Here is a 288,358-nt window from a genome sequence, read left to right as displayed (position 1 = left end):
AAAACATGGGTTCATTTCACTGTGTGTAAATGATATCATATTGAAGCTGATTAAAAAATCACCGGTAAAAGATGAAAAAATGAGTAAAAGAAGAGGGAGTAACTCATTGCCCAGAATGGCTAAGGAAGATTAGACAAAGGAAGCAAATAATCTAACTGGGTTTTGAAGGATGAATAGGAGGTTACCAAGAGGGAAGGAGCGAGAGTGGGAAAATGCAATGGTACTTTTATGTAAGTCTGCTGCCTTCATTAGACATGAAAAGGAACAGGAAGTTGGCGAGCCTGGACTAAAGCATCCTGAGAGGACCCGATAGTGGTAAAGAGGACTTACCTTTAAATAGAGCTATTTGGAGAAACTCCAATTCAGTATGTGCCCTCTGGTAAACCACATCACCCCTCTGGGCCTTGGGTCTCTTTTTAGAAAAAACTGAAGGGCTGGAAAATAAACTAACAAACCAAGGGGCTGGACTAAACAATCTCTAACGTAGTATTTCCAACCATGAATGCCAAGCAATATTAATGTGATGGGGACAGCTTTATGGGTAAGCTGATAGTCATCTGGTTGCCCCAGAGCAGTCATGCTGGTGTCCAGTGTGCATTCCAATTGGTCAATGCCTGCACAGTAATGGTGGTTAACAGTGTGAAGATCACCTCTGGTTATGCATCTGCTGGAACCCCGATGTCTGCTACTTGCAGCCACAAATCTCCTGATCCATTTTTCTTGGTGTACAGTCTATACGCCAGTGTCCATGAGAAACACTAGAAGAGATTAAGATCCCTTTCAGAACTAACATTCTGTGAATCTGTGAGAGTAGCATTTGCATTTTCCCAAGGGAGAGATTCCACAACCCCCCGCCCCCAAAGAATATGTATAGGAAGCCATGAAAAAGAAAAATTAGTTTTCTTTCTTTTTTTAAAAGATTTTGTACATATTTATTTATTTATGAGAGACAGGAGAGAGAGAGAGAGGCAGAGGCAGAGGAAGAAGCAGTCTCCCCGCTGAGCAGGGAGCCCAATGCAGGGCTCAATTCCGGGACCCCAGGATCCCAGGATCATGACCTGAGCCAAAGGCAGACACTTAGCTGCTTAGCCACCCAGGAGTCTACAAATTGGTTTTCTTTGGGGAATCTCAGAAAGACAGGAAAGGTGTTCATAGCAAAGGTAGAGAATTTGCAGGTAGGTGTAAGAAGAGTTGGCCTTTGGAGACACATTAATATTTTCTGCACCTGAATAATAATGATAAAAATGAAAAGTGCCTCATATGGATCTGGCATAAAAATATGCTTAGTATAAGATGAATGAATATGACCTTTACTATATGGCCACGGGGTACTAGGATTATACGTATAACCCCATAGTTCCGTGGGTAGGTCTTAAATTAGCCATTTATATATATCTGTTGCCTCCACTAGACTCTGAGGGCCTCTTCAGCAAGTAAAATTTGTTTTACAACACTTCGAAAAGTGCTTTGAATATACTACCACTCAATGCTAATTTGCTGAGTTTAATTTAATTTAGAGATATCAGTTTGGAGCACTTCCTGCTTTTAAAAAATTTGCAATGCATTGGACAGGACAACTGGCTAATCAACTTTAATAACTATACACATTGATTAACATGATAAATTATGTTTATTAATATGAAAATTATAAGAATGCTTAATAGTGAACTGTACACCCAATTCAGTCTTACCTTCATTAAATGCACTTTCCTCTTTACCTTTCATAGCTCTCCCTTATGACCTGAAATTGATTTATTTTTCCTATTTGATGGGAGAATTCTACTCTCCTTTTCAGAACTGCGGTCTTCCTCTTGCTTTCTCCTCAGCTAGCTCCTTTGCAGGCTTCTGGGTTCAACTGGGTTCCAGAGAAACCTCTCCAGGGCAGAGACTGAGATAAGTACTTAGGAAGGGATTCTTGGACACAGCAGTGAGGAACAGAGAGGAGAGAATCAGGAAAGGAGGAAAACCGAACCCAAAAGTGGCTGGTTATGGCTAGGGGCAACTGAAGTTTCCCTCAAACCCCACCCCAGGAACCCTCTATGAGCCACATAGAGCTACAGAATTGTCCTTAAAGGATTCAAGGCGAGGGCTTTTAACCACCAACTTGTCTCCTCTCTTGTCTAAGGGTTGCTCCTGGGGCACACTTCCAGTTTGCCCTGTTATGTGGTACCCAAAGCTACCAAGAAAGCTCTGAGGCAGAATTGCAGGTGGGGTGCTGTCCACACACAGGGTATCTGATCCCTGGAGGAACAGTGAGAGGTGAGTTAAGCCCTGCAGAGGCTCTGTGAAAGCAAGGAGCCCTTCCATCATCTTGGGTAACAAATATAGATCATCTTTTACTTACTGATGTAAGTACATTATTGTTGCTCTTTGTTTATGAACAGCTAATGCTTTGGGAAATTCTTTCCCTCTGGGAACGCCTCCTTTGCTACTTACTCTCCTAACCCGCACTTCGAAGACGTCTTCGCCCCTGGTTCTAACAATGGGCAGGAGGATCCTGCGGGCCAATGGGAGCATCTCATTCCCCATCAGCCAGTGAGAAATAATGAGATGTCTCCTGGGACTTGCTCTTCCCCAAACCGTGGCTATATCTTTGCCCATCTAGGGGCGAGCTTGTTTAAGCGTGGAGCCCATACACAGAAAGCAGAACCAGAAGCCCTAGAGAAAGAGAGCTTGGGTTCTGCAACATAACTTGAGGTCCTAGCTAACACTTCATAAGAACCAAGCTCTATTTCTGGATTTATTTTTTTATGAGCAAAAAATTATCCTTTTTCCATAAACCAGTTTGGGTTCAGCTTTTCCATCGCTTGCAACTCTATGGATCTTGTTATATTGACTTACTCCCTCAGTAGACGGTGTGTCCCAAGAGGGCAGAGACCTTCTCTGACTCATTCACTGTTTTATAAGCAGATATTTGCACAGTGCCCAGCAGGTAGTTAGGTGCTCCATGTTTGTTGGCTTAATTCAACCTTACCTTTGAGCAGGGTAAAATAAAATAACGAAGAAAATTCTACTGTTGAAAGTAGAATGTAAGTAAAGTAGAGATCTGGCAGGAAATTAGGCTCAGATATCTCAACTGAGGAGGCTTTAAGGAATAGACTATTTAATGAAGGGATTATTGGTCCTTCATGCAAGACCAAGCAAGAGATGTTGGTGCATGTAGAGCATGCAGCAGTGGGAATCCATTACTATGCCAGGGCTAAAAGAACAAGGGGAGAAAACAATGTCTTCAGAGCTTGGGGAGAAGGAATCATCCTGGGAGAGCTGCAGCTATGGAAGGAAGCTACCAGTGTTAAAACCACATTCCCCCAGGAGGTAGGAAATGGTGAAATTAATACACTGACCTCTACCTTCTCCCCACAACCCTGGCAAAACCCAACCACCAGAAATCAATCAGTCTATAAAGGAGCCTGGATGACACAATCCCTAGAGATGGCCTCCAGGAAGGAGGCAAAGAAAGGCAAGAAAGTGGATCATGGGTGGTCAAATGAAGAACAACTGCCACAAGTATAAAAGAAGATTTTCTTGAGATAGTAAAGAAAATAGACCACGTAAATGAGGAAGGAAGTCCAATATGGCAGAAACCTTCACATCAAGTGTCAATGCTACTGCAGTTTACTCTCATATTTTTTCTCCTTGTAGTAGGTATATTTGTCTTTATTTTTTCCAGTTGAGCCTAATTATTGGCCTTATCTTCCTAAACATTGTTTTTATATATCAAAATTTTAACTATTACAGAAATTCTCAAGCATCTATGAAAGGAGAGAGAATAATATAATATACCACTATACCACCCAGCTTCAACAATTAAAACTCTTGGGCAGGGGCACCTGGCTGTCTCAGTCAAAATTGTGTGCAACCCGTGGTCTTGGGGTAATGAGTTTGAGCCCCTCATTGGTGTAGAGATTACTTAAATAAATAAAACTTTTAAAAAATGCCATGGGCAATCTTTCCTCCTCTATAATACCAACCATTACCCATACCCAAATTATTTTAAAGCAAATCCCAGACATCATACATACATATTTCAGGTATATCATTAAAGACAAGGATTCTTTAAAACATAAGTACAATATCATTATCACACCTAAAAAATTAGCCTTAGTTAGCATCTAAATACCAGCAAATACACAATCAGATTTCACAGTTCCCTGATTGCCTTACAAAAATTTATTATACTTTGTTTTTTGGATAAGAATCACAGTAAGATCTTGGTTCATTTGAGCTGCTGTAACAAAAATACCATAGACTGGGTGGCCTAAACAACAAACATGTATTGTTCACAGTTCTGGAGGCTGGGAAGTCCATGGTCAAAGCAGATTCAGTGTCTGTTGAGGATGGACTTTCTGATTCATAGGGAGCCATCTTCTTGCTGTGTCCTCCTATGGAGGAAGTGGGAAAGGATCTCTCTGGGATGTTTTTTATAAGGGCACTAATGCCTTTGATGAGCACCTATCCCTGAGATCTGATCACATCGTAAAGGCCCTGTTCTCCAAATACCATCACACTAGGGGCTAGGGTTCAACATATGAATTTTGAGGGGACACATTCAGTTTATACACTGCAATAATTTGATGTCGTCTCTTGATCTATGGGGTTCTTCTATTGTTTTAATACCTTGCAACTTTTTGTTAAAGATAAAAAAAAAGGTTAGTTATTTCCCACAAGGCTAGATTTTCTGATTTTGTCCCTAAGGGGTGTCATTTAAAACATTCCTCTGACCTAGTCTACACTGATGCTTCAATTTAGAGTGTTGACCACATTCAGGTTTGATATTTGGGGTGGGGAGGGCAAGACAATTTCACAGGTAGTGCTATATTATTCCCTTAGGAAGTCCATGCTGGCTAGTTATCTTTGACTGTGAGTGTGTGTGTGTGTGTGTGTGTGTGTGTGTGTGTGCGTGTATTAGCAGTTGATGATGACAGTTGGCTAGATTCCTAATTTACTAGGAACTGAAAAATGGAGATACTCTATTTCTATTATTATTCTTGACTGTTGCCTAGTATATTTATTTTTCAAGATTTTGTTTATTTATTTGAGAGAGAGAGAGAGAGAAAGAGCACAAGCAGGGAGGGGGCAGAGGGAGAGAGAGAAGCAGGCTCCCTGCTTAGCTGGGAGCCTGAAGTAGGGCTCATTCCCAGGCCCCTGGGATCATGACCTGAGCCAAAGGCAGACGCTTAACCCACTGAGCCACCCAGACACCACTAACTGGTGTACTTCTATAAGAAGAAGTTTTCCATTTTTCAATTATTGGATTACTTTGTGGTACAACTAATATAGGAAAAACAAAGTAAATGCTTGATTCTTTGTTCTTAACATTGTTTTTAAAATAATGAGTTAGGGGATCCCTGGGTGGCACAGCGGTTTGGCGCCTGCCTTTGGCCCAGGGCGCAATCCTGGAGACCCGGGATCGAATCCCACGTCAGGCTCCCGGTGCATGGAGCCTGCTTCTCCTTCTGCCTGTGTCTCTGCCTCTCTCTATATCTCTCTGTGACTATCATAAATAAATAAAAATTAAAAAAAAATAATAATGAGTTAGTTCCCTGTCATCCTCCAAAGATGACCAATGATATTTTTTTCTTTAGTGTCATTATGAACTCACAAATTTTGAACATATTTGAAGTTTTTTAATATCTTGTAGTTATTATTATACTTATTAATGCTCAAATTTCTCCATCTTCAGCCAATGGAAAATATGCAAGTTGGTTCCAAGTCCTCCTCCTCTTTTTTTTACTAGGTGCAGTGTTTCATAATATAGTATATATCCTTATATGTATTGCGAGGTGTTTTTTTTATTAAGGTAAAATTGACATGCAACATTATATGTGTGCAGGTGTGCAACATAATGATTCAATATTGTATATCTTGCAAAATAGTCACCAAACCAGTTTAGTCAATATCCATCACTATTCATAATTATAGAATGTTTTTCCTGTAACAAGTTTAAGATGGCAGCTTTCAATATGCAATAAATATTATTAACTATAGTCACCATACTATACATTACATCTCCATGACTTATTTATTTTATAACTGGAAGTTTATACCTTTTGACAATCTTCACCCATTTTGCCCACTCCCCACCTCCTGCCTCTGGCAACCATGAATCTCTTCTCTGCACCTATGAGCTTTTTGTTTTGTTTTTGGTTGTTTAGATTTTACACATAAGTGGAATCATATGGTATTTGTCATTGTCTGACTTATTGCACTTAGCATAACGCCCTCAAGGTCCATACATGTTTTTGTAATGCAAAGATTTCATTCTTTTTCACGGCTGAATAATATTCCATTATAAGCATCTCACATCTTCTTTATCCATTCATTTGTCAATGATGGACACTTATGTTGTTTCCATATTCCAAGTCCCTTTCATACAAACCTTTCTAGTCCTGGTAGTTTTCTTATTGTCTGGTATTATAAGATACTTCAGCCTGACCTTTTATTTTGCTTGCTCCAGAACTGGAATCAGCCATTTCTCCAAAGAGTTCTGGTGCTCATTCCAACTCATTTGAACATAAACAACTGGATAGCAAGGAGTACCTGTAGTGACCAGATTATGACCTCAAAATAAATAAAATCTTTAAAAAAATAAAATTAAAAAAATAAAAAATAAAGATAAAGTATATCATGAGTTCACATTAATAACATGTTAAAATCCAACTCTACGGAGTTTTACATAGGCCTTGATCTTTACTTAAACTCCTTTCTCCTACTGTAAAAATTCTGATTTTTTAAAAAATATTTACTTATTTACTCATGAAGACACAGGGAGAGAGAAAGGCAGAGACATAGGCAGAGGGAGAAGCAGGCTCCTAGCAAGATGCCTGATGCGGGACTCGATCCCCAACACTGGGATCACAACCAGTGCCAAAGGCGATGCTCAACTGCTGAGCCACCCAGGTGTCCTCAAAAATTCTGATTTTAAACAAACTGGACATGATTACTCATTTGTTTTATCTCAAACTACACATATAAAAGTTGCAGATTAATAGTACAAATACTACCTCTGTCACAGGTTGGGTTTTCTGGAAGCAGACATTGAGATAGAGTTAGGATACAACATGAGAAGGGTGAGGCTGTGGAGCAGAATTAGGCAGACTCCACCCATGTTTACCATGAACTTCATTAATATGGTTATTGAAAGATAGTTGAAGATTATTTTTTTTTTTTATTTGAGAGAACGAGAGTGAGAGCACAAGTGGTGGGGAAGAGCAGAGCAGGGAGCCTGATGCAGGGCTCCACCCCAGGATCCTGGGATCATGACCTGAGCTGAAGGCAGATGCTTAACCGACTGAGCCACCCAGGTGCCCCAGTTGAAGATTATTTTTATGATTCTTAGTTTTTTGGGTATACACCTCTAGTTATATGCAATCGAATTACTATATTTCAGAGACATTTAGACTAATGTCTCTCTCTGTAGTTATGATACCAACAGGATTTTTTTTTAAGTTCCTTTGATTATATTTTAATTTTACATCTATTTTATATTATGATTAGGTGAAACATATACATGGTTCCAAAATCAAATATATGAAAAAAATATATTTGAAGAAATCTGTTCCCTCATTCTCTCCCTCCCTATAGGCAACTTAATTTTTAAATGTAATGGTTTGTCCTTCCATTATATATATATATATTTTTTTAAAGATTTATTTATTTATTAGAGAGAGACAGAGAGAACGAGAGAGAGGGGATGGGCTGAGGGAGAAAGGAACTTTAGCAGACTCCTCACTGAGCTCGGAGCCCAATGTGGGGCTTGATCTTACGACCCTGAGATCACGACCTGAGCTGAAACCAAGAGTCAGATGCTCAACCAACTGAGCCACCCAGGGGCCCCCTTTCATTTTTTTATTAATTTTAATCACATTACTACATACTTTTAAATAAACAAACTACTTTGGTGATTAGAATAATTTTGTTAAGCCTTACATTTGTCTAGAACATCACAGTTTACAGAAGTCTTCTTTAATCCACGATTGCATTGTGTAAGAGGAAAAAGTACCACTAATCCTCTTGACAGACCTAATCTCAAGTGAAGTCTGATTTTAAAGACACACATTCTCTGCTCTTTAAAATGAAAAAGGTATATTGCCAATCTGTGCTTTTTACATCCAAGTCATCACACTGGGGTATGCATACCAGTGTATTAAAGAGTCTTTTTGAAGAATGAAGGACGTGCCATAGGTTAACTAATGCTTTCTTCTGGCTGTTGGCTCAGGCTTCTCTATTCTTTTTTGGTTCCACTCCAACAGCTAAATTAAATGAATAAGAATTTATAATTCACTTTCACAGTGCAGCACATATGATTTGAAACATGGTTGCTAGGTGCTGTGGAGGATAGAATAAAAGGCAAGACCCAGTGCTTGACTCCAGAAGCTAGGAATCAAGTGGATTTTTAAAACCATTTCAACAACCTCCCAGCATTTTTGTCATTGAAAACAGTCCTACTTCACCTAGAATTTATATTATCTAGGAAGCATCACCAAGCATAAGACTTCGAACCAGAGTTTAGAAATAAATTAAGTAGCTTCTGCTTCGTTTTTCTTGCGAGATTGATTATGGAACAACTGCCTTGTGACTTCAGGGTCAAACCCGTGGTTCTGTAAAACCATACTCCTGGGTCTTCAACATTTCTGTGTGGGGTGCTAGCAGTTTTAAAGATTTTATTTATTTATTTGAGATGGAGCAAGAGAGAGTATAAGCTGGGAGAGGAGCAGAGGGAGAAGAAGAAGCAGACTCCCCGCTGAGCAGGGACACCTCCCCAACCCCCACAACACGGGGCTCAATCCCAGGACCCCAAGATCATGACCTGAGCTACAGACAGTTAATCGACTGAGCCAGCCGGGTGCCCCTCTCTCTAAGGTTTTGAACTAGAACCCCCAGAACTGATTGAAACAGTATCGTGAAGGATCTACAAACAAATGTATAGACTGAATAATTTTTTACTTATCTTATTTCTAAAAACCTCATATTTAGGAAAGAAAGTAAAAAAAAAGGCAAAATGATTTTGAATTTTTTTCTGATGTTGTCAACCTTTTTAACTTCCTTTAGGAAGTTAGAAGTGCAAAGGTCTATCATTATAAAGCTTGGGGTCTGCGGATAGGAAGGTATTGTTTCGCTGCTTTTATTTTATTTTATTTGCTGTTTTTAAATTACAAAGATACAACTGAAATTATAAATCCAAATCTTATGATCTTGTACATATTCACTTTCTAGCTGCTACAGTTATGAATGAAATAGGTGATAATACTAATGCTATTACTATACTACTGAATAGCTTTTGAATTTAGTGAATACTTACCTAGTATTAGACCGGGGATCAACAAAGTATGGTTGGTAGGCTAACTCCAGCCCACTGTCTGGATTTAGGATCCTAAAAAATCCTACCTTCATTTCTATTTCAGCTTCTTCTTAATGTGCTAATTTCTTTTTTCTTTTCTTTCCTTTCTTTCTTTCTTTTTTTTTTTTTAATAATTGAAAGAGCTTGACTTTCTGGCTAGCTAACTTTGATGTATGGGGTCCAGAGTGAGCTTTAGTTCCTGCCTAAGAGTGATTTTGCATTTTGAAATGGTTGGGGAAAAAATATCAAAGGAAGAGTAATGTTTCCTGGCACATGAAAATTATATATGCAATTTAAATTTCAGCATCCATAAATAAAGTTTAAGTGGCATCTTAACATGCCCATTCATTTACATATTGTCTAAGTCTGCTTCTTCTCTCACTACAGAACTGAGATGGTGTAACAGAGACCATATAGTTCATAAGGCTTATTTTCTATTTGGCTTTTTATATATAAAGTTTACCGACCCCTGTACCAAGTAGACCAGGGGGGAAGGGTACACTAATCACTGATGAATCATAAAAGACAAGCTTCCTTGCCCCATGGAACTTACCATCAAGACACTGTCTCATTTAAACCTCACAAATCTAAGAAAGGAGGTATAATATTATTATCTCCATTAAGTGTCTGAGACATGTTGTTATTCTGCTCACAAGGCAACTGAGGTGCAGAGAGTTAAGAATCTTGTCAAAATCCACATGGATCCATGAGGGAGGAGGACTCTGCAGCTCACTCTAGACCCCAGGACATGTCTTCCCATCCAAGTGGGCTGGCGACTACGTTATAATCTTTAAATTGAAAAAAACAAACAAACAAAAAAAAAACAACCTGGAACACCTGGGTGGCTCAGTGGTTGAGGACCTGCCTTCAGCCCAGGGTATGATCCTGGAGTCCCGGGATAGAGCCCTGCATCGAGCTCCCTGCAGGGAGCCTCCTTCTCTCCCTCTGCCTCTCTCTGTATGTCTCTTATGAGTAAACAGATAAAATCTTTAAAAAAAATCCCAAACAAAAAAATAAAAAATAAATAAAATAAATTTAAAAATCCCAAACAACTGACTATGAAGACAGTAGAATAGTAATGAAGATATTATCCTATCAATGGACTTGTTTTTGGACTATTCTAGATTCACAGAAAAATTGAACCTATACTATAGACAGTATCAAAATACTGCCCCGGGCAGCTCGTGTGGCTCAGCGGTTTAGCGCTGCCTTTGGCCCAGGGTGTGATCCTGGAGACCCAGAATCGAGTCCCATGTCGGGTTCCCATCATGGAGACTGCCTGTTTCTCTGCCTCTTTCTCTCTCTCTCTCTCTCTCTCTCTCTCTCTCTGTACCTCTCATGAATAAATAAATAAAATCTTTAAAAAAACAAAATACTGCCCCACCTAGGCACACTGTTGCCCTATTAGTAACCTTTTACATTAATGTGCTACATTTGTTATGATTAATGAGCCAATATTGATGTATTATTAACTATAGTTCACACTTTATTCACATTTCCTTACTTTTTCCCTTATGTCCATGTTTTGCCCAGCATCCCATCCAGGATGTCACATTACATCCAGTTGTCAATGCCTCTTTAGGGTCCTCTTAGTTATGACAGTTTCTCAAACTTTCCTTGGTTTTGATGACTGTTTTGAGGAGTATTGGTGAAGTGTTTTGTGGAATCTGCCTCAGTTTCAATTTGCCTGTTCTTTTTGTAATGGTAACTAGGATTATGGGTTTGGGCAGGGAAAACCACAAAGGTAAGTGTCATTTCCATCACATAAAAGATCTAGACTATCAAGGTGATTTTTAGCTGTTGGTGTTGACTTTCATCACCTGGCTGAAAGTAGTATTTGTCAGGTTTCTTCACTGTAAAGTTATCCCTCCCTCCCTCACCACCTTTCCATACTTTGAGGGAAGTCATTATGCACAGCCCCTACTTAAGGGATAAGGAGTCATGCTCTCCTTTAGAATGGAGTATCTACATAAACTATTTGGAATTCTTTACAGGATATTTGTCTCTTCTCTTTAATGATTTACTCAATCATTTATTTATATCAGTATGGACTCTTGGATATTTATTTTAAACTTTGGGTCATAATCCAACACTACTGTATTTATTTTTTTGGTCAAATTTTTCCGATTTTGGCCATAGAACTCTTTCAGTTGAATCCTGTATCCCTTTAAAACACTCTCATAAATGTGTTTTGTTGTTGCTGTTGAAAACTTTCTTAGTTTCTAGCTCTACAAAATATTGTATAGCTCGTGTCCCAGTCCTAAAATCAGCTGTTGTACCAGGATCTTTGGTTTCTTCTACTGGATAGTAGTATTAGAAACCAACATCTGGGCAATGGATGTAATGCCCAAGGTGTTGTAATGACCAAGGTGTTGTTTCTCTTAGGCACTCTAAGCTGCCAAGACAAGAAATATTTGTGTATATTAATCTGTGTGTGGTGAGCCAAAAATGTGCCTCCTCCTCCCTCTTCAAAACAAGATATCTACTTCAAATCCCTGGCTTCTTTCACTTTCATTGAAATGCAACATGCATTTCGGGTTCCTCCATGTCTTGCTGTGGCTAAGTAGCCCATTTCTTTTTATTCCTGAATAACATTTCATTATATGGATATGGTATGGTTGTGTTGTGACCTCATTGATTTTTAACACAAACAGTTAAATACCTAGCAGTGCAATTACTGAATCGTTTGATAAAATTAGATTTAGTTTGAGGATAGCAAGGATATTTAAAGACACTTATTCTAGAAAACAAGCATTTCAGGGATATCTTTACTCTTTTTTTAAAAAAAGGTTTGATTGATTGATTGGTGGGGCAGTAGAGGAGGGAGGAGCAGAGGGAGAGGGACAAGCAGACTCCACGCTGAGCACAGAGCCTGATTCAGGAGTTGAACTCAGGACCCTGAGATCACAACCTGAGCCAAAATCAGGAGTCAGATGCCCGACTGACTGAGCCAACCAGGTGCCCCAGCCTTAGTCTTTTAGATGAGAGAATCCATTATGTTTTAGCATCTGATTGTCTTTTCTATGTCCTTATTCTCCATGTCATTTATTGAAAAACTATGAATTAGATAATTTTTAAAAATAATTTTACTACTGGGGTGCTTGGGTGGCACAGTTCGTTCAGGGTTCGACTGTTGGTTTTGGTTTGGGTCATGATCAGGGTCATGAGATCAAGTCCCACATCAGGTTCCACACTCAGTGCAGAGTCTGCTTGAGATTATCTCTCCTCCTCCATCGGTTCCCCTCCCACACACTAAAATAAACAAATAAATTTTTTAAAAATATAATTTTACTACCTTCATATATTTAAAGTTAGGAAATCAAGGTCAAGTTTGCACTGATTAATAAAGTTCTCATTTACTAATAAAGAAAAAGTTTTTCACTAACAGATAAGAATTATCAAATGTAGTTCAATATACATAACTAGATTTGAAAATTGTATGAAAGCAATTTGTTCACTAATATCTCCCTGACATTCTTTACACTTTTATTAGGATAATAAGCTTGCCCCTTCTCTCCCCTACCACCCATAAGGTAACCTGTGTACCTATAGTCTACTTCCATTATTTTTCTTACACATAACTTATGTTCAATATTTCCCCCAATTTCCTTGAAGCAGGGACTATACTCTTTTCAAAGCTAATTCTTAGCCCAAAGTCTTATATATACTGGCCACTCAGCAAATGTTCATTAGGAGGAGTCATGGATGCTCTTGAAGTTAGAAAGAACTTTCGTTGTAGTTAGGGCATCTTTTAGACAAATAACCATCATCCCAGACCTTGTCTGGACTACCACATATTTTAAATCAGTGGAGTTTGAATTAATAAGCTAACTACCAAAGCATTTGTGCTTCCCTATTCAGTACCTTTCACATTTTACTTCCACTCAGTATTTATTATTTATTATGAACTCAGCAATGTACAGTCAAACACAGCCTGTACATCTTGCCCCCTACCCCAGTCAGCACTGTACCTGTGGTAATTAACTACCATCAGATAGATGTCTGGACTCACGAGATCCCATAAAGACTAAGCAAGCCAAAAAGTTTTTGAGAAAAAATGGAGGAAATTTCAAAAAGCCGAGAAATGTGAGATTAGTAAAGAGAAAGAGTGGGATCCCTGGGTGGCGCAGCGGTTTGGCGCCTGCCTTTGGCCTAGGGCGCGATCCTGGAGACCCGGGATCGAATCCCACGTCGGGCTCCCGGTGCATGGAGCCTGCTTTTCCCTCTGCCTGTGTCTCTGCCTCTCTCTCTATCTCTCTGTGACTATCATAAATAAATAAAAATTTAAAAAAAAAAAAAAATAAATAAACATTAGCTTTAAAAAAAAAAAAAAGTAAAGAGAAAGAGTGAGATGTGGAAGATTCTCAAAGGTCTTGCAGCCAGGACAAAAAAAAGCCACCATACAGGAGGGAAGGTAAGACCAGAGATGAGATGGACACAAGCTTTCATTATAACTGAAGCTAGCCACAGTGGAGGGCTCAGCCCTCTGAGAGGCAGACTGGTTGGCAACCTACAGCAGATTCAGCAATAAAATTTTCTAGTATTAGGCAGAAATGAAAAGCTGAAATATAAATCAAGTTCAGTTTTTGGAAAATTTTAGGAAAATTAAAAAGGTACATTTTTATACACCTGATGCTATGAGAAATCCAGCCTTACTACCACTATTATCCTTCAGTATGCACTTCAAATACACTCTCCTCTCTGAAGTCTTTCCAGATTATTTCTCAGGTTGGAATTAACTAGTCTTGAGAACCCAACACTCATGTGTTATAGACTGAATATTTACATCCTCCTCAAATCCACATGTTGAAATGTGAAGTGATGGTTTGGGAGATGGGCCTCTAGGAGACAACTTATAAAGGTAGAGCCCTCAATAATGGGATTAGTGCCCTGATAAGAAGAGGATAAAGAGACAGCTCACTTCTTTATCAGCCATGTAAAGACATAATGAAAAGTCAGCATATGATCCTCATCAGAACTCAAACATGCTGGTACCCTAATCTGGGCCTTTCAACCTCCTGAGCTATAAGAAATAAATTCTTGTTGTTGAGAAGCCACCAAGTTTATGATATTTTGTTATAGCAACCCAAAATAAGATACCATGCGACTTGTAAAACTCATTTTAGCATATATCCCACATACTTCATGCATCACAGTTATTTACAAAAAGACAAGAGTGTCATTATCTCCTCTTTTTTCTCCCATATACAGTGATTCATAGGAAAGTACTTGGTGATTACTCTTTGAATTGAAAATATTGGTTTAAAATAGACTGGCAGTAGAATGAGAATAGCATCTCAGGAATTAAATACATCATAAAATCAAGCACTTAATTAAAAAGCATTTGAGGGCGACTGGGTGGCTCACTCAGTTAAGCATCTGCTCTTGAGTTTGACTCAGGTCATGATCTCAGGGTTGTGGGATTGAGCTCCATGTCGGGCTCCCCAATCAGCAGGGAGTCTGCTTGAGATGCTCCCTGTCTGCGTCTCCCTGAGCTTGCAGTCTTTATCTCTTTCTAAAATGAATACAAAAAATATTAAAAATAAAAAAGCATTTGAAAAGACAAAAATGAGAACAGTGACTGTTGGATGGGAACTTCTCAAAGCAACAGAAATTGGGGGAATAAGGATAATGTAGGTGAAATAAGCCCACGGGATTTTAGGGGATTAAGTGTTTATTTACTCTCTAAGACAGCTAAAAGTCTTGCACAACCTAATTTTAGATTTACTGAAGATCAAAGATCAACAGGATGTGGAGGAAAACGAGCCCTTATGCACTGTTGGTGGGAATGTAAATAGATGCAGCCACCAGAAAGCAGTATGGAGGATCCTAAAAATGTTAAAAAATAGAACTACCATATGATCCAGTAATTCTACTTCTGGGTATTTATCCAATGAAAATGAAAACACTAACTTAAAAAGATATATGCAACCCCCTTTTCATCACAGCATTATTTACAACAGCCAAGGTATGGAAACAACCCAAGTGTCCATCAACAACCGAATGGATAAAGAAAATGTGCCATATTTTGGCTGGGGTGCCTGGGTGGTTCAGCTGGTTAGTCAACTCTTGGTTTCAGCTCAGGTCATGATCTCAGGGTCATGAGATCAAGCCCTGTGTCGGACTTTGCGCTCAGTGGGGAGTCTGCTTCTCTGCCTCTGCTACCCTCTGCCCTTCCTGCCACTGTACACTCTCTCTCTCAAATAAATAAAAACATCTTTTTTAAAAGGAATATTATTTGGCCATAAAAAGCAATGAAATCTTGCTATTTGCAACAAAATGAGTGAAACCGGAGGGCATTATGCTAAGTGAAATAAGCCAGACAGAGGATAAATACCATATGATCTCACTTATATGTAGAAACTGAAAAAATAAAATAAAATAAAACCTAAGACCATAGATACAGAGGACAGATTGGTGGTTGCCAATGGGGCAGGGGGGTGGGCAAAAATGGGTGGAAGGTGTCAAAAGGCACAATTTCCAGTTATAAAATAAATAAGTCAAGGTAATGTAATGTGCAGCATGGTGAGTATAGTTAATAATACTGTATTCCATATGTGAAAGTTGCTAAGAGAGTAAATCTTAAAAATTCTTACCACAAGAAAAAAATTAAAACTATGCACAAAGATAGGTGTTAACTAGACTTATGATGGTCACTTAACAATATATGCAAATATCGAATCATTGTGTTGTATACTTGAAACTAACATAATGTTATGTGTTGATTATACCTCAATAAAAATGTTTTCAAATAAAATAAAATTACATTGTAAAGACAGTAGAGTTAATAATAGTTATCACATGCAAACTTTAAAAAATATTATCAAAGTTAGCTTATACCAGACAGAAAGCTGCCAAGATTCATTTTCTTTTGGTAGTGGCATTAAAAAAAAATAGATGCAGTAGAATTATTTCATACATGGATGTTAGGTTCTAATCTAAGACAAAAATTGAGTTACTCAACAGTCCTCCTTAAAATTCCTCAAAACACAGAAAAAATAGAGTGCATATATTAGTGATCCGTTTTCTTGTCAAGTACATGTGGTTGAATCCATATAATTTTAAAGTCATGAGATATGCTAGACCTCCACTATATAGCACTGGGCAAATAAGAATGCTAAAAATACATTTCATTAGTATCTATACATAATTTATTCTGGTTTTGTTCGATTTGCAGATAGCTGTTATTCGTTTGGTAAGTAAATCTAGCATACACAACAAAGAAGAAAAGGTCCTCTGGGTTAGAGAAACATGCCTCCATTTCCTGAGATTAAGATCGTGTGCACTGGGGCAGGAATTAGGAAGGCCTCAAGGGATCTGAGTTCACAGTAATGTTGTACACGTATACATGCTCTCACATAGGAGGGCGGAAGACACAAGCTATGAAATGATCACTGAAAACCTGGAACCTGCTTTCTTGACCATGAAATCCTGCCATAATTATCACACTCCTTATAAAAAAGATGAAATATACATTTCATGGCTTAATATAGCCGTATCAAAGTCAAGAATGAAATTCTTTTCTGCCTTTAGGATTTCATGTTGTCCAGGCGTGAGCTTTTGGAAATGTTATGTGGCCTGCAACTGTTACTGAATGGCTGCACCTATTAGATCACAGCCTAGAGACTGGATAGAGTGATCTGATTTTGAATGGTTAGTAAAACCAGTTTTACTTGGCTTTAGAGTATATGAAGGTGTGTAGCTGACATAATCGAGTCAAACGCTTACCTCTGAGATACTGAGTTTACTGAAAAGAGAAAGAGGCTTTCTTCCACTAGAACAATGTCAGCTCCAACTTTTTAATACTACTCTCAGAGGCTTTCTAAAATATCCCTGATTACTTTCATGACCGGTGGTTTTGTCTTGTTTCTCTTTCCCACAGGTCTTAAAATAGCTATTCCTTTTAGTGGCACTCGAAGTCTTTGAGCACTAGAAACATCTGTACACTTTTTAAAAAATTCCTCTCTTTCCACCCCCAAAACTAGAAGTAGAAATGATTTCATCTTTGTTCTTTAGTGACTGCTTTATTATAGTTATTAGCTTTGGCATTTGGCATTAGCTTTTGCCAGACAATTATGAGTCACTCAGAAACATACATACTTTGTTGGTATTGACTATTCTCATATTTAATAATTTCCAAACCAATTCTTAGAACCTATCACTAATTAGTGTGCTAAAGTTACTTGTGCATATGTCTAATTTCTTCTGTGTTAGATTATAGGCAAACTGAGAGGTAGGGTCCTATACTATGCCTTATAATAAATGCATGAATGTTCTTTTTTTTCTTATAAAAAATATACATTGTAGAATATTCTTTGACAATTTTTGGGAATCACCCTTATAAAATTGAGGGCATACAATGCAGAAACATAAGTTTTATAATTTTTTGAAACAAATATTATGCATACCTTGGAAACAAGTATTAACTAAATTTTAAAATAAATATTACTTTATAAAGAGAGATTTAAGTCAATGTCTGAATTTACTCAAGATTTGAAATATCCAGGGCAGCCCGGGTGGCTCAGCGGTTTAGTGCCGCCTTGGGCCTGGGATATGATCCTGGGGACCAGGATCAAGTCCCACATCGGGCTCCCTGCATGGAGCCTGCTTCTCCCTCTGCTTGGGTCTCTGCCTCTTTCTCTGTGCCTTTCATGGATAAATAAATAAAATCTAAAAAAAAAAAAAAAAAAAAAGATTTGAAATATCCAAGGGGTGCTTGTGTGGCTCAGTAGGTTAAGTGGCTGACTTCGGTTCAGTCATGATCCTGGGATCTAGTGCCCCACCCTCAGGCTCTAAGCTCAGTGGAGAGTGGTTTCTCCCTCTCCCTCTGCTCCTCCCCCTTCTCATGCTCGCTCTCTCTCAAATAAATAAATAAAATCTTTTAAAAAATGATTTGAGGGGATCCCTGGGTGGCGCAGCGGTTTGGCGCCTGCCTTTGGCCCAGGGCGCGATCCTGGACACCCGGGATTGAATCCCACGTCGGGCTCCCGGTGCATGGAGCCTGCTTCTCCCTCTGCCTGTGTCTCTGCCTCTCTCTCTCTCTCTGTGACTATCATAAATAAATAAAAAAATTTAAAAAAATATTTAAAAAATGATTTGAAATGTCCAATAGATATCCATATTGATTACATTTTCATCTGCAGACAAAAAATTCAGAAATGTCAATTTTAACATCATCTGCAGAATGATGTTATTTGAATGATGTTATGATGCAGAATATTTTATCAAGTATAGTGTTAGGGTAGCTTAAACTGCTATAACAAGGAAACCAAGAGGGGCACCTGGGTGGCTCAGTCTCATGAACAGCCATCTCTTGATTTTGGCTCAGATGGTGATCTCAGGGTCCTGGGATGGAGCCCTGTATGGGGCTCTGCACTCAATGGGGAGACTGCTTCAGGATTCTCTCTCTCCCTATCCCTCTGCCCCGCGCCCTGCCTTCTCTCTATCTCAAATACAAACATGACTCGAAAGAAGGAAAGAAAGAAGGAAGAAAGAAAGAAAGAAAGAAAGAAAGAAAGAAAGAAAGAAAGAAAGAGAATAAAGAAAAAGAAGCCAAGAAATGTAATGGTTCAAATATAAAAGAACCAGGCTTCGCACTTGGATAACCCTCTTGGTCAGTGGGATCCAGCATCTGTTCTCCAGGAGATGTCTCAGGAACCCAGACTTCTTTCATCTTGGGGCTCTAGTTTTCAGTCTCATCCCCAACCACACGGTAGGACAGGAAAAAGGGCTCAGAAGGCATATACTAGTTTCTGTAAAGTCACTTCCATTATAAGCCATCAGCTAAACTTAGTGAGGTAATCACATTTAACTGCCAGGAAAGGCTGGGAAAGGTAGCCTAGCTGTACCATTAGGAAGTGGAAACGCATTATCTATGAACCCCCGGCCACTCCTGCCACATGAGGTCTGACAGCTATGCATGATTATGGTTATTTGGGAAGCTATTTTCTAGGTTTGCTAGTTGTTCAGGTTAGAATTTAATTTGTAAGATTTGAGTTTGGAAGGGTAGTTTACTTCCAGTCTTGGTGAACCAGGGGATTTATCATAGAGAGACACCTCAATGCAAAACCAGAGCTGACAAGATTATCTTTCTTCAATAACAGGGACTGCTGCTGCCTGGAGGGTAAAGACCAGAGAGAAAATCCCGTTCCTGGGAAGCTCCCAACATCCCTGGGAATACATTCTCTCTCCCTTCTTAAAATTTCATCTGCAGGTAGAATGGTACATTGGCACAAAGACTTTTCCTTCCTAAACTCTACCCAAGCATCTCTGTTTTTCACCCTCAGAAAAAAATAGATATATTTCTTTTTTATGATTTTATTTACTTATTCATGAGAGACACAGAGAAAGAGAGGCAGAGACATAGGCAGAAGGAGAAATAGATAGTCTCCCTGTGGGGAGCCTGATGCAGGACTTGACCCCAGGATCACAACTTGAGCCAAAGGCAGACGCTCAACCACTGAACTACCCAAATGCCCCCCAAAATAGATATATTTCATAGAAATATAAGGATGAGTCAAGTCGACCTGTGGGGAAAAGCTCTGAGTGTTAGTAGTAAGGCTTTGCTGTGGAGTTTTGAGATCATTGCATTGAGACCTGGCTCTCTCACAATTTAATTGGTTAAATTTTTCTTTCTTTAAATACATAATGAAATAGGAAGAAACAACTTCTGCTGTGTAAGAATGCCCAAAGTCAGAGATCTTTTTTTTTTTTTAAGATATTATTTATTTGACAGAGAGAGAGAGAGAGAGAGAGCATACAAGCAGGGGGAGCAGCAGAGGGAGAGGGAGAAGCAGGCTCCCCACTGAGCAGGGAGCCTGATGCCAGATGCCGATGCCTGGATCCCAGGGTCCTGGGATCATGACCTGAGCCAAAGGCAGACGTTTAACTGACTGAGCCCCCCAGGCAGCCCAAAGTCAAAGATCTTTAACTGGACAAGGATCCAGCTGATGTGCAGCTCTTATATCCTGTCAGGGCATCCATCAGAACTTTCAGGAACCTCCTATATCCACAGTCAAACATTTTTAATATCATCCTGTTAAGATCTCCACCCAAGAATCATTCTGCCAGACTTAGAGATAGGGACTCCTGACCTCAAAGGAGGGCCTCATTCAAGTCAGATTTTGATAGGATGCCTCATAGGATGTAAGTACATGTTGTTTCCCAGTTGGGTAGGCAGCCTGTTCCTTCAAAGCTGGCATGGTTACACCGTTTCTGGTAAAGGACACACTTCCCTTGGAAGCTACCCTTGAACAAGGAGGATGGCCCACCTCCATAGAGAATTAGCAAATAAAATTCCAAAGTCCCAAACTCAATGGTGCTTCTATTTTGATTGATTTGTAGACATTACCAAGGACTCACACAAATCTAAAATAACAAGTGTCAAAGATTTCCAGGGAAAAAAGAAAGAAAAAAAAAAGAAGTGAAATAAAACCTTTAAGGCTTTATAAGAGCTATGCTCCCTGAGAAAAATCTTTCCAGGATGGAAGAAATAAAAGTGTGAACTTTATGAAACTGCCAAGCAGTATGATATATTCTATAACATGTACAAATACTTTAAAATAGATTAAAGAGATCAGTCTTTAAGCAACTAAATCTTATAATGGTTTTCTACCTGGAGAAGATCCTTGTTCTATTCCAAGTAAAAATCAATTACTCAATTGAGTTATGAGACCATTGCTTAAGGGTAAATATCTCTACCAGATGAAAATATAACTTTGGCTTATTAAAGTATTCTTTATGATCTTTGCTTCTGAATCATAAGATTAGGACCTAACAGACATGCATTGGCACTGTTGGCATTGGGCCAACAACTAGTAATTGTAAGATATCTAAGGATTTTTTCTAAGATATTTTACTAAGGTTTTTAGAGGGTTTTAATACTAGAACATAAAATTAATTTGAAGAATTCTATTTTAAGCATTAGCTAAGTTTACTTAATACTTATAATGCTGAAAAATCCTTAACTTTATTTTATGAATTGGAGTTAAAGGATAGTTGCAAGTCTTCTCTTTGATTTATAACACAGTACAAAAATTAAGTGCAAACATGAATCTGTCAATTGTGCCAAATTTGAATTTGTTTTTTTGGCAAAAAGTTTAATTAACTGTGACCTCCTAAATTTGTTAGCCTCATTCCTTATACCGTTATTTAAAAGCATACAGAAGGAAATGGATTTCATTAAATTGAATTTTTAAAACTATTGTTATATAATTGGCTTTTGTAAATTTCTGACATTACTAAAGATTGTGTGGACTTGCAGAGATTCTCCAATTACACTATCCTAGGATGTTTTATTTTTCTGATGCCTTCTTATTATTAACAGTGACTTAATGATTTAGTGTCAACTACAGTTAAATGTTCTAAGAGATTTTGACACCTTGGAATAATTAATAAAGAATCATAGGTTGTCAGGAAATCTAAAGAAGTTCACATTTTGAAAGATAGAAGATAAATTGTATATGTGTGTATGTTAATAAAAATTTTATTATTTTTGGATATTGACCAGGATATTGATGTTGATATAGTCAAGATATAGGGCAGTTCCATCACCATGTTGTACCTTTTATTATTTTTTTAAAAGATTTTATTTATTCATGAGAGACACAGAGAGAGGCAGAGACATAGGTAGAGGGAGAAGTAGGCTCCCTGTGGGGAGCCCAGTGTGGGACCCTGGGATCATGACCCAAACCAAAGGTAGATGCTCAACCACTGAGCCACCCAGGTGCCCCCATGTTGTACCTTTTAGTCCATCAGCTTCCCCCCAGCCCCACTCTGTCCTTATCCCCAAGCAACCACTACTCTGTTCTCCCTTTTGATAATTTTGTCATCTCAAGGTTGTTACAAAATTGGAGCCATACAGCATGTAACCTTTCTGGATTGGCTTTTTCATTCAGCACAATTCTCTAGAGCTTCATCCAGGTTAATATATGTATCAACATTTCGTTCCTTTTTATTGCTGAGTAGTATCCCGTGGTCTAGATGTACCACAGTTTGTTTAACCATTCACTGGTTGAAGGGCCTCTGAGTTGTTTTTAGTTCAAGGCTATTATGAATATAGCTACTATAAGTAGTCCCATACACGTTTATGTGTGAACATAAGTTTTCATTTCTATGGAACAGATGCCCAAGAGTGTAAATGCTAAGTCGTAGGCAAGTTGCATGTTACATTTTAAGAAACTGCCAGTTTCCCAGAGTGGCTGTACCATTTCACATTCCCACCAGTAATATGTGAATGATCCAGTTTCTCGCATCCTCAACAGCATTTGGTGTTGTTACTATTTTTTATTTTAACCATTCTCGTAGATATGTGGTGAAATCTCATTGTGGTTTTAATTTTCATTTTCCTAATAGGTAATGACGTTGAACAGTTAAGAACTGTTTATTTTCTTCTGTATATCTTCTTCAGTGCATTGTCTTTATACTTTTCCCCCATATTTTATTTGGACTGTTCACTTTTCTATTGCTGAGTTTAGGGAGTTGTTTTATACTCTGAATACTATTCTTTTTAGTTTTGTAGTTCACAAGTGTTTTTTCCCAGTGTATAACTTGTTTTTCATCCTCTTCTCAGACTCTTCCACACAGCAAAAGTTTTTAATTTTGGTGAAGGGCAATTTATTGATTTTTCCCTTTTTGGATCATGCTTTTAGCATTGCCTAAGAATTCTTGGCCTAGCCATAGATCCCAAAGATTTTTCTGCCATGCTTTTTTCTAAAAGCTTTATAATCTTACATTTCATGTGTAAGTCTGCAATCCACTTAAGATCATGTTTATGTATAGGGTGTGAGACTGAAGTCAAAGTTCATTTTTTTGCTAGTGGGTGTCCAACTGCTCCAGAATCATTTATCAAAAAGGCTATTGTTCCTACATTGAATTGCTTTTGTACTTTTGTCAAAAATCACTTGAATATTTTTTTTGTGGGTCTATTACTGAGTCCTCTGTTCTCTTCTGTTGATCTATGTGTCTATCCCTTCCCAGTATCATACATAGTCTTTATTACTGTACCTCTACAATAAGTTTTGAAACTAAGTAGATTGATTCCTCCCATTTTATTCCTCTTTTTTTCAAAATTGTTTTAGCTAGTTCACTTCCTTTATCTTTCTATATACATTTGAAAATAATTTGCCTATATACACAAACAATTTTTGCTTGGCTCTTCATAAAAATCAGATCAAACCCATATCAGTTTAGGAAGAGTTCGTATATTTACTAGGTTGACTCTTCCAAGCCATGACCAAAGTATGTCTCTCAATTTATCCAGATCACTTTTGATTTCTTTCATTATATCATTTTCAGCATCCAAATCCTGTACATTTTTGTTAGATTAACACCTAAACATTTCTCCCTTTTTTGAGCAATTGTAAATGATATATTTTAAATTTTGGTGTCTATATCTATTATTAACATATAGAAACACAGTTGATTTTTGTATGTTTATCTTGTATCCTATGACCTTAACTTAGCAGTTTTAGGAGCACTTTTGTATATCCTTTAGGATTTTCTATATGGACAGTCTTGTGGCAGAAGAGGACAGTTTATTACTCTTCATACTTAATAAATCACAACCCTGGACATCTCCAAGTCATTATGAAGGACTTGGAGATGCAATTTGATCACTATTTTTTAGGAATGTCTCTGTATTCCTAAAGTATAAAGACTTGTCAATTTTCTTTATCAACACCGAAGAGGATCATTGCAAGCTTGACTCTGCTGGCACATAATTTGAGAATCTGTCTTAATTTAGCATCAGAGTGATAATTTAGAGAGATTTTCATTGGAAACTTACATGAATTTTATGCAATAATAAGTTTTATATCTATATTTTATATTATCTTTTAAATACCACTGTAGAAAATAAACTAAATAATATAAAGCAATTGCTCTTAAACACTAATCTGTACACTTCTCCTTCCAGATAATCAAATTTTCACTGATCCACGAAAGAAGAAAAAAATAACAAGGTAGCAAGCTTTACATAACACTAATTTATCCAATTTTGAAGGGTGATATTTTATGAGATTATGTCCTGATGATTTTTTGGCATTAAAATTCTCTTTCTTTTGTGAAATAATGATGATGGTTGATGTAAATTTTTATTATTTTGAATGTACTTGGCAAAATCAAAATTTTGAACTTTATGTCTACACTGAAAATTTAAATTAAAATGGAATTTTTTAAGGTCTTAGAAATTAAGAAGTCTAAGTACCCTATTATCATCATAAAGTACACTTATTGCCATCTTATTATTCATGAAACTTTTAACATAGCATGTATATATCCTATAGATAGATCAATAGGCTGTTGCTCTATCAACCAAAATACCTCCAAGTTAAAATACTAAATAAAAATATTGATTTTAGTCCAGAAGTGAAGATGTTCAGTGCATCCCTAGGCCAGACATAGAATTCTTCTGCTTGGCCAATACTGTCACTGATAATGATCAGAAAAGCTAGATAAAATATAGAAAGCATCTACTTGAAAGCATCAGAAAGCTAACAATGTGGAGAAGAATTGCTAAAATCCAAGAGAAGACAGAAATCTTGGCATCTGGGGTTATTTCCCTTTGGGACATTTGTCAGCTAAAAGACAAAGTGGTGCTTTTTGACAGCTTTGATTTGAGAGGGGGACAAGTGTTGGAGTCCAGGCCCCATTAAGGGAGAGGTCCTGATAAACCCCCACTTTGGGACAGTACACTAAGGGATGATTCCCTAGGAATAAGGGGAAACCAAAGTACAGCAGCCTTTATTCAAACTGCAACCCCATTCCCAGTTACCTAGGTAGCCCATGAAAACCTTAGTCTCTGAAATTGACTAAGGTGATCCAAGATGGTAGTGCTCAGAGACGCCTGATCAAAACAAATGCAAATCTTTTCTAGGGAAAGAACATCCTAGGACCTGCTCAAATAAAATGTCCAGCACACACTCATAGATAACCAGGTACATCAAGAGATAAGACAACATGAATGAAAACCAGTTAGAAATCATAAGCAATAAGATTAGATCTGTAGAGATTCTGGATATTGGAACTAATAGATATACTCACTATAAGCAAATAAATAAAATTTAGGATAGAAAATTCAGCAGAGGGGCAACTGGGTGGCTTGGTTGGTTGAGCATCTGCCTTCAGCTCTAGTCATGATCCCAGGATCCTGGGATTGAACCCGGATTCAGGCTCCCTGCTCAGCGGGGAGCCTGCTTCTCACTCTCTCTCGGCTTCTTCCCCCTCAACTTGTGTGTTCATGGGTTCTCTCTTTTTCTCAAATAAATAAATAAATAAAATCTTTTTAAAAATTCAGCAGAAAACTTAAAACTATACAGAAATGACACAGGAGATTTTTAAAAGAAGTATCCAGAAATTTTAGAAATGAAAAAGTACAGTAACTGAAATTAAGAATTCAGTGGGTTGGGATCCCTGGGTGGCGCAGCGGTTTAGCACCTGCCTTTGGCCCGGGGCGCGATCCTGGAGACCCGGGATCGAATCCCACATCAGGCTCCCGGTGCATGGAGCCTGCATCTCCCTCTGACTGTGTCTCTGCCCCTCTCTCTCTCTCACTGTGTGCCTATCATAAATAAATAAAAATTAAAAAAAAAAAAGAATTCAGTGGGTTTAACATCAGATTTGACAAAGCCAAAGAGATAATTACTGTTCAGATAGAAGAAAATATCCAGAGTGAAGCAGGGAGAGAAAAGTTGATAAAAATTACAGAAGAGAGGATAAAAACCAGAGGACTTGGTAGAAAAAAAAAATCTAACATGCATTTCATTGAATTTCCAGAAGAAGAGGAAAAAGGAAGTGGGTCAAGAAGTATATAGGGATTATGACCGAGAATTTTCGAAGCTGATTGAAGACATTGGCATAGCCCAGATCACTTAGACAACAGAGCCTGCATATAAGCAACTGTTATTCCAGCAATCTGGTTAGGAGGAGAAAGGGAAAGAAAATTATCCACCAGTTTTCCTCTTGCATTGGATAAAGTCCCTCACTCAGGTGAAAACTCCTGAACTTTAGGGTTATGTCTGTGTGAGGGCCACGTGAATACCATGGTATCTCATGCCTCAGCCACACTAGGGAGCCCCAGGGCAGGAGATGAAAGGACATAGGGAGTGCATGTGCTGGACGCTGGCAGACTGTGCTCAAGGGTCACAAAGGGCTGGGAATGGTCACTACAGAGGGCAGGGATGCAGATGGGACTTGGGGCTCTGACCTGAATCTGTGGAAATGTTAGTGCATGGATCAGAGTGACACAATAACTCTTGTACAGACATCAGCCAACCAATTCTAGAAGTCCTGAGAAGCCCAAGCAGGATTATAAAAGGAAAGAAAAAGAAAGACCACCTAGGCATATTGGAGTAAAACTGCCATAACCATGAAAAAGAGAAAATCTTAAAAACAGTCAGAAAAAGAAGGCAGATCATCTGAAAAAATGAACAACTAAAATGATAGTCTACTTTTCAATAGACATAATGAAGATGGAAGGCAATGACATGGCACCTTCAACTTACTGAAAGAAAATAACTGTATACCCAGCAATTGCACTACTAGCTATTTACCCAAAGGATACAAAAATCCTAATTCAAAGGGATACATGCACCCCAATGCTTTTAGCAGCATTATCTACAATGGCCAAATGATGGAAACAGCCCAGTTGTCCATGATGGATGGATGGATAAAGAAGATGTGGCATATGTATACAATGGAATATTACTTAGCCACAACAAAGAATAAAATCATACCATTTGCAATGACACAGATGGAGGTAGAGTATATAATACTAAGTGAAATGAGTCAGTCAGAGAAATACAAATACTATATGATTTCACTCTTATGTGGAGTTTAAGAAATAAATGAGCAAAGGGAAAAAGAGAGAGGCAAACCAAGAAACAGACTGTCAGGGTATCTGGGTGGCTCAGCCAGTTAAACATCTGACTTTATTTTGGCTCGGGTCATGATCTTAGGGTTGTGATGGAGCCCTGCCTTGGGTTCCATGCTTGGTGCAGTGTCTGCTTGAGATTCTCTCTCTCTGCCCTTCTCCCCTCCCCCACCACTCACATGCACTCTCTGAATACATAAATAAATATCTTTAAAAAAATAAACAGCTGTTAACTCTAGAGAACAAACTGATGGTTACTAAGGGGGGGGGGGGTTGGGTGAAACAGGTGATAGGGATTAAGGAGGGCACGTGTCCTGATAGCATTGGGTATTGTAGGGAACTACACCTGAGACTAATATTACACTGTATGTTGACCAACTGGAATTTAAATAAAATTCTAAAAAAAAAAAAGGAATTAACTGCCATAGCTACTTAGTAAAATCTATCATTAGTGAAAATGCTCTTTTGAAATGAAATAGAAATGAAGACATTCTCAAGAAAAAAAAATTAAGTGAAAGGTCATTGCCAGCAAGCCTGTACTATGAGTATTAAAGGGTGCACCTCGGGCAAAAAAAGAGTCAATGTAGAAGGTCAGAGATACAAAAAGAAATGAGAATTAATAAAAATAATGGTATTAGTAAATCTAAATGTGTATTTATGATATAAAACAAAAAATAATAATGTCTTATTCAGCTTAACATATTTATAGAGTTAAATATAAAACCATGATGGTACATGATTTGGGACAGAAGTATATATGAGTTTTCAGAAACCTCCCATTTTACTGGGAATGACTAAAAGTGCCATTACTATTAAAATTTGACAAGATTAAAACTGCATATTCTAATTCTTAAGGCAACCCCCAAAAGAACAGTGAAATGTATAACTTCTCAGTGAATAGAGATTAAAAGTAGAATTAAAAAAAAAAAATCAGTCAGTCCGAAAGAGGTCAAAATAGAGAGAAAAAGGAACAGAGAGTAGAGCAAATATAAATCATGTAGTAATCACAAATATATAATCACATAATCAGATATATCATTGATTACAGTCAATACAAAGCAATGAAATGCTCCAATTCAAACACTAAAAATGACAGGTTAATTTAAAAGATAAACCCCAGGGAAGAGAGCTTAGAATTCCTCTTCTCCAAATTATCTATGACATGAAACCAACTGCATATAGCCACTCAGGTTTGGTTTGAACTTTTAAACTGTAGGAACCTCACTAAATTTCTATGTCCTCCTCAAGACCATTCTTTTCTAATACAGATCCTTTGCCTCCAATATTAGAGTTCTTTCCTTATTGAGCCAGGAAGTTCATGCTAGTTGTACTTTATGGAGTTAATAGACATCTGTCTCTAATTCCACATGACAATCCTCGAAATATATAAATACGGCTACCTCCTTTTTTCCTTTTACATATTCCAAGTTCTTTTCAGCAATGTTTTATATGATCTTGACCATCTTTTTCTATTATTTATGAAAAAAAAGCCTTCTTTAGATTTGACTCATTGATTTGGCTTGTGAAATTATTTTGGGGTCCTGCTGTTGGTACCCATCATATTGACACTTTCTTCAATTTTTTATCATTGGGAGATGATCCAGAAACACGCTTTTTGTCTTTTCATTTTGTTCACTGAGAAAAATATTGGGAAAAAAAATACTGAGCAGAGCACATCTGATGATAGTGCTTCAAAGCAGGTACTGGAGAACTTTCTTGAAGTTGACCTTGATCCATTAATCAGCATCCTGAAGGTCTGAGCATTTAAACATTAATGACAAATATAAATCAATAGTAACAATAACAAGTATAAATCGATAGCGAGCTCACATTTGTCCAATTTGTGTACAAGCATGAACATCTTGTGGAGCTTCAGACACCCTGGGTCTTATCAGACTAGAGCTAACAATCTCAGTGGTGATAGTAAATACCATTTATATTTGTTTATACAAGAGGCAACCATAAAATGTAAACCTACAGATTTAGGTTATTTTAGTGCAATAACCCAGCCCCTCATCCTTCTACAGGCACTGAAACTGCTGAGCACTACTTTTCTAAGAAGATGCCTCATTGGAATGTACTGGATCTTTTACCTCTGGAGAATCCCAAGTGGTTTCAAAAGCATGCACAATAAATGGATAAAACTGGTGTTAGTCTTCAGAGACCTTCCAAGGCCATTGAGAAGAATGTCAAGCTAGACAAAATTCTTCTAGACTCCAGAAAGTTAAAAAAAAAAAAGGTCTATCTGAGGCTCAGAGCACTGGTCTCAGAATCTAGGTGAAGAAGCTCGCTGGGGCATTTGATTTATAATGATACCCAAACTCTGAGGTCCTTCTTAGTGAATTGGAATCACAGCAATGGACTCCTTTCATAGGGGATCTGTGTTCTGCTGTACATAACAAAAATCCTGACTCAAGCTGGCTTAAACAATAAAGAGATTCTTTATTTCACTAAACCAAACTCCAAAACGCACAGCAGCCTTAAGAGCCAGTGGATTCCTGTCATCGGCAATCCAAGAATATTTTCATCACTCCATTTTGGAAGAGAAATAGAATTACTATGATTGACTAGATTATTACTTATCTGAAGTTAAATGTATGTGGGTGAATCAGCCAGTGTCCATCACAGGGTTTTTGAATCTTTTTTTTTTTTCTATATTCCCTCTGCTGTAACTTTCTTTTCTTTCTTTCTTTCTTTCTTTCTTTCTTTCTTTCTTTCTTTCTTTCTTTCTTCTTTCTTTCAGATTTTATTTATTTGAGAGAGAGAGAGAGAGAGCACAAGTAGTGGGGAAGGAGCAGCAGAGAGAGAGAGGGACAAGCAGGGAGTCCAACATGGGACTTAATCAGAGAACCCCAAGATCATGACCTGAGCCAAAGTCAGATGCTCAACTGACCAAGGTGCCCCTATGCTATGCCTTTCATACCTGTGACTTATTCATTCCTTAACTAGATAGAAGCCTGTATCTCCCACTCACCTTCACCCCTTTTTGCCCATCCCCTACCTATTAACTTCTGAATGGAGACTAGAACTTCTAGTTCTAAGTCAAAATCTCCTGACTTTTAAATTACAACAATAACATTGAAATTAAGGGTGAAAATTGGCTGACCTGAAAACATCTAACAGGACGTAATTTTACCTCAGCTACATGCCTACATACAATCCTACAGAGATTCTCCAACACAACAATAACACAGTTCTTGAATTCTAACAGAGACCTGGGGTAAGGTGTGGTGGGAGAGCACCACAGATATGATGTTTGAGAAGAAGCCTTTCGTTTCTTTTGGAAGCTAGTGGTGGAGAATCTACCAGAAGAGAAGGATGCTTTGGCTAATTTTAATCAACCTAGCCTACTTTTAACAAATGGTAAAACATAATAAGCCTTTGATTCGATATTTTTTTGGTCATTTAGTAATAGATTTAGTGAAGATAATCTGGGACTAATGAATAAACTAAGAAATGGGGTGTTGATTTCATTAATGTGTGCTATCCTTGCATTTAATCATGAATATATAAGAGCTAACTACATAATATGGGCAACAATATTTTCCTTGATTTATTTCTTACCTATTTTGGTGGTTTTTTTAAACAGGGAAATATTTTTGATAATCCAACTTATACATACTAAAATTTACAATGTACAGAAGAAAGAGAAATTATTAGATGAATTACTGAAAATGACCCGATGTCACCATGGAATGATTTCAACATTTATCTCAGTCATGTGGATTGCTCTTTCAAAGAGAAGAGGATTGAAAAAAAAGAAATTCATTTCTAGAGTAAGATATGTGTGTAACTTCTGTTGACTAAGAATAAAAACTGTCTTGAATTAAAGCAAACCTTATTCAAGACACATATTTTCTGTCTAGTTCTACCTTTGGGTAGAATATAAATTTCTAAGAAATAGACAGAGTGCCAGATTTGCATATAAATTTAGCTATCCAATGCAGGAAAGCTATCTCAGAAGCTGACAAAACATATTTGAATAATGGAAGCCTGAAAACTTCAAAGCTTAAAAAGACCATGTATCTGATGCTTGCAAATAATTGCAAGTCAATTTTTTGCATATTAATATTTTAATGTGAATATTTCAATGAAACTTTGAGACTTACTCAGCCTGTGTATAAATTTAGCTGACTAACCCTTTGCAACTTCATAATCCATAAATTAGTTCAACATATTTGATATGTGCCAAATAACACTGCTCTAGGCACTGAGGATATAGCAAATAAGATGGGTACAGTCCTTGACCTTGAGGAGATTACATTCATGGGGGGAGGTAGGCCATAGCTAAGAAGATGAATGAGCAAGATAATTTCAAATAGTAATAAGAAAATGGGACAGGATGATAAGAGAGTGATGTAGGAATATAACATGAGCAGGTCAGACATAGCCTTTGCAGAGGTGATCTTTGAGCTGAGACAGAAATGGTCCAAGAGTCTTCCATGTGCACAAAGTCTTTATTCATCCAATATGAACAAGATAAAGGAGTACTGCCACATTCTCACCATGCCTTATTCCTTACCACTGAGTAGGTACTCAAAAACTTGTTTCATTGAAAAACTGTCACATTTCTAATAATACAATTGTAGATATTGATTTATTAAGCAAAACATGAATGAGTTTAGCGCATGCCTCAAGATGCTGTAGTCTGTCTGATGTCTGGACTGGGAGTCACTGAGGACCAAAGGAAGGAGTATAACCTGCTAGCTTCTTTTTTTTTAAATTTTTATTTATTTATGATAGCCACACAGAGAGAGAGGCAGAGACACAGGCAGAGGGAGAAGCAGGCTCCCTGCACCAGGAGCCCGATATGGGATTCGATCCCGGGTCTCCAGAATCACACCCTGGGCCAAAGGCAGGCGCCAAACCGCTGCGCCACCCAGGGATCCCAACCTGCTAGCCTCTATTGCCAGTTTTACCTCAGTTTCAATTACTCTACCCTCATGAAATGTTCTTAGTGTAAACGTATCTTTGGCTGCTTTCTTGTGATTTGATTTTAAGTTGGGATATAAGGGGATGCCTGGGTGGCTCAGCGGTAGGGTGTCTGCCTTTGGCTCAGGGCATGATCTTGGAGCCCTGGGATCAAGTCCCACATTGGGCTCCCTGTGTGGAGCCTGCTTCTCCCTCTCCCGAGCCTCTGCCTCTCTCTCTGTGTCTCTCATGAATAAATAAAAACAAAATCTTAGAAAGAAAAGTTGGAATATAGGTTATTTAACAACACAAAAAAGTGGACGGTTGCTTTCACAGGCCTGACACACATCTTCCTTAAATCTGTCTATGTGTCCTCACTGAAACAGTAAAATGGTTATATATATATATATATATATATATATATATATATATATATATATATATAGTCAAACACAGAAGTGCAACATGCTGTTGTCCAAAATATGGCAGTTGGTAACCTTTCACAAACATGTATATGCCAAGGGGCACCTGGGTGGCTCAATGGGTTAGGCGTCCAACTTTTGATTACAGCTCAGGTCATGACCTCAGGATTCTGGGATTGAGCCGTGCTACCTGGCTCTGCACTCAGTGGGGAGTCTATTGAGGATTTCTCTCCCTTTCCCACTGTCCCTTCTCCCACTGGTGCTCTCTCTCAGATAAATAAATAAATCTTTAAAAAATATGTATACACCAAGATGCATTCCTGCTCCTAAACCTTTCTCTAATATCACCTTAAATCAAAACCTTAAAGGAATTTCAGGAAATAGCATGTTTTTATGAATGTTTATAATGTTTCAAAAAAGCATGAAATAGCTAATTTTCAATACAACATTATATCACTTCAAAAGATGAGAGTTATTCTAAGAGGATTTTGTTTTCTGAAAGTTCATGACTTAACTCTTGCACCTACAAGATTGTAAAGGGAAGCAAAATTCACATAAAAGAGAGAAAATACGGGGCACCTGGGTGGCTCAGTCAGTTAAGCATCTGCCTTCAGTTCAGGTCATGATCTCCTGGAACCCTGCATTGGGCTCCCTGCTCAGCAGGGAGTTTGCTTGTCTCTCTCCCTCCGCCCCTCCCCTTTCTTATGTGCTCTCTCTCTCTCTCAAATAAATAAATAAAAATCTAAATCTAAAAGAGAGAGAGAGAGAGAGAGAGAGAGAGAGGAAATATGTCTTTTATCTAGGACAGTTAATAAAGGAAGGGAAAATATTAATGAGGATGATTTGGACATGAGAGGCACTTCAAAAGAGAATAGGTTAACCATCAAATGATCAGGAAAGACCTCATGAAAATCTGATTACACCCTTAAATATTTTTGCAAAAATACTCAGGCTGTGAAAGTCCAGTATGAAGAATGGTATCTCCACTATCCTATAAAAATCAATGCTAGATGGGATCCCTGGGTGGCGCAGCGGCTTGGCGCCTGCCTTTGGCCCAGGGCGCGATCCTGGAGACCCGGGATCGAATCCCACGTCGGGCTCCCGGTGCATGGAGCCTGCTTCTCCCTCCGCCTGTGTCTCTGCCTCTCTCTCTCTCTGTGTGACTATCATAAATAAATAAAAATTAAAAATTAACAAAAAAAAAAAAAAAAATCAATGCTAGAATCCTTCTTCTTCATCCCATTATTCAATGCTTAGCTGAAATTATAATCTAAATTTGTTCAACGTAAGATAAAATTTTTACACTGTTTATTTTTATGTTTCAGGATAAATTTCCAACTAAGCTTTTTTTTTTCATGATTTCTATGAAATTTTCCCCCATTCAAACTTATCTCACTTTAGAGACCTTTTTCTAATACTAGTTATCCTTGATTACTGAATACCTATGCTTCTTACAAAGAATCTGACACCATAACCAAGTTCTCATTCAGACCTGCAGCCTTGGTTCTGTCCTATTAGAAAGTAACTAACAGATCTGTCACATAAAGCTGTCATTCTTTATGTTCTGTTACATCCTAATAAATTTCAACACAGCCACTGTCTCCCAATGATTGCCCGTGGTGTCAGGGGCTGGCCCCCACATATCAGAAGGGGAATTTGTGCATTAACCTTAGGAAAGTGCCCTTTCCCTGTCTTTAAGGTGAGCATCTCTGTTTCATAGGTTTAGATGGAGGATAAGAAACACAACTTCTTCCCGTATTGTTAATTTCCTTGTTATCTTTTGTTTTCTCCTAATTTAACAAACACATGTAACACTAGCCACATACTTACTTTGACTCATTTAATCCTCAAAACTGCCAAATAGAGTAGGTACTCTTGTTATTACCTGCACTTTTTAGGTGTAGAAACATCTACAGACCAAGTTAATGGCATAGTTAGAATTTGAACTCAGAGTTCAGACTCCAGAGCCTTTGCTCTTAACTTCTAATCTCTACTTTCTTCTGATTATCCTGCCTCTAATTAGACATTCTTGGGTAAATAGTTGGCATATTTGTTTCTTTAAAGATTTTATTTATTTATTTGTTTTTATTTACTTACTTATTTGACAGAGAATGAGAGAGAGAGCATGAACAGGTGGAGTGGCAGGCAGAAGGAAGAGAGAAGTGGGTTCCCCACTGAGCAAAAAGCCTGACTTGGGGCTTGATCCCAGGATACTGGGATCATGACCTGAGACAACCGTAGACACTTAACTGCCTGAGCCACACAGGTGCCTCTAGATGGTGTATTTGTATACCTACAGAAGAGCAGGACTGAACCAACCCTAACTCAGGCCTATTGCTTTATATAAAAGACAAACCTTCACCAAAGAAGATAAATAATAATCAAGATCACAATGCTTTGTGTTCACTGTGTTTACTCTTATCAAGGTAACATAAACCACTCTCCTGAAGCCATCACTGTCAATCACTGAAGTAGCTACAGATATTGTTAATGCCAATCTACATTCCTCTAAAGATGTTAAATATTGAGCAAACAAATATCAGAAAAACAATTTGTATTTTTAGGTTTCTTTTATTAAGAAGATGTTAAAGTTCCTGTTCTATAAATATTTATTGAATGCTTTTACTTGCTACATAATTGGAGAATTTTAGGGCACTTAATAAATAACATACTTTCCAGGCTCCAGCATTCCACGTCAATTAAGAAATAGATAGGCTATATATTAATTTGCTAGGGCTGTGCTATAATTATAAGACATAAAGAAGCAGGACATATTTATAGCAGCATTTTTTATAATACCCAAATTATGGAATCAGCCCAAGTATTCATCGGTAGATGAACAGATAAAGAAGATGTGGTATACATATAATGGAATATTACTCAGTCATAAAAAAAAAATGAATGAAATCTTGCCATTTGCAACAACATGGCCGGAGCTAAAGAGTATAATGCTAAGCAAAATAAATCAGTCAAAGGAGGACAAATATCATATAATTTGACTCATATGTGGAATTTAAGAAATGAAGAAGCAAAAGGAAAAAGAGAGAGAGGCAAACCAAGAAACAGACTCTTAACTACAGAGAACAAACTGACGGTTAACAGTGGGGAATGGGTTAAATAGGTGATGGGGATGAAGGAGGGCACTTGTCATGTGAGCACCTTGTGCTGTATAGAATTGTTGACTCACCATACTGTATATCTGAAACTAGTATAACACTGCATGTTAATTATACGGGAACTAAAACAGAAACTTAATTTATTCTTTTTATTTTTAAATTTAAAAAGAAGATTTTATTTATTTATTCATGAGAGACACACAGAGAGAGGCAGAGACATAGGCAGAGGAAGAACCAGGCTCCATGCAGGGAGCCTGATGTAGGACTCTATCCCAGGTCCCTGGGATCACACCCTGAGCCAAAGACAGAGGCTCGACCACTGAGCCACCCAGGTGCCGCTAGAAACTTAATTTTTAAAAAAATTTTAAATAAAATATCTTTATTTTAAATAGAAAGAAAAGATTTTTAATGAAAAAAAGCAGGAAATAAAAGTAACAGTCAATCGGGATGCCTGGGTGGCTCAGCAGTTGAGCGTCTGCCTTTAGCTCAGGTCATGATCCCAGAGTCCTGGAATCAAGTTCCGCATCAGGCTCCCTGCATGGAGCCTGCTTCTCCCTCTGCCTGTGTCCCTGCATCTCACTCTCTGTCTCTCATGAGCAAATAAATAAAATCTTTTAAAAAAAAGTGACAGTCGATAAAAGCAGACTCACAAATGGACACAGTGTTAGAATGAGGAGACAAGAAATTTAAAATAAGAGACATATATGCTAAAGGATTGGCTGGAAAAGATGGATGTGGGCATCCATGGAATTCCATGTGGGCAGGGAATTCCACCTCAGAATTGGAAACTATAGAAAAGATGCAAAACGCAATGTGAGGACCAAAAGACAATATTAGAAACAAAGATTTCATTAGATGGGCTTCATGGCAGACTTGACAGAGCAGAGGTAAGATCAGTGAATAGGAATACAAATTTATCCAAACTGAAAAGTACTGATAAAAACCAGTGTAAACACTGAGCAAATCCTCTGAGACCTGTGAGTCATAATCAAATCATCTAATACACGTGTAATTGAAGTCCAAGAGTAAGACAGGAACAATGGAGCAGAATAAATATGTGAAGAGATGGCCAAGACTCTCACAAATTGGTGGGGGTTGGGGAGCAATTCACAGATTCAGAATCTTGAATAGGGGGATAAAGACCAGAACTCTTGCTGACTTCTCAGAAGGAATGGAAGCTGGAAGACAATAAAACAATATCTTTGAAATTGTCTTAAAAGAGGGATGCCTGGTTTGCTCAGCGCTTGAGCCTCTTCCTTCATTTGGCTCAAGATGTGATACCAGGGTTCCAGCCACATTGGGCTCCGTGCATGAGCCTGCTTCTCCCTCTGCCTGTGTCTCTGCCTCTCTTTCTGTGTCTCTCATGAATAAATAAATAAAATCTTAAAAAAAAAAAAAAGAATTTGTGTCCAGCCAGTGCTATAAGAAATACTAGAAGTAATTTAAGCGTGAAGGGATATGACACCAGAGGGAAGCTCAAATCTGGAGGAAGAAATGAAGAGTATCAGAAAGAGTAAATGTGTAATTTAAATAAAAATGTAAAAAAAAGAAAAGGAAAGAAAGAATAAACGTGTATAAACATTTAAAAATACTTTTTATCAGGATCCCTGGGTGGCGCAGCAGTTTAGCGCCTGCCTTTGGCCCAGGGTGCGATCCTGGAGACCCGGGATCGAATCCCACGTTGGGTTCCCGGTGCATGGAGCCTGCTTCTCCCTCTGCCTGTGTCTCTGCCCCTCTCTCTCTCTCTCTGTGACTATCATAAATAAATAAAAAATACCTTTATCTATTTATTTGCAGCAGTTTAGCGCCTGCCTTTGGCCCAGGGTGCGATCCTGGAGACCCGGGATCGAATCCCACGTTGGGTTCCCGGTGCATGGAGCCTGCTTCTCCCTCTGCCTGTGTCTCTGCCCCTCTCTCTCTCTCTCTCTGTGACTATCATAAATAAATAAAAAATACCTTTATCTATTTATTTGTGTCACATATTTGTTAATTTCTAGAAAATACTACTGATGTTTACAGCAAAAATAATAACAATGTATTATAGGATTTATAGCATTATTATAATACATAATAAGAGGATAAGAAGCTATAGGGTAAGAGGGAGTGAATTGGATTATACATTGTATGATTCTTATTCTTATATTGTGAAGCTGTTTGATGTGAGAAGGTAGACATATTAAAGGTAAGTGTTACAATTTCTAGGACAACAGAGAAATAACTCAAATAAAGTAGAATTCTAAACAAGAAAACCAAATTTGATTAACCCAAAACAAGGCAGGAAAGGGGTGCCTGGCTGGCTCAGTCAGAAGAGCATATGACACTTGGTCTCAGGGTCATGAGTTCAAGCCCCACCCTGGGCATAGAGATTGCTTAAGTAAATAAATAAATAAATAAACTTTTAAAAAAGGCAGGAAAAAAGAAAACATGGGAAACAAACAGAAATAGAAAACCAACCACAATAGTTATATTGTGATTATTGGCACTGAATGTGAAACATAAGTATTCCAATTAAAAAGTAAAGATGAACATAGCAGATTTTCAAAAATGCACCAGAACTATTACTAGACCATATTTTCATAAATACATCAATCCCATTCTTAGGTATTTATTTAAGAGAAATGAAAAATGTATGTCTGCAAATAAATGTATGCTGTAATGTTTGTAGTAACCTTATTCACAATAGCAAAAACTAGAAACAACCCAGATGTTCACCAACAAGAGAGAGGATCAAGACCTAGTGGTGGGGCCATACATTGAATACCACTAATAAGAAAGGATTGAGAACTGCTGGTTCTCATACATGCAGCAACATGGATCCATGTCAAAGACAAACACAAAAAAGTACATATTATATGATTTCTTTGATACAAAGTTCTAGCGGCAGCTAATGTTATCTATTGTGATGGAAATCAAGATCTTTGACTCCTGGGGTTGAGTAGGAATCAACTGAGAGGGGCACAAGAAAACCCCCTGCTGGGATAGAAATGTTCTGAGTCCTATGGTGTGGGTTGCACAGGAGGTTATACACGCATACGCATTGGTCAAATGATAGAGGAGACAGTTTGACATGAGCTGGAAGCAAGGATGGTGATAAATAGGTTACATATTAGAAGCCCAGGAGCACAACATCCCACATTAGAAGCCTGAGGGCACAACATCCTGACTTAGTATGCTTCCAAGACCCTTTAACATCCTGGCCTTCTGGCTGCCAGGACCCTCTGGCTAATAGACCGAGAGCCACAGGTGCAGAACATGGGCTATCTTCTTCTACTTCTGCCCTAGGGTAACCCCTAGGCTCATTATAATCCATTTGCATTGTGGTTTCAGCCTCCACCCCCATGGGGGTAGGCTGCCATGATGTCTGGTGGAAAACATCCCCTCCCAACCTGTGAGGAGTCCCCCAAAGGATTGGAAGCAGCCTCCATTAGAGACCACTCCATCCATGACCCAGGCAAAATATAAATTATAACTAATATATATCAAGTTTTTAAGGAAAAATATTTAAATAAAACTGAACTTTTTATTTAATTTAAAAAATCAGTGCCTGAGCTTTTATGTCAGGGCAGAGGAGCTGGAGATTTTTTTGTTTTTGTTTTCTTTCTTCCTTTCTTTTCTTTTCTTTCCTTCTCTTTTTAACTATCACTGCCTTTTTAAAAACTAGTATGGGTATATTGGTTTTTGGTATGCTTTGATTTTTATTTCTGAAATTTGGAAATTTGCATTTTCTAGAAAAACTATTCATCAAAGGAAAAACAGTATTTACTGCTTTAAAATCACAAAGCTAAATAAAATAAATCACAAAGCAGCCACTTCATTCTCTATCTTTAAGTGGGGGAAGGGTCCTCAGAGTAAATCAACTGTCCTTAATTCTATTATTATTTCAGAACCAAGTAGGAAATAGTAGACGATCTAATATCAGATTCATGGTATCCCTGGGTGGCGCAGCGGTTTTAGTGCCTGCCTTTGGCCCAGGGCACGATCCTGGAGACCTGAGATCGAATCCCACGTCGGGCTCCCGGTGAATGGAGACTGCTTCTCCCTCTGCCTATGTCTCTGCCTCTCTCTCTCTGTGACTATCATAAATAAATTTTAAAAAATTAATATCGGATTCATGTTGTTCTCAATATGCTCAAGAGTTGGTCCCACCACTAGATAATTTCTGGTAAATCACATATAGGCTGACCATTATGTCAGTTCATCTCCGTCAGTCCTACTAATTTTCACCTATGGTCCTACAATAGTTATTATTAGAGTTATTATTAGAGTTATTATTAGAGTTATTGTGACTGAATGACTCTCCCAGAAAGTATGAGGGTTCCATTTTCCTACATTCTCACCAGCATTTGGTGTTATCAGATATTCCAAGCTTTTCCCCTCTGATGGGTTAAAAGTAACATAACCATACATTGAATAAGCTGGACTTGATTCAAGGAAAGTAATTAGGAAACACTTTCCTATCTTTCTCTCTTTTTCCTTTTCAGCCTCTTGGGTCAGCATTTCAGGGAAATCGGGACAATTTTATATTTTGCTTATGTGACTATTAATTTTGCTTGTGTGACTATTAATGCTTATATGACTATTAACTATAATATTGTGTGACTATTATATATATCACTGATATGACTATTAATATTAATCTAAGGATATATTCAAACTGTAGTCTCTGTTTTGGTTTTTCTTTAAGGGGTTTACAACTTGATGTTTTGATATATATACACATTGTGAAATGATCACCCCAATCAAGCTAATGCACATATCCATCACCTCACATAGTAACCATTTTATCTCTTTTGTTCTTTTTTCTCTTTTCTTTCTTTCTTTTTTATTTTTGCTGACAAGAGCACTTAAGACCTACTCTCTTCAGAGTGCAAGGACTCAGTACAGTACAGTGGATCCTTGAACAACACAGGTTTTGAACTGCGTGGATTTTTTCTGATAGAGACAGTACAGTATCATAAATGTCTTTCCATGATTTTCTTGATAACATTTTTTCCCTAGTTTGCTTTATTATAAGAATAGGGTATACAAAACATATAGCATACAAAATATGTGTTAAATGACAGTTTACGTTATCGGTAGGGCTAACAGTCAACAGTAGACTATAGTTAAGTTTTGGGGAAGTCAAAAATTATACATGGATTTTCGACTGCTGGGGAGGGTCAGCTATTCAAGGGTCAACTGTATTGTTAACTGTAGTCATTACACATGAAATCCCCAGATTTTATAAAATGTCCCCATTTTATAAGTGAAAGTTTGTACCCTTTGCCCAGCAGCTCCCTGTTTTCCCCCTTCCCCCTCCCTCCAACTCCTGGTAAGCACCATTCTACTCTGTTGCTATGAGATCAGCTTTTTTGGTCTTTTGTTTTTATTTGTTTTGTGTTTAGATTTATTTATTTATTTGAGAGAGAGAGAGAGAGCAAGAGCACTCACATTGTGAGCGGGAAGTGAGGCGGCAGGCAGAGAGAGGGAGAGAGAGAATTTGAAGCTGATTCGGCACTCAGTGCAGAGCCTGACGGGGGCTGGATCCCACAACTGCAAGATCATGACCTGAGCCCAAACCAAGAGTTGGTCACTTTTTTTTTTTTTTAAGAGTTGGTCACTTAACTAGCTGAGCCAACCAGGTGCCCCTGAATTCAGCATTTTGAAGGTTCTTTTTTATGTAGTGCTTTTTTAAGTCAGGTATTTCCTTATTGACTTTCTGTCTGGATATTCTATCCATTATTGAAAGTATCAGGCAGCCCGGGTGGCTCAGCGGTTTAGCGCCACCTTTGGCTCAGGGCCTGATCCTGGAGACCTGGGATCCAGTCCCACGTTGGGCTCCCTGCATGGAGCCTGCTTCGCTCTCTGCCGCTCTCTCGCGCATGTGCTCTCTCTCTCTCTCTCTCTGTGTCTCTTGTTAATAAATAAATAAAACTAAAAAAAAAAAAAAAAAAAAGAAAGTGGGGGTATTGACTCCCACTATTATTATATTGCTGTAAATTTCTCCCTTCAGATCTGTCAATGTTTGCCTTGTATATTTAGGTTCTCTGATGTTGGGTGTGTATATATTCCCAATTGTCAAATCTTCCTCCTGAATTGGCCCTCTTATCATAGAATAACCTTCTTTGTCTCTAGAGCCAATTTTAATAACTGTTTTGAGATTTATGCCTTCCTATTTTTTTAAAAGATTTTATTCATTTATTCACGAGAAACACACAGAGAGAGAAAGAGGCAGAGACATAGGCAGAGAGAGAGGCAGGCTCCTCACAGGGAGCTCGATTTATGACCTGATCCCCAGGATTCCGGGATCACGCCTTGAGCCAAAGGCAGATGCTCAACCGCTGAGCCACCCAGGTGTCCCAATGCCTTCCTATTTTTTAGCATGTTTTCTTTTCTTTTCTTTTCTTTTCTTTTCTTTTCTTTTCTTTTCTTTTTTTTTCTGCCTCTTCCTCCTGTTTAGCATGTTTTCAATTCAAGTTGAAGAACTCCCTTAAGCATTTATCATAAGGGAGGTCTAATGATGTCAAACTCCCTTAGTTTTTGTCTGGGAAAGCTTATCTCTACATTATTTCTAAAGGATTCTTTTGCCAGACATAGTATTCTTGGTTGGCAATTTTCTTCCATTTAGTTGAACAGAAGAACATATCATATTCATTGAATATATCTTTGACTATATCATCCCAGTCTCTTCTGGCCTGCAAGGTTTCTGCTGAGAAATCCACTGATGGCCTCATAGGGGAAATCCCTTCCATGTGACAAGTCACTCTTCTCTATTTTCAAAATTCCCTCTTTGGCTTGTCCTTTGGTAATTTAATTAAGTGTTTCTATGTGGACCTCTTTATATTCAGCCTATTTGGGGTTCTTTGAGCTACCTGGATGTGGATGTCTATTTCCTTCCCCAGTTTTAGGAAGTTTTCGGACATTATTTGTTTAAATAATCTCTCTGCCCACCCCTTCTCTTCTCTTTCTTCTCGGACTCCCACAAGATTTACTCCATGGTGTCCTATTATCCTGTAGGCTTCTTCACTGTGTTTCTTTTTTTTTTCCTTTTTCTCCTTCAACTGGATATTTTCCAATGATATGTGTTTGAGTTTGCTCATTCTCTTTTCTGCTAGATCAGGTCTGTTGTCAAAGCTCTCTGTTGCATTTTTTTTAATTTTTTTTAATTATTATTTATGATAGTCACACATAGAGAGAGAGAGGCAGAGACACAGGCAGAGGGAGAAGCAGGCTCCACGCACCGGGAGCCCGACGTGGGATTCGATCCCGGGTCTCTAGGATCGCACCCTGGGCCAAAGGCAGGCACTAAACCGCTGCGCCACCCAGGGATCCCTCTGTTGCATTTTTTAAATTTCATTCATTATATTCTTCAGCTCCAGAATTTCTGTTTGGTGCATTTTTAATGACTTCTGTCTCTTTGTTGAGCTTGTTGTTTTGTTCATGTTTTGCTTTCTTGATTTTGTTGAGTTGTCTACCTGAGCTCAACTGAGCTCACGGAGCTTCTTTAAAACAATTATTTTAAAATTCTTTGTCAGGTAATTTATAGGTATCCATTTCTTTGGGGCTAGTGACTGGAAATTAGTTGTGTTCCATTGGTGGTGTCATATTTGCCTGATTTTTTTGTGTGTGTGTTCCTTGTACCCTTGTGTTTCTACCAGCAGACTTGAAGAAGCAGTCACCTCTTTCAGACTTTAAGAACTGCCATCAGTAGGGAGAGACTTTCATCTATAGGTGGGCACAAAGGGGCCAGCTGGGCGTGTATGTGGTGGTGTTAGGTCTGGCGCTGCTTCTAGGGACACATGATGATGCCCATTCTGTGAATACTTTCTGAGTTCCAATGAGTCCATGGGGTCACTTCACTGGGTCTGGTGGGTATATAGCACCTCCAGACCTTGACTGGGTGGGTGTGTGAATGGTGGTAACAGGGCTGTGGAAGGGAGATGGGCTATAGTGGGGCTTCAAGGGCAAGGAGTACATTGCTTGGGCTCCCAGTTTCCTGAAGTCTCCATTGGCTAAGACTGTTCAGGTCTTCAGTGGGGAAGGCTGTAGGGATCCAAGAAAGCAGTGTGGACTGCTGGAGTCCTTAATAGTAAAAGCTGCTGGGGTCCTTTTGCTCTCCTTATCCTCCTTAGAGGAACTCACAGTGTAGGGGACTCCTCTTAGTGGGGGATGGGGAACAGGGGGCAGGTAAAATGATTCCTACCTTCTCTGTGCGGCCATCCTTGGTTTTTATGTTCCATGAGTTGCTGTAGCTTCTTAATTATAATCTGGAACATTCCCAGGTTATTTTCATTCATGGATAGTTGTTATTGTTTTGTTAATTTAAAAAATTTTGGTATAGTTAACATGCAGTATTATATTAGTTTCATATATACAATAAGTGATTCATGTTAGCTTATTTTCTGGGGGCTTTTTTAGGGGAGTCAGGGCTGGGGGTTGAGCCTTCTAATATGCCATTTTGCTGAAATCTTTTTTGACTTCCATTCTCCCCTTAAATTATTCAGTGGGAAGTTATTTTCCCTGCTTCTATTTGAAACTGTAGGCATGTCCATGACATTTCTCTTACTTTTAGGAAATAAAAAAAGAAAGATATAAATTAAAATATAGAATAGAAGGATGAAGCCTTGTGAGATCAGCTGTCTGTATTAGTCTATTTTCCCTTTAAATGAACTCAGCAGGCCAGCTCTTTGCTGATCTACTGAAAGGATAGAGGGAATGAACCTTCAAGACCATGCAAATTTGTACCTCCTGAGCAGTCTGCTTAGGCATGCTTTGTCCTGACAAAACACATTACCTTTCAACATTGGAGCAATTAGCAAGTCTCTCTGCCTTTAAATTTTTCCAGTGGTCAGGTACCAGGCCACTCTGTTTCCTTAGCTATATTGAATGAATAGAAAACTTTTAAGCAATCCTGATGAACCCCCTCTTTCTTAGCCAAGGTGAAGAGGAAGGCACCCCTTATGCTTCCACCCTGAAGATTGACATTACAGAACAATGCTCTCCCAATAAACCTTCCTAATAAATTCTCTTTTGATCTTTTGTAGCCTTAATCAGTTTTGACACTTAGAAATTCTTGCATATTGGATGGATAAAATCTTTTATGTTTCATAATTGAGCATAGAAGAGTCATGAAGACTTTGAGAATTATTCTCAATCTTGGCTGGATGTTGGAGTCAATAGAGAAGACTTTAAATATCCTTGTGCCCTGGCTAAACCCTGACCACTTATGTCAGAGTATCTGGAGGTGAGATCCAAACATCAGTAGTTTTGTAAGCTCTCTAGGTGATTCCAATATGCAATCAAAGCTTAGAACCACTACTTCTGTATAAACAGAGGCTTTGAAACAGGAAGCAGAATTACTTTGGCTGATTCAACATAATTTCCACCAGCTTCCTATTGACCTAGGATTTATTCAGTTCATCAGGCACATGCCTTTTAAGGCAGGCAATCCAGTTCCATTCCATGCTGCAGTTAGTACAGAAGGATAGACAGACTGCAGTCAATGCTGTTTCTGGGAGTTTCCCAGAGTATGTGTTTTGCTTTCTTTTGATTGTTTTATTCCTTCTGTCTGCTTAATTTTGTTGCTGAATTTTTAAGATGTGCTCCCTGCCACTTGGTTTGGAGAAACTTTTATACCCTGTTTGAAACAGGGTATAAAACAGTTGGTTTCTCATCAACTGCCTACTATGGACATTAGTGAGTGCCCCCACAGCCTCAGGTGAATGACTCCTGCTCCCCTTTGCTTGGCTGACTCTTCAAAATCTCACCATTGGCTATGGCTTCTCACTTCCTCTTTCCTATACAAACACCTCTAAGGACCAAGACATAGACATCTACTATGTACCAGTAATTGCTGAAAAATTCTTTACAGCCAATGCTTTCCATGTATGATCTTTTTTAATCTTCTCAATCATGTTACGAAGCAAATACTACTATTATTATCACTATGTTGGGGGAACTTTCTCTTTAATAAATTTAAAGTTTATGAAACAAAATATTTTCTTTTTGCTCCTACAAGACTATGAACCTATTGAAAACAGATTGAAAACAATCTATTTAAATTCTTGAGGCACAGATCTGTCCTTCAGTGCAGTGCTAAGGTGTGGTTGAAAGACCAGTAACTTGGTATTGCCTGGAAACTTTTTGGAAATGTAGTCATGGGCCTCACCCTAGACTGTGGAGGCTGAAAGAGGTAAGACCTCTGGCTACCATCTTAAGCCCCTTGATAAGTTAAAGTAAACAGCTGTGGCCTGTAGCCCAAGTCAGTTCCAAGAAAGACCGCATAACGTCCTTGACAGAAAGTCCCATATCAGAATGAAAACAGAGCTTAAGAAACTCCCCCACCCTTTCCCCCATTTTGGAATGAAAAAAAAAAATTCCTTCACCCCTTCTGGAAATCCCCTAGATCAGTCCATAAAAACCCAGCTGTAACCCGCCTCGGGGTCCAAGTCCCTGCTCTGCTGTGTCAGGTATACTTGGACCCAAGCTCGAGCTTGCTAATAAACCCTTGTGTGTTTGCATCGGTGTGGGTTCCTTGGTGGTTTCTCGGATTCGCAATCTTGGGCACAATAAGACCAACTGAATCAGGATCTCTGGGAGAAGGACTAGGACTCCTCATGCTGACAAGCTTCCTCTCTCCACCACTCACCCCAGGGAGTTCTGATAGACTCTTGGGTTTGAAAAGCTCTGCTTCAGAGGCTTTCAGTCTGGTAGACTAATGTGAAAATCATGTAAAAACAAATACTCAGAATCAAAACCTGCTGAAAGCCATATTAATGTTTCCTGTTAGAATAAAAGAGGTATTGGTTCACCTCACAACTTTGATTTTTCTCCTTCTCTTGCTTCGTGCCTCTTCATCCCTTCCCTTTTCTTGAGTGTGCTTTCAGAAGTCCAGGTAGGAGTCAACTGATGTTTTGCTCATTTGCGTGCAACACTGAGCCCACAGACAGGAATAGGAAACTGTCTTTCCCACCTAATGGGTTGGAAGAAAAAGGAACATTCATTTGCAGAGGTGTCAGTATAGCCCTGAGGAAGCAAAGTATGCTTTCATTAGCGTGAAACTTCCCAAAGATAGGCAATCAGCCTCACCTGGAAGGCTTGTTAAAACAGATTGCTGGGCTCCACTCCCAGAGTTTTCAATTGAGTAGGTCTGGGGTGGTGTCTGGGAACTTGTGTTTCTAACAAGTTCCCAGATGAGGCTCAGGCTTCTGGTCTGGGAAGCACACTCTGAGAATCACTGATGATACACTTAGATAAGAGGCAGGAGTTGGGTGGAGGGGTGAGAGAGCGCCTCCTAGAGGAGAAGTGCATGAACTTATGGATACTTAGGGCAATTGTTTTTCTTTTAGGTCTGGACATTAATATGCAACATTGGCTTTTTTTTTTTTCTTCTTCTTCTTCTTCCCTCTTGTGATAGCTTCTCCACCACCACCCTTTACCTCCCATTAGCCTATTTCTGGCTCTGTTCTAGCAAATAATCAGGCTTCAGCCAACTTTGGCTTTCTCTGAGAAAATTGAGCTTTCAAAGGGTGGGTTTCACTTCCAAATGGTAGAAGTTTGAGAAAACTGAAAGTGCAGAGGAAGCTTCTATTTCACAAGTAGAGTTTAGCATGTAGAGTGAGGAGTAAGCTCCAGTGACACAGGTGGATTATATAGGAAGGAAAAAAAATTAATACAAAACTTTAGGAAGATAAGCAAAGTGTGTGTGTATGTGTATGAATTATCTAGTGGTGGAGATTATTAAGGAGCCCTAATGCTTTGGGTAAAATAGAATATTTAAGACTGCTGTGTCTCAGTAATGTTTAAAATATTGAGTGAACTTCTCTAGGCCAAGAAAGAGAACTCATTTATGTTTTGCCTGTGACTTGTTTACTCCTTTCAATGACCCAAGTGTTTGCAAAGGAAACAGAATTGGGTGTAGCAGTTCTTGAAGCCATTGCTATTAAATAACCTAGAAACATGGATATGGAAGTAAATAGCATAACAATTTGTTAATTTCTCATTCTTTCCCATAAATTGCCAAGAGACTATACTGTAGACAGCCAGACAACTGTCTCCAAGTTTCCTTACTCCTGCTCCTGGGTGCCTTTTGGTGTTTCCTAAAGGAAAAGCAGATGGAACTTAAGGATCAAATATCACTATGATCACTAATTTTATGTGTCAGCTTGGCCACAAGGTGCCCAGACATTTGATCAAACATTATCCTGGTGTGTTTGTGAGAGTATTTTTGGATAAGATTAACATTTGAATCAGTAGACTGAATAAAGGGGATTTCCTTCCCAAATGTGGGTGGGTGTCATCCAACCAGGTGAAGGAATAGAACAAAAAGGCTGACCCCCTACACATAAGGGGAAACTCTTTCCACCTGACTGCCTTCTAGCTGGAATATCAATTTCATTGCCTTCGGACTCTAATTGAAATATTGGCTCTTCCTGAATCTCAGAGCTGATGGGATGACACCATTGGCTCTCCTGGGTCTCCACTGGTCAATTGCAGGTGTTGGAACTGTTAGCCTCCAGCCATTTCTGGTGGTTGCACCAGCCATTTTCTTATAATTTATATACATACACACATACACACCCTACATCCTATATCCTACTGGTTCTGTTTCTCTAGAACACCCTGAATAACTGCAGATGGTCCAACCAAACACAGCCTGGCCATAAGCCACTTTTCTGAGGGCACCTGGTGAGGAGGCCAGCAAGAAGAAGGTTCTTTGAGCTCAGTGATTTCTGCTAATGAACTGGTCTTGAAACAAAAAGCTGAGCTTTCTCTTCAGTATATTCATGATTATCTAGGCTAATCTGTACTTTAGGATAGACCCAGGCTAGATTAGCTAAATTTACAGAAGAATTCATTGGTTTGGTTCCCCCAACTTGTATGTGACAATTTTTTTTTCTAGAGCAGTGGATCTCAAGCTTGACTTGAGAACCACTGGAGGGTTTCTAGAAGTCTCATTACCCTAATGATACTCAGAACAAGTAAAACAATCTCTGATGGGCAGGATAAGATATGGATATCCATATTTAAAGTCCACTGGGTGATTCCAATGTGCAGCCCAGGTTGAGTCTCTGAATCCAGGACACCCCAACTTTGCTAGAAACGAAATATTATCTAAATTACAGTTATGAGTCCCAGTGTTCCTTTGGATGTAGTATATATATATATACCTGACAAAATGGGCTCAGAAAAACAATACATGTTTAATGACTGATTCTTCCTGACAGAACGCTATGCCATTTTGTAGAATAAAGTTTATAAGCACCTTGATGATACCTCATTTAATTCTTAACCTGAATCTAAGAGATGGGTAGTATTATGACCACTTCTAATACTGAAGCCTGTATATAGTGTGACTTGAAGTTCATAGAGCTAGTAAGTGGTGAAGTCAGAATTAGAACTCAGGTGTTGGTGGATCCAAATTCAGAGTCATGCCTACCTCCTGACCCACCTATCAATATAGAAAAACAGTATGTTCCTCTGTGACCTGAGAAATCACGGTTTTCACTTTGCACTAAACTGTGGATGCCTACTGGGAGTCACATAATAGGTAATGTAATATGTGGCAATCCTCAGAATTAATGGGTTATTTGCAAGTTAGTAACCTAAACCTCAATTTAAAGTAACTTAAATGAAATTTCTTAAAATAGGCATGTTCAAAATACTCATTGAAATACTACATTTGTAAAACATTCAATTGCTGCCAATTTTCAGACTTTTTCTTTCTCGAGAATTTGTCATGTAGGTGTCACATCATATATATATTTTAAGATTTATTTGACAGAAAGAGCACAAGCAGAGGGAATAGCAGAGGGAGAGAGAAGCAGGCTCTCTGCTGAGCAGGGAGCCCAATGCGGGGACCCTGGGATCATGACCTGAACTGAAGGCAGACACTTAACTGACAGAGCCACCCAGGTGCCCTGAATATGCTCCCTTTTTTTAAAAATTTGACTCTATGCTTTATGATACAGACATTCAGCCACCCAGGCATCATTTTAAACAGAAATTGCCTTCCCTATCTTGATAATCTATATTTTCATTCTGCTTGGCTCTTGATTATCAGCAAATACAAAATCAGTCCTTATATATTTGCCATCTTTTTGTTATCATTAGCTCTTTCTGCTCTTTCTCTCTTATTCTGAGCCTTTCCTGGGACTGGGGGAAGAGTATCTCACTTATTGCTGTGGCTTCAAGGGTATAGAAAAAATGTTCTCATTTCATATTTGATAAACCTAAGAAGTAGTTTTACAGAGGATGAACTTGAGGTTTGGACAGGAAAAAGGACTTTACTACTTAGATATTTAGCTGGTAATGGCAGAACAAGAACTCAAGTCCAGGCTCATGCAGTGAGTCCTAAGGACCATGCCATCACCACTGCTTACCATTCAAGATGATCCCCAAACCTGCATTTCCAACGCTCCTGATTTTTCTCTGATCCTATCTGACTTTCAGATCCTATTGTCTTCAGGACTTGCCTCTAACCCAGCCTGAGTGCTTCAATCCGCACAGATTAGATGGGTTGTACTAGTATGTAATCCTTTGACTTAATTTCTCTATCAATGTTTTTTTGTTTTTTACTGCCAGGTATGGTACTAATCTTGGATGAGATACCATATGGTGGGTGACATTAGCCTAAGACCAAGGCTGACATAGATACTACAGGATTTTACAAGGTGCTACTTGAAGGGTTTCATGGGGCTCCTCTGGAGTTAGTTGTCACGATTATCACAGTAAGTAGCTAAGCTATAGTGACCAGTGTTACATACTTGACCAGAAACTAGGTACCTGTTTTTATTTATTTATTTTTAAGACTTTATTTAAGAGAGTGAGAGCAGAGGGAAAGTGAGAGGGAGAAGCAGACTCCCTGCTAAGCAGAGAGCCCAAAATGGGGCTCTGTCCCAGGACGCTTAGATCATGACCTGAGCTGAAGGCAGATGCTCAACTGATTGAGCCACCCAGGTGCCCCTAGGTTCCTGTTTTTTACCTGCTCCATGGTCTTGCTTCATGGTCTCAGTGGAATCCCAATGGGCCTGACTGGCAGAGAAACCAGGTAATCAGATAAATTCTTTCACAGACATTCAAGGTCAGACATGCCTGTCTCTGGATCACCGATACAGTTTTGCCTACATTGATGGCCAGCCATAGGGGCATGTTCTGGCCTACCAGGCACGAGAGAGCAGAGGCACCAGCTAAGTAGAACTGTACTTCATCCCCCCCCCCCTTATAAAAACTCTGAATTCTGACCTCTGGCACTGTATTGATGAACACTCCCCACTGCCCCCCACCTATCTGATCCTTGGCATCCTCTGAGGTATTAGGCTAGGCCATTTCATCTTCCAGGAAACCATCCAATCCAGTGAGCTCAGATAACTTCTGTCCCAAGAACAGCTCCAGTGTAAGAAGACACCATGGATGATTATGATGTACTGGAAAGCCTGCTATACATGGTCATGAGCTCTGGAGGTTCACGTGGGGCCATGAAGAAGTGCTCAGCTTTACAAGTTGCCTTTTCTTTACCACCTGACGATTGAAAATCAGTATATGGCTAGTTACCTGGAATTTATGAAATACTATTGCTAACAGCAATGTTTCTGGATCTTGTAGTTAGCCACAAATTATGCTGCCTTACAGTACTTCTGCTTCAAGGAGTGTAACTATTCCAGAAATGTGGGTTCTGACCAATCTTAAGTTCTCTGACAGTTTACTTAAATTACAAAAAATTTTTTATATATCATAAATTTTATTGATTTTAGGGGTATACTTCAATAATCATTAAAAAAACTTTCAATTGGGAAACCATCACCACAATCAAACATTTTCATCACCTCCACATGATCCCTCATGAACCCTTGCAAGTCAGTCTTCATTCCCACCACATTACCCCCAATTTTGTAAAAAATAGCTTTATTGAGATATAACCCACAAACCATACAATTCATCCATTTAAAGTGTACAAGTCCTTGGCTTTTAGTATGTCCAGAGTTGTTGTGATCATCACTATAATCAATTTTAAAACATTTTAATTACCTCTGAGAAACCCTGTACCCCTTAGCAATCACCTGCAACCCTCTATCTCCCGCAACCCTCTATCTCCCCCAGCCCTAGGCAACCACTGATCTACTTTCTACCTCTATAGATTTGGCTACTCGGGATATTCTGTGTTAATAGAACACTATGTGATCTTTTGTATTTGGCTTATTTCACTCAGCCTAATGTTTTCAAGGCTCATTCATCTTATAGCATCTATGAGTACCTCATTTCTATTTATAAGACTCCATGGTGTGGGTATACTACATTCAGTTTATCATTTCTTCAGTTGGTGAGTGTGTGGGTTGTTTCTACCTTTTGGCTATTATGAATAATGCTGCTATGAACATCCAAGACCATGTTTTTATGTGGATATAAATTTTTATTTCTTTTGGTAGGAGCAATTCTAGGAGAAGAATGGTCTCTTTATGTTTAACCTTTTGAGGAATTTCTAGACTGTTTCCAAAGCAGCTGTACCACTTTACATTCCTCTCAGTAATATAGGAAGTTTCCAGTTTCTCTACATCCTTGCCAACATTTGTTATTATCAATCACTTTTACTGGCGTGAAGTAGTATCTCCTTTGATTTGCATTTTCCTGATGGCTAAAGATGTTGAGTGTTTTTTTGGTGTGCTTATTGGCCCTTTCTGTACCTTTCTTGGATCTTTGGTCTATTTTTATTTTTTAAAAAGATTTTAATTATTCATGAGAGACAGAGAGAGGCAGAGACATAGGCAGGCTTCCTGTGGGGAGTGTAATGTGGGACTCCATGTCAGGACCCTGGGATCACGGCCTGAGCCAAAGGCAGACACTCAACCACTGAGCCACCAGGTATCCTGATCTATTTTTAAATTTTTTCTTTTTATTGAGTTGTAATAGTCCTTTAGATGCTTTATATACAAATCCTATGTCAGATAAATGACTTACAAAAATTTTCTTCCATTCCTTGGTTTGTCTTTTTACTTTCTTCAAAGGCTCTGCCACTACTGTGGCACTCTACTTCATTCTGGCTCCTTTTATAGTTGTTAGCTTGTAACTGTCTTCCTTGAAATTAGAAATCAATTGATGGTCATATCTTTTTTTTTTTTTTGATGGTCATATCTTTTAGTATATTCTCAGAAACCTAGATTGTTCTCTGCACATATACAAAGTATCCTTGAGAATTGAGGTCTGAATTATAGGTTCTATTAGCTGAAGAACTTCAAATGACAATCCTAAAGCCAGAGATTTTGTTTTCCAAGTAAAGGTAACCCAGCCACTTTATATCCAGATAAATGAATGAACACAATTAATTCTGTCCATTGACAATTATTCTCTTTAACTTAAAAATAACATTGCTATAACAGTCCAAATTTCTAAAGTCCTAAAAACCCATTTGTATTGCCAAACATATTCTAGAACCAACATGATAGCAATGGTTCAGTTTACAATTATGGGATCAAAAGCCATTCGAATTTTTGAAGAAGCTTAATGCTAAGAGTATACTAAGTACATCATAGGCCCACAAAACCCTTCATGATCTGGATTGGCCTGGGAATTGAAGCACCATTCATCACGTTATTTCTATGGGAAAGTATATCACAGCATTGGGCAGCATCATAAACACATCTGTCTGTGTAAACCCATTACAGACCCAGAGACCCGTAGTTAGCAATAGCAATAGTTAAAACAGGATTTGGAATATAAGGAACATCTCTCACAAACCACAGTAAAGATTAGTTTTTCCTAAGGATGGAATATATGAACTGGAATTTAAGATTCCACTCAAATACCAGTCTCAAGAAACTGAACATTTGAACAATATCAACTGTAAAAATGATCTTGAAGATTATGCAGTTACATGGGCACATGCTTATAAGGAGAAAAACCTAGGATATGGTATGTTAATACCTTATCATACATAGCCCCCCTAACAAAGGGAAACAACTACAAATTCTTTTTTTTTTTTAATTTTATTTACTTATTCATGATAGAGAGAGAGAGAGAGAGAGAGGCAGAGACACAGGCAGAGGGAGAAGCAGGCTCCATGCCCAGAGCCTGATGCAGGACTCGATCCCAGGACTCCAGGGTCACGCCCTGGGCCAAAGGCAGGCGCTGAACTGCTGAGCCACCCAGGGATCCCCACAACTACAAATTCTGAAAGAGGAAGGAAAAATAACTGAAGTAAAGAAACCAAAATGCTAATAATAGAGCACCTGGTTGGTTCAGCCAGTTAAGCATCTGCTTTCAGCTCAGGTTATAATCCCAGGGTCCTGGGATTGAGCCCACGGCAAGCTCCCTGCTCAGTGGGGAGCCTGCTTCTCAACCTCCTGCTGCAGCTCACGCTGCTTGTGCTTGCTCACTCTTTCACTCACTCTCTTGCTTTTCTGTCAAATAAAATCTTTAAAAAACCAAAAAAAACCCAAAATGCTAATAATCATGTTGGAGTAGAGTTCATTTTCCTCCTTTCATTTCTTCTGAATAATCTCTAATTATATTTACTTTTATAATAAAACACCAGCATAATTTATCCTCCTGAATTGTAATTTCTGTGAGAGTCAGGATCTTGTTGGTCTTGTATACTGCTGAGATGTTGCCCCTGCATAGGAGAGTACTTGGCACAAAAAAGGCACTTAATAAATACTTGCTGAGCTATAGAAGTAATCAATAAAAGTTTCAGAACTGAAAAGTAGAGTTGGGAATGCAGGACTTGATAACGAAGTAATTTTTCTTTATATTTTTCTCATGTGGAATAAAGAGAAGCCATTACCATGTGAAGATTCAAGGAATCCTACAGTTTCCACAAGTCTATGTTGTGTGGAAAGACTGCAAAACATGAATGTACTCTGCCATTAGAACAAAAAGGGTGTGCAGAAACGAAAGTTCTATACAAAATCCCTAAGAAATAGGCTTTTTTTTTTTGCCTTGCCCCATCTACTTTAATTTCCAGAAAAGATGAGCAAATAATTAAAGAATAGGGTTCCAAATACCTTGCAGATTTCTTAAATTGCCTCTTCTACTGAAATATGTGTGTGTGTGTAAAAATGGATCTCATAGCTTAGACTCTTCTGAAAACTAGAAGTTATGCTGCTTCAAATTATTTACTATAAGTGAAGATTTTTCAATACTTATGTGCTGGCATTATATTATAACGTGAATTTCAGATTTCATATGTTGGTATACCTACAGAAATCCTAATTCTTGAACGTCCCTAAAGTGAAAAAAGCTAGAGCAATACTTGAAAAAGTTATTAATCACGGTTTGTACCAGATAAGCTATTTCTTCCCCCTCCACACTTGCCAGTATATTTTATCTGGATTATTTTCAAAGTATTTTGGTAATCATTTGGTAAGAAAGGTTGTTAGTTTTCATTTTGCATACTTTAATAACCACATTCAGTTTTGAATAAATCCTGTTCTTAGTTTTAACTTCACATTATATGTTTTCACTTAATACCAACAAATGTTCTTTTCCTTTGTCCAAGCATATTTTAAGAATAACTGGCACAGAAAGATGGAAATATACCATTCTATAAATAACAAAATTCTCCTGATGATTCTCTGCATTTGAGTTGCCCAGACTTTTTTAACTTTGGCAGAGTTCTCCGAGGACTTCAAATACTTAGGGACTGTGCAGATTAATGTAACATTTCATATTTTCGGAAAGGTAAACATGATCATTTATAGCTCTGTAAAAGTCATGTCCAAAGGATAAAGAGAAATTTGCAAGATCGTGTCTCATGTAAGCATCTATATTTTGGTTCAATTTAGCTTAGAATAAAAGTGGTTTTATGTTTTATTTTGGGCCGACAATCATAAGAGGCTTACTATAAATCTTCAAGCACCTGAAAGCTGTTCTTTAGACAACTGAAATTAATTTTTTTCAGCTACATTGAGTACTTGTAAAGTACAGAGGATGAAGCATTAGTTCCTTAATAGTTTTATAAACTCAACTCAGTGAAATGGATTTTTAAAGAGATGGGAGTATAAAATAAAGGTACTTTTCCTCACAATTGTTTAAAATGGGATAAGTGGCCGTGAATCTGAGTGTGACAAAGTGAAGTAGTGGAACTTCACTTTCAGTATGAAGGAGTCTTCTAGACAACCTAGTTAAGTGGTACTGAATAACGAAAATATCAGAAAAATGGAGAAAATTTATGTTATGCAATTTTACAATACACTAGAATGGGTTCTCAACAACCTATAAATAATGTAAAGCCATTGTCTTACAAATGAGGACACTGGAATTTAGCATGTTTAGGAGACTTGCTTCAGATCCCTTAGTCATACATTAATCCAATCTTTCTTTTTTTTTTTTTTTTTAAGATTTTATTTATTTATTCATGAGAGACAGAGAGAGAGGCAAAGACACAGGCAGAGGGAGAAGCAGGCTCCATGCAGGGAGCCCAATGCGGGACTCAATCCTGGGTCTCCAGGATCAGGCCCTGGGCTGAAGGCAGCGTTAAACCGCTGAGCCACCAGGGCTGCCCTCCAATCTTTCATTTTAACAGGAAGTATTAACTTCCATAAAATGAACATGAATAGGCACACACTCACAAGAACAAAAGGAATGAATGGAGGAAAAGCCATATCCTTGGAGACAGAAAGCACATGAATGGGGGCACTGACTTGGCAGACCTAAGAAAGTTGGATCATGAACTAGTGGCAGGGAAAGCCAAAAATCCACCCATTTTGTACCACAGAAATACCTAGAAAGTCTAGATGTCTTCAGAGATAGAAACTAGGGTGAAGCTAAAGACAGGGAACTGTGTTTCAGAAGCACCAGGACCTGACATCTCAATTCTGTATGTTTCTGACGACCTCTCCTCCATTCCTGTAGAGGATTAGAAAGGGTAAAGGAGAGAACTTTCGGCAAATAGATTAGAAAGGGTAAAGGAGAGAACTTTCGGCAAACTTCTCACAGAGTAGAGAAGGGATCCTGGAACAGATGGGATTGGGAGGGGGGTGGTGGTGGATAATTTATGAAAAACAAAGATTAAATGAAAATGTTATAATAGATGTTGAGATTCTCCCTCCTTTATCTCCTTCCTCCACTCAAATGGCTGTTCAGTTAGCAGTTCTTTGAAGAAGAGTTGCTAGGTTGCACAGCTCTGGGGAAACCTTTCATACACAGTTTATGTGAATGATACTCCTGGAGATGTGCATGAAGGCCCTGGATCCGGAGCACCTTTGTGAAGAAATCAAACCAGCCCAAGACACACACCCCAAAATAATCATGTCAGAAATCCACCAACAGAATGGGCCAGCCAGTTCTCCTATTAGTGAAGACAAACTTTTTCAACCCCTCCTGGGAACATAGAGCCTTTGATCTGTTCTTTGAAATCCCGTGCTTCAATAATGAACCTCTAGCCAAGAATCACCATATTGAAGAAACCTCTGATATGAATGACAGAGACTGAAATAATTAGGAAAAAAAACTTAGAAAAAATAATATATGCAGGTAGAAGACAATTACCATTAATGTTATCAGAGATATGAGAAAATAATACATATATAGAAAACAGTGTTCTGTTATGATAAAAAACAAAAGAGACCTTGAAAATTAAAATGATAGCAAAGAATGATAGCCACTTGGGTGGCTCAGTCCATTAAGTGTCTGACTCTTGGTTTCAGCTCAGGTCATAACCTCAGGGTGGTGGGATCAAGCCTTGCATCAGGGTCTATGCTCAGCAGGGAGTCTGCTTGAGGATTCTCTCTCTCCCTTTACCCCTTCTCCCCACCCCCCTCTCTAATTTTTTTAAAAAATGTGATAGCAAAAATGAAAACTTAACAGAAAATTTGAGAGATAAAGCTGAAAACTGTAAATAAAGCAAAAACAAATTTTAAATTTTCCCATCCCTTTATGAATATAGAATTCTCTTTAAAAAATTAATGAGTGCAAGAAATCTGACATCTGAAGAATATTTCTAGAAGTTGAGGACAGAGGGAAAAGGGCAGGATATAATAAAACACAATTTAAGGTAATTCCCTAGAGACGAAAGATGTGTATTTTTACTTCAAAGGGTCCACTTAATGCCTGGAAAAATATATGAGAATAAGATAGATTTATGCCTTAGTACATCATCCTGAAATTTCAGTCCTTTGGGATACTATCTGATTATTAGCCAGTAAAGTTAAATACATAATACATTGGTGACACCTCGAAAATTTAAACACTCTGGAATGAAGTTGGATCAAGGGGGAATTTAAAAGAGATGGAATTGAGAAATCTACAGAAATAGGAATATGTGATAAAACCCAGAGGAGGAAATTGTATCATCTCAAATGTCCTCATTATTAAATACAAACAATGGAAACTAGTCAAATACAAAATTAGGAAAGGACTACCAAAAGAGGCTGAGAAGGCATTAATAAGAATGAAATAAGAAATTAATTAGAAAACATACAAAAAGGTCAACTTTAAAAAAAAAGTGGTCTTGGGGGAAAAAAAAGCACATGGAAAAAATTGTATGAGTTAAACTTCTTAAAAGCATGATGAGGGAAAAAAAAATCAACAAGGTCAGAAATCACAAAGGAGAAGTAACCACAGATATGAATTGAGATTTAAAAGACTCGTGAGTGGAAAAATATTCGTATGTCTGAGTGTTCTATAATAATTTTCATTAAAGTGAAAGACATTCATAATCCATCTTGAAGTTAAAAAAATAGGTACAATGAGAACTCACTTTCAATACACAAAATAAGACATATATGCATGGGCAAAATGAAGAAACAGTACGAAAAAGGCCATCTCTTGGCCTGGGATTATGGGTGATTTTCTATTAGTTTTATAATAAGAAATAAACCTACTGATTATTTTACGAATATTTTAACAAACATTTAAAAAAATTAAAAAAAAAATTAAAAAAAAAAATTTAGGTCACTGAACAGTAACTGTTTCATGTAACACTGAGGGGAAGATAATTTTAAATGTCCCAATTTTACTTTGTGGTTTCCACATAAACATGTTTTATTTTGTAGTAACCGACTTGTTGCAGTGTTTCATGTAATTTAAATGGCAGAGTGTTACAAGGTGGGGGAGGAGCAGTAAAGTATCCCCCAAACTGAGAGTTGCTTTGAGACTGGAAAATGAAGCAGGCGACTCCATTCAGTATACACAAATTCTACCCAGGGTAACTTACTAAGAGGGGGTATGGGGCGGAGGATGATCCATGGCAGCTGCAGAATTGTTCTCCAAAAAGTCCAGACCTGAGTCTACAGATTTTATAGAGGGAGAAGACACACAGAAGGGCATTGGAGTGAGATCAAAGTGTTCAGAAGTACCTACCTGACAGCTAACCTTCAATCAGATCTTGCGGCACCATCTGGCTGCATCAGGAAGGGGAAAGACTCGGTTATCTCTAACAGAGTCCTGGGAAGCCAAAGCAAGCCTCTCCCCATTCCTCGCTTTAGGAGGCATTACTAAGGTATGTATGTTTATCTCCCAGGGGCCTGGGATGTAGCCCCAAGAGAAGGGAACATGAACAAGAGAGAGGGCCAAAGATGGAGTCAGTATTGTTAGCACTCCTACACACTGGGACTATGTTAATACAGCAGAGTAAAGATCATTTTCTTCTTTGATGAGCTAAAGAAAGCCATTAGGGACAAACAGTTGGCTCTTAATTTCTTTATTAAAGGAAAACTTTATTGTGAAAACATTAACTATACAAAAATAGAATAATACAATGAACTCATATCTATTGCCATCTTCTGCAATTATCAATGTGTATTATTCTCTCTATCCATTTATCCCTAACCCATTGGATGATTTTCAAACAAATAGTAAGCATTATACCTTTTCGCTTATCTTTTACTATATTTTATAGTTCAGTATGGATATCTTTAAAAAAAATTTTTTTAAAGATTACTACAATGTCACTATAATAAAAAATACTAATTTCTGGATATCAAGTATCCAGTCAGTGTTCAAGTTTGCTCAGTAATTTCAAATTCTTTACAATGTATTTCAAATAGGACCTAAGTTTATCTAATTCATAAGGGTTCTTTTTTTCAGTATTTCTTGATTCTTTGAATTTCTTTTCCAATTCATTAATTTCATATTTTCACTGCAATTAATTGGTGTTTGCTGTGCTCATTTCCCTTTTGATAGGAACTGAAACTCTTAAGAGTTTCAGTATCTATGGATTAGACAACTCATTAAGCGAATGTAAGAAATTTACATTTTTAGTTAATTTTTTTGGTCAATATTTTTTAAGTAAAAAAAAAATCACCTGATAAAGTGTGAAGGAACTGTTTGAAAATCAATAATAAAAAGGAATTGTGGAAGATTTTCTTTACAAAGAAAATGATATTATAAATTACATTATATGTGTGTTATTAAAAGGATAATTGAGAGTTGACATCTCGCTCAGATTCAGTGAACCACTCTCTTGGCTTTTCTCTAGCTTTGATCTTTATTTTCAGAGCATTTCACTAGGTGCTCTTCTTCCACTTGATCTTGAAATGTTTGGCTTCCTCAGGACTCAATGTTGAGCTTACTTCCCTCTTGACACTGTCTTCTTATGAGATCTCAATAATAACCCATGGTACTAAATGACATCTTTGTTCATAAATTTCACCAAAAAATATTTTCATGTAGCAAGTTTAAACAACCAAAAACAAAGTAGCAAAAGACAAATGATGCCCTGGCTTAAAAAATTACAACTTAAATCATAAAGAGTTAACATAGCTTCTTAAAAGCAGAAAAGAAAATAACCAGTAATCCTACAGAAAAATATGTTAGAGGTAAGAGCAGACAGATCACAGAAAAAGATGTAGAATTCACTTAAAAAGATAAAAAGATATTCTACCTCACTCGTGATAAGAGAATGCAAATTAAAATTACACTGAGATGCCATTTTTATCACTTAGCAGTCTGGCAAAATTCTAAAACTTTGACCACATACTATATTGATGAGGCTATGGGAACGTGAGCACTCTTACATGCTGCTGGTGGACAATAAAAAAAGGAATAAATAAACAAAAAAAGGAACACACTGAGTAGAGGGGTATCTGGCAATGTGAAAATTACATATGTATGCATACTTAGACCCTAAATTCTATTTATAGGAATTTAGCCCTAAGATACACAGGCAAAATTGTGAAAAGGCATAGGCACTGAGCTATTCATGGTAGCACTATTTATAATGGCAAAACCTTGGAAACAACCTAAATGTCCATCAATAGAGAACTGGTTGAATAAATTATGGTATATTCACTTAGTGAAGTAGGAGGACTATCTTTTTAGACTATCAATCCAGGACACAGCCATATTAGGAAAAAAGCGATATACAGACATGTGTTACCACTTTAACATGAAATTATGAGAAGTGGATGTTTATTTGAAACTGTTCTGTATTAATTTTCTGTTACTTTTAAAAAGTCTTTCTTAAAAAAGATTTTATTTTTATTTATTTGACAGAGAGAGAGCACATGTGCACACACGAAGTGAGAGGGACAGGGATAGGGATCCCAATATGGGACTCCATCCCAGGACCCTGGGATCATGACCTGAGCTCTAGGCAGATGCTTACCTGACTGAGCCACCCAGGTACCCCTAATTTTCTGTTACTTAAGTGCTATTATTTAAACAAAACTATAGAACTAGTTAAAAGTGGCAATTAGTAGTGATTAATACAAAAACTATGTGAGAAAAATATATTTATAATATTTATACATTATAAACATTATACAGAGGATAATTATACATTATCTCCTAATACTAATGTTTAACTTTTTTAAAAAAGATTTTATTTATTTACTCATAGACACACACAGAGAGAGAGAGAGGCAGAGGGAGAGGCAGGCTCCATGCAGGGAGCCCGATGTGGGACTCGATCCCGGGTCTCTAGGATCACACCCCAGGCTGCAGGCGGCGCCAAACCGCTGTGCCACTGCTGGCACATTTTAACTTTTTAAAAAAGAACTTCTTATTAGATTACTATGTATTCTTGTTTTTTCCTTTTTTTAATTGAACTATAGCTGAGACCTAATGTTATGTTAATTTCAGGTGTACAGTGCAATGATTTGACAAGCCTATATATTATGCTATGCTCACCATAAGTGTAGCTATTACCTGTCACCATATAATGCTATTCCAATACTATTGATTGTATTCCTTGTGCTATACCTTTTATTCCCATGACTTATTCACTCCATAACTATAAGCCTGTGTCTCCCACTTCCCTTTACTCATTTTGCCCATCCCCCAGCTCTCTCCCCTCTGGTAATTTTCAGTTTGTTCTTTGTATTTATGGGTCTGTTTCTGCTTTTTGTTGGTTTATTGGTTTGTTTTGTTTTTAGATTACACATGTAAGTGAAATCATATGGTATTTGTCTTTCTCTGTCTGACTTATTTCCCTTACTATAACATCCTCTGGGTCCATCCATGTTGTCACAAATGTCAAGCTCTCATTTTTTATGGCTGAGTAATATTCCTTTGTGTATATGTATGTGTGCGTGTGTGTCACATCTTTATCCATTCATCTGTAGATGGATACTTGAGTTGCTTTGGTATCTTGGCTATTCTACTGTGTATTCTTAATTTGCATAAATGTAAGACTTTTAAAAAGGGTAATAAAATATAGAACTGATATTATATATATTATAGTATAATATATATATTATAAACTGATATTATCTATGCTTAATTAAACAGCTCCATGCTTCTTTTTGTCTTGTGGCACAGTAGTATATTTTTACTCTATTTCCTTTTTTGAAAGCACTTTTCTGAAAGCATTTTCCTTTTTTGAAAGCATATTCCTTTGTGTATATGTATGTGTGCGTGTGTGTCACATCTTTATCCATTCATCTGTAGATGGATACTTGAGTTGCTTTGGTATCTTGGCTATTCTACTGTGTATTCTTAATTTGCATAAATGTAAGACTTTTAAAAAGGGTAATAAAATATAGAACTGATATTATATATATTATAGTATAATATATATATTATAAACTGATATTATCTATGCTTAATTAAACAGCTCCATGCTTCTTTTTGTCTTGTGGCACAGTAGTATATTTTTACTCTATTTCCTTTTTTGAAAGCATTTTTCTGAACTGTCCACAGGCTTTCAATTTCTCTTACATTGTGGTAAAACTGAATATACTCAGACTTAAAGTTCACTTCAGCAGCTCTGCTTTTATCAAACCGATGCTCCACTGATTCCTGGTATCAGTGCAAAATGATGACATCAAGCTAAATTTCCTCTTAACATTAGTGTTTAGGCATAGAATACTTAGGATTTTATGAGTCAAGATTTAGACTCATAAGATTCTTTTCCAGCTGGTCAAAATGCCCACCTCCTCCCTATCTGTAGGCATGTTTATGTAGAACAACTATTTTTCAGTCAGGTCCTTTGCATTCATTTATTCATCATGTAGCCTAATATCTAAAACACCAATCATTTTTTAACACTATGAAGCATAGGAGATGTCATAGATTTAACCTCTCTTTCTCAAGGAATATGGTTTCAAAGTGGAGAGGTAATTAGAACTTGTAAAAATAAACTTGAATTTCAGAAAAATTACAATTTTAGTAAAGAAATTAAGAAAACTCTGTTTCACTTGGCAGCCTTGTTCTGGTGTTTTTGTTTTTTGAGTTCTGAAGTAATCTTATTTCCAAAAATTTGGGGGTTTTGTTGTTTTGTTTTCTTGCTGTATCAGTTTTTGTTACAATCTACATACAATACTGAATAACTCAGATGCAGTCAGTTCATCCTTTTCTAGATTTCTAATGGCTTCTGCAAAAGTTCATCAAATGATTTTGGAGAAACAATATAGAATTGCTTTATTGTAATTCTTCCCTACATTTTCATCCTCAGTGCACTTAGTGAGCACCTACTATATGCCAACCACCACCCTGAGTGAGGTAGCTGTGATCAAAATTGGCAAAGCTCCTGCTTTTATAAAACCTATTATTCTGTAAGAGACATACAGATGTATTTTTCGCTTTTTAAAAAGCAATTCTAGGGGTGCCTGGGTGACTCAGTAGGTTAAGTATCTGCCTTCAGCTCGGGTCATGATCCTGAGGTCCTGGGATCAAGTCCCACTCCCCAGGCTCCTTGCTCAAAGGGGAATCCACTTGTCCTTCTCCCTCTGCCCCCCTTCTCATGCTCTTTCTCTTGTGTGTTCACTGTCTCTCAAATAAATAAGCAACTATATTTAGGTTTAAATTGCAGGCAGTAAAATGGACACATCATAAGTGAATGAATTTTTACAAATGTATGCACTCATCTAATTACTACCATAATCAAGATCCAGGACATTTTTTTAAAAGATTTTATTTCTTTTACTCATGAGAGACACAGAGAGAGGCAGAGACACAGGCAGCAGAGGGAGAAGCAGGCTCCCTGCAGGGAGCCTGATGTGGGATTTGATCCCAGGACCCCGGGATCATGACCTGAGCCAAAGGCAGATGCTCAACCACTGAGCCATCCAGGTGCCCCACATTTTTCTTTTTTAGAGTTTCATATAAATGGAAACATAGTCATTTGCTTATACTCTTGATTTCATTTGCTCAACATAATGTTTTTTGAGATTCATGTTTTTGCATGTCAAGTAGTTCACACCCGTTTTTTGGTAATTATTATTACATTGTACAGATAAGCCACAGATTGTTTATCCATTCACCAGCTGATGAATATTTAGGTTGTTTCCTGTTTGGGATTACTAAAAAAGAAGCTATGAAAAGTAATGTACAAGTGGAAATGATATGGGAGAGCTAGGTTCTTGTCTCATGGGGTCAAAGAATGAATCTTGCTGACAACGGAGTGTGAGTAAAGTGAAAGAAGTTTATTAAGCAAAGATACAGACAAAGCTCTCAGAAGTGAGAAGAGATCCAACAAGGTTGCCACTGAAGGGTTTTTTGGCTGGTTTTTTATTGAGACCCTAACCAGGGAGCCTATGGCTTTGGGTTTCTTTATGCTTTCTTGAGTGAATGTCATATGGCTGTTTTGGGGTCTGGTGAGTTTCTGTGATTGCCTGGTAACCATCAAAGGGAGAGACTCCCTACATTTTAGATCTAGGGAGCCTGATTTTTTTTTTTTCTATTTTTACTGTCTTAATCTATTTCCTTGGGATGGGTAGGAGCCTGACTTTGGGCCTTTCCCTTATTTTTCCCTGCCTAGCTTCATCTGCCCCTAACTCATTCCTACTTCAGAAACGTTTTCATAGGACAGCCCCGGTGGTGCAGCGGTTAGCGCCGCCTTCAGCCCCGGGGTGATCCTGGAGACCCGGGATCAAGTCCCATGTCAGGCTCCCTGCATGGAGCCTGCTTCTCCCTCTGCCCGCGCCTCTGCTTCTCTCTCTGTGTACGTCTCCGATGAATAAATAAAATCTTAAAAAAAAAAAAAAGGAAACATTTTCATATTTCTAAGAAAATACCAAGTGATAGTGTATGACTGATTTTCTGGTAAAATACAAACTCAATCAAAGTGACTGCACTATTTTACATTCTTATCAGCAACAGAGGAGAGGTCCAGTTGCTCTAAGTCCTTGTCAACATTTGGTGTCGTCTTTTAAATTTTGGCCATTTCAATGGAAATGTAGTAGTAAAGGTGCTTTCTTGTTCCTGCCATTCTACTTACATAATACCACTCTAAAACGGATCATTAATACATTCTAAGAAAAACTTAAAACGTTTACAAGTCTGAGAGAAAATGGCTTGGTTGACTGCAGATATTTTGTTTCCATTTTCCTCAAGAAGCCTCCAGGCTCTCTAGGACACCTGAATCCTGTGTCAGGCCGCACTAGCTCGGTGAAGCTCACACTCAGGCTTTTCTTGCACGGACACAACTGCCCAGGGCTACAAGGACTTTCCCGGGTTTTTTCCGCCTTACCGTCACCTTTCTAATAATTTCCCAGGGAGCCGCGCGGGGGGGGCGGGGCTCAGACCCCCCCCAAGCTCCACCCCTCACCGGGACCCGCCCACTACCCGGGAGTCGGCCTGAGGCAGGGGAAGGAAGGTAGCTTCCGGTCTCGCGATTGGCTCTAATCCCGCGAGAAGAGAAGACGGCTGCCATCGGTGGCAATGGTGAGGGAGGGGGTGTGGCCGGGGCGCGCGAAGTCCCCAGGAGTGAGGGAGAGGGGGCGGGTCGCGCGCACCGGGCGTACGCATGCGCGCACGGGGCGGCCGGGCTGGGCTGAGAGGGGAGGGGGCGGCGGCGGCGGCGGCTGAGGCTGAGGCGGCGTCGTTATTTCCGCGGTCTGGACGGTGCGTGGCGGCGCGGGTGGCCACGGGAGAAGTAGGTAGGGACTGCCGGTGCAGAGCCATTGACTCTCCCTTCCTCCTGCGTCCTAGAGCCGCAGCCCCCCGCGCGTGTGGCGGACCCTGGGGACGCCAGGTCACCCTGCGGCCCCGGCCTCCCGCCGCGCTTCAGGTAGGAGCTGCAGGCTCTCCGGTGTCCGCCGCCCGCCGAGGGCCCGGCCTTGCCCGGTGTTGCCCGGGCGACGACCCGGCACCGGGCGTGCCCGCCCTCCCGCGCGACGACAGCTCTGTCCTTGCTTCCGCGCCCTGTGGGGCCGGGGCTGGGGCCGGGGCCGGGCCCGGCCGGGCTGACCCGGGGAAGGTGGTCGCGGGGCGGGTCCTCGCCTCAGGTGCGCAGCCGCTCTGGGCCGGGCGAGTAGGTGCCCTGCGGGGCGCTCCCGCCCTCGGTGCCCGCCGTGCGAGGCTGTGCGGGGTCCGGCCGGGCCCGGAGAGCTCCGGACACGTGAGGGGCCACCCTGACTGAGTAGTTGCCCCGTGGGCCCCCGGGCTGCGAGAGGTGGCTCTGAAGAGCGCCTTACTCATTTGTGTCCGGTGTGCAAAGTTGAACGCTCTGGAGTTCATCCTGCTTGGGCCAGTGGTGGTGGGGTGGCTTCTGATTTTTTTTTTCCTTGGATGGTGGGAAGGCAAACTCTTAAAACCCCTTGTAGGTGCTGGGCTATTAGTAAATAAGCAGTAGTGCTTTTAACGTAAGGTTTAATTGCATTAAGGTTTTTTTTTTTAATTTCCCAGTTGCCACTATCAAACTCCGATGAAGTCTGGCAGTTTAGTAAGACTTCCATCCAGGACTTGAGTGAACACACATGGCTTGCAAATAGTCTTGCCCTGAAAGCCACAACCTCTTTTACATCAGTGTTAATTTTATAGGCATTATGGTCATGAAAGCTTCTGTAGAAGATGATGATTCAGGATGGGAGCTCAGTATACCAGAAAAGATGGAAAAAAGCAATACAAGCTGGGTGGACATAACCCAAGATTTTGAAGAAGCTTGTCGAGGTGAGTTTGAATTCTTGGGTTAGAAATTAAAAACCTGGGAAAAAGTAAAATAAAATCTTGTGATTTGTAGACTCAAACGTAAGCAACAGGTAAGTGTGGTTTATCAAGTTTGTTAACCACACTTATTCATTCCTTACCCTCTTAATAATTTTAACTTTCATTTAAAGCCAGTATTTGATAGTGCATGAAATACAGATGTTGAAGCAGTTGCTTCAGTTTTTCTAGCCTTAACAGAGGAGAGAGTACATGGCGATAATTTCAGACTGTGCAAACATGAATTGTCTTGACCTAAAGATGGTGGACTATTATATGTTTGAGATTTGTAAATAATCAGATCACATTATTTCCTGTCTAAGAGCCTGTAGTGGCTTCCTGTTCAGTATAGAATAAAATCCATCTTCCATCCCCGTGGCCTGTGTGGTCTGATGCCTGTCTACCACTGACTTCATTTCTGTACCACTGCCCATCTAGGCTCATTATGTTAGTCACAATGTCCTTTCTATGCCATTAAGCTCACCAGGGCATTTTCCCCTTGGGCCTCTGCATATTTCTTTTTCTGTATCTTAAACTGCTTTGCCTCCAGGTCTTTACCTTCACATAGCTGGCTCCTTCCTGGCCAGTTAAATGCTAGCTCCCCAGGGAGGATGTCTCCAAACAATCTAAGTAGATTTAGTAGATTTAGCCCTGTTCTCTTCTGTCTGACTCTACCTCACCTGAATCACTCTGTTTTATTTATTTTTTTATTATAATACTTATATATTATCAGAAGCTGTCCTTTCAGTTATTTCTTGTTTACTGTCAGCCCTACCCACTGGAACATAAGCTCTGTGAGTGCAGACATCTTGTCTGTAAGCCTAACACAGAGAACATTGCCTGGAACATAGTAATCAAAGGCATAAATGATTAGAGAAGTGAGCATATTTGTTGTCTGAGGAGAATGGGTCTTAGGGAGAGACAGGAAAGAGACAAATGGTAGAGTGGGTCTACCCCCATATTTCCTAAATGCCTGGGGGGCTCAGTTGTTTAAGCAGCTGCCTCCCGCTCAGTTCCTGTGATCAAGCCCCACTTCAGGAACCTACCTCTTCCTTTCCCTCTGCCCTCCCCATGTTCCTCCCTCCCCACTGTGCTCTCTTGCTCATGCTCTCAAATAAATAAATAAAATCTTTTTGAAAAAAAAAAAAAGGTAGAGTGAGAGATTGAATTTGAAGGGAGGATGGGATAAAGAACATGGTAGAGAAATTAACTTAGGGGACCAGAATGAGGAATTACTGAGACAGGAGGAACTGAGGTTAGGATTGGTGAAGAAACAGGTAGATTTCTAAACGAGTGGAGAGGAATGGTAGAGGGATACACACCCCGATGGCTTCTCTGTTTTTACTAAACTGAAGGTTAAGTCTTTGTTGTTGATGAGATGGAGTGTTTAGAATAGTGCCCTTAGAAGGAGGAGTAGAGACTCGGAGTAGCTGCAGGTGGTAAGGGAGCCAGCTGGGTATAAGCAAAATGATAACACGTGCACTGACCCTTTGTTATGAAACGTGTCCATTTAAAGAAAGCAAAAGTGAAATTGTGGAAAGAATATTAGACTGGAAATTGGGGGATTGCCCATATCCATCTATCCAAGGGAGAGAGAAAGAAGTGTAAGTTACAGTGTAATTTTTATGCCCAGAGATCTTAAACTGTTGGTGGATTATGCCCATCATCTTGCACTGATTTTTAAGTGATCTATATTAGAGGGTTGTTGTTCTGAACCTAAATGGAAAAGGCTTTATGAAGTTCATATGGCTTAGGCCTTGGGCCTTGGAGGAGTGGTTGAGTTTCTGTAAGTGAATGTGAGGGAATTATTCTAGACTCAGATGAACTGTTACTCTCACCAGAGTTCATGAGAGTTGGATATTTGAGGGAGAGTGAATAATTTTGCTTCCTCGTGAGCAAAACCTTAAATAGGCAATATGGTTTTATTCCTGTCTCAGTGGGGATTGAGGAGGGGGAGCATGTCATTTTGTTGCCAACCTCAAACCATCCTATTAACTTTTCAATAATTAGCTCTTGCTTGGTCTGAAGTGGCACAGATGTGAGGTATATTTGAAATGAAAAAGTTGATGTAGAAGTGATCTCCCTTTACATATAGATTTAGGACTAAAGTCTTTTGGGAGCTCTTGAGCCTATAGTATTAATAATTTGTTTTCTTGAAATCAGATTCATAGCATTAATTTAGCTTAGACTCCAGCAGGTTTCTGAGGGCTAAATTTAAAACAAATATTATACCCAGTAACTGTTGCAGTGGTCTTTCCTCTTCAGTAACAGTGCGATGGCATTTGACTAGACCTTGGGGATTATTTATTTTGGTACTGAGAAAGCAGTCTGCATAGTGATGACAGTGTTTTTCATGTACATTTCTATCTGTTCTTTTAGTGACTCTTCAAAGTCTTCTGGACCAAATTCTAATTTCATCACTTCTTTTATTTCCTGTTAGGCAGATGGCACACATTCCCTCCACATTTCCTATTTTCAACATTGAGGCCCTTAGCCTTTTTTGGGGGGTAGGGGGGCTTTTTTCCCCCCTTAAATTATTTTGAATATATGGTGCTATTACTGTTACTGTGCCTGGTATGTAACATGTCATTTATCTAACACTTCTGAGCTTTGCTTCTCTAGGAAATTGCCTAATTCAAACCATCTCATTGCCTCCTATAAAAAGCCTTTGATCTTCATATTTCATTTGGTTGTCTAAAATTAGGTGCTTTCTGAAGTACAAACCTACAACTTAAACATAAATGATGATAAAATATACATTACTCATTTTTCTACCTATCAGATTATTTTCTTCCACACTGTTTATCCTAGATTGATGACACTGTCAGGTATCTAGAACTCAGAGGTAATCCAAGGTTGGCTGTCATTACTTCCATTCTTTTTGAGCTTTAGTCTAGAATGAAATGGGCCTATCCTGTCATTTCATATCCTTCTGTCTTTGATGGTTTTACTCATTCCTCCTCTGTCTTTCTCACCCCTTGTTTTAAGGCCCCATCACCTATCCAGTTTGTCCCACTCTTGCCCAGTACTTTTGGAAAACTTTTATTGATTTCTCTTCCTCTTTTAAAACCTAGGATTCTTAAGTTTCTTGTTCCTTTTCCTTTTTGTGTTGTCTTCTCTCATTTAGAATGTTTGTAGATCCTAAGATATATTTGCTTAAAGAGTGAATGAAAGATGCCTGGGTGTCTCAATTGGTTAGCGTCTCCTTTGGCTCAGGTTATGATCCCAGGGTCCTGGGATGAAGCCCAGCATTGGGCTCCCTGCTTAGCGAGGAGTCTGCTTCTCACTCTCCCTCTGCCTCTTCTGCTGCACGTGCCCACTCTCGTGCAGGCGCTTTTTCTCTCAGACAAATAATATATATATATATATATATTTTAGATATTTATTTATTTATTTATTTATGAATGAGAGGCACAGAGAAAGAGAGAGGCAGAGAACACAGGCAGAGGGAGAAGCAGGCTCCATGCAGGGAACCCGACATGGGACTCAATCCTTGGTCTCCAGGATCAGGCCCTGGACTGACGGCGGCGCTAAACAGCTGAGCCACCCAGGGATCCCCAGATAAATAAAATCTTAAAAAAAAAAAAAAAAAAAGAAGATTTTAAGGCCATGTTTCTTCATATTAGAGTATCTGGATATTATACTTCAGAGGTTTGAGAACCACTGGATTACATTAAATGCTATCATTTTGGGTGATTGCCTGAAACCAATGTAATTATGAACACAAGATTGGGAACTGAAATTATAGCAATACTTGATTATAATGTTAGTATCCATTTGGTAATCTGTAATCTTCTTAAAAAATTATCACCAAACTGATTACATGGCATTTAACAATTATCTTAAACAATATATAGATTCTTGATAAAACTTTCATGGACTCCTTCTCTGCTGAATTTATAAACCCCAATCTGAGAGTCATTGTTCTAGGAATTTGCTGTTTGTATTACTTTATTCAAGAAGAAAAAGATGGAAATGGCTTGGTGAAAGATCTGGGCAAATCTAAGTAAGTATATTGGGCAAAGATCTGTAAAGAAAATTTTAAGTGATTCTGATTTTGGAAATTTATGTTTTCCTTGTTACATCTTCTCAGTGTTTTCAGTGGTGGGGCATGGGTGGGGTGGGCTGTACTAGTAATTGTGGGTCACTTTAGATCAGCGATTATCTGCCAGGGTTGATTTTGCTTCTTAAGGAACATTTGCCAATGTCTTGCAACATTTTTGGTCGTCACAGTAGGAGGCGGGCGGCTGCTGGTGTCTAGTGGGTACACACCAAGGATACTGCACTGGATAGCCCCCACAAAGAAGTAATTGTTTTGCACAAAATGCCAACAGTGCTGTGTAGTTCACTCTATTTAGGTTACTTTCAATAATATTCGACTATCATTTAATCTTTCTGACCCTGGATTCTTGAGGAAGGGAACATATGGATATTGGATGTCCTAACACCTCTAACAATTAGCATTAACATAGAATAAGCAATGGGAAGAGAATGGGAGCTTTGATGCACTTTGAGGTCTTTTCTGCATTGTTGAATACATCTTAACAGGTTTTCTCATTAATTAGGTATTGTGTGGCCTCCTTTTTGTTGGGAATTTTTGGTTAACAGAAAGGTTGTCCTCAGAAGTCAACGCCTTCCCTCACTTAGCTGGTTATTTTAATATCCATAATTCTAGATAGCATGCTTTTATTGTTACTTCTGGATTCCTTGAATCACGATTTGGCATTATCTGTGGACTTTTTTTTTTTTTTTTTAAGATTTTATTTATTCATGAGAGATGCAGAGAGAGAAGCAGGCTCCATGCAGGGAGCCTGATGTGGAATTCGATCCCGGGTCCCCAGGATCAAGCCCTGGGCTGAAGGTGGTGCTAAACCACTGAGCCACCCAGGCTGCCCTGTGGACTTCTATCTACAGTTATAACTACATTACGGATATGCAAATATTATCCATAGCTGAGCTAAAGAGTAAAGTTTTTCTTTTTCTTTCCTGTACAATTCTTACACAAAACTTTTTAATCCAAAAATCTATGTGGTTGTCATTAATTCTACCTTAGACTCTTCACTACTTGTCTAAATCTCCTTAAGACATTCAGACACCTCAGACATCCTATTGTTTTCATCTCTTTGAAGAAATTTCTCCTCCAGCCTCTTACTTATTGCTCCAATCTGGGCTTCTTGCCTTTGTACATCATGTGATCCTGAGATCATTAGCAGCGGGGTTTCTTACTTTAATATAAATTAGACATCTTTAGTCACCTCCTGAATAGAATGCATGGAAGATACAATTTTTTGAGGTTCTGGTTGTCTGAATATGTCTTTATTCTCCCACTTATTGATAATAACATGTTTGGATACCTTTGAGAATTTCGAGGGCGTGACCCATTGATGTTTTTGCTCTGACGTTGCTATTAAGAAGTTTGATGACATTTTGATAACTAAGTTTTCATAGGTAACCTTTAAGATCTTCTGTATGACCCCGTGTACACCCCTTTCACAGTGATTTGTCTGGTTGACACCTCTGAGGTCCTCTCATCTTGTCTGGTCCTTCAGTTCTAGGAAACTTTCTTTAAGTACTCTATTTCCTCTTAGGGTTTTTTTGTTTTGTTTTGTTTTTTGTTTTTTTTGTATTCTTACAGAGAGTATTTTTTTTGTATACTGACCCTTTGGGAGGTGCTTAGATCATGAGAGAGGAGCCCATATGAATGGGATTAGTCCCTTCTGATGTTTGAGGTTATTGCAGAAAGATGGCCATCTAGCGAGTAGGCCCTCACCAAACATTTGCTGGTGCCTTGATCTTGGACTTCCCAGCTTCTAGAACTGTGAGAAATAAACATTTGTTGTTTATAGGCTGCCCAGCTTATGATATTTTTTTGTTGTAGAATCTTGAATGGACTAAGACTCTATCTTCCAAACCTACCGAATTTTTCTTATTTGCTTCTAATGTTCTTAATTTTTTTTTTTTATGTTCTTAATTTCTAACATTTCTTTTCTCTTAGTATTCCTCCTCCCTTTTTTAAGAAAGTAAAATGTCCCGTTTTTGTTTCAGGGTTGCAGTGGTTTATCTCTCTAAGGATAATAGTTCTTTTGAATGTTCCTTTACATAGTGCCTTTTTTCTCCCGTGTTCCTTTTTTGGTTTTTTTGGTTTGCTTTTTTGTTTGTTTCCTTTAGGAAGACACTTCCTTTTTATCTTTCATATTTGGGCATTACTTCAGATAAAAATTCTTTGATGCCTGTCTAGGGGTGGGAGACCAAAAAACCAATTGGAAGCTCTAAATTTATGAGTGGGACTTATTTACACTGACTGCCACTGTCAGGTGATCTGACTTTGCTTTTGTGTTAGAGAACCTCTGATAAAAGTTATTTAGCTCTTTCTACTTGGAAAGATTATGTTTAGTAGAGAAAATTTAATCTTTTGCCTTGAAGTTGAAGCTCTGACTTGACTGTCTATGATTAAATAGTGAAGGGGAGGAAGAGATCTTGGGGTTTTCACATACTCACTTAATGTTCCCTCTTTCCAGTACTATATACCCTGGCCTTCCAGTAACCTTATGTCTCTGGAGATGTTTTTACCTTCTTCAAAGAAAGTCTTCAGTGTTAGGGAGGGGCAGTTATCCTGCTCTGTAAATTAGGACAGGATTCTGCATTGTCTGCTCAGTCTTCCATGTTTTAGCTTTCCTTTTTCTGCTCTTTTAGAAGCAAGTGGTAAGTCAGGTTGGTTTTGGCTTTCTCCATTCCTGGTTTTAGGATTCTGTTTTCTTGAATTTGCTAAGAAACTACTTCTATTTTATTTCCAGGTTTCCTCAATTTTGTTGTACTACTACTGCACTTGGTTTTCTTTTTTGGAGTGTATACCTTTCTTATACACACACACACACACACACACACATACACACACACTCTTCCTCTGGTTATTTTAATGAGATTTCAGGAGAGAACTAAAGGTAGTTGCATGTGTTCAGTTAGCCACCTTTAGCCCGTGGTAAACCTCAATTGGTTTGTTTGAATATCACAATTACAATCGCATTGGATTTCAACATTGTCATAGATTCAAGTAGGGTGTTCCTAGGGACCCTACCTGGGAACTTAACCATCATTTATAAAGTTATGGGTAGAAATATATTGAAAGATCTATAACAGCAGTTTACACATGATCTGCTCACTTATAACATGATAATATGTATTTGTCTTGTCACATAGGTACATGCTTTTCTCTGTCTTCTAAGAACTTTTTCTCAGGAGAATGATCATATGCTACAAGTGCTTATTAGCACTGCTGCATATCCAGACTCTACCACAAGTTATGATTCATCGTTCATTTCCAAGGCGAAAGGAAGGACGTCCAGTAAGATGTTAGGAAATTCTGTGATCCACAAAATTGAGTTAAATTTTCTCTCACAGCTCTCTCACAAGAGTAAATAGATCTCTCACAGATCTATTCATGCCTTATCTGAAAGTGAGGATAAAAGAAAAAGGTGGTTTATTGTCAGGGTGGCAAAAAAATTTTTTTTTGACTCATAAACTTTTCCTTGTATCTAATTTTTTCCATTGCTCTGTGTGTTTTAAGCTATGTACTACTGGACCTACTTAAGGCTTTAACTTAAAAGTAGAAGTAACTTATTGTGTTAACTTAGTTCAGCAGTTTGGTGTGTCTGTGATCCTTGGGATAGTCAATACCTTTTAAAGGGTATGCAAGGTCAAAACAATTTCCGTGGTAAAACTATTTCCATATAAAGCTGAGATGTGGGGATCCCCGGGTGGCTCAGTGGTTTGGCGTCTGCCTCTGGCCCAGGGCGCGATCCTGGAGTCCTGGGATCGAGTCCCGCGTCGGGCTCCCTGCATGGAGCCTGCTTCTCCCTCTGCCTATGGCTCTGCCTCTCTCTCTCTCTCTCTCTCTCTCTCTCGTGAATAAATAAATAAAATCTTAAAAAAAAAAAAAAACTCAGTTGTTAACTTGTCTTTTTACTCTCATTCTCTTATTAGTACTGTGGAATTTTCCAAAGAGTATATGATGTGTGATGATGTCATTGCTCTGTTAATGATAAATGTAAAACATCCTTCTCACTTAAATTTTTGAGAATTGCTTCCTAGTTGAATAAGACCCAAACTACTTAGGTCTGTAATGCTGTAAAAGATTATGATTCAGTGTCCAGTTGTTGATCATGCAGTGAGAGTGCTTGCACTTTGCTTAGTCGAGTAAATTTTAAGTTTCCTGCCTACAGTTGACTGTGATCTGATTATTGGTGTGTGTGTGTGTGTGTGTGTGTGTGTGTTTAAGATTTTATTTATTTGAGAGAGAGAGAGAACACATGTATGTGTGTGTGTAAGGGAAGAGAAGCAGAGGGACAAGTAGACCTACTGAGTATGGAGCCAGGGGTAGGACTGGATCTAAGGACTCTGAGATCATGACCTGAGCCAAAACCAAGAGTTGGTTGCTTAATCTACTGAACCACCCAGACACCGGATTACTGGTGTTCTGAGGGACCTTATGAGAGTCAGCTAGTTTAACCCTTTATTTTACAGTTAGGAAACCAAGTCCCCTGATTGACTTGCTTCTAGGTCTGTGGAGTGTTTTATTTTTAAGTTTGGTGAAGCTATCCAAATCTACCTTAAATATTTGATAAATTATTACAGCAGTTCTCAAATATTTTGGTCTCAGGACCCTATTATACTCTTAAAAATTACACTTTTAAACTCTTAAAAATTGTGTGTTAACATATATAGATGTTCACTGTATTAAAATTGAAGACTGAGAAATTTAAAAAATAATTATCAATTCATTTAAAAACAATTACAAACCCATTGCATGTTGTCATGATTTTTTTCTTTTTTTAAGATTTTGTTTATTTATTCATGAGAGACATAGAGACATAGGCAGAGGGAGAAGCAGGCTCCATGCAAGGAGCCCGACGCAGGACTTGATCCGGGGTCTCCAGGATCAGGCCCTGGGTTGAAGGCAGCGCTAAACCGCTGAGCCACCTGGGCTGCCCTAACATGATGTTTTTTAATGAAAAATAAGTGCAATATTTATTTTTCAAAACAGAGTAACTTACAGGAGTGGAGTAATTTTATACTTTTGAAAATCTCTTTAGTGTCAGCATAACAGAGAGCACCTGAATTCCTTATCTGTGTGTCTGTCTGAACTGTATGGGGTAAATCTGGCCTCATTCAGTAGGTAGCTGAAATGGAACCTTTTTAGATAATTGTGGATATTCTTCTTTGATATTACAGTGAAACTTGACAGGTGGTAGTTTGTTAAAGATTAGTTGTGATAAGGAATCTGAAGACATATTTAGTGGACTTTGCATTCTCTGTTATATTAAAATTCACTGGTCTGAACTTTGAATGGATCTTTTATCTGTGCCTAATTTTGGAACATGTGTTGCCATTTGGAAAATACTGGTTCATTGAGTTAGCAGATCTTCCAAATGCAGATAAAACTATATAATACTGAAAGGCACATTTGTTAGTATCACCACCAAAACCATCAGAAAAGTCTCTTTTAAGTATTTGGAAGCTATCAGGTTCACAGTGTCAGATGTTTCTCCAAATTCTTAATTTTTGCTTTAAAAGCTCAAATGTTTATCATTTTTCCCCCAAATGTTATCATTAGCAACACACAATGTCAGTTGTTTTTCTTAACGCACTCCTTCTCTGAGGCAGAGAGAGGGAGTCTTTATGTTCTTTAAATGAGTTTAAAGCAATAAACTCATTTAGTTTCAAGAAAATGACATATTCCCCGAGATAAGTATAGTTTTTGTCCATTGTTCTTTCAAGTAAAAATGGTGTTTCATGATAATTGTGCAAGTGCTTTTCCTTAAGACAATGTCTTGTATTGGTATGCAGCAGAAGTGTTTGTTTATACTTCCCATTTTGTCAAATAGAATATTTAAGAGATGTGCTCAGAGATTGAGATATAATCAGAAATATCAGGGTCAGCATTAGGATGAAGCAGTTGAGGCACCTCGAGTGCAACATTTAAGGATTTGCTACCTGTGAAGGCAAGTGCCTCCTTAAATTTTGCATGGGAGGTGCTTCACTTGCTGCACTCTGGTCCTGGCCCTGAGGTTAATGATTTTACTGCTTTATCAAGGATTCCTTAGGTAAAATTAAAAAAAAAAAAAATTGTCTTTTTTAACTGCAAGTGCATGGAAGTAAAGAATACACTAGCTTGTGGACACTCTTAATTTGTACTAAAACTAGAGCAGTGTAGCCTCCACTTTTTATTCTTCCTCTTTATGCCATTGTTTTTACATCTTCATTACAATGGTCAACACAGTGAAACAGACAATGTTTTATTCTGTGAAAAAAAATTTCTAAATTTTATTTATTTATTAGGGACAGCATACAAGTGCATGAAGGAGCAAGCAGGGGTGGAGGGGCAGAGGGAAGAGAGAAAGAATCTTAAGCAGGGTCCAAACGCAGATTGGAGCCCGACACTGGGCTCAGTCTTAAAACCCTGAGGTCATGACCTGAACTGAAATCAAGAGTTGGGTGCTTAACAAACTAAGCCACCCAGGTGCCCCAATATTACTATGAAAGTAATTTTAATATCACAGACACCTCGGTTCCCAAACCATCTTTGAGAACTGCTGAAAACTGGTGCTTTGCACCTTCTGTAAGATTTGTCCATTAGTTTTTAAGCTACTTAAAATGTTATGGTAGTGGTTCTCACCTTTCTGCACATTGAAGTTGCCTGTATTGCTTTAAAACCACTGCAGAGGCCCCACCCCTAGAATTTAATTGTTTTAGGGTACCGATGAATGTTGAGATTGCCACAAACTCTGGAGTTGATACCAGTATGCAGTCAAGGTTGAGACCTATTTCATAGGGGATGAATACTGTTTTTTGATTAGCTGTTTACTCAAGTGTTTTTTCTACCTTGAAATAAAATGAAATTTTATTTATTTTTTTATAATAAATTTATTTTTCATTGGTGTTCAATTTGCCAACATACAGAATAACACCCAGTGCTCATCCCGTCAAGTGCCCCCCTCAGTGCCCGTCACCCATTCACCCCCATCCTCGGCCCTCCCCCCCCTTCCACCACCCCTAGTTCGTTTCCAAGAGTTGGGAGTCTTTATGTTCTGTCTCTCTTTCCGATATTTCCCACACACTTCTTCTCCCTTCCCTTATATTCCCTTTCACTAGTATTTATATTCCCCAAATGAATGAGAACATATGTTTGTCCATCTCCGATTGACTTACTTCACTCAGCATGATACCCTCCAGTTCCGTCCACATTGAAGCAAATGGTGGGTATCTGTCGTTTCTAATGGCTGAGTCGTATTCCATTGTATACATAAACCACATCTTCTTTATCCATTCATCATTCGATGGACACCGAGGCTCCTTCCACAGTTTGGCTATTGTGGACACTGCTGCTAGAAACATTGGGGTGCAGGTGTTCCGGCGTTTCATTGCATCTGTATCTTTGGGGTAAATCCCCAGCAGTGCAATTGCTGGCTGGTAGGGTAGGTCTATTTTTAACTCTTTGAGGAACCTCCACACAGTTCTCCAGAGTGGCTGCACCATTTCACATTCCCACCAACAGTGTAAGAGGGTTCCCCTTTCTCCACATCCTTTCCCAACATTTGTGGTTTCCTGCCTTGTTAATTTTCCCCATTCTCAGTGGTGTGAGGTGGTATCTCATTGTGGTTTTGATTTGTATTTCCCTGATGGCCAGTGATGCGGAGCATCTTCTCATGTGCTTGTTGGCCATGTCTATGTCTTCCTCTGTGAGATTTCTTTTCATGTCTTTTGCCCATTTCATGATTGGATTGTTTGTTTCTTTGGTGTTGAGTTTAATAAGTTCTTTTTATTTATTTATTTATTTATTTATGATAGTCATACAGAGAGAGAGAGAGAGAGGCAGAGACACAGGCAGAGGGAGAAGCAGGCTCCATGCACCCGGAGCCCGACGTGGGATTCCTTCCCGGGCCTCCAGGATCGCGCCCTGGGCCAAAGGCAGGCGCCAAACCGCTGCACCACCTAGGGATCCCTAATAAGTTCTTTATAGATCTTGGAAACTAGCCCTTTATCTAATACCTCATTTGCAGATATCTTCTCCCATTCTGTAGGTTGTCTTTGAGTTTTGTTGACTGTATCCTTTGCTGTGCAAAAGCTTCTTATCTTGATGAAGTCCCAATAGTTCATTTTTGCTTTTGTTTCTCTTGGCTTCATGGATGTATCTTGCAAGAAGTTACTGTGGCCAAGTTCAAAAAGGGTGTGGCCTATGTTCTCCTCTAGGATTTTGATGGAATCTTGTCTCACATTTAGATCTTTCACACATTTTGAGTTTATCTTTGTGTGTGGTGAAAGAGAGTGGTCTAGTTTCATTCTTCTGCATGTGGATGTCCAATTTTCCCAGCACCATTTATTGAAGAGACTATCTTTCTTCCAATGGATAGTCTTTCCTCCTTTATCGAATATTAGTTGACCATAAAGTTCAGGGTCCACTTCTGGGTCTCTATTCTGTTCCATTGATCTATATGTCTGTTTTTGTGCCAGTACCACACTGTCTTGATGACCATAGCTTTGTAGTACAACCTGAAATCTGGCATTGTGATGCCCCAGCTATGGTTTTCTTTTTTAAAATTCCCCTGGCTATTTGGGGTCTTTTCTGATTCCACACAAATCTTAAAACAATTTGTTCTAACTCTCTGAAGAAAGTCCATGGTATTTTGATAGGGATTGCATTAAACGTGTAAATTGCCCTGGGTAACATTGACATTTTCACAATATTAATTCTGCCAATCTGTGAGCATGGAATATTTTTCCATCTCTTTGTCTTCCTCAATTTCTTTCAGAAGTGTTCTATAGTTTTTAGGGTATAGTTCCTTTACCTCTTTGGTTCGGTTTATTCCTAGGTATCTTAGGCTTTTGGGTGTAATTGTAAATGGGATTGACTCCTTAATTTCTCTTTCTTCCGTCTCATTGTTAGTGTATAGAAATGCCACTGATTTCTGGCATTTGTATACTGCCACACTCTTAAATTCCTGTATGAGATCTAGCAATATTGGGGTGGAGGCTTTTGGGTTTTCTATGTAGAATATCATGTCATTTGTGAAGAGGGAGAGTTTGACTTCTTCTTTGCCAATTTGAATGCCTTTAATGTCTTTTTGTTGTCTGGTTGCTGAGACTAGGACATCCAGTACTATGTTGAATAGCAGTGGTGAGAGTGGACATCCCTGTCTTGTTCTTGATCTTAGGGGAAAGGCTCCCAGTGTTTCCCCATTGAGAATGATGTTTGCTGTGGGCTTTTCGTAGATGGCTTTTAAGATGTTGAGGAATGTTCCCTCTATCCCTACACTCTGAAGAGTTTTGATCAGGAATGGATGCTGTATTTTGTCAAATGCTTTCTCTGCATCGAATGAGGGGATCATATGGTTCTTGGTTTTTCTCTTGCTGATATGATGAACCACATTGATTGTTTTACAAGTGTTGAACCAGCCTTGTGTCCCGGGGATGAATCCCACTTGGTCATGGTGAATAATTTTCTTAATGTACTGTTGGATCCTATTGGCTAGTATCTTGTTGAGAATTTTTGCATCCATGTTCATCAGGGATATTGGTCTGTAATTCTCCTTTTTGGTGGGGTCTTTGGTTTTGGAATTAAGGTGATGCTGGCCTCATAGAACGAATTTGGAAGTACTCCATCTCTTTCTGTCTTTCCAAACAGCTTTAGTAGAATAGGTATGGTTTCTTCTTTAAACGTTTGATAGAATTCCCCTGGGAAGCCATCTGGCCCTGGACTTTGGTGTCTTGGGAGCTTTTAGATGACTGCTTCAATTTCCTCCCTGGTTATTGGCCTGTTCAGGTTTTCTATTTCTTCCTGTTCCAGTTTTGGTAGTTTGTGGCTTTCCAGGAATGATTCCATTTCTTCTAGATTGCCTAATTTATTGGCATATAGCTGTTCATAATATGTTTTTAAAATCGTTTGTATTTCCTTGGTGTTGGTAGTGATCTCTCCTTTCTCATTCATGATTTTGTTAATTTGAGTCTTCTCTCTCTTCTTTTTAATAAGGCTGGCTAATGGTTTATCTATCTTATTAATTCTTTCAGAGAACCAACTCCTGGTTCTGTTGATCTGTTCCACAGTTCTTCTGGTCTCGATTTTGTTCAGTTCTGCTTGAATCTTAATTAACTCTCTTCTTCTGCTGGGTGTAGGATCTATTTGCTGTTTTTTCTCTAGCTCCTTTATGTGTAAGGTTAGCTTTTGTATTTGAGTTCTTTCCAGTTTTTGAATGGATGCTTGTATTGCGATGTATTCCCCCCTTAGGACTGCTTTTGCTGCATCCCAAAGGTTTTGAACTGTTGTATCTTCATTCTCATTAGTTTCCATGAATCTTTTTAAGTCTTCCTTAATTTCTTGGTTGACCCTTTCATCTTTTAGCAGGATGGTCCTTAACCTCCACGTGTTTGAGGTCCTTCCAAACTTCTTGTTGAGATTTAGTTCTAATTTCAAGGCATTATGGTCTGAGAATATGCAGGGGACGATCCCAATCTTTTGGTATCGGTTCAGACCCGATTTGTGACCCAGTATGTGGTCTCTTCTGGAGAAAGTTCCATGTGCACTTGAGAAGAATGTGTATTCAGTTGAGTTTGGATGTAAAGTTCTGTAGATATCTGTGAAATCCATCTGGTCCAGTGTATCATTTAAAGCTCTCGTTTCTTTGGAGATGTTGTGCTTAGAAGACCTACCGAGGGTAGAAAGAGCTAGATTGAAGTCACCAAGTATAAGTGTATTATTACCTAAGTATTTCTTCACTTTGGTTATTAATTGGTTTAAATATTTGGCAGCTCCCACATTCGGGGCATATATATTGAGGATTGTTAAGTCCTCTTGTTGGATAGATCCTTTAAGTATGATATAGTGTCCCTCTTCATCTCTCACTACAGTCTTCGGGGTAAATTTTAGTTTATCTGATATAAGAATGGCTACCCCTGCTTTCTTTTGAGGACCATTTGAATGGTAAATGGTTCTCCAACCTTTTATTTTCAGGCTGTAGGTGTCCTTCTGTCTAAAATGAGTCTCTTGTAGACAGCAAATAGATGGGTCCTGCTCTTTTATCCAGTCTGAAACCCTGCGCCTTTTGATGGGGTCATTAAGCCCGTCCATGTTCAGAGTTACTATTGAAAGTTATGAGTTTAGTGTCATCATGATATCTGTTCAGTCCTTGTTTTTGTGGATTGTTCCACTGGACTTCTTCTTAAAGGGGAATTTTAAGAGTCCCCCTTAAAATTTCTTGCAGAGCTGGTGTGGAGGTCACATATTCTTTCGGTTCCCGCCTGTCTTGGAAGCTCTTTATCTCTCCTTCCCTTTTGAATGAGAGCCTTGCTGGATAAAGTATTCTTGGTTGCATGTTCTTCTCATTTAGGACCCTGAATATATCCTGCCAGCCCTTTCTGGCCTGCCAGGTCTCTGTGGAGAGGTCTGCTGTTACCCTAATACTCCTCCCCATAAAAGTCAGGGATTTCTTGTCTCTTGCTGCTTTAAGGATCTTCTCTTTATCTTTGGAATTAGCAAGCTTCACTATTAAATGTCGAGGTGTTGAACAGTTTTTATTGATTTTAGGGGGGGAATCTCTCTATCTCCTGGATCTGAATGCCTCTTTCCCTTCCCAGATTAGGAAAGTTTTCAGCTATGATTTGTTTAAAAACATATTCTGGCCCTCTGGCCCTTTCAGCGCCCTCGGGAACCCCAATTAAACGTAGATTTTTCTTCCTCAGGCTGTCGTTTATTTCCCTTAATCTATCTTCATGGTCTTTTAATTGTTTGTCTCTTTTTTCCTCAGTTTCCCTCTTTGCCATCAACTTCCACCTCGTTAACCCTTGTCGTTAGGACTTCTAGTTTGGATTGCATCTCATTCAATTGATTTTTAATTTCTGCCTGGTTAGATCTAAATTCTGCAGTCATGAAGTCTCTTGAGTCCTTTATGCTTTTTTTCTAGAGCCACCAGTAGCTGTATAATAGTGCTTCTGCATTGGCTTTCTGACATTGAATTGTATTCCAGATTGTGTAACTCTGTGGGAGAAAGGACTGTTTCTGATTCTTTCTTTTGAGGTGAGGTTTTCCTTCTAGTCATTTTGCTCAGTGCAGAGTGGCCAAAAACAAGTTGTGTTGGGAACAGGAGAAAAAGGAGAGAAAGATGGAAAGAAAAGAGAAAAAGAAAAAAGGAAGAAAAAGAAGAAAAACAGAAAAATAAAAATAAAAAGGGTGGGGGAAGCAAACAAATCAAAAAGCAAAAAACAAAACAAAACAACAACAAAAAAACACGGGGGAGTATCTTCTGATTCTGTATACTTTAAGTCCCTTGACTTCCCCTGGAACTTGTCTGTCTAGTTGGTCTTCTGGGGGAGGGGCCTGTTGTGCTGATTTTCAGGTGTTAGCCCTTGGGGGAGCAGCTCTGCCTACTGCCTGGTGCAGGGCTCAGTGGGGGTTGTTTATCCCGTGAGGCCCCAGGAGTAACAACCACAGTGGCATCGGCCAGCTCTGGAGCCCTGGATTCAGCTCCTGCAGTAACTACAGAGCTCTCTGTCTGCACGGGCCTGGATGCTCCGGGGGCAGGGCCACTGATCTGCTCAGCTCTGGGCAGGAGCGTCCTTGCTGTCCTGGGCCCTCCTGGCCTCTGCCTGTCCCCGGGGGAGGCCGGATCCTGGGCTGTGTCCCCGGCGCCCTGTGCTCCCGGGCCGTTGGATTCGCGCTCCCGGGAGCGCAGCCCCCTCCGCGGAGCCGCCGCCCGAGCCCCTCCGAGCTGCTCCCGGGTCCAGCCGTGCGGGTCCAGCCGTGCGTGCTGCAGCCCTTTAGGGAGCTTGGCGCACTCTCCGCTGGGCGCAGTTGCTGTGTTAGTTTCCCAGGGAGCCTGAGGGCATCCCGGACCTTCCTGGGGTCCTGCTCTAACTCCCTGGGAGTGCTTTTCTGCCTGAGAAGATTGGTGATGCTCTTGCTTCTCTGGGATGGAGCTTTCCTGTCCCGGGGGCCCCGGGGCCAGGCTCCTCGCGGGGCCCCTCCCCCTTGGATGCCTTTTGTTTCTTTAATTCCCCCCTCCCCCCCAGTCTTCCTACCTTGATAGAACAGGGAACTCTTCTCACTGTAGCATTCCAGCTGTTCTCTCTTTAAATCTCAGGCCGAATTCGTAGATTTTCAGCATGATTTGAAGGTTATCTAGGTAATTTGGTGGGGTAGGTGATTTGGGGACCCTACTCTTCCGCCATCTTGCCCCTCCAGATTGAGTAAAATGAAATTTTAAAAAGTCGCTTTGGCACTGTTACTGGGACACGAGAGGCTAGATTATGACACCAAGTGGTTTAAAAGCAATTTAAGAAACTTTAGTAGTTTTATGAAAAAGTATATATGGGGAAATTTTACTAGTGGTACTTTAAAATGAGATTGGTAATTCTGATCAGATTATTTTGGTCTGTTGTGGGTCACTGGCTAATTCTAAAAAGTTCAAGTTATAGGGTTTAAATATTCACTGTGTAGAAGGCGTTATATTAGTAACTGCGTACAAATAATATAGTAATTTCTTAGAAAAAGAAGTTTAATGTAATCTAGTCCATTTTTGAGCTAAACTTTTGGATTATTTCCTTACAATTAAAATTTAAATATAATGTTGTAATTTTTCAAAGAATTTTTCTCTTTTTTTTCTTTTAGAATTAAAGTTGGGAGAACTGCTTCATGATAAGCTGTAAGTATTTGTGTCTTTTGAAATAGTGTAGTGTAATATTTACACCTGTTTTTTGTGTGCAGTATATTCCTTGAGACCTGGGTAATATTACATTTCAAAGTTGTAAAAATAAAATAATTATATTTTTAACCTCAGTGAGTAATTTTGGGACAGCTGATCCTAGTTGTGATATGAAATGGCTGTACTTAATGCAACTGTGACTCGTGGTCCTTTCCTTGAGAGTTTATATATAGGACATGGAATTTCTTGAAGAAAAGGTACAGGCTGTATGTTATCTGTGATAGGCTGGTTGATGGCCAGAGATGAGTGATTTAATGGCTGGATGAAAGCAGATTGAGAATTCCCCAGAAAGGTGAAAAAAGAGAGGTGCTTGGTTGTTTAACTCCCATAGATAGTTCTCCTACTGCTATGGCCAGACTCAGTTTCAAGGTTAGGAATACAAAGTGTTAAATTAGTGGCCAAGATTAGACATTTAGGAAGCAGGGGGTAGACTCTGAAATGTAGTTCTTCTCAGACTCTAGTGTGAATCCGGATCATCCCACATGTTGAAACACATGTTGCTCCCCCCCACCCGCTCCCCCCAAGTTCCTTCTTTAGAGCTGGCATGTGGGACCACAGAAATTGCATTTCTCAAAAGTTTCCTGGTGAAGTTGATGCTGCTGATCTAGGGACGACCACATTAAGAACCATTCTGGGGCATCATTTTGGTGTTGCAGGCAATTCTAGGAAAGATATAATCATATCACAAGCTAATGCAGGAATGTGGGCCTGACTATGCAGTAAGATTTGAAGGAAGATAGCTGGATTAACCAAGCCTTCTTCATTTCCCCAAGGTTTTAGGCTCAGCCCAGGGAACCACATTGCCAGCAGCCTCCCTGACCATCTATTAAAGTTATATTCTTGTGATTCTTATCTCCCTTAGCTGTCTTGTAACTTGTTCCAAGTTTACTTTTTGTGAAATTGTGTGAGAGATTTCACTTTTTCCAGATGTTTAGCCACTTGTTTCAATAGTATTTATTAACCCATTATTTTTCACTACTTTGAAATTCTACCTTTATCATATATAATTTCTACAGAAATGTGAGTTTAAGCAGTTTGCTATTGATCTTTGTATTCTAAAATGCTTTTAATTATCATGTCTTTGATATTTGATGAATCTCTGTTGTTTTTGTTGAAAAAATTCTCTTCATTTTTGCATATTTACTCTTTTGGCTTGACAACCTCTTTGAAAAATACCATTTGGGTTTTGATTAGCATAGACTAGAGTTGTCTTCAATAATATCACATTCATTCATCTTCAGATTATCTTGAAGCATTAAGATATTTGAGAGATTGCAGGGAAGAATGTCTTCTAATTTAAAGCTGGTAGTGGTATCTTGGTGCTGCTCTTCTGAGAGAAATGATTTATGTAACAAGGTACATATCTTTATTTTCCTGGTAATCTAATAGCTTGGACTGAGTGAAATATGAAGTCAGTAGCTTGATCACCTGTCAGATTTTCTTTTAAGCTTTCTTTGTTCCTTTCCCATTTTTTTGAGGCATATCTCAGTTAACGATATACTTATTAACCAGTCCACAGTGCATCCTAACTATCTGCTTTTATGGCTAACAAGCCGTAAATATCAGACAAGATAAGTAGGTTGTTGGATTATTTTTCATTATGTTAATTGTCAGAACTTTGGGCATTATAGACAGTAATGTGCCAGATATTTCTGTTATTCATGATATAAAGAAAATGAAGAAATCTTAAAGTTATATTTGATGATTCTTCCCAACACAGCTTTCTGAATATTAAGTAGAGAAAATTACTTAAAGAAGGCAAAGTGAAATCCATTTAGACCAGTTGGTCTTTTTTCCAAAATTTCCAATGTGCAGCATTTGAGAAGGAAACACAAAGAAAATCTTTTGTTTTCTTTTCTCTCCCACAGTACCTGTAAAATAATTTGAGTGGCAAATACTTGAAACAATTTTTATGTTAAAGGAAGATTATTTAATTGAAACAAGTGGTGGCAAATTGGGAAGACTAAATATGTAGAATACTGTAGTTATTTAAAGCACTATAATAATTTTTATATCATTGTGAGAGTCTGGGTAAACTTACTGGTTCAAAAACAATTTGTGGGGTTAATTTTTTTATTTGCAGGTTTGGTCTTTTTGAAGCCATGTCTGCCATTGAAATGATGGATCCCAAGATGGACGCTGGCATGATTGGAAACCAAGTTAATCGAAAAGTTCTCAATTTTGAACAAGCTATTAAGGTAGTTACCGTTGTGCTTTTTGTGTTTTATCATTTGTTATTTCATATGTTAAAACAATGAAGATCAAACTTGGTGTATTAAAGTATAATTATTTTAAGAACATCTCAGATATATAAATAAAAATTAGTTATAACCTTTAGTTATTGATCTCTTTTGAAATCTGTAAATTGTTCAAGGTCTTCATTATAAGCTTGCTCTAAATTTCTGCGTGTGTGTTTATTAATTTTTTAAAGGATTTCCGTGTATGTTCAAGTACCAGGGTAGTTGGCTATGGTATTAAATTTTATGTATTAATATATTAGGCAAAATACTTGTGGTTTTGAATTTGAAATTCATTCTGTGAGGATTGACTTACAGATTCATTTATAATTGCCACAGAGTTTAATTTTGCATATTTAATGAAGAAGGATTTGCTGAACAACCTAATCAAAATGCGGGAAGGGTTTTTAAAAATGTTTACTTTTCTTGAGCCTGCTGGCTGGCTCATTTGGGTCAGCTTATCTCAGGGTCATGAGATTGAGCCCCAGGTTGGTCTCTGCACTCAAGGGGGAGTCTGCTTGAGGCACTCTCTCTCCCCCCGTCTCTATGCTTCTCCTTCCTCACTCAGTGCATGTGCATGCACACTCTCTTTAAAATAATAAATCTTTTTAAAAAATGTTTACTTTTCTCTTTTTAAGTAGTTTTGATCCATTGAAGTGATTCATATTTATTAATGCTTAAAACTAATTTGAACTGTGTTTTTAAATACTTGTTGGTTTGACTGCTTTATATAGGCCTTTATTCTGTTATAATTAAGAGGCTTTGATTTTTCTTATTGAATATCTATTTAAAATATATTTTAAGAATACAGAGTTGGTATCTTAGTTTTTTTTTTTTTTTTTTTTTAAGATTTTATTTACTTGAGAGAGAAAGGGAGCATGAGTGGGATGAGGGGCAGAGGGAGAAGCACCCCCTCCCTACTGAGCAGGGAGCCCAATGCAGGGTACAATCCCAAGACTCCAAGATTATGACTTGAGCCGAAAGCTGACGTTTAACCAATTGAGCCACCCAGATGCCCCGGTATCTTAGTTTTTATCAGATGATGATACAGAATTGTTATTTTCTAAAATATTTGATTTTTGGAAGGCAAAAATTGCTACTAAACATAGAAACCATAAATTTATAAAAACTTTTACTCATGTCATATTTCTCCTCCTTTTTAGGATGGCACCATTAAAATTAAAGACCTCACCTTGCCTGAATTGATAGGGATAATGGATACTTGTTTTTGCTGTTTGGTAAGAGTTAAAATACACTTGGCTAATCTAAAAACTGTGACCTCCCAGAAAGTTCCTCTGGTTGGGGGTTATCAAATTAGAGGTGGGAGGCAGGAAAACTTGTGCAGTTTCTTGCAGTACTCTAGATTGGGATGTGATACTGTTGACTAGATCAGTAGTAATAAGGATGAAAAAGAAAAGTTAGATGAGTGGCTAAGTACCTGGTTAGTTCTAAAATTGTGAATTCCCTACTTTATGGATTTTTATTGACTCCATTGTGGAATCGATTGCTTTTGGATAGTATGTAAGGCAGCATTCTAATTTCATTAGTGCCCAAATATATTGCAAACTGAATTCTGTGTGAGAATGCTTTCCTTAGATAGCTAATCTTATTTATGGTATATGATTTTTGAAAAATTTTAGTCTGTAAAAGTGAATTGTAATTCTTTTGTCTCTTCTGACCTTCCCTTTAATCATCTTTGAAATACCATGATTAATAATACATTTATTTGGATCTGCGGCAGTCCAGACCTTGGCTGCTGGGTCAATTTAGACTTTGCAGACTCTGTGTCATCTTAAACATAAACATTCTTTTCCTTGTAGATAACATGGTTAGAAGGCCATTCCTTGGCACAGACCGTATTTACGTGCCTTTACATTCATAATCCAGACTTTATAGAAGATCCTGCCATGAAAGCTTTTGCTCTGGGAATCCTAAAAATCTGTGATATTGCAAGAGAAAAAGTAAATAAAGCTGCTGTTTTTGAAGAGGTAAGATTTTGTATTAAGAGAATTCCTGAAGCTCATTGACCACTTTATTGTGATATATCTAAATGATTATATGATACATATTTTTATCAATATATATAGTTAACAGTTTTTAAAAGTGATGCTGTGGTGTTTACAGATGTATTGGCTGAAGTAATCCTGTTCTAAGAAAACTTCGATCTCAGTATATGTTCTTTCTGTTGGGACCATTCATGGAGTATCCATTATGTGCAGAGTATTTTGTTCTGGGTATTGTGGGGATTCACAAAGAGAAGACACAGCTTCTTCTCTGAAGTCTCTCAGTTCTCCTTTTGTTGAAACCTACTTTTCTTTTTAATGCTGTTACTGATCCAAACTAAATATATTAGTCCCCTACAGTGGTTCAGTGTATAGTACATGTAGCTTTTCTAAATTTATATTAATAATGTGAGAATAATACAGCTAATATGACTGTTCACATTTAAACACATGACTTGTGAGTTGTGTATGAAATATTGTCTGCTTTTTACATACTTACTGGTTTTTTTAGCTACCAATTTTAATTCCTACGGGTATCATTATGAAAAATCTTACCCATTTGAGTGAAAATTTTAAAAAGATTAGTTCGAGTTAATAAGTGAGAAGAGATATACAAGTTATTAAATACTTACATTCTCCAAGTACACCCAAAAAGACATCAAAAGTCCTAATCGCAGGGCAAAGAAAGGATTCATTTAGCAAACAGTGCTAGGATAATTGGTTAACACCCTTGAAAATTAATTTACCATCATTTTATATCTGCCTTAATCTGTTGGGCTATTATAGCAGAATACCATAGATGGAGTGGCTTGTAAACAACAGAAGTTTATTTCTCACACTTCCAGAGGCTAAAAAGTCCAGGATCAAGGCACCAGCAGCTCCAGTGTCTGTCTGCCTTCTGGTTTATAGGTGGCCATCTTTGCACTGTGTCCTCACATGGCAGAAGGTGCACAGGAGCTCTCTATTTCTCTTTTGTAAGGGTACTGATTCCATTCATGAAGGCTGTACTCTCATAGCCCAATCACCTCCCAAAAGCCCCACCTCCAAATACTATCACATTGGGTGTTAGGACTTAACATATGAATTTTGGAGGGATACAGTCTTTATGACAACATCAAAATGCAGATAGAGCCGGCATTGGTGGTATAGTGGTGAGTATAGTTGCCTTCCAAAATGCAGATAGATGAAATATTTTTTTTAAGTTGTTAAAAAGTCAAAAGATTGTTTATAGAAAATGAACCTTTAAACATGAGAAAAGATGTGTAACTTCAGAGACATGCAGATTAAAACTGAGATACTATTTTGTACCCATTATTGGCAAAGCTTAGAAATCTTGTATAATATACCATGTTGATGAGAGTGAGAAATAGGCACTCACATGTGCTGTGTGTGTGAGACGAGTAGTCACTGCTTCCTTTTTAACTTTTAATTTCGAATTAACAAATTATAGTGACAGCACAAAAAACAGCATATGTCCCTCGCCTTGATTTCAGCTATTAATCCATTGTCCCCTTTACTATCTCAATTTCTCTCATGTATGTTTTTTTTCTTGAACCATAAGAAACTAAGTTGTATACAATTACGACCTTCTCCCTGCAGACACCTCTCAGTGTGCATCTTCTAAGAGAAAAGATACTTTCATATACAACTATAGTATAATTACCAACCTCAGTGAATCTGTATTAACAGTCCACTCTCCATACTCTATTCCCATGAGGTGACCCAGTAATGCCCTTCCTAGCATTTTTTTTCCCCTACAGTTCAGAATCCAGCCTAGGATCATATCCTGCATTTAGTTGCCTCTTTAGTTTTTTTTTTTTTTTTTTTTTTGGCCTCTTTAGTATTCTTAATCTACAGCAGTTCCTCGGCCTTTGTTTCCATGTCATTGATATTTTTGGAGAACATAGGCCTCTTCTGGTTTGTCTTTTTTAATAGAATATTCCTCATTTGGGGTTTGTATATTTTGTCTTGTGATTACATTTAGATTATACAGTCCTGGCAGGATTACAACATAAGTGACACTGTGTCCTCGTTCTGGTTTTGCAGCTGAGGCATACAATGCCCATCTGCCCCCCTTGGTGGTCATGTTACTCTGTTCCAAGGTGTTTTCTGATCACTGTATGGTTACTGTTTTCTACCCTGGCATATAATAAGCCTTCCATAGGGAAACTCTAAGATTATACAAATATCCTGCTCATTAAAGTCTTTCCCTTAGCATCACTGGATGCTTGCTTGGGCTAATCACTGTGATGGCTGCAAAATTATGATTTTCTCACTCTAGCACCCCCACACAGATACAAATTTATTAGTCAGGGCTCAGGTTTCCACTGTAAGCAGGACTCATACATTTATATGGTATTATAAATTCACAACTGTTTTATTTTTATTTTTTAAGATTTTAAAAATTTATTAGAGAGAGAGAGAGAGAGAGACGGAGAGAGGCAGAGACACAGGCAGAGGGAGAGAGAGAGAGAGAGAGAGAGAGACGGAGAGAGGCAGAGACACAGGCAGAGGGAGAAGCAGGCTCCACACAGGGAGCCTGATGTGGGACTCAATCCCAGGACTCCAAGATCATGCCCTGGGCCAAAGGCAGGTCTAAACCACTGAGCTACCCAGAGATCCCTCACAACTGTTTTAAAGAGCAGTTGGTAGTATCATGAGTTACAATGTATATGACAACTTAGCAAGTTCACTTTTAGGAATTTATTATACAAATCTGTGCTGTGCACAAAGATTTATGTATAAGGACATTAATTGTAGTTTCGTTTATAGTAACAAAAGTCTAGAAACTACCTTAATATCTATCAATAGACTTGTTTAATGATGCTATCTTCATACAGTAGAGTATTGTGTGCCCTTTACAAAGAAAGAGGTAGGTTTACAAGTAAGATTAGATCTCCAAAATAAAGTAAAATAAGTCAGGTGTAGAAAAGTTGTATAAGTTACTGTCAATTTTTTTTTTAATGGGAAGTAGTTAAATCTTCATACATAATATAACTGGAATCTTGAAGGATGGGATATATACTTGTTGGTGCTGTTGGAATTTTTATTACATGCCTGGATGAGTTTGTTTTAAAAGTAAATGAAAATAAATTTTTTATAATTATAATTGAAATTCTGCATATTCTCTGGATAAAGAACTTCCAAATGGGAGAAATCATAAAGGAAAACCAATAGGAAAAAGCTGATAGAAAGTTTTTTGGAAAAATCTAGATAACAAAAATGATCAATATTTATGTGTTAAGATCTCGTTCAAATAAAGTATAACACTGAAGCCCAAATGAATAACTGGGCTATAAAACCAATAGCTTACTCATGGAGGAGGGTAATAAATGACCAAACAGTTAAAAATTTAGTCTCCATGTCATCCAAGAAATAAAATAATTAGTTTACCTTTTATCTGCCAAATATATTTTTAAATAAAAATATTCAGTATTGGTAAGGATGCAGTAAGTTGTCATTTGATTTTTATTAGTGGGAGTATGCATTAGCACAGCTGAAACTAATTACTGCATGTTTAGAACTCAGCCTTAAATGAGGATACATTATGCCCACTTTAATCAGTTTTTAATAGTGAAAGTTGGCATCAACTAAAATGCCACCATAAGGGTTTACATGAAGTAAATTATGGATAATTTATTATACAGAGTGATAGAGAAAGGTGTTTAAAATCATGGGAGAGTAGGGGTGCCCGGATGGCTCAGTGCCTTCAGTGTAGGTTATGATCCTGTCTTAGGTCATGATGGGGCGGGGGGGGGTGCTTGCTCAGCGGGGAGTCTGGTTTGCCTTCTCCCTCTTCCCCTCTCCTCTGCTTGTGCGCTCTGGTGTGTGCACTCCTTCTCTCTCAAATAAATAAAATGTTTAAAAAATCATGAGAGAGTGTATACTTTAAAGGGTTAGGAAAAATAAAGATTGGAAAGAAATATAAATAAAAACTCCTGGGCTGGAAAGATTATGCTTTCTTGTTTCTGTAAACTTTTCAGATTTCTCCAGATAAGTTTGTTTTGGTTTTATAATTAGAAAAAGAATTACCTGTTGAAAGTCCTTAAGAGACTTGGTAGTGAATAAGTAAGAATGAACTGTAATAAATCACTTGTTGGAACTGGCTGCTTCTGAAGTTCCTACATGCTGGTATATTTTGCCCTCATATGTGTCTCTGTTTTGTTTTTACTCCTGAACTGGAGACATGTGTCTTTCTTAATATCCTGTATACATGTGCAAAATGGAAACCACAGTTTCCCCCCTCAAACCACTGGTCGTCTTGCATTCTGCATCTTACAGAATGGTATCTACAGCGTTATCTGATTGAATTCTTTTGTTTTTACCTTGCAAGTGTTTTGAATCTAGGCATTGCTTTTCCTTTTCTCATTGTTCCTGCTTTATTTTTTTAATTTTTAAAAAGATTTTATTTATTTATTCGTGAGAGACACAGAGACAGAGAGAGGCAGAGACACAGGAAGAGGGAGAAGCAGGCTCCATGCAGGGAGCCCAATGTGGGACTTGATCCTGGGTTTCCAGGATCACGCTCTGGGCTGAAGGCAGTGCTAAACTGCTGGGCCAACCCGGGTTGCCCCTTGTTCCTGTTTTAGTTTGAGCTTTTGTCAGCTTCAGATTTAGGTTCTTATGAGAGTGTCTGCACATTTCTTTTTGGGCCAGTTTTTCCCTTTAGGCCACTTTCCACTTGACTACCTGTTACCTTCTTAAAAGTAGATAATCTGGTCGTATTCGGTTTTGCTCTTTGAAAATTTTTCTTGGGGTGTGTGTTTTAATAAAAGTAATACTTTTACATACTATGCAAAATCAAATAGACCATAGGATGTAAAATGAAAAATTATGTTCTTATACATTCCATAATATTAAATTATATTTAGCTTTTTCCCCACTATCTCCACATTTCTACATATAAAAAATTTTATATAATTGTTTTAATATAAACAATTTTATACAGTTTTAGCAATTTTTAGGTAGGATATGTCAGCACATTTTTAGCATATAACCAGCATTCACATTTTACTCCCTGTTTTACCCAAATAGTAATTTTTAGTTAAATCATTATTCAATGTTGACATTACTATGATTGTATAAATACTAATGACAGATGAACCCAAATGGTGTAAGTGTACATTTCTTTCTCAAAAATTTTTATTTTTCTTGAAGGTGATAACTCCCTCCTCTTTTTTTAATTTGATTAGTTTTCTGTGAGCTTCTCCCATATTCTTCTCTTCCCATTATTATGAAATATATCAGTCTGTCCGTTTATATATATTTTGAAATTCTTCACCTTAGCTCCTTTGTTCTTTAGCTTCACACTGGATCAGTTTCCTTCTACATCCACTGTACAGCTGTGATCCCAGGGTTCTCTTCACTATTCTCCTGGGAATTCCATTTCCCTTTCTTTTTTGTTAGATTTGTAGTTATCTGGATTTCATACCCTTATTGTTCTTAGTTTATTACTTTGCTTGGTACAGCAGTTCGATGGGGAGACCAGGAGGGAATTGTTTTTTGAACTTGCATGTCTGAAAATGTCTTCCCTACCCTCACACTTGATTAAAAGTTTGGTCATGATAGATTTCTAGAATGGAAAACTATTTTCTTCCGAATTTTTTAGACATTACTCCACTGACTCTTAATTTCAGTGTTGCTGTCCTGCTCCTTTATATGTAACCCATATTTTCTCTGTGGAAGCTTTTAGGATTTTTCATTTTAATGACTATACCTTAGACTTGGTCATCGCAACCCTTTACTAATTTCAGTTTGAAGTATTTTGTTCACAGACCACCACCTGTCTCTATGTTGCTTGTGTTCTGACTCCTACAATTCACCCCTACATGGACTCCAGTTTATATTACCTTTTTATTGTCATTACCCTTTTGACTCTCTTTTCTAACTTTAAAACTATCTTCCTTCATTACGGCTACTCCCTTATCTATACTTGCAGCTCTCTTCCTCTCTTGCCTATTGTACCTCAATTCTAGTTAAGTCCAGCCCTCTATCTGCTGTGCCTTTACACTTGCACACCTCAGTTGATTGCAGTTGATTGCACTCTGATTGGTCTACTTTCAGTTCACCACCACGTACTTCCAAGTGGGCCTTAAGTCTCCTTCCCTGGGTCATTCACACTCCATCTCAGAATTCTAACAGTTGTACCATCATTACTTGAAGCCAACCTACCTTTCTACTGTACTAAATAAGTGAAAGTCATCTCACCTACCTGCACATGTGCTCTGTGTTCTTTGACCCTTCTCTTTGTCTAGATGAACCTATATGAGGGCGATCTCTTCCGCTTGTACATTAGATCCCATAACCTGTCTTATATTAACAAATATTCCTCTAGCAATTCTACCCTCTGTCCCTTGCGTAATGAATTTGCCCCTCTGCTGGATCATTCCCATTAGTATGTTACCATTTCTTCACATAACATAACTTCAGCTTCTCTCCCCTATCTCGGTTCTTTTTAGCCAGAATCCTTAAGAGATGTCCATTCTCTCTTGAATCCTCTCCAGTCAGACTTTGAATGGTGTTCCACCAAAACTTTATCATCATGGTCATCTAAGACCTCAGTGATGCTAAACCCATTGATTAACGTTTGGTCTTAAACTTAATCAGGCATCGGATTTTTGACATGAAATCCATCCTTGAAACAAATTATTTTCTCTTTTTAAGATGTTTTTTTCCCCTGGTTCCCTGCCTCACTGGTTGTTCTTGTTTGTCATCTCATTTTCTAAACCAACACTGTCCAATAGATATAGAATGCAAGCCATTTAACTCATTTAAAATGTTCTAGTAGTCTGTGGGTGAAATTTTTGTTAACATTTTATGTAGTCCAGTATATCTAAAATAATATTTTGATATATAATCATTTATAAAATATTGAGAATTGCCAAAATATGGAAAGAGCCCAGGTGTCCATTGACAGATGAATGGATAAAGAAGATATGTGTGTGTATATACACATATGTATGTATATGTATAAACCTATACCTGTGCATATACACACACACACACACAGTGGAATATCACTCAACCGTCAAGAAGAATCGAGTCTTGCCATTTGCAGCGATGTGGATGGAACTAGTGTGTATTGTGAATTCCAATTTCTCTGAAAGAGAGAAAGACAAATACCATATAAATACCATATGATTGGGTAGCCTGGGTGGCTCAGCGGTTTAGCACCTATCTTCGGCCCAGGGCGTGATCCTGGAGACCCAGGATCGAGTCCCACATCGGGCTCCCTGTGTGGAGCCTGCTTCTCCCTCTGCCTGTGTCTCTGTCTCTCTCTCTGTGTCTATCATGAATAAATAAATAAAATCTTAAAAAAAAATACGATATGATTTCACTCATGTTGAATTTAAGAAACAAAACAGATGAACATAGGGGAATGGAAGGAAAAATAAAATAAGGTAAAAACAGAGAGAGGCAAACCATAAGAGACATTTTTAAAGGATTTATTTAGAGAGAGAGCATGCACAAGCAGGGGTAGCGGAAGAGAGAGGACAAGAAGCAGACAGCTGTGCTGAATGGAGAACGCAGTGTGCGGGTGATCACATGACTGAGATCATGACCTGAGCTGAAATCAAGAATTGGATGTTTAACCCAGTGAGCTGCCCAGGCACCCCAAGAGATTCTTAACTACAGGGAACAAACTGAGGGTTGCTGGAGGGGAGATGAATAGGAGGATGGGATAACTGAGTGATGGGCATTAAGGACGCACTTGATGTAAATACGCACTGGGTATTATATGCAACTGAAGAATCACTAAACTCTATCCTGAAACTAATAATACACTGTATGTTAACTAAAATAAAAATTAATGAGATGTAAAATTATATTTTTTTGTAGCAAATATTCTAAGTGTGGTCTCTATGTTACACCTACATCACGTCTCAGTTTGATTCAAATGCTCTCTACTTAATTGGCTGTGTAATGACCATATTGGTCAGCACAATTCTAAACATTGGTGTGGCTCGGGTCCTGTCTTTATACCTCATCTCTCCATACTCATTCCACTGATGATCTCATGCAGTTTCATAGTCTTAAATTCTGTCTCTGCTATTGAATGTTAAGTTTGTATCCTCAGCTGAGACTTTATAGACTTCCCTAAATCTCAGACTCACATATGCTACTGCCTGTTCTGCATTTTCCACTTGGACGTCTATCTCAGACTTCACATTTCCAAAATAGAGCTGCTGATTTTCCCCTTGCCTCCTTATTTCTTCCTTCTGTAGTCTTCTCAATTTCAGCAAACAGAGTTCTTCTAGTTGTGCAGAATAAAAACCTTGGAGTCATCCTTGACTCTTCTCTTTCTCTCATACCCTACATCTAAACCCTCAGGAAGTCCTAGGAAACAAAGGTTGGCAGTCTACAGCCTATAGGCCTATCCAGCCTGCTCCTGTGTTTTTATTATGGCCGTTAAGCAAAGAATGTTTTTTGAATTTTTATTTAAGATTTTTTTTTTTTTTTTTTTTTTTTTTTTTTTTTACTTATTCATTTCAGAGAGAGAGAGCACAGTCATGAGCCAGGGGGGTAAAGGGCAGAAGGAGAGAAAGAAGCAGACTCCCCACTGAACAGGGAATGCAACACAGGGCTCCATCTCAGGATCCTGGGATCATGACCTGAGCAGAAGGCAGACACTTAACCAACTGAGCCCCTGATATGGCCCCCATTTATGTATGTTTTAAATGGTTACATTTAAATAGTCATATAAGTACTTACATAATATTCTCTATTTTACCACATGGCTTGCAAAGCATGAAATATATATTATATGGCTCTTTAAAGAAAAGTTTGTCTATCCTTACTGATACTGTTATTTGTTTAATTAGCATGTGCCAGGCATTGGGGCAGGTGCTGCTGGGTATTCTGCACCTGTAATGACAGGCATGTATTGCTTTGCTGTTCAGGCTGAGGGTGGGAGGGGAGAGTAAGAGCTCCTTCCTTAAACATCCAGCTACTAGAGCCACACCTCATCCTTCAAAGGTGTCTGATACCTCTAATCCTTTTTTTTTTTTTTTTAAGATTTTATTTATTTATTTATTTGACAGAACACAAGGAGAGGGAGAGGGAAAGGAAGAAGCAGGCTCCCCACTGAGCAGGGAGCTTCAGTGCAGGGCTCTATCCCAGGATCCAGGAATCATGACCTGAGCCAAGGCAGATGCTTAATTGGAGCCACCAGGTGCCCCTAATACCTCTAATTCTTGAAAGCTTTCTTCATCCTTGCTTTCCAAGGGCATTGGTTTAGCTTTTTCCACTCACCTAAGTCAGTTACTTTTTGTCCATTTACTTTGTATTTTCCAAAAATTGCCTTACGTATTTTGTTTGTTGTACTCCATTCTCTGTCCTTTGGGATTCAAACTTTTAATTCCTCTAGTATCATCTTTAGTATGATTTTAAGAGGTGTAATGGAAGTACTGCTTTTAACCAGAAGTTGAACATTTTTGCTGCCTACATGATAAAAGTTAAAACCCTTAGAGTAACACTTCCCGTGAGCTGGTTCTAACTTTATTGCTCATCTTTTTTGTTGTTTGTTTATTGAGTTATGTTAGAGATACACCACTGTGTAAGTTTGGGGTATACAACATATTGATATGATGCATTTATATTGCTATATAATTGCAGTAGTAGCCATAACTAACACCTGTTGTATCACATAATGATCATTACTTCTTAGTGCTGGGAACAGTTAAAATCTAGTCTCTTAGCAAGCTAATGTTTATAATACAGTTTTGTTGTTTACAATCCCTATATGTGTATTAGGTCTCTAGGACTTACCTACTAGTTGCAGATAATGTACCCTAAACATCTCTCCCGTTCCTCCACTCACCATTTTATTTGCTTTTACTCACCATTTTACTAGCTTCTATAATTTTGTTTTTTTTTTTTTTTTAGATTCTACATGTAAAAGATAACATACAGTATTTGTTTTTCTCTGTCTGACTTAGCATGTTATCCTCAGGGTCTATTTATGTTGTTGCAAATGACAGAATTTCCTTTTTTCTCATGGCTGAATAGTATTCCACTCCATATGCATATATACACACCATATCTTTATCCATTTATCCATTGGAGGACACGTAGGTTGTTTTTATGTCTTGGCTATTGTGAACAATGCTACAATAATATGGGAGTTGTATAGGTCTCTTCATTACCTGCTTTCATTTCTTTTTGCTATATACCTAGAATTGGGTTTGCTGGATCATATATATGGTAGTTATATTTTAAATTTTTTGAGGAACTTCCATACTGTTCTCCATAGTGGCTGAAACAGTTTGCGTTTCCACCAACAGTGTACAAAGACTCCCTTTTCTCCACATCTGGATCAACATTTGTCATCTCTTACCTTGTTGATGATCACACTTAGAGGTGTGAGCCAACATCTCATTGTGATACATGGTACAGATATCATTGGGTGTTTTTACTCATCTTTTTTCTCTCTGTGGCTTATTGTTGTTCAGCTGCTCCTGAGTACACTATTCTCTTTCATTATCCCATGCTTTTGCACAGGATGCTCTTTCTAGCTCTTATGCTTTTTCTCCTTTTTAGGATAAAGTCCTACTTACCTTCAAATGTGGATCCCCACCTCCTGAATTGCCCAGACTTCAGTTTTCTTCTCTGCCCTTCTTAGCACATTCTTCTGTTACAGCTGGTGCCTACATACTGGCTTACATGGAACAGTCCTACTTGGCATCTTTTATCCTGATGTAGTTATTAATAGCATCCCCTTCTACTCTCAGTAGTATGCCACTTGGAGTAATAATGGTATGGCCCACCCCTTCTTTTGTCATTTATTTTGAACATGAATGTGATGTTGGAGGTAGGTCCTGCTTCTTTTTGTAAACATGTAAATCTAAGACCGCCTTAGAGCTTAGGATGGTGAAGAAGAAAGATTATTTCTGATATTCCTGTTATTTGGCATGACATAAGTATGTATGCATCACTTAAGTCACTGTAGTTGAATTTTCCTCTTTTTTGCAACCAAGCATATTTTTAAGACAATAAATAAAACTATAAAGGTTCTGGTTTGCCTGGCAAGGAGTAAACAGTTACCCATTTGGCATGTATTTCTCCAGATATTTTCTGTAATATGTATATATGTGTATTTCACTTAACATCATGGAATTACGTAAAATACTTGCAACTTTTTTTCCACAGACAATAGAAAATAGATTTCTGTATGTACCAGTATATTGTAGGTAGAGAGCTACCTCATTGTTTTTTAGTGGCCTGCATAGATAGCATCATGTTAAGAGTATAGGTTTTGAATAGTTGTTTCTGACAAGAATTGTTAAAGGATACTAAAACTAGTAAGCAAAAGTATAATGAGCACCAGATTTGTACCTACCCTTCAAGTGTCTTCCCATAAGGTACTAATTACAAAGGGAAAATGATTCATTTATAGGGAAGAAACATGGCAAATAACACCTCAGCTAAATGGCCAGACAATATCACCAATAATGGGACAATTCAACATCCTGTGTCTCCAGAGAGAATGCTCCATGAAGAACACAGCATCACGTCTGTGATATTCCTATTAAATATAGCATAAATTGGATTTTACTTTGGAGAAACATAAAGCAAACTCATATTGAGGGATGTAGTTGTTAAAAATAACTTTGGCCTATACTATTCCAAAATGTCAGGGCATGAAAGATAAGGACCAAGGAAATGCTCCACATTAAAGCGACATGAATTACCAAATTTGATCATTGTACCATGGGTATGTAAGAGAATGATTTATGGTTTTGGGAAATCACAGTGAGTATTTGGAGGTGAAGGAACATCACAATCTATAACTTAGTCTCAAATGTTTAAGAAAAAGTGTAGAGAATGATAATGCAAATATGGTAAAATGTTATCATTTGATGATTATGGGGAAGGAATTTAGGACCTCTCTATACTATTTTTGTATTCTGAAATTTTTTCAAAATAAAAGTTTAAAAAGTACAGTCTCTGGGGATTGCTACCACCTATGTTTGTGTTCTTCCTCTGTCACTTACATGCTTGTGGTGTTTGGGAATTTAAGTTTCTACACCTCAGTGTCCTCATTTATAAAATGTAGTTTGTAATTGTCCCTACCTCAGAGCGTTATTGTGAGGATTAATGAAGTTAATACAAGTAAGACGTTTAGAACAGTGTCTGGCACATAGTAAGTACTTAATGTTAGTTGTTACTATCATTTGTATTCCAATGTATATTCAGTAAAGTATAAGCCACTTACTAATGGACATTTTAAATTGTTTGAAGTCTTAATCTGAATCATCTGTGGGCATGTTTTACCCTTACTTGTAGCTTTATACTGTGTTACTCAGTATCTGGTCTGTTGAATGCACTCAGATTTGGGTGAATGGATCAAGTCGTTTCAGGAGCACCTGAAATCTTTATGCAAGTATTTTGTCGGTGAAATAAATTTTTAAAGTAGTAATGAATGATAACTGATATATTGTAATTTTTGTTTTAGAAGGGATTGAAAAAATTTTACTTTCTTAGAATATTACATTATTAGTACAATCAAGATCACTGATTTGGTTGGAATCACATTTAGTGCTGATATTGAGTGTTCTGCTACAGTTATGATTATAAATGTTTTACTATTCCAGATTTCCTTGTGGAGATGCATTGTTTTAAATGCTATGTTTTATAGGACCCTGAATACCCCTGATAACTTTCTGCAGTTATATCTTGGCAGTATTGTAAAGACATTGTAAAGTACAATAAAGAACGTGGGGCTTTATTTCTCAGGACATCCTCATCCTCTCAGTGGATAATAGGCTCTATAGTGGCTGTGATTGTATTTTGCCATTGTACCCCTGGGTACATTCTGTGTTCTGAGAATGGTTCAGAAATGAATAAGGAGAACATTTTCCTTACTCGTCCACACCTCCAAATTCTTGATTTCAGAACTGCTACCCTTTTCAGTTAACTGTCTGCCTCCAGCTCAAGTCATGAACCCAGGGTCCTGGGATTGAACCCCACATTGGGCTCCCTGCTTCTCCCTCTCCCTCTGCCTGCCGCTCTCCCTGCTTGTACTCTCTCACTTTCTCTCGCTCTAATAAATAAAAATCTTTATTTAAAAAAAAAAAATACCACCCTTTGCTCTCTGTCACTTACTTTCTGGCTCCCTTACTCTGATTCCCCTACTCTTGCTATCCTTCAGTTCCACAGAGACCTCCAGTTTCCAGATGCTGCTCCTTTAGTTTTCTCTGTTACTTCTGTTGTGTCCATGGTCCAGTGGTAAAATCATTCTTTCTCAAACACCCTTGATTCCCTTGCCCCTCTTGTCTCATAATGTGTCACTTATATGGCAAAATCCCAACCATCTGCCTGCTTGCTGCTTGCACCCAAACAGCAGAAGGCTGCTAGAAAAAACCCACATCTGTGTGTCTATTCTCACTTTAATTTTAGGACTGCAAATCTCAGATGGGCACTCAGCACTAGAGACAGTCCTATCCTACAACACTTCTGTGGTAAACTTTCTTTAACAGCCTCTCAGTGACTTCTCCACATATTTTACTTCACAAAACCTCTATTGACAACCCTCTTTTCTGTGTTTACTTTGTACCTTAATGAAATATTAGATGGAATCAGATGTAGGTTGAAGTGCTCTATCTTCTCACAATCATATGTTGCTAACCTGTGTTGGTACCCACATCATCTGCCTTCTTTCTATCTTGTGAAAATGCAGTTCCCCTGACCATCTTAGCTTATCTTCCACTTGTGTTCTAGATTCTGTCTCTGGCCTGCTGCAGTCATTAACCATTCTTTGTTATGCATTATTAGTATCTCCTTCCCTACTATATTATTCTTTTGGCATATAAACATGCTTAAATATCGTTCAATTTAAAACAAAAATCACCTGGATCCCATGGCTCCTTATCTAGTGTCATTTCTCTGCTACCCTATGCAAAAAAAATTTCTTGAATGAGCTATAAATATTTACTTATTTTTTTTATTGGTCATTCTTTTTCTACAACTGCACAGAAGCTAGTCTTAACAAGTTCCTTAATGATAACCGTCTTGCTAAATCCATTGTTCTCACCCCTCTCCCTCTCCAGCCATCAGCCTCATTTTACACAGTTGACCTCTCCTCGTCTTCCTGGTATAGCTGTCTCTTGGTTTCTGTCTTCCTCACTGGTTAACCTGTTTCCTGTGCTTGCTTCTCTGGATGCTGGGACTTATTCCTGGGCTCCTCTGTATCTTCTTCTTTAGTCAGTGTCCTCTAGTCTTGATTCCTCCCCTGATTTTCAGACTCCCACAAGTACCTGCCTGAAATCTTCACTTGGATACCTAAAAAATTATAAATGTAACATACTAAAATTGTACTCCATCTCTGCCTTTAAACCTCTTCCTCTGAAAATCTGCCCTATCTCAATAAATTGTACCATCATATACGAGTTCCTCAGACCAAACACCTAAAAATAATCCTTGATTGCACAGTTTACCTCATACCCCACATTCACTTCATTGGCACATCATGTTGGCTTTACCTTTTCAATATATCCTGATTTCAGCAACTTCTCATCACTTATAATCTCATCAAATCACCATCAGCTCCTGCTTGCATTATTGGGTGGTGTCCAGTATCTGGTCTCCCTGGTTTTATGTTGACTTTTGTCCTTGTTGAATCTACAGGGTTTCAAGAGTACTCTTTTAATGGTAGCATCTGTTTATAGAACTCCTCTGCTTCAGTCCTCCAATGACTTGGATTAAGTTCTTGTTACTGAAACTACTATTTATTTCACAGACCTATGATACTCTGTGACGATGCTTTTCATTAGACTCCTCTTGGACAGCAGTGCTTAAGTAGGGCATACTGGTGTGTTTTGTTTTCACAGTGTTGGTCTATTTGATTTGTAAAAAATTAGTAACATTTAAAAATTGGAGAATTTTACATTAAATTAGATATTCTGAAAAACATTAGCCTTGCATTCATTACTTAATAAGGTAAGTAGCAGCTGGCTTCCTTTACGTGTGCATTCTCTAGTCTGCCACAATCTTTACCACTCCCCCAGGTATCTTGTAGCCAACCTGATCTACTTAGGAAGATGACCTCTGCCCTACAGTAGGTCATCATTCATTTGACTTTTTTTTTTTAATTTTTATTTATTTATGATAGTCACAGAGAGAGAGAGAGAGAGAGAGGCGGAGGGAGAAGCAGGCTCCATGCACCGGGAGCCTGATGTGGGATTCGATCCTGGGTCTCCAGGATCGCGCCCTGGGCCAAAGGCAGGCGCCAAACCGCTGCGCCACCCAGGGATCCCCATTTGACTTTTTTTTTAATGGTACTTTGTGTCAAGTAAAATTCTAAGCCCTGGATATAAAGCAGTGACTACATCAGAGACTTAATATCATTGATTATGCATTCCTTGGGACAGATAGTGTGTCATTAAGCAAATATATAATGTCAAGTGTTGTTAAGTTCTGTGAAGAAGAGTAAAGCAGAGACAGCACATGTAAAATGGTGGAGGGTGCTGTTTTAAAGAGAATGCATAGGGCAAACCTCTGTATGAGGAATTGACATTGGAACAGAGGCTGTAATATAGGGAGGGATGGGGCCCTGAAAACGTTAGGAAGAAACTCTTTGTGGGGAGAGGTAGCAAGTATAGAGGTCCTGAGAAGAGAATCTGTTTGATGTGTCCAAGGGATGACAAGAAGGCCTGTGTGACAATGCATTGAAGGTGAAGAATTGTAGGTGGAAGGGAATGAGGTTGGAGAAGGGAGGCCAGGGCTGCATGGTGATTGGTGATAGGCCTCAGTCCACGTGGGTTTCTGGATTTTCCTGTGAGCAGGGAAACAGTTGAAAGGTTCTGAGTAGGACATGATGTGAAATCATTTATTTTAAAGCAATCTCTTTGGCTTCTGGCAGTGAATAAATTATTGCAGGGATAAGCATGGAAGGGAGGGACTTGTGTGGAAGCAGTATAGAAGTGAGAGAGGGTGATGACTTCAGTAGAGAGAATTGTGAAAAGTGAGAGTTATGCTTAGGTGAGAAATTGAAGGTCGAGCCTTTTGGGTTTTCTGATGGTTGGATACAAGGCATGGAAAAACGAGAGGAGGGCTCGGTTAAGTGTCCAACTTGATTTTGGCTCGGGTCATGATGAGGGTCTTAAGATGGAGCCCTGCATCAGGCTCCACACTGGGTGTGGAGTCTACTTGAGATTCTCTCTCTCTCTCTCTCTCTCTCTCTCTCTCTCTCTCGCTTTTTCTGAGATTCTCTTTCTCCCTCTCCCCTGCACATGTGCGCCTTCTCTCTTTCTCTTTAAAAAAAAAAAAAAAAGTGGGATCCTTGGGTGGCTTAGCGGTTTAGCGCCTGCCTTCAGCCTGGGGCGTGATCCCGGAGTCCTGGGATCGAGTCCCATGTCAGGCTCCCTGCATGGAGCCTGCTTCTCCCTCTGCCTGTGTCTCTGCCTCTCTCTCTCTCTCTCATGAATAGAATAAATAAAATCCTTAAAAAAAAAAAAAAACGAGTGGAATTGTGGGGCAGGTTTTCAGTCAGAGTAACTGGGTGGTTGGAGGTGCCATTTAGCAACATGGTAAACGCTGGGAGAGTTCCTTTTAAATGTGTAAAATGTGAGAGTCCTATTTGGTGGCCTAGTAGAGATAGAGTATAAACTTTACTTAGAGGATAAGCTTATAGCTCTGTAACACAACCTGAGATTTTTAAAGACTCAATCCTGTGAGTCCTGTAATACAACTAACATCAGTTCTTTGAACCCAGGGACATTGTTTTTTTTTCTCCCTTTCTGTTTGTAACACGTATTATAGTACGTATGTACTATAGTACAGACAGTATGACAGTATAGTACAGTAGTATGATCTGGATTATGTGCTCACTGATGTTTTTGTTAAGAACCCACAGAAATGTTGCCATAGTTTTGGCCATTGCTGTAAATATATGCCTTATTCCATTATATTAGGCTTCTGTATACATTTTTATAAGAATTATAACAGAAACATTCCTTTTATAGACTCTTGTGACTTAATCAAATCAGCCAAATGATACTTAGTTTTTAAAGTGAGTCTAGCAAACTACTTAATCTGTTAATGTTTCAGCAGTAAATTTTAAATGACTTTGTAGATGGGAATCCATGTATGAATAATTTTCTCTTTACAGTGGGGCCGAAGTGGAAGTATGCGTTTGCTATCTCTGAGTAATTCTATTTGAGAAGGCTTAACTTTTGTGGCCTAACAGTGTGTAAATAAGTATATGATAATTTTTGAAGCAAAAGTCTTGTTTAAATCTTGCAACCTTATCTAGCAGTAATTACTGTGTATTTACTGTTCACTTGGGAAAGTGAGAATACTTTGTAAGTGGGAATTTTTGTTTTCTGATATTATTAGCATTAACCTTATTTTGCAAGTTAGCATACTACATCCAAGTATATTTAAATTGCCCTAAGGACAGATGATTAAAGGTGGAGATAGCATTAGAATATGGTGTTTTTAAGGATACTCTGGGGAAAGCATGGATATATGATAGCAGTATTTAGACAAGCAGATGACATTTCATTACTGTGTTCATGTTAGCAAATAGTGATTTTGTAAGAGAAATATAATGAAAAGTTTTGCTACTACTCAAGGGCCTAATTATTCCTTTCCTGTACAGGAAGATTTTCAGTCAATGACATATGGATTTAAAATGGCTAACAGTGTGACAGACCTTCGAGTTACAGGTAAAACAATTTATAAGATGATTCACAAGTTTTGTATTTGGATTTATATTTCCTCTTTAAACTCATCATCTCTCTTTTTAGGCATGCTAAAAGATGTGGAGGATGACCTGCAAAGAAGAGTAAAGGTATATTTCTTTTCTCTTTGTTTTGGTATAGGATTTTTGTATTTTTCTAAATGTCAAGTTACCTTAGCTAATTACAAATAGCGAGTGTAAGGAGGACCAACAGCTTCCTTTCTATATGCTGTGTCTTTTTTGCAATTAATTTGAGGACAGCTAGAGGAAGTTGTTTCTGGTGAATTAATGTCCCTTTCAGGTATTGAAATTTTAACCATTTTTTTTGCCAGTGTTTTAGAATTATAGTATGCTCTTTTAAGAATAGCATAATATTCTAGAATTTTAAGTTCCTCAAAGTTAAGGACTGTCTTCTTCAACAGCTATTACAAGGTCTGCAGCACAGTAGACCTCAGTAAATGGTCGTGCCCCAAATCTGCTGAAAACCATGGTTATCAAAGCAATTTTATATTACTACCTTATTGTTACCATAAATAGTTGATGTTTATAATTAAGCAGCGAATTAGGCAATAAAATGCATATAGTGTCCTATTTTTAGGTGAGAAAAATACAGCTTAAAAGAGTTAAGTAAACTGAGTCTCCTGAAGGGCTTGCCACTAGGGAGTGGCAGCGCAGGCCTTGCTCCCGAATCTTCTGCCATATCTTCCTGTACTGCTGCCCTACAGTTGTCTAAGTAGCCAGTCACAGTTATGCTTTACAAGAGGTTTTGCATGTTAGTGTGGAACAGTCAGCATTTACCACGTGATTTTATTTTTATGATGTGATTTTTGTAAAGGTTACTGTTTTTTTCAAACAGGGTTAGTATTGAGAACATCAAGACTTTCAATTAATATGTCCTTTTAAAAAGAAAACAGTATGATGTGTCATGTACTTATTTCATTCTTTTGCTTTTGATGTTTTTAATACCTTACTCTTCTGTGTGATCTTTATAATTTATATCAAAATGAACTTTCTGTATATAGTATTAATAGGAGGAAAATAAATACTAGATACAGCTTTTTTCTCCCAAATATTTTTCTTAAAAATAGATTCTTGTGTGTACTCAATAAATTAGGTTTAGCACTTTACCTTGTATTTTTACATATTTGTGTTTATTTTAATTCACATTTTTTAAAATTTTAGAGTACTCGAAGTCGACAAGGAGAAGAAAGAGATCCAGAAGTTGAACTGGAAGTAATTGAACTTATTTTCTGGTAGATAATATGAGAGAAGTCTACCTCTTAATGTTGTAGTTTTATGAACTGCGTTATAATTTATGGAAGCCCTTTTTAAGGTATTTCTTTAAAAATTGGACATTGCAAGGGATTTTATTTCCCTTGTACTTTTTTTGATAGAATGATAATACAGCTCTTTCAAATTCATGATTTCAAAGCTCTTCAGTATTCCTGTGAGGTAGGAAGAAAATGATTTTTTACAGATGATATGTCAAAACTTGGCAAAACTCAAGAACTTGGACAGTATGAAAAGTACTGAACCTTTGTTGAGATCTGTAATTTTCTGATGCTGCTTAAAGAATCTTTTTATCAGTCCTATTTAAAATGCTAATGAAATTAGTTTTTGAGGTAATAGTCTAACTTTTTAAGGAAAAATCCATCCCATTGATACAGAGCTTTATATTTCTGTTTCAATAGAACAAACTTTTTATTTTCTGCAGCTCATTTTTCAGGCATTTAAAATACTGTTAGTGTAGGTGTTTGTAATATAGTAAGTTATTAGCTTTGAAATTTAGGACTTATGACACTATATTTTAAAATGAAATTCCTTCAACAGACTTTGCATCTTTTAACTTCTAGTCCTTTCTTATTTTTTAGCACCAGCAGTGTTTAGCAGTATTCAGCAGGGTGAAATTCACTCGAGTGTTATTGACAGTGCTTATAGCCTTTACTAAGAAAGAGGTAAGAACATTTACTGTAATCTATTTCAGTGAACTTTTTGTGGGGGCGGGAGAGAAAGCAGGACGTGGTGCTTTTTTTTTTTTTTTTTTTAAATTTATTCATGAGAGACACAGATAGAGGCAGAGACCTAGGCAGAGGGAGAAGCAGGCTCCAGCAGGGAGCCTGATGTGGGACTCAGTCCCCAGACCTGGGATCATGCCCTGAGCCAAAGGCAGATGCTCAATTGCTGAGCCACTGACATGGTGCATTATTCAAGTAGTTCTGAAACTTTTCCATTGAAACACCTCCAATCACACATATACGGTGTTTGGTATATTTCATATATATATTATATATATATATTTCATATATTTTTTAGAGATATTAGATAATTTTCTCAAAAAGTCACAGGGATTTACATTCTACTCTAACATATCCATATCCATTGATATCTAAAATAGTGTTTTATATTACATATTAGTGGTACAATAATAGAAACTGCCATTGCTTGTGTATAGTCCTACTTTGCGAATTGAAAAGGAGAAAGCAAAAATCAGAATTTTAGGTAGACTTCTTTCATTCAGTTCAATAATTAACTGTTGGATTTGTGTAGAACCAAAAAAGCTCTAGATGGTGAATATTTTTTCTTCATGTGTATTTGCATTAACTCAAATCAATTATAGACTAATTTGTGGATAATTAGGAAGTGGTGAGTAGAGATCCAACCTTTTACAATTGATCTAACTTCTAAGTCTCTTTTTTCCTGCTTTTTAAATTTCACCTTAATGAATGGGATAGTAGAAAAGTTGCAATTTTCCAGTTGACTGCAACTTAGTTTTTTTCCTTTCTTTTTTTAAAATATAAGACAAAGAATAAGCCAAAGATGTTTCCTATTATTTTTAAATGGCTCCTACCAGAACAGAAATGGGGGAAAAAAAAAAATTTCTATCCTAACAGGATCTGAGCATCCTGTAATAAGTGAATAGTTTGTGAAAACCGATGTCATTATAACATTTAATTTCATTATTGTTTATAGGATTTTCCTATTTAATGTATATCTTTCAGTGAAAGAATATGTAAGAATGTTTTTGGTGATTTATTTGCTAGACCAGTGCTGTTGCAGAAGCTCAAAAATTGATGGTTCAAGCAGCAGATCTTCTTTCTGCCATTCACAATTCATTGCATCATGGCATCCAGGCTCAGAATGATACTACAAAAGGAGGTAATTGTTTTACCCTTCCTCTTTTTTTTCCTTACCCATCTAGAATGTATAGAGTTTGGTTTGTTCTAAAATTTCTTTTAAGTTCATCTGTTTGAACCTCGGAATGTTTAAGTCCATAGACTTTTTATATAAAGTGTTTATGCTTTCCTTTAAAATTTATTATAGACCAGAAATTGGACTATAAAACTTGACTATCTCCTGTTTATTATGGTTTGGGCTGTGAATATTTAATATCTGATGATCATTCTGTAATGTAAGCAATACATTCTTTTTTTTAAATCACCTCTTCCTTTACTCCATTGAGACATCATCTCTTCAGGTACATAGTATTTCCTGAATAGTTGGCCTATACCCTCTGTGGTCTCCTTGCACTCATACATACCTCTGTATAACATTTTTTTAGTACATCATATTATAATTGTTTACCTGTCTGTCCTTTCATGACAATATTTCAGGTCAAGAACTGTCCTGTTTGTGTTTCTCTACAGAGTTGGCACATTGGTGGTAGATTGTATTTATGAAATATTTCTTAAAATGAAAGAATAATGTACCTTTGTTGTATAAGTTGCAGCGAAGTTAACATTTTAGATAATATGTAGCAATTTTGATTCTTAAAACTCACTATAAAGAGATATTTATATTTTAAATTGTACACTTTTTAAAATTTTTTTTTTTTTAATTTATTTATGATAGTCACACACAGCGAGAGAGAGAGGCAGAGACACAGGCAGAGGGAGAAGCAGGCTCCGTGCACCGGGAGCCCGATGTGGGATTCGATCCCGGGTCTCCAGAATCGCGCCCTGGGTCAAAGGCAGGCGCCAAACTGCTGCGCCACCCAGGGATCCCTAAATTATACACTTTTAATAAGATATACGTTAATTATATCTCAGAGTTGTGATTAAAAGAGGATGGAGCAATATTTTCAGAATTTGACTGGAAGAATGGTTTTTAATCTTGAATCCTAGTTTCAAACTGTCATTTAATTGTGAAGAAAAATAATACTAGGATTTAAAGTCTCAAAATTAATCTCCCAGAAGTTTTTGAAGGTATTACTGGTATATGTGTTCCACTAAAACAAGGGACTAAGGGGATTCCGGGAAAGGTGGCAGAGTAGAAGGATCCTAGGCTTACCTTATTTTAGAGATACACTTTATAACACCCGTATCAGTGTAAATAACCCAGAAAACAACCTGAAGACTGGCAGAACAGACTCTCCACAGCTAAATATAGAGAAGAAGCCACTTGGACGAGGGTAGGAGGGGCAAAGACACGGTCAGAAACTGAACCTGACTCCCAGAGCTATCTCCAGGAGTGAGGAACACTGAAGGTAGCAGAGAGGGAAGAGGAGTAGACCCCACATGGAGGCATGAGGGACCTACACTGGAAAGATGAATTGCCGTAATATTTGGCTTTGAAATCCAGAAGGGCTCAACTTCTTGCGTTTTTAAAATCAGTGGTGCTTAAGGCTTGAAACTTTAAAAGCCATCAGGCTCAGCTCTAAGGTAGAGGGCAATAGGAAACCGAGTCTTTGCCTTTCAAGAGACCGCATGACAATCCCACTGAAATAAAGCATAGAAGCAGCAGTTTGAGAATTTATTTGGGTAAGGGGATGGTTTCTAATCTTGAAATGAAATTTATTTTCTGGGCTTGGAAGTGTGCGGCAGGGATAGGAATCCTTAGGAGATTTCTCTAAGAACAAAAGAACAGACGGGTGCCATTTCCCTTCCCACCTACCCAGCCGAGAAGCACACCAGTGGGAACCAGTGGTGCACTCTCCACCTAACTTGTTAAGAGCACATCCCACCCTCATGCTCTTCAGACCCCTCCAACACACCCTTGCAGTTTTTCCAAAGCTACTACATCACCACATCAGACTGGCACAAACGTTGCTAACACTGCATGCTGTTCCTTGCATTCACTTGCATACCCACCCCCATCTAATACATCCTCAATTGAAGTTCATTTAAAGTGGCAACACAAGCATGGCAGTGTACAAGCATCCCCAACGGGGTTTAGCACCCCTCAGAGTGACTCTTGCCTTGGGGAGAAGGCAAGAAATCACACACATTGATCCAACTGTAGCCCCACAGTGGGTTGGGGATATACATAGGGTCTGAAAGCAGGCCCCAACCCACCAACAAGATGCTAAGGGGATGACACAGGTAAAGTGGTCTGAGTACTATGTGACCTCAGTTCTGGCAAATGCCTAGTCTGACCCAAATCAAGCCCAAGGCAGCAGACTGGCCCATAAATAACACAGGGACCAAACCCTGCCCACAGCAGACAAAGAGAACCATTGTAGATGATTGAAGGTAAACATGTCGCAGTCACAACAGTAGGGCGCACACAACACACATAGGAGACACCCTGAAGCACCAGGTTCTGGTGAACAAAGGACATTGTACTGCAGGGCACCACAGGACCTCTTCATAAGGCCACTACTTCTTTTTTTTTTTTTTTTTTTTTTAGGATTTATTTATTTTGGTGAGAGGGAATAGGGAGAGAGTCGTAAGCAGACTCTGCACTGAGATGGAGCCTGACATAGGCCTTCACAGATTGAGCACTGTCGGGCTCCATCTCATGTCCCCAAGATCACGACCTAGACAAAACCCAAGAATTGGACACCCAACTGACTGCCACACAGGTATTCCTCATAAGGCCACTACTTTCCAGAGTAGGAGACAGCTGACTTTTCTAACACATAGAAACAGACTCAGAGGTTTGACAAAATGAAGAGATGGATGAATATGTCCTAAATGAAAGAAATGGATGGAATCACAGCAAGAGACCTAAGTGAAACAGATATGTAATATGCCTGATAGGAAATTCAAAGTGATGATCATAAAGATAGTCACTGGACTTGAGAAAAGAGTGATAAATCTCAGCAAGATCCTCAACAAAGAGACGTAATACAGAAAAGAAGCCATCAGAGATAAAGAGCTCAGTAACTGAAATTAAAAATACGCTAGAGGGAATGAATAGTAGACTAGAGGAAGCAGGAGAACAGATTAATGACCTGGAGATCAGAATAATGGAAGGCATCAAGCCAAACAGAGAAAGAAAAAAGAGTAATGAAAAATGAGAATAGATTAAGGGAATTTAGCAATATTGTCAGGTATAACAATATTCACATTATAGGGATCCTAGAAGAAGAGAGCAAAAAGGGGAAAGAAAATTATTTGAAGAAATAGTGTGGAAAACTTCCTGAATCTAGGGAAGGAAGCAAATCCATACCCACGAAACAAAAAATTCCCCAACAAAATCAACCCAAGGAAATATTCACCAAAGACATATCCTAATTAAAATGACAAAAAGTAGGGATAAAGAGAATTTATGAAGCAGCAAGACAAAAGACAGTTATATACAATGGAAATCCGATAAGGCTGTCAGCTGATTTTTCAGCAGAAACATTGCAGGCCAGAGGGAGTGGCATGATATATTCAAAGTGCTAACAGAAAACAAAAACCTGCAACTGAGTCTGTCCCACAAGGCTACCATTCAGAATTGAAGGAGAGATGAAGAGTTTTGTAGACAAAAGTTAAATGAATTCCTCACCACTAAGCCAGCTCTATAAGAAATATTTAAAAAAAAATTTTTTATTGGAGTTCGATTTGCCAACATAAAGCATAACACCCAGTGCTCATCCCAACAAGTGCCCCCCTCAGCGCCCATCACCCAGCCACCCCTATCCCCCCCCTCCCACCTCCCCTTCCACTATCCCTTGTTCATTTCCCAGAGTTAGGTGTCTCTCATGTTCTGTCACCCTCACTGATATTTTCACTTATTTTCTCTCCTTTCCCTTTATTCCTTTTCACTAATTTTTATATTCCCCAAATGAATGAGACCATATAATCTTTGTCCTTTTCCGATTGACTTATTTCACTCAGCATGATACCCTCCAGGTCCCTCCACATCGAAGCAAATGGTGGGTATTTGTCATTTCTAATGGCTGAGTCATATTCCATTGTATACATATACCACATCTTTTTTATCCATTCATCATTTGATGGACCGAGGCTCCTTCCATCGTTTGGCTCTTGTGGACATTGCTGCTATAAACATTAGGGTGCAGGTGTTCCAGCATTTCACTGCATCTGTATCTTTGGTGTAAATCCCCAGCAGTGCATTTGCTGGGTCGTAGGGCAGCTCTGTTTTTAACTCTTTGAGGAACCTCCACACAGTTTTCCAGAGTGGCTGCACCAGTTCACATTCCCACCAACAGTGCAGGAGGGTTCCCCTTTCTCCACATCCTCTCCAACATTTGTGGTTTCCTGTATTGTTAATTTTCACCATTCTCACTGGTGTGAGGTGGGATCCCATTGTGATTTTGATTTGTATTTCCCTGATAGCCAGTGATGCGGAGCATTTTCTCATGTGCTTGTTGGCCATGTCTATGTCTTCCTCTGTGAGATTTCTGTTCCTGTCTTTTGCCCATTTCATGATTGGATTGTTTGTTTCTTTGCTGTTGAGTTTTATAGATCTTGGCTACTAGCCCTTTATCTGATAACGTCATTTGCAAATATCTTCTCCCATTCTGTAGGTTGTCTTTTAGTTTTGTTGATTTGTTTCTTTTGCTGTGCAGTAGCTTTTATCTTGATGAAGTCTCAATAATTCATTTTTGCTTTTGTTTCTCTTGCCTTCATGGATGTATCTTGCAAGAAGTTGCTGTGGCCAAGTTAAAAAAGGGTGTGGCCTGTGTGCCTCTCTAGGATTTTGATGGAATCTTGTCTCACATTTAGATCTTTCATCCATTTTGAATTTATCTTTGTGTATGGTATAAGAGAATGGTCTAGTTTCATTCTTCTGCACATGGATGTCCAGTTTTTCCAGTATTGTTTATTGAAGAGACTGTCCTTTTTCCAGTGGATAGTCTTTCCTACTTTGTCAAATATTAGTTAATATTAGTTGACCATAGAATTGAGGGTCCACTTCTGGATTCTCTATTCTGTTCCATTGATCTATGTGTCTGTTTTTGTTCCAGTACCACACTGTCTTGATGACCACAGCTTTGTAGTACAACCTGAAATCTGGCATTGTGATGCCCCCAGATATGGTTTTCTTTTTTAATACTACCCTGGCTATTCAAGGTCTTTTCTGATACCACACAAATCTTAAGATGATTTGTTCCAACTCTCCGAAGAAATCCATAGTATTTTGATAGGGATTGCATTAAATGTGTACATTGCCCTGGGTAACATTGACGTTTTCACAATATTAATTCTTCCAATCCATGAGCATGAAATATTTTTCCATCTTTTGTGTCTTTCTCAATTTCTTTCAGAACACTTTTTTAGTTATTGGGGTATAGATCTTTTACCTCTTTGGTTAGGTGTATTCCTAGGTATCTTATGCTTTTGGGTGCAATTGTAAATGGGATTGACTCCTTAATTTCTTTCTTCAGTCTCATTGTTAGTGTCTAGAAATGCCACTTGTTTCTGGGCATTGATTTTGTATCCTGCCACACTCTTAAATTGCTGTATGAGTTCTAGCAATCTTGGGGTGCAGGCTTTTGGGTTTTATATGTACAGTGTCATATTATCTGCAAAGAGGGAGAGTTTGACGACTTTGCCAATTTGAATGCCTTTTATTTCTTTTTGTTGCCTGATTGCTGAGGCTAGGACTTCTAGTACTATGTTGAATAGCAGTGGTGAGAGTGGGCATCCCTCTCGTGTTCCTGATCTTAGAGGAAAGGCTCCCAGTGCTTCCCCATTGAGAATGATATTTGCTGTGGGCTTTTTGTAGATGGTTTTTAAGATGTTGAGGAATGTTCCCTTTATCCCTACACTCTGAAGAGTTTTGATCAGGAATAGATGCTGTATTTTGTCAAATGCTTTCTCTGCATCTATTGAGAGTATCAATAGGTCCTTTTTTTTTCTCTTGCTGATATGATCAGTCACATTGATTGCTTTATGAGTGTCGAATCAGCCTTGCATCCCGGGGATAAATCCCACTTGGTCATGGTGAATAATCTTCTTAATGTACTGTTGGATCCAATTGGCTAATATCTTGTTGAGAATTTTTGCATCCATGTTCATCAGGGATATTGGTCTATAATTCTCCTTTTTGGTGGGGTCTTTGGTTTTGGAATTAAGGTGATGCTGGCCTCATAGAACGAGTTTGGAAGTACTCCATCTCTATCTTTCTGAACAGATTTAGTAGAATAGGTATGGTTTCTTCGTTAAATGTTTGATATAATTACCCTGGGAAGCCATCTGGCCCTGGACTTTTGTGTCTTAGGAGGTTTTTGATGACTGCTTCAATTTCCTCCCTGGTTATTGGCCTATTCAGGTTTTCTATTTCTTCTTGTTCCAGTTTTGGTAGCTTGTGGTTTTCCAGAAATACGTCCATTTCTTCTAGATTGCCTAATTTATTGGTGTATAGCTGCTCATAATACGTTTTTAAAATCGTTTGTATTTCTTTGGTACTGGTAGTGATCTCTCCTTTCTCATTCATGATTGTATTAATTTGAGTCTTTTCTCTCTTCTTTTTAATAAGGCTGGCTAATGGTTTATCTGTCTTATTCTTTCAAAGAACCAACTCCTGGTTTTATTGATCTGTTCTACAGTTCTTTTGGTCTCTATTTCATTGAGTTCTGCTAGAATCTTTATTAATTCTCTTCTTCTGCTGAGTGTAGGATCTATTTGCTGTTTTTTCTCCAGTTCCTTTAGGTGCAAGGTTAGCTTTTGTATTTGAGTTCCTTCCGGTTTTTGGATGGATGCTTGTATTGTGATGTATTTCTCCCTCAGGACTGCTTTTGCTGCATCCCAAAGATTTTGAACTGTTGTATCTTCATTCTCATTAGTTTCCATGAATCTTTTAATTCTTCTCTAATTTCCTGGTTGACTCTTTCATCTTTTAGAAGGAAGGTCCTTAACCTCCACGTGTTTGTAATCCTTCCAAACTTCTTCTTGTGATTGAGTTCTAGTTTCAGAGCATTATGATCTGAAAATATGCAGGGTACGATCCCAATCTTTTGGTATCAGTGAAGACCTGATTTGTGACCCAGTATGTGGTCCATTCTGGAGAAAGTTCCATGTGCACTTGAGAAGAATGTGTATTCAGTTGCGTTTGGACATAAAGTTCTGTAAATATCTGAAATCCATCTGGTCCAGTGTATCATTTCAAGCTCTTGTTTCTTTGAAGATGTTGTGCTTAGAATACCTGTTGATTGTATTCACTATGTTCAAGTCACCGAGTATAAGTGTATTATTATCTCTGTATTGTCTTAACTCTGGTTATTAATTGATACACTTGGCAGCTCCCACATTAGGGGCATAAATATTCATGATCCTTAGGTCCTCTTGTTGGATAGATCCTTTAAGTGTGATATAGTGTCCTTCTTCATCTCTTACTACAGTCTTTGGGATAAACTTTAATTTATCTGATATAAGGATGGCTACCCCTGCTTTCTTTTGAGGACCATTTGAATGGTAAATGGTCCTCCAACCTTTTGTTTTCAGGCTGTAAGAGTCCTTACTTCTAAAATGAGTCTCTTGTAGACAGAAAATAGATGGGTCTTACTTTTTTATCCAGTCTGAAACCCTGCACCTTTTGATGGGGTCATTAAACCCATTCACATTCAGAGTTACTATTGAAAGTTATGAATTTAGTGTCATCATGATACCTCTTCAGTCCCTGTTTTTGTGGATTGTTTCCTTTGACTTCCTCTTTCTTTTACAGAGTCCCCCTTAATATTTCTTGCAGAGCTGGTTTGGTGGTCACATATTCTTTCAGATTCTGCCTATCTTGGAAGCTCTTTATCTCTCCTTCTGTTCTGAATGAAAGCCTTGCTGGATAGAGTATTCTTGGCTGCCTGTTCTTCTCATTTAGGACCCTGAATATATCCTGCCAGCCCCTTCTGACCTGCCAGGTTTCTGGAGAGGTCTGCTGTTAACCTAATACATCTCCCATAAAGTTTAGGGATCTTTTATCTCTTGCTGCTTTAAGGATCTTCTCTTTATCTTTGGAATTTGCAAGTTTCATTATTAAATGTCGAGGTGTGGAACGGTTTTTATTGATTTTGGGGGGATGGTGTCTCTCTATCTCCTGGATCTGAATGCCTGTTTCCCTCCCCAAGTTAGGGAGGTTCTCAGCTATGATTTCTTCAAATACATTTTCTGGTCCTCTGTCTCTTTCGACGTCCTTGGAACCCCAATTAAATGTCGATTTTTCCTCTGAGGTTGTCATTTATATTACCCTTAACCTATCTTCGTGATCTTTTAATTGTTTTTATCTTTTTTCCTCAGCTTCCTTCCTTGCCATCAACTTGTCTTCTATGTCATTCACTCATTATTCTACCTCGTTAACCATCATTAGGACCTCCAGTTTGGATTGCATCTCATTTAATTGATTTTTAATTTCGGCCTGATTAGATCTAAATTCTGTAGTCATGAAGTCTCTTGAATCCTTTATGCTTTTCTTAGAGCCACCAGTAGCTTTATAATTGTGCTTCTGAATTGGCTTTCTGACATTGAATTGTAATCCAAATTTTGTAACTCTGTGGGAGAGAGTACTGTCTCAGGTTCTTTGTTTTGTGGTAAGTTTTTCCTTCTAGTCATTTTGGTCAGTGCAGAGTGGCCAAAAACAAGTTGTACTGGAGTAAAGGAGAAAAAGAGAGAAAAAAGGGGGCGGGGGGGCACGGGGAAACAAACAGTAAACAAAAAACAATGGGGAGTATCCTCTGATTCTATATACTGTAAATCCCTCGACTTCCCCTCGAAGTTTCCAGTGCTGCTTGGTCAATAATTTGCTTTTCCCTTGTCCTTCCATCTGGTCTTCTGAGGGAGGGGCCTGCTGTGCTGATTCTCAGGTGTGTGCACCTGGGGGAGCTGTCCAGCCCCTTGCCAGGTGCATGGCTCAGTGGGATCTATTTATCCTGTGAGGCCCCTGCTCAGTCCCAGGTACAAGGTGACACCAGAGGAACAACAACAGTGGCAGCAGCCAGCTCTCCAGCTCTGGAGTCTGCTTCCGCAGTAACGACCGCTGCTCTAGTCCACAGGGTCCTGGATGCCCCGGGGGCGGGGGGCGCCAATCTGCACCAACCGGCGGCAGGACTGTCCTTGCTGCCCGGTGGCCTCCTGGCCTCCGCCTGCCCCGGGGGGGAACGCCAGATCTTGGGATGTGTCCCCCAGTGCCCTGGGCTCCGGGGCCTGCACTGCTGAAATTGCGCTCCCGGGGCCGCGCAGCCCCCTCCCCATGGAGCCGCTGCCTGAGCTGGGGCGCGTTCCCGCCCTTTAGGGAGCTCGGCCTGCAGTGTGTGGCACTCTCTCCCCCGGGGCGCAGTTCCCCTCTTAGTGCCCCTGGGAGCCTGAGGATATCCCTGCCCCTCCTGGGATCCTGCCCGAGTTCCGTCCGGGAATATTGTTAAAGTTTCTGCTTCTCCGGGACTGGGCTTTTCTGTCCTGGGGGCACTCGCCTCCCGGCCTTAGCCTGGCACGGGCTAAGCATCCCCCTTGGATGCTTTTTTATTTCGTTTTTTCTGTCTTCCTACCTTGATAGAAGCACGAACTCTTCTCACTGTAGCATTCCTACTGTACTCTTTTTAAATCTCAGGCTGAATTCGTAGGTTTTCAGGATGATTTGAAAGTTATCTAAGTAAGTTGGTGGGGACAGGTGACTTGGGGACCCTACTCTTCGCCAGCTTGCCCCGCCTCTCGATTGCTCTATAATAAATCTTAAGAGGGAGTCTCTGGGTAGAAAGGCAAAGACCCATAAGCAGGAGTAAGAGAAGTAGGAAGCACAAGAGTTGTAAAATAAGTATACCTTTGAAATGATCAAGGGATTCACCAAAAAAGGATGTAAAGTAGGACACTACATCCTAAAATGTGGGAGTAGGAGTGAAAATTTAGTGCTTTTAGAATGGCTTCAAACTTTAGCCATCAAATTAATATAGATTGCTGTGTACATAGGTTGCTATATGTAAACCTAAGGTTAACCACAAACCAAAAACCAGTGATAGATACACAAAAAATAAAGAGAAAAGTATCCAAATATATCAAACTATTCTAAGAAATAATAGAGAAAAGAAAACTTCACTAAGGAAAACAAACTATGAAAGAAGGGAGCAAGAGAATAGAGAACTGCAAAATCAACCATAAAGCAAGTAACAATAAGTACATATCTATCAATAGTTACTTGGAATGTAAATGGACTACACAGACCAATCAAAAGACATAGGATGATAGAATGGATAAAAACCAAGATCCATGTGTATCCTGCCTACAAGAGACTCATTTCAGACCTGAAGACACATGCAGATTGAAAGTGAAGGGATGGAAAAACACTTATGAAGCAAATAGAAAAGAAAGCCCGTGTATAGCAATACTTAAATAGAACCAAATAGACTTTAAAAAAAGAGACTACAACAAGAGACAAAGAAGGATACTACATAATCATAAAGGGAACAATTGAACAAGAATAAAATAATTTTATTTATTTATGCACCCAAAATGGGAGCACCCAAAAACATAAAGCAGCTATTAACAAACCTGAAGTAATCAATAGAAAAGCAATAATAGTACGGGACTTTTAACGCTTCACTTACATCAATGGATAGATAATGCAAATAGGAAATGAATAAGGAAACAGTGGCTTTGAATTGACACTTTGGGCCACATGGATCTAACAGATATATTTGGAACATTCCACTGTAAATGAGCAGAATGCACATTCTTTTCCTATTTATTTATTTATTTATTTATTTGCTTTTATGATTTATTTGAAAGCGAGCAAGAGAGTGATTAAGCAGGGAGGAGGAGCAGAGGGAGAGGGATGAGCTGGCTCCTGGGCTGAGCAGGGAGCCTGACATGGAGCTTACTCCCTGGACCTTGAGATCGTGACCTGAGCCAAAGGGTGACATTTAACCAACTGTGCCACCTAGGTGCCTCATGAGCCAGACTCCTCAAAAAAGGAGAAAGGACTCAAACAAAATCAAATGAAAGGGAGAAATAGCACCACAGAAATAAAAAGGATTATAAGCAAGTATTATGTAAAATTACATGCCATGAGATTGGAAAAATCTAGAAGAAATGAATACATTCCTAGAAACATACAAACTATCAAAACTATCAAAAATATCTGAACAGACTAATTACCAGCAACACAACTGAATCAGTAATCAAAAAGTTCCCAACAAAGAAAAATCTACGACCAGATGCCATCATTGTTGGATTCTACCAAATATTTAAAGAAGCGTTAATACCTATTCTTCTCAAACTGTTCTAAAAAAACAGAAGAGGAAGGAAAACTTCTGAATTCATTCTATGAGGTAAATATTATCCTGATACCAAAACCAGATAAACACACTACAGAAGAAAAAAAAAAAAAGAATTACAGGCCAATATCTCTGATGAACATAGATGCAGAAATCTTCAACAAAGTTCTAGCAAACTGCCCTCAACAATATGTTAAAAAACAAAAATACTTTCACCATGATCAAATGGAGTTTATTCCTATAATGAAAGGTTAGTTCAGGTTCCCAAATCAGTTAATATGGTATATCATATAAACAAGAGAATAGATAAAAACTATAGCATCATTTCAAAAGATGCAGAAAAAACATTTGACAAAGTACTCATCCATTCATGATAAAAACTCAAAACAGGTTTAGGGAGAACTTATCTGAATATAATGATACATCAATCAGTGGAACAGAAAAGGGAGCCCAGAAATAAACTCACAATTACGTAGTGAATTAATCTTTGACAAAGTAGGCAAGTATATGCAATGGGAAAAAGTCTCTTCAACAAATGGTATTGGGAAAAGTAGATAGCTACATGTAAAAGAATGATACTGGACCACTTTCTTACATCATATGCAAAAATAAGCTCAACATGGATTAATGATTTTACTGGGAGACCTGAAACTATAAAAAGTCTTAGAAGAGAGTACAGGCAGTATTTTCTTGACATCAGCTGTACCAACATTTTTTTGGATAGGTCTCCTGAGGCAAGGGAAACAAAAGCAAAAATAAACTATTGGCACTACATAAAATTAAAAAATTCTGCACAGCAAGGGAAATAATTAACAAAAAACAACTTTCTGAATGGGAGAAGATATTTGCAAATGACATTATCTGATAAGGAGTTAGTATCCCAAATATATAAAGAACATATACAGCTCAACACTTAAAAAAATAATCCAATTAAAATTGGGCAGAAGACATGGACATTTCTCCAAAGAAGACATCCAGATGGCCGACACTTGGAAAGATGCTCAGCGTCACTCATCATTAGGGAAATACAAATCAAAACCACAATGATATGCCACCTCACACCTGTCAGAATGGCTAAAATCAAAAACACATGAAACAACAACAAATGTTGGTGAGGATGTAGAGTAAAAGGAACTCGTACATAATGAGCAAGAGTACAAACTGGTGCAGCCACTGTGGAAAGCAGTATGGCTCTTCCTCAAAAAATTAAAAAATACAGTTACCATATAATATAGTAATTACACTACTAGATATTTACCTAAAGAAAAGAAAAACACTAATTCTTTTTTTTAAAGATTTTATTTATTTATTCATGAGAGACACACAGGCAGGGACATAGGCAGAAGAAGAAGCAGGCTTCATGCAGGGAGCCTGATGTGGGACTTGATCCCAGGATTCCAGGATCATGCCCTGGAAGAATCATGCCGAAGGCAGATTCTTAACCGCTGACCCACCCAGGCATCCCGAAAACACTAATTCAAAAAGATATATGCACACCTGTGTTTATTGTGGTATTATTTACAATAGCCAAACTATGGAAGCAGCCTGTGTCCATTGAGAGATGAAATGGATAGAGGTTTTTTATACACAACTATGTATTCACACACTGGAATATTACATTGCCATAAAAAAGGAATAGGCCCTTCCCATTTGCAGGAACATGGATCTAGAGGGTATATAAGCTAAGTGAAGTCAGTCAGTCAAGGTAGACATATACCATATGATTTAACTCAAATAAGGAATTTTTTAAAAGATTTTATTTATTTGTGAGAGAGCAACCAGCAGGAGGAACAAAGGGGGACTCTGCTGAGCACAGACCCCAACATGGGGCTCAGTCTCATCACCCTAAGATCATCGTGACTAGAGTTGAAATCAAGAGTTGGACATTTAACCAACTAAGCCACCCAGGCACCCCTCAGAGGTGGAATTTAAGAAACAAATGAACAAAGGAAAAAAAGAGACAAATAAAAATCAGGCTTATAAATATAGAAAAAAACCTATGGTTACTAGGGAGGAGGTGGGGCAGGAGGAATGGGTGAAACAGGTGAAAGGGATAAAGAATACACTTATTGTGATTAGCACTGATTAGTGCATCACATTTTTGAATCACTATATTGTGCATCTGAAATTAATACAACACTATGTTAATTTTACTGGAATTAAAAATAGTAAATCAAGAAAAAGAAAAGCAACAGATTTGGGGAATGAGCATCCAGCAGGAGAGCATAATGAATATCCCCAGGGTGATTATCCAGTGAGATCACCAGATAGTAACTCAGCACTACATCAAGTACAAATCCAGCTTGGAAAAAGTCACAGGGCTCTAGGCGAGATGTCTCAAACTAGATACAAAACTTGTCACCAGTAAAATGAATGCAATAGCTATTGTGTTTGATATAGTAAAAAGTTTAGAGAATGGGCAAAGGATTTGGGGTTGAAGACCGTGATTAACTTCAGAATAAATCTGAGTTATTTCCAGGTTTGCAAAGTTTTCCACAGCCCAGATAAGAATATCATTTACATAATGGTGTACATGCCTGAATATTAATCATAATAAAATTATGATTTAACTGCAATAGAGACGGGACAGAAGTGTATATGTACATATAATTTATACATGCTTATCGTATACATATACAGAGAGGCCTGTTGTGGATGTACTTGTGACAGAAACTTGAGTTTACTTTTTTTTTAATTGAGATACAGCTGTCGTGTAACAGTTCCAGTGGTATATCATAATGATTTCATATTCATATTATTCTTCATTAAAACACTTTTCTTCTTAAAAATCCATATACACACAGTCCACATGTGTCATGTGTGGGTATAATCCAGAAGACTTCTGGTTTTTAGGTGGGAAACCAGTTTTGCTGCTTCTCTCTACAACCAAATGAAAACTATAAAGAACACGAAAAACAGAATCCTCCCAACTTGCTAAAAAATAGAAACCCTTATAATCCAAAAGAAAATAGAATGACTAAAAAATAATAATAAAATAAAAATAAAAAGTGCTGGCAAACACAGTAGGAGCCTCCCAGATGAAGGAGAACATTAAGAATGGATTCCAAGATTTTTTGGGTGTAAACATTAGCAGACCAGTAAAGCACATGTTTTCCAACGTAGTAAGTGTAATCTGAAGGACAAAATCAGGGATTCTTTTGGAATAATAGGTAAGAGTGGGGTATGGAAATCAGCTGTGGGAACCTGTCTGATTAGGGCTGCAACAGAGACCATGCAAATGTGCTAAAGATGTGACTCCTGCAAGATAGAGAGGATGCTAATTAACAGTCTATCAACTGGTAATCTTTGTTCAGTAAAGGAGATAGAAAAGTAGGTAACTTCTTTTGCTTGCTCACACAGACACATCATATGGGGCTTAACTGCAAGTCAGTGAGCCTTCCTGTTAGTCTAGAATACTATTCTTTTTTTTTTTTTTTTTTTTTAGAATACTATTCTAACACCTCAGGCAAATTGACTCAGGAAGCATTCACTCATAATATTTAAAAAGCAACTGCACAGGGGATCCCTGGGTGGCGCAGCGGCTTAGCACCTGCCTTTGGCTCAGGGCGCGATCCTGGAGACCCGGGATCGAATCCCACGTCGGGCTCCCGGTGCATGGAGCCTGCTTCTCCCTCTGCCTGTGTCTCTGCCTCTCTCTCTCTCTCTGTGACTATCATAAATAAATAAAAATTTAAAAAAAAAAAAAAAAAAAAAAAAAAAGCAACTGCACAGTATTTATACACAGATATTCTAGAAAATTAATGAGCAAACAAGAAAAACAAAAGGCAGATGAAAAACACCAGAGACATTTTTTCTGCACAATTTCAAAGAATATATTTTTTAAAAATTAAGGAACTTCTATAAAACGACCACAAGTGGAAATATTAAGAGTAAAGTAAGAAATAATAACAAAGTACCTGTGAGCAGGAAGGGTTTAGGTAAGGAAAAGAAAAAAAATCCTGAAACTGAACAGCTCCGGCGTCTGGGTGGCTCAGTTGGTAAAAGTGTCTGCCTTTAGCTCTGTTCTTGATCCCGGGGTCCTGGAATGGAGCCCCACATCAGGCTCCCTGCTCAGTGAGGAGCCTCTGCCTTCTCCCTCTGCTGTTTCCCTTGCTTATGCACTCGCTCCCTGTCTCTCTCTGTCAAATAAATAAAATCTTTGGGAAAAAAAAAAAAGTGAAACACCTCACTGAAAATAGTAAAAAGTATGCTACACATTGCTGAAAAGTTGTAAAGGACATGGAGATCAGGACTGAGGAAAAACCTAGCAAAATGAAAGTGAATAAAGATATCTGAAGTATTAGAAAATAATAGCCAAAGAGGATTCAATATACTCATAATTGGTATTACTTAAGAGGATAACCAAATAACAGAACAGGAAAGAAAATGTTTAACACTTCTAAAAAGAAGCAAACAGTTAAATCTACAGGTTTAATTTGAAGGCTATAATGTGTCTGATGCAAAATTGATAAAGAAGTATTAATTGTTAGGTATGTCCTAGTAAGTTTTACTTTAGATATAAAGCCACAATTATGTGTACATCCTGACTTCAGAGTCCTTCACGTCAGCATTGAACACATAAAGTAGAATGGTACCTAAAAGTTCTTGAGTAAAGGATTTTATATCTCTTAAGTGATCTAAGAATTTTGTATCTCTTAAGTGACCAGTATTTTTACACTTGTAAGAACTCTGGAAATAATCTTCCTGTGACTTTCCTGGCAAAAAAAAGATTGGAATAAAGAATGAAATTCAGCTTACTGGGCACCTGGGTGGCTCAGCAGTTGAACATCTGCCTTCAGCTCAGGGCGTGATCCCATGGTCCCAGGATCGAGTCCCACGTTGGGCACCCTGCATGGATTTTGCTTCTGTTTCTGACTCTCTTTTTCTGTGGCTCTCATGAATAAATAAATAAAATCTTCTGGGGAAAAAGAGAGAAAATTCAGCTTCCCAAGGCATAACTGGAAAAGCTATGGCGTAAAGAATGAGCAGTAAGCATTAAATCCATTTCATTGTAGAACTGTACCAAAAATAGCTATGGAAATTGATTTAACTAAATATAACTTAAGTATCTTGAACCTTCACAACATAAAAGTAACCATTTAACAAAAGTCAAGAGATAAAGGGGAGGAAGAAGACTTTTCATATTGCTTGTGTCCAAAGACCCTAGTTAAGAGGCAATAAATCTATCAGAAATATTAGATAAAAACATACAAAAGTAACCGATGATGATGGAGATAATTTAAATTTGGTGGGTCAAAGGAGGTGAAAATCATTGATTTTATGGGTGAAGAAATTAATAGATACCTGAATGAACCTTGGAGATACTTAGAAACTTATAGCTATAAAATTAAGAAAACTTTTATCAATTATCAGAAAGAAAATGTAACCGGAGTAAACTGTAGTGAAAGAAAAAGTCACAAGCATTGCAAAGGAGAAAACACATATTCCCTGTGAAGTGGGGACAAAAGTACAGTCTTCTTCTTGTTCTTCCCTTCGGCTCTTAAAAAAATTCAGTCCTGAAGCCATGAAGTTGGCCTGAGCAAGCTGGGCATCTTTACTAGAGCAGGATGTTGGAGCTTGACCCAGGAATAGAATGGTATCCACAAACGGAATAGGGGTGGCTTGACACAGTGTGTTGCAACCTTGTGGGTAGGAAGGATGTTGTCCTAACAGGACATTCCTCAGGGCCATTAAAGCCTGTGTGGGGTGAGTGTATGTCCATTTTTAGACTGGTAGTGGAATGGGGAGGGCATCTGCAAAGAGGTGGGCCTGGAACAAGGTTTTGAAGGTAAAGTGGCTTGAGGAAGGCCTCATCATGAATGGCTAGATTCAGTGCTTCTCAAGTGAGGTGAGAAAGGAGTCTGTACAAGAGAGTAGCTGACCTTGGATGCCTTAGCCTAAGCAATATCAGGAGGGTAACCTCCTCAGAGCAACTTGGTGCTGTGTGTCAAAAGCCTAAATAGGATAGGAGGCTGTCTGTGGGAGAGCAGCCTACTGCAGAGTTTTATGGCCTAAAAGGCGTGTGGGATCCCAGACAGGGTGAGGAGGGCATGTGAATGTGGCCTGACCTGGAGTGCTAGAACCTGAGGCAGATAGAGGTATGTATACCTATCGAGGTAGCTGTGTGTCTGGCTGTTGGAGACCATGCAAGGGAACAACGGCATCTGTGTATGGAGGGAGTTTCAGAGCTTATGCCTAGTGAGGAAAGTGTTTCTTTGGAGGGGTGCCCAAGTGTAGGATGTCAGATCAGAAGTGGGGTGAAGAGAGCCATCTGCACAGGAGGATAGCCCAGAATTGAATATCTACTTAAGCAGCAAAATGAAGGTGTCAGAAAGGAAAGATGGCTTTGGTGAGAAAAGGAGAACCTTTTTTTCAATCTGAGCGGAAACAGGTTGAGGAAAGGTATCTGTACATAAAGGTGATCTGGTGTGGAGTTTCAGAGCTCAAATGGGGTAAGGAGGCATCTCTAGAAGAGTGGCCTGGCATGAAGTGTAAGAGCCCAAACAAGGTGGGCATTATGATGACTTGGCATATCAGAACCTAAATAAGGTGAGAGCACATCTATGTGGGGAGGTAGATGTCACTGGTAGGAGGTTGTAATGGGCTGAGTAATAGCCCTAAGCATCAAGGTCCTAACCTTATATGTGAGTAAGTAAGGATATTTTGATGAGATAATCTTAGATTATCTGGGTAGGCTCCAAGTGCTATTTAGGTATCCTCAAAAGAGAGGCAGGGAGAGATTGGTCACAGGTAAGAGGAGAAGATGATGTGAAGACCAAGGTAGAGATTGGCATGAGCAGGCCAAGGAATACCAATAGCCACAGAAACTGGAAGAAACAATGAACAAACTTTCTCTTAAAGCCTTTGAGTGGAGTGTTGCCCTTGATTTCAGCCCATGAAACTGATACTGACCTAAACTTAGGGCTTTCAAAATTGTAATAAATGTCTATTGTTTTCATCCAATTTGCAATAATTTGTTACAACAGCCTTAGAAACTATTACAAACATTGATTACATACAGTGGAATTGATCATATTTAAAAATGTATTGAGAACCATGGTGTGCCAATGTTTCTCAGGGAGTTATGCTAATTTCTAGAAAGGGAGAAAAGTAGATTGAACTCTGTAGTATTGAATTGAAATTAAAGGTATGGGAATAAATTCATAGTTTTTATTATGCATAGATTGATACAGAAATGTGTCATAACATTTTTTGGTTCTGTCATCTAGAGAACCTGGGAGCAGTGATACACCAATAGCAGTGAAAACATGTAACATCCAGACCTTACTTCCTAAAATCACTGTCCACTAAAATGACTGGGGAGTGGGAGTTGACCAAGATGGTGATGTTGGAGGCTCCTTTCCTCCCATGGACACACTCCTAAATAAATGTGCAGATACACACAATACTTCTCTCTGAAAGAGATCTGAAAATTAGCTGAACAAGTACTATACATCAGACAGATGGGAAAATACATTAAAACAGGAAAGGGGGCGCCTGGGTGGCTGAGTCTGTTGAACGTTCAGCTCTTGGACTTGGCTCAAGTCGTGATCTCAAAGGTTGTGAAATTGAGCCCTGTGTGGGCTCAGTGCTCAGTGAGGAGTCTGCTTTAAATTCTCTCCTTCTGCCCCTCTCCCCTGCAGTTGGATGAATGTGCTCTCTCTCTCTCTCTCTCTCTCTCTCGTAAATAAATAAATCTTAGAACAAAAAAAAAAAAAGGTAGGGAAGGCTGAGACATAGTCTCATCATCACTCCCACCCCCAAAACAGCATAATACAATTGGAACAGAAACCCCAACTCCCAGCCTGTACCTGAAAAATAAAAAATTTGGACCTCACATCTAGCACCCCAACTTTTAGGACTCCCTCTAGAGGGACAACCACCTAAAATACCTACCTCTGAAAGCCAACAGGTCTTGTATTGACAAGATCCACAAGACTATAGCGAACAAAGAAGCAATTCTTAATAGGTTTGTGAGATTTATTTGTACTCTTTAAAAGTTGCTACCTGAGGGCCAAGCTTCTAATTTAATAGGCATGAGGGGCTGGCTAGGATCCTCCCCAGAGACTGTGGAAGCTAGAGAATACCTTGCCCACCTTCTCCCTCCAACCCACTCCAAGTCACCAGTATTTCCCTAGAAGGAGATTGTATGCATATCTGCATCCTAGCTTTTGCAGATACCACCTGAGGAAGGAGACCCAGATTGCCTAGGTCTGTTAGTTAAAGGAGCTTCCATTCATGAGTCTAGCAAACAAAACAATTCTTAATGGACTATAGCTACAGGGCTCAGCACAGAATTAGTCTATCCCTGAAATAGGTTTATCTAGGTACTTTAAAGCTGCTGTCTTAACAATTTAGCAGGCATCCAGAGGCTGGCTGAGTTCTTCCCCAAAGACTGGGGAAACCAGCAGGCACCTCTTCTGCCACCTTCTCCCTCTAGCCTGCTTCAATAATAAAAACCAGTTACCAGTATCTCCTGGGATGGCACTTGTACACATATCTGGTGCCCAGGCTTCTGCAGCTGCCACTTGGGGGACAAGCCTATCTCTGATGTCAATGAGGTTGTATCCACATGTCCCACAGTAATGTAGCAAACAAAGATACAGTTTTTTAAAGATTTTATTTATTTATTGATGAGAGAGACAGAGGCAGAGACATTGGCAGAGGGAGAAGCAGGCTCCCTGCAGGGAGCCTGATGTGGGACTCAATCCTGGGACTCTGGGATCACACCCTGAGCGGAAGGCAGACACTCCACCACTGAGCCACCCAGCTGCCCCAAAGATAAAGTTTTTAATGGGTGTAGGAACTATACACCCAGGTTTAGCCATAAAGGAATTAGGCAGATATGCCTATCTTTCAGTTTTTCCCCTGAAGGCACCTAACTACAGACTTTCCCATCTACTGTGTGGGGATCCAGCTTCTAATCAATTTGCATCTAGGTACTGACTCATTCTTCTCTTTGGGACACCGATGGGTCTTGGTACAGAGATAAGTGATTTACCTAATTGATAGGTTAAAATAACAGTCACAAAGATTTTCATCATAGTGAGGATGCAATGCATGACTAAAGTAAGAATTTCGACAAGGACATAGAAAATATATCAAGTACCAAAAAGAAATCACAGAGCTGAAGAATACAATAACTGAAATGAAAAATTCAGTAGAGGCATTCCAGACAGACTAGATCAAGTGGAAGAAAAGATAAACAAACTTGATAGGTCAGTGGAATTCACCCAGAGGAGCAGAAAGAAAAGAAAAAATTCGAAAACTAAAGATAGCTTATGGGACTATGGAGCGCCACCATAAAAGCAGACCAGTGTATACATTCTAGGGATCCCAGAGAAGAGAAAGAGAGAAAGGAGCAGAAAGCTTGCTCACAAAAATAATAGCTGACTGAAAACTTTCCTAAGCTGGGGAAAGAAACAGACATCCAGATCCAGGAAGCCTAGGAAGTACAGACAAGATAAACTCAAAGAGACCCACACCAAGACACATTATGATTAAATTGTCAAAAGTTAAAGACAAAGCATCTGGAAAGCAGCAAAAGAAAAGCAACTTGTTATGTGAAAGTGAACCCCCCTGAGGCTGTCAGTAGATTTTTGAGCAGAAACCTCGCTTGCCACATATATTCATATATTCAAAGCAATAAGCAAAAAACATGCCAACCTAAGTACACTTTACCCAGCCAAGTTATTCAGGATTGAAGGAGAGAGTTTTCTAGAAAAGCAGAAGCTGAGGGAGTTCATCATCACCAGACCCACCCTCACAAGAAATGTTAAGGGGAGTTCTTTAAGATGAAATGAAAGGTTGCTAATTAGTAGCAGGAAAATGTGTAGAAGTATATAATACTGGTAAAAGTAAATACATTCAGAAAACTCTAGTGTTATAATGGTGGTGAATAAATCAATTATGACTCTAGTATGAAAATTAAAAGATAAAAGAGGCACCTGGGTGGCTCAGTCACTTGAGCATCTCACTTTGGCTCAGGTCATGATCCCAGGATCGAGCCTCATATCAGGCTCCCTGCTCAGTCAGAGTCTTCTCCCTTTCCATCTCCCCCTGCTTATGCTCCGTCTCTCTTTCTGTCAAATGAGTAAATTTTTTTTTTAAAGATGGAAATTATGACATCATGAGCAAAATATGGGGGGGAGGAGGAAGCTTTTTTATGTGTTTGAAGTTATCAGCTTAAAATACTTAGAAGTATGTTTTAATGCAAGTCTTGTAATCACAAAAGAAAAACAGTAGAAATACAGAATGTAAAGAGAAAGTAATTCAGAGCATACTGCTATAGAAAATTGCCAAATAGCAATGAAAGAGAACAAGAGAAGGAAAAAGGAATTTACAAAACGATCAGTACAAAACTAACAAAATTAACGCGAGTTGGTCAGTGTCTTGGTGGCTCAGTCCATTATGATTTTGGCTCAGTTCATGATCTTGGTAGTGAGATCAAGCCCTGCTGGGCATGGAGCCTGTTAAGATTATCTTTCCTCCTCTCCTTCTGCCCCTCCCCCTCTCTAAAAAAAAACCAAACAAACAGTAAAACAGTACAAAGAAAAACCAAAATAGTAATAAGCCTATACCTATCAATTATTACTTTAAATATAAATGGATTAAAATCTCTAATTTAAAAAAATAGATTATAGTTAAACATTTGTCCGTTTTATTTATCTTTTCAAAAACCAGCTCTTAATTTCATTGATCTTTCCTTTTGGGGGGGAGGAGGATCTCTGTTTATTTCCACTCTGATCTTTATTATTTCTTTCTTTCTGCTAACTTTAGGCTTAGTTTGTTCTTTTTCTAGTTCCTTGAGGTGTGTAAAGTTAGGTTGTGTATTTGAGATCTTTCTGATTTCTTAATATATGAATTTTTCCTTATAAACTTCTCTCTCAGAAATGCTTTTGCAGTATCTTGTAGGTTTTGGTATATTGTGTTTCTATTTTCATTTGTTTCCAGGTATTTTTTTATTTGGCCTATTGGTTGTTTGGTTTCCACATATTTGTAAATTTCCAGCTTTCCTCCTATTGATTTTTAGTTCATACTGTTGTGGTCAGAAAAGATAGTTGGTGTGGTTTGTCTTCCTAAAATGTGCTAAGATTTGTTTGGTGACCTATTACTTGATCTGTCATGGAGAATGCTTCATATTCACTTAAGAATGTGCATTCTGCTGCTGTTGTATGAAATGTTTTGTGTATTTCTTGTTAGGGTCTATTTATAGCTCACCTATACAGTTTCCTTATTGACTTTTTTTTTTTGGCCTGGATCATCTATCCATTGTTGAAGGTAGGTATTAAAGTCCCCTGTTGTTAATGTGTTATCTGTTTCTCTGTTTAGATCTGTTAATACTTGTTTTATATATTTAGGTGTTCCTATGTTTGGTGCATAAATAATTATTTTCTTGATGAATTGATCTCTTTTTTATATATTGACAGTCTTTATTTTTTATTATAGTCTTTGGCTTAAAGTCTATTTTGTGTGATATAACTATCCTTGCTTTCTTTTGGTCTCTCTTCACATGCTTAAACCTTTTTTTTAGCATTATTTACAATAGCCAGTGTATAGGAATGACCTAAGTGTCTGTTCATAGATGAATAGATACAGAAAATGTGTGTATTATATATATAATATGTATAAAATTCTATACCATATGGTTTAAAAAAAAAAAGATGTTATTTGTGACAATGTGGATAAACCTGGAGAGCATTATACAAAGTTAAATAAACCCAAGAAACACAAATGCTGCATGGTATATATAACATATAAGTGCAGTCAAACCAGAAACTTGAATTCATAGGAACAGTAAAAAGATGGTTGCTGGAGGCTTGGGGAAATATGAAGAGGTTGGTAAAAGAGTATAAACTTTCAGTTATGAGGCTTGAACCTTAAAATGTATGAACATGGTAATTATAGGTTATAACACTGCACTGTGGCTCAGTTGATTAAGCATCTGCCATCAGCTCAGGTCATGATCTCAGGGTCCTGGGATGGAGCCCCACATCGGGCTCACTGCTCAGCAAGGAGCTGCTTCTCGCTTTCCCTCTGTCCCCACCCACTGCTTGTGTTCACATGCTTGCTTGCTCTCTCAAATAAGTAAATCTTTTAAAAACAAAAACCTCCAAAAACCTACTGCATGTGTAATTAAAATTTGCTGAGAAAATAGAACTTAAATGTTCTCACCAAAGGGAAAGAACAGTGAATATGTGAGGTGATAAATATATTAATCAATTTGATGGGAGTGTTAGTTTTCATGATGTATACATATATCAAATTATCACATTGTACACTTTAAACATCTTACAATCAAAATATGTAGATATGCACATAATATTGTACAGCAAATTCTCATTGGTGATTATGAAAGAATATTCATTGAGGCCATGCCTTTTGCATTGAACAGTTTTGATTTAATGCCTTTTTGTAAGTTTTTTTTATTGTGAAATATATATGACATAAAATTTACTATATTAACCATTTTTAAGTGTACAGTTGAGTGGCATCAAGTACATTCACATTATCATGTAACTATCAGTATTATTCATCTCTAGAACTTTTCATCTTCCTGAACTGAAACTTCATACTAGTTAAACAATAACTTCCCGTTTCCCCCTTATTCCTAGTAACCACTGTTGTACTTTTTGTCTATGAATTGGGCTATTCCTGGTACCTCATATAAGTGGGATCATATAATATCTCCTTTTTGTCTGCCTTATTTCACATAAAATAATGTTAAACATTTTATAAAAGGAAATAATGTAGCCAAGAAGTGCAAAATCATTTAACAAATTCTTAGCAGCTTCATCGTTTTCCAGAATTCCTTCCAATTTCAGAACATCCAAAACTTTCAATAAATGTGACTGTAAATTGCCTATGTAACCTTGGGGAGAGATGTCTGAAGATGATATGTCATCTCTATCTCTTGATATACATTTCTGGATTTTTTTTTCTTTTAAGATTTTATTTATTTAGGGGAATCCCTGGGTGGCTCAGCGGTTTAGCACCTGCCTTCAGCCTAGGGTGTGATTCTGGAATCTCGGGATTGAGTCCCACGTAAGGCTCCTACATGGAGCCTGCTTCTCCCTCTGCTTCTCCCTTTAAAAAAAAAAAAAAAAAAAAGATTTTATTTATTTATTCATGAGAGACACAGAGAGAGAGATAGAGAGAGAAGCCGAGACCCAGGCAGAGGGAGAAGCAGGCTCCATGCAGGAAGTCTGACATGGGACTCAACCCCGGGACTCTAGGATCACACCTTGGGCCGAAGGCAAGTGCTAAACAGCTGAGCCACCCAGGGATCCCTCATTTCTGGATCTTTATTTTGGCATCTAATCAATTTTAATAACTTAGTTTGCTGAGTTATAATACATTGTTACTATACATCTTATATTCCAAGAACCTTGTACTATTTGTAGAACTTTTTTGCTGTTAATAATGGCCAGTTGTTTAACACTTTAAACCAGTGTGCTGTTTAAAATGTTTTGAAATTTCATATAATTATATAGTTTATTATTTTATTTTTAGAAGAGTGCTAGTGGGAGGGGAAAATCCTTATTTGGCATTCTTACTAAGGAGTATGTTTGAAGTATTTTAACTGGAAAAGCAAGATGATTTTTTTATGCTTCGGCATAGTTGGAACTTCAAAAGAAATTCTAGGGCAGCCCTGGTGGTGCAGCGGTTTAGCGCAGCCTGCAGCCCAGGGTGTGATCCTGGAGACCCTGGATCGAATCCCACGTCAGGCTCTCTGCATGGAGCCTGCTTCTCTCTCTGCCCCCCGCCCCCCCCGCATCTCTATGAATAAATAAATAAAATCTTTAAAAAAAATAAAAAAACAAAAGAAATTCCAGAAGTTATCTTGTTTGAACTGTGTGTCCAATTCATGAAAACCTGATTAAGCAAAGCTCACACTGGGTAGAAAGTAATATGAATTTTCTTCTTTTCAGACTCATTTTGTAAGGGCTCTTTGGGTTATTTTAAAGATTATTTATTTATTTATTCATGAGAGACACAGACGGAGAGAGAGGCAGAGACACAGGCAGAGAGAGAAGCAGGCTCCATGCAGGGAGCCCAACGTGGGACTCGATCCCCGGTCTCCAGGATCATGCCCCGGGCTGAAGGTGGCACTAAACCACTGCCCTTCGGGTTATTTTAATAGAAGCCAGGCGAGGTAAATTGTGTAGTAGAGAAGATAAATGTAGGGCGGGGAAATGTTAGAGCAGTGTATTCCAGGAGGCGTGTGGGTGTGGTAAAACTTCTTGTAAGGTTTCATAGTTTATGTTGTCATGAAACCAGATACAAACTCCTGCCTGGTTTTTAGCCCCTTTCCTGTACAATTATTCTCTGTTCTGAGCAACTTCTTCAGTCTCTCTTATCTCAGCTTTTCTGTTTGTCTCTGCTCAGGCAGGTTGTTATGTCTGTACAGGACAGTTACAGTGTTCTTATGTATGAGATTCAGCAACAGCTGAGACTTAAAAATAGTTACTAGGAATAACTTTAACCATTAACAAGGATTAGGTCCAGAGAGGTGTTTGTAGGGGGGTGATTTAAGTATATGTGGAGAATGGAGAGAAACATACAGATACCTTCTAACTTTATGCAGAGGGACTTTGTCCCCATTCTGTTTATATGCATGTATTTTTACTTCCTAAGTTTGGAGAAATTATGATTTGGAAAATTGGAGCTCCTCATGGAAAAAAACAAAGGGTCCTCTAGGCCTTTGATATGCTTGGAATATTTTTCCTGACCAGTGTTTTGCTAACTTATCATTTGAGTCTTTCCTTAGATTTCACTTCTTATCAGTCTTTCATCTAATTTTTCCATGGATTAGATGGTCATGTTACATCCTGAGCTTATCCACAGTGAATTAAAGTTGCTTGTTGTATTTGTCTAGACTAGTGTTTCTCAACTGGGGCCTCCCAGGGACATTGGCAATGTCTGGACCCATTTCTGGTTTTCATAGTTAAGGGGATGCTACTGGCATCTAGTGGGTGTAGGTCAGGAATGCTGCTTATAAACCCCTGTAGTCTGTAGGACAGCTGAATTCGTTTTACATGTTAATGCTGTTTTATGTTGCTTTCTTTTTTTAATTTATTTCAGAGAGAGTGCCTGTGTGAGGAGGGGAAGGGGGAGAAGGAGAGAGAGAATCTCAAGCAGATTCTGTGCTAAGCATGGAGCCCGACTTGGGGCTCATTCCCACAATCCTGATCATGACCTGAGCCAAAATCAAGAGTCAGAGGCATAACCAATCAGGCAACCTTTTATGTTACATGTTTAAATTCGTACAAAAATGTAGAATATATTTGATACCCATCTCCCATTAATATTTACTTTTCATGGTAATATAGATTTTCATGAGTAGCTGTATCTTCTATTTATGGTTTAAAGCCTTAAGATATGTCTATTAAGAATAAGAGAATATTTCTGGGTAATACTTTTAGATGAAAATTAGAGTGCTTTCAGGGAAAATAAAGATAATATAGTATTTGAGTATTTAGATTCTGTGCATTTATCATTAAAGCCCAAAATGTATTCATATTGGTATAGTAAAGAAGCTTCTTACAGAATCCTCGTTGCAACACTTACCTTAAATGAAAGGTTATAAATCAGAAATTCAGACTGTTTTGTTATACTGGTAACAGTCTTTCATTTTATTTTGAGTATGAAATCTTGTCATTCACAAAACATGTATCCAGTGTCTTTTATGAGCCAGGCATTTAGGTGTTCAGGACACAAGCCAGTTCTGTTCTTTCAAAAGAGCGGAGGGAGAATTCATGTAATCCCACATGGATAGTGTAGCAGTATATATACACAGTACTCAGGGGGTTCCAAGCATAAGAGGGAATCCAAGCTATAGTAGGTCTCTCAGGCTAAGAATAGGTGTAGACTTTATAGGCAGAGCAAATAGTGAATAAATAAAGAGGCATAAGAGAGCATGATACTTGTAAGTCAGTGGGCTTGGTTATAGCTTAGGTGCTTAGGAAATGGAGCATGTTTAAAGGTGACTCAGAAAAAAGTTAAAACTGTGACTCTCATACAGATATAAAAATGAATATGTTTTTTGGATTTTGTTGAAGTCAGTGAAATAACTAGACATGAAGTTTTAAAACATTCAAAGTTAGGGGAGCTTGGGTGGCTCAGTCAGTTAAGCATCTGTCTTTGGCTCAGGTCATGATCAAGGGTCCTGGGATTAAACCTCATGTCAGGCTCTTTGGTTGTTGGGGAGCCTGCTTCTTGCTCTGCCCCACCCCCTCGCTTGTGCATGTTCTCTCTCTTTTTCTCTCTTTGTCTTTCATTCTCTCACACTCTCTCTCAAATAAATAAAAATCTTTTAAAATTTTTTCAAATTTACCTGGAGCATTGGAATATTGAAATTATATGTGGAGGCAAAACACTTCTGTAGAGTTGGGAGGAAGTCAGGTGAATCTCTGTCAGGACAGAATTTGCATGTCTTCTGTTAGTTACCTAAAGTTTATAGATTTGTAAAATAGCTGCCTTGAATCAATCTGACAGTGCATAGTTTTTCGTTGGAGTACAGATTTTTTTTTTTTTTCTATAGGAGTGTCAGGAATTTTAAAGTACCATCCAGTGCCTTAGCAGTGATCTTGTACTGTATAAAATAGGGAACCAACAAAATTTTTGGATTAGTGGAATGAAATCACATTGTTATTTAGATAAAACAATTGAGATGGCAGTGTACAGAATTAATTAAGGAGGGAGTATTCAGCTTAGGGGAATGAGTTAGGCTTTTGCAATGACAGTATAAGTGAAGGGGGGTGGTCAGTGGATGTTAGGATGTAGAATACTTTTAAGACTTATGCACTGAATAAATCAGACAAGGAGGTTTCTGGCCTAAGCAATTGCAAGGGCTGTCGGTCATTTTATTGAGAAAGGGAATATAAGGAATATAAGGAGAAGCAGTGTTTGGGACAAGATAATGGTAGTTTTTAGACATGTGCCTTTTGAGATGATATAGGGTACCAAGGTAGAAATGTCCATTATGCAGTTAGAATTCAGGTTTGGAGCCCAGAAGGAGGATTCTGGGCTAATGATTTTAGCCTGGAAAACATGAGTGAAATTGGAATTTATATAAGAATAAATAACTTCAACCAGGGAGGACTTAAGTACACAGAAGAAGAAGAAGACCAAGAACCTTAGGGGGCATCTTTATTTGTTTGATCTTTAGGAATAATTACATATATCACAAGAGCATTATTATAATTTGGTTAAATACCAGTCTTTTCATTCTTAATAATGACACCTGCTTAACTTAACTTTTTTTAGGGGGGGAGGATCTGAGGGAGAGAATCTTAAGCAGGCCCCACACCCAGAGTGGAGCCTGAGGCAGGGTTCACTCTGACAACCCTGATACCATGACATGAGCTGAAATCAGGAGTTTTAATGCTTAACAGATTGAGCCACTCAGGCACCCCATACTTAGCTCTTAATTTTATCTTTCAGTAACATCTGAAGCCATTTTATTTATTTTTGGTTTATAGCCTCTTTGTAGTATAATGAGAACCTCAATTCCCAGATTCTTAATCACTTCTCATTTCATATACTTGTTCATTTTATTTATTTTTTTAGTTTTTTAGTTTTTTAATTTATTTATTTATGATAGTCACACAGAGAGAGAGAGAGAGGCAGAGACACAGGCAGAGGGAGAAGCAGGCTCCATGCACCGGGAGCCTGATGTGGGATTCCATCCCGGGTCTCCAGGATCGCGCCCTGGGCCAAAGGCAGGCGCTAAACCGCTGCGCCACCCAGGGATCCCTGCTTGTTCATTTTAGATTTCAAATTGAGAGAAGCTTACTTTGGAGTCTTGCACTAGTGTGAAAAGTGAGGTCACAGTGGACAGAGTGTGGGAAAGAGGAGATCACCCTTAGGTCTCTTGTTATTTATATTTTAAAGCACTCTTCTATAATTAATGTCAGTACCAAATGTATTCCAGACTCATGAGGGTGGGGCATGGACTGTTCTCTGTTTTACATTATTATGTAACTGAGTTTGAGTTGATTATACGGTTAAGTGATTGAAGGGAAGACATCCCATTTTACCTTTTTCTCTGCAATCTCATGGTTTTCTCATGAGATGGTTAATCTCATGGTTACAGCATTGCTTTTTTTTTTTTTTTTAAGGAAATATATTCACTTTTTTGGTCCCACTTTTAGCTTATGGTTAATTTTAGCAACCCTTTTCTGTCACTGTTATCAGTTCCATGTAGGTGGGAAGTACAATTTTTAGGCTATTAAATCTGTTTATCTCGTTTTTTTTAAATGCACATGTATAGATGTTTGTAAACTATAAAATTCATTTAGACAATACTGTGACAAGAATTTGAAGATGCTTTTGAAATTGGCGTTTCTCTTTTTATATTTCTTAGTATTTGAGATTTAAGATGCAGTGAAGCATTGAAAATCTTCCTTATTTTTCCTTTTTAGATCATCCAATTATGATGGGTTTTGAGCCCCTTGTTAACCAGAGGCTACTTCCACCTACCTTCCCTCGATATGCAAAAATAATTAAAAGGGAAGAAATGGTCAACTATTTTGCAAGATTGATAGATAGAATAAAAACTGTTTGTGAAGTGGTCAATTTAACAAATTTGCATTGTATCCTGGTAAGTACAAATCTCTCTTCTGGAATATGATTTTGATTGAACAACAGAATAGTTTATCACTTTTTAGAAGCTGTCTCAGGTAAATAATATGGCTTACTTATTTTCCTTGATAGCCGGGAATTAAGTGTTGTGTGTGTCTTGTCTATTTGTTTCTATTTAATCTTCATAAGGATTGTATATTATCCATCTTAGAGATTAAAAAACTAAAGTTCAGATAATTCACCCAAGTTTTAAGAATGGGGATTTAAACCCTGGATTCTGTCTTCAAAACTTTTTATACATAAATATGCGTGTGGGTGTGTGTGGGTGTGTACACATATATAGGCGTATCCATATATACATAAACACATAAATGTATACTTTTATACAAAAAAATAGATCATGTTGTTTGTAGCCTGCTTCTATCACTAATCTCTGTATCATGAATATCTTTCTTTTTATGTCAATGAGTACACATTTTTCTACATTATTTAAATAGCTACATGATATTCTATTGTAAGCATATATCACAGTTTTTTTCTAGTCAATTCATATGGAATTACGTTTAGGTCATTTTCAGTGTTTTACTGTTATAAACTACTAAAATGAGCATCTCTGTAGGTGAACCTTCATATTGTCTGCTTCCTTCTTCCTTAAGGTAAATTCCCAAACCATGAAGTTGCTGGGTGAAAGAGTATATACATTTTTACATATTTTTGGTTAATCTTCTGCATAGATTAAAGTACAAAAAAGCAATGTCTATAAAGGTTACGAAGGTAGAAGATATGCAAAATAATACTGTTGTTATTTAGACATAATTACACTAATTTATTTCATACAATTTTGCATAGAGGCAGATAATTCCCAGCCCATGTCATTTTCTCTGTGAGGTTTTCCTTGCTGGTTCCAGGTTGCTTCTGTACCTGGATTCCTTGAGCTGATGAAATACCTTGCTTACATTCCTAGAATTTGAGCATCAGCCTCTGAGATGTAGATGTTCAACAAAGATTTGTGCTTTTGTTTGTGCTCTTTCTTTTTTTTTTTTTTTGTGCTCTTTCTTGTAATAACTTTATTTTGCCTTCTAATTCTTCGTCATTTAAGCCCAGCTTAAGTCTTCATTCCTTAGTGAAACTTTCATGATTGTATCTTTATTACCTCATTTCTGTTTGCTTTCTTTTTAGTAGTTTTGTTCTTATTCTGTCTTAAGAATCATAGAATCTTAAAGATAGGAAAGATCATAGACATAACCTAGTTCATTTTGCAGTTCATTGTACAGCTAAACAAAGTAAGAATTAGAGGGCTTGTTACCAAATTTAGATGATTGGTTAGTGGCATATGTGGAATTAGAATAGAGCCTTTAATCTTATGTCACATTCTTTTTGGATTCTTAATTGTTACATGAATATATATTTGTATTCAGATTAATTGTAGGATTTTAGAAGACCATCAGTGTGAATTGGAATAAGAGAAAATAATGCAACGGTTGGAATTTTCTCTTTTGGCAGAGGGTTATGGATTGCCTTGTCAGGGAGGTGAATGCTGAATGACACACACAATAAATAGAGGGGGCTGGGAGAGCCTGGCCTGGACTGCCAGCACTGAACATAAAGAGGGCATAGAAGGGGAAGAGTCTGGATCCCTGGAACAGTTGGGACAGGAATAGGTGGTGGTAGTGGGGGAATGTGGCTAAGGCCAAGAATTGAGAAGATTAAAGTTAGAGAAGAGAGGGGACCAAATATTTGATGGTTTTGCATAAGAAAAGTGTTACGATTAGGATAAAGTACCAGATTATAAAGTGTGCTTATATCCAAGATAAATCATCTCTGGAAAATTGGGAATGGACATGAGCACACACACTGAAAAAGAAGTAAACAGGAAAAATGTACAGTCTTACTAGTAATTGAAGAAATGCAATTTATAACAACTTGATTGAAAAGTACAGTAATACTTAATCTTGATGGAGGGAAATAGTTGTCCTACTGTACTTCTGTGGCTGTGGCTCTCAAAAGTCTTAAAAATGTATATATCCTGATCCAGCAACTCCCATTCTAGAGATTTAGCATTAAGAAAATCATCTAAGATATATGCAAAGATGAACTAAAGAGGTATTTGGTTCATCATCATTTGTAATCTTGAAAAACTAAAAACAGGAACGCCTGGGTGGCTCAGCAGTTGAGCGTCTGCCTTTGGCTCCGGGTGTGATCTTGGAGTTACGGGATTGAGTCCCACATTGGGCTCACTGCATGGAGCCTGCTTCTCCCTCTGCCTATGTCTCTGCCTCTCTCTTTCTGTGTGAAAGAATGAATAAATAAAATCTTAAAAAAAAAAAAGAAAACGAAAAAAACTGAAAACAGTTTAAATGCCCACTACTGACACTACCATCCTATATATAGTATGTGTAGAATATATGCCATATTGACATTAAAAAGCATGTTAGAGGAAAATACACAGGGAAATGTTTGTGGATGTCAAATTATGTTTCAGAATATATTATCTATTTTATACATTGTCACACAGAGAAGTATTTATCAGAAACAGGTAAATTCAATTTTAAAAAGATTGGAATAACAAATACCAAAATGTCAGTTATGAGACTATAGTTTATGCTCTGCATGTTTATGCATTTTCACGTTCAAACTTTATGCAAGATCGATATGGGTGGGGCAATTAAGAAACTGAATTAGGGGATCCCTGGGTGGCTCAGCAGTTTGGCGCCTGCCTTTGGCCTGGGGCGCGATCCTGGAGTCCCGGGATCCAGTCCCGCATCGGGCTCCCGGCATGGAGCCTGCTTCTCCCTCTGCCTGTGTCTCTGCCTCTCTCTCTCTCTCTCTCTCTCTCTCTCTCTCTGTGTCTATCATAAATAAATAAATAAATCTTAAAAAAAAAAAAAAGAAACTGAATTAACAATTTGCAGCCATATAGAGACGACATGGTGTGAGGGACCAGAGTAGACATAGGGAGATAAATTAAGAAGCCATACTGCAGTCCAAGGGAGAGAGGATGGTAACTTGAGTTAGAAGGATGGCAGGGAGATGATGTGGCTTGTCAGAGTTCAAACTGTGTATGAACAAAAATTGATAGCTTGTTGTTGTTGAATTAAATATGGGGCATGAGAGAGCTCTCAGGAAGGTCTCTGAATTTCCAACTGGCAAATCTTGATATGTTCTGATGCTGTTCAAATGGGGAAACTCTCAAAGACCTTTAGTCAGCTGAGAGTCGTAGTGAAGCTGAATTTGAGGTGCCTTTGAGATATTTATGCAGAGATATTGAATAGATACTATATGGATAGAGTTTAGAAATCAGTGCTAGATATGTAATTTTGGTTATATCAAAGCATGAGTGTGGAGAAGATTGTAAGGGGAAAAGCATATAGCTTGAGAAAAGAAAATAATCTGGAACTAAACCTTGAACCCCAGAGCAGACCTGAGAAGTGGCCACAAAGGAAGAAACTCATGAAAGGTTTTATTTTACCAGAATGAAGTCCTGTCAAATACTGCTGAGAGGTCAGATGAAAGAAGTGAATAAGGTCCACAACAAATGTTGGTTTGATGTGGTATTAGAGGACCGTGATGACTAGAGCAAAAAACTAGACTAGCATGTGTTGATGAGGAGGGGCCTTTGGATAGAGACGGTTCAGTCAACTCCTTCAGAAAGTTTAGCTGAGAAGGGAGCAGTGGAGAGAGAAATGTGGAGCATGTAACAGTTTCTTTTTCAAACTGGAGGAGATTGACTACATAAATATAAATGGGAGGATCTGGAATAAAGGGAGAACTTAAATATCTAGATAAGGATGGATTATTGACAATGTGTAATGTTCCTGAAAAGAATAGAAGGAATGGAGTCTGTAATACAAATAGAGGGCTTCCGTTGTTGAAGCAGGCAAGGAAAGAAGCGGAGTACAAATGTTAGATAACGTTTAGAGCCAGAAGTGGAGGGATTTCCTGTTGGTAGATGACTTAATTTTTTTTTGCAATGTTAAGTGGGAGGACATCTATACTAGAGAACATTTACTTTGAGAAGTGTGAGCAGAGTATAAAAGTTAATTGTGAAAAAAGTGAATTGACTAGAGAAATTTGGTAAGTTTTAGAAGAGCACTCATTTAAATTGAGGATCATGAGTCTGGAAAATACAGAAAAATATGAAAATGATAAATAACTACTATTATCTACAGAAGTTAACATTGTAGTATATTTTCTTACCTTTTTTCTTTTATCTATGTATAAACCCATATATAGTTTTCTAAGCATATCTTTTGGATGTCAGAAGAATCAGGAACAGTTACATGAATCCACTTGGCCTGGTTACTTGGTATTTATTTCTGTGAAGTAGGAAGTAAACCTCTGCTGTCAGCAAATTATTATTAATGCTATTATTTTCATAGTGTGCAAATTTAATACTGGTATCCACACAGTTGTACTTTTGGTCAGTTAATAAAAAGTTAGTCTCAAAAATCATCCATTGTCCCATTGATACAATTAAGACAATTCCTATAGAAATGATCCTTAGCGCTTTGTCCTATTTTAACTCTGGTAGTATATGATTTTCAGAATTCTGACAAAAATTACATGCTATATACAAACATTTCCAGCTTTTATTAAATCTGTTAATGACATTATTTTTTCTCTGTGTATCAGGATTTTTTCTGTGAATTTAGTGAACAATCACCTTGTGTTCTTTCAAGATCTCTATTGCAAGTGAGTTCTATATAGTATTGTAATACTTTTTTAAACATCAAATTTTATGTTAACATTGTTTTATTGATTGCTGGAACAAAAGTAGATGCTTTTAAAGGATATTCAACAGTTAATGTTACATTTTTGTGATTAGAAGTATTGGGCATTCATCATGATCATATCCTGGGCTGTAAAACAAACCTTAATTTCAAAACGATTAAAATCATACAAAGTATGCTCTCTATTTTGGACTTAAACTGGTAAATCAGTAACAAAGATTTTTGGAATTTTCAGTATATTTGGAAATTAACACATTTCTAAGCAAAACTCGTGAGCCAAAGAGGAGATCTTGAGGATAATTACAAAATATTTTGAACTGAATGAAAATGAAAATATAACCTACAGAATCTTTGGGATATAATTGAGGAAGTGCTTTGAGGAAAATTTATAAAATTAAATGTTTATATGAGAAAAAGAAGGTGGTCACCAGTGGGATTGGAGTTTGGGGGGGATGGGTGACATAGGTGAAGGGGATTAAGAGGTACAGACTTCCAGTTATAAAATAAATAAGTCACAGGGATGAAGAGTACCTCATGGGACTATAGTCAAAAATATTGTAATGACTTTGGTGACGATGGTTAACTACACTTACCATGGTGAGAATTTTACAGTGTGTAAAATTATTGAATCACTGTGTTTGTACACCTGAAACTAATTATAATACTGTATGTTAGCTATACTTGAGTTAAAAATTTTTTAAAAGAAAAGCCTGAATAATTTAAGCTTCTACTTAAAAAAAAAAAAAAAAAAAAAGGAAAAGCAAATGAAACTCAAAGCAAGCAGAAGAAAGGAAATAACAAAGATAAAAGCAGAAATCAGTAAAATAGGAAACATTGATAAACAGTAAAGAATATTGATGTAACCAAAAACTTAGTTCTTTTGAAAATATCAATAAAGGGGCTCCTGACTGGCTCAGTTAGAAGAGCATGTGACTCTTGATCTCCCATTGAATTCAAGCCCCCTGCTGGGTGTAGAGATTACTTAAATAAACAATACTTTAAAAATAACTGAGCCTTTAAAAAACAAAAAAAAAATATCAATAAAATTGAAGAACCTCTAACCGGATAGAACAAGAAATAAAGAAGGTACAGATGAGCAGTATCAGGAATGAAAAAGAGTATTATTACTACAGTCCCCAAAAGGATATATGGGAAATATTCTAAACAACTCTTATGTCCATAAATTCAAAAACAGAGATGAAATGGACCAGTTTCTTGAAGGACACTACCAAAACTCACAAAGATAGAACTTGAATGATCTTGTATCTATTAAAGAAATTGAATTCAGAATTCATAGCTTAAAACTTTCCAACAAAGAAAATTCCAGGTCAATTCTATACAATCTCTTCCGGAAAATAGAAGAAACAATACTTATAAAGCCAGCAATATCTCAGTAGCAAAACCCAACAAAGACATTAAAGCATGGAAAATTTTAGACATATTATGAGCATAGATAGATAGAATAACCTTAAAGTATTATCATATTCAAATTCAGCAGTATATAAAAAAAGATAATATATCATGACCAAGTTGGTTTTATCCCAAGAATGCAAGCCTGGTTCAACATTCAAAAATCAGTTGGTGTAATCCACCATACAATCTAAAGTCTCAGCAGATTGAAGAAAAGCATTTGACATAAATCAGCGCCCATTCATGATAAAAACTCTCAGCAAAACTAGGAATAGAAAAAAACTTCCTTAACCTGATAAAGGGTATATACAAAAAGTCTGTAGCTAACATCATGCTTAATGATGAAAGATTAAATCCTTTCCTCCTAAGATGGGGAGTAAAGAGTCCCATTCTTATTCAACATCGTACAGATAGTTCATGACTTAAGAGGGTTCAACTTATGATTATAAACTTTATGGATGATATGAAAGCACTATACATTTAGTAGAAACCATGCCCCATATTTTGAATTTTGATGTTTTCCTGGGCTAGCATTATGCAGTGTAATACTCTGTTATGATGCTGGTCATGATTAGCGAGCCACAACTCCCACTCAGCTACATGATCACAAGGGTAAACAACAGATATAACCATTCTGCTTTTCACTTTCACTATATTATTCAATAAATTACAGCAGATATTCACACTTCATTATCAAATAAGCTATGTGTCAGATGATTTTGCCCCCAGTAGGCCAATTTAAGTGCTCTGAGCATGTTTAAAGTAGTCTAGGCTAGGTATGATATTTAATATGTTAGATGTATTAAATAAATTCATTGCAACGTAGATTATTTTCAACTTACACTGGGTTTATTGGGACATAGTTGAGGGAGAGCTGTATTGGCAATTTTAGCCAGTGAAAAAAGGCAAAAAAAACATACAGTTGAAAAAGGAAAAAATACTTTTTTTACAGACATTATTTTCTATATAAAATGTCAAGGAATCTACAAAGATGTTCCTAGACCAGATGGGTGCATTTAAGAAGAACACAGGAGATGAGATCAATATACAAAAAGCAGTTGTATTTCTATATATTTGTAATGAACAATGGGAAATCAAAAATTTAAAAACAGTACTATGTACAACACAAAAAACTAAATACTTATGTAGAAACTAACACCTATTTATAGAATCTGTATGCTAAAAAACTATGAAGTACTGGTTAAAGAAATCAAAAACCTAAATAAATGAAAAGATATATCTTGTTTATGGATTGGAAGACTTAATATTTCTAAAAAGTTAGTTCTTCCCAAAATTGATCTACAGATACAGAGCAGTCTCAATCAGAATCATAGCGGGATTTTTGTAGATGTCAACTACTGATTCTAAAATTTATAAGGAAAGGCAGAAGAACTAGAATAGCCAAAACAGTGGTGCAAAAAAGAGCAAAGTTGGGGAACTCAACTACATGACTGCAGGAGAGGTATGGTTGCAAACCATTCTTTGTTGGCAAAATGGATCGGTGGAACCAAGAGGAAAGCCAATAAGTCTTATTCTTTAATCAGTCCTTTATTATATAGTACTGTATTATATATTTCTTTATTAGTTAACGTGATCAACTGATCAGTTATTAAATGATCAGTTATTTTTGTCAAAACACAGGCAAATCAGTGGAGAAATGTATCCTTTTCAACAGTGGTCCAAGAACATTTGGACAGACATGCAAAAAAAGTTGACTCAGAATGCATCACAAATCTAAAATATAAGACTATAAAACTTTTACAAGAAAGGATAGGAGAAAATCTTTGTGACTTTAGAAAACAGAATACTTAGGTATGACATTAAAAACAATTCATAAAAATGATTAATTGATCAATTTAAAACTAATTCTGTGGAAGACCTTGTTAAGAAAATGAAAAGAGACTACAGAGTGGGAGAAAATACTTGCAAATCGATGTGAGGCAAAAGACTTGTATCATACAAAGAACTCTGTGAACACAGCAGTAAGAACAGACAACCCAGTTTTTAAGGGGCAGCAAATTTGAACACTTCAGTATGAAAACATACTGAACATAATTGGATTAGGGATATGCAAATTAAACCACAGTGAAATAACACTACCCACTCCTTGTGATATCTTTTAAAAAGAAAAACTGACAATACTAAGTGCTGGTGAGGATGTATTTACTGATAGGAATGTGAACTGCTACAGCCACTTTGTAAAACAATTTGTCAGATTCTTATAAAATTAAATATACAGATCCTACTCCTGCTTGATGTTTGCCTAACAAGTGAAATCCTATGATCTCCTGGAAACTTGTATGTAAATGTTTATACCTGTTTGGTTCATGATCACCCAAAACTGGAAACAATCCAAATGTGTTAGGAAATCAAGAAGGGCATAATATGGTAATTTTCTCCTTTGTTCATGGAGAAAATTAAATGTAAATTATTATTAAATAATACTTTAAATTTAATTATGAAATCTATTTTTCCAGTTTCAGAAAGTGTGTATGTATTCCCAGATGTTCATTAGAGAAAGATGATCAATTAATACTGGTAGCTATTTCCTGTTTCATAATTCATGAATCACCCTCTTATGTATTAGCTTATTTGACATATTCAGACTGGTCAGTTCATTTTGACTAGTTTACTATCACTACCCTTGACTTGGGAAATATTTTTTCTTGGACATTTGTTGATTTTCCTTCATCAGAATATATCTTAAATATGGGTTAATAAGTAATACCCATGTTAGAAATAGTGATTTATTTATTAATTGATTTCCATCAGGTTTTTATACTTTAATCTCTTCTGTATTCTCCAGTATTTATAAGAAGTGTGTTCATGTCACAGTAATGACAGTTATATATGTACAGTATGTCAAGTTGTGACAGCATTACTAATATATAATTTATTTTAAGACCACTTTCTTGGTGGATAACAAAAAAGTTTTTGGAACCCATCTCATGCAAGACATGGTGAAGGATGCACTTCGGTCTTTTGTCAGTCCTCCGGTGCTCTCCCCAAAGTAAGTACTATAAGACTTTTTTATGGCATATGTATTTCTTAAAAGCTCCAATTCTCTGTGCTCCTTTATTTTTTTTTTTCTGTGCTCCTTTATAGCCAAAGCATAAAAACTGCTATAATCAAATCCTCATATAAAAACCAAAAAACTCAGTCATATTAAAATTAATTTATTTCTGCTGCATATTATTTAGATTTAAACTAAGGTTTTTGTGAGGTTGACATTAGGCCCAGTATGAGAAGAAAACCTTGGAAAGAATTCTCAAATTCAGTAAATTGCATTGATTCTTACTGCGTGCAAAGCAGTGTGTCAAGTAAGCACTTTGGGAATAATTCTAAAAAAAGCAAAATAAGGTCTCTTTTCAATGCTATGAGGCTGGATAAAAATTAAAAATGCAAAAAAAAATGATCCTTAAATTAACAGAGCAGTGGCACCACTAGAAACATACTGCCATAAGAGGCTGGAAAGGATTTCATGCAGTAAGAAATCATCATCTGTGTTTGCATTTTGGAAAATGAGTAGAGCTTTTCCAAAGGGGAGGAAAGAAAGGTGTTATTATTCCTCAGCAAAAAAAAAACAAAAACAAAAACAAACCCAGCATGTCTGAAGACATGGGCATATGAATTATATGTTTTAAGAAGAGTTAGTGGTTCAGCATTCAATTTGTTGAATAAATCATGCCACATCTCACATAAAACTTTTTCCTCTCTTGAGTTTCTCAGAAGCAGATCCTGTGACCATTCATATAACCTTAGAAAGTATTCCAGGAAAAACCAGCAGGGTTGTGGGCAAGTGGGACATGAAAAGGAAGAAAACCACACAGAGATATACTTCATGGAAAGTAACTTTGGTTGGGTCCTGCCAGGGAGCTGTGGAGACAGTGTGGGTTGTACTCCGAGTTGTCTTTGTCAGGGACAAAACAAGGGAGGCCTGAGAATTTATCCACACACACATCAGTTAAGGACTACCCCTGGGAGGAGGTAAACTCCCAGGCATTCAGTGTTTGTTATATTTCCTATTTCATTCACAGTAAAAGCCAAGTTCTTATGATTGATCCTAGGAGGCCCCATATGCTCTGGTCTAGACTCTTGTCCTGATACCTCTCTGGCTGCATCATCTCTTACCCCTCTCTGCTTATCTCTGCTTCAGCCACTTTGTCCTCCTTACTATTCTGGGAACATGCAGGCCAGGCCGGCTCTCATCCTACAGCCTTTACATAGAGTCTGGGGTGGAGGGCATTTTACTTGGAAATACCCAGGACTTGACCCCCTCACCACCTTTAAGTCTGTTAACTTCACCTCAGTGAGGACTGCTTTGGTTAAACTATTTAAAGAGTGTAGCCTCCATGCTGCCTCAGCCCGTCACTGCCTTTCTCTCTCCTGTAATGACTGTCTCCTTACATACTATACTGCATAATTTACTTCACTGTGTTTATGTCTGTATGTACCATACAAGTCTTCATTATATTTATTTCTTATTTCCCTCTCTACCTTCTCCTCCCATTCCCATTAGAATATAAACTCCAGAAGGTCAGGGCAGGTAGATCTAGCTTTTTGTTTACTAATGTACCATAGGTGCTTAGAACAGTGTCTACAATATGAGCTAGTCCAGCAAACTATAAATCTTTGTTGAATGAGAGAATAAGTAAATGGGAGTTGGATGGTTACAATAGTTTGGAGTTAGACTGGAGAATTTTGAGTGGTTTGGTAAAACTTGGTCTTTATAGTCTGTGGAAGTGCCCAGGTTTTTAGGAGGGAATTGGCATAGTATAGTATGCATTTTTTCATAGGAAACAAACTGGTAGTGATAATGGGGACAAAGTGGTGAGCTAGGTTAATTCGGCACTATAGGCAAGAAATGATGAAGGATTAAACCTTGAGAATATAAAGGAGAGGACAGATTGGAGGAGCATTGCAGAGGTAAAATTAATAAATGTGGCAACTGATTCAGCAGAGGAAGGAGAGGAATAAGAAGGTAACTAAGTTGCTTTAAAAATAAACCCAGAAGTTGGTTATATAAATAATATATGGTCATGTCTGAAAATTTAGACCGCATAAAATACAAAAAATAAAATTCTCCTGAAATCTTACCTCTGAGATAACTGCATTTTGATGACAATCACTGTAAATGTCTTTATGATACACAGCTATATGATACACCTATGACTTTAAATAAATGTGATTACATTAAAAAGGCTGTTTTTATCATGAACTTTTAGTTATCTTTTGTGGATTGCTTGTTTAAAATAAAAGTTTTGGAGTATCTAGGTGGGTCAGTTTGTTAAGCGTCTGCCTTTGGCTCAGGTCTTGGTCTCACGTCAGGCTCCCTGCTCAGTGGGGAGCCTGTTGTTCCTTCTCCCTCTGCCCCTGCCCCATGCTTGTGTTCTTTCTTCTCCTTCTCAAATAAATAAATCAGATTTTTAAAAAATAAAAATTTTATCAGAATGCCTGGGTGGCTCAGCGGTTGAGCCTTTAAAGGCAGACGCCTTTAGCTGAGGGTGTGATCCTGATCCGGAGATAGGTCCCGCATCAGGCTCCCTGCAAGGAGCCTGCTTTCTCTCCCTCTGCCTGTGTCTCTGCCTCTCTCTCTGTGTCTCTCATGAATAAATAAAATCTTAAAGAAAAAAATTTTTCCACTCAAAGATAAATAAATCATGAATTTATGTTTCAGATTTCCTGATGTAGATCTAATTAACTCTTTTTAAATGGCTGCCAAATATAATATGAATGTATTCTATGGATTGAGGTTACTGGGTAGTGGAGGTATGTGTATTTTTAATAGATATTATCAGATTACATTCAGAAAGATTATAGCAATTTTTATTCCTATTAACAATACATGAGAGTGTACATTCCCTATATCCTGATATCCTATATCCCTATATCCCTATATCCAGTAGGTGTTATCATTGTTTTGAATTTTTTCCATTGTGGTTGGCGGGGAGCAATATTTCATTGTTACTTTAATGTAAACATTTAATACAATATTTATTGTACATTTAGAAGTACTTTTCTATGAATTGTTTTTATCTTTTGCCTATTGACTTTTGTTAAGTGGTTCACTTTTTTTGGAGAATTTATATGAATTCCTTTAACATTATGAGTATATAATACACATTGCTATACAGTATTGCTCTTGATAATATACAGGAACTTACAAAATTATATTATTTTTCAATTCCTTTATCTGTGATAGGCATTGCAGCTTTTTTTCCCTTAAGCTTTCTTTTGCATCAAAATTTTTGCTTTCTGTAAGGTAGTTTTTTCTACTTTATTTTGTCCTATATAACTTGTACGTTTCTTGTTTAAGGTAAATCTCCCCAGTCCACAGGTTATGCCTTTAGTCACATATATATTTTTCCAAAGATTTTTATTTTATTCTTGTACATTTAAGATTTAAGTCTTCTGAATTCTTTTCCTATAAATGGTATGAAGATAGAAGTTCAACTTGATTTCCTTTTAGGTAGATAGCCAGTTGGGTGAACATCACTTACAATATAAACTGTCGTTTCCTACTGGATTAAAAGACCATCTTTATTTTACTTGAAAATCCTTTGTGTTTTGGGATTTATTTCAGATCTAATAATGATGTTTTTTATTACTGTGGCTTTGTCTTAAATTTTAATATGTTAAGACATGTCCTCTGGCAGCATTCTTTTTCAGGATTTTCTTGGCTCTTCCCTGGTTAACCCTTTGTCGGATGTGTGGTTTGCAAGTATTTTCTTCTGTAGGTTGCCTTTTCATGGTGAGCAGAAGCTTTTCCCTTTGACGTAATCCCACTGTTTATTTTTGCACTCATTGGCTTTGCTTTTGGTCCAAAACCAAAAAATCAGTGCTGCTAGCATCAGTGTGAAGAAGCTTATCACCTACACTTTATTCTGATACACAGTTTCAGGTTTTACATACAGAAGTGTTATGTTCTTAATACATTTGAGTCCATTTCTGTGTATGGTGTAAGAAAAGGTCCAGTGTAATTCTTTGACATGTGGCTATCATTACTAGTATTATTTATTGAAGAGACTTTTTTCTCCATTGTGTATTTTTGGCTTTTTTGTCAAAAATCAATTGATTGTACATGCTTTTTCCCCCCAGGCTCTCTATTCTGTTTTATTGATCTATGTCTCTCTTTATGCCAATACCATTCTGTTTTGATTACTGGAGCTTTTGTAGGATAGTTTGAAATCAGGGAGTGCGATACACTCCTTTGTTCTTTCTCCAGATGCTTTGGGTATTCAGGGTGTTCTGTGGTTCCATATAAATTTTAGGATTCTTTTCTCTATATCTGTAAAATGTGCTATTTGAATTTCAATAAGGATTGCATTGACTCCATAGATCACTTTGGGTAACATGGACATTTTAACAATATTCTTCCAACCCATAAGCACAGAATATCTTTCCATTTATTTATGTCTTCAGTTTCTTTAGTCAGTGTCTTACAGTTTTTCATTTATAGATCTTTCACCTCCTTGCTTAAATTTATTCCTAAGTATTTTATTCTTTTTGGTGCTATTATAAATGACATTGTTTTCTTAATTTCTCTGATAGTTACTGTTGTTGTATAGAAGTGCAATAGATTTTTGTGCCCTGCAACTTTACTAAATTTATTAGTTCTGACAGTTTTTTGGTGAAATCTTTAGGTTTTTTACAGATGTTATCTGCAAATGGAGAAAGTTAAAAGTTATTTTAAAATTTATAATTAAAGGGCAGCCCGGGTGGCTCAGCGGTTTAGCGCTGGCTTTGGCCCGGGGCGTGATCCTGGAGACCTGGGATCAAGTCCCATGTCGGGCTCTCTGCATGGAGCCTGCTTCTCCCTCTGCCTGTGTCTCTGCCCCTCTCTCTCTCTCTCTCTCTCTCTCTCTCTCTTTCTGTCTCTCATAAGTGAATAAATAAAATCTTTAAAAAAAAATAAATTTATGATATATCAAATACTCAGATGTATAAACTGACAGCTACCTATATTACCATCCACTTTAAGCAATATTTTTACTTGTTTTTTATAAATTCCCCTTTTGGAGAATCGATAAAATTTGATAAATACTTAATGTATATTCATGTTATCAGTTCCTTATGTAATAAATATAGTAAATTAGTACCTGTTATTGCCAGGCACCTTTCTGGGTTCTAGGGAAAAGGAGGACACACCTGCTAACAAGGAGCTTCCCATCTAGTGGGAGAGACTGAGCAGTAGACAAATACATAATGCAAGGTCATAAGTGCTTTGTAAAAAGATAAAAAGATAGATGGTTCTCTTAGCTGTGATAGTTGGAAGGCCTATTGCAAGTGGTGATACATGGGAGTGAACTGAGGGAGTGAGCCACACAGAATCCGGGGCGGGGTTGTTTCCTAACAGCGACATCTGAAAGTCCCAAGTAGCGTTGAATTTAAGTATCAAGGAACAGCTAATTTTAATGAATTAAATTATAAGAGGTAACATCTAAATCAGCAGTGAAGCTTTTTTGTCTTGAGACCTCTTTACATTTTAAAAGTTATTAAAGACCTAGATGGATTTTGTTTATATAGGGTCATGGGTATTGCCACCTACTGTTTTAGAAATTAAAACAATACTTTAAAAAAATTACTAATTGTTTTAAGGTTACAGACCCATAATAACATTTTTATGGAAAATAACTTTTTAAGAAAAATTAGTGATAAAAGTGGCAGTTTTACATTTTTGCAAATCTGTTTTCTGTCTTAATAGAAGATAACTGGTTTATTTTGACCTGCTTTCAATCTGTTGTAATATCACACAGCATGTACTCTGGAAACAACCACTACACACTTGTGAGAGAATGAGTGCGAAAAGCAAATAACATCTTAATATGATTGTGAAAATAGTTTTGACCTGGTGCTCCCCCCGGAAGCATCCCAAGGTCATCATCTCCACCAGGGAGGGGAACCTGGGCCACATTTGGAGAACAGCAGCCTGCAATTTCAAATCATCCTCCCCCACCCCATCCTTTTCTCTCACTCTAGTCCTAGAGGTGACCACAGTACCACAGTTGTCTCACTTTTATAAATGCTTTTATACTTCACCCAAATATGTTTCTGGAAATAATACATCCATTTATTAGACATCACATAAATGTTGTCACACTGTATGTATCCTTTTCAACATGATTTTTTCATTCAACTTTAGGGTTTTGAAATCACCTAATTTGATCCATGCAGACTTACTTCATTCATTAAAATTCACACTTTGAACATGTTTTGTTGTTTCTCTATAGTTGGACATTTAATTTGTTTCTAATTTATTACTGTTGAAACAGTGCTGAGGGCGCCTGGATCGCTCAGTTGGTTGGGCATCTGTTTAATTTCTCCTCAGGTCATGATCTTATTTGTGGTGGGGCCTGCTTGGGATTCACTCTCCCTCTCTCTCTCTGCCCTTCCCCCCACCCCTGTTTGTGCACTCTCTTTTCTCTCTCAAAAAAACACAGTGGTGCTATAGTGAACTTCTTTGAATATGTCTCCTTGTGCACATAGGCTGTATATACTTAGAACTGAAATTAATTGCTGATCATACACCATGTGCATCTTCAACTTTACTAGTTTTGCCGAATTGCTTTCTAAAATAATTAAACCAGTTTGTATGCCAGAAAACGTGTATAAGAATATTAGTTTTCCCAGACTTTGTTTGGGCTTCGTCATTATCACACTTTGGAATTTTTGACAATGATGTATGTGAAATAGTGTTTATATCTAATTTGCATTTTTTCCTTTTGTATTTAACAATCTTCCTTTAGTACTTTTATTATTACCCATTTAGCTTTAATTATAGTTCAACCTACACTGTTTTAGGATTCCATATTTGCAAATCTTGCTTACTTGGTAAAACGTATTTGTAATCCTCCAATCAGTATTTGTTCCATTCTTGCAGAATTCTCAGATGTGTGCAGAGCAGCAAAAAATTTTTGAGTCACCCAGTGTTGAACAAGGCAACTCTACTTTCTTTTTTTCAGTTGGTACACTGTAAACAGCTCCCTTAGGTGCCATGTTCTTCACACTTCTGTGCTTTTGAAACTATTTCATAGTTTCATATGGCCTCCATGTATAATGAATGATGTGCTGTCTAGGATTCCTCAGCACAAGAAGACTGTGGCATGCCTTTCAGAGAGAATATGTATGTTAGATAAGTTAACTCAGACCTGTGTTTGTTAATGAATCATCAATAGACATTACATAAGGCATCTTTTTTTTTTCTTAATTCATGAGAGACACGGAAGGAGGCAGAGAGAGAAGCAGGCTCCTCACAGGGAGCCAGATGTGAGACTTGATCCCTGGACCCTAGGATCACAACCTGAGCTGAAGGCAGATGCTCAGCCACCGAGCCACCCAAGCATCCCTACATGAGGCATCTTAAAACACTTACGTAGTGATCAGTTGATGAAAATGGTGTCACCAGAAGCTGGCAGGAACCTAACCCTGTATTTCACTTTATTTTTTTTTATTTTTTATTTTTTTAAGATTTTATTTATTAATAGAGACACGGCTAGAGAGAGAGAGAGAGGCGGAGACACAGGCAGAGGGAGAAGCAGGCACCATGCAGGGAGCCCGATGTGGGACTCAATCCCGGGTCTCCAGGATCACGCCCTGGGCTGCAGGCGGCGCCAAACCGCTGCACCACCGGGGGCTGCCCTGTATTTCACTTTAGCGGCAGTGTTAACATATCGTCTAATTCAGTGTCTGTAGCAGCTTTAAAGAATAAGTATCGTGAATATGGAGAATTGGCTGTATGTATAACAAAGTTCATTGCATGATAGTCTCTAAATGTTATTCCACTTTTTTTAAGTTTTTATTTTATTTTAGAGAGAGAGAGAGTGCAAGAGCATTGGGAGAGGGGCAAAGGGAGAGGGAAAGAATTTCAAGTAGACGCCTACGGGCGTGAAGCCCAGTGCAGGGCTCAATCTCACAACCCTGAGATCGTAACCTGAAGCTGAAACCAAGAGTTGGATGCTTAACCAACTGAGCCACCCAAGTGCCCCTGTTACTACAACTGTTTTTAAAATTCTGGTATTACAGGGGCAGCCTAGGTGGCTCAGTGGTTTAGTGCTGCCTTCAGCCCAGGGCCTGATCCTAGAGACCCGGGATCAAGTCCCACACCAGGCTCCCTACATGGAGCCTGTTTCTCCCTCTGCCTGTGTCTCTGCCTCTCTTTCTCTTTCTCTTTCTCTTTCTCTTTCTCTTTCTCTTTCTCTTTCTCTTTCTCTTTCTCTTTCTGTGTGTGTCTTTCTCATGAATAAATAAATAAAATCTGAAAAAAAAAATCTGGTATTACAGATAAGAAATGGGATCCTTGAGGGGGGGAGGGGGTTGGAAGAAATGTGATCCTGATCTGATTCTTTTTTTCCTTTTTAAGTGATTTGGGACTTTCTTCTAGAAGGTTGTAAAATCTCTTTTCTTTCTTTCTTTTCCTTTCTTTTTTTTCTCTTTTTTTCTTTTGGAGTTTAAGAGCTTTATCAGAATGTACATGTGTGATTTTCAGCAATCCTGTTAGAAACTCAGTCATTAAAGCCTCAGGTCTTACAATCAATAATTATATTTTATTCTTTATTATTTTTCATTTAATTACTGTTTCACCTTTTTTTTTTAGAACCCCTCATATACTAAGTCTTCTAGATCTCTTCTCCACTCCATATTCTTTATAATATTTATCTCATTTATATTTATATGTATTTAATATTTATCTCTGGTTATTTTTGCCATGATGTGAGAAAGTTCTTCCTCTTGACCTTCAAGGCTATTAGTGAGTGTCTTTCATCCATTGAACTTTTAAATTTGGAAGTCCTAACTTTTGGGTCCAGAAAGTCTTTTTTAAGAGCTTTATTTTAATGACCTTAAATCATATTTTTATCTTGGAGTTAAAGATATAATAGACCTTCCAGCACTTCTCCTTTGCCACCACCTGTTCCAGGTGTTCTGCTCTTTCTTTCTCCTGGATGCTGTGTGCACTGTCATTTTATGTTGCATGATTATGGCTCTCTTTATTTTTGAGGCTCTGGTCAGATTGTTCAGTTATGGCAAACACTGAGGAGTAGCAAGTTGTCTGCCTCTGTCAGTGCTCCAGGGGAAAGTCTTTGCTTTTTCCCATCTTCTTAGGTGCAAAGGCCTACAGACCTTACATGTCTTCAGCCCCTGTAGTTCCTCCAGGGGTAAGCACATCCTCCCAGACTGCTCAAAGAGGGCTTCAGTCAAGAAGTGATGTTATTAACTGAGATAAGGAACACCACAGGAACCACTTCATAAGGATAGAAGATGAGGTACCAGAAATGTAGAGGGGATCATTTTGGCCAGTGGTTGGAAATTTGGATACATCTTGGAAAAAAATAGGATGATTCTGTATAGTATTTTCTTTGTAGTGACTATCATGAGCACAGTCCATGAGGGTGTCAGTTGTAGAAAAATAAGTAACATTGTAGTAGGGTCATGAAAAAGTGACACTTTGGAATTTTTTTTCTCTTCTTAATTTGATCTTGGATGCAACTCTTCAGTTACAAATGTAGAACTGAAAAATTGGAAATATACATTTGTGTAACTAATAGTGTAATAGTGAAATATTTCTTAATCTAATGCTAGTTTTTAATTCAGTAATGTATTTGATTTCCATTTTCTTTTTCCCACCTTGTCTATACGTAGCACCTATGGTAATCACTGCTGCTTTTTGTAGTCCAAATAGTTTGATTTTAATGAGTATTATCTTACAGGTGCTGCCTATATAATAATCACCAGGCTAAGGACTGTATTGACTCCTTTGTTACTCACTGTGTTCGGGTAAGAAATACAGTTTGGATCATTGTGATGGATACCTTAAAATTTATGGGGTATAATTCCTTCCGTAGCATTAATTTTTTTTTTCCATCTAACATTTCTTACTTATTTTCATTGAATAAATAAAAAATTTAACACTCCAAGATACCTTATCTTTGTACGACTTTAATGAATAGAATTATAGTAAAATTAAAATTGTTAATGTCAAAGAGATCACAATTTTTTTTTTCAAATCTCAGGTAATTAGGAAAAAATACAAATCTTGTAGTGGATTAAATTAATCATAAATCATTCTTATTTAATTATATAAACATTTCTCTTGGAGAACTGAAGCAGTCAGTTTGGGGGCCTAATTCCAGTTACTAAATAAATACATATTTTATATATATATATTGGAAATATATATATATTGGAAATGTGGAGATATAGATGTAGATATATATGAAGGCAGCTTGGGATGGTGAAAGGAGGAGAACTAAAGGGCCAGATTCCAAATTTATCATTAATATTTCATGATTGTCAGGCAGATCACTTATAGTTTCTATAAACTTCTCAGTCTTTGAAAAATGAGGTGTTAATACTGCACCTTAAGAAGTAACCTACTGTTACTTCTTAGAGGGTATTGATCAAGTGAGATAATAATATCTGTCAAACTGTAAATTTAAAATTATTCTTCTAATTCATATTTCTTAAATCAGAGCATCCTACCATTCATTGTGTATTGTCTGATTAATGAAGTATTACAATATTTTATGATATGAATAGAAACCTTGCAGTTTCTAAAGAATGATGTTTGAACTGTATAGGTCCACTTATACACAGTTTTTCTTAGATATAATGCTGTACTATAAATGTATTTTCTCTTTCTTAACATTTTCTTTTCTCTATTTTATTTATTGTAAGTATATAAAACATACAACATACAAAATAGGAGTTAACTGTGTATGTTATCAGTAAGGCTTCCAGTCAGCAATAGGCTATTAATAGTTTTTGGAGAATGAAAAGTTATACATGAAGTTTTGACTGTATGGGGTATAGGTACCCCTATCCCTTGTTTATTCATTGGGTCAACTGTATTAGCTGTTATTTAAGCCTTGTAATTATTCTGGTGAATGTAAGCAGCATAGAAGTGTCACCTTTGAACATTGACTAATAGCTTGAGATAAGCAGAAAAGAAACTATGCTCTTGAAATTGTGGGAATATCTAAAGATTGAAGTAAGATATTTTTGCCATATGAGAACAAGTTTCATATGTAACAGCCACTTTTTTTTTGGCTACTGATAAATTCTCATGTTGAGTTTCCTTAAAAAGAAATACCTATGTAAGAAATATGCATAGTCCTTATTCTTACATCCACAATATTTTTTCCCCCTTAAACTAGATTTTGAAAACTTGGAATGTTAATTTTCTTTAGTGTCAAGTAATTTTACACTGACTGTTAACAAATTGTATGTGTATTGCAGCCCTTCTGTAGTCTTATTCAGATCCATGGACATAATAGGGCTCGACAGAGAGATAAGCTTGGGCATATTCTTGAGGAATTTGCTACCTTGCAGGATGAGGTAAGAGCCAATAAGTTACCTTCCCTTCTAAAAATTAAGATATTCTTATATCTTGATCAGATTTTTTAAAACAATTCTTTAGAATGACATTTTGACTAATTTTTCAGTGTGATGAATTTATTTTTAACTTTAATAGTTTAACTTATCAAAGAAAGAGTTTACAAAAAGAGTAATCCAAACAAATAAATTATGTCTTTGATAATCAGAATGAATTATAAAATATGGGCAGAACTATAGTTTTACAGCAAGTTCACATTCTAATAAAAATCTTAATTTGTAAGCAGCAGTATTGATAACATAACTAAAGACCTGAAGTCAATATTTTGTATTTTTGTTTTATAAAATGTCTTTTTAGTTTAAGGAGTGTTACATAAACGTTACCCATCATGAAATGAGAACTTTAAACCTAACCAAAAATGTTTTGAAAGTATGACTTCTTTAGGTGACAAGCTTTACATTTTCTGCTTAAATGCTATTTTCAGCTGTTTTTTTTTTTTTTTTAAATTCTCTAATTACCTTGAAAAAAGTGTCAATGTTATGACATTTTATTCTGATAGGCAGAGAAGGTTGATGCAGCCCTTCACACTATGCTGTTGAAACAGGAACCTCAGAGGCAACATTTGGCCTGTTTAGGTACCTGGGTCCTTTATCATAACCTTCGAATTATGATCCAGTATCTTCTGAGTGGCTTTGAATTGGAACTCTACAGCATGCATGAGTACTACTACATATATTGGTAAGAGTACAACGTGAGTTAAAATTAGCAATGGGTAGAGTAGATAAGATCTGAGAGAGCATCTTTAGAACAGAATATAATTTCAGAATACTTTTGCACTTAATGTATTTTAACTTTACTTGTGGGACAGTTGAAAAATATCTATTTAAAAACTAGAGCCAGATTGTCTTAAACATCTTTAAGTGCTATAACATCATACAAATACGCTTTTTCCAGCCATTGAATTTTTAAAGATTAATGAAAGTGGCTGCAAAGTAAATGGATTAGTTGAAGAGCTTTTGTCTGTTTCTACAGAGAAAACTTAAGATACATTTGGTCCTGAATCAGTGACACTAGGTGCTAGCTATGGAGTGTACTTAATTGAATTAGAGTTCAAAATCTGAGCCAGATCTTTTCTCTGAGAAGAAATCGTGGCTAAGATTATCACTGGGGGCATAACTGTTGGAAACTGCCACCCTGGGGATTTATTTTAGGAGCTTTGAAGGAATTGTAAGAGATCACCATCCTCAACCAATAGTTCTTCACTTTCACTTGAAGATGAAATGAAGAAATCTAGTAAGAGGATGTTTGGAAATATTAGGCATTGGAAAGCTGCCATAGAAAGAAAATAAATTAAGAGCTATTGGATCTTTTTCTTAGTCTGGCCAAGTATGGTGGTAATTTATTAAAATAAGAATAACCAGTTGCTCATGACAAACAGCTTAGTACATTAGATCTCAATATGGTTCATCTTTTTAACTCCTGTTTGGATTATTTAACACAGTAAATTAAGATATTATATATTCCTTGGTGTCACCACTATGAAGGAAGGAGAGTAATTCTCTTCCACACTGACATGATTTTGTTATCATGGCTGCTTGGGCTCCTCACATGTAACTCTTGGCTGTGAAACTTGAATTTGAACATGAATTAAAGTAATAGAATAATGTTGTTTGATATACTCTCTAATATTATGTAGATAACAACTCTTACCAATAGATAGCTATTTGGCATATGTTTTGTTATTAATTCACAGTAGACACAGTAGTCAAACCAGACATTTTGTAGGGGAACATGCTCAATTTCTTTCTCTGAAGTTTGAGGCAGCTAACAGGAAGCTTTTGTGCTCTTGATTCCTCAAAATAAAAATTTTATATGCTTTTTGGCACAAGGAATGGGGCTCTTAATTCAGCAAATGAATGATACGTAAACATTAGAAATGTATCTGCATGTTTGAGCAGATTCATTTCCGTTTAACGAAAGAATTTTAGTTTTGCCTATAAATACCCCTGTGGTCTACTTTCATGTTTTAATTGCTTCTCAATATCAAAATTCTTGATTAGGCTTCAGCATTTAAACAAGATAAGCCTGTTGAATATAATCATTCCTAAAGCATGTGGCCCTTTAAGAATCAATAGTAGAAAACACTGATTCTTTAGAGTGCATCCTGGTCACTTGCTGGGCTTGGTCCCTTGAGTTCCTGGTTTAGTAAGTCTGAGATAGGACCCAATCACTTGCATTTCAAACTAGTTGTTGTGTTGCTGCTTGTCCAGAGATCACAGTTTGAGAATTACTGGTCTAGAATATTGGTACTCTGACCCTCCTTAGATAAAATTGTGCATTGATTTTGATAATGCATTTAATAAAAGCTCACTGAGATGCCTGATAATTGATAAGAAAAGCCTAACTTCTGCCAACTATATCCTTCACTCATCTATCCTTATTTTTGATGATTAGAAGGTAAAAGGCAGCAACATTAATTCCCTGTAGAAATCCTCACATTGAGTTAAGATCCAGACCCTGAGATCTTGTAGTGTGATGGGGGGAAAATTCATTTGTATACTGTAAAAGGATATTCTAAATGCTTTTCTTAAATTCATTGTCAGGAATTCTTTTCTCTTCATTTGAAACTATATGCACTTTTTTTTAATGAAATAATAATACATTTCCCAATTTGCCTTAGTTGCCAGGAAGTATAGTACTTAGTTTCACTTTAAAACACGGCACCTGCGACGCCTGGGTGGCTCAGTGGTTGAGCATCTGCCTTCGGATCCGGTCCTGGGATCGAGTTCTGCATCAGGCTCCCCACGGGGAGCCTACTTCTCCCTCTGCCTATGTCTCTGCCTCTCTCTCTGTGTCTCATGAATAAATAAATAAAATCTTTAAAAATAAATAAATAAAAAATAAAACAACAGCACCTAAGCCATTCCAGGCATTTGGGAGTTTTTGTTGTTTTGTTTTTTTGCCAGTACAGCTTTGATTTAGGCCATGTGGAACTTTTGTTTTGCTGCAACAAAAAGGACTGATATTTATCCTCAGGTGTATCTTTTGGCAAGTTACTATTTTCCTTTATTATTTATTTATTTATTTTATTATTTAATTTTTTATTATTTTATATTTTATTTATTTTATATTTTAGTATTGTAACCTGCTTTACAATTTTTGGGAGAATTTTGGAAATAGGCATCACATGCTCATCCTTGATCATAATAAGATTTCTTCTAAATCTTTGATTTTAGCTTAATATAGTAGTGGTCCTTAACTTTATTATGGATTATATTATAAAGTATATATATTCATATCCTAGATTTGAACCACTTTGGGCATAGAAGAATGTAATGTTGGTTAAACTTCTGAAAAGTTAGTATCGGCTGGAATAATCTGTTTTGCATTTCATTTGCTGAATAAACTCAAATAATTATAAGCCTAAATGTCCTTAATTTTTTAGAATGCTTTGGGATAGTGCCTACAACTTTACTTTTTTTTCCTAAATTAATTTCCTTTATTTTGCAGTTAACGGGATAATAAAATACTGACTTACTAACAGGCTGAGGTGAAGTGTGTCCTTATAAAATAAAAAGGGGTGAAAAAAAACCAGTTTAATGGGCATTCATTTGATTTATATATATATAAATGTAATTAAGTCTTTTGAAAAGTTGTAAAATGCATGTAGGAAATTAAGCATTTTTCAGCATTGTCCAGCAACATTATAAGGCTATAAGAAAGGAAAAGCATTTGTATAGCCAGTTTCTTGTAAGATCTAATCAGTTATCTAATTGGATAATCTGGTTTTTTTTTTTTTTAACTTTTAAAGCAGTATTAAAAATATGTCTTTGTTAATACCAGTACCTATGGTGATAAAGTTATTTCATGTAGACATCTTCCATTAACTTAATATTTGGTACCCTTGAAGGTATCTATCAGAATTCCTTTATGCGTGGTTAATGTCGACATTAAGTCGTGCTGATGGCTCTCAGATGGCAGAGGAAAGGATCATGGAAGAGCAGCAGAAAGGCCGGAGCAGTAAAAAAACAAAGAAAAAGAAGAAAGGTACTGTGGATTGTTTTTAAATTCAAGAATAGCATTGGAATATATTTTTATTTCTACAAATAGGGGTGCCGTGTGGCTCAGTAGGTTAAGGACAGGTCCTTGATTTAGGCCGTGTGGAGCTTTTGTTTTGCTGCAATGAAAAGGACTGATATTTATCCTCAGGTGTATCTTTTACACCTGAGGGCTCAGGTCATGATCCCAGGGTCCTGGGATTGAGCCCCATGTTGGGCTCCCTGCTCAGGGAAGTCTGCTTCTCCCTCTCCCTCTGCCCGTTTCATATGTTCTCTCTCTCTCAAAATAAATAAAATAAAATAAAATTGTACAAATAGATGGAGAGCTACCTATGCCTTATAGGTGAATCAGTCATTACATCTCAGTTCTTGCCCATCTTTTCTTCAGAAAATATAAGGGAGAAAATGAGTCCCAGTGTTAGTGACACAAGCCTCTGGTGCCTTCCCTGGCTTTTATTTCTGTGCTGTTCTCTGTGTTAGAGGACCTTAGGACAAGAAGTAGCAGCCACCTGGAGTGTGTGAGCAGGGTAAGTTAAGAACAAGGCAGCAGGAGACCCTGATGTTTTGACAGAAGGCTGACCACTATAATGGCACAGAGAGATGATCACAGAGGCCTGGGTGCAACACCCAAGGCTGAGAGGAGAAAGAAATGTTTCACTAGTGGAAGGGTATGGATATTGGTACAAAGGTTACAAAATATTACTTTGTATTTCATTAGGATTTCAACAGTTTGGGTTTTTTTTTTTTTATTTTTTTTTTTTTTTATTTTTTTTTAACAGTTTGGGTTTTTAAATGACTATATTGATGGGTATCCTTTTTTTTTTTTTTTTTTTTTTTGATGGGTATCCTATTTCAGAAATTAAATCTCTATGGTGAATTCAAAAGAAGTTAAAATTACTTCATACTAGAATTTTATGGTATTATTTAGTGGACATAGCTTTTTAAAAAACTTTTCATTTCACTTATATTTTATTATTTTAAATTTGGGCCTTAAAATTTAAACTGTAGGAATAACTTTGAATTTTTAATTTTAGTAAAGATGGAAGATTTTTTTTTTTTTTAATTAGGTTTTCTCCTGCAGTAATGCAAGAGGAGGTAGAAAAGGGTGTGGGTGATTTTCTTTTTAATTACAGTTCGCCCATTGAGCCGAGAGATCACAATGAGCCAGGCATATCAGAACATGTGTGCTGGAATGTTTAAAGTAAGTTGTCACAAAGGAAGTTCTTTTTGCTTTTTAACTACATTGCTGTTATATAGTTTAATTAAAATGGACTCTTTTCTGTGCTTCTTCCCAAATTCTAATTTCACCTTTGTGTTTACTAACCATCTGTTTAAGAATTACCTTTCTTCCAAGTCTACTCTTCATTAATTTGTTTAGCAAGTATTTGTAGATAAATGTTGATTTAACACCCATGCCATGTGTCAGATATCTTCAACTGAGTACATTTAAGGATACCGAGTCTAATGAGATGTTATCCTGGTCTCGAGTGTTTAGGTAATGATGGGTCAGGTGACCTGTGTGACATAATAAGAGAAAGCAGAGTTTATTTCTGATTCATGATCAGAAAAGGTTTCTTGGAAGAGATGGGGTTTGTATTTCTTTAGGAGCATATTAGAAAGCTCCACAATGATTGGCTGAAGCAAAAGCGGACATTTTCAGGAGGTAGCAAGTGCTAACTCTTCAGTTGTACCTGGCAATTCAAGAAATTATGTGAGACAACCTATATTAAAATATATAAAACAACATGGACTTCTGTTTGAGAAACAGGATCTATGCTTTTCTTACTATATATGACTATTTTCTTTAGAAGCTTTTACTTGAAGGTCTCAAAGCTATTGTAAGAGCATGAGTCCGAATAATATGCATGTGGTATAATTTCACTGGGGAAAACTAATATATTAAACACTGGAACTTGAAAATTTTTTATATGAATATGGCACGTAACATAAAAATGAATAGTAAGCCAGTTTTTTCTCTTCCTATTTCTGATTTCTGAACCTTAAAATTTTAAGTCCATGTAAATATGTTTCTCATTTTCTGTCCTGTATTAATGAGGAGTTCATTTTTTCATATTGATACCATCTTTTCTTTCATTTTGTTTTTCCTTTAGACCATGGTAGCATTTGACATGGATGGCAAAGTACGAAAACCCAAGTTTGAGCTGGATAGTGAACAAGTTCGATATGAGCACAGATTTGCTCCATTCAACAGTGTAATGACCCCACCCCCAGTCCACTATCTGCAGTTCAAGGTGACTCTGCTCATGAAAGCAACTGCAGAATACTTATTCAGTCTTAGACTTTCTTAGAGATATGCTGTTTGTACCTAGCTGTTTCGTTAAAATAGCCAAATCAGACTATTACTGGACCAGTGACCAGATGATAAAAGATCAGTTTTAATTAGTATGAAAATTATTTGGCTCTTTTTGGATATACTCATCACATTGAGTTATTTTAAAAGTATGAGGATAACAAGAGGTAACATACAAAGGTTGGGAATTGAATATTTACATAGGGGAAAAATAGGGACCTATCCTGGGTGTTTGCTTTAGTGTCTATATGTTGTCTATATATATAAATCATGAGTTAGGGCAGAATTCTTTAATTACAAAAGGCATTTTAGAGTTTTTCATATGAAACATGTTTTGGATAATATTCTATTTCTCCCCCTTTAGGAAATGTCTGACCTCAATAAATACAGCCCTCCTCCTCAGTCTCCAGAACTGTATGTGGCAGCTAGTAAGCACTTTCAACAGGCAAAAATGATCCTGGAAAATATCCCAAACCCAGACCATGAGGTAAGACTATAGTCACAATAATTTTAAAGGAAAAGCTTGGCAGGAAATACGTATCTTAGTACTGAATGACAGTTTATAAAAATGAACCTTACAGTACTAATAGTGAAGCCTGTCATGTTTCTGGCAAGGATTTTAAGTGGCTTTGCTAACCCAACCTTAAGACTTAAAATTTTCCGATGAAAGCAAATAGCTCCTCTGTAAATTTAGAAATCAGTGCAAAGAGAAATTAAGTCATAGAACCATAAAGTGAGTAGGAAGAACAGAAATAGGATCCAGAGTGATCCATAGTTGAAAAATGGTAGCACTTAAAAAAATTTTTATTTTAACATATAGTTTTATTATGCTGAATCTTAAAAATACGAGAAATGATCTGGTCAGTTATCACAGGAAGTAAAAACCTTATTCCACCTGACCATTTAAAATAGAGCCTACTGTTCAAAGACTTTATTTTGAGATATTATTCTACAGATCTTCTTTGAATCTACAGAATACTAAATTGCAGTCTCTTTTTGCTGTATGCCTAATTATATTTTACATGCATGTATTCTGCAAATGAGAATGCTTTGCCTGTAAACACTGACTGTTTAGGGGGTATATCTTCATACAATTCCCATGAAAGGGAAGTTAATAGCAGTTACCTGTTAAAATAGACCAAGCAGTTCTGCTCTTTGGGATTTATGTAACACATATATGTGCATGTGTGGGCAGTGAGGGAAGCAAGTGGCTAATACACAGGAGTCCTCTTTGCAGCAGGATTCTCATAGCAAAGAAGTAAGGAAACTTCACTGTCCCTCAACAGAGACTGTCAAATGAATGATGATATACCATATACTGTAATACTTGAGGTCTTGAAAAGGATACAGAAGGTCATTATATACTGTAATGGAATGTTCTTCAGAATATGAGAGGTTTAAAGAGCAGAGTACAAAACTGTGAAGTATGCTGCCATTTCAATTAAAAGGGGCCCAGGAAGTCTGTATGTGTGCAGAGATATTATAGGAGTACATCTCCAGAAAGAGATGCAGGAATTGTGTGAGAATCGATAATACTGTTTGCTTCTTGGGAGGGGAGCTGGTGCCTTGGGAAACAGGGATAGGAGAGAGATGACTTTTGTCCTATTTAATCATGTAATAAAAAAAATACAAGGAATGTAAAAATTAGAGGAAAGTACCTTAATTCGTTTACTCAATAAATATTTGTTGAGTGCCTACTATGTCCCCAGCCTTGTGGGAAAAATTAGTGCAAAACACTAGACCAATCTCGGCCCTCCTGATGGCAGTGGAAGGTCGTATGTTGCAGACAGTAAATAAATTATGTAGTATATTAGAAGATCATAAGGACTACAAAGAAAAATTAAGCTGGGGATGGGGATAGCAAACACTATGAATAGGGAGGTAGGAAGGATTATGCATTTTTAAATTAAAGTGACCTGTGAGCAAATCTCCTGAGAAGGTGAAAAAGCAAGTCACTTGGCCACTGGGGATGGAGCCCAGTGGGCAGAGGGATCTGCACATGTGAAGGCCTCAAGGCCATGGACTGGTGTGGCTGGAGTGGGATGAGCAAGGGGTGAGCTGTTGGAAAGTTTTGAGCAGAGGAGTGACGAGATTGGATTTTTGTTTTAAAGGTTCACTCTGGCTCCCCTGTGCTGAAAACAGACTGTGGTAGGAGCAAAGGTGGGAGCTGGGGAGCCAGTAGGGGCCACAGCAGTATCTGGTGAGAGATGGTGTGGATCGTGGAGGTGATCCAAAGCAAGATGGACTGGATATGAGTGAGGAAAAGAGGAGTCAAGGAGGACTTCAGGGTTTGGACCTGAGCCCCCAGGTGGATAGAGCCAGTGGAAGGGCAGGTGGAGCAGGAACAGGTGGGAGACAGGGCTGAGATGTCAGGAGCTCAGGTTGGGACATGCTGGTTGGGAGGCCCAGATGGAGCTGTTGTCTGGACGGATGGATGTGTTATCTGGGGCTGAGGAGAAGCCGTTCCAAACTTGTGGTGAGGTGTTTCTACAGAGAGGTCAGCTAGCAACAAGGAGCAATGGGAACTTCTTTCTTCAAGTTGCACATCACTCCCTCTTGGGAGGAATGTAGCATTCCAGTCCTCTGCTGTTATTGTTCATGAACCTGAAAGGTTCATTCATATATTGTTCATTACAGTAAAGGTTCATGTGAAACCTTTCAGGCTTGGGGGTAGTCAGGAGTGACAGTAAACACAGGACACTTCTTGTCTGCCAGGTGTGGTTCTCAGCTTGTAGTATAGTATGTAGCTCATATAGTAATCCTCCCAGAAGGTCTATGGCAGGGGGCAAGTAGTCAAATCATTGTCCCATGCTTAGAGATGAAGAAACTGAGAAACAGAGAGGCCGAAGAACTTGCCCCTAGCTATGAAAGCTAGTGCCTGGCAGAGGTGGGGTTTGCAAACACTCCAGCTACATAGTCTGTGCCCCAAGTGCTCCGCTGCTACCTCTGCAACCTGATGACCCAGGGGCCCCTCCAGGGCAGCACAGCTGAACTGAAATAGAGCTCTGTGGTAACGAAAAAGTATATATGTTCCTGTTGTTACATTGCCTTTATTTTATTTAATAAAATATCAACATTTACCTTGTGCAAAGTTCCTATAACTATCAATAATATAAAGATATTTTGACTCTGAATTTTGTTTTGATAGCTTAATGTTGCTCATTGTTTAGGTGAATAGAATTTTAAAGGTTGCCAAACCCAACTTTGTGGTCATGAAGTTATTAGCAGGAGGACACAAAAAGGAATCTAAGGTAAGTGCATTGTGGGGAAAATAAATGGGTGTTAAGTTATTGCAGAACTTTAAAAAAAAATAAGATGCATAAATATTATTACAAAAAGGTAAAACTTTCAAAAATCATCTCTTTAAAAGAGGCTCAGTGGCAGGAAATAACTAGAGCTTGCCATTTTGCTTTGAAACTTAGAGATTTTATTGACTTAAAATATCTGAAGTCTGCCCTTCCATTCTCCTCCCTCCGTTGTATAAATTACTGTGAATGACTTGAAGTAAAACAGAATGTGTGAAAACAAATTTATTATGGGAGAGATATTTAAAAAGTTATCTGCCTGTAGAAAAGTGAATGCTTCAGTAATTAAAGACTGTTTAATGGCTCAAGAGATGGTAAATTCTGTAAGCTTATCTGGCTGGTGTATCGGCAGTGCTGTTAGGTCTGCATGTGCACTGCTGAACATTTGCGCTGTACCTCTGTTGACTCCCGTTGCTGCTTGTTATCTGCCTTCCTTATCTTCTGCCTTGCTTTACTAGATCGTTTTCTTTGCTTAGTACTGTTTGTGACCCAGGAACTAAAAAGTGTGCTGACTCATGACCCTTCCCTATCTTTTAAGTCTATTTGCCTTTGTTAACTGTTTTTTCTTAAACCCAGAGATAAGCAAATCGTTTTCCCTCCAGGTTAGTACCTTACTTCTTTGTCATTGAACCAGGTTTTCCTCTCTTCCTGCTGCTTTACCTCTAAAATTGTGAGAAACTCTAAAATACTGAGCTGTCAATATTGGTAAATACATTCATTTTCTTCCTGCCTTTCTTTACAGGTTCCTCCTGAATTTGATTTCTCTGCTCACAAATACTTTCCTGTTGTGAAACTTGTTTGAGAGACACTGAATGGGGACCACCAAGGGGCAGAATCTACTTTCAGATTCTGAGGGGATCCATCCGTCAATCTCAGCACATAACATGAAGTGAAATGGATTTCTTGGATAACAGCCTATTATAAGAAATACTTTTAATTTGACAGCCTTACACGATGTGAATGAAAACTGCTGTTTTAAAGTGGTTTATGTTCCATGGATGAAACTGGGCTTACTGAATGCGGTGATGAACGTTACATGGTTTTATTACAGATTTAATCATAAATCATTTTTTAATGAATGAGTGAAAATAGTGTTTGTAAAGGTTAATAAATTTCTTGACAAAAAAATGCACTACTGGAAATGAAAAACAACAGCACTTTGTTGATGCATGTTAGGAATTGAAGGTGTTTACTCTTGAGTAGTTCAAACATTATTCAAAAGAAGTTTCAACACAAGGGATTGAACAAACATGTGAATGGGGTTTTGGCAGAATACATTTAAAAGGGAATATGCAGGGTGGGGGAACCTCTAACCTACCTAGGGAGACTAAATTACATGGGGATTGTGATTTTGTGTCATGATGTCTTAAATTATATACCTATAAGGATATAGAAGGTTTTTTTTTTTTTTTTTTAACATCCTTTAACTGTTCCTTTTGGCACTTTTAAAACATTATGCATAATGTTTGCTACTGACATTATTTAAGAGGTAAGAATGTGTAAATTAATTTTTAGGGTAAGGTTTCAATATGGCATACTCCTTTTTGTTTACTACTACATACTCAATTTAACCCTTGAAATGTTTTCACTGGGGTTCTTTCCAGTATCTGTTAGCTTCGAAAACAGACTTAAAGGTACAGTTGGATTTGAGTGCCCAGTGCCAGAGGCCCTACCCTATCCTTTGCTGCTTATTCTAATTCCTGTCTCATGCTGCTGTGGAGTTTTATTTTGTTAGATTGTATCATTTTATTCTAAGGACTAAGGATAGAAAATAAGCATTTGTCTCAATTGGTTAGGGCCTTGGTTTATAAAACTCATGTGAAGTTTATGCATAATTTAAAGAATATAATATTTCAAGTCCTTTAACTTTCCCAAAGATGTGTTTCATAGGCACACCAACAAGGCTGGAAGCATTTTATTTTAGCTTTTAGAAAAGTGCATGTGATGATAGCAACTTTGAGTAATTCTTCAATGTATGCATCATCAGAATTTTATAAGGCAGTTTTTAAGGGACAGTGTTTTGTACACTTTAAGAAAGTATTGCTCTCTGTGTGGAGAAATAGTACACACACAAACATTTAAATACACAAGCTATTTCCCCAGCTGTGACACTAATAAGACATTTTCAAAGTCTAAGCTAATGATCCGGGGGGAAAAAAACATCACCTACATTTAATGGAATCCTTCTGTATTTTTTGGAAAATTCAGAGACAAGGATTAGAAGTTGTAGAGTATCCTATTAACTACCAATTATTTATAATTAATAATCTCTTAGTGGGAGTAGACCAATCCCCTTGGACCTTAAAGGACCCTGAATTCACACGTGTCTTCTACTACTCCAGGTTCCACTAAGAATGGAAAACCAGTAACTTACCAATTAAAACAATCATGACAGTTACCGATCTAGTTATTTAATGACCACACACTGACTTAACAGGTATTGGTTTATTTCTCAAATTTCATCACACAGAAATACATGAAGTATGTGCAGTGCTTACATTACTCAAGAAATCTGAGTCTTGTGCAGGGAATCTGAATTATCACACTCCTGTCTCCACACCATTTGAGAGTCCCAAGGAAGGTGTGAAATAAATAGTTCCACCTATTAAAGATTGGAATAGCTGCTGATTAATTCTGGATGAAACCAAAAGACCAAAGTGGGGGGTTTGCTATCTACTTATGTATTACACAGGTTTTTGTTTTGCTTTAAAAAAAACAAAAACAAAAACTGACACCTGTATAAATTGTTGCCTTGGGATGAATAAGAGACTATGTGATACCAAGGAAAGCCAGTGATAAAAAAGCATGACTGGAGAAATCACGCACAGTACACACCTCCTGAACAAATGGCCTCTGGTGCCTCTGTACATAAAGATGGAAAAAAGGTGGTTATTATTTACAATGACATCCCATCTCAGTCCACAAAAGGCTTAAGGCAAACCACTTTTTTTTTTCCCCCCAAAACCACCATTCTTAATCCACAATTTATAAGCTGATTCTTCAGGGATCCATTAAGGCAGTAAAGGAAAATAAAGCAGTTAAACATGTTTTTCAGAACTCTATGCACACTGATTAAACATGAAATGAATAGACACTTTATTGCAAAAGCAAGAGAGACTATCAACCCTAAGGCTAAGACACAAAGGGAAGTCGGACAAAGACATAAAAATCTCACAAAGCTATTTTTAACACCTTTCTTTAGTTGCCTTTTCCAGGTGGAAGTTTAATCTTAGTAATTAAGTAAAAAGATAACCTACATGAGTAACATTCACATTGGAGATCTTAACCTGAATGCAAACCAGGTCTTGCCTTTAGTGCCAGACAGGGGCACCATGAGTCCAGACCAGGTAAGGCTCGCCAGGTGTCTGGCCTGTGTAGCTCTAACTTCTCTGGGCCCCCATTTCCTCTCTAAAGGTGAAGGGTTATACTAGGTGATGTGAGGCCCCTGCATCTCAAATCCCGAGACTTGTATTTAATAAGCATCACCACCCACTTACCCTGAAGAAGGCCTAAGAGTCACTACTGTGACTTTGCCTGTCACTGGTAAGTGGCAAGAGTTTACTGGAAATACTGAGAAGCAAATCAATGTGAATTGTGATTAGTCCTTTTCAGATTAACTTCTGATTTTTAAATCACTTTTGATAGTCATCACAAGCCAAATGTACAGACTATGCGAAAAACAACTGTTGCTTTTCTAAACTTTCCCCATTTAACACTGTCTATACCCCTTACTATCATCTTTCTCTCCTCTTCCTGTAATAGTGAAGTGGGCATTCTGTCCACAGCAAACATGCCCCCACAGTGCTGTTATTTCCCTCCCTGCTCTGCTATGGGCCCCAGAATCAGCTCTGCTTTGGCCCCGGTTGTGTAAAGTCTAATCTACTCATGGCTCTTCTTGGTAAATGGTCTTACTGCAGAATATTTTGCTTTGCCCATACATACCAAGCAAAGTAAAAATGTCACAAATATTCAAATTACAAGTCACTTAGAAGCATTTCTGTACATTAATGACAAAGGTTATACAAGTAGTTTAAAAATACATAAAATGCCTCTGTATATAGACTTGTTTAAAACTGTTATTAGTGATGTCTGTATTAACAGTTTTGTGCTCCAGGCCACTGACTGTCCAAACCAGAACTGAGAGCATAAGCTAGTAATCTTTCGGCACTGACTTTGGAGAACAGAATATCGGTCTGGGACCCGGGCACTCAGCACAGCACGTGAAGAGGGACACCAAAGGAACCAGAGAAGAATTCTCAGGTGTGGTGGGTCTCTTGGTGTCTTGAAGGCAGCCTCTTCCTACAGGCTTTTTTTTTTTTAAAAAGTTACATTCCAGAATTTCTTAAAAAGCGCCACTGTCACCATATTTGACGGAGAAACTTGGGTTCTATTTTCGGTGTTGATCTCATACCTATTAGCTGACAAATTTTGACACCTTAGCATAAACACTTTGAAAATACCCCCAAAAAACCATCTACAAGATAATCATTTTCCTACATACAGTACATATTAAAACTCCACAATAATCTTTAAGGTGTATATTTTACTTAGTACATTTCACAGTATTCAACCCTTCATAAATATTTTGTACTGATCTCTGTTCGATCCTGACCAGTATATGATCCCAGTTCATTCAGAGTGTGTGATTCCTCTTTTCACGCTGAGCAAGTAAATTTATTATGTCTCCTTTCTGATTTTCAGCATTAAGAACTGAGGGGAAAAAAAAAACAAAAACAAACCATAATCAAACATTAAAACATTCAGGGAAACCAGCCATGAAGGTTCTATTTGACTGAAGTGTGGAGAGTCATCAAGAGGAGAGTTATCTTCCACAGCAACATAATGGGGATTTGCTTTCCTAATCAAGGATAGGTACTGAAGAGACAACATGTATGACCAACATGGTGCCACAAAATAAAGCTAAAACACTGAAAAAACTTCCTATTTAAAATATTGAAATAATGCCCAATGTCCTCTAAAATGGGCAATATAAAATGTCCTCATAAAATCTGTGATACAACCACAACTCTGCTGTGCTGCATTGCATCTCTGGTGGTATATCTCTAGCAGGCATCACAGTGCCCTAAGAACTACTTGCAGCTTCAGTCAGCTCTTACTACAAAGCTTCTCCTTTATAGAGCTGAAGTCTATGTGGCTCCCATCATCCTTACTCTCCTTTGACACAGAAAGGACATAGAAAGAAAGACCTCACAAAACCTAGAACCACCACGCTGATTTACAACTAGAACACATTAAGTGGTTAATGATTTTATTAAATGAATTAAATGACTGCCTTAAATTAATATTGTCTTTTAAGGTTCTCTAATAAAGTTGGAACTAATGCCTTTTTCTTCTAATTTCCCTAGAGCAAGCAGGGCCTTAAACTATTTTAATGATCTAATGATATAATCTTAAAATGATGGTGATGGCAGTTCTTTGACTTAAAACTCTTAAATGAGCTGAAAGAGCATTTTTCTTTTCTGTGTCCTCACTTTGTTGAAGCCTTATACAAACAAGGTCAAATTCATGGGGCCCCTGTGTGTAGGGGATGAAAGATCCTAGAGCTTCAGTGCAAGCCAAACATTTAGGACACTAGACTGATTTGAAAGGATGGCAAAATATGTAGGACAGTAACCACACCAGCAAATAGTCAAGGACTGAGGTACACAGATAGGTATTTGGAATCGATACAGAACAGAGTAAGAAACTTTATTTAAAATACTGACTTGCTAATATGTATGTTCATGGTTTGCATTTTAAAAATCACATAAAGAGTCTAAGAAAAAGTTTTTAAAAGATTTTATTTATTCATTCATGAAAGACAGAGGCAGAGAAGAAGAGGGAGAAGCAGGCTCCCTGTGGGGAGCCCAACACAGGACTCGATCCCAAGACCCCAGGATCACGACCTGAGCCAAAGGCAGACACTCAAGCACTGGACCACTCAAGTGTCCTTCTAAGAAAATAATTTTAAAAACAAATTCGAATTCATTTCTAGATGCACTTGGGTGGCTCAGTCGGTTAAGCGTCTGCCTTCTGCTCAGGTCATGATCCCAGGGCCCTGGGATTGAGCCCCATATTGTGTTCCCTGCTTGGTGGGGAGCTTGCTTCTCCCTCTCCTCCCCACTAGTGCGTACTTGGTCTCTCTCAAATAAATCTTTAAAAAAAAAAAACAACTTCCATTTCTAGAAACCTCAAACAACTCTGCCAACTGTAATAACTGAATGCTAGATAAAATATGAAAAGATTTTTTTTGAAAAGATTTTAAAGAATGCATTAAGTAATAATAATAATAAATAAAGAATGCATTGTTAACCCAAGTTAAGGGACTTTCTACCAAATAACCGGCCAGAACATTTCAAGAACCATCAACATCTCAGGTTAAAGGACCCTAGGGAAGTGTGACAATAAATGCAGTGTATAATCCTGGATGACTAGATCTTGAACCAGAAAAGGGATATTAGTTGGACAATTCACTAAATTTGAATAATAGCATTTATCAGTAGTAATGTCTTCATTTCAATAATTGGACAAAGGTTACATAAGATGTTAACCTGGGGAACTTGGGTAAAGGTTATATGGAATTACATTTATTTTAAATTAAAATCTATTTTCAAATTGAAAAGTGAAAATATTTTAAAGATGTTAAAATGCACTGTTTATAATGGCAATAAAAGAAGGAATCTGAGCCACCAAATGTGAAGTAAAAGGTCCCAACTCCTGAAGGTAGTAAGCATCAAGGCTAGTTCTGCCCTAAGGACTTCTGAAGCCTGAAGACACTGGGCTTCTTTCACAGCTTCCAAAGATGCAGAGGTACAGAAGCTAAAGACAAGGCTTCATTCTGGGTGGTAAGTCCAGAAGGGGACTCCTATATAAAGCTGAATGGTAATGGAAAGTCTGCAGGGAAGATGGGACAGCATGAACATCTAGTGGTTAGACTGGGGAGGAGGTGTAAGTATACAGTTTGAACTCATATTTCCTGTGTGATTAAAAAAAAAAAAAATTTACGTTCTTAAAGAGGTGGTGACGTAGTGAGTGCCCTTGAGAGGCTGACCGAAGGAAAGGATCTCTCTAGTGCAGTATTACTATGATGCCCCTAGGGGCTTCTAGGAGACAGTTAAAAAGCACAAAACACAAGTAAAGAAGGTAACCTAAGGGCAATCTGATGAAATACCCACAAGGTTTCCAGGCACTGGAATTGGAAGACATGGAATAATGCCTGATACACTTAAAGAAGCAAAAGTCTGATACAGTTAATGAACTAAAAGATGTTTGTAAACAAACAGCAAAGAATAAGTACAAAGTTTAGAAATGAAAAAACTAAAACCATGAATTAAAGAACAGATAAGACATAGCTAAAGGAAAAATTGGCGAACTACAAGCTATGTCTGAGGAAATCATTCTGAATGCAGATCAGGGAGGCAGAAATGAATAATATAAAAAAGAGGGTAAGAGACCTGAAGAGAATGGTAAGATCTAACATTTCTGATCTGAGTTAAAGAAGGAATCAAATTGGGAAGAAGCATTACTCAAACAGATCTTGGTGAAGATTGCATCCAGAAGGAGTAGCCTTGTCAGATATTGAAAAAAGAGCAGTGAGGGAAAGCTGTTATACTTAGAACAGTGTGGTACAGCGTGAGTCAGCAGGGAAACCAAAAGTAGACCTAGGTATGTACGGAAATCTATTCGGTAGCACCTCAAATCACAGGCCCTGAGCTGGTGTTGGGGCAATTGGACAGCCCTTAGGAAAAAGAAAATTGGACCCAACCTTGCTCCATACTACCTGAATACATTTGAAATTAATCAGGTGAATCAGATATCTAAATGTAAATTATAAAAACCTGATGGTCCTGGAAAAGTGATGGCAGCAGTGGCATAGTTTTTTAATTTCAGGGTCCCTTCATAAAGCAACTACATTGAAAAATATCAGAGACATTTCACAAGAGTAGATGACAAGGAATCCTGCAGACCCTGTAACAGAAGCAGACACAAAAACGATGGACAGTGCTTGTATGCTAGCAGCATATAGAAAGAACAGGAGCAATGGAGCACCCAATGGGCCTAAGATTAGAACAGAAGAACTCCAAACAGCCAGTGGATTTACACCAGAAAGTACCTGGGCCAGTGAACAAACTGCAGAGTGCAAAGTGGCTATGGTAAGGACTGAGGGGCCAAGGGAGGCTGAGCCCTAGGAACTTCTGAAACTCATCTACCAAGGCTCCTTTCTGAAGCTCCTTCCCAGACAGAGCCCCACCAAACAAAACAAAGGAAAACAGCTGAGTAGGGAGAAGAGCCGTGGCTGAGGACAGGGCCAGAAGAAAAGGAACTGAAGGTTCAGATTAAAGTAGGGAAGTCTCCACTGGCCGAAGAAGATGGGATAACTTGAACTCCAAAAAGGATAATAAGTACAATCTAGTGAAACCCATCAAATAAGTTTAAATCCACTGAGTTTGTACTTTATATACTACCTTCAGAGAATGACCAGGAAATAATCTGTTATTGTGAAGATGGGTAAACGCTTAAAGAATCAAGCATTTTTATCCTATGTTATGTGATAAAACCACTGACCTGCCTATTTATAAAAAATATCTCAATAACCAACAGAATACAAAAGGCTGAACTAGAATACCACCAATGAATTAACAAAGGCACTGAACATCAATTGGTACTTACATCACAAAAAGAAAGGCATTCCTTGCCTCCTGGTGAAAGAACACACCACCACCTCCCACTTTACCAAGGGCCTGAGCCCAAAGTTGTCTTACCAAGCATCTGGATATCGGCTGCCAATATGGGGGAAGTAGAGGGGAAAGAAGAATATACTAAACAGCAGTATAAATATGCAAGCAGCACTCTACAGATGGTGGGAAACTCCAGGGTAATGAAGAAAAGGAATGGAAGGAGAACCTGCTGATTAAGAGAAGCTTAAAGAGCAGTCAGTTTTAAGAAAATGGGCAAAACTAAATTCTGGGGTCCAGGGATGCCCACCTGAGTGAAAAGCCCATAAAGAAAAGCAAGAAAATGCTGCTGAGAAAGGTCAGGATGGGGGACATGCCCTCCAATGGTGGATGACTTACAATGTTAGTGTTGGGATTCAGTATTTAGCTAAAGTGAACAAAAGAGCACAAAGTGTAAAGTAAGGCAAGCCCATCACCTGCGGCACACCTCTTACCATTGAGGTTTCTGTCGTTCCCTGCAAGGGCTGCCTGCTTGTCCGTCTCTGATTCTGCCTCATTTTCATCCATGTTGTAGTCCTCCTCTCCCCCCAGCTTTTGTTGGTGCCTCCCTGTAAAATGAACACAGAGAACACAGCCCACATTACTACTCTCTTGAGGCCACAGGAGCTAAAGAACCCAGGAACTGGGGTGTTTCCAGTCACGGCTTAACAATCAGGTCTCCTGCAGCGTCTCAGGGAACCGCAGGAACTGGTATGCCTGCTGCCAGAATGAACAGCAGGTGTGAGTTCTCCACTTATGTCTGCCCCCCACTTCAACTCTGAGTCCATAGAAACCATGGCCCTCAACACAGGGCTGTATTCTGGGCTGAAACTGGGGAAATGAGCTAATTAAACCCAAATTCCGGGGAACCTGGGTGGCTCAGTGGTTGAGCGTCTGCCTTCAGCTCAGGTTGTGATCCTGGTGTCCTGGGATTGAGTCCCGCATCGGGCTCCCCGCAGAGAGCCTGCTTCTGCCTCTGCCTGTGTCTCTGCATCTCTCATGAATAAATAAAATATTTAAAAAATAATAAGCCCGGGATCCCTGGGTGGCGCAGCAGTTTGGCGCCTGCCTTTGGCCCAGGGCGCGATCCTGGATCGAATCCCATATCAGGCTCCTGGTGCATGGAGCCTGCTTCTCCCTCTGCCTATGTCTCTGCCTCTCTCTCTCTCTGTGACTATCATAAATAAATAAAAATTAAAATAATAATAATAATAATAAACCCAATTCCTGGGTTTTTAAAAAGAGAGCAACTCCAGGTTAAAAGGAGGTGCCACTACTGCTGGAAACAACAGGTTTCTAGTTAATGATGGCACCTCAGAATGGTTTGTGGCTCTGATGGAAGGAAATAGAGTGGCTACTGGGTACCAATGGATTTTCCATCATCCCTACAGAATCAGATCATTCACCACCACATTCAGCCCTGCAGAAAAGAAGATCAGGACAAAAGGCATTCAAGAGACATACGGTTTCATATAGATAGATAAACAAAATCTTGGGATGCCTGGGTGGCTCAGTGGTTGAGCGTCTGCCTTCAGCTCAGGTTGTGATCCTGGAGACCTGGAATCAAGTCCCACATCGGGCTCCCTGCTTCTCCCTCTGCCTATGTCTCTGCCTCTCTGTGTGTCTTTCATGAATAAATAAAATCTTAAAAAAAAAATCTTTTTCTAAAAAGCATGTCTGGGAGATTTGATTTGGCTCTAGTTACACCTCTCTGCACTCACTGCCTGAAGGGAAGCAAAGCACATGCCCCTGTGCCCTGCCACTTTATTCTGCAAATCCTGTCACTACAGCTGCACCAGGTTGGTGTGTATCCTGCGGGATCTCAAACCAATATTTAGATGTTACCCTTTGTGGCCAGTCTAAAACCTGCATGCCACTGGATCTGCCACCTGAGGTGGCCTTTTCTTTTTCTTTAATTCTTTAAATGGAACCTTGTAAGAACACATTCTTCAGGAAGAGAAGCTTGAGTGCAAATGAGATCTATATGGAATCAGGGTAATTTCCACAAATAAGCACATCCCCCCCTCTTGTTAATGGCTCATCCCAAAGCACAGGTATCTTCTTCCCTTCCTAAGTGTTCCTGGCTTGGCTAGGAATAAAGTCTTCCACATCCTTTAGGAACCCAGATACATCCCCAAATATTGTGTTGATGTCGGTGTCCCCACACTTTCCTGTATATTTAAAGAAAAGTCCACCAAACCAGCAAGGTAGGATTCACATGTCACTTCTCTGCAATGCTCAAATATGCATGAAACTCCATCTACCCAATCATCCATCCATCCCTCCCTTCACTGGGCACTGGTCGTGACACCATATAAGGATGTAGACACACAGGCAAGCCACATGGTCAAGTGCAGAGGCTACATTCACTTGATGCTAAGCACCCACTTCAAGGCCTTCCACCTTGAAGCCCCACCACCCAACCACTAAGTTGCTGTGAATATTATTTCTGACACCTCCAACTGCTGGTGAGCACACTGCTCTTCCCTCCTGCCTCCTACTCAGTAACATATTCAACAAACCACCACCACCAAATGGCAAACTGGGCCCTTCATGGGATTTCCTAGTATCGGGAGAAGATTGGCGGAGTCAGCGGAAGCCCATGGAGCAGCTAACCTACCTTCTTCGTCAACATCCTGCTCTTCCTCCTCTTGCCCATCAGGGATGACAAGCTGATCCCGCTCAAGGTCCTCTGTGTCCTGATTTTCTTGGCTGGCCAGTATCACTGCTGGCACCTGTGGGGTCTGGCCAACTGCTCCAGCTTCTCCAATGCCTCTTCCACCCACAGGTCTGTCTTCCTCTACAGCCTGCTCTCGGCCTGGCTCTGGGGGCAGCCCCAGGCTGTCCCTCTGAGGCTCCTCCTCACTGGTGACCTGAATCTCGTTGGTTTCCCCTGTGCAGAGAACACACCACTGGCATTTAGTTTATGTAAAACAAAAACCCTCTTACCACTCAACTCCCAGAACCCTCCCAAGAGCTGTGGACGGAGGAGCAACTACAAAACTTATTCTATGAGTCTGCAAAGACTACAGGCTTCTCTCTACCTGCAGCTCATCTTCAGAGCCATGAAGAAGACAGAAGTAGTTTAGGAAAAAAACCTGGACAAGTTATCTCGATTACAGCTACAAACTACAAGCTGAAGTCATCTAACCATCATCAATTTAACCATCATCTAACCAGGTACTCTGAGACAAGTACCTGGGAGCAGGGCATGCCAGTCCACCAAGGAGTCACTCCACAGGGACACAGCAGCCACCACCACCACCACCACCACCCCTTCCCATGACAGCTGCTCAGGTCTCAGCCACATCCCCATATTCCCACATTTCTAATGATGTCCTCAACATGGAATAGCCTGGATCTTTCTTTACACAGCTGCCAAAGAATAAGGTACTGGGTTTACAAGGATGAGATGTCAGTAAGACAAGGAAAAGCCCTGGGGCCTCAATTCCAGGTGCTCAGAGAGACCTGCTTCCCGCAGCCCAAACCCAAGTCACCAACTGCCATCTGCAGGGACACTCTTGCATGAGACTGTATACACATATGTTGGACACGAACTGCCACGATGTATTTATTTGAATGAGCTTTGTCTTCAAGGGCTTAAATGTGTAATTCCCAGGCTTCACTTACCTTTCTTACCTTGTCTCTTCAAATCCAAAGCCACCTCCAAACTGGGGGCTGGTGTCTGGGGCTCACCATCGCTGGGCACATTTCCTTTCACTTGTGGTACCTCTGCCTGGGGCAGGTCTGCTTCCTGTGGCCTGGGCTGAGGCTCACTGGGGGCTCGGAGCTAAAACAGGAGCACACGAAAGCTAGGGGCTCTGTGACTTTAAACCTCACAGTAACCCGAAGCAATGCAAAGGATGTCCTTCTGACAAAACACCCAAACACAGAGAAATGTCATGATATGCTCCAATTGTGCCCGACCACCTGGCATAAATCCAAAGTGCACCCACTATATTTAAGATCAAAGTGCACCTGCTATATTTAGCAAAATATAGATCAAAGTGCACCTGCTATATTTAAGATCTCTCAGAAAGTACTTTCAGTAATCGATTAACAAATAGGCTTCTACTGTCTGATCAACAAGGACAAGGAAGACCTGAACATAAACCAACCAGACTAGACTACTTCTATGGAACAGTGAACCCAACAAGAGCAAAATACAATCTTCAAATCCACATAGAACATCCTCCAGGACAGACAGATGCTAGGCAATGAAACAAGCCCCAACAAATCTGAAAGAATTGAACATACTTTGTATGATGTCAATCACAATGGAATGAAGTTATCAGTGACAATAAAGTTTGAGAAATTCACAAACGTGGAAATTAGGAAACACACTCTTAATAACCAGTGGGTCAAAGAACACACAAGGCAAATAACAGTATCCTGAGAAAAACTGAAACAAATACACAACATACCAAACTTATGGGAGGCTGCTAGAGCAGCGCTTAGTGGGAAATTTGCAGGTTTGTATTAAGGAAAAAAGAAAGATCTCAATTCAGTAACCTAATCTTCCACCTTAAGATACTGGAAAAAGAAGAGCAAACTAAACCTAAAGCAAAGGACATAATAAATGCTGGAGCAGGAATGAATTCTGTTTTCTACAGAGTAGAAAACAGGAAACACCAATGAAATCAAAGTGAGTTCTTGGAAAAGTTGAACAAAATTGACAAACCATTACCTAGATTAAAAAGACAAACCATTACCAAGAAAAAGAGAAAAATGAACTTACTAAAATAAGAGACCACCACTGACCTTACACAAACAAAACTATTAAAGAGAAATACCACCTGGGCACCTGGGTGGCTCAGTTGGTTAAGCATCTGCTTTGAGCTCAGTTCATGATCCCAGGGTCCCAAGATCAATCCCTGCTTCTGGCTTCCTGCTCACTGGGAAGCCTGCTTCTCACTCTCCTGCTGCTCCCTCTGCTTTTGCTTTCTCTCATTCCCTCACTCTATCAAATAAATAAAATAAAATAAAAAATACCCTGAATAACTGTATGTCAACTTTGATAACCTAGAGGACACTGGGCAAGTTCCCAGAACAATACAAATTACCCAAACTGACTCAAGAAATAGAAAATGTGAGGGGCACCTGGGTGACTTAGTTGGTTGTGTCTGATGCTTGGTTTCAGTTCAGGTCATTATCTCATGGGCCAGGAGATCAAGCCCTGAATTGGGCTCTGTGCTCAGCCAGGAATGTACTTGGAGATTCTCTCCCTCTGCCCCTCCCCTCCACTATCTCAAATAAATAAATAATTTTTTAAAAAAATAGAAAATGTGAATAGACATAACAGACTGAATTAGTAATTTTAAAACTTCCCCCAAAGAAAAGCCTAAGCTCAGATGTCTTCACTAATGAATCCCACCAAACATTTAAAGAATCAATACCAGATATTCACAAACTTTTCCCAAAGAACAAGACAAAAGATTATGCCTCATTCTACGTATGAGCCCAATATTACCTGATATCAAAGCTAAAGACACTATAAGAAAACTACAGACTGTATCTGTTATGAATATAGACACCAAAATCCCCAACAAAATACTAGCAAAACAAATCTAGCAACATATAAAAGTATTTTATGCCATGACCAAGTGGGCTAAATCCCATGTATGCAAGGCGAAACATCCAAAAATCAGTTAGTGTAATACTGTATAAATAGCATAAAGGACAAAAACTACATGATCATCTCAGTAGATGGAGAAAAAGGAAGAATTTGAAAAAATCCAACACCTCTTGATAAAAACACTCATCAATTAAGAACAGAAGGGAAGAGATGCCTGGGTGGCTTAGTCAGTTAAGTGCCTACCTCCTGGTTTCAGCTCAGGTCATGATCTCAGGGTCAGGAGATGGCCCTGCCTCAGGCTCTGTGCTCAGCAGGCAACCTACTTGAGATTCTCTCTCCCTCTGCCCCTCCCACATGCATGCTCTAAGATAAATAAATCTTAAATTTCAAACAAAAAAACAATGTTGGAGGATTTACACTCCCTGAATTCAAAGCTGACTACAAAGCTACAGGTACAGTAATCAAGGCTGCATGTATGGTAGTGACATAAGGGACACACAGACCAATGGAACAGAACTGAGAGTCCACACATAAACCCTCATATTTACAATAAACTGATTTTTGACATGGGTGCCACAACGATTCAGTGGAAGAAAGAATCGTTTTGTTTTGTTTTCAAAAAAAGGTGCCAAGAGATGATATACACATGCAAAAGAATGAATTTGGACCCTTACTTCACACCAGATATAAAAAATGAACTCAAAATGGATCATAGGACTAACTGTAAGAGCTAAGAACTAGAAAACTCTTAGAAGAAAATATAAATCTTCATAACCTTGGAGTAAGCAAAGTGTTTTAAATTATGACACCAAAGGAACAAATAACAGAATAACAAACTGGACTTCATCAAAATTAAAAACTTCTATGTTTCAATGAACACCATGAAGAAAGTAAAAAAACAACTCAGAGAATGGGAAAAAATATGTAGAAATCATGTATCTATTAACTTTGCATATACATATGAATATATAAAGAACTCTAACTCAATTATAAAATAACCCAATTTAAAAACGGACAAAGAATTTGAATAGACGTTTTTCCAGAAAAGATATACAAATGGCCAATAAAGCACAGGAAAAATGCTCAACATTAGTTATTATGGAAATGAAAATCCAAGCCACAATGAGATAGGACTCCACATCCATGAGGATGGCTATAATGAAAAAAGATAGTAACAGGAGTTGGCAAGGTCATGGAAAAACTGGAACCCTCAAACTGCTGGCGAAAATCTAAGAGTGTGATCACTTTTTGAAAATGCTCTGGCAGTTTCTCATAAAACATTGAGCTACTATAGGGTCCAGCAATTCCACTCTTAGGTATATACCTAAGAGAAATGAAAACTTACATCCCTACAAAAATGTCTACATGAATGTTCACAGCAGCATTACTAATAATAAGCCTAAGGATAGCCCCAGTGGCTCAGCAGTTTAGTGCCTGCCGCCTTCAGCCCAGGGCCTGATCCTGGAGACCCAGGGTCAAGTCCCACGTCAGGCTCCCTGCATGGAGCCTGCTTCTCCCTCTGCCTGTGTCTCTGCTTCTCTCTCTCTGTGTCTCTCATGAATAAATAAATAAAACCTTTAAAATAATAAGCCTAAAACTAGAAATAACCCAAATACCTATCAACTGACAAATGAATCAACAAAATGTGGCCTATCCACACAATATTATCCAGCCACAAAGAGGAAAGAAGTATTTATACATACAAACACATGGATGAGCCCTGAAAGCATTACACTAAGTAAAAGGATCCAGACATAAAAGGCCACATAGTATATGATTCTACTAATATGAAATGTCCAGACAAAGCAAATCTATAGAGGCAGAAAGTAGATTAATGATTTTCTAGGAGTGAATGGGAGAGCTAATGGTTATGGGGTTTATTTGGGAAATGAAAATGTTCTAAAATTGTAATGATGGCAGCATAACTTTGTGAATATACTAAAAACCAATGCATTGTAACTGTTATATGGGCGAACTGTATGGTCTGTGAATTATCTCTCAATAAAACTGCTATATTTAAAACCAACACATAGATTTCCTGAAGGCTTTGAGCAGCAGCTTCATGGGCCAAGCGTCACACACTCTGCCAGTGTGGGTGCTCATCAGCCCCACCACTGACCAGCTGGTGGCGGGGGCCTTATGGGTGTCAGGGTCTTCAAAACAGCAGTGATGCTCTCCCAGGGTGGCTGCAGACTTTAAAGGAAGTAACCCTGGTAAAGCCCTGAACTCAAGGACAGGGCCCTGTCAGAGCTGCAACACCCCTGGGCTGGCTGCTGTGTCTCAGGGAACCAAACCCATAAGCAAGAGCAGAGATAGAGGAAATCAGCAGATAAGGCAACAGAGTGCCTGAAGAGAGAGGAGGAATGCCTTCTCGAATCCTGGGTAGCAAAAACCCAGAATTACCTGCTGGCTTTGGTCCTTTTTTTCACTTAGGTTTCTGGAAGCAATAGCTTCGTTTCCCTTTTTAGTGACTTCTTCTATTCGCTCCTCACACTGCTCCTTCACCTCTTTCATCTGATTGATGCACTGGCTCCTTTGGTGAAAGAAAGCAAAAGAAAACACAAATATTTAGGGATGCGTTTATATAGCAAGTGTTTCCTGCTGTAACTGTGGAATCCACTGTGTCAATATGAGACACAGCTCATCTTTTTCCTGGTTCCAGCTCTTAATCTCAAGAGGACACCTAAGGTAGGGCAAAATATGTGTTTCAGTTATTCAATGGCAAGAAAACTGAAGTTGACTGAAACTTACTACAAATATGCCACACTACCACACTGTTCTAAAACAGGTGAATTTAATATTGGTTAGGAAAAATAATTTTTAAAAATACAACCTGTAGTATAATACACACACACACACACACACACACACACACACACATTTGCTCTTGTCCCCAGCAATTAGCACAGAGCTCCTAAAGCCCTTGGAATTTCCTGAGCAATGGGAGGGTCTTCTATTAGTGGAAGGAGGCCCTGGGGACCACACCTGAGTTTACTCGCTGCCTCACCAAGCCTTAGGATAGGGGCTGGTGGCAAGAGAAACCAAACCCATATGATTACAGGATTGGAACTTGCAGCTCCACCACTACCCTCCAGGGGAGGGGAAGAGTAGATAGAGTTCAATCATGTGGCTAATGATTTAATCAATTGTGCCTATGTAATAAAACCTCAGATAAAATCTCTGGGTGATGAGGCTTGGCAAGCTTCTCAGTTGGTGAACAGATCAATGTACTAGAAAGGTGGCACCCCAACTCCATCAGGAAAGGAGCTGTGTCAACTAAAACTGACCTAAAACCAAGTCTCTACCAAGATAAATCCTTTATAATAAAACTGTAGTCGTGAGTATAGCACTTCCCTGAGTTCTCTGAGTCATCCTAGAGAATTACCAACCCTGAGGGGTTCAGGAGACAGAGTACAGGTGCCATGAGGACACCTGGAACTTGTGGGTATCATCTGAAGAGGCCAGGGGCCTGGGATCTATAGACCACCACAGTGTGACACGAGAGCACGTGGGGAGCCTGTGTTTCCACCCCCACCTGACAGGAAGATAAGCCTGTACCACCAACCAGAGGTTTCAACTGAAAATCACCTGTCACCTCAAGCACTGGGAAGATCTCAAACTGAGTGGAAAGAAACCATCAGTAAATTCCAACACCGACATGACAGAGAAGGTAAAACACTTCAAAATAACCACCATAAAAATGTTTCAGTGAGCAATTCAAACGCACTTGAAACAAATGAAAAAACAAATGTCTCAGCAAAGAAACAAAACATAAAGAAGAACCACGGGTAAATTTTCAAACTGACAAATGCAATAACCAAAATTAAAGAACTTAAGGAATGAGTGCAAATAGAGAAGGGAGGCGAGACTCTGAACCAGAAAACAGAACCACAAACATTACCAAATCAAAATAACAGAGAGAAAACAGACTGGGGGAAAAAAAGAAAACAAACCCACTTGGGGGATTCTGCATGACTGTGATAGAGATCTAACATCCATGTCATCAGAATCTGGGAAGGAGAGGATGATGTTCCCAGTAGGGCCAACATAACCAATCACCTTTACAACCATGCCCAAGATACAGCTCTTGTTCGCTCACCTCCATGACCTCAGGATAGTCCGCCTCGCCCAGACCACTCTGAGCTCCCCGAGTTCTCTTTCTTTTCCAGGACAAGTGCTAGTCTCCCTTCTCTACCTCCCACTCTTTAGGATTCCATTCTAAATGACCTTCCCTAAGAAGTCTTTTTTTGGGTAATAAAAGATTCATGAAAATAACTGTTTAAGAAGTAGTAGCTGAAGGCACTTTCAAAAAATGGTAAGTTAGCATAAGGTTTGGCTGGGTAAAACAAAGGTCAAATGGTAACAATCTGCTTCTTCCACAAATCAACGTCTGATGTAGGCAATCCAGCAGCAGCTCTGAATCATCAGGGATACAGGTTTTCTTTCTGTTTCATGATCCTAGCACTGGTTTCCAGCTTCATGATCCAAGATGGCTACAGTGGTCCAGCCATCTTATGTGAGTCCAGGCAGCAGGAAAGAACAAGGAGGAAAGGTAAAGGAGAGTGGGTACAGTGAACAGTCTTCACTTTCAGAAGCCTTCCTACAGTCCTGCACTACCACTGCCTTTCCCCACTGGCCAGAACTTGGTCACTGGGCCATAATTAACTGCTAGGAGGGGTTGGAAAGGCAGGAATTACACGGGGGGAGAAAATGATGGCTCTGGATAAGCAATGGACAGTCTTTGCCACAAGCAGTTTCAAAGATATTTTGAGCCACAAAATATCAATAGTTGCTACTGTCCCAAGTTGAGAACATCTGCAAGTATATGCTGTTATGTTAACTTCGACTAGAACTGGAGACACCAGTATGAACTTACACTTGGTTTAGTACGAATACAGCTGAAAACACACAGAAATAGTCATCAATGTCTGTATATCACACGGGTTACCACACACAGGGCTCTTTCCTCTGTAGCTGACGAGACCTAGAAACCACCACACCCCAGCAGCAACAAACACACCTAGTACCCGGATCTAAAAAAGGGCTCCTTAGAGAAATGGTTGGTTGGGTGATCCTAGGATTGGAAGAGCACATGCAGAAAAGCCTGGAGCATCTTCCAGTGCCAAAATGTATAACAAAGTGCTCAAAAGGGGGCAGGGGCACAAAGCTGGGGATAGGACAGAAGCTGGAACAATGGGAGCAAAAAAAATTAAATAGTGCTGGATTATAACCCAAAGCATAAAATAAATATTCCTAAATCCCTACTGATATAAACAGATAGGTACAAAGACCCAGCTCTCCTGTGCAGGGAAATTCCAAGCAGTGTATACAGATACTCTGCCCTTACAGGATTGGAGCACAACTCCCCAGTCTCTAGGTGCAGGCTGTACACACGGACTTCCTCCCTAAGACTGCAGCACGGAGGACAAATGACAGAGTAACTTCATGGTGACAAAACCGGACAAACCCTACCTCAGTAAGGCGATCACAATTAACACCCACAGCGCCCAGTCATTCAGAGAGTATGTACCCTTGGCACAAAGTAATGAGAGCTGCACTTTACCTTTGTGGCCTTCCTCCCAGAAATGTGTTGCCCCAGTTTAATCATGAAAAAAACACCCAATAAATTCCAACTGGAAACCATTCTACAAAACACCTGACCAATACTCCTTGAAACTATCAAGATCATAAAAAATAAGCCTGAGAAATTGTCTTAACCAAGAGGACTCTAAGAAAACGTGATGAACAGATGTAATGTGGGATCCTGGCAGAGAAAAAGGACATTAAGGGAAAACTGAGGAAACATGGATAAAACATGAACCTTAGTTAATAATGATGTATCTACATCAGTGAATTACCTGTGAGGTAAATACACATCAACGTGTATACAGGAACTCTTGTAAACCTAAAACTCTTCCAAAATTTAAGATTTATTTTAAAAAAATAAAATAAAAATGAACTGGAGGACTCCCAGCTGGTCTAAGAGAACCTTTGCTGGAGCACAGAATCTAATCAGGCCTGGGCCCCCATTTAGCGAAGATATTCTGGGACATCATCGTAGCTTTCAGCCTAGAATTTATTTTAAAGTCTTAAAATCTTGTGTGTCAGGGTTGTAAAATAATTGGGAGAATCACTCACTTGTGCAAATAATGAAGCTGGAGGTGATCTGTATGTGTAACACTGCCCCGGGTCAGAGAGAGACAGGCTGAAACCGGAAGCCAGACTTGGGGTTTCCTGGCTTTGCACGGGGCTCTCTCTGCAGCACAGCTGCCTCCCCAGAGTCACAGGCCCTTCAGAACCAGGTCTGAGTGCCTGCTGCCCGTAACTCCTATAGTGTGCCCTCCAGTTCAAAGGACTCAGTGGGTCTCAATGAACCACACCCAGAGAAGGGCATCAGGTACTGTAGAAAGAGTAACAGACAGACTTCCAGACCCTGGACGGCTTTCAGATCAAGAGAAGAGGGATCCCTGGGTGGCGCAGTGGTTTGGCGCCTGCCTTTGGCCCAGGGCGCGATCCTGGAGACCCGGGATCGAATCCCACATCAGGCTCCTGGTGCATGGAGCCTGCTTCTCCCTCTGCCTGTGTCTCTGCCCCTCTCTCTCTCTCTTTCTCTCTCTCTCTCTCTCTCTGTGTGTGTGTGTGATTATCATAAATAATAAATAAAAAAAAATTAAAAAAAAAGAGAAGACTTACCAAAAAAAAATTAATTTAAATAAAATTGTCAAGAACATGCAAGTCGCAGGGGGTAGACACATACACAGTAGCTTAAACCACAGGAGAAAATGAGAGACGCGGATATACTGACAGTACCAGACATGCCCACTGTGAGCAGACAGTATTGTAGAAGCTCAGGACTAGCAAATGGGCAGGTGCACGGCCATTCCTGACCCTGCACAAACCTACGAATAGGTAAGGTATACTGTTTTCACCTGCTCTCAGCCCTGCCAAAATCAAATACAAAGAGCCTCTCTTTCCCAGGCTTGTGGGTGAAAGACAGCTTTCCACATTCCAGCTCCACAGCAGTAAGGAAATCACCTCAAAATGAAGCTCAAATTCCAGGACACAGGTCATGTGGACAGTGTCAGTGTGATTTCTTCAAGAGCCACAGGTGGGCTTCTGTTTACATGCACATGGTAACCATTCAGTTCAAGCATAGACACTCACAGCACGCAGGCGCCAGAGTTATTCTAATTGGTGCAACTGATGGCTGGAATACTATAAATGGAATGTATGCCATACAGGGATCTATGAAGGCGGGTGACCCAATCATCCAGGATGCTAATCATCAGAGGAGTGTTCTATTCCAGGAATAGCTTTTGCAAACTATTTCTCATGGCATGGAGGTGAGATGACAAGCAGTTCACGTGAGAAACTAATCCTAAGTGCTTTGGAGAAAGCCTGCAAGGCAGGGCTAGAGTGGTGGCTTAGCGCTGTCTGCCACAGGTGCCGGAGTGAGAAGTGAGGATGCTGATAAGGAAGAACGAACACCAACTTGTGCATCAGGAAACCTAGCCTTGCTGTCAGCTCTTTCACTCCCAGCAATGCCTTCTATAAAAGGCTTAGACTGCCAGGGTGCTTTAACAGAGGACGTGTGGACATGCCTTAGATGCTTCTCCCCACAATGTGAATGCACAATTCTGCAGATATTGCTAACAAGGGGTCCATATCTTTTGTCAGATTCTCAAAAAGGGTCTATAATCAAAGTAAGAATAGCTCTTTCCAGCTTCCAACATTTATGAACCTCATCCCCAGGAAACATGCAAGACTTTGGGCAGGATTACTTCAGTACAGATGTCAGCCAGAAGTTGTTTCAATCTAGCCATCAACTTCCTAAGAGAAGAGTGAGTCCAGCACAGCTGGCCATCCTGTTCACTGTCCACTTCAACATGGAGAGCAGAGCGGCCCTCCCATCACTGGGCCTGGCCGACTGTTGATTTCCAGCTAGGTCATCATCTCTGGGGCAACATTATCAAGTGAGGCCTTAATGGCTTATCCTATTTCAATGAATAGGAAGGAAATGAGTGTGAAGGTATCTTCTAAGGAGAATGATAATGAGACTGAGGCGGTCTTCATTTTTGTCTGAATGCATCTCGCTGGTTACTAGCCTAGCTCAAGGGTTCTCGACTGAACACAACTGGCCTTTGAGCAGATACAGCTGTATTATGGGGCCTGCCCTGCTCGCTGGAGGATGGTAGCAGCAGCCAAGGGTTCCTGGGAGCAAAATCACCACCCAAAATTGAGAACCACTGGCCGAGCTGAATAAGGTTCCATATACATACTTTCTAATTATGTTTCCCTCGTACTGTTAGTTCGTGTGCTCTGCATATTTATGTATTTGGGGCTTCCTTATTTTAGTAGTTTTTAAAGTGTTCAGGAAGATGTCACAGAGAGACAATTTTCCGGAAGGACGTCAGAATCCCAAGGAGGGCAGCAGGGTGAGGAAACTTAGGTAGAAGGCAACGTGGTGATTTATGACACTAAACCTACAGCTAAGTCCTTTATAGAAGGAAATAATCCAAAGTAATCATAAAGTCATACACATTAACAGCAGCCTAATTATAATAATCGAAACTTAGAAGTAACCTCAATATCCAAAGAAGGAAATCATGAATTAAATGTGGTGCCTCCATAGTATTAACCAGCCATTTTTAACGATACAACATTCTGGAACAGTATGGACTTTTACGTAGCTAATGGAAGTGGGGGAAAATGATTTAAAAATGTTACCGGTGACGGCAATTATGTGAAAAATTCGTATGACCCTGGACACGGAGGAGGAAGAAGTCAGCAGATGGAAAGGAGGACTAGGCTCGTAGGTGGCTGGTTGCCTCTGAATCCCGGACTCCCTGTGCCCGAGTTACACCACTCTCTAAATTGGTTTTTACAGGCAGCCCCGGTGGCCCAGCGGTTCAGTGCCACCTTCAGCCCAGGGTGTGATCCTGGAGACCGGGGACAGAGTCCCGCTTTGGGCTTCTTTCATAGAGCCTGCTTCTCCCTCTGCCTGTGACTCTGCCTCTCTCTTTCTGTGTCTCTCACGAATAGGTAAATAAAATCTTCAAAAAAAAAAAAGTTGGTTTTTACTATCTTACTATGGCGTTTACCTAACTTTTTGAGTTTATGATTTTGGTCATAAAAATATTCCCAAAAGTAAATGTGTAGGGTCATCCGCTAAGAACACAATCATACTGTTAGCTGAGGATGGAGCAAATGGCGTGGTGACTTCAATTACTAATAACGTTCTGTATGTGGGACCGAGCTGGAGGGGGAGATTGTAGGTGTTCTCACCACACATGCAAAAAGATTATGGTTAATTAGCTTGATCAGGGATGTCATCCCACAATAGAGATGCATATCAAAACTTCGTGTTTTATACCTTAAACATATAATGATTTACCAATCACACTTCAATAAAGCTGAAAAATAAAAGCACTCCATTCTCACTGTAGAAATTTGGAAAGACACTAAAAGCCTCAAAGAAACAGTGTCCACGTGCCAACATCTAGAGATAAATCACTGATATGATGCCAAAATGCCCTTCAGTCCAGGAGCTGGACTTGGGGCAGGTCTGTGCACTTCAGGAGACATTTTAGGAAAGGCTTTCGATTATTGACTTAACCAACACACCTGCACTTTAAAACTTAAGGTAACTTTACAAAGGATGTTGATAAGTCATTTACTGGGAGGAGCACCACCCTCCTGTGTATTCTGGATTATGAGCCACTGGCTAGTCCTTTTCCATGGCTTTCTGAGGCACTGCTCACACTTACATGATAAAGTGTACTTTTCTAAAGGACACATCCCCTAGATAGACTGCACCTCCTGCAGAGCCTGTACGTGCCAGGATGGGAGGGGTGGGCACAGAGCATCCCCACCAGCCTGCTCCCACGGCTTGGAACACAGCAGCCCCTGAGGGGTGTACACTGGTGGCCAAGACACACTTACAGGTCGTAGGAGAACTTCCGCTCCAGGTTGGTCTGGTTCCTCTGGAACTGGAGCACATCCTGCTGCAGCCTGCCGTAATTCTTCTGCAGGGCCTTTAACTGGTCTGAGCCAAGAGGAGGACCCAGAATCATGCAAGTCGCGGGCACAGCCATCATGACAACAGCAGACACATCAGAACACAGTGGGCAATGGCACACCGGCGAGTAAGGAGGGAAGGAAAGAAGGATGAGAATATTCTACAATTGGGGCAGGGGAAGCCCTGGAAATTAGCAATCTGACCAGAATATGCACCCTGACTCTTCTCCAAACCTCTCACTTAAATCATGTTTTTGACCTCTGACCCTTAAAATGCATTAAAAGGTTCTGATTACCTGTTTCTTACACATCCTGAACCCCGAGCTGTTCCACAAGGTGACACACAAGCCACCATGTCCCCTGGTCCTCAGCAGACTTATTCTTCAGCTTGTGAAACACCAATTTCCACACCTGCTCAGGTCAGCAGCCACTCATGCAGACCCCTGGCCACCAGGCTACCTGCCAGCCGCCTCCTACCACCCATCCACCCAAGCCAGGCATTCCCAGATGTGCTCACTTAAATAACCCCCGTTCCCCAGGCTGGGAAACAGCAGTTTTCCCTGGAGGAGATGCATCAGCCCAGTCCTGCTGCCCTGACCTCTGAGCTCCTAAAAGCCTTGCAGAAAAAAGCAGCTGCTGACAAAGGGTCAGGCTGGGTGGAAAGAAAAGCTGCCAAGAGGTGACAGCAGAGGGGCCAGAAGGCCACAACCAGGGCCCGGGACACAGCTCTCAACATGTACCCCAAGGTCTACCCTCATAACTCTAAGCCTACAGGGCTCTTGGGGGGAAAATAAAATGAAATAAAAATGAAGGACTCAATGAAATGCCAAAACACACAGCAACATGGCTCCATCTCACACGCATTTCTAGAATATGCTTCTAGAGTTAAAACTGTAGGGATGCAGAACCACTCAGTGGGTGCTGGAGGCTAAGGCAGGGGACCTGTGACAAAAGGCTGGGGGGAATACTTCCTAGAGGGACAGGGTCTGGTCATGACATGGGCATCTAGGGGATTGTGCATTTGCTGAAACACACAGAACTCTACAAAGGGCACACTTTATTAGGTATAACTTACACCTCAATAAACCTCACTTAAAGTCCCAGGGTGCCTGGGTGGCTCAGTGGGTCACGTGTCTGCCTTCAGCTCAGGTCATGATCCCAGGGTCCTGGGAAGGAGCCCTGCATCAGGCTCCCTGCTCAGAGGGGGGTATGGGGGGCCTGCTTATCCCTCATCCCTCTCCCTCTTGCCCCGCTTGTGCTTTCTCTCTAGCTCACATACTCGCTCTCAAATAAATAAAATCTTTAAAAGAAAAAAAAGTGCCATAATCAAACCAAGTATGGGTCTGGAATACAGTTGGCAATAGAAGGGATGAAGTACTGACACTCACAATGTAGACACAATGTAGATGAGTCTCACAAGGCCACACAGGAAAGGGGAGTTCTGCAGAGCCTCAGCAATAGTGACCCACCTAACTCTGTGGGACCCTAAATCTCCCTACTCATATTCTTAGAGCTAGATTTAGAATGAGAATCTAGACCAGCACCAATCTAGACCACGTGCAAGCCACGTAGGTAATTTTTCTAGCAACTACATTTTCAAGAACGAAACCAGGTGTATTATTAATTTTAATAATACATCTGATTTAGCCCAACAGCTATACGATATTATCAGCCCACACATAATGAACATAAAGAATTATGAATTAGATATTTTATACTCTCTCTTTCCTACTATGTCTTTGAAATCTGGTGCGTACAATCAGAGCACATCTCAATCCAGACGTTAAGTCTGCACTAGGAATTTTTTATCTGAATTTAGGTTTCATCAAATATACAGTTAAAAAGTAGATGGATATACTCAAGTTGTAGATACTTAATGCTACCAAAACAGAGTGGAGTCTCAATCTTAAATCACTGAAAATGACATAAAAACTTAAAACCCAGTTTCATCCCAATAGCCACATTTCAAGTGTTCACTGGTCACATGGCTCGTGGCCACCACTCTGGATAGTGCGGCTGTAGACAGACCTTCCTGTCCCAGAGGCAGGAGGGAGGCTCCGGAGCCAGTGCAAGTTTCCTACCGGCCTCATGGGACGTAGCACTCCTTCCCACAGGCCCTGAGCAGCACAGGGCCTGCTGACCCCCGCCCCCGACCCAGTCCTGCCCTCTGGACCACTGCTGCTTTGCAAGGCCCGATGGAAACCCAGCTCTGGCTGCCAACTGAAGCAGGGCAGCAAAGAATGGAATTAGATTGGGGCTGGATAGTTTTTACAATGTTCATAAAGGAAACCTAAATTCAGGGTGACTCAATTAAAAAAATCCTATATATACCACATATATTTTACAGTTCTATATATAAGGTGATTTGTTCTGTATACTTCTTAGCCTATGAAAACAAGAGAACCTGAATTCTATACCTTACAATGTCTTCAGCAACATTTTTAAAAGGAAAAAGCTCTTTAAGGAATTGTAGTTTGGCAAAACGAATACAGTAAAGATTACTCAGTAACTCAGGATCCTACTCATCATTAGATTAGAACAAGAACCCCTAGAGAGGACAAGAGGAAAGGTGACCCTTTCCTAAAAGGCCTAACATCTGCTGTCAAGGAGGGGATAAGAACTCACCTTGCAGGGTTCTGATGAGCCTCTCACCTGTGGTGATATTATTCACTAAAACTGCCTGCAAGGAAGATAAACACAAAATGAAACATGCTGGCAACCTAACAACTTCGAAGAGTCTTGATAAGATGTTCCAACTGGGAAAGGGAGTAACACCCCTCCCCCATCCCCCCTCGCCTCAGCGGCTGTGGCAGGGAAGGGACGGGACGGGTTGCAGATGCTGCTGCAGCCGGAAAGGAGCTCACGGGGTCAGAGCTTCGCTTTCCCAATGACAGCCTGTAACCCGCAAGGACTAAGTGGATCCTGCCTCTGTTTGGGCCCAGGATGTGCTTTCTTCCACAAAAGCTGCAGCAGCAACTGGGGATTTTCCCAGGAGGGCAGGGGAGGGGTTCACATGACGTGACACCAAGCAGGGGAGACCAAAAACAGAGGAGGAGGAAGAGACAACACAGGACTCAGGAGAACAGTGAAAACTAAGGGAAAAGTAAGGAAAGGAGGTGTGAAGTGTACATGACAAATGCCCACACTGGCCAGGTGACCCTCAGGCCTCTGCAGTCGGCTCCCTCCTCACACTGGGTTCTAAGAGGTGGACAGCACATGAGCCCATTTTACAGGACAGGAAACTGAGGCACAGACTGGTGAAAAGACTCAAGGCCATGAGGCTTTCTCCACAGCAAACAGACAAAGCCTGAACCTGAGCCCAGCAGGTCTGATCCGGGTAGATTGGGCTCTGAGCCCCCAGCAGGCGCCCAGGCTAGGGGGCAGGACCCTGTGCCAAAAGCAAACATCCGACGAAGAGGTGACTAGAATACCAAACATCTGAGCGCCTCACACAGGCAGGCGCTGCTTTGTTCACACACCGAGCCGTGAACATTTCCTACTGTGTAACAACCAACAAAGCCTGCAAACACCACACGCTGCCTGCAATTCGGAGACACGCTTCTGCCCAGTTCCCACTTAACGATGGGTAGTGACAACCGTGCCACCGCCCGTGTCCGTGCCTCTCACTTCCTCCCAGGCCTCTGCCCAGACCTTCCTTTCTCTTTGGCTCAGACAGAGTTTTCTGGAGTACAGGGGCGTGCTCCCAGAAATGAAACCTGGCCAAACAAACCATGTTTATTTTGGGAGATCTGAGGACATGGAACATTTCCTGGTACAAGAGGAAGTAAATCACAGTGACAGGTCTCAGGGACAGATTACCAAGGGGAGTGTTAGTCGATGGCCTAGGGGGTGGAGGACAGAAGGGAAGCCTAAGTGACGGGGCCCCAGCGCGGCGCGGATGCTACCAGCACCGCTCAGGGATGGCAGGATGCCCACTGTTCCATCTAGAGCCAAAAAGACCCGGAATAGAATCTTGGAGAGAGATCTGCACCTGTGCTCAGGACAGCTGGGCGCTAGGAGCAACCCATCCTCAACAGGTGCCCGGGATGGAAGCCGTGGCAGCGCCCCTCAACGGAACGTCACGCGTTTTTTTTTTTTTAAGATTTTATTTATTTATTCATGAGAGACAGAGAGAGAGAGAGAGAGAGAGAGAGAGGCAGAGACACAGGCAGAGGGAGAAGCAGGCTCCACGCAGGGAGCCCAACGTAGGACTCGATCCTGGGTCTCCAGGATCACACCCTGGGTGGAAGGCGGCGCTAAACCGCTGAGCCACTGGGGGTTGCCCTCACGCGGCCTTTAAAACAAGTGACCGCGACGTGCTGTTACCACACGGATGTACCTTGAGTGCACTGAGCGAGGCCAGTAGAATTACTGCCTGGTTCCACTTCCACTCATGTATTCTTTTAAGAGAAATTGCACATGAGCAGGGGTGGGGGAGTGGGTAGAGGGGAAGAAACTCAAGCAGGCTTCATGTCCAGCATAGAGCCTGATACGGGGCTCAACCTCACGATCCCTGAGGTCATGATCTGAACTGTAACCAGGAGTTGGATGCTCAGCCAACTGAGTCCCCAGGCACCCCAGGATATTTCCCACTATTCCTTCTCCACTTGTTCCCCTTGGCCCCACTCCAAGAAATCCACCCCGGAGTGGATAGTGGATAGTGGATAGTGGATAGTCTGCAACTATCTGAGGGTCGAGAAAGTATCCAAGGAAATGTCTGTCTCCCATGTAACTCCATTCTTCTAAAGATATTTTAGTTATCTTCCCCCATCTATTTATTTATGCATGGAAAAGTACAGATTGCACCCAAGTCAATGAGAAAAGGATCCTGGAACGCCATCAGGATATTTTATATGGAGTTTTATATTTATTGAACATCTTGTTAAATCATCTTCAGGGAATAATGAAGATGCTTCTAGCTTTTTGGAGATTCAATTTAAAAAATCTGCATTAAACAGTATTATTTTTAAATGAATTCTATATTCTACTCTAAACAACCCAGCTGTTTTTCCACATTTTGGTGCAGAGCGACTCTGGGAGAAGTGGACGGCCCCGCGTGTGGACGGCCCCCGGGGACACCCAGCGGCAGTCACTGCCACCAGCACGTAACTGAAATTGAGCTCGGCAGACCTCGGGATGAACCACCCACGGACACATCTATCATCACTGTTCTATTCTGAGACACGTGCATATTTGATGAAACAACTTCCGCATCAGACTCCTGGATAAAGCAGCTCAACAGGTTGTAGTAAATTTTCAATACAGTAATTTGACAATAAATCCGACCGCTCTAAAAGCGCCAGAAGACGTAAATGACTAACTTCTCAAAATCTGACCTTTCGGAAAGCTCACTGGAGGTGCGGCGCAGACCACATGACAGGAGAAAAGGCCCACGGCACTGCTCTGCGTGGTTCGCTCACTGAAATAACCTGCTTTGAAGGCAAGAGCCCCTCATGTAAGCCTGACTTGGAGGCCCGTCAGACTAAGCCCCGTCCCCCGCGGGGCCTGGAGAAGCTCTGTGTAAGGACACTCCTGTGAGTGTGTCGGGGACAGACCTGGGAGACAGAGCAGTCCTGGTGACCGGGAAGGACGCGGACAATGAAGGCAGAATATGAACTACTCATTAGTCTTCCCATCCCCCTCACCGATTTCAAAGTCTCCCAGAGCAGCGCTACCCAAGGGAAAGGCAGTGTCAGTCCCGGGCAGACCCTTAACAATTTCTAGTAGTCATATTAAAGTGGAGAGAAACAGATTGGGTAGAGGATCAGAACAAACATTTCCCCAAAGATGATACACAAATGGCCAGTCAGCACCAGAGAGACGCTCACCGTCGCCAGTCGCCACTGCGACACACGCCCAGATGAGAGGGCACCATGTCACACACACTGGCACGGCTTCAAGCTAAAAATGAATAAGCAGCAAAAAGGAAAATAAATATGGACAAGTATGGGAGAAAGTGCAGAGACACTGGAACCCTCAAACACGGCTGAGGAGATTGGGAGATGGCACAGTCGCTGTAGAAAGAGGCTCGGCAGTTTCTCAAGATGTTGAACGGCTGTCACACGACCCAGCCCTCCTCTTCTTAGGTATACCCAAGAGAATCACAAGTACGTGTCTGTACGACATGTGTCCCCAGACGTTCACAGCAGAATTATTCATAGCAGCCAAAAGGTGGAAACACCTCAAACATCTATCAAGTGAGGAACCCGATAGACAAAATGTGGTATAGCCACGGCGTGGAGTATTATGCAGCTGTAAAAAAGAATGAAGTTTTGACATGTACCGTGAGGCCTGAAAACACTAGGTTGAGTGCAAGAAGCCAGACACAAACACACACACACACACACACACACAAACACAGCCAGACACAAAAGCCACAAAATGTAGGATCCACAGAGAGGAAATGCCCAGAGCAGGGAAATCTGGAGAGCCCCCAAGTACATTAGTGGGAGCTGGGGTCTGGGGTAAGGAGACCTGGGGACTGTCTGGTTAATGCATGTGGGATTTCTCTCGGGGGCAATGAAAATGTTCTGGATGAGACGGTGCTGGTGGCTGCACGATAACATGAACATACCAAACCCACCAAACCTACCAAATGATACACTTTAAAATGGCTAAAGTGGTAATGCTTATAGGTCCTGTGAATTTTGTTCCAATTAACAAAAAGAAACAGGTGAAATTAAATACCTTAATCTGGCACACCCAAATTATCATTTCAGAATGTAATCAACACCGAACAGTATGAATAACGGTTTTTTTCCATACCAAGCCTTCGAAATCTAGCACATTTTTACATTTTTACAGCACATCTCAAAAGGGACATTGTCAATGTTCAACTAGCCACCTGCTCGTGGGACAGCACAGACCCTGAGGAATAAGGAGGAGTGAAGAGTCAGCTGGCAAAGAAGTGCCAAGGAGTTATTTATTTATGGTGTTGTGCTAATATTACACACTCACACCACCACCAAAATAAGCCCAGGAGACACGGCTGTCCTCAGGCCAAGGGCCCAGGTGAAGGATTCCAGAACTCAGCAAACCTGCCCAGCATGTGTATCAGGGGTCCAGCACGAGCCTCAGCCTGGAGGCACAAAGGTGGGCCACCCACTCTACTGCCCCCATCTCACCAGACGGGTCCTCCCCAAAAGGCAAACAGAGGGGTGTGCAGGGGAACTCCAGGTCCATGCCACTCTGGCGCAGCAGAGAAGGTCTCCAGAGAGGCTGGGCCTAGGCGCTAAATGCAAGGTCTCCTCAGGGAGCTGGAGACCCAGGACTCCAGGATGCGTGGAAACCTGCAGCCTAGCTCCTCAAAGCTCCCGCACACAGCAGGGGCACAGGAGTGAGTATATGCACGTGCAGGAGGAGACGGAGACGGAGAGAGCATCAGTGCAAGGATGCTGGCGTGTGGAAGACGTTCTGCTGTGTGAAAGGAAGCCGACACAAAAGGACACATACCACACGATCCCACTGATGTGAGACATGGAGGTTAGTCGGATTCGGAGATAGGAGGAGACACTGTGGTTGCCAGGACCTGGGGGAAGAGGGAATGGGGCCGGTGCTTCCCTGGGGAAGGTGGAAAAGCTCTGGAGGGTGTGGCAGGTGCACAGCAATGTGAGCATAATTAATGCCACTGAACCGTGCATTCAGATATGGTTTAAATGGTCATTTTATATGACGCACCTTTTACCACAATGAAAACAATAGCCAAACCCCACAAAGAGCATGAGATAGGTGGGTCAGTGGACAAGTGAGCATGTGAGAACATGGAGGCCAGAGCGCAGCAGTGGGCTGGGAGTGCATGCTCCGGGGTCACAGCCAGCAGAGTGAGCAGGAGGGCGGGTCAGAGGGGCCACAGGGGCTGTGGGTGGGCAGGAAGGTGGGGCTGCGCTGTGGACACGGGACCACGGGCTCAAGCCACAGAGTAGTAAGGGGCGGCAGGGGGGCGGGGGGTAAACAAACCTCTAGGTGAAGCTTAGAAAAGAGAAACCCAACCACCCAGGACACCACCCCGTTACGCACAGGGCATAGCTACTCTCCGCACCCCAACAGCTCCCGCCAGAAGGTCCCACCAGCTATCAGAAGGGTGGAACATCCCCGGCCCCGGAGGGCTGGGAAAGCAGCACCTGCAACGGCTGGAGGGACCGGGGGCTCAGGTTGGGTGGCCCAGGCAGGTCGCCAACACCCACAGCTCTGCAGAGCAAGGTCCGTGAGGGGTGCCTTCGGTCATGGGGACAAGCATGAGGCCCCAGAGGAAGGAGCTCTGGACCGACGGTGGCCTCTTCACAGGGGGCCTACTGTGGGCATTAGGTCTTCTCTTTCCACATGAGGATTTGAACAATTTCTCCACCTGCACCTGTGGTTAAGACTACAGCTCTGCAAACGGGGGTGGGGGTGGGGGTGGGGGTGGGGGACACGGATACTAAGGATGAAAGAGAAAACAACACGGGAGACTCCTAACTCTGGAAAATGAACAAGGAGTAGTGGAAAGGGAGGTGGGGGGGGCGGTGGGGTGACTGGGTGACGGGCACTGAGGAGGGCACTTGATGAGATGAGCGCTGGGTGTTATGCTATATGTTGGCAAATCAAACTCCAATAAAAATAGATACACAAAAATAAATAAATAAAATCATCTCTATTAGTGTTCAAAAAAAAAAAAGGAAAAGGAAACAAAACCGATGTCTATCAGATCACAGAACTCAGAATAATCCCAGTTCGCCACCCCCGACCCCCCTCCTTCAGCCCACTGAGGAAATCAATGACAAGGTAGGTCAGATGTTCTGTACGAATTTCCCAGCAAACGCTGGTCCTGCGGGGTGAGGAAGTTCAGATGTGAGCAGGCGGGGTGGGGGAGGGTTGGCATCTCCAGATCAGACAAAAGCAGCCCCAGGAGCACCTGCCCGCTCCTCCCAGTTAGGCCAGACAGCAATGCACCTGCTCTGCCTCCGCCCTCCCTGCAGCCTTGCCAGTGCCCCCCACCCACCCCCGCCCCGCGCCCCATCACACCTGGGGGGGTCGGTCCCAGGCCCCTTCCCATGGGTGGGGCGGGGGGCGATGCAGGAAAGGGGGTCCGTTGCTCCCCACACATAAGCAACTTGTGTTCAATGGCAAAACTGCCAGAAGGATGTAGTCAGCCAACTAGAGAATTCCCAACCTGACAGACCCCGTTTCCTCAGGGACCCAGACCTCAGAGGAGCTGCCCTCTGCATTCCCACCCCTGTGAAGCCACATCCCAGCGCCTGTCATGCCTGCAGCCCCACCTCCTGACACTCATGCCTGCTCACTCCACAGGCTCAAGCTCCTCCCGCCTCCACCCCACCTCCTCTCTGCCCGCTCCCTCCCTAGCATGTCCCCCAGACTGCCCCCCAGACCAGGGCCTGCCCTTCAAAGCCCCAGATAGGGCCTGGCCAGCTCGGTTCCATCCAAGCCTAAGCGCTCCCATCCCCAAACTCAGTCCAAACTCCTGAGTGGCTAAAAGACCCTTCCTGAAGGGCTGTCTCTGCTCTCAGGGCCCAATCTGCCCACTCCCCACGCTCAGCCACAGGGGGTGGGGGGACAGTCTCGGGGCGCTCCCAGGTGAGGCAGCACAGGAACACCTGCCCCAGCCTGGTGCTGGAGGCAGACGCCCCCGCCCCCGTCTGTGGGACACAAGTGCTCCTGCGCCATCCTGAACATCTTGCACACCTACTGCCTGTGGGATCTAGATTCCCATCAGATGCACTCACTTGACACTGAAAGACTGAGCGGTTAGGGGGTCAGGGTATAGAGGGGGCCAGATGCAGGTCGCAGGTACAGCCTCCAGCCATCTGGAAGCCACCTGTGGAGGAGATGCTCTCCAGACCCTTCTCACCTTTCTGCAGGCACCCACATCCCTGCACTAAGCCCTTGCTGCTTCACACAGCTGGAATGGTTTCTCTGTCTGCCCCTGGCCCTGACAGACCCATTGACTTGCCTTTCTCCACCACTCAGGGCACCTGGGGACGCGGGACACAGCCCGGCCCATCCCCAGCACACTCCCAGCACCCAGCAGGGGAAATACTGGAGACTTCTGTCTGGAAAATCAGTGGGGATTAAAAACAGAAAAGCTCTTGTAGAACCTTTCCGGGCTTCAATCAATCACAGGGATAAGAGGTGATTAAAAAAAAAAAAAATCAAAGAAACTGTTTTGACCTGCACAAGTCAGCTCTGGCCCCCAGGAAAACCACCTCCCCAGAAGGAAATCCCCAAGCTCTCCAATGAAGCCAGAACACTCTGAATGCCGCAGATGTTGCGGTGGGGCCAGGGGGACCTGGTGGGGTGGGCTGGGGGCTGGTCTACACCCCCACTCAGCACTAACCAGCCAGCCTCCCTCAGGCACCTCCAGAAGTGAGAGGTGCTGGGGTGAAAGCACTCTGAAGACTCTAGGGCAGGACAGATGACCAGACTTCTTAATGATGGCCACTTCCTCTTTACAAAGTCACTTTCAGAGCCAAATGCAGCTACAGTTGCGGGGAGCGGCCCTTCCCCCCCGCCCCCGAGTTCAGGTTGGCCCTCTGGCTTTCACTGCCCAGGGGCCACGGAAAGGTCTGCTCTGCTCAGTGACCCCTTACAGCAGCAAGGCGGAGGGGGGGGGGGCGGCTGTTCAGACCACACATGCCCCCTCCCCTCGTGCCACTACTGTGGAGAGCCCAGGTCACAGAGGTGGGAGGCAGAGGTGAGGCAGGCCCCTTCCCCCTCCGCCTTCCTAGCTGCCCCTCCCTATAAGCTTTTCTTTCTGGACTCCAAACAGTTAACACTTGGCCAACATCTGGTCTCCTAGCCTGCACCCTGGCTCTAACCCTCTGGCTTTTCCTCAATCAGCTCCTTCCCCTTATAAACGACTGTGACCCAAGCCTTTCTCCAGCCCTGCTGCAGCATTAATTTACATACTTAACAAATAAGTGAAAAGTCCAAAGCTCTAGGGGGGATGAATGGCTGCAAGAAAGAAGCCTGGCATGAAGGTCACAAACACAAATACAAAGAAGGAGACTATTTCTGACTAATTCTACAGAGCCAAAAAGCCAACACAATAGCAGGAAGCTCCGTGATCACAGCCATGAGCCTCTGAGTCACTGGGGTCTCTCAGGCTCCTCCTCCAAGCACTTCAGAGATGAAGTGTGCATAACCTGCCTGCACACACCTTTAGGGCTACCTGGAGGCTGGGGGGGGGGGGGCACCAGAGACCCTGGTAAGTCTTCAGACCTGAAAATATTAATCAGCCTTCTGACAACAAAACGAAAGACTGAATTCAAGCACTCTGTGCCAGCTTCAGGAGAGAAGCAGACCTTTACAAGCAATTCTCCATTCACTTTTGGCAAAAACTACCTAAAATCTGGGGATCTGTTCTTACTTAGGCCCTTTAAAAACTAGTTTGATATGTAAACAAATATTTACTTGGAAAAAAGGGGGAGACGCCTGGGTGTCTGCCTTCAACTCAGGTCATGAACCCAGGGATCAAGCCTCATGTTGGGATCCTTGCTCAGTGAGGAGCCTGCTTCTCCTCATTCTACTCCTCTCCCTTGCTTATGCGACCTTTCAAATAAAATCTTAAAAAAAAAAAAAAAGAAAGAAAGAAAGAATTTCACCACAAATGTGATGGCTTAAAAACATGACTCCCAAGTCTCTGCCACCGCTCCCACTGGTGAAGCCTAACTCCCACCCTTTTCAGTTTGGGCTGGCCTCAGTAACCTGCTCCTAGGAATGCTGAAGAAGTGACCCACTCAGTGAAAGGCTTAGTGAGTTGGACAGTGTGCCCCCAAACTTCATGTCTTCCCAGAATCCAAGAAGCACCTTATTCAGAGACAGAGTCTATGTGGATATAATCCAGGTGACATGAAGTCATGAAGGTGGGGTGGAAGCCAGTAGGACTACGGGGTAGAGGGGCAGACACACAGGGAGATGGCCGGGACTGGAGCGACACTTCTAGGACCCATGCAGACCAGGTCAGAGACTGCAGGCAAACAGCAGTGGCCAGAGCCGGTTCCAGAAGGAGCCTCCCCTGGAGCCTTCTGGGGAGCACAGTCCTGGCTGACACCTTGATCTGGAACTTCTAGCCTCCAGAACCACGAAAGAAATACCTTTGTTGTTTTAAGCCACCTGGTTTGTGGTACTTTGTTACAGGCCAGCCCTGGGAAATGCCTACAAAAGGTAACAGCCTCCCACAGGGGCACTCCCTCCCCCCTGTGGGGATGGCGCCCCAGGAACCTTCCAGCCTGCAAGCTTCAAGGAGGCCCAGCAGCCGTGGGGGGAAAGCCACCCTATGTGCTGGGGGCCTCGACCCCACTGAGGTCTGGGGTCACTGACACGAGCACCTGAGTGAGGGAAGCTGCAGGCAACGGTGAGCCTTCTGGCACCCAGAGAGAACATGGAACAGACCAGTATCTACTGAGCCCTCCCAACTGCAGATGTGTGAGCGTAAAATAAATGCCATCATGGCTTTAAACCACTATGTTTTGGGGTAACTTGTGATACAGCAAATAAGCAGAACACCACATGTCTATATAACCCCGTTCCCCTAAATGACACGTGTATCTTCATGTTCAAAACACAGACACCTATGCCAATGAGGCATCAAGGTAACCTGCAAAAGTTCCCTTTAGCAAACACTTATGAACTATATCCTTGTCTGGAAGCTGGCCCTTCCGTGCCCCTAAGATAACCATACATAATAAGTCAGGTGTTTCTGGGTTTTTAATGATGTGCAAAAACCAGATGTGTTCCAAAGTGTTTCTCATTTAAAAGGCCCCCCTTATGTTCTAGCATCTTCACAGCACATGTACATTTATAAAAGCTTGAGTATAACGATGACTTATAAATGCTTAGCTATCATCTGAATGTTTTAAAAAGGGTGTGAGGGGTTCTCAGTGGTTAACCCTGGAGGGATGGAATTACAGGGGATTAAAATTTTTTTTTTGGTATTTTCAAAACTAACAATAACAGTATTTCAATAATTTAAAAGATAACTGTTTTGAAAGTTACTGAAGGCTGCTGTACACAATCATTTTGTCTGTCTCAGAAAACTGAACATCCCTTCTCATCTACAGCTCAGGAAGCGACCATACCAGTGCTCCCACCAAGTTACAGAAGTCCTGGAAAGACGAAGTATGCAGAAACCTGCAGAGCTGCAATTGTGTAGTCAAATCATCTTAACCACACCTCTTTCTGCAACAGAAGGGGAAGTAGAAAAGAAAGGAAATGAAAACAACAGGTCCATCTTCAAGGAGCAGCTAAAGTCTCACATGATGTGTTTATCACATAAAAATCTGAGGCTTTGGTTCACATAAAAAAAAAAAAATCAGTGGGATTTGGTTCATATTATCAAAACAGAAGCCAACTGACATGTCAATGCTCCAAACAGTGGACACCTGCAGAAGTTCAGAAATATGAACTCTAAAACCACCAAACATCATAATAGTGAATGGATGGGTGAAACAGGTGCTGGGGAAAAGAAGGGCAGGTGTCGTTAGGAGCACCAGGTGATGGATGGCAGCGCTGAATCACCATATTGTCCACCTGAAGCTAGCAGAACACTCGACTATGCCGGAATCACAATTTTAAAAAATTCATAATAGTGACCATCTTTGGGCAGGAGGGAAAGGAGAAAGGAACAGAGAAGGGGAACAAAGAGAACCTCAACTTGATAATGGTTTTTGTTTTAAATAATTTCTGGGAGAGGTATTAGCCTATCATTCCTCTGACCTCTCTGCACGTCCTGCTCTTTCATACTAAAGCTGCTCCAGGGATCATTCCAGCACCAAAGCCAGCTGGCGAGACCTCACCTGATGTTTCACACCTGCCCGCCCACTCCGGGGGACATCTGAAGGGGCGCCTGAGAAGCCAGTTTCAGTGCTGAGGACCTGCAGACACACCCATATTCCAAGTCGGCAGGAGTTGGCAATGTTGGGGGAAAAAAGTAGTGAGCAGGAGGTTTGCAGCTTGGCACATCTTCTAAAAATTTTCAGGGATTCCAGTAAACGTGGGTAAAGATGTAAGAAATAGCTTAGAAAAAACAGTATCAATGTCAATTACTTTGTAAGAGCACTGCCAGATTACCTTCAGAGAATTCTCTCTTAATCATAATGCCCTCCACTTTAAAATCATTTCATTGAGAAAGGGTCAATATAATGAAAATCCGGATAAGACTATTTTATTTTTAAAAGTACAATACTGGGGCGCCTGGGTGGCTCAGGGGTTGAGCATCGGTCTTTGGCTCAGGTCGTGATCCCAGAGTCCAGGGATCGAGTCCCGCATCAGGCTCTTTGCCTGCTTCTCCTTCTGACTGTGTCTCTGCTTCTGTGTCTCTCATAAATAAATAAAAGCTTTAAAAATATAAAAATAAAAAAACAAAAGTGTAATACTGCAAAACATCCAACATTTCCTCATCAGTGTCTGGATGAGCTACCTGTGTTGAAAGGATCTGGGCATGTAGGAAAAATTGTGCATCTGCACATGTTATGTGTATCATCTTTTAAGAAAAATTCAATATTCTCCAAGGCCCAACACCCAGAAAGTCTGATCCAGTGTATATTTAAAATCCCCAGTGGGATCCCTGGGTGGCTCAGCGGTTCAGCGCCTGCCTTTGGCTCAGGGCGTGATCCCGGAGTTCCAGGATCGAGTCCCACGTCAGGCTCCTGGCATAGAGCCTGCTTCTCTCTCTGCCTGTGTGTGTGTGTCTCTCTCTCTGTGTCTCCCATGAATAAATAAAATCTTTACAAGTAAAAAATAATATTTGTATTTGTGTAAGTGCCCAGGCGATTGCGACGTGCTGCCTGGCAGGGCCTGAGTTATCTCAAACAACTTTCCTAACAAAACTAAGTTAATAAACGCCAACTTAATAAGCTGGGCTGATAAGCCCACATCACTGAACACAACTAAGCAACAAAGGCTTTCCCAGGGAGCACAGCCCCCCGTTACAAGGTGCCCGACGCACCATTCACAGCCCGATTCTGGAAAAGATACCAGAGCCCAAAGGAGGCCCCGGCTCGGCCCTGTGCTCTCCGGCAAGCAGGACAGTCCATCAGTAGCCATGCCCAGCCTGTCCCCAGAGTTCTCTGCCTTAGCATTCAAACCCATGCTGCCCAACGTGGCTACCCAAATGTAGTCAAAACTAAATAAAGTTCACAATTCAGTTCCTCAGGCCCAGCAGCCACATTTCAGGTGTCCGACAGCCATACAGAGCCAAGGGACGTGGTTCAGCAGAACACCAAGAATGGCTGTTTCCCTCCTCGGGAATTCTATTACATGGAACTGACCCGAAGCACTGATTCATGACCCCATTTTTCCTGAGGGGTCTGGCCTTCAAACTCCTATCCAGGTGCCACCTGATGGCCACAATACTGTGCAGAGAACAGTGGCCATCCAAGGGGGGGGGGGGGACTCCAGGAGGTCAGAAATCTCTAAGTCATGTGACACTTGCAAACCGCACCCCCCAGATGCTGACACCCCCAGTCATCCCATGGCCAAGAAGCTCCATCAGACCACCAGACGATTCTTTAACATTCTGAAAAAGAGCCTGATTCCAATTCAAACTACCAGTGCTAACCTGAGAGAGAATGAACGTCCTGATGTAACAGCCAACCCTCCCTCTCTGAGAACCGCCTAGCCACACTGAAAGATTCGGGTGGGGTTTTTTGCCTGGGAATTTGGAATTGGGGCTCAAAGAGAGCTAGCTGGAATCCCTTGGTCTTCTGAAGCATGCAGATAAACACAGTATCTCATCACCTGGCTTCAGCAACTAGGGACTTGGACCGGCCTGGCTACCTGGGGCCCCTGCCACAGCCCCTGTGTTACGCAGGGAGGGAGAGTTCTGGAGCACACCCCCTCACTGTGGCCTGCGTCTGCACAGAGCGGAGGGCGGCGCTCCTGCAGGCTGCAGGGATCTGGGCCTCATCCTGGGGAATGGCTCCACACTCAGCCTACACACCAGTCTCACGGGTTTGTTGAGACAAATACAGGAAATGATCCCTGTGGACGTTTAGCTTGGCGTCTGGCTGAAGAGAGACGCAGTGACGTGAGCTCTCCTTGCGGCTGTGGTGGCTGTCACGGTTACTTGCTGTGGCTCAGCCACACTGTTTACTCTTGGTTCTAATGGACACCCCAGCATCTTCTTAATTCTTTCCTAAAGGTAGGGCAATTTTGTTCCATGGCTTCGATTTGGAATTAACAAAAAACAAAACCCATACCAAAAAGAAGAGTATTACCACTACAGTATTACCACTACAGTAAACTGTGGTTTACTCCCTCTATTTCTATGCCATTTACTGGTACCACAATTACTAGGACTAGTTATAATGACACTAGCTACCAGTTTTTTGAGTGTCTAGTCCATGCCGAGCATTGTGTGAAGCCCTCTATAAATATTATCTCACTGAATCCTCACACTGTAAGGGGGAGTCTACTGTTATTCTCACTCAAGAGCTGAGAAAACAGACCAAGAAATTTAAGTGACTTGCCTAAAATCATGGAGCTAAGGAAAACAAGATCTGAACCTAGCTCTGCCTGACTGGACACCCTGTGCCTTTTACCACTACACCAAGCTATAGCAGAAATCTTCCTGAAGCTAAGAAACTAGCCCCGCACCCCCAGTCCCACCCCAAAATTAGAAGAACTTTCTATCATACATTGTAAGGGTCAATAAAAGTCATGGTGCTTTTAAAGTCATGGACTTTTTAAAGTCCAAATGAAAAGGGACTCTCATTCTTCCCCAGTGACTGGCTGTCTCTCTTTCAAATGCATATTTTATCCTCTTTACCTGGACTCCTGGATTTTCAGTATCTGTTTATTGCAACTCTAAGAGACTTCCTCCCCCTGGATCCCCAAATAGTTCCTGAATGGGTGGGGCAGGAGAGCTGAGACCTTGCATCGTGACCCCGTTTGAAAAGAAACCATAAAACAAGCATTAAGAATGGTTTCTTCCTATATAGGGAGAGGTTTTCAGGAAACAGCCAGTCAACCATATTTCAAAGAATGCCAAGCTTGAGCTCTTATCTCCACATCAGATTATACTCCAGTGAACCAGCATCTCTATCTCAAGGACTCGCCTGTGGGAGGATGCTTCATGGACCGCATTACCAGGAATTCTCTAAAACAAACGGTTCTGTGCACAGCATATTCTCTGAGGAGTCTGCCCACCTGTACAGGAAACCCAGTTGTTTGCGGCCCATTTTATGGGGTCTGGAGCCAAACTAGCACAAACTTACACCAAAGCAGAACGCCCATGAGCCGAAATTAACCAGCAACCTTTTTTCCTTCTCCCCACCCAAAAGGTACACCCACACTTTCATGCAACACACAGAACGATCCAGAAGCTTAGGGGAGAACAGAGAGATTATCACTCCTAGAATTTTGGGTTTCGTAGGGCAGTGGAATTTCAGAAGCATCTGGTAGACTGATGGAGTTAAGAAAACAAAAACACTTAAGCACAACAAGCAAACATGACTCACGGCCACACACTCATGTTATCTTCTATCACTACTATTTCAAAAAGAAAAAAAATTTAAAGTAAAAACACAGAAAAGCCAGAGGCTCTGAGTAAAAATCCTGTTCCAGACCACAGCCAGGAACAGAGGAAGTGCTCCACCAGGCTGGATGGGCTTGTCACCCTACACTGCCCAGCGCGGGAGCCCATCTCCGCCCAGGCCCTGTGGGCAGCCCTGCGGGTCCCTTGCTCCCAGGGCCCCCTCCCCACCCCACACTCCCCAGTTCCCATCCCACTCTCCCTTCCTAACTGGGCAGGGGCCGGGTGCCAGACACATTCTCTGCACGTCCAAAGAGCCCACATGGAATTTCTACCAACTCTATTCCTGGAGAATAAACTCTACTTTTTCCCAGAAATGTGCTTTAAGGAGTTATGTCTGTGTACATGCTATGAGCAATGTCTAGGTCCTATTCTAAAATCCGTTATGGGGGATTTATGGAGCATAAATAGTGTCACCCACAAAGTGAAGAAAAATTAGGAAGCACTTTACTACAGCATTAAAACTGGAACAATTTCCAGAGAAGAAATACACATTTGTGAATATGATAAAGTACTCAGCAAATGAGTATTCTCTAAATCAAAATCACAAGAGCTATCACCTTACACCTGTCAAAAGGGCTAAAATCAAAGAGACAAGAAATAACAAGTGTTGCTGAGGATGTGGACAAAAGGGAACCCTCCTTCACCATAGGTAGGAAGGTATATTGGTGCAGCCATTGTGGAAAGCAGGAAAAGGTTCCTCCAAAAATTAAAAGTAGACCTACCGTATGATCCAGCAACTCTGCTGGGTATTTATCTGAAAAAAACACTAATTCAAGTAGAGATACGTACCCCATGTTCACTGCAGCATTCCTCACCACAGCCAAGACATGGCAGCAGCCCAAGCGCCCATCAATAGATGGATAAAGATATGGTATGTGCGCATGTGTACACACAAAGACACACACACAGGAATATTAGTCGGTCATGAAAAAGAATGAAATCTTGCCATCTGTGACAACACAGATGGACCTAGACAGCATTTCAGTAAGTGAAATAAATCTGTGAGGCAAATATGCCATGTGATTTCACTTGCATGTGGAATCTAAAAACAAGAAACAAAATGGGTCATGGATGGAGAGCCGTCTGGAGGTGGGGGGGGATGGGTAAAATACGAGGTGGGGGGGATTAAGAGGTTCAAACTGCCAAGCATAAAATAAATAATGCGGGGACCCAACGTCTAACCCAGGGGAGAGCTAACACGCAACAGCCTGATGAAGAGGCCGGTCCCACATTATCGCATGAACCCCCCTCACGGCCCTGCATCTTCCCAGCGAGGGGAGTGCAATGGAGTCTCGACTGGCACCGGAGCGGAGCTAAGGGGTTAGGGCACAGGCCTTGCCTTCTCGTCCTGGTAGATCTTGTTGACACTCTCCAGCTGCGAGTCGTGGCTGGACTGGATGCGGTCGAGCTGCTCCCGCTGCTTTTCCAGCTCCCCCTGGAACTCGTTCTTCTTCAGCTCCACGGCGCCCCTCTCGGCGGCTGCCCTGCGGACCCTGCCCTCCAGTTCCACGATCCTGGTCTATGGGGACACCACACATGGCTGGTGAGGGCGAACCCAGGCTGACCCCGGGACCAGGCCAGGACAGAGAAGCCAGTTTGGGGGTTCAGGGTCCGGCACCAGCAGGAGACAGTACCTGGGGTGGGGGGGGTGCTCCCACTCAGCCCTGTGGGTCCCTCGCCCAGGGCCCTCCCCCAACCCCACACAACCCTGCTCCCAGCCCACTCCCCTTCCTAACCAGGCCCAGGCTGCTGCCAGACACCACCTCTGCAGGTCCTGCAGAGCCGGATGGAAGCTCTGCAAACCCTCCTCCTAGACCATAAAGTCTACTTCCTCCCAAGATGTGCTTTAAGGAGTTCTGTGTGTTATGAACCATTTTGGAAGTCAATGGTGTAGAAGCTACAACAGTTTTTCCCAGAGACACAGTATTATAAGTAGAGGAAGTCACTTGTCTGGGCTTCTTTGTCACCACTGCTAATCTTCAAGGAAATACCACCATAGCCCTCCCAGGGACTCTGGGTGGCTGAAATGACGTGAGTACATAAAGTGCCTCATGCTTTACAAGGTGCTCAAATATTTAGTTCTGTTTCCCTCCTGCTGATGACAAAGCACTTAACTCTTTGGCAGACAGAACTTCTAGCAACAGATTCATTTCTCCTGCTCTGGACACCATGTCCACCTGTGCCCAGAGGACGGGCTCCGGTGGAGTTCACACGAAAGCACCACCCTTCGGGGTGAGTAAGCCTGAGAGGATCTCACACGGGATGGGGCTTCATGGCTCAGAGCCCAAGCTCTGCCCTCAGAAACACTGGGTTCAAATCCCCAGGCCTCTTGTACGTTCTGTGTCTCGATCTGCCTACCTGGTAAATGGGGAAAATGAAGTCCCAAACCTACAAGGTTTGTGTACAGAAGATAGTGTATACGATGTGTTGTTGAAGAAAAATCATTTGGATACTTGTTAAAACAGAAAGGAAAACTTCCTTCAAGACTCCTGCAATAGGGGTCACGTCTATGCAGTAGGGGAGAGAACCAGCCCCACTCTGAACACAGCCGAGACAGCTAAGAGTTTACAGCCAATGGCAGAGGGAGGGGTCAGTGGAGGAAGACTATCAAGGGGAGACCTCAAGAGCAGGGGGATTTCTGGCTAAAGGCAGGCGAAGAGCTCAGACATCACGGGAGAGGCAGCAGGTGCCTGACCAGATGCTGGGGGAGGGGATGATTTAGCAGGATTCTTTGCTAAGTGGCTGGGCAGGCTGCAGACAGGATACGGGAGGCCAGGAGGGAGGCCTCATGGAGAGGAGGGGTCAGAGCTGCCTGACCATAGTCTCTGTCCTTGCTCAGCATTGCCGGACCCATGATAGGCAGTGATAATGGGAAAGCTAAAGTTACCCTTCCTTACATGATGATTTTAACAACTGGCCCATCTAAACACACACTTCCCACACTTGTCACCCAAATGCATTTCCAATACCACTCTTTGAGGTCTAGCGTGGACTGGGGGGCCCGACGGGCTGTGGTCTGTGTACCGAAGCAAGCCATCTTCCCAGAAACGGCCCCCACAGCTGAACTAAAAATCATTCACTCACAGGACAAGCAGAGGCGGCTGTTCCGGTAGCAATCCCAAATCACAGAGAGGTCCTCTCCCACCCAAGAGCAGAGCTGGCGTGGAGAGTCTAGCCCGTGGCTGAGTGCAGGGTACCTAGAGCCCCAAACTCACGATAGGAAGTACACGCATGCTAGACGGAATGCCTCAGGGGGTGGCAAACAGCAAACCCCTTGACCCCAGCACCCGGCAACTTTAAAAACTTTGACACCCATGCAAATACAAGCAAAACACCTGCAGATCCACACTCCGCGAGCTGGCGATCCAGTAGTTGAAGCCCAGGACGATGATGCAGGCCACCAGGGCAGCCAGCACAAGGGGTGGCGACTTCATGCTCCGGCGCCCGTTTCCCAGTCCCATCATCTCAAAGGCTGGTTGAGAATCTGCCAAATAGAACAAGCCCATGAGCCTTTGTACAGCAGCGCTGGGCCTGGAGCAGACCCCGTGCGCCGGCACAGCCGACACAAAGGCACTTTGCCTGGACACACGATCCCGCAGGAGAGAGCCATGTAAGTAGCACAGCCTGAGCCCACAAGGCTGGGTGCCCTGCGCTGCGGGCCAGCCCCCCAGGACAGGCTGGCAGGAGTGAGCATCGTCCTGCAGCCCCAGCACCTGTGGCCCGAGACCTCGGGCAGGTAACAATCTCTCATGCACGTCAGTTTCCTCCGCTGTCAAACGTTAGGGCGAGTGTAGTACTTACCACTCCAGTACAGGCTGACGTGAATCACCTGTTTGAACAGAGACAGCAGATATCAAATGCTTCCACATCACCTTAGGGGGGAAAACCATTTCTCATTGTTCCCCGAAGAGCTCTTTTTGATTTGAGACCTAACAAGGAAGCGGTTTTCGCCCCTGGACAGAATCACTAACAAGACCCAGTCAAAGCATTTGTTGAGCAAAGCCAGAAAGCACCCGGGAGTGTAGATGCCCACTAAGTCGCGGCCCACTGTGGACCCCTCCACTCCGCACACGCACGTGCACACACACACGCTGTACACACTCACGGCGCTGCCTGCAGGAGAGGCGCTGGCCCAGGCTTCCTCAGAATGGCTGCTTCTCCCAGCGTGCAGCGCGGACACCTTAGCAACACAGCTGCAGAGAGCAGCCCCTTGTCCAGAGAATCCCAGACGCGGCTTACAAGGTTTGTCTCGGGCTTCAACCCGAGACCGGGCTGCCAGGATGCCAGCACTGTGCACCGAGCACGGAAAGCCGACCTTCCCAAAAGGCTTTGCTGAGCCAGCCAGAACAGGACCCGATCAGAGGGAGGGCAGCGTGCACAATAAAGGCCATCTCTGAGAACAGGTACGCTTCTATGCCAGGTGTGGCCCTGGGGGTGGGGGGCACAGGAGGGGACAGGGAGGGAAGACCCCAGGGACTCAGCTTCCAGGTTCAATTCCTGCGAGCAAGATAGCGAAGAGCTGACAGGGCCAGCTCTCCCCCCAAGGTGTTCCTATCTGGTGTGTCACCAGGAGACCTCTGCGGGAGTCTACATGGGGATAAATGAGCAATCTCTGGAATTGCCTGAAATAAAGCACCACCAGAATTCTGAAGCACAGACCTGACCTCAGCCTCTGCTGGTGCCTTCCTCACCAGATGAAAGAGGGGGAAAAAACTTTAAAAATCAAATATCAGTTGAAATCAGCAAGCACTATATATATTAAAGGAAGGTAATGCTCAGAAATACTAAACTTCTAGAAAATTCTATATACCTGCTGAAAACGTGTCTCCACTCCCTCATATCTGATTTTGCTCACAAAAGTCTTTTTTACTCTTTTTAAACTTTAAAAAGTATGTATAAAACTACAAATACAAATGGGGAGAAAGATCACACAGTCAAGTGTGAAATGAGAAGTCTCCCCTCTAACGGCAGCATCCTTCTATTCCAGCTGCTCTCAACCCTCACGGACTCCTGCATCACCTGGAACCGAGGCACGGCGCAATCCTTCACCTGCAATTCAATGGGTGTAGAGAAGGGCCCAGGTATTGGTAGTTTTCAGTGCTCCCGGGCGATTCTAATATCCAGCCACTCTCCTAGATATCATTCTCCATGTTTCTTGACGTTTATACAAGCATCGACGTACATATTTTTAAATCCAAACAAGATCATTCACACTGTTCTGTAATGTCATGAGTCACTTAGTCATACATTTTATCGCACTTTTCCTGGTTGCACATTACAGTTTGCTCTTTTCTTTTCAAAGTTCTGAATGGGCACCACTGTGTGCAAGGTTTACTTAACCTCCTACAGAGGGCCTTTCGGCTTATTTCCAACAATGCTGCCATGAACACCCTTTCACATCCACACCTGGGTTTGCAAACCCCCTATCCAGGTGTGCGATCCCCAACACAATCCTGAAATCCAAATTGCTCTAAGAGCCCAAAGGGAGTTTTAAAAACTTACCCATAGCAACCAAACCTGACCTGAACTCAGATCAAGGTCTGATCAGAACTTACCCAAAACTACTTAAAGTCTTTATCTTTCTCCCTTTGTGTGAATATTCATATGTCTTGCTGCAGAAAGATTTAGTGTTCAAGTACAGGGTGCTCCGCAGATCCTGCTGGGGTTGTCACATAATATATAATGAGTGCATCTTATTATCTTCTGAATTCTGACAAAATTCTGAATTCCAAATACCTCTGGCTTCCAGGGGTTTGGGAAGGGAGGAGGAACCAGCAAGGAGCTTACTCCATGTGAGGCACTCAAGTGTTTCCAACACAGTGGTCCCTGAAGCCTCTCAGCAATTCTGAGGGGCACTAATCGCCTCCATTTTGCAAGCGATGGAATAAATCACAGACAGCTGTAGAAAAATTTCAAGAAGTGGTCCTGCTGGGTCATAGGTATTTAAAACTGATAGAGCTTATTGCCTCCAAAACATTTAGCAAATTACAAAGCACAAAGAGTAGAAAACCCTGGACGACACTGCCTTAGCCAGGTGATCAAAGTGAATGCAGCTACTAGTGGGACAGACATCATAGACCACCCAACAGGATGCACCGGGGAGGAAAGTTCAGAGGAACTTATATTGAGGGACATTCTATATTCAAAAATGTTAATTTAAAATCATGGAAAACAAGGAGAGTGAGAAACTGTCAGAGAGATGTGACAACTAAACAAAGGGATGGGTGGGTGAGGGATCTACTATGTTTGCAACTTTCATAAATTCAAGTCATCTAAAAAATTTTGGATATATCTTATTCCATTGGCTTCCAAAGCAGTTCCAATAATTTACTCTCCCACTAGTAGAGAGAAATGTCTGTTTTCTCACACAATAACACCAAAATAAAACTTCTGATGTTTGGCAAGCTCATCAGTAATGATGTTTTAAAATACATTTCTTGGGGTGCCCAGCTGGCCCAGTCCATAGAGGATGTGACTCTTGATCTTGGGGTCATGAGTTTGAGCCCCACATTGGGCAAAGAGCCTACTTTAAAAAATATACTTCTTAGCATAAATGAGCATCTTTTCAATTATTGGCCATTGGTTCATTTTAGTGAAATGTGTTTTTATACTTTCTGCCCATTTTTTTTTAAAGATTTTATTTATTCATGAGAGAGAGAAAGAGAGAGGCAGACACAGAGAGAGGGAGAAGCAGGCTTCCCATAGGGAGTCCGATGTGGGACTTGATCCTGGAACTGGGACCAAGCCCTGGGCCAAAGGCAGACACTCAACCACTGAGCCACCCAGGCATCCCTTTTCTGCCCTTTTTTTTTTTTTTTTAAGTGATGTAAACTTTTTTTTTTTTTTAATTTTTATTTATATATGTATGATAGTCACAGAGAGAGAGAGAGAGGCAGAGACACAGGCAGAGGGAGAAGCAGGCTCCATGCACCGGGAGCCCGATGTGGGACTCGATCCCGAGTCTCCAGGATCGTGCCCTGGGCCAAAGGCAGGCGCCAAACCGCTGCGCCACCCAGGGATCCCTTTTCTGCCCATTTTTAAACTTGGGTGTTCACCTTGTTGAATTATAAGAGCTCTTTGTATGTTAAATCTTTGGTATTTCACGAGGATATCTTTTGTTCTCAATTTTTCATTTGTTCTTTGACTTTCACTTTTTCTTGGAATTTTTTGCCCATAGTCTTGGGTTGTTGGTGATGTTTTTAAAACAACCTACTCTTGTCAATCTTTTATCATGTCTGGATTTTACTTACACTTTTTTTTTAAAGATTTTATTTATTTATTCATGAGAAACACAGGGAAAGAGAGAGGCAGAGACACAGGCAGAGGGAGAAGCAGGCTCCATGCAGGGAGCCTGATGTGGGACTCGATCCCAGGACCCCAGGATCACGCCCTGGGCTGAAGGCAGACGCTAAACCGCTGAGCCACCCAGCGATCCCGATTTTGCTTACACTTAAAAAGACATTTGTACTCTAAGTTTAGAAGCACATTTACTCATATCTCCTCTCAACATACCCATGGCCTCATACATTTATTTAAATCTTCCATCTACTTGGAGTTCCCTTTTGGTGTAAGGAGTAAAAAATCCAAAAAATATTGGGTTTTGGTGTGTGTGTGTGTCTGAGAGAGAGAGAGAGAGAGAAAGAGACGGCTAGCCAGTTCTGTCAGCACCCTTTACTAAAAAATATATTTTTACCTAGGGCTTTGAAAGCCTATCTTCGTCTACACTTAATTCCCTAACAATATACTTCTAGATGAAGTCCATGTATGAGTGTTTATTTTATACCAGCAGATAGAAGTCAATGGATGGATATACTACAAGCCTGAAAACAATAAAAAATCTCAATTCTCACCTTCAAGGTAAGTATTCTGATGATCATTCAAAACTCTTTCTTGAGCCAATTAGAATGTACTGACCAACTATCCTGAGACAGGTGCTGTGCTAGCACCAAGCAACTCAGGACAGTGTTAAAAGAATAAACTCTAGAACCCATTGTCCGGTGTCAGACTCTGGTTCCACCTCTTAGGAACCATAGGACCTATCTGAGCATCACTGTCCTCACAAGGTTATTGTAAGGATGTAATAAGATATGAGAGGTGCTTAGAACCACACATGGCACATAGTAATTGCTCAATAAATTTGATTAGAGATGGAAAGATGAATAAGAAATCATTTCTAGATCTAGTCGTTTCCCCATTTCATAAAGAAAAGGTGATGAATGTCTTCCTTCCACCATCATTCTACTTTATAAGGAACCAGCTTTATGCATTCGTCCTATTGACTCTGCTGTCAATGAAGCAGCAGTAACTGCCATCACCTGAGGCAGACTCCCCGCTGCCACCACGGCACCAGACACCCCAGACCAGGACCCCATTATGAAAAAGAGAGGTTCTGGGAAGCCCAACATGAGCCTGGTCTCAGAAGCCCCTTGCTATGACCCAGCACTTGGCTGGCCAGGAAACCATGCAGCTGCCCAGAGGGCACAGACAGGAGAGCCTGGGGCTACTAAGGGACACAGGGCCACTTGGCTACGGAGGTGAGCACAAGGGAGGGTAGCCTGGCACTTTGGCGCTGACTTTCAGGACTGTAGAAACCTCTGCTGCTGAAAACAAAAGGCCAGATACAGGTAGGAAATGATGAAGGCTAAGGTGGTACCTCGGAGCCATCACTGACAAGTGTCAGGTACTTCAAACACTCTCCTTCCCCAACCTTAGTTCTCTGGGCCGAGGGGGTGACGGCAGGGGTGGGAGACAATTGCATCAGGTATATGAATATTCACTGTAACTGGGGCTTCAGAATGGGTTGTGTCTCGTATTTGACTGTATCTGACACACTGAAAAATGGTTAACCTAAATCAGCTGAACTTTGTGGAACCCCCAGGCTTCCCTGGAGAAAAAGAAAGTGATGTGTTTCTGCATTAAATGTCTCTTGGTAATAGGAAATGTGAAAAGAATTGCACATTCTTTCCTACTGGCTTCATTTTAAAAATTCAACCTACTGGTTAAAATTATTGTTTGCATGTAAGATAAAGATCTTTTTGTAGGGGATCCCCGGGTGGCTCAGTGGTTTAGCACCTGCTTTTGGTCCAGGGCGTGATCCTGGAGTCCCGGAATCGAGTCCCTCGTCAGGCTCCCTGCATGGAGCCCGCTTCTCCCTCTACCTGTGTCTCTGCCTCGCGCATGCGCTCTCTCTCTCTCATGAATAAATAAATAAAATCTTTAGAAAAAAAATCTTTTTGTAAAAGAAGAAAAACCTCTAATTACTTAAGAAAGGCACCTGAAAATGAGCAACCTGCCAAATACACTGGCCCCTTGATTTACTTTTTTTTCTTGTTTACTTATTTCCACATAGGTCTTTTTCTTCTTTTTTTAAGATTTAAGAGAGAGCACTCAAGCTGGGGCAGGATGGGCAGAGGGAGACAACTAGAGAAGTTTAAGCAGGTTCTGCGTTCAATGCAGAGCCTGATGTGGGGCTCAATCTCACCACCCTGAGATCATGACCTGAGCTGAAATCAAGAGCAGGACGCTTACCCAAATGAGCCACCCAGGTGCCCCAAGAATTTATTTTTAAGTAATCTCTATACCCAACATGGGGCTTGAACCTACAACCCTGAGATCAAGAGTCACATGCTCTACAGACCGGGGGCCCCTCCACATGGGGGCTTTTAATCATATAGGCAGATACTGTACGTAGGAGCAATCGAGTCAGAACAGCTCATTAGACCAACGTGACCGCTGCGGAAACCATACAGCTTCTCCCGTGGGAGAGCCCCACCTTTCTTCCTTCTCCAAAACGGCCTCACCTGGATCTAGGAGACTCTGCAGGAGGCTTAGCAGGAAGCCCAGAAGTCCCTCTGCACTGAGCAAACAGACCTGAGACGCCCTGCTCAGGGCAGATGAAGGATTCGGTCACCAACAATTTTCTGAGGGTTTAAAAACATTCTGCCCTGCCCCAAGAATGTCCCCAAGCAGAGGTGAGCATGCCATGCCAGCCCTGTTTTGTGAACACAGCCGCCCCAGCTCCCTTGAGGGCCACAGCTGTCTCTGGTTCCAGACAGAGTTGATGAGCTGATCCAAATCCACTCATAGGGTTATTATGAGGACTCAACCGGTTAAAATACTTATTATCTGGCCCCTTACAGAAGTTTTTCAACTCCTGCTCTAAGCCATTAGCGTTGAATGACCAGGTCCACAGCATTCTCCTAAAATTGCTCTAAAAGCTTACCAGGAAGTGCAGAGAATTTCGTCTTACTTCCCCAACCCCCAATTACAAACATCATGTTTCCCCAGCTCTGGAAGCTGACAGTTTATAAAGGAAAAACTTAAACATTATGGTGTTCTTAGTAATACTGTACTGCATATTTGAAAATTGCTAACAGGGTACATCTTAAAAGTTCTTACAAGAAAAGAATTTTGTGACTGTGGTGACAGACATTAACTGGATTAATTGTAGTGGTCATTTCTGCAATACATACTGACTACTACATCGTACTCCTGAAACTAGCGTGACGTCAGTTATACCTCAAAAAAATTTTCTTAAAAAACTTTTAAAATCCGTGTGCATGACAGGGTGCCTGGGTGGCTCAATCAGTTAAGCAGCTGCCTATGGCTCAGCTCATGATCTCCAGGCCCTTGGACGGAGCTCCACATCAGGTTCCTTGCTTGCCCCACTCCCTCCGCCCCTCCCCCAGCCCTCCAGCCCTGCTCATTCTCTCTCTTGAATATTTTTTAAAAATTCATTTGCATGTTTAGTATTACATACTGAAAATACCAAAGAGCAAGGTGGACAACTGAAAATGAATGAGAGGAACCAAATTCCATTGTGCTTTTTCCAGCACTTGAAATTTTCTGAAGAAAGGCCACCTCCTACATGGATGCCAAGACTACATTTTGGCAGGAACTCCCGAATTTTCCTCTAGTTCAAGAGTTGGCAAACTGTAGCCCAAAGGCTGAATCCCGCCAGCTACCTGTTTCTGTACACTGCCTACAAGCCTAGTTTTTCAGTTTTTAATGGTTAAAAAAAATCAAAAGAATATATCATGACATGTGAATAGCACATGCAATTAAAATGTGGGGGTCCATAAATAAAGTTTTATAAGGACACAGTCACTCCCACTAATTTATCCCTTGTCTATGGCTGTCAGGTTACAAGAATTGAGTCCACCAACAGGGCACATGCATCCCAAAGGGTAATGGAAGATGCTCCACAGGGCTAGAGAAGAAAATCTGAGAAGTTATGTTAATTTGTATCCATGAAACATAGTGATATAACTATTACATAAAAAAACTTGAAACTATATTATATGTAGACTAATCATATTAAGGATCTTATACCATCTTCCATTTTACTAATTCTATTACACGACCATAAAATATCAACAGTGCTAATAAAAGTAGAAACTGACCTGCATGCTAAGTCTCTCTGTTGAAAGGCACATGGCCCCAACCTGTGAGGTGCCTGAGGAACTCCTCTGACCTTGGCACTGTGCACAGAGAGGTGGACTGACAAATTATAACCAGACCAAACCTTACAGAGGCTAAGAAGCTTTAAGATTCATATAAAAAGCACAAATTAAAGTCATTCTAATAAACATAAGCATGGGCAAACACAGGCCCACTGCTGGGAAGGCACATCTTCAGTTCTGCACGAACCATGTCCCAAAGTAAAACCTATGATGATATAATCAGATCTAGCAAGAAACAAGCCAAAAATATTCACAATTCAAGGAGTATATGAAATAGGGCTTTACCTCTACTGCCACTAAGCATGAATCCAGCTCTAAGAAGTATTCTGGACCTTGAGATACAAGACAGTAATAGCACGTGCACCTGACTTATAAATAACAAAACCACAGGGGAGTGCTAAACATCTGTGTAATTGAGATAGCTGATCTATAACAATGAATTAATTTTAAGTTTTTGTTTTTTAGATTAATGATAATGATCAAAAAAGTTTGGAAACCATAGCAAGTTACCATCTGTATCAGTATGATCATTATTATATCATACTCTGACGTACATTTTCCTCCTGTCGGGCACTAATTAATCTTCAAAATCTTAGCTAAGGAAAGTGCTATTAAGACAGTCCTGAAGAGTTTTAAACAAAAATAAGATCAAAATATTGTAACAATCAGAGAAGGCATGATTTTACCCCCCCAAAAAAGTGTAGGAAATTCACTGTGCGAAACAAAGCAGACTCCCTGGGAACTTGGTAAGGACTTCTGAAACCTCAAGCCAAGTCCTTTCATGTGATGTCATCATTAACTGGAAAAGTCGAGAAAAGAAAATGACCACAACCTAAGAATGTTTTTTTGTAGGAGGAAGTGGAGAGCAGGAAAATGAAATACTACTCACGCTTTTCTAAGGTAAGACAAAAGCATATCAAGACCATTTCTCCTACTTTTGAAAAAAAAAAAGAAGTGCTTTTTTTGTTTTTTAAACAATAAAAAAAGAAGTGTTTTTCTCTTATCCAAATGATGGATGTTCTTTCTCACCTTAGGTCATTCAAAAGAAAATAAAAGGTAATAAAGCAATACAACTACATTAAAGCCAGGGCATGGGGCCTCTCATCCGTCATCTCCTGCTCTCCCTTCTCTGGGGCTAGCCTTCCCTAGGGGCCACGCCACCTCCAAGCTCCTTTCCACTACTGTACCAGCCACAGGACACTGCTCAGCACAGCCTGCTAGAAGCCTCCTCCCTGGAGAGGCAGTTTCCCCAGGCTCTGCCCTTCTACCTTGTGCTTCAGAGGCAGAAAGCCTGTCTGCACATTCACAGGGTTTTCAACAAGGTCAGCAGTTTCCTCCTTGCTGGGGGAAAGTGGCCACAAAAGCCAACCGAAGACAGATAGCCCCTGACACATTCAACCATCCTCACTTCTGTTTCTGCCCTACCCCTCAAAAAATAATATAAATACAAAAATCTTTTCATCCCTCATCAATAACCCGGCCCATTGCCAACAATTAGAAAGGAGACGGCATCCTTTGCTCCCCAGAGCAATGTCGTCCACATCTGATCCCCTTTAGTCCCCATAACCACTCCTTCCTCTCATTCTTGGTCCTACATCATAACAAAACCCATGGGGAGGGGGGGGCGGGTGATAACCTCTGCACAGGAAACCAAAACACGTCTGGAAGAGCTCACTGTTTTCTTTAAACATCCTAGGGATTCAATGTCTTTTTGACCACTGACATCTTAAAAACGAGTTCTGGCCTAAGGACAGCATGTCTTACCATATTGCTGGTTGTACTTACAAATAAAATCATTCTTCCCAAGTGCATGAGCTTACCTTAATCTTCTATAGCATAAGCAGGAGGAGCCAGACCGCCAAGAGATTCCACCGCTCCCCTGGTCTCATGCTCCAAAAATCACAGAAATACTGAAACTGCCTAAATTTGAGTCAACATGACGGCCATAAGTCAAGGAGAGTCACTGGAAAGCTGTTCAGTATTTCATCAGACTGTGGGACATCTTAATAATCCATCCCTAGGAATGTGCGGAATTTCGAGCTATAGGGCTTTGGAGAACCCAAACCAGACAAAGGAAATCTCAGACTCGCGAAAGCCACACAAGTTTGGTCATGCAAACCTCGAGAAGGGAGAATCTGGAAGTGACCAGCAACGTCACGGCATCCCCCGTACGACGGTCCTTAAATTACACTAAAAAGAACATTCATCAAAATAGGCATTGCCTCATTTTACCTTAAAAAAAGAAATCATCACAAACAGCACACGGAGTGTGAAACAGACTGGATGTAAACCCAGGAGACTATTCTCACAGCGGAGCAAAAGTTGTGCGGACGCTGCCCACGGTCCTAGGCTGGACACGCTCGCTCGGGCGCGAGCCTGGAGCAGCCCCGCCACCGGCTCGCGGCCCCGGGCCACCAGCCCACGAGCGCGCTTCGGGGCCGCCCCCTCCACCCGGGCGCCGCGCCACAGCGGAGAACAGAAAGCAAGGCCGCGCGGCCCCGACCGGCGGGCGGGGAGGCGGCCCCGGGCGGCTCGGGCTCGCGGGCTCCGGTGACCCGCTGCGGCGCGGGCGGAGGAGCGGGCAGGCGGCCCGGCGCCGCGCACTCACCTCCGGCCGCGGCTCGAGCCGCTCGGCGCCGCAGGACCCGCTCCCAGGCCGCCCGCCGCCGGCCTCCCGCTCGCCGCCGGCCTCGCGCTCCCCGCCGCCCCGCGCCGCGCCCAGCACCGCCGCGTCTCCGGCCTCCGCAGCGGCGAGTCCCCGCCCCCGGTCCGCGCCGGCGGCGTGGGGAGGAGGTGGCGCCGCGAGCGCCGGGAGGCGAGGCCCGGGCCGCGCCCGCCTGCACGCCCCCCTCCCCGCGCGCCCCCTCCTCGGCCGCCCCCCTTCCCCGCGCGCCCCCTCCCCGCGCGCCCCCCTCCCCCGCGCGCCCCCTCCCCGCGCGCCCCCCTCCCCCGCGCGCCCCCTCCCCCCGCGCGCTCCCCTCCCCCCGCGCGCCCCCCTCCCCGGCCGCCCCCCTCCCCGCGCGCCCCCTCCCCCCGCGTGCTCCCCTCCCGGCGCCCGCCCTCCCCGCGCGCCCCCTCCCCCGGCCGCCCCCCTCCCCGCCCGCCGCCCCCTCCCCGCGCCCCCCTCCCCCCGCGCGCCCCCTCCCCGCCGCCCCCCCCCCCCGGCCGCCCCCCTCCCCGCCGCGCCCCCTCCCCGCGCCCCCTCCCCCCGCGCCCCTCCCCGGCGCCCCCCTCCCCGCGCGCCCCCCTCCCCCCCCGCCCCCGCGCCCCCCTCCCCGCGCGCCCCTACCCCCCTCCCCGCGCGCCCCCTACCCCCCCGCGCCCCCTCCCCCCCGCCGCCCCCCTCCCCGCGCGGCCCCCCCCCCCGCGCGCCCCCTCCCCGCTCGCGCCCCTCCCCGCGCGCCCCCTCCCCGGCCGCCCCCTCCCCGCCGCCCCCCCCCCGCGCGCCCCCCCCCCCCGCGCGCCCCCTCCCCGCGCGCCCCCTCCCCGCGCGCCCCCCCCTCCCCCGCGCGCCCCCTACCCCCCTCCCCGCGCGCCCCCTCCAGCCCCCCTCCCCCGCGCGCCCCCTAACCCCCCCGCGCGCCCCCTCCTCGGCCGCCCCCCTCCCCGCGTGGCCCCTCCCCGCGGCCCCCTCCCCGCGCGTGCCCCCCCCTCCCCAAGCCCCCCCTCCCCGCACGCCCCCTACCCCCCTCCCCGCGCGCCCCCTCCTCGGCTGCCCCCTCCCGCGTCCCCCTCCCCGCGCCCCCCTCCCCGCTCAGCCCCTTCCCCGCGCGCCCCCTCCTCGGCCGCCCCCGTCCCCGCGCGCCCCCCTCAGGACGCGGCTCCCGGGCAGCGGCCGAGCGGCCCGGCGCTTCCCAAGAAGGGGCCGGGAGCGGGGCGGCGGCGCGGAGCAAAGGGGCTCGGAGGAGAGAGGCGACCCCTCGCCTCACCCCCACCCCGTCCAGAGGGAACTTTCTGGAACGTGGGGCCAACTACATCCAGCGCCACCCACCTTGCCACACTCACAGACCTTCAGTGGTCCAGGCCCCAAACCGCCCAGGGTAAAGGGCCAACGAATAACAGGAATTTGGGGGGGGGGGGGTCAGTCCTCACAAATCTTTTTTCTGCCACCAACCCTAGCCGGTTCCTAATCTCCCCACGACCGTTACCCCTCAAAGTTTAATTTTTCGGACCGTGACCCTCCGATCTACTTGTGGATAAAATGAAGATTCCTGGACGCTGCGCAAGTGTGGTCTTCCAGGACTCTCCAAGGATGACGCCTGGGAGGCCTGAAGCCTAAACAGCGCCCCGAGCGCGCTGAGGTTTGAATGGCACCTTAGGCCACAGCTCCCTGAGAGGACGCCGCAAAACTAATGACCTACGCGGTATCCCTACTAGAAACTTCGAAAACGGGGGCTCTGAACCCTGACCGGCACTGGCCAAATTATCTGGGAGCTCTTGGAGGATTTGGATGCCAGGGTCCCAACCTCCAGAGTTCTAAGCCCAAACGTGGGTATTTTTATTATAAAGCTTTCCAGCTAATTCTAACATATGGCCAGCACTAGGAATAATTCTAGATTTATGTCTTTTTGAACCTATCTAGCTCTGGTCTCTGGGAAAGGAGCCTCTTCTCGCCCTTCCCAAATCCCAATCACAAAACAACAACAATAAGTACACAAACTCCCTTAGGAATGCTCACAGCCAAAATGGTTTTCAAACAGAACGAAGACTCACCTTGAGAAAGGAGACCTGGCACCTGAGCATGGTCTCCTTAAATTCAGGAAAAGGATTCTTCATGAGCCAAAACCTCCTAATTGAATTTAGAGTAATATTCTCCTATAGCCCAAAATGATAATTTTTGTGACCTGCTGTTAGACTGTTGCGGGTCGGGATCAAGAATCCAAGAGCCAGGGGGTGTGTTGGACGTCAGCCCTGGCTTTTCCAATGACTTGTATCACTTCTTTTTTATTTTTTTTTATTTAATTATGATAGTCACAGAGAGAGAGAGAGAGAGAGGCAGAGACACAGGCAGAGGGAGAAGCAGGCTCCATGCACCGGGAGCCCAATGTGGGATTCGATCTTGGGTCTCCAGGATCGCGCCCTGGGCCAAAGGCAGGCGCCAAACCACTGCGCCACCCAGGGATCCCGTATCACTTCTTTCTAATCGTCCAGTGACCTTAAGTGACCACAGTCAGTATTTTTGGATAGGTACAATAAATTGCTCCTTCTGCCTCCCCTCATCATGTTTTGCCTTCTTAGGCTGGGGGGCCGTACCTTCTACCTCATTTGCCTGTAAGCAGGGTTCCATTGAATCCCTCATTTATCAACAACTAATCAGTGACTAAGCCAGTGATTCCCCAGCCCCCCAGTTTTATTGAGAAATAACTGACGTATCTTGCTGTATGAGTTTAAGGTGTCCAGCATGATGCTTTAATTATATATATTGTAAAATGACTACCATGGTGGGTTCAGCTAGCATTCATCTTCTCCTAAAGATACAGATTGTTAAAGAGGAAGAAAAAATTTCTCCTGTGATGAGAAGGCTTATGATTTACTCTCCTAACCACTTTCTTACATATCTTACAGCAGCCTTAGCACGAGTCATCACACTGTACATCACATCCCTTGAACATCCCTTGATACTTATCTTACAACTGGAAGTTTGTACCTTTTGACTTTTTTCTAACTCCCCACTGCTGGCCCTACCACCTCTGGTGACCACAAGTCTGATCTTTTCTCACTATGATTTTTTTTTAAGGTTGCATATATAAGTGAAATCGTATAGTATTCGTCTTTGTCTGACTTATTTCACTTAGCAGAATGCCCTCCAGGCCCATCCATGTTGTCACAAATGATAGGATTTCCTGTCTTCTTATGGCTAAATAATATTCTAATGTGTGTGTGTGTGTGTGTGTGTGTGTGTACACCACATCTTTATCCATTTATCCATTGATGGACACTTATGTTGTTTCCATATCATGGCTATTATAAATAATGCAGCTGTGAATATGGGGGTACATATATCTTTCTGACTTAATGCCGGATTATATGGTAGTTTTATTTTTAATTTTGGAGGATCCTCTATACTGTTTGCCATAGTTAAACCCATGATTCTTTTTTTTTTTTTAAGTAGGCTTCACACCCAGTGTAGAGACCATGGTGGGACTTGAACTCATGACCCTGAGATCAAGACCTGAGCAGATATCATGAGTTGGATGCTTAACTGACTGAGTGACCCCGGCACACCCAGCACAAGTTTTTTAAACACTTTATGAAACAGGTCCACATGTTTAGGTGTTAGGGCAGCTATTTGAATCAGTACACCTTTGCTGAGGGGGAAGCAGTCTTTTTCAAATTTCATGAGATTCCTTATGCTGAAATTTGGCATTAAAAAAAAAGGTATTTATTTATTTATTTATTTAAGAGAGAGAGAGTGGTGGGAGGAGCAAAGGGAGAGGGAGAGAGAGAGAATCTCAAGCATATTTACTGCTGAGCATGGAGCCCAACTGGGGGATAGATCTCAGGACCTAGTCATGACCTGAGCTACACCAACAGTTGGTCACTCAACTGACTGAGCCACTCAGGCACCCCAAAATTTGGCATCATAAAGATGCAGCAATATATACGTATAAATATTGTATTTGCATTCTTTATAAAGTTCTTTTCAATTTCTCCAGGGCTTCTCACCCCAAATATTTAAACTAATCAATCGCCAGCCCTAAAAATTCAATTGGGTAGATTTTGGTTAACCAATGTGCAAGGGGCTGTGGTAGTTGTTGCAGTGGGCATCCATGTTTTGCCTGTTCAACATCCTCTCCCATCACTTCTTGGCTTTTGGGGTCAGATCAAGTGCAGCATCCTTTTCCTCACTTGCCAGTAGGCAACAGTAGTACACTGTTTTCATACAGGAATCTCCCCCCATCTCCAAGGGATAGAGCCTTGGTAGATTGTCAATCAAAGCAATGTCCTCTCCAGCTCAAGGGATGGACCTTATAATAGTTTTCTATTTGCTGCCCTAACAAATCATTCAACTTAAACCAACACAAATTTAATATCTTACAGCTCTGTAGGTCAAAACTTTCACCAAGGTGCCAGCAGGCCTGCATTCCTTTCTGGAGACTCTGGAGAAGATCCCTTTCTTGCCTTTTATTGCTCCTAAAGCCTCCCTGCATCCCTTGGCTAGGGTCCCTCTGTCTGCATCTTCAAAACCAGCAATCTCACGATTAGTAACATCTTTCTAATCCTACTTCCATAGTCACATCTCTCAGATCCAGTTGGGAAAATTGCCTCACTTCTTAGGATCCTCATGATTATACTGGTCTCACCCAAATAATGCAAGATAATCTTTCCACCTCAAGGCCTTTAACTTAATCACATCTGTAAAATTCCTTTTGCAAAGTAAGGTCATATTAACAGACTCCAGGGATGAAGACATGGACATCTTTGGGGGGTTGGGCATCATTCTACCTACCACAGGCCCTAACCTCAGCTGGTCCGTTACTGTGTTCCTGGAATGAACAAAGTGGTGACCCGAGGACTGAAAAATACTGATAAGCGCTTATCTCAATGGTAGCACCCATCTTTCTTGGCACATCATTCTGTAGGGCTGGTTCCTGTGCATCCCAAAACCTGACCCTTCAGTTTACCTTTAATTCTAAAACTGTGCCCATGGCCTAGAATTTGCTGACCTACATGTAATACATCAGTGCAGTACCAGAGTTCTTGGTTGCAAATAACAGGAACAGCCTCTATCAATCTTCTGGAAAAGGGAAATTAATTGGACCAATGTCAGGGTCTCACAGAATCAATGGTGAGAATCAGTGAAATCATATTGATCAATTTCCAATCAATTTGGAAACCCTGGAGGCTGCAGAAATCACTGCAAAAGTGACACAACAGAAAAAGGGTGTGCCACATTGCTGCATCTTTAAGAAATGGGACCCCAACTGACCCCATGTCCTTGGAACACTTGCTCAAGATACATCGTGTCCGGAGGGGGCTTCTCATGGGAGGTGTTTGATTTGGAGCCCATCCTCCCCAGGCTAACAGGGACACCCAGCTGTTTTCTGCACCGGGATGGGGCCACTAATTCTCAGCAAGGCTACATGCTCTGGGACATTATCCTCCACAAAGCAGATTGAGACGCCTATAAAAAGAAGAGACAGAATGCTGGCCAGCAAAATAAATAAACAAACAAACAAACAAACAAATAAAACAGAATAAAATAAAAAAATAAAATTAAAAAGAATTTTTAAAAACTAGCAAATATCCAAAGAAATTCAAAGGGCAAGAGGGAGGGAGAAATCCTATCTGTCTTGGAAAATCAGGAGAGATTATACAGAAAGTCGATGTAGAGTGGGGCTATCCTATAGAAATAGAATTAAGCCACATATATAGCTTTATTATTTTTATTATTTTTTTTTTTAAATTTATTTATTTATGATAGGCCACACAGTGAGAGAGAGAGAAGCAGAGACACAGGCAGAGGGAGAAGCAGGCTCCATGCACCAGGAGCCCCGACGTGGGATTCGATCCGGTCTCCAGGATCGAGCCCTGGCAAAAGGCAGGCGCTAAACCACCGCTGCGCCACCCAGGGATCCATTTTTATTATTTTTATTTAAGTAATCTCTACATCCAGTGTGGGGTTCGAACTCACAACCCAGAGATCAAGAGTTGCATGCCCTTCTGACTGAGCCTGACAGGTACCCTGCCACATGTATAATTTTCAATTTCCTGGTAGCTGCATTAAAGAAAGAAGATAACAAGTGAAAATAATTTTAATGTATTTTATCTAACCCACTGTATCCAATGTATTATCATATAAACACGTAATTAATAAAATGCTAATGAGACATTTTACATGTACTAAAGTATTTAATGGAAAAATTTACACTGTTTTAGTTTTTTAATCTAAATAAAATTAAATTAAAAATCCAGTTTTTGGGGAGCCTGAGTGGCTCAGTCAGTTAAGGGTCCATCTCTTGGTTTCAGCTCAGGTCATGATCTCAGGGTCCTGAGACTGAGCCCTGCATGGAGCTTGAGCTCAGCATGGGTTCTGCTTGAGACTCTCTCCCCACCATCCCCCCCTTTCGCATGTTTGTGAGCTCTTGCTTCCTCTCCCTCTTTCTATCTCTCTAAAATAAATAAATGAAATCTTAAAAAAGAATTCAGTTCTTCAGTGGCACCAGCCACATCTCAGGTACCCAATAGCCACATGTGTCTAGGGGCTGCCACACTGGACAGTCCAGGTCTAGAAGGATGGCGTATCAGTCTGGGAAAACAGTGTTCAAAAAACAGTAAGTTGAACAGGGAAAGTTGAATATTAAAAAATTGCTAATTATAGCAGGGTATTGGACTAATGAGGGTCTGGCTGATAAGATGCAAAGAGAACTCTAAAAAAAATGTAATAGCAGATATACGGGGCAGGCACTACCCTTTAGGGCAGAGATAGATCATCCAGGTAAGAGCCCCCCATCTATCCACCTACTCGAAAGGAAGGAGACCGAGACCTCACAGGACAGAGCATGGCCATGGCTTTCTGAATGGCAGAGAAGTTGCTGTGGTGCCAGTAGAACTTGGTAGAAAGCTGCCCTCTAGAGCTATCCAGAAATTACCTTCTGCTATTGGTTTCCACTGGCTGCCCTGCATTTCAGAAACTTGATGCCAAGGAAGCTGTGTGTGCTGTGGGAACCAGAAGTGTGGATATTTTTATAAAGACAGAAACATGAAGGAGAAATACTCCAGCATGATGACAGACGTAGAAGGCAAAAAGCATGACACAGAACAACAAGAGGACTAGCTGGTATTGGGGAACCATCGTAGATGGGAGGGTAAGCTAGAAGTGCAGCCCTGTTGCCAAGGGTTCATGAGTCAACCTTAGACTAAACAAAATTCCATACAGCAGCATAATCTTCCTCAGATACCAGTCAGGTCATATCATCCCCCACTCCCAAAACTTTTAGTGGTTTTCCTTGCCGATATGGAATCTTACCTTGCCATTCTAGGTTATCTGTCCAAGTTTCTTCAAACCACAACTGGTCACTACTCAGTGCCCCCCACAGCCCGGCTTTGCTCAGCTATCCTGCCTAGAAGCTTCCCTCCCTAGCTCCCTTCTTACAATTCAGCTCAAAAGCCCCAGTCATCAAAGCACCCACCACATTGTGCCACATAGTGTGCAAAGTTCCCAAAGGAAGGGGAGGCTCAGTATCCTCCCCAACACTTGCATGGATGAACAATTCAGACTGGATTGGAGCTCCTGTGGGTGGCACAGAGCGCAGTGCAGTGTGGACATGCTCCAAATATTAAATACCTGATAGCAGTGGAAGGGAATAGAATACACAGTCCTTGTCACAGACATCTTCTGCTTCCTCCCCAGAATTCTTTTTTCCCTTCTTCAGTTACTAGCATCACTATGTTTTCAAGTCATCCCTCCCTGACTTTTCAATCTTCAATGTCTGTAGTGAGCTGAATGGTTAAAAAGAAAAAAAAAAAAAAGCTATTTCCATGTCCTATCCCCAAACCTGTGAACATTACTCTTGTAGGGCAAAAGATGTGATTAAACCAAAGATCTTGAGGCACTTATTTTGGGTGATCCAGGTGGGTCAGAAATGCAATCATAAGGGCCCTTGTAAGAGAATGGTAGAGTGGATTTTAGACAGACAGGGGAGATGCCATGTGATCACAGCAGCAGAGCCCATATAGATGGGGCCACAAGCCAAGGAAGGCCTGGAGGAAGACCGGGAAGAGGCAAGCCACAGATTGTCTCCTAGAGCCTTTGGAGACAGCCCAGCACTACCCCTACTACCATGAGAGAATAAAACTTCTGCTGCTTTGAGCTACCTAGTTTTGATGATTCCCAAGTGGCGGCCACAGGAGACTAATACATCCTGGAGTCTATAGTGTGATTGGGTCCCAATGAGTGGAATGAGGCTCCATATGGCACCTTCACTGCAGGTACTGGAGAGCAGAGGCTCTTTTTTCCATGAAGGCACCATATGGCACCTTCACTGCAGGTACTGGAGAGCAGAGGCTCTTTTTTCCATGAAGGCAGCCCATCCTGGGAGAATATAATCCTACAGCTGCTTTGGGTCTCAGTGACAGGCTGAGAAAGACAGAGAAACGCCTAGTATTGATGATGTCATTTCATCTTCTTGATCCAGCTATACCTGAAATCAATTCTAGCCTGGATTGTCAATTATATTAGCCAATTAATTTCCCATTTTACTCAAGCCAGTTGGCACTGGATTTCTGTCACAAAGAATTCTGACTCATAGTCCTTTTGTTATGTATAGAGTTGTCACTTGCGTGTGAGCTTCAGATAAACAACAAATAAGTTTTTAATGTAAATATGTTCCTAATATTGCATGGGTCAGATACAAAGAAAGAAAGAAGGAAGGAAAGAAAGAAAGAAAGAAAGAAAGAAAGAAAGAAAGAAAGAAAGAAAGAAAGAAAGAAAAATTGTTATTTATCCGAAATTCAGATTTAACTGGGCATCCTGGTGTTTTGGTTTTTGTCCTTTGCTAAGTAGGGCAATCCTATGTTGGAAGAAGTTTTTTAAATTGATTATCTGAAACCATTGAAAAGCCAGGTTGTTATAGTACAGAATATGGTAAGAATAATCTTTCTAAAGTAGATACTTCTAATTTTAGACATTCAGACAACTGTCTTCAATGTCCTGTATTAACTGGAGTTTTAAAACAGTGAACCTTGACATGTTTTGAGGTTGAGAAAGAAGTACTGTCAGATTTTAAAGGCCTCCTACCACTGAGCAAAGCAGTAAAAAGGGTGCCTTTGTGTATCGTGAGCTCTACAACTGCCTTTAAAACCAAAGTACTTGCTGAGCTTCTTTCACAGTTGTCTCTGGCGGCTGTGTCATGCGTGTTAGGGATGGTCCAGCGTCAAAGGACGTGAAGGAACCAGCTGGAGAGGCCGAGGTGGGGGCATGAGGGGCCTGTCATCTTCCCTGGGCTGATGGAGAAAAAGGCCAAGCTGAGGACATCCTGAAATCCAGGGACCAACCCGGCGACATGAGCTTCTGTGTCTACACGATCCTACCCTACCTAGCCCAGGGTGAGTAGGGAAGGTGTGTCTGTGTTTTGTTCCAAAAATGAAGTTGTTCTAGAAAAGGTGATTCGTCGGCTTGAGTGACGTTTGCATCTCTCTTGTTCTCAAAATATGCTCCCTAGGCCTCCTCAGAAAAGGCTTCAGAAGTGGGTTAGTGCTTTGACCTTGAGACTTACGACTGCAGAATGACAGATTCAGTTTAACTTGGCAGCGATATTAAGAATACTTGAACACTTAGGAACATCAGCTCCCTGACTCATGGCTTTTCCACTAGAGCTGATTTTCCAATGTTGGAAAAGAGGCTATTTCCTGAAAACACAGTTTGAAATGTCAGCTGTATTTCGGTGGCTTCTGTCCTTTGTTCTGATGTGTATTCTTTTTTTTTCATTCAAGTATGTACCTAAGTGCTGTGGGGTAGAGCCCGTGCCTCTGGCCCTCTCCTAGCTCATGTTCCCACTGACTTACTCTCTTGCTGAGTCTGGCAAGTTCCCCACACCCAGCAAGACCTTCCAACAACCTGAGTAAAGAACCACTGTGTCCACCTAGAGTGACACAGTGAGGCCACACCTGGTGGGTACTGGATGGGTCATGCCCTTGCTTAGTCATGAGAAAGGACTTTTTTTTTAAAGATTTATTTTGTTTTTATTTTTAAAGACTTATGTATTTATTTGAGCATGAGAGTGGAGGGGAAGAGGGAATCTCAGGCAGACTTCCCACTGAGTGTGTAGCCCAACATGGGGCAATCCTATGACCCTGAGCTGAAATCAAGATTTAGATGCTTGGGACGCCTGGGTGCTCAGCAGTTAAGTGCCTGCCTTTAGCTGAGGGCGTGATACTGGGATCCTGGGATCAAGTCCCGCATCAGGCTTTCTGCATAGAGCCTGCTTCTCCCTCTGCCTGTGTCTCTGCCTCTCTCTCTCTGTCTCTCATGAAAATCTAAAAAAAAAAAAAAAAAAAAAGTCAGATGCTCAATCCACAGAACCACCCAGATGCTTCATAATATTTATTATTTTTTATTTAATTTTTAAAATATTTTATTTATTTATTTATTTATTTATTTATTTATTTATTTGAGAGAGAGAGACTCATGTTAAGTCAGGGGAGGGGCAGAGGCAGAGGGACAAGCAGATTCCCCAAGAGCAGGGAACCCAATGGGGGCACTGACCCTCAGACCCCGAGGTCATGACCTGAGCCAAAGTCAGATGCTTAACTGACTGAACCATCCAGATGCCCCAAGATTTTTTTATTTTTAAGTAATCGCTGCACCCAACGTGAGGCTTAAAGTCACAACCCTGAGGTCAGGAGTTACACCCTCTATGGACAGAGCTGGCCCGGGGCCTGGTGAAAGAACTTCTAAAGGGAGCCAGCAGAGGGTCAGTCTCCTGAGTCCAGAGCAGCGATTCTCAGCTGAGGGTATGGTGAACCCAGGGAGCATCTGGAAATGAGAGGAGACTTTTTTTTTAAACTGACCTATAACACTGTGTAAGTTTCAGGTGTACAAGATATTAATTCAATACTATATTGTAATATGACTGCCATTGTAGCAATGTCAGCACCTCTACCCGGTTACATGATTATCATTTCTTTTTAGTGGTTAAAATAATAAAGTTCTGGTCTCTTGGCAAGTTTGAGGAATATAATACAATATTGCTGTATAAGAGACTTCTGTTTTTTAACAATGGCTCATGAGGGTGGGGGAAGGCTCTACTGTTGACCTTTATTTATTTAAGTATCCTGTGAAACAAAACATGCTCCTGCCACCAGTGCCAACAGTGCCCACCCCACCCCATCCCACCCTCCGCAGTTGACAAACACTGATCTCAACAGAGAATCTAATGATCCAGGGGGAAGTACAAGGGTAATCACAGGGTGGAAGGACCTGGGAAGATCTTTGTTCCCTGTCAGGTTGCACTCTAGGGGACTCAAACCTCAAACCCAGGAAGAGAGCTTTTCTTTGCACATCATTTTAGGATGAGGCTCAGCTGCCAGTGACAATAAACCTAAATAATAGGGCTTAAACTCACCAAGTTTGAATCCCTCACAGAGTAAGTCTGTAAGTGGACAGTCTTGGGCTGAAGTGGCAGGTTTGCCAAGTCAGCAGAGATCCAGGCCCCACTGCCGCCAGATGGGACCCTCATTCCTGAGGCCTAAGACACGTGTTTCCACTGAAGCTGTCACTTCCATGTTCCTCCCAGATGACAGGAGAAAAAGTAGCGCCTGCTCCTTCCCTTTAAGGACACCTCTTAGAAGTTCCCTATGACATTTCCAATTACATTCCTTGGCCAGAACTTAGGCACCCATCCACACCCAGGTGCAAGGTAGCTAGGAAACAGAGGCTCGTTCACTGGGTTGCCATGTGCCCAGCTAACAACCGTGGGCACTCTTCCTAAAAAAGAAAGGAAGAAGAGAGATCTTTAGGAACAGCGATCAGTCTTTACCACTCCTGGAAAGACAGGTTACCTACATCAATGACGAGTGAAGCCCTAGTATTTTGGTCAAGCTGGGTTTCAGTGGTCTAGCCTTGACTCAGTAGGGAAAGAGGAAAGCATGGAGTTGAGGCTTGAGGAGACTTTTATCCCCATGTCAGAGAATCCTAATGTTGGGACCTTAAGGATCATCGAGGCCAATATCCTCTTTTTAAATATTTTTTATTCTTATCTAACATATCTTTTCTATTTCCAGCATTTCTGCCTCCTGCCTACCCTGCCATTCCTGATCTTTGATCATCAAATTTTTGGTTTTAGGACTGCAAATTTTTAAGTAAACACATTTATTTTAAAGATTTTATTGATTTATTCCTGAGACACACAGAGAGAAGTAGAGACATAGAGGGAGAAGCAGGCTCCCCATGGGGACTCCAATGCAGGACTCAATGCCCAGACCTGGGATCACGCCCTGAGCCAAAGGCAGACACTCAACGGCTGAGCCACACAGGTGTCCCATAAGTAAACACATTTAAAAATTACTGACAACCCCAAAAAGGTTTTGATCATGTGGGTTCACTATCAATGTTTTGGAAATGAAAATTGAGCAATCTTAAAAACATTCATAGTATTCAAGTACCTATGACTTTGCAACCAATAGAAAATGCAGATGTTTTTATAGCACATATTTGTATCAAAGAACATGTATGCACATCAACACATTGAAATTAAGGTACTTGATCTTATGTATATACTACAAGTATATAAATATAAATATATGCAAGTGCATATATTACACATATATTACACATTTTAAAAATATATATATTGACAACTGTATTTCAGTATGATTGGTTTCTTTATTTTCTTTTCATGAGTTTAACATTTTTATTCTGAGAAGTGTGTAGACTCCTAATCTAGGCTCTCTGTGTTCATTGCCTAAGACAGGGACTAGCACAGGAAAACCAGAGTAATAAAAAAGGTTCGATTGGTTTTTGAATTTCCAAAGCCCCAGTGCTAAGGGAGAAATGGAGGGTAGATTCCACCTCTGGAGGCCATTAGCCTCTTCCTGATACCCTCCTGGGGGTGCTTTCCCAGGCCTACAGCCCACCTGCTCCCCATCTGAGTGGGTGCTGTACTTGCCCAGGTGACCGACCCGTCTTAACTCAGTTTGCTTCTGGGAGATGGCTGAGGGTCACCTTCCTCTGCAGCCAGAAGCCCCCCGCACAGCCCAGTTGTGCTCAGTCCCAAACAACCCACTTCTGCCTGGGATGTGAGCCTCGTGAGCTACAGAGTGGACCTAGACCCTTAGAGGGGTGGTGCTTGGTAGAACAAGAGGCCCTGACCTCTATACTGGATCACTCCTATGTTGGAAAGAACCATGGGGAGATTTTTCTCTGCATTCAGGGAGAGAAAAACTCACTCCTATATTACACACAGGAGAAGGAGGAGGTCTAGAGGTGTGCAGTAATTTGCCCAGGAGGTAATATTTCCTATATTTTTAATGTCTCTGAGCTCGGAAACGCTGATTTTTCCCTAGCAGGCCTGGAGTGGCTGTGGCCCCAGATGGGTGTGTGGGAGTGCCAGTGTTCACCACCCCCCTCCTTGGCTGCTGACCTGCTGACTGCAGCAGTGTGTTCCTCTTGCAATGGTAATAAGCCAGGGAATCTTTTCCAGCTGGCCAAGAGGAGCAAACTTCAGAAAGAAAGGACAAATCAGGACCACAGTTTGAAATCGCCAGTCAGAGAAGAGAGGAGTGAGAATTTGAATCAATGATGGAAGAAAGGCAGCACTGAAGCCAGCTTAACCCCGGGGGCACTTCGGGAAGTCTGGCTGTAGCCTGTCCGCCCCCCCCACAAGTGGTCTCCGTGGAAAAGCCTAACTGTTCTGGATGCTTGACAGGTACTAGGAGTGCTCTGTCTCTGTGTCTGCTGACCTGGCCTTCTCCCTAATACATGTATGTATTTCTAAACAAACCCTCCTGAGACAGAAATACATATCAAGGCACTGCAACTTTTGATAATTTTAAAAAGATATATTTTTTTCTTTCCCTGTACCAGAATAGAGCAAAGTTCACCAATGGAAAAGGGACAGAAGGAGGCACAGATAGCAAAGAAAGGAGAGGAGAGAAGAATTGAGAGGGATTTGCTGCAGATGGGCCTTTGAATTGCCCAAGATTCCCAGGCCTAGAATTCAGGAAAAATTATCCAGAACACTGACAACACCAAATACTGGCGAGGATGTAGAGCAATAAGAACTCGCATTCATTGCTGGTGGGAAGCAGAATGCTACGGTCACTCTGGAGGACAGTTTGGCAGTTTCCCAGAAAACTAAATCCACTCTTATCTTGGGTTCCAACAATTGTGCCCCTTGGTATTTACTCCAAGACGCTGAAAACTTAATTTCACACAAAAACTTGCACACGGATGTTTACAGAAACTATATTCATACCGGCCCAAACTTGGAAGCAACCCAGATGACCTTCAGCAGGTGAATGGATAAATAACTGTAGTCCATCCAGACAGTAGAGTATTATTCAGGACTAAAAAGTAATGAGCTATCAAGCCATGAAAAGATGCGGAGGAACTTTAAATGTATGTTACTACGTGGAAGAAGCCAACCTGAAAAAGGCTCCATACTGTATGACTCCAACTGCGTGACATTCTGCAAAAGGCAGGACGGGGACGCGATGGTTACCAGGGGTTTTGGTGGGAGCAGGATCAATGGGTGGATCAGAGAGGATTTCTGGAGCCGTGGAAAGACTGCAATCACAGATACATTTCATGTTACACGTGATTTACAGATTTTTCAAATCTGTGCAATATGCCACAGCTGGAGCGAACCCGGAGGTCAACTATGGACTTTTGGTGATATATCAGGATAGGTTCATCGGTTGTAACAATCATATCGCACAGATGAGGGAGAGTAATGGGGGAGGCTATGCATGAGAAGGCAGGGGTGGGGGTGGAGAAAATAGATGGAGAATCTCTGTATCTTCCCCTCAGTTTTGCTGTAAACCTAAAAGTGTTCTTAAAAAAAAAAAAAAACCAAAGATTTAAAAAAAAGACAAGTCATACTCCTATAGTTAAAATGTTGCTTAATCATGCTTTCTCTTTTTATAAATTACTTATTAATATATGCTTGTACTAGTTTGCAAGGGCTGTCATGACAAAGTACTACAGACTGGGTGGCTTAAACGTTTCTCACAGTTTTGGACTTGGGAAGTCCAGGGTCAAGGTGTCAGCAGGGCTGGGTTCTCCTGAAGCCTCTCCCCTTGGCTTGTAGATGGCTATCTTTCTCTCTGTGGCTTCCCGTGCTATTCCCTCTGTGTGTGTCTATGCCCTAATCTTTTCTTCTTATAAGGACACCAATCTTACTGGATTAGGGCCCATCTTAATGACCTTATTTTAATTTTTAAAATTTATTTTATTTAAATTTAATTAACTAGTGTATTATTAGTTTCAGAGATAGAGTTCAGTGACTCATCAGTTTCATATAACCCCGAGTGTTCATCACATCACATGCCCTCCTTAATGCCCATTACCCAGGCACCCATCTGCCCACCCATCTCCCCTCCATCAACCCTGTTTGTTTCCTAGAGTTAAGAGTCTTTTAGGATTTGTCTCCCTCTCTGATTTTGCCTTGTTTTGTTTTTTCCTTCCTTCCCTGTAATTCTGTTTTGTTTCTTAAATTCCACATATGTGTGAAATAATAATTGTCTTTCTCTGCTTGACTCATTGAACAAAGATGATGTGAGAGAGAGATGATAGATAGATAGATAGATAGATGATAGATCTCACTGGAATATTACTCAGCCATCAAAAAATGAAATCCTGCCATTTGCAATGACATGGATGGAACTAGAGGATATTATGCTAAGTGAAATATGTCAATCAGAGACCTTATTTTAATGTAATCATTTCTTTAAAGGCCCTACCTCCAAATCCAGTCACATTCTAAGGTGCTGGGGGTCAGGGCTTCAACATACAAACTTTGGGATGGCACAAGTGGGCTTATAATGTGCTTGTAAAGTAAAGGGTGTTTTGTTACTTATGAGCACCTTTCCAAAAATGGGTTGTGGCAATATAGAATTAAATAGATATATTTCTTCACTGTATGCTAAAACATGGAGTCTCTACCTCTGAACTTATAAAACAAACAAACAGGGGTGCCTGGCTGGCTTAGTCTGTAATAGCATGTGACACTCAATCTGGTGGTAGTGGGGGCTGTGAGGTCAAGACCCATATTGGATGCAGAGATTACTTTAAAAATTAAAATCTTTTTTAAAAAAATATTTTATTTATTTATTCATGAGAGACACAGAGAAAGAAGCAGACATAGGCAGAGGGAGAAACAAGCTCCTTGCAGGGAGCCCAACCTGGGACTCAATCCCAGGACACTGGGATCACTACCTGAGCCAAAAGAAGATGTTCAACTACTGAGCCACCCAGGCATCCCAAAAAATTAAAATCTTAAAAAAAGGATAAAATATGAAAGCCAACCAAACAAAACAGCTAAGTTCAAAAAGCATGTAGACCTTGAAGTCTGATTGAATACTAACATAAATATCCATGACAATAGCCAACCAACTCCAATGATCACCATCTATTATGCATTGTGTTAAATTCTTACTTACATTACTCCCTGCAATATATGAAAAAATACATTTTTATTGTCATTTTACAGGTGAATATAGGCATGGAAGTCAAGTGACTTGTTCCAAACAGAGTAAGCAGTGGTGGAGGAGGTGGGAGTTGAAAAGCAGGCAGAGGACACCTGGGTGGCTCAGGGTTTGAGCATCTGCCTTCAGCTCAGGGGATGATCCCGCGGTCAGGGGATCAAGTCCCACATCGGGCTCCCTGCGTGGAGCCTGCTTCTCCCTCTGTATGTGTCTCTGCCTCTCTTTCTGTCTCCCATGAATAAATAAATAAAAAAGAAATTCTTAAAAAAAAAAAAAAAAAGAAAGAAAAGCAGGTGGATCAGGCTGCAGAAGCCCAACTAGTAACCATTTTGCTGTACTGAACACAGTTCCTATTCTGATGGTGTTCCAAGTTCGGGAACCCCTGCAGGAACCTGTCTGACCAAGGCTCTTAGTGGCCAGAAAACATGGATTCAGGTCAGGCTCTACTTTCTAATACAAGGCTGGACCACCTTGGTAGCCTGGTATTCTTTTCACATATGCCAAAGGTGGTGTCTTCATGGAGAGAGAATGATCTACCAAAAGCTACTTTTTGGTACATCATTTCTTAGCTGTACTTAATATTTAGATACAATGAAATACATGGACATTTGGAGAATGGCTGGGTGGGTTTTGACAAATGCATTTACCTGCATAACCACAAAACCCGATCAAGATATAGAATATTATCGTCATCTAATCTCTCATAAATCCTTTCCAGTTAATCCCTGCCCAACCAGAAAGAACCATAGTTCTGAATTTTTTCCCACTTGGGTTGGGTTTTTTTTTTTCTTTTAGATGTTATTTATTTATTTATTTATTTGGCAGGGAGGGCACATGGGCACGGTGGGGGGTGCTGGCGTGAGGGAAGGGGTTAGAGGGAGAAGTAAGCTCCCCACTGAGCAGGGAGCCCCACTCAGGGCTCGATTCCAGGGCCCTGAGATCATGACCTGAGTCAAAGGCAGATGCTGAGTCACGCAGGTGCTCCTAGTTTTTTAAAGACTTATTTGCGCTTAAGTTTCCCATGGTCCTGTAAGGCATTTGCTACATGGTTCTCAAACTCCCTCAAAATTCAGTGGATGCTGGGGGTTAAAGGAAAAAGAAAGGAGAGGAAAATTGCATGTTTAAATGCTTTTTAAAAGATCCATAGAAGCCAATCATTCTGAATTGTTGAAGTAATTTTACATAGAATAAAAGTCACCTCCAAGCAAATAATTAAAAAGAAGAGCCAACCAGGGGACTTGGCTGGCTCAGTTGAAGAGCCTGTGACTCTTGATCTTGGGGTTGTGTGTTCTAGCCCCACAATGGGTGTAGAGATTACTTAAATAATCTTAAGTAAAACTTAAAAAAAAAAAAAAAAAGGAAGAGCCAACTAAGTCAGTCACAGTTTATTAATCACAGTTTCCAAAACACCACAGTGCAGGCTTGAGCAAACAGAGAAGCAGGCTGTTTCTCCTGGCCCAGGACTGCCCGTGATCTCCGTCCTAGCTCCCTGTCTGTGTCCCTCTCCGTGACTAGCTTGTAGCTCTGGGGCAGACACAGGACCTGCCAGGTAGGAGGGGCAGGTGTTATCCTCCCCGTTTTGCAGAAGAGGAAACAGGTTCAGATGGCTGAACTACACACAGCCAGGGAGCAGCTTGGCAGGACCCCTTACCCGCCCACAGCTGTGCTTTCCAGAATGAAGTCTAAATGACTGATAATGCTCCCTCTCCCCCCCACCCCCTCACCCGGACATTCTCACCAACTAGGTCCCAACACGGACCAGTGTCCAAGCAAGGTACTGCTGTTTATCTCTCAGGATGAAGACTTGAGTTGTATTTGCATTAAGCGATCTAAGACAGAGACATAGGAAGTTGGATGAATGCAGGCAAGTGCCCCTCTGGGAAAAGCTTGAAAGCATCTGGCTCAATTGCAATGGCTCCTCCTTCCTTCCTCTTTCCTCCTCCTCCTCGTCCTCCTCCTTCTTCTGCTTCTTCTTCTTAAGTAATCTCTATGCTGCTCTGCGTGGGGCTTCAACTCACTGTCCTGAGATTGAGTCACGTGCTTTGCGGACTGAGCCAGCCAGGCGCCCCAAGGCATCTGGTTTTTGATCCTTTATCCCTTCAGCTGAAGGATTGAGGTCTTGACAGTAGGAATTTATAGCAGACCTTAAGTGGAGAGGCAGCTTTCAGGCAGCTCGGCCTTGAATCCTCAGCACATGGTGAGCCTGCCTACCCTGGAGAACATGAAGGAAAGTGCTACAGAGCCTGTCACCCTGATGGAGCTAGTGTGGGGCCCAGTGTTTAGGAATGTTGCCTCCATGGGTAGAGTGGTGCCCATATTCTGGGTTTTAAATGAAGATCCCAAGTCACTGCTCTGTACTTCAAGAATGCTGCCTTGGAAATGAGGAAATGAAATGTGACACAATACTGATATGGCGGAACCCTGAGAGCACCTTCCACCCACACCGCATCAAGGGTGGGTGTTAGTTTCCTAGGGCTGCCATAACAAGACGGCCACAAACTGGGTAGCTTAAAAAAAACAGAAATGTATTCTCTCACAGTTCTGGAGGCTAGAAATCTGAATTCCAGGGGCAGACAGGGCCATGCTCCTCCTGAAGGCTATGGAGGAGGATCCTTCTTTGCCTCTTCTGGCTTCTGGTCGATGCTGGCAAGCTTGGCGTTCCTTGGCTCATAACTGCACTGTCCCAGTCTCTGCCTCCATGTCTGCATGGCTTCTTCCTGTGCAGACCTGTGTGTCCTCTCTTCTTCCTATAAGGAGACCAGCGGTTGGATTTAGGGCCCATGCTAATCCAGTATAGACCTCATCTTAACCCACGTCTTTATATCTGCAAAGACCCTATTTCCCTATAAGGTGGCATTTACAAGCACTGGGGTTTGGGACTTGACCATACCTACATATGTTTTTGGCAGACACAATTCAACCCGTTACAGGGTACTGTACCTTGCTATGCAAAATATGATCCTCAGACCAGCAGCGTTGGTCTCACTCTGGAGCTTGTTAGAACCCTGGAAACTTGGGGTCTGCCCCAGGCTATGTAATCAGAGTCTGCATTTCAACAAGATACCCTGGTGATTTGTCTGCACATTAAAGTTTGAGCAGCGCTGTGTTCCAGGACTGAATAGCTCTGAATAAGGAGGGCATGTATTCTTTTCACACCTAACCCTGGGAAATGAGGGCTTATTTTCCAGGGGAATTCCTGCTAGGTTCCAGTATCCTGTTGGAATCAACTCTTTAAACCCAAGTAATACATCCTTTTGAGGATTTGTACCAGTAGTTAGTTTTACAGATGCCAGACATGTGTCATTGTCTCCTGTTATCTGGTCTCTTCTTTGCAGATCAGAAACCTTGAGTTTCTATGGGGCTTGTGATCTCCCCAAATCCATTCTCTGTTTCCCCACCAGCCCTGGCAGGACAGTGTGCCCGTATGGCTAAGTTCTGGCCACTGGGATGGAAGGACAAGTGCTGTATGTAATTCCTGGGTGTTGTCAAAAACCAACTCCTGTGCTTCAGAGCCAAAATATACCACAAAGATAGAGTTTGAAATAAAAGAAATGGTAGCTTTATTGCTTTGCTCGGCAAAGGAGGATGTAGCAGGCTATGGCCTCCAAAAACTACAAGTCCTCACGGAGGAAGGGGCAGGGAGGTGGGGGTGGTTATAGGGAAATACAGGATTTAGATGGTTTTCACAGGAATCGTGCATGCTGCTAGCCTTATTCATCCCGTCTTTAGGGTGGCACGGGGTTCCTGAAACAAAAGGCTAAGAAGGGAAGAGGGGAGATTTGAGGAAGAGAAGGAAAAAGTTGCTTTAAAATTGAGCTTTGTTGGGGCACCTGGGTGACTCAGCTGTTTAAGCATCTGCCTTCGGCTCAGATCATAATCCCAGGGTCCTGGGATTGAGTCCCACATCAGGCTCCCTGCTCAGCGGAGAGTCTGCTTCTCCCTCTCCCTATGCCCCTTCCCCTCCTTGTGCTTGCGCTCTCTCTAATAAATACAATCTTTAAAAATTAATAAAAAATAAAATTGAGCTTTGCTGAAGCATTAGTGCAGCCATTTTGATTTTTATTCAACTTTATTTTATGTTTTTAAGAGGTTTCACTGGGGTGTGTCCCTGCAAGGAGGGGTATGAGCTTTCCCTTCTCCAGCCTCCAACCAGCTGCAAAGCTCCTGTGGTGCTGAATCTTTGTGGGCTCTGTTGATGGAGACTACAACTTAGTTTCGAAAAGAGAAAGGAAATAGAACTTTTTGTGCTTTGCTTAAGTATTTAAAAATAAATTACAGGGGCCCCTGGCTGGTTCGGTCACTTGCACGCTCTCTTGGTCTTGGGGTTTTGAGTTCAAGCCCAGTGTAGGGTGTAGAGCCTACTTAAAAAAAAAAAAAAGATCAAACCCAAAATAAAATACATTACAGTTCCAATTCACTTCAGGTACTTGAGTATGCATATGAAGAAAAAAACCCCACATTGTTCTGCATAGCCATTACTCAGATACCTAACAAAATTAATAATAATTTCCCTAATGTCATCTGTACAGTCCTAATTCAGATTTCCCCAACTGGGGATTTGTCTTGACCTGTGTTTGTACAACAAGCCCACTGTTTTCCGCTTAGCTGTTTATTTGTGTTTATTTGAGGTGGTTGATGGTGTACTGCCCCTCCCCCACTGCCCCCCCCCCCACGTGACACTGAGCAGAGCTCTGGCACCTGTCCTGAAGCAGCACGTTGGCTATGCTTGTTCAATTTCAAATCCTGTGTCTTGGTATTACAATTGGGCCTGGGCACCAAACTGAGCTTCTTAGCTCTTGCAAGACTTTGCCTTCAGTAGGCAGCTCTGCTTTAAGCCAAGATGGAGAAAGAGGGAACATATTTACTCTCTTGCCTGAAAGAACCAAAAAAAAAAAAAAGTAGACACACGCTCTCAAGTACACCAAGAATATTTACCAAAATAGGCCACATTCTGTGCCATTAAACAAATCTCAATAAACTTAAAAAGATTCAAGTCATACAAAATACATTCTCTGACCACAAAGGAATCACATTAGAAATCCATAACAGAGGGGCGCCTGGGTGGCTCAGACACTCAACTGAGTGTTCAAGTCTTGATTTTGGCTCAGGTCATGATGTTGGGGTCCTGAGATCAAGCCCCGAGTTGGGCTTCATGCTCAGCGGTGAATCTGCTTGAGATTGTCTCCCTCTGCCCCTCCCCTCCATGCTCTCTCTCTCGAACAAATAAACAAATCTTAGAGAAAGAAAAAAGAAATCCATAACAGAAAGATCTATTGAAAATTACCAAACAGTTAGAAACTAAATATTAAGACACTTTTAAACTCCCAACCAAAGAAGAAACAAACAGGAAATTAGAAACTATTCTGAAACCAATAAAAATGAAAGCATGTCGGAATTTGTGCAGGGCTACAAAGGGGAAAATTTGTAGTACTAAAGGCCTATATTAAAAAAGAAGAAAGGTCTCAAAAGAAGAAAGCTCTCAGGTTCCACCTTAAGAAACTTGGAAAAAAGAGAGCAATTTAAAACCCAAAGGAAGCAGAAGAAAGAACATAAATATCAAAGTGGAAATCAGTGACACAGAAAACAAAAACGATAGACAACATAAATGCAACCCAAATCTTGGTCTTTGAGAAGATCCGTAAAATTGATATACCTCTAGCCAGATTGATCAAGAGAGAAAGAGAAAGAAGACCCCAACTATTCATATCAAGAATGAGGGAGGGGCCCCTGGGGGCTCAGTGGGCTAGGTGTCTGACTCTTGGCTTCAGTTCAGGTCATGATCACAGATCATGAGATCGAGCCCCACATTGGGCTTCACGCTCAGCAGGGAATCTGCTTTAAGATTCTCCCTCTTGTGTGTGTTCTCTCTCTCTCTCAAATAAATCAATAAATCTTTAAAAAAAGAATGAGGGTAGTGATGGCTATAGATATTGAAAATATAGTAAGGGAATATTATATAAACAACTTAATGCTGATAAATTCAATAACTTAGATGAAATGGACAAATCCTTTGAGAGACATAAACTACCCTTGCTCACCAACGAAAAACTTACGTAGCCCTATGTTTATTAAAGAAATTGAATTACTGATTAAAAACCATCCCTTAAAGACAACTCCAAGCTTCTAGAGTCTGAATGTGTCACCCCCCAATTCACAGGTTGAAACATACCCCTCCTCCAAGGGGATGGAATTAGGAGGTGGGACATTTCGAAGGTGATTATATCAGGAAGATGGAGTCCTTGTGGACTGGATTTATGTCCTTATAAAAGTGGCCCTAGAAAGCTCCTTTGTCTTTTGTACCAGGTGATGACAAAATAAGAGGTCAGCAGTCTGCAGCCCAGAAGAATGCTTTAACCAGAACTCCACACTGGAGGCTCCCTGATCTCAGACTTCCAGCCTCCCAAGCTACCGAAAAATACATTTGTAAACACAAGCCATCCCCAGTCTACGTTGTGTTGTTATGGCCTCCTCAATGCACTAAGACGAAAGCCCCAGGGGCTTTACTGGGGAATGTTAAAAAGCTTTTAAGGAAGAAATAACAACATTCTATACAAACTCTTCCCAAAATTCTGAAGAAGAGGAAGAATTTCCAACTCCTTTTACAAGGCCAGCATCATCCTCATACTGACACCAACCAAAAATATCACAAGAAAAGAACACTACACACTAATATCCGTCATGAATATGGATAAAGAAATTCTGTTTAAAAAATATTTTATTTGGGGATCCCTGGGTGGCGCAGCGGTTTGGTGCCTGCCTTTGGCCCAGGGCGCGATCCTGGAGACCTGGGATCGAATCCCACATCAGGCTCCCGGTGCATGGAGCCTGCTTCTCCCTCCGCCTGTGTCTCTGCCTCTCTCTCTCTCTCTCTCTCTCTCTCTCTCTCTGTGACTATCATAAATAAAAAAAATAAAAAAAAATATTTTATTTACTTATTTGAAAATGAGAGAGAGAGAGAGTACAAGTGGGAGGGAGGAGCAGAGGGAGAGGGAGAAGCAAACTCCCCTCTGAGCAGGGAGCCCTATGTGGGGCTCTGTCCCAGGACCCCGGGATCATGACCTAAGCCAAAGGCAGACCCTAAACCAACTGAACCACCCAGACGCCCCTGGATACAAAAACTCTAACAAAATTTTAGCAAATTAAATCCAGCCATATGTTAAAATGATAATACAACATGACTAATGGGGTTTATCCCAGGATTGCAGAGTTGGTTTAACATTTGATAATCAATTACTATAATTCAGTGTATTAACTAAATGACTGAAAGCAAACACACCAATCATATGCTCATCTCCCTAGATGGAGAAAAAGTATTTGACAAAATCTGACATTTATTCCTAGTAAAAAGTTTCCACAAACTAATAATAAAAGGGAACATCCTCAATTTGACATTGGGCATCTACAAAAACAACAACAAAAAACAAACAAACAAACAAACAAAAAAACCAAACAAACTATTCCTGACATCCTACTTCATGGTGGAAGACTGAATACTTCCCCCTCAGATCAGGAACAAGACAGGAATGCTTTGTCTCACCACTGTTCTTTAACACTGTACTAGGGGTACAGCGGTCAAGAAAAATAAAGAAAAGGCAGAACAGACTGGAAAAGAACATGCAAACTATCTTTTTTTGCACAGATGAGCATCAATCAAATCAAATCATTTTGGAATCTGCAAAAAACAAACTAACAACAACAAAATTGCTAGAACCAAAAATTTGGCAATTTCTTCAAAGGTTAAACACACATCTACTGTCTGATCCAGCCATTCCGCTCCTAAATATTTATTTTAATTTATTTTTTAAAAATATTTTATTTATTTGAGAGACAGCATGAATGGGAGAGAGAGAGAGAGAGAGAGAGAGAGAGAGCCCGAATGGGGGTGGGGAAGGGCAAAGGCAGAGGGAGAAGCAGACTCCCTGCTGAGCAGGGAGCCCAACACGGGGTTTGATCCCAGGACCCCAGGATCATGACCTGCATTGAAGGCAGTCGCATAACTACTGACTGAGCCACCCAGGTGCTCCATTTTAATTTTAGTAATGTTTATTTATTCAAGTAATTTATACAGCTAACATGGGGCTCGAACTCATGACCCTGAGACCAAGAGTCACATGCTCCTCCAACTGAGCCAGCCAGGCACTCCTCTACTTCTAGATAATTAATCAAAGGGAAAGGAAATATTCATCCATACAAAGACTTGTACACCTATGTTCATAGCAGCTTCATTCTAAGAACCAAAATTGGGGAACTCCCTCCATCAATGAATAAATGGATTTTAAAAATGTGATAGAGGGGCACCTGGGTGGCTCAGTGGTTGAGTGTCTGTCTGCCTTTGGCTCAGATCGTGATCCCAGGGTCATGGGATCGAGTCTCACATCAAGGTCCCCACAGGGAGTCTGCTTCTCCCTCTGCCTTTGTCTCTGCCTATCTCTGTGTCTCTCATGAATAAATAAATTAAAAAATATTAAAAAAAAATAAAAGACATAAAATGTGATATATGTATATGCAGAATATTACTTAGCAATAAGTGTGGCACACACAACAATATGGATGAATTTCAAAATAATTCTCCTAAGTGGGGAAGCCAGATAAAAAAAGAATAAATATTGTATGATTTCATATGTATGAATGTCTAGAAAATGCAAATTAATCTAAATGGGCAGAAGGCAGAGCAGCGGTTGCCTGGGATGGGAAGTGGGTGGGGAGGCTCAGGAGGGACGCTTTCCTTGGGGCCCAAGGACACTCCCGAAGGAGTTGGATATGTTCTCTACCTTGACTGGGAGGATCATTTCACTGCTGTATACTGTCAAAGAGAAACAAAGCCAGACACTAGTAAAGGCCATAGGACAGATGTTATTCAGTGCTATTGCAGTGGGGAAAAGACCTCAGCGTGACCTAAGCTCAACTCCCCAGAAGCAAAAGGCAGGAGGCCTTTTAATCAGTGGGGTGGGCTAAAGGAAAGCACTGAACGATGATCAGGGGTGTGATGAAGACCATCTGTGTCTGCTAACTGATGCTCATCCAAGTTAGGCTCCTTCCCTCCCACAGGAGATAGGGGGCCAAATCCTTCCTTATGGTCAGATTTCAAAGGAAAGGCTCCCAGCTTCTTGAAGAAGACATGCTTGAGTTGTAGAAACTTATATATATATATATTTCCCCCCAAAGGACAGGAGAAAGGATTTACAATCGCAATTTTCTAAAGCAAATGCTCTAAGAAAAAGGAGGTCAGGGACTTAGCAGGTCTTGGCTGGAACAAATAAATTCTTTTGACAGCCTGAGCTTCCCCACACAGGACTTAGTCATTCCAGGGACATTCTTAGGCTGTTGGGTGCCACGCTAGAGTCACTTAGTGTGGGGGTGGTGGACGGAGTATTTTGTGATGAGACTTTTGCAATTCTCAACACATGTGTCAAAGATCAAATTATACACCTTAAATATGTATAGCTTATTATCTGTCAATAAAGCTGTTTTATCTCAATAAAGCTGCTTTTGAAAAAAAAAGAAAGAAAGAAAGAAAGGAAGACAGTAGTGCCTGTTTGGCTCAGTCAGTAGAGCATACAACTCGATCCCAGGGTCATGAGTTTGAGCCCCATGTTGGGCATCAAGATTACTTTAAAAAAAGAAAAAAAAAAAAAAAAGGAAAGGAAGACAAAAAAAACCTTGTTGATTGTGACCTCATACAGGGGAGGGAACCAGAAATCCAGACTTTGTCTTGATAAAGTTTCTTGACTTTAAGATTGGATGTGACCAAGGCAAAGGTTGAAGACTTTTCTCTGGTGCAAACTTCCCCAATCTTCTCAGATATAACTTACTGTCTTGCAAAGTCCAAGAGCCCCAGGATCCAAACCTTGTTTTGAATTGATCTGATGGACAATTTGACAATTTCTCTGTCTCTCTCTCTCTCTCTCTCCCTTTGGCCTACCAAATGGAAGGTATGCAATACTTCCTGATAATTTATTTCCCAACTGGAAATTTAGCATAAACTGAACTTTAGAAAGTGACACAAATGCTCATTGAATTTCATTTTTTGAATAGGTAATACAATCACAATTCAGTGAAAAGTGCTCCCTCCTGGTTTTCCTCCAATCAGCTCCCAGCCTGAAAGAAGATATTCACTGCCATTAGTTTCCTATATATCCTTCTAGAGTTTTCTATGTACGTGCCTGCTATTCTGTTTGTTGAACTCCTATCTACCATGACGCCAATACCATGGTGTTTTGAACAGCACAGTTTTATAATAATTCTTAAAATCAAGTTGTGTTAGCTCTTCAACTTTGTTCTTTTCCAGACTTGTTTTGGCTCTTCTAGGTCTTTTGTATTTCCATTTGAATTTTAGAATCACCTTGTCCATTTTTACAAAATAAAGCATGCTGAGATTTGGGTTGGGATTGCATTGTATATACACACACACAATTTTGTTTCTCTTTACCTCAAATAAAGAAGCTGTGTATAGGTATCTTAGACATTATTTTATTTAAAAAAAAAGATTTTATTTATTTTAGAGAGAGAGAAAGAAAGAGTGAGTGGGGGGAGGGGCAGAAGAAGAGGGAGAGAGAATCCTCAAGCAGACTCTGTGTTGAGCAAGGAGCTCCACGTGGGGCTCGATCTCACCACCCTGGGATCATGACCTGAGCGGAAATCAAGAGTCAGACACTTGACCGAGTCACTCAGAAGCCCTGGAAATTATTTTATTTTATTTATTTTTATTTTTTGGAAATAATTTTAAATTAAATTCAAAAGATATCAAAAGGGAATATATTCACACAGTAGTAAATTTACCACGTAGCGAAGAGTAAGCCCCACCACACCCCAACTCCCAGTCTCGAAGTTTCTGTCCTTAAAGGGAGATCCCCGAGGCCGGTTTCTTGGCAGTGCTTCTGGCTGCTTCTCTGCACAGCCCCATCCTCTTCGCGTCTCCATCAGCGGGGACACAAGGCACACACCGTTCCGCTCCGGACTTTGCCAGTGTCCAGTGGGCACTCAGCACCTGTGGCTGTCTTGTTCCTTTCCATGGCTGCGTAGCCCTGTCCTCCGCGCTTTAGAGTGATTCTGGCTGTGTTTACCCAGCTCTGAGGTTTGTGGTCACACAGCTTACTCCCGGTAGCCTCGCTATCAGTTGGGTTTATCCACTTCTGTTCCACTTTCTCTGACCGTTCCCTGGTGGGCCCAAGGGATTTATGAATTGATCGAAGATCAGGGCTCGGGTCTCCAAGGCTGCACCCCCCCCCCACCCCCAGCCCCAAAGCAGTGCTCTGCTCTACAGACCGCGGATGCAGAGAGCGCAGCGCAGTGCGCGTCCAGCCTGCTTCGGCGTTGCAGGGGAGGCCGCAGGGGCTCGAGCAGAATAGGCGGCCGGCCAGCACCTCTGCTCCGTGGCACCTCTGCTCCGTGGCACCTCTGCTCCGTGGCACCTCTGCTCGGTGGCGGCGGCGAGCGGCTTTGTGAGGAGCCAGCTGGGGCCCCAGGCACAGGCAGGGCGCAGGGACGGCTGTTCATGCCCTTAGGACCCTCGCTGCCTCCGTGACGACTACTGTGAACCTGACCCAGCTGGGACCCCGGAGTGGCCCCCAGCCCCCCTGTCTGGCCGCCACCATGCCCGCCCTGGAACTGGGACCCTGAAGCTAGTTGAACCTGTGAGCCAGATGGGGTGGCTGTCCAAGCCTCTCCAGAGACGGTCTGCATCGATGCTGTGTGTGTCTGTAAGCTCGAGCCCCGGGCAACAGGCTGTGTCCGGTCCCTGACTTATTTCCCGGGCGGTAAGATTTATATGTTGTCTAGCTTTTATGTTTATTTGTGTTGCGCCTCATTAAGTAGCTATCAGACAACAGGGACCACTGACTTAGTATCCAGAGCCTTGTTTTACTTGTGGGCTCCAGGCACATGTCCACTTTAGAGATAAGGGCCCTGAGAATTATGAATTATGCACAGTGTTTGTCCTTCACACAAAACTGACATATTTGCACAAGGGTGATCAGTATGTGCATAAGACTTAGCTATGCCGGGGAGCCTGGGTGGCTCAGTCAGTTAGGTGTCTGACTCCTGATTTTGGCTCAGGTCCTGATCTCAGGGTTGTCAGATTGTTCCCGGGTGGGCTCCCTGTTGGGCAGGGGGTCTGCTTCTCCCTCTCCCTCTGCTCCTCTCCCCCAACTCATGCTCATTCTCTCTCTCAAATAAATAAATAAATACAATCTACTTTAAAAAGTCAGTAAACCCATAATACACTATATACTTTTTCATGTGCTTTAATAAAATATAAGTATCTTTTGCATTTGTTCTCTCGTCTGAATCTGTGGACCCTGTGGGGCATGGAAGGTTATTAAGATAGGGGAACGAGGTCCAGGCTAGTAACAATGATAGCAGGAGCTCATATGTATTGGGCGCCAATTATGTGCTAGGCATTGTTCTAAGTACTTTGTATGTGTGTGAACTCATTTAATCCTAGCAACCACCTAGGCATTGTTTTCTGCAACCAGGCACACGGAGGCCAAGTTGTCCAGGGGCAGACTGGTAAGTGATGGGACCACAACGTGAACTGGTGAGCACAGACCCATCTCAACACCCCTCCCTCCCTGGAGTCATCCCGTGTGGAGTCCTTTGCCCTCCTGGTCCACCATAAGTTCCTCAGGAGCAGGCCCAGGTCTGTCTGGTTTCTAGAGCACAGGGCTGGGGTCCACAGAATCTGGGAATACAGGCAAATATGCGCAATGAGACATCTTTATTTTGTAAAACACCAATGGTGATTTATGTTTCCAGACTTTATAAACATCCTGTAGGTACTCCATGAATATATGTTGCATGAATGGAGGGATGACTTTCCACAACACCACCCTCTCCAGATCATGAAAGTCTATTCCCTGCCACGGTTTTCTTCCCAGGAACAGATTTGTGAGGCCTGGGAGGGATAGTATTACTAGCTTTGCATCATCCAAGAAGGGGAAGTCATCTCCTCCCAATATTTAGTAACAGCATAAGCCTCATCCTGCATGTTTGCAGGAAGTCCAGCCCCCTCCCAGGGATTACTGCTAAGGACCCTGGGTGAGTGCGTGTGTATGACTCCCTTGGTTGGTGCTTGCCACGTCCTGCTGGGTGTCTCTCACTTCTAACCATGTCTGGACCACTTTGATGCCTGCATGGTTGCTGCATAGACTTTTGGCTGGATACCTTTTGTTTCCTATTCCTTCTATAACAAATTAGCATGAATTTAGTGGCTTAAAACAATACAAATTTATTTTCTTACAGTTTCGTAGGTTTCAGAAGTCAGATGTGAGTTTCACTAGGCTAAAATCAAGGTCCCAGCAGGAACCTTCTGAAAGCTCTTTAGAAAATCTGTTCTTTTGCCCTTTCCAGCTTCTAGAAGCCCCCACATTCCTTGGCTTATGGCCTCTTCTTTTTTTTAAAAAAATATTTTATTTATTTATTCATGAGAGACAAAGAGAGAGAGACAGGCAGAGGGAGAATATGCAGGGAGCCGGATGTGGGACTCGATCCCGGGTCTCCAGGATCACACCCTGGACTGAAGGCAGTGCTAAACCACTGAGCCATAGGGGCTGGCTCATGGCCTCTTCTATCTTCAAGTCCTGCTTCTGTAGGACTTGAAGCAGCTCCCTGTGATGATGGCCAAGAAAGGGACTCTGCTTTTAAGGAATCAAATGGTGACTTTGAACACGCCCAGATAATCCAGGATAACCATCTTGTCTCAAGATCCTTAAAGACATCTGTGAAGTCCCTCTCCCTGTGTAAGGTGACATTCCCAGGTTCTAGGGATGAGGACATGAACACCTTGGGAGGCCACCGTTTTGCCGATCACATGCCGGTATTACTCTGCCCTCCTTCTGTACTAATGGAACTTCTGATTTTTAACTGAATCCATGTGCATCTAAATTAAAGTTTTGTTTCCCAGAGTCCCTTTTGGGGTGGTCACATGAGTATGTTCTGGTCAACTAGGTGAGTCAAAGATCATGTGGAACTTAATGGAGTGTCTTTAGAGGGTGGAGGAGTACCTTTTTTTTATCTCCTTCTCCCTTCCTGGGAGCTGGCATGTGAACGTGATACCTGGCATTCAGGCAATCACTTCAGATCACAAGTCAATGCCACAAGGTGATGGAGCAACAAAGTAGAAGGATCCCAGGTTCCTGCTGATCATGGCACCCCCTGAACTAGTTACCTTTGGATTTTGTTTATTTGAGAGAGAAAACAATGTCTATTTGCTTAAACTTTCTCATTTTCAGATTTCTATCACTTGCAAGTGAATTTAATTCTTATTTATACTGTGACTTTGCTTCATCCCAAAGTATGGGCACGGGCCTTGATTTTTCTTTTTTCTACAAGACACTCAGAACCCAAGATTGTCAATCATACCAAGTCCAGCCACAAACTAAAAATACAGAAAAATAAAACTTCACACGTGCTAGTGGATATCTCAGCTCTGGAAAGCCATTGGGCACATCTCTTTGCAGGGGTCAGCCCTTCTTGTCCCTTCCCTGCTGCTGCAGTGCTGGGTAGGCTCCCTGACTTCCTCCCAGGAAGCCCTCTCCTTTCTTCTACCTCCAGGGCCACCCTCCAAATTACTTAACATTCTAATAACTTCTGCAGAGCCATATGCTGCCCATAACAAGGACTGCCTTTAAAAAGCTATATAGGGGGGATCCCTGGCTGTTTCAGCAGTTTAGTGCCTGCCTTCGGCCCAGGGTGTGATCCTGGAGACCTGGGATCGAGTCCCACATCAGGCTCCCTGAATGAAGCCTGCTTCTCCCTCTGCCTGTGTCTCTGCCTCTCTCTCTCTCTGTATCTCTCATAAATAAATAAATAAAATCTTAAAAAAAAAAAAGAAGAAGAAGCTATATAGGGCCCCCTGGGTGGCTCAATCCGTTAAGGGCCCTACTCTTGATCTCAGCTGAGGTCATAATCCCAGGGTGGTGGGATGGAGCCCAGCATGGGGCTCCAGGCTGAGCATGGAGCTTGCTTGGGATTCTCTCTCTCCCTCCTACTCCACGCTCTCTCTCTCAAAAAAAAAAAAAAAAAAAAAAAAGCAAAAAACAACAAAACAGTATCAATTATATTAAATGGTTAATATCTCAGTCTGAAGCATCTGCTTTTGGGTAGGAAATTACCTTATTTACATTGGCATGACAAGAAAAAAAAGGGCTCATGAATGTGATCTGTCCAGGACCAGATGGAAGTTTTCCCCTCAAAACATATGTCATCCTCCATGAATCAGTGTTTATAAATATTAGTATGGTAGAATTTCTAGCCATCAAATATATGGATGTCTACCATAAGAGCATGCTTCTACAGTTACTGGGGACAGCATGGGCTCTCCAAAAAGAACAAATAGGAAGAAAGCTGAACTAGCCAAGAGACATGAAATCAAGAGACAAAGTGACCAGTCTTGTGTTTGGATGTAGACGAAAACAACCAAGACCGATGATTGGTGAGACCCATCATAATAAGACAGGGAGGTGCATGAGCAAGAACCATGTAGAGTACTGCGGAAGGAACATCTGGGCAAAATGGATGGAATCTCAGATATTGGGGCAAATGCAACCTCAGCAAGTGCTTCCTGCAAGCAGCAAGGAAGGCTTAAGCAGGAAACATCTTCCTCGGTTGGGCAGAGGGGAGGAGGCGGATGAGGAAGAGACAACGCTCAGCAACCATGAGAAAGGTGTACAGTGCAGCTCCTGCTGAAGACTCCAGGGCATCTTTTCAAGCGCTGTCGCTAACAGGTGCCCAAGATGGTCTGTCAAAATGGCAGCGTGGTCCCTGCACCTGGCTTCAGATGCAGGGAGACAGTCACTGGCTAGCATTTTGACTGAGGCAGAAATGGCAAGCAGAGGTCCTGGGGACATTTGTCTCAAATGTGCATGCGATCTGCGCTGTAATAAACCACAATCAGGGTCTTATCTCTTTAAGCACTAGCTTTATTAAATATAACAGACAGAGCACTCTTGACCACACACAACAGGTTTTCTTTGAGATATATGAACACTTTGATCTGTAGTGACAAAGCTGGGACTCAAATTCAGGATTTGAAGCTCAAAGCTGATTGTGATCATATTTGTTTGCATTATTCAGTTGCTGGCATTTTAGTGTTTCTTCTCCTTTTTTAAAAGAAGCAAATATTTGATAAAATATGATTTCTTAGGAAGCTGATCAGTTGTATATAAAAAAGATTTTTGGTTTAGATAGTTCCTTCCCAGGCTTTGAGTTTCTGCATTAACTTTATCCTCTCTTTTAAAAAAAGATTTAATTAATTTATTTGTATGTGAAAGAGAGGGAGAATGAGCAGAGGGGCAGAGGGGCAGAGGGGCAGAGGAAGAGGGACAAGCAGACTCCCCACTGATGGGGGAGCCTGACTTGGGGCTGGATACTAGGACCCCAGGATCATGATCTAAGCAGAAGTCAGATGCTTGACCAACTGAACCACCTAGGTACCCCAATTTTATCTCTTTTTATTTCAATGGTGAATATACTTAATGCTTGTTATAAAAGTTTCAATCAGGGCAGCCCGGGTGCCTCAGTGGTTTAGTGCTGCCTTCGGCCCAGGGCGTGACCCTGGAGACCCTGGATTGAGTCCCACGTCCGGCTCCCTGCACGGAACTTGCTTCTCCCTCTGCCTGTGTCTCTGTGTCTCTCATGAATAAGTAAATAAAATCTTAAAAAAACAAAAACAAAAACAGTTTCAATCAGGACTTCATCTCAGGTTGAAATTCTAGTTGTCCACTTCCCCAAATGCCAGTTCTCAGAGGTAATCACCATCAACTCTTGATTTAGACCCTTCCAGATATTCTCTATGCATTCTTCTATGTATGCAATTAGCACAAGTTTAAACTTGGAATTTGTGATTTTAACCTTTTTAATTTTTATTTGACAAAACCCAAAAAAAACAAAAAAGTAAATATCACCTATTATATCAAAACTCAAAACAATTATGAAAAGTTATATTTCAAAATTCCCTTTCTTTCCAAGTAACACCTTCCCCAAGATAGCCATTATTTATATTTTGTGCATTTTATTTCTAAATTTTACCCACATGTACATTGTCACTTCTTTTTTTTTTAATAGAATATTTTAAAAATAATAATCTCTACACCTAACATGGGGCTTGAACTCACAACCATGAGATTAAGAGTTGTATGCTCTGCAGACTGAGCCAGTCAGGAACCTCTACTTTATCATTTCTGTACTTATTTCCATATCATCTGATCACAATTATTTATACTGATGAAATATAATTATGTTATGCATTTTGATTTGCAACTTGCATTTTGCAACTTAATATATCCTGGACATTTTTTCAAGTTGGTATATCTAGATTGAATTTGGAAAACTATTTTAAAGCAAGTCCATGATAGCATGTCATTTTACTCCTATGTACTTCAATATATATTTCTAAAACACGAGAACATTTTTCTATTAAAAGCATAATGTCATTATTACTTCTAACAAAAGATCATCAATGATGAACCTTTGATTTCAGATATCAATCTAGGGGTGCCTGGCTGGCTGTTGGTGGAACATGTGACTCTTGATCTTGGGGTTGTGAGTTCAAGCCCCACATTGGGTACAGAGATTACTTTTAAAAAATCTTTTTAAAAATCAGATAATATCTATTCCATAGTCAAAATATTCTGATTGCATACAAAAATCAGGGATGTATTAAAAAGGTATTTCTATAACAAATTTGTCTTAGTCAAGATTCAGGAAAAGACCACATGAAATATTTGGTTCTACATCTACAGCATCTATCCCTCCCTATTTTGCACATGCTTTTGTCTTATAGAATGTTCCATAATTGATCTGTTTGGTTTCTCATGGTATCATTAACTTTTATTCCACCCCTCTATTTTCTCTCAATTGGTAGTTATATTTAAAATCTCAGATTCAGGCTCAACACTCAAGTTAGGTAAGGATTGTTTCATGGGTGGTGCTGTACACTTTATATTGCATTCTGTCAGGGACACACAAGGTCTAGTTGTTCCACTTTTAGTGATACTGAGATTGACCACCAGGGCCAGAGGATGAAGAATATCAGGCTTAAAGATATAAACCCTATGTTCTCCTCAGACCTTAAATCTTGGGTTACCTTCCGGTTTCTCACCCATTCAATGGTTGTTGAAAGGCTTGGTTAAGAGATAAAATGTCTTTTTTTGTTGTTTTTAAGTAGGGTCCATGCAGGGCTTGAACTCATAATTCTGAGATCAAGACCTGAGCTGAGGTCAACAATCAGATGCTTAATTTACTGAGCCATCCAGCCTCCCCATAAAATGTCTTTCTAAACTTCAAAAACCATCTGTTGACATAGCAAGAGCCGAAAGTTGGTTGATTCAGATCACCAAGTTTGACTATAGCCTTTGAAAAGGTACAGAGAACATGTGTAAAAGCTATCTTCACAAGAATGGGGAAGCTTTTTTAATGAGGCAATAACTATATGCAATTGACTATGGAAATGACATAAAGACTGACAGAAAAGACCTTTCATAACTAGTTGTAGCTGTTCAGAATTGAAGGTAAGGTAAGAGTTTCCCAGACTAACAAAAGATGTAAAATATGAGAACATATACATGAAACATGGAGAAAGAAGTAAAAGAGAAAAGAATAGAAGGGGAAAGACAAAGAAAGCTTTTTTTCTTTTTGTTTTCTTGCCTTTTTTTAAAGAATGTGTTTGAACTTAAAAGATCATCAAATTAATATCAAATGCTATTTACTTAGGATGTTATATATGTACCTCCTGGTAAACACAAACAAAAACCTATGATAGATAAAAGAAAAACAAAGAGAAATAAAACCAAACATAACGCTGTGGAAACTCATCAATGACAAAGAAAGAGAGCAAGAGAAGAAGAAGGGAACAGAAGAACTATAAAAATATCCAGAAAACAAATAATAAATGGCAATGGGTACATACCTATCAATAGTTACTTTAAATACAAATGGCCTAAATGCTCCATTCAAAAGACATAGGAATGGATAAAGAAGAGTTCAAAGTAATGGTCATAAAGATACTCCCCAGATTTGGGAAAAGAGTGGATGAACTCAGGGACAACTTCAATAGAGAGAAAATATAAAAAAGAACCAGAGCCAAAGAGTATAATACCTGAAATATGGAATAGGCTAGAGGGAAGCAGACTAGAGGATACAGAAGAACAGATCAATGATCTGGAAGGAGGGTAACAGAAAGCAACAAAGCTGAACAGAAAAAAAATTTAAAAAGAGAATAGGTTAAGGGAACTCTGGAACATCATCAAGCAAAATAATAATCACATTACATGGTTCCTAGAAGGAGAGGAGAGAGGAAAGGGGGCAGAAAACTTATTTGAAGAAATAATAGCTGAAAACTTCTCTAATCTGGAGAAGGAAATAGATATCCAGGTCAGGGAAGCATAGACAGCCCCTAACAAGATCAATCCAAGGCGGTCCATATCAAGACACATAATAATTAAAATGGCAAAATAATTCTAAAAAGAAAATTTAAAAGCAGCAAGAGAACAGAAAACAATTATGTACAGGAAAAACCCAATAAAGCTATCAGCTTATTTCTCAGCAGGAACTTTGCAAGCAAGAAGAGAGTGGCATGATATATTCGAAGTGTGGAAAGGAAAAAACCTGCAGTCAAGAATATTCTACTGAGTAAGACTATCATTCAGAATTGAAAGAGAAATAGAGTTACCTAGAAAAACAAACATTAAGGAGTTCATCAAGATTAAACTGGCCTTACAAGAAATGTTAAAGGGAATTCTTTAAGTGGAAAGAAAAGACCAGAACTAGAAGTAGGAAAATTGTGAAAGGATAAAAGCAAAAGAAAGGTAAAAGCAAACACACAATAAAGATAGTAAATTACTCACTTACTAACCCAGTATGGAAGTTAAAACACAAAAGTAGTAAAATCAATTTTGTCTACAAAAATTAGTCAAGGGATACACAACATTTAAAAAATGTAAAATATGACATCATAGCATAACATAAACATGGAGTGGGAAGTAGAAATTTAGTGCTTTTAGAATGTGTTCAAACTTAAGTGACCATCAACTTAATAGAGACTGCTCTACATATAGGATATTATATATTAACTCAAAAGTAACCACAAATCAAAATCCTATGATAGATACACAAAAAATAGAGAAAAATTTAAGCACTTTACTAAAGAAGTCCATCAAACCACAAGGGAAGAGAGCAAGAGAAGAAGAAAGGAAGAGAGAAGAACTACAAAAACAACTAAAAATAATTAACAAATGGCAATAAAGTATATACCTATCAATAATTATTTTAGGGACACCTGGGTGGTTCAGCAGTTGGGCATCTGCCTTTGGCTCAGGGCATGATTCTGGAGTCCCGGAATCGAGTCCCACATCAGGCTTCCTGCATGGAGCCTGCTTCTCCCTCTGCCTATGTCTCTGCATATCTCTCTGTGTCTCTGATGAATAAATGAATAAAATCTTAAAGAAATAATTATTTTAAATGTAAATGGTCTAAATTCTCTAATCAAAAGATACAGGATGACTGCATTCATGAGCCATATATATGCTGCTTACAACAGATTCACTTCAGACCTAAAGACATATAAGACTGAAAGTGAAGGGATACAAAAGGATATTTAATGCAAAGGGAAGAAGAAGAAGAAGAAAAGCCAGATAGTGACATTTATATCATACAAAATAGACTTTAAAACAAAGACTAGCAAGAGACAAAGAAGGATACTACATAATGATAAAGGAATAAATCCAACAAAACTATATAACTATTGTAAACATCTATGCACCCAACATAGGAGCACCTAAATAAATAAATATTAACAGTCATAAAGGGAGAAATAGATAGCAATGTAATAATAAAAGGGGCTTTAATACTCCACTCACATAAACAGATAGATTATACAGAAAGAAAACCAATAAGGAAACAGTGTCTTTGAACAACACATTAGACCAGATGAACCTAACAGATATATACAGAACATTCCATCCCCAAACAGCAGAATACACGTTTTTCAAGTGCATATGAAACATTCCAGAATAGAACACATTAGGCCACAAAACAACTCTCAACAAATTATTAAAAGATTGAAATCATATCAAGCATCATTTCTTACCAGAATGATATGAAACAATAAATCAATTACAAGAAAAAAAACTGAAAAAAACTCCACAAATGTATGGAAGCTAAACAATATGCTACTAGGCAACCAATGAATCAATGAAGAAATCAAAGAGGAAATTTAAAAATACATGGAGACAAATGAAGATAAAGCACAACAGTCCTAAACCTTTGGGATGCAGCAAAAGCAGTTCTAACAGGAAGTTAGTAGCAATACTTGAGAAATTAAAAAAAATAATGATCTTAAACAATCTAACCTTACATCTAAAAGAAGTAGAAGAACAAACACAACCCAAAGTTAGTAGAACAAAGGAATAAATAAGGATTAGAGCAGAAATAAGTAAAATACAGACAAAACAAAACAAAACCTCAAAGATCAATGAAACTGATTTTTTTAAAAAAATAAAATTGATATACCTTTAGGCAAACCTATCAAGAAAAAGAGAGAACCCAAATAAATAAAATCAGAAATGACAGTGGAGGAATAACAACTGAACCACAGAAATCGAAAGAATTATAAAAGAAGGCCATGAAAACCTATATGCCAACAAATTAGACAACCTAGAAGAAATGGATAAATTCCTTGGAACATAAAATCTTCCAAAACTGAATCAGGGAGGGAGAAATAGAAAATTTGATTACTAGTAATGAAATTGAATTAGTAATAGTAATTTAAAAACTCACAATAAACAAAAGTCTAAAACAAAATTAGCGACTTAATTCCTATTCTTACCAAACTATTCCAAACAATAGAAAAGGAGGGAAAACTTCTGAATTCATTCTACAACATTCTACAAGGACAGTATTATCCTGATATCAAAACCAGACAAAGATACTACAAAAAAGAAAAAAACTATAGGCAATATCCCTGATGAATATAGATATAAAAATCTCCAACAAAATACTAGCAAATCACATTTAACTATACTTTAAAAGGATCATTCACCATGATCAAGTAGGATTTATTCCCAGGATGCTAGGGGGACTCAATATTCCCAAATCAATTAATGGTCAATCATCACATTAACAAGAGGAAGGATAAAAATGATGTTATCATCTCAATAGATACAGAAAAAGCATTTGACAAACTGCAACATCTGTCCATGATAAAACTCTCAACAAAAAAGGTTTAGAGGGAATATACTTGTACATAATAAAGGCCATATATGAAAAACCCACTGTTAACATCATCCTAAATGGTGTAAAGTTGAGAATTTTTCCTCTAAGATCAGGAAAAAGACAAAGATGTCCACTCTCACTACTTTTATTCAACATAATATTGAAAATGCTAGCTGCAACAATCAGACAAGGAAAATAAATAAAACATCCAAATTGATAAGGAAGAAGGAAAACTGTCACTGCAGAGGACATGATATTATATATAGAAAACCCTAAGGAATCCACTTAAAAGTTATTAGAACTAGTAAATGAATTTAGTAAATCTGCAGAAAACAGAAATTTGTTGCATTTCCATATACTAATAACAAAGTAGCAGAAAAAGGAATTAAGAAAACAATCTCATTTACTGTTGCCCCTCAACTGATGAGTAAACAAAATGGAGCATATACAGACAATGGGATATTCTTCAGCCTTAAAAAAGAAGGAAGTTCTGTCACATGTAATAATCCAGTGAAACCTGGGGACATTATGCTAAGTGAAATAAGCTACCAAAAGACAGAGCATGTATGGTTTCACTTATAGGAGGTACTTAGAGTAAGCAAATTCATAGAGGTAGGAAGTAGAATGGTGGTCGTCAGGGGCTGACAGGGAGCTGTTGTTCAGTGATACAGAGTTTTAGTTTTGCAAGATGAAAATGTTGTGGAGATGGATTGCACAATTATGTGAATATATTTAACACTTACTGGACTGTATACTTAGAAATGGTTAAGATGGGGGAGGGGGGGGGGTCAGTTGGTTAAGCATCTTCCCTCTGCACAGGTCATGATCTCAGGGTCCTGGGATGGAGCCCCAGGTCAGACTCCCTGCTCAGGAGGAAGCTTTCTTCTCCCTCTCCCTTTGCCCCTCTCCCCCTGGCTCATGTGCTATCTCTCACTCAGATAAGTAAATAAAATATTTTTTAAAAAAGAGAAATAATTAAGATGGTTAAGTTCTATGTTATGTGTTTCTTTACCACAATAGCAAAAAAATTGAAAAAGAAAATGAAAAAAAAAAAAAGATTTCTCACTCGAGGAGCCGGGTGAAGCCCACAGCTCCCAAACATAGGCTTGCTTCTCTTTAGCCGCACAGCTTTATCCATCTTATTTTTTCAAAGGAGACTTGGGGGAGCCCTGGGCCTCGGCCTCCAGCATTTTGCTTCACAAGTAGCCATCATCCATGACTGGACATAAAGTGAGCCTAGATATTTCCTTTTCTCGAATTATATTATTTGAAGGTACCATGATTCCCCTCTTTATAGTTCTTTTTACTAGATTTAACAAAGCCTCTGTGGTCTCCAGAAGCAACTGCATCAGCGAATGATTAGAAATGCAAATCAGAATCCCATGCCTCCAGAAGCCCTTCATGGGGCTCTCATGAGCCACTAACGTTTGTGAAGCTCCACTCTATGTGTTGATATTTGGGAGATGCATTTTTTAAAGTAATCTCCACACCCATCAAGGGGTTCGAACCCACAACCTTGAGATCAAGAGTCACATGCTCCACCAACTGAGCCAGCCAGGTGCCCTAGGATATGCATTTTTAAAGATAGTAACCCATCCAATTTCTTCACCCCCATTAAAAAATAGAGTATTACATGTTGCTTGCCACTATATTTATCACAAAACGTGTCATCGTTTATTCAGAATCAGGACGAGTTTCTCTGCTCTCTTTACAGACCACTAGCTAGTCAAAAATCTCTCATGTACACTCACAGGGTGCCTCAGCAGATGATAAGCCATTTCATAATAAATCCAAGCCAGGAGGCATCTCAGAACAGTTCTTCAAAAAGCTTTTCCTTCCTGAATGTTTATTTCTTTATACTGTCCTCACTTACCCCGTCCCTCTCTGCTGGTGAGGGTCATTCAGACAGAAATAGCAGATAGTACAGAGATTATTAAAGCATGTCAAGAAAAGCAAAGGCCATCACACCCTATGCTTAGTAATTTCCTTCTAAAACTCCATCATGCTTAGAAACAAAGACAAGGATTTATGCTCATGATAGCAACAAAAATGAGAGACAATTGGAATAGCCCATTCTGGGAATAGCTACACAAATTATGTGTATACAGCCATACAGTAGAACACGATGATGTCATAAAATGATATTTACAGAGAGTTTTAGTGATGTGATGAGATGCTTGTGATACCAAATAGCAGAATATGAAATTGTGTATACATTGTGATCTCAACAGTTTAAAAAAAAACATAAAAGGACCAAAGAAACATACTATGTCTAAATATTAACTATGGTCATTTTTTTTTTGGTGGAAAGAGCACGAGGATTTCCTGGTGTTTTTAAAAAATTTCCGTACTTTCTCTGGAAAAATATGTTTAAGTTTAATCCCCTGGAGAAACGCGTACATAGAAATCATTTATCTTTTTATCTATTATTTACAAAATATTCTAGATCTAACATGCAAAGTTCTGTGGCTCTTTCATCACTAGCTGTACCTGTGTGGTGGACACTGGTTATGTTGTGTGACTGCCCAGCATCTTTGAAACCCCTTCCTCTTGTGGGTGTGCATGTCCCCCACAAGTGCCCACCCCAGGGAAGAGCTAGGCATCCCCCTGAAGCTCAGGCCCCTGATCTGGGCTCTGCACTCAAGAGCAGGAGGTACATTCAGAAGACAGTGACACAAGGAAGCAGGTACCACATGGATTCTGACTGGAGAGGACTATGGCAGAGGCATATGACTTTGGGGCTGACAGACTGAAGATACAATTGGACATTGGTCAGACCACATGTGAAAAAAGAATTCTGACCCAAACCTTTGCAAGCCTCTGAGGATCTGATCTTCTCTTTCTCACAGATTTCTCACTGATGTAGCTTTTATTGGCTCTCTGCCCCCAGTCAGGTTCTCACTCTCTACAGGGTCGCCTGGGATCACCTCTCGTTAAATTGTTCCCACTCAGATCCTCACCTCAGGGTTTGCTTCCAGGGATATCCAAATCTTCACAGAGTTGTGACTTTTCTAGTTGTTTCCCCTATGCCAACTTGAACCTTCCCTGGGAATTCCCCTTTGAGTATCGGCAATGTCCAAGAGGTGCTATAACTAATCAATCCAATGTTTTCAATGCCTCAGTGATCATTTTTTGCAGCTGGCAATAGTATTTCAGTGCTAAAACCAGAAAAGTTCGAGGCAAACCAGGATGAGTTGATCACCCTAGATATGGGCTACATGCCCCAGCTCTCCACCCTAGCCACAGCTGATTGCACAATATCAGATATCTGGCCAAAAAGAAGCCAACCCCTATAGTGGGATGGGCCAATCAGATTTCACTTTTATAATTGGAGAGAAACAGGGAATTAGAGAATAATGGACCTTTCCACTAAAAGGTCAGACAGTTTCAGGACTCAGGTGGTCCCATGGTGTGCAACATAGGCTGAAATCATAAAGGGGCAGAGAGACAGGGAGAGCTCATCTTAAAAGAAGAAAAGTAGAAGCCCTATAGCTAATTTCTACAAGAGGGTCAAGACAATTCAATAGGAAAGAATAGTTTTTTCAACAAATGGTACTGAGACAATTAGATCTTCACATGCAAAAGAATGAATTTGGATCCCTACTTTGCACCATAAACATATAATTATGTGAAAGAAAGTTAAAAATATAGGACAGAAGAAAAGAAGAATAAGTCTTCATGACCTTGGAATAGGCAAAGGTTTTTTAGATATGACACCAAAAGAACATGTGATAAATGAAAAAATAGATTGGACTTCCTAAAAATGTGAAATATCTTTTTGTGCTTCAAAGGAAATGAAAAGACAAACTATGGATTAGGAGAAAATATTTGCAAATCATGCACATATGATAATGGACTTGTCTCTTGGATATATAAAGAAATTTTATGACCCAATAATAAAAAGTCAAATAACACAATTAAAAATGGACAAAAGATCTGCATATATATTTCTCCAAGGAATATGTACAGATAGCTAATAAATACATGAAAAGATTATCAAAATCTCTAATCTCTAAGGAAATGCAAATCAAAACCACAATGGGATGGCTAAAATAAAAAGGACGGACAATAACAAGTATTGTCAAGGATACCGAGAAATAAAAACCCTCATACAATGTTGGTGGGACTCATATGGTGCAGCCACTTTGGAAAAGAGTCTAGAAGTTTCTCAAAAAGTTAAACATAGAGTTACTGTATATGATCCTGCAATATATCCCAGGTATAAATACAAGGGAAATTAAGACATGTTTACACAGAAACTCAGACACAAATGTTCACAGCAGCAGCATTTGTCATAGCCAAAAAGTGGAAACAAGCCAAATGCCGATCACTGATGAATGGATACACAGCACATGGCATATTCACACGATGGAATATTATTCAGCCACAGATAGAAACAAAATCTTGGTATACGCTATAGATGAACCTTGAAAACATGCTATGTGAGGGGCATGGGGCTGGCTCAGTGGGTAGAGCATGTGATTCTTGATCTCAGCATTGTGAGTACTAGCCCCTCATTGGCATAGAGATCACTTAAAAAAATAAAACCTTATTTTAAAAAAGAAAATATTCTAAGTGAAATAAACCAGTCATAAAACAACCCCACATAGTGTATGATTTCATTTAAATGAAGTATGCAAAATAGGCAAACCCATAGAGACATTCAGATTCATGGTTGCCAGGGGCTGAGGGGACAAGGCACGATGAGGAGTCATTGCTAATGAGTATGGGTTATTTTTGGAGTGATGAGATGTTCTAAAGCCAGACAGTAGTCATGGCTGTGTGATTCTTTGGACATACTAAAAATGAATATATTATCTCTTCTACAATGATGGATTCTATGGTATATGAATAAACGTAATAAAGCTGCTATTAAAAAAAAAAAAGTCCGCAGGAGAAGGTAGCAGATCCCTGGTGAAAGAAGTAAACGGGCATGTGGCCCATATGAACAGGCTCTACTCCTGGACGACCAGCCCCGTTAGGTCCTTCCCCTCAGATGTCGGAGAGTCTGGTGGTGCATCCTTTCCTTTAATCCTCTCTGTATCTGAGCTAGTTCAAATGGGTATCTGTCACTTGTCCCCCAACAGTTCCTGATTCACACATATTGATTGAATATGGTGGGCCTTGGTTCTAGCCCAATTGGGCTCATGTTGTCCCTGGGTGAGGTCAAAGGTATGGGTCAGGCTTTGGCTTGGTTTAAAAAGCAGCCGAGTGTGTGCATCTTCCCAGACGTGGAGTGGATTTGTGAATATGGTAAACATATCCTCACAGGAGAGATGTGACTGAGTCCAAATGGATATTCTCAAAACTTTCCTGAAAATCAACAGCTTTCAAAAAAACAAATGGCTCACTTGACAACTTTCTTGCATTTATTGAGTAAAAAACAAATTAAATTGGTACTACAGATTCCTAATCAGGTTTGCCTTGAAATCCCGACACCCTCTGTCTTTGGTAAGAGGTCCTAACCATGAATTATTTAGATGCATGTTTGTCTGATTTCCTGCTATGCAGCAAGACTCACTTGAATATGAATATGTAATTTTGTTGCCCATGGTTTCTTCAGGAAGAAACCTTTATTTGAAGATACCCTATGTTACTTGGGACAAGATTTTGTAAAAACTAATTTAAAATGTTTGGTTTGCAGGAGTAACCTTCACCATCTATAAAACAAACGCTGAAAAAAATTCCCCATTTTCTTGAGACTCTTTTGTGTGAGCTTGTTTAGCGTGTCTTGTATTTGGGAGAAAATTGGTTTTATGCTAAAGACAAATCATTTTGCACATTTTGCCTTGATTGTGGAAGATAATGCCTAGTTTTTAGAAAGCTTGTTTTATTGAGACATTTGCAATTTAATAAAAAATATAAATTTAGAGCAGCAAGGAGAATACCCACAGCTCCTTTTCATTTTTCTCTTATGCAATGAACAAATTGTTCAAAAATCTTACTAATGTGAACATGTGTAGCCATTAGAGGATATTTATGAGTTCCCAGTAGGGATCGGTATTCCTTCCTGTAAGGCATGTGCTGCTTCCTCTGCCTGCCTGTGCTCTACCTATGGCGCCTCTGCCCCTCACCCTCACTTTCACGTCACCACCTCGTCTCAGAGCTCCCTGTCTCCCAAGCTAAGTCAGACCCGTCTGGTATCCTATTCTTTTTTTTTTTTTTTTTAAGATTTATTTATTTATTTATTTATTCAGAAAGAGTGAGAGAGAGGCAGAGACACAGGCAGAGGGAGAAGCAGGCCCCACGCAGGAAGCCCGTCGGCGGACTCTATCCTGGGACTCCAGGATCACACCCCAGGCTTCAGGCGGCGCTAAACCGCTGTGCCACCAGGGCTGCCCATGGTATCCTATTCTAAAACCTGTACACATATCACACTGTATTGTAAATAATGAGAACGTGAGCTCCTGGAGGGCAAAAATGTATCCCTTTATCTTCTCTGTGATCCCACCAAGGACCATAGATCCTGACCCAGATAAGCATTCCACTCATGATTGTTCAGTAAATGGATGAATGAATGACTTATCTCCAGGAAGATTTTCTTTCCACCAATTCCCAAAACGGTTTTATTATAGACCTCTCTGTTACTGCTTATGTGGCCCACACCTATGGTGAAATCAGATCCTATGTTCTCCATAATGAAGAGCAGAGATTCTCAAAGAACAATGCAGGTTTTGAGCCCGTCCAGGAGAGATCAGGTAACAGGAGAGTTACCTGTCAGCTGCAAAATGGGAAAAAAAAAAGGCATGAGTTGAGTTTTCATGGAGTTAAATGGACACTTCTTTTTTTCTGAGATAATTCTTCCCTTACATTTTTGGTATTAAAAGGTTATTCTTTTTTGATTTGGTGAAAGAACTAGAAAGTGAGACAGATACACACAATCTGGGTAAGATACATAACAATACAGGACATTGATGTTATACTACTTATTTATATTATATATATATATAATATTATATGTATACTGTCATTCTAATGAGGTACCTGGCTGGTTCTGTTGGTAGAGCATGTGACTCTTGATCTCAGGGTTGTAAATTTGAGCCCAATGTTGGATATAGACATTACACAAAAATAAAATCTTGGCATGCCTGGGTGGCTCAGTCCGTTAAGTGTCCGACTTTTGACTTCAGCTCAGGCTATGGTCTCAGAGTCATAAGATCGAGCGCTACACTGGGCTCCACACTGAACATAGAGCCTGCTTAAGATTCTCTCTCTCTCCCCCACCCTTGCCCCTCCACCCCTCTTGTGCTTTCTCTATAAAAAATTAAGATAAAGAAAATATTAAAAAAATAAAAATAAGAAACCTAACCAAAATGCAGTGTTTTTTTGGGATGAAAAGATTGCGACTTGGGGGTATACAGATTTAGGTAGAAAGCCAAATAGTGTCCCAATTACAGGGAGTGACTCAGGGTATTATGGAAAAAGAAGAGATTAGGTAAATTTTTTAAATTTTATCATTGAAGTATAGTTGATATATAATGTTATATTAGTTCCAGGTGTACAACAGTGATTCAACAATTCTGTACATACATTAAGCCATACTCACCTCTATACAGGTAGTTACCATCCCTCACAATGTTATTACAATACTATTGAGTATATATTCCCTATGCTGCATTTTTCATCTTCCTCACTTATTTTAGAACTGGGAGTTTGTACCTCTTAATGCCCTGCACCTCTTTTGCTCATCTCCCCACTCACTTTTCTTCCCTCTGACAACCACTAATTTGTTCTCGGTATTTATGAGTCTGTTTTTGTTTGTTTATTTGTTTTGTTTCTTAGGTTCCACATATACATGAAATCATATGGCATCTGTGTTTCTCTGACTTATTTCACTTAGCTTAATACCCTTTAGGTCTATTCATGTTGTCACAAGTGGCAAGATTTCATTCTTTTTTATGGCTAAGTAATATTCCACTGTATATTTGTACTACCTCTTCTTTGTCCATTCATCTATTGCTGGGAACTTGGGTTGCTTCCATAGCTTGGCTACTCTAAATAATCCTGCAGGGGTGCCTGGGTGGGTCAGTCAGTTAAGCATCAGACTCTTGATTTCAGCTCAGGTTGTAAGATCAAGCCCCACGTCAGGTTCTGCACTCAGCAGAGTCTGCTTGTCCCTCTTCCCTTCCCCCAGCTTGCATTCTCTCTTTCAATAAAAAAAAATAAAAAAATAAATTTAAAACTCTTAAATATCATTTGAATAGTTCTACAATAAACATAGGGGTGCCTATATCTTTGCAAATTAGTGTTTTCCTTTTCTTTAGATAAATACCCAGTAGTAGAATTACTGGATCATATGGCATTTCTCTTTTTTTAAATTTGAGGAAGATCCATACTGTTTTCCACAATGATTGCACTGATTTACATTCCTACCAACAGCACACAAAGGTACTCCACATCTTTACCAACACTTGTTATTTCTTGTCTTTCTGATACTAACCATTCTGACTGGTGGGAGGTAATAAATTACTGTGGTTTTGATTTGCATTTCCCTGATGATGAGTGATGTTGACACATGTGATCTTTCCATGTGTCTCCTGGTCATTTGCATGTCTTCTTTGAAAAAATGTTCATATTTCTTTCTCCCTTCCTCATCCTTGGAAATAAGGATGCTCCATTTCTCCAAGTAGAGAAGGAACTTCTCACATAAGGATCCTATGATCTGCATCAGGGGAACACCACAAAACCCTTCCTGCACCTGCTGTTTCTCAGATTCCCTCACTTTAAAATATTCAATATGCCAAAGTGTCATATTTTGGGGTAGCATGTCCTGAAACCCCAACAGTATATGAATTACATCCTTATGATAGTTAATTATGTAATATTATTTGTTACAATTTATTATATATTTTATGTATATAAAATGTGTCATATAATATATAATGTAATCTCCAGTCCAGCCCCACAGCTACGCTCTTCTACATTCCATTGCTACCATCCCAAGGCCTTGTCTCTGTAGCCCCAGCCTGAGTCCTGAAATGCCAGGAGACTGGTTGGCCTTGGCTGGGCTTGCCATGCTCTTGTCCCTACCTCGGGCCTTGTATACAGAAACAACTGCATGAAATGATGATAAACTCATTATGTGGTTGTGGATTATTATATAATCTATGACTGATACCAGAATATGGTCCTGGTGGCATAGTAAGAACATGAACCCAGAAATAGATGTCATAACTAGGTGACATAGTTCCCCTAAGAGAATATTTGCAACCATATAAATTAATTGTGCTACAGTTCTAAGGTTTGCTGGAAATATAAGAGTTTAAAACACTCTGGTCTGGGGCTTCTTTTGATGTGGGGTATTTTACCCCAGATCTCCTGACCCTCGCCACCACCACCTTGAGCTTACCTCTGAGGAGGAGACCCTGGAAGCCACCTCACCCAGAGCTCCCTTCTTGCTAAAAGCTCTTTAGGCTTGATGCAGGCAAATGTAATTTGCATACTATTTCTATGCCTGAGGTTTTCCCTATTGGGGTCCCGCATTATCAGCGTGGGCCCTAAATGCAATCAGTGGTATCCTTCGCAGAGGAAGGTAAGAGGGAGAACTGACACAGAGATGGACATGTCAAGATGGAGCAGGGAGAGATTTGGAGATCCCAGCTTTGAAGACTGGGATGATGCGGCCACACGTCAAGGAATGCCAGCAGCCCCCAGAAGCTGGAAGAAATAAGGAGTAGATTTTCCCCTAGAGTCCCAGGCAGGAGCACGGCCCTACCAATACTGTGATTTTAGCCCAGTGATACTGATTTTGGAATTCTGGTCCCCAGAACAATGAGACAACAAATTTCTGTCATCTTATGCTATGGTGCTTGTGATGGCAAATTGTTACAGCAGCCACAGGAAATGAAACAGATTGTCTAAATCAATGTTCTGGGGACACCTAAGTGGCTCAATGGTTGAGAGTCTGCCTTTGGCTAAGGGCATGATCCCAGGGTCCTGGGATCAAGTCCCAATCAGGCTCCCTGCAGGGAGCCTGCTTCTCTTTCTGCCTATGTCTCTGCCTCTCTCTGTCTCTCATGAATAAATAAATAAATAAATAAATAAATAAATAAATAAATAAAATCTTTAAAATAAATAAATCAATGTTTTGCATTCATTCAGTAAAATACTTATTAATCCACTGCAAATGATCATGTAGAAGTACACTTGGTGATGTGGAAGATGGTAACTCATATATTAAGAAGAAAGTGCCCGCTATGGGGCGCATGGGTGGTTCAGTCGGTTAAGTGTCCACTCTTGATTTTGGTTCAGGTCATGATCTCAGGGCCAGGACTCAGCCCACCCTGGGCTCTGTGCTCAGCGGGGAGTCTGCTCCAGATTCTTTCCCTCTGCCCCTCCCCGTGCTGAGTGTGTGTGCGCTCTCTCTCTCTCTCTCTCTCTCTCTCTCTCTCTCTCTCTCTCTCCCTCTCTAAAATAAATAAATAAATCCTTAAGAAAAAGAAATGCCAGCTATAGCTATAGCATGATCGACTTGGCACATATACAGTCAATCCTCCTTACTCGCAGATTCCACATTTGTGAATCTGCCTTCTTGCCAAAATTAACTTGAAATCCCCAAATCAATACTCATGGTGATTTCACAATCATTTGTGGTCATGCCCAGAGAGGCCGAAAATGGGAGGAGCCTGATGCCACCGGCCCCACAAGGCGTTACTCTGCCTTGTTTCAGCTCATACTGTGAACAAGTCCTTTTTGCAGCCCATCTGGTCCCATGTTTTTCACATTTTTGCGTTCTTTGTTGGTGATTTCACTGTTTAAATGGCCTCTGCATACAGTGTTGAAGTAGTGTAATGCTCCTAAATGCACGAAGGCTGTGATGTGTCTAACGGAGAAAATGTGGATGTTAGACAAGCTTCGTTCAGGCAGATTTCTAGCGCTGTTATCCATGAGTTTGCTGTTAGTGGATCAACAATGTATATTAAATAAGTGGTCTTTACACACAAACATATATAAAACAATATCATGTATTGATCAGTTGATGAAAATGTTGCAATCAGAGGTTCCTAGGAACCTAACCCTGTATTTCCTGTAGAGGCAATGCTTAAATATTCTTTAAGCAGTGTTTTTGTGGTGACTTTAAAGGACGTAACCCCTGTGAATAATGAAAGCTAACTGTATATCGATGTAAGTAAATCTTATGTGACATATAGATGTATACAAGTGTGTGGAAAAATCTGAAAGACCACGCAGACATACAAATGGTAATTATCTCAGGATAATGAATAGAGTTATAGTCATTGCCATTTTCTTATTTTTGCTACCTGCATTTTCTAATTTTTTCATAATGTGTTACTTTAATTATAAATATTAAAATGGATTTGGTGCATCTTCACACAGAAAATCCATTCAACATCTTCAAGTATTTGATCATTTTCACAGTATAATAAAGCATGAATGAATAACAGAATAAGAAGTTTCTCTTTTTTTAAACCAGAATATGAACTTCCAGGTTAGCAGGCTGCTTTCAACTTTTAATTCATTTTGATGCTGCTTGCCTTTATCCTCAGTCCAGGTTTTCATTTAATGAGCATGTCTGAAAGCTTCTCATTAGCTACTTAAAGCTGATTGAAATTGGGGTACCTGGGGGGCTTAGTCAGTTAAGCATCCAACTCTTGATTTTGGCTCAGGTCATGATCTCAGAGTCATGAGATTGAGCCTCGAGTCAGGCTCCATACTCAGTGGGGAGTCTGCTTGAGATTTTCTCTGTTCCTCTCCTTCTGCTCTTCCCTGTTGCTCTATTTAAAATAAATAAATCTTTAATAAATAAATAAATAAATAAATAAATCTTTTTTTTTAAAAAAAAGGGCTTACTGGAGCCCGTGGGTGGCTCAATCAGTTAAGTGTTTGCCTTCAGCTCAGGTCATGATCCCGACATCCCGGGATCGAGCCTGGCATGGAGCTCCCTGCTTGGTGGGGAGTCTGCTTCTCCCTCTCCCTCTGCCCTTCCCCGTGCTGTACTCTCCCTCTCTTTCAATCTCTCTCTCTCATGAATAAATAAAATCTTTTTTTTTAAAGCCTATTAAAACTGAACTTGTAATTAAAAATCAAAACTTTCCTTTAATGGGATGGATGGACAAATAAGCTGTGTTATAGCTAGATATATGGAATAAAATATTATTCAAACATAAAAAGGAATGCACTATCAAGCCATGAAATGACATGGAGGAAATTTAGATGCATATTGCTAAGTGACGGAAGCCATTCAGAAGGGGCTACATACTGTGCGATTCTAGCTACATGACATTCTGGAGAAGACGAAACTATGGAGACCATAAAGGATCAGTGGTTGCTAGGGGCTTGGAGGGAAGAAGGGAGGGAGGGAGGGAGGTTTTTAGAGCAGTGAAAATATTCTGCATAATGCTTTAATGGTGGTTAGATGTCATTACATAAAATCCACAGAGCATACAGCACTGACAGTGAACTCAAATCTAACTACGGATTTTAGTTAATAATGTAGCCACAGTGGCTCATCAGTAGTAACAAACGTAGCACACTATGTAAGACGCTAATAATGGGGCCGGGGGCAGGGCCAGGAGAGGGAGGATTATGGGAACTCTCTGTACTTTCCACTTAATTTTTCTGTAAATAAAAAACTACTTTTAAAAATAAAACCTATTATAAACCAAACCAAGCAAACACTCATTTAGTTCTTTTGAAAAGTATAAGGAATGTGTTGGCTTGCATTGGGCAAAATAGAGCTATGATCTTTTTTTTTCCCTAGAGGGGGTGGGGGGAGAGAGAGAGAGAGAGAGAGAGAGAGAGTCCCTGCCCACGAGCAGGGGCGGGGAGGCACAGGGAGAAGGAAAGGGAGAGAAAGAATCCTAAGCAGGTCCCAGGCCCACCACAAAGACCTACACGGGGCTCAATCCCACAACTCTGGGATCATGACCTGAGCTGAAATCCAGAGTCAGACAATTGAGCCATCAGGAGCCCTAAGAGCTATAATCTTTTAACACCCTCAGAAGCTTGGCTACCAAGTTTCCCAGTTAAGGACAACATAAACTCCATAACATTCTTCCTCCATCTTTATTGTCCAGTCTTTTTTCAAATTGAATATTAAAGGCAACAACTTAATTTGTTGTTTGATTCTACACTTATGAGATTTAAAATATATTTTGTATTTTTCCTTTGTTTTTCTTAAAATCAACATGACTTTGTTTACCTTAAATAGCCTATCTTATCTGTCATTTTTTTCTAAGCCAAAATCTCATTGTGGCTACTTCAGATTGTTTTTGCCATTTTTATTCTTTCTTATCCATTCTGGTTTATATATATTTATAATATTGTATGTGTACATATGATAAGACTTTTAAAAAGTATCAAACATTGTAACAGTAATGCAGATCAACACCAGAAAAAATGCAGACTCTCAGGAAAAAAAAAAACTGCCCACTTTTGCTTTTTCACGTTATTTTTATATGTTGTAATCATTGTAGAAATACAACATTGTATCATCCTTGTAATAATTATAATTCCTTATAATTATATGTATTTTCATATTTTTATGTAGTTTTGACAATTATAATTTTAGAGGAAAGATATTTGAAGTTAAAATAACACAATTAGGGGATCCCTGGGTGGCTCGGCGGTTTAGTGCCTGCCTTTGGCCCAGGGCGCGATCCTGGAGACCCGGGATCGAGTCCCACGTCGGGCTCCTGGCATGGAGCCTGCTTCTCCCTCCTCCTGTGTCTCTGCCTCTCTCTCTCTCTCTATGTCTATCATAAATAAATAAATAAATCTTTAAAAAAATAAAATAACACAATTATTATTTATTTTTTATTTATTTTTTGGAGAGAGCGAGTGATCATGCACCCAAGCTGGGGGCAGGAGGGAGGCAGAGAGAACTTTAAGCAGGCTCCACGCCTAGCACAGAGCCTGATGTGGGGCTTCATCTCACAACCTTGAAACTGAAATCAAGAGTTGGATACTTAACCAACTAAGCCATCCAGGTGCCCTAATACAATTATTATTACACACAGTTTGTTTTGATTTTTCTTTTTTATAAATAAAATGCATATTAAAGTGTTAACATATGTAGCTTTACACTTTTTTTTAAAATATGTTACTTTTGAATACATTTCTGGATAAAGGATCCCTGATCTTTTAAATTTTGCTGCTACTTTAGGCCAGAAATTCATTTATACCCAGAACTATGTGTTATCTTGAGGCAGATTTGTCTTTAGTACATTTTGGACTTTGCATCTCTCATTAGATGAAATTATAGAATGCCTCATATCAGTAATTTCTAGATATAGCAATGGTTCAAGTGTAAACACTAAAAGCAGAAAAAGGAATAAAAGTAAACAGAAAATACAGTTTCCTGAAATCTTGAACAGGAAGATGTTATTAAGCCTAAGGCAAATAAATAAGCCAACTAATAAGTTTAATAAGTGAAAACTAAAATTCCCTACAGAGCTGAGGACAAAATGCAAGCTGAGAAAATATATTTGCAACACATATGACAGTCAGTAGCCTAATGTACACAGAGTGCTCATAAATTATTAAAAATGGGTGAATAGTCCCATAGGAAAACATGCGAGATGATGAGAACAAAGGCAAAAGAAATGTAGATAAAATTAAATCTTACAACTTGCAGCCCATTGACAAATACTTGAGACTGGCAGAGTATGACAATCCTCAAGGAGTTCACAACTGCCTTAATGTCCATGCTTTGCTAGAGCAAAAAGCAACCTTAGCATGATAGTCTTTATGCAGACCTCCTGTACATCTTCTTTAACACAGGAAAATCCTTTTGGAAACATCCTTTTTCTCTATCTTAACTTAAAAATATATAATTATTCGCTCCTCACAAGCTCAGTGTAGCATTTTCTGACCATAGGTCCTGTTCCCATGCTTTAATAAAAACCCCTTTTTGCACCAAAAGTGTCTTAAGAATTGTTTCTTGACCATTCACTCCAGGCCTACATCATATCAAAAAGACCAGAAAAACAGAGGTGGTTCAATATCTGCATATTGATCAATGTGAGACACCATATTAATGAAAGAAAGGATAAAAACCATATGAGCCTCTCAATAGATGCAGAAAAAGCATTTGACAAAATACAGCATCCATTCTTGATATGAACCCTCAATAAAGCAGAGATAGAGGGAATGTACCTCAACATCATAAAATCCATCTATGAAAGGCCCATGGCTAATATCATCCTCTTTGGGGAAAACCTGAGAGCTTTTCCCCTATGGTCAGGAACACAACAGGGATGTCCACTCTCATCATTGCTATTTAACATAGTACCGGAAGTCCTAGTCTCAGCAATCAGACAAAAAAAAGAAATAAAAGACTTTCACGTAAGCAAGGAAGAAGTCAAACTCACTATTTGCAGATGACATGATACTCTATGTAGAAAACCTGAAAGACTCCACAAAAAAAAATTGTCAGATCTAATACATGAATTCAGCAAACTCACAGGATATAAAATCAATGTACAGAAATCTGTTGTATTTTTACACATCAATAATGAAGCAGCAGGAAAGGAAATCAAGGAATTGATCCCAGTTATAATTCCACTAAAAAAAATAAGATACCTAGGAATAAACCTAACCAAAGAGGTTAAAAGATCTGTACTCTGAAAACTATAGAATACTTATGAAATTGAAGAGGACACAGGAAATGGGAAAAAAATTCCATGCTCATGGACTGGAAGAACAGACATTGTTTAAATGTCTATATTATTTAAAGCAATCTACATATTTAATTCAATCCCCATCAAAATACCACCAGCATTTTTCACAGAATTGAAATAAACAATCCTAAAATTTGTATGGAACCACAAAAGCCAAAGCAACCCTGAAAAAGAAAAGCAAAACTGAAGTCATCACAATTCTGAATTTTCAAGCTGTGTTACAAAGCTGTGATCATCAAGGCAGTATGGTACTGGCACAAAACAAGACACATAGATCAGTGAAAGAGAATAGAGAACCTGGAAATAGACCCTACAACTATATGGTCAGATAATATTTGACAAAGCTGGAAAGGACATTCAGTGGAAAAAAAGTCTCTTTAGCAAATGGTGTTGGGAAAACTGGACAGCAACATGCAGAAGAATGAAACTAGACCACTTTCTTACATCATACATGAAAATAAATTCAAAATGGATGAAAGACCTAAACATGAGATAGGAAACCATCAAAATCATAGAAGACAACACAGACAGTGACCTCTTTGACCCCAGACATAGCAACTTCTTACTAGACATATCTATGAAGGCAAGAGAAACAAAAGCAAAAATGAACTATTGGGACTTCACCAAGATAAAAAGCTTCTATACAGCAAAGGAAACAATCAATAAAACTAAAAGATTGCAGAATGGGAGAAGATATTTGCAAATGACATATCTGATTAGGGGTTAGTATCCAACACATATAAAGAGTTTACCAAACTCAACACCCAAAAAACAAATGATCCACTTAAGAAATGGGAAGGTGGTACCTGGGTGGCTGAGTCAACTAAGCATCAGACTTCGGCTCAGGTCATGATCTCAGAGTCCTGGGATCCAACCTTGCATCAGGCTCTTTGCTCAGTGGGGAGTCTGCTTTCTCTCTCCCTCTTTCTGCCCCTCCCCCGACTTGTGCTCTTTCTCTTTCTCTCAAATAAATGAAATCTTAAACAAAAAAGAGATAGAGAAATGAGCAAAAGACATGAATAGATATTTTTCCAAAGAAAACACCCAGGTAGCTAACAGATACATGTAAAGATGCTCCACATCCTCATCATCAGGAAACTACCAATCAAAACCACAATGAGATACCACCTTACACCTGTTAGAATGACTGAAATTAACAATATAGGAAACAACAGGTATTGGCAAGGACACAGAGGAAGGGAACCTTCTTACACTGTTGGTGAGAATGCAAACAGGTGCAGCCACTCTGGAAAATAGTATGGAGGCAACTCAAAAAGTGAAAAACAGCACTACCCTACAATCCAGCAATCACACTACTAGGTATTTATCTAAAGGATACAAAAATACAGATTTGAAGGGGTACGTGTGCCCCAATGTTTATAATAGTGGCATTACCAACAATAGCCAAATTATGGAAAAAGCCTAGGTGTTCATCGATTGATGAAGAAATAAAGATGTAGCATATATATATAATGAAATATTACTTGCCATCAAAAAGAATGAAATCTTTCCATTTGCATTGACATGAATGGAGCTAGAGTGTACTATACTAAGCGAAATAAGTCAGAGAAAGACAAATACCAGATGATTTCACTCATATGTGGAATTTAGGAAACAAAACAGATAAATATATGAGAAGGGGGAAAAAAAGAGAAGGGAAAGGGGGAGGCAAACCATAGGAGACTCTTAATGATAGAGAACAAACTGAGGGTTGATGTAGGGAGGTGGGTGGGGGATGGGCTAGTTGGGTGATGGGTATTAAGGAGGGCACTTGTTATGATGAGCACTGGGTTATATGTAAGTGATGAATCACTGAATTCTACCCTGCAAATAATATCACACTATATGTTAAGTAATTAGAATTTAAAGAAAACTTTGGAAGGAAAAAGCATAAAAGATAAGATATAAACAGAGCCAACAGACATAAAAATGTACTCAATTTCTTTCATCACAGAAGAAATGCCAATTAAGTTAATGAGATTATTTACATTTATCTGATTGACAGAGATAAGTTTTGGTCACAACTGGGCTCTTGGGTAAATGACAGTATAAAATGGAATTGCGTTTTAGAATGCACATCTTCGACGTAAATTATAGCTTGGATTTCCCAGAAAGCAGAGCCTGGGGCAAAGGTTTATGTAGCACCTGTTTATCCCCAGAAACAACAGTGGAGCAGAGTAAGCAGGGCTGCAGGGAGACCACCTGGAGTGTGCACTGCGACTGGTTGCTCATTCTCACAGGACTGGCTCCTGAGAAGCCCCCACAGGAAAGATGCTGGGGACATCCCATCCAGAGGAGAGAAGTACAGATCCCCTGGCTCTCCGCTTTCTGGTCAAAGCTTCTCCCCATGGGTGTTATTCTCCCACTCTTGTGCATCACACATACATCTTGCAGAGTCTACCATCAATCATGAAGGAGAGTAGATTAAAGAAATTATGGAAAAACTGCTACAAATATTTTAAAACATGGAGATTATAGTTGTATGGCCATCCTGGGACTTTTCCCTGCAAGGTAATATGGAATAAAACAAATAAGCAATTATGTGATATTCTAAATTCATAATTTTCAGGGTTTAATTGAAGTATAATTGACATACAATGTTATACTAGTTTTAGATGTGCAATGCAGGGACTCAATAATCCTTTACATTATGCAGCGCTCATCACAGTTAAATGCAGTCACCATATGACATTATTATAATATTATTGACCATATTCCCTCTCTTGTACTTTTTTTCTTTTTTAAAAAGATTTTATTTATTTATTCATGAGAGACACACACAGAGAGAGAAAGAGACAGGCAGAGGGAGAAGCAGGCTCGTGGGGAGCCGGATGCAGGACTCCATCCCAAGACCCCCGGATGACGCCCTGAGTCAGAGGCAGACGCTCAACCACAGCCCCCCACTCCCCCGGGCGTCCCTGTCTTGTACTTTTTACATCCATGACTTATTTATTTTGTAACTGGAAGTCTGTACCTCTTAATCCCTCTCACCTTTTCCCCCCCATCCCATCACCCTTTTCCCCTCCAGCAACCACCAATTTGTTCTCTGTGTCTAAGAGGGCTTGATTCCCCCTCCTGGCTGCTAGAAGCAGTGCTGCTATGAACCTGGGGGCCCAACCAGAGCTCTTTTTTTTTTTTTTTTTTTTTTTTAATTTATGATAGTTACAGAGAGAGAGAGAGAGAGAGAGAGGCAGAGACACAGGCAGAGGGAGAAGCAGGCTCCATGCACCGGGAGCCCGACGTGGGATTCGATCCCGGGTCTCCAGGATCGCGCCCTGGGCCAAAGACAGGCGCCAAACCGCTGCGCCACCCAGGGATCCCCCAGAGCTCTTTCTAATGGCTTACCAGGAGGGCCTGCAGGACCTGCCGGCATCCGGGTCTTCCCCGCCGCCAGCCAGGGCGCAGCTATCCCCGGCGTCCGCTTGGTGCCCTATGGGTCCATTTCTGACCTCCCCCGTGGCTGTGCTGGACAGGTCGTCAGAGCTCAGTCTCTCCAGTATCACCACTCAATCACCTGCCTTCTGTCCCAGGCCCTTGTCACAGGCCACAGGAGCTGGCTTGGCTTGGAAGTGGAGGAGAGTTAACCGACCAGTGGGTGTAGCAGGTATGTCATGCGCAGTCTCCCATCCTTCCGGTGGGCAATTCTGGAAGCTTCCTAGAGGTCTCAGGAGACTCGAGGGACCTGAATAGCACGGCTTCAGGTTGGCGCGTCCTCTTCCCTGGCCTTCCCTGCAACCTCGCCCCTGTGGCTGGGGATCACCTCCAGATAGGCCGCTGCTCCCAAGCCTTTGCTCTCAGGGAACTTGAACTAGTGCAAGGGTGGCCCTTGCTTCTGAGCGGTTGGCTTGCAGTGCTCCTTTCTGCACCCTTCCCTGGGCGCCAACCGTGGGGGGACTGAAAGGACCAGAGGCTTCTACGAGGGGAGAAGCGGGGGACCCCTGGGAGGCGTCAGTGACTGGCACGGAGCTCCCGGGGGAGCTGACTTCATCCTCACAGAATCCTTTCTTCTGTGCCGGCAGTTCTCAAGGTGTGGTCCCTGGCTGCTGGGGCCCGGGGCGGCACCACAACCGAGTAGACACGCGGGTGCCCAGACCCCCTCCCAGTCCTGCTGGGTCAGAACCTCTGGGGTGGGCCAGCAGATTGTGTTTTCAGAAGCCCTCCCAGTGATCCTGGGACGCTGAAGTTTGTGAACAGCTGCTTTATGTTTACCGCTGGTTTGGATAAAAACAGCATTTCCTTACCCTGACCTAGAAATGCTGCATGGGGGTGGGGGGGTGGGGAGGAGAGGTCCTCCCCCTTCTCAGATGCTCACACCTGGGAAAGAAAAGAATATAAGCCCTTATATTATGTGGAACCACACACACACACACACACACACACACACAAATAAAGGATTTTTTTCTTTTTTAAATAGCAGAGCAATTACTACCTCAATATAAGGCTGAAAGCAAAGCCTCAATGAACTTACATTTTTTTCCTTTTAGTTATTATTTAGTTGGGATTTGCCTACTGGTAATAAACTTGTAAGTTTTACTTTATCACACTTTCTACGACTGTTCATATGATTTAGTTATTTCAGGTGCTTGTGAATTACTGGTTAGAGAAATTACAAAATAATAGTGTGAAATTAACGATGGTCACCAAATTGTATCAGCAGCGAGTTTTAGAAGATTTTTTTTTCAGATTTATTTATTTATTAATGAGAGACACAGAGACACAGGCAGAGGGAGAAGCAGGTTCCATGCAGGGATCCTGATGTGGGACTCAATCCCGGGTCTCCAGGATCAGGCCCTGCGCTGAAGGCTAGCAATGCTGAGCCACCTGGGCTGCCCTAGAAGATTTTTCTTAAAGGTGCATTGGATTCTGTAGGGGAGGGAAAAAACAAAACAAAACAAAATGAAAAAAACACCTTTTCTTTCCCTCTTAGGTTGAACACCAGAGCCCTGCAAATTAAATTGACAAGGATAGATAAACAGGAGAAAAGGTTATTTCATAAGCACATGGGAAGGCTCACAGAAAAGAAGTGAAAACTCTCAAAGGTAGTGAGGCCTGGGGGCTTTCATACCATTTTTTTTTCTTTCATACCATTTTAACAAAGGGCAATACATTGTGCTGAAGTGACAAGACAAAGAAAAAGGTTTTGACTTCTAGGAGGAGTAAATTGTGCAAGGGTAAGAGAGTCATCTTACCCTTGCTGGTACAGAACAGAGAGTGGGATACTGTTGCAAAGGGAAATTTTATGATACGATTTTGGGCAGAAAGAGAGACGGCAGAGAGTTCAGAAGAGAACGCTGCAATGTAATGCGTGATTCAAGGGGTTTTTTGATTCATTTTATTTCAAGAAAAGTTTATCCTGCTTGAGATTCTCTCTCTCTCCCCCTCTGCCCCTCCCTCTGCTCATGTGGGTGCTCTCTCTCTCTCTCATCTCTCTCTCTCTCTAAAATAAAAAATAAAAAAAATCTTTAAAAAAAGAGAGAATGAAAACAGACAAGTTTACTAAGCCACAGGTTGCACTGTGCTTCTAAGAGGTGCTTGGCTAGCAGAATAGACGGATGTGTGTACAGTCGCTGCATCTAGTGGCTAAGAGTGTGTGTTCATATGTGTGTGGGAGATGAGAAAGTGGTTCAGAGGAGGGAGGGCTACTGTGTGTGGTTGGGTGGGAGGCCTAGAAGGGTTCTCAGAGGCAACAATTTGCATGACAATCCACCCCCAAAATCGAGAGCTTATAATAACAAATATTTATTTTTTTCACTCACAGTCTGCAAGTTGGTAGGCAGGAGGGGTCAGGTCTGCTCCACGGTGTCTCACCCACTTTGGACCAGTGGCTGCTCCAAGCATGTTCTCGTGGCAAATGGCAAGGGTGCAAGAGGACAAGTGGAAACATGCAGTACCTCTAAGGTCTTGGCTTAGAACCGTCATAATACGGTTTCCATGCACATGTCTTTGGCCAGAACAATTCAACACAGCCAAGCCTGGCATCCCTGGAGTGGGGAAATATACTCTGCCCACACTAGTGGGAGGAGGTACAAAGCCATAAGGCAAAGGGGGGGGGCACACAGTGTTGGCCTGGGGAGAGAGATGGCCAATGGGAACCATATAGGGAGGTAAGCAGGGTTTTGAAGGATGAATAGGAGCTAGCTGGGCAGTGGGAGTGAAAATTCCATTTCTTAACAGGCCTGGCTCAGCCTGGAGCCATTATAGGTTCCCTCAGCTGGCAGTTACTGCATTTCTGGGATCCCTGGGTGAGAGAAAGAAACTGGACCGCCTACTCTTCTCTACCTGAGACCTTATTTCTTAGTCTTTCTAGCACAGTCCTCAAAGGAGTGCCCTGTTTGAGTGCCCACTGGGCAGTCTCTTGCTTTTTGTTCAACCTGAATGTTGCAAAGGTGAACTGGGAAGAAAGGTCCTGGGTAATCGTGATCATTAGGAGGAAAGTTGTTACACAGGATATGTGTCCCCTCAGTGCCCAGGTTCTTGGTCACACTGCTTTAAAGAACAAAGAGGAAGCACAGATGAGTGGTGGGTAGCAAAGCAGAGTTTATTGAGCATGGGTACACAGCTCCTGGAGAGGGAGGGGGACCCGAGTGAAATGCCCTCAGAATTTCTAAGTTTGGGGTTTTTATGGGGTCTTTTGTGGAACTTTCTTAAGCAATCAGGATGTGCTGAGTTGTGCCAATCAGGGCTTTGGTCCTGTATCTGTCTACCTATTAGGTCTTGTTTTACAGACATCTGGGGGCGTAGGTCTTCACTGCCCTTTGCCCATGATATTGACAAATACTTTTGTGGTTAATTGCTTTATTTTAGGACATTTTGCAGAAGTCATTTCTACAAAGGCTGCAAAGCAGAATGCTAGTATGGTCGGTCTAACCTGCAAAACAGGATGTCAGTGCTGTTTTATTTGAGGTGTCCTGACCCCATGTCTTCTTGCTGGGGACTCTGGCCCTGACTACCTAACTGTCCAACTCACTGCTAACAAGGTGATTGGTGACATTGGAAAGCACCTCTGTGCTCACAGGGTGCATGTGGTCCCTTCTAGGGAGTGAGACCTAGAGGCCCAGCTCGCCAGCTTCTGGCCGCCCTGCTAAAGAAGCTCAGTGTCTGCAGTGTCCTCATTCTCCCCCTCAGTTTTATTGAGATATAATTGACATATGACATTGCAGAAGTTTTGGGTGTACAGCATGATGATTTGATATATATACACGTATACATGCTGTGATAGGATCACAATTAGTTAACATCCATCACCTTGTAATTACAGTTTTTTCCCCTGTGATGAGAAATTTTAAGATCCACACTCTTAGCACCTTCCAAATATGCAAAACAGTATTTTTTTTTAAGTAGGCTCCATGGCCAACATGGGACTTGAACTCATGACCCTGAGATGGAGAGTTATGTACTCTATGACTGAGCCAATTAGGCACACCTGGAATAGAGTATTATTAACCATAGTCCCCTTGCTGTACTAATATTACATCCCCGAACCTACTTATTTTAACCTGGAAGTTTGTGTCTTCTGTCTCCCTGCACCTGTTTCCCCTACCCCCTGGCAACTGCCTCCCTCTTTGTATCTGAGCTTGATCTTTGTTGTTTTTTGTTCGTTTCTCAATTCCACATATAAGTGACATCGTATGGTATTTGTCTTTCTCTATTTTCAGACTTACCTCACTTAGCTTGCCTGTCTCCATGCTCCCCCTTCACCCTCCTTCCCCTCAGCACCTACACGTTCTCTCTTGGCTCCTCCAGCCTACCCATCTCCTGCCTGCCCTGGGCCTTTTGCACTGACTGTTCCCTCTGCCTGAAATGCTCTCCCCTTGAGTTTTTGCAGAACTGGAACCTTCTTATGACTCAGAGCTCACTTTGAATGTGTCTTCCTAGGGCCAGCTTCCCTGATCACCCAATTAAAAGCAGCACAGAGTTCCCATCTCTTGCTCTTTATTCCCTTAACTAGAAACTCTCATTATCTAGTCTCTTTGCATATGTGTCTATGTGCATCCTTATATATTTGTTGCTGTGTCTACACACCAGAATATAGAGACAGAGCCCACCCCCTAGGAGTTGCTCAGTAGATGTTTTTCTAATAATTAAATAATTGAATGGGCTCCCAATTCAATAAAACTACATTTTATTTTATTTTCTTGTTTAAACTATGCTTTTAATTTGCTATTTCTTTTTTGGGTTCTTGCACAAAATTATTACCCAGAATCACTTGTGCCAGACTGTGGAGAATCATATTGTATATACTTACTGTTCATTCTTACATACAACATATATATGTGTGTATATACATATATATGTGTATATATATATATACAAGAATATATACATACATATATGTATATATATATACACACACAAAAATATATATATTTAT

General features: G+C 40.4%; 2 protein-coding genes across 13 annotated transcripts; one reads left to right on the top strand and one right to left on the bottom strand.

The window, feature by feature from the left end:
- The first annotated feature begins 65,573 nt into the window (after window positions 1-65,573).
- Window positions 65,574-171,979, top strand: NAA35 (N-alpha-acetyltransferase 35, NatC auxiliary subunit). Of its 4 annotated transcripts, XM_041746562.1 has the most exons (24): window positions 65,837-65,853; window positions 65,941-66,019; window positions 66,772-66,900; window positions 84,587-84,620; window positions 86,764-86,878; window positions 88,081-88,155; window positions 88,738-88,905; window positions 106,520-106,586; window positions 106,668-106,711; window positions 107,783-107,833; window positions 108,472-108,555; window positions 109,642-109,756; window positions 139,394-139,572; window positions 144,186-144,245; window positions 148,597-148,703; window positions 158,398-158,464; window positions 159,926-160,024; window positions 160,582-160,760; window positions 163,933-164,069; window positions 165,214-165,281; window positions 166,192-166,332; window positions 166,756-166,878; window positions 169,562-169,642; window positions 170,439-171,979. In XM_041746562.1, exons 3-24 carry the CDS (start codon window positions 66,777-66,779, stop codon window positions 170,496-170,498), a joined length of 2,178 nt encoding a protein of 725 aa, XP_041602496.1. In that variant the 5' UTR covers window positions 65,837-65,853; window positions 65,941-66,019; window positions 66,772-66,776; the 3' UTR covers window positions 170,499-171,979. The 4 variants fall into 4 exon arrangements, with proteins under 4 accessions (XP_041602497.1, XP_041602495.1, XP_041602494.1 ...); XM_041746563.1 differs by lacking the exons at window positions 65,837-65,853; window positions 65,941-66,019 and adding an exon at window positions 65,574-65,673; XM_041746561.1 differs by lacking the exon at window positions 65,941-66,019 and having other exon boundaries at window positions 65,739-65,853.
- Window positions 103,410-227,124, bottom strand: GOLM1 (golgi membrane protein 1). Of its 9 annotated transcripts, none has more exons than XM_041746568.1 (11): window positions 225,603-225,643; window positions 215,334-215,361; window positions 214,868-215,016; window positions 212,872-213,051; window positions 196,628-196,682; window positions 193,928-194,030; window positions 186,389-186,518; window positions 182,041-182,200; window positions 181,031-181,303; window positions 178,866-178,979; window positions 103,416-103,539 (listed from the first exon to the last, which is right to left on the bottom strand). In XM_041746568.1, exons 3-11 carry the CDS (start codon window positions 214,994-214,996, stop codon window positions 103,439-103,441), a joined length of 1,245 nt encoding a protein of 414 aa, XP_041602502.1. In that variant the 5' UTR covers window positions 214,997-215,016; window positions 215,334-215,361; window positions 225,603-225,643; the 3' UTR covers window positions 103,416-103,438. The 9 variants fall into 9 exon arrangements, with proteins under 9 accessions (XP_041602505.1, XP_041602502.1, XP_041602499.1 ...); XM_041746565.1 differs by lacking the exon at window positions 225,603-225,643 and adding an exon at window positions 216,582-218,241; XM_041746571.1 differs by lacking the exon at window positions 215,334-215,361 and having other exon boundaries at window positions 103,410-103,539; window positions 182,050-182,200; window positions 225,603-225,763.
- Window positions 227,125-288,358: the final 61,234 nt, after the last annotated feature.

This window comes from Vulpes lagopus, chromosome 2, assembly GCF_018345385.1.
Source record: "Vulpes lagopus strain Blue_001 chromosome 2, ASM1834538v1, whole genome shotgun sequence".
NCBI lineage: Eukaryota > Metazoa > Chordata > Mammalia > Carnivora > Canidae > Vulpes > Vulpes lagopus.
Note: the sequence above shows the minus strand (reverse complement) of the source record. Positions and strands in the feature narration are given on the sequence as shown.

Bases quoted from the DNA above. Each gene is read 5' to 3' on its own strand.
- NAA35 (XM_041746560.1), top strand. From the start codon at position 65,756: ATGCGCGCACGGGGCGGCCGGGCTGGGCTGAGAGGGGAGGGGGCGGCG. The intron at 106,712-107,782 runs GTATATTTCTTT...TTAAAATTTTAG, and splicing joins ACCTGCAAAGAAGAGTAAAG to AGTACTCGAAGTCGACAAGG. The intron at 107,834-108,471 runs GTAATTGAACTT...CTTATTTTTTAG, and splicing joins ATCCAGAAGTTGAACTGGAA to CACCAGCAGTGTTTAGCAGT.
- GOLM1 (XM_041746570.1), bottom strand. From the start codon at position 214,996: ATGATGGGACTGGGAAACGGGCGCCGGAGCATGAAGTCGCCACCCCTT. The intron at 196,683-212,871 runs GCAAGGCCTGTG...TCTTCCTTGCAG, and splicing joins AGATCTACCAGGACGAGAAG to GCAGTTTTAGTGAATAATAT. The intron at 186,519-193,927 runs GTAAGTGTGTCT...CTTTCACCAAAG, and splicing joins CGGAAGTTCTCCTACGACCT to GAGCCAGTGCATCAATCAGA.